General features: G+C 40.3%; 17 protein-coding genes and 1 long non-coding RNA gene across 22 annotated transcripts; 6 read left to right on the plus strand and 12 right to left on the minus strand.

Moving 5' to 3' along the window:
• Positions 1-4,475: 4,475 nt before the first annotated feature.
• On the minus strand, positions 4,476-70,182 carry nrcamb (neuronal cell adhesion molecule b). The gene is given in 32 exon segments (XM_080028277.1): positions 4,476-5,069; positions 8,015-8,093; positions 8,462-8,593; positions 9,342-9,497; positions 10,289-10,337; positions 10,341-10,471; positions 10,727-10,786; positions 12,225-12,401; positions 12,777-12,899; positions 13,221-13,425; positions 13,518-13,633; positions 13,781-14,006; positions 14,242-14,312; positions 14,517-14,714; positions 15,391-15,492; positions 16,216-16,245; positions 16,604-16,728; positions 16,969-17,116; positions 17,353-17,519; positions 17,609-17,720; positions 17,834-17,977; positions 18,450-18,584; positions 18,742-18,926; positions 19,041-19,152; positions 20,331-20,387; positions 21,010-21,180; positions 21,609-21,731; positions 22,111-22,304; positions 22,828-22,933; positions 24,195-24,376; positions 42,456-42,567; positions 70,068-70,182. Coding segments are annotated over 30 exon segments (3,969 nt in total). The 5' UTR covers positions 24,280-24,376; positions 42,456-42,567; positions 70,068-70,182; the 3' UTR covers positions 4,476-4,819.
• A 4,930-nt stretch (positions 70,183-75,112) lies between these two features.
• Positions 75,113-95,580, minus strand: LOC307250177 (calcium-independent phospholipase A2-gamma). Its single transcript, XM_080027170.1, has 10 exons — positions 95,450-95,580; positions 93,842-95,128; positions 92,339-92,488; positions 91,386-91,537; positions 90,968-91,062; positions 89,876-90,047; positions 89,367-89,424; positions 88,701-88,895; positions 79,564-79,759; positions 75,113-76,896 (listed from the first exon to the last, which is right to left on the minus strand). The coding sequence occupies exons 2-10, from the start codon at positions 95,057-95,059 to the stop codon at positions 76,619-76,621; spliced, it is 2,514 nt and encodes an 837-aa protein (XP_079883296.1). The 5' UTR covers positions 95,060-95,128; positions 95,450-95,580; the 3' UTR covers positions 75,113-76,618.
• A 714-nt stretch (positions 95,581-96,294) lies between these two features.
• dnajb9a (DnaJ heat shock protein family (Hsp40) member B9a) lies at positions 96,295-100,162 on the plus strand. Its single transcript, XM_080027204.1, has 3 exons — positions 96,295-96,432; positions 97,801-98,031; positions 98,128-100,162. The coding sequence occupies exons 2-3, from the start codon at positions 97,815-97,817 to the stop codon at positions 98,565-98,567; spliced, it is 657 nt and encodes a 218-aa protein (XP_079883330.1). The 5' UTR covers positions 96,295-96,432; positions 97,801-97,814; the 3' UTR covers positions 98,568-100,162.
• A 678-nt stretch (positions 100,163-100,840) lies between these two features.
• On the plus strand, positions 100,841-110,617 carry dnm1l (dynamin 1-like). The gene is made up of 18 exons (XM_080027203.1): positions 100,841-101,019; positions 102,545-102,689; positions 104,556-104,602; positions 105,074-105,145; positions 105,298-105,384; positions 105,495-105,657; positions 105,822-105,942; positions 106,594-106,725; positions 106,918-107,124; positions 107,228-107,348; positions 107,438-107,593; positions 107,694-107,783; positions 107,878-107,970; positions 108,251-108,304; positions 109,239-109,412; positions 109,801-109,910; positions 110,019-110,178; positions 110,483-110,617. Exons 1-18 carry the CDS (start codon positions 100,918-100,920, stop codon positions 110,537-110,539), a joined length of 2,091 nt encoding a protein of 696 aa, XP_079883329.1. The 5' UTR covers positions 100,841-100,917; the 3' UTR covers positions 110,540-110,617.
• A 709-nt stretch (positions 110,618-111,326) lies between these two features.
• tnnt2d (troponin T2d, cardiac) lies at positions 111,327-114,792 on the minus strand. The gene is made up of 9 exons (XM_080027205.1): positions 114,774-114,792; positions 114,630-114,687; positions 114,413-114,529; positions 114,126-114,203; positions 113,926-114,036; positions 113,215-113,333; positions 113,004-113,094; positions 112,153-112,190; positions 111,327-111,463 (listed from the first exon to the last, which is right to left on the minus strand). The coding sequence occupies exons 2-9, from the start codon at positions 114,681-114,683 to the stop codon at positions 111,418-111,420; spliced, it is 654 nt and encodes a 217-aa protein (XP_079883331.1). The 5' UTR covers positions 114,684-114,687; positions 114,774-114,792; the 3' UTR covers positions 111,327-111,417.
• A 1,798-nt stretch (positions 114,793-116,590) lies between these two features.
• Positions 116,591-138,259, minus strand: cald1b (caldesmon 1b). Its single transcript, XM_080028596.1, has 16 exons — positions 138,247-138,259; positions 137,661-137,769; positions 133,970-134,098; positions 132,881-133,187; positions 127,065-127,664; positions 126,642-126,677; positions 126,460-126,527; positions 125,530-125,776; positions 124,901-125,026; positions 123,727-123,770; positions 123,558-123,636; positions 123,050-123,181; positions 122,817-122,945; positions 121,193-121,264; positions 119,323-119,360; positions 116,591-117,574 (listed from the first exon to the last, which is right to left on the minus strand). Exons 2-15 carry the CDS (start codon positions 137,735-137,737, stop codon positions 119,325-119,327), a joined length of 2,082 nt encoding a protein of 693 aa, XP_079884722.1. The 5' UTR covers positions 137,738-137,769; positions 138,247-138,259; the 3' UTR covers positions 116,591-117,574; positions 119,323-119,324.
• Positions 128,089-132,397, plus strand: LOC307251273. The gene is made up of 5 exons (XR_013844894.1): positions 128,089-128,153; positions 129,234-129,264; positions 129,765-129,882; positions 130,171-130,263; positions 130,967-132,397. It is a non-coding gene; the product is annotated as an uncharacterized lncRNA (long non-coding RNA).
• Positions 138,260-147,865: 9,606 nt separating the features above from the next.
• bpgm (2,3-bisphosphoglycerate mutase) lies at positions 147,866-151,294 on the minus strand. 2 transcript variants are annotated; one of them, XM_080028009.1, is made up of 3 exons: positions 151,233-151,294; positions 150,100-150,713; positions 147,866-149,583 (listed from the first exon to the last, which is right to left on the minus strand). In XM_080028009.1, exons 2-3 carry the CDS (start codon positions 150,698-150,700, stop codon positions 149,408-149,410), a joined length of 777 nt encoding a protein of 258 aa, XP_079884135.1. In that variant the 5' UTR covers positions 150,701-150,713; positions 151,233-151,294; the 3' UTR covers positions 147,866-149,407. The 2 variants fall into 2 exon arrangements, with proteins under 2 accessions (XP_079884135.1, XP_079884136.1); XM_080028010.1 differs by lacking the exon at positions 151,233-151,294 and adding an exon at positions 150,936-150,966.
• Positions 151,295-152,639: 1,345 nt separating this feature from the next.
• LOC307250928 (troponin I, cardiac muscle-like) lies at positions 152,640-157,263 on the minus strand. 3 transcript variants are annotated; one of them, XM_080028204.1, is made up of 7 exons: positions 157,239-157,263; positions 156,255-156,302; positions 155,764-155,811; positions 155,414-155,545; positions 154,769-154,858; positions 154,054-154,227; positions 152,640-153,278 (listed from the first exon to the last, which is right to left on the minus strand). In XM_080028204.1, exons 4-7 carry the CDS (start codon positions 155,534-155,536, stop codon positions 153,198-153,200), a joined length of 468 nt encoding a protein of 155 aa, XP_079884330.1. In that variant the 5' UTR covers positions 155,537-155,545; positions 155,764-155,811; positions 156,255-156,302; positions 157,239-157,263; the 3' UTR covers positions 152,640-153,197. The 3 variants fall into 3 exon arrangements, with proteins under 3 accessions (XP_079884330.1, XP_079884331.1, XP_079884329.1); XM_080028205.1 differs by lacking the exon at positions 157,239-157,263 and adding an exon at positions 157,065-157,186 and having other exon boundaries at positions 155,764-155,808; XM_080028203.1 differs by lacking the exon at positions 157,239-157,263 and adding an exon at positions 157,065-157,186.
• Positions 157,264-158,031: 768 nt separating this feature from the next.
• On the minus strand, positions 158,032-168,058 carry LOC307251216 (troponin I, cardiac muscle-like; the record flags this gene model as incomplete). The annotated part of the gene is made up of 10 exons (XM_080028537.1): positions 158,032-158,140; positions 158,259-158,432; positions 159,082-159,171; positions 159,273-159,404; positions 161,388-161,429; positions 161,572-161,575; positions 166,351-166,430; positions 167,045-167,218; positions 167,469-167,558; positions 167,954-168,058. 10 exons carry the CDS (start codon positions 168,056-168,058, stop codon positions 158,051-158,053), a joined length of 981 nt encoding a protein of 326 aa, XP_079884663.1. The 3' UTR covers positions 158,032-158,050.
• A 2,183-nt stretch (positions 168,059-170,241) lies between these two features.
• On the minus strand, positions 170,242-171,641 carry LOC307251217 (troponin I, slow skeletal muscle-like; the record flags this gene model as incomplete). Its single annotated transcript, XM_080028538.1, has 8 exons — positions 170,242-170,317; positions 170,430-170,520; positions 170,623-170,793; positions 170,902-170,991; positions 171,068-171,199; positions 171,312-171,353; positions 171,517-171,520; positions 171,631-171,641. The coding sequence occupies 7 exons, from the start codon at positions 171,639-171,641 to the stop codon at positions 170,434-170,436; spliced, it is 537 nt and encodes a 178-aa protein (XP_079884664.1). The 3' UTR covers positions 170,242-170,317; positions 170,430-170,433.
• A 4,495-nt stretch (positions 171,642-176,136) lies between these two features.
• Positions 176,137-178,752, plus strand: LOC307251218 (interleukin-17 receptor A; the record flags this gene model as incomplete). Its single annotated transcript, XM_080028539.1, has 7 exons — positions 176,137-176,193; positions 176,286-176,412; positions 176,885-177,042; positions 177,143-177,217; positions 177,297-177,366; positions 177,662-177,757; positions 177,848-178,752. The coding sequence occupies 7 exons, from the start codon at positions 176,137-176,139 to the stop codon at positions 178,750-178,752; spliced, it is 1,488 nt and encodes a 495-aa protein (XP_079884665.1).
• A 1,587-nt stretch (positions 178,753-180,339) lies between these two features.
• LOC307251219 (uncharacterized protein) lies at positions 180,340-185,978 on the plus strand (the record flags this gene model as incomplete). Its single annotated transcript, XM_080028540.1, has 18 exons — positions 180,340-180,418; positions 180,506-180,620; positions 180,702-180,876; positions 181,717-181,828; positions 182,015-182,121; positions 182,323-182,449; positions 182,553-182,673; positions 182,769-182,854; positions 183,043-183,173; positions 183,271-183,330; positions 183,416-183,479; positions 183,570-183,664; positions 183,750-183,878; positions 184,788-184,902; positions 185,001-185,138; positions 185,298-185,464; positions 185,545-185,627; positions 185,783-185,978. 18 exons carry the CDS (start codon positions 180,340-180,342, stop codon positions 185,976-185,978), a joined length of 2,100 nt encoding a protein of 699 aa, XP_079884666.1.
• A 2,763-nt stretch (positions 185,979-188,741) lies between these two features.
• cnot4a (CCR4-NOT transcription complex, subunit 4a) lies at positions 188,742-200,208 on the plus strand. 2 transcript variants are annotated; one of them, XM_080028221.1, is made up of 13 exons: positions 188,742-188,956; positions 190,626-190,848; positions 191,103-191,300; positions 191,488-191,574; positions 191,947-192,048; positions 192,253-192,378; positions 192,785-192,909; positions 193,029-193,232; positions 193,319-193,376; positions 193,499-193,754; positions 194,569-195,093; positions 195,354-195,587; positions 197,909-200,208. In XM_080028221.1, the coding sequence occupies exons 2-13, from the start codon at positions 190,675-190,677 to the stop codon at positions 198,232-198,234; spliced, it is 2,415 nt and encodes an 804-aa protein (XP_079884347.1). In that variant the 5' UTR covers positions 188,742-188,956; positions 190,626-190,674; the 3' UTR covers positions 198,235-200,208. The 2 variants fall into 2 exon arrangements, with proteins under 2 accessions (XP_079884347.1, XP_079884348.1); XM_080028222.1 differs by having other exon boundaries at positions 197,927-200,208.
• Positions 200,209-214,978: 14,770 nt separating this feature from the next.
• Positions 214,979-216,457, minus strand: LOC307250348 (potassium voltage-gated channel subfamily A member 1-like; the record flags this gene model as incomplete). The annotated part of the gene is made up of 1 exon (XM_080027396.1): positions 214,979-216,457. The coding sequence occupies one exon, from the start codon at positions 216,455-216,457 to the stop codon at positions 214,979-214,981; it is 1,479 nt and encodes a 492-aa protein (XP_079883522.1).
• A 5,292-nt stretch (positions 216,458-221,749) lies between these two features.
• On the minus strand, positions 221,750-223,186 carry LOC307250847 (shaker-related potassium channel tsha2-like; the record flags this gene model as incomplete). Its single annotated transcript, XM_080028090.1, has 1 exon — positions 221,750-223,186. One exon carries the CDS (start codon positions 223,184-223,186, stop codon positions 221,750-221,752), a length of 1,437 nt encoding a protein of 478 aa, XP_079884216.1.
• Positions 223,187-241,293: 18,107 nt separating this feature from the next.
• LOC307250977 (galanin receptor 2b) lies at positions 241,294-242,217 on the minus strand (the record flags this gene model as incomplete). The annotated part of the gene is made up of 1 exon (XM_080028262.1): positions 241,294-242,217. The coding sequence occupies one exon, from the start codon at positions 242,215-242,217 to the stop codon at positions 241,294-241,296; it is 924 nt and encodes a 307-aa protein (XP_079884388.1).
• Positions 242,218-249,419: 7,202 nt separating this feature from the next.
• Positions 249,420-251,009, minus strand: pthlhb (parathyroid hormone-like hormone b; the record flags this gene model as incomplete). The annotated part of the gene is given in 3 exon segments (XM_080027377.1): positions 249,420-249,440; positions 249,444-249,837; positions 250,903-251,009. Coding segments are annotated over 3 exon segments (516 nt in total). The 5' UTR covers positions 251,004-251,009.
• Between the last annotated feature and the right edge of the window lie 25,024 nt (positions 251,010-276,033).

Genomic DNA, 276,033 nt, shown 5'->3' on the forward strand with positions numbered 1-276,033 from the left:
TGTGTGTGTGTGTGTGTGTGTGTGTTGGGGGGGTGTGGGGGGGGGGGGTTAGATAGAGCATGTCAGATCGATAGAACAAAGCACTCTCACTTTATCTAGCATCCATCAAACAGGATATCAGCCACTGGGTTGATAAAAGAACGCCGGTGAAGAAATGACACCACCATGATACTGGAAGAGGTGAGTTCCTTCCTGCAAAACCAAACCTTCTACCATTCGGGCTCCAAACAGCTTGGTCCTCCTGACACATGTGTGTGTTTGTTGGCACACACCGTTCGTCAGCCATATGGAAATGTCACAGAGAAATCATAAACAATTATCCTCCCCAGCTCTCGGAGCACCAGAAAAGGGCACATTTACATAAAGACACAAAGGCTCAGCCACTAACATCCAAGCAACAGACGCCCTGAAGCTCAGCAGAGTACACACTCGAGAAAAATATCAGAAAACTAAATGATGGTGTTTTTCTAATACCGGCCCTTGATTACATAGATTCTATAAGGTCTTATTGAGAAGCCTGTAGACTATGAAAGAGCACATCCATGTATTGGGCATCTGGGATGCTAATGATGCACTTTAAAGGTTGTTTCGAAACAGGACCACAAGCCCACGTAATGCACTTTGAACCTATTGAAAGCAGACTGGAGGTAGTAGACATAAAACCAGCCATAGATCAACTCAAACCAGGCTTTTCCGCCCAGCAGTAAATCAAGGAGCTGGACACATGAGGAGGTGGGGATGGATAATGAACGCTATGGCAGACGAGCAGTCAGACACACAGAATGAATCCACTGGGGATTGGATGAGGGATGAGATGATGGCGGGAGGGAGGAAGGAAAGGAGGGGGTGGGAGTGAGTGAGTGGGTGGGGTTCAGAAGGGTAATGGGGCAGCTGCTTGTTTGGTGGCAATGATCACCAATCGACGGGACAAATAATGTGATTCTGTCGCCATGAAAAAATTAATAGCTAAGCCTCTTTACAGGAAGCCTTTGTAGGCCTGATTGAGGACCAGGGATGTCAACAGAGGGCCAAACAAAAAGGCTTTACTACCGACAGTCAGCTCAAATGTAAAGTAAGTCAATATTGATTTGATTCTATTTTAGAACATGGAACCAAATGTGTGCATGTTTTCACTGCAGTGTCATCTTTATTTTACACCTGTTTTTTTAATTAAAATATTTGAACAATTGAGATCATGTGCCTTGCATGAAATTCAATAGTCTATTTAAAAGCCTGTTGCTTATTAGTGTAATTGCCTCGTATCACTAGGTGGCAGTAAAGTCAAGGGGTAAAACTCTCAAAAACAAATGGATGAATCATTGTCCAGCAGCTTAAGGACAGCAGCAGCTCTTTAAGATCATTGCTGTTGAGTGCCAGAGTCAGTTGTTTGGGTTGAAATTATATAAATATTTTTCCAACCATCTGAAAATCACAGCAACTCACTCATCCTTCATCATTAAAACTAATCTTTGGCTTTCTTTTGGAACAGAAGAAAATTATCATCAATAATGGAGCCGCAAAACCACTTTCAATCACTGCTGCTGGTATTAACTGCAAACAAACGCGCCCAAAACGTCCCCAAACGACTTTGCCTGGGAAGAGGCATTAGCGTACCTGCATGAACAGACGGCAGAGATTCCTTGCCAAAGGGAGAGAAAGTATTTCTAAGAGACAGCAGACTTCCCCCTGCTTCCTGACACCACTGCTGTGTGATAATGCACCAGATGGCGGGCCGCTCTCTTCGCTATTACCCTGACATTATGATCGTAATGGAAGTGGAGGTGCCACAAGTGTGCGCCAAAAAGATGGAGCCCAACTGTCGTGTTCCATAAGGCCTCTAGAAGGCTGCTTCACACTTTGGAGAACCAGGCAGGTGTGGGCATTCATATTTGCACAGCCCTCAGCTTCTGTGTATATTTTATGATGTAAGTGTGCAGTAGGCTATGTGTGTGGTATGGGTTTTGGAAGGCAAACTGACGTTTGTTTGGCAACATTTCCTTAGATCCATGAAGCTCTCAATTTAAGCATGAGCAGCAGTAGAGAGTGACGCACACACACACACACACACACACACACACACACACACACACACACACACACACACACACAAATAGACACAAGGTGGAATGTAAGTAACTTTAGTATTTCAAATGTATGTCACTTTATAGGCCTACCTTCACTCTAATAATTTCTGGAGAGGAGTATTGTTGTTCTTCAGTCCATTGTAAAAGGTTACACCAGTCGACATTTTTGGTCCGAAGAAAAACTGTATGGGATTTTATCGGCCCCTCCAAATGTTTCCATTTCTTTTACAAAAAGGAAATATGAATGATAGACGAACTTGGGTTCTTCTTCTCTTTTACCACATCAATTATCTCACAACCCTTCAGCTTTATCTTGTGACTCAATGCGTAAGGGACCACTTGACTAAACTACCCCAATTGTCTATAAAGAAGTGAAAATATATTATGAGAAGTGAAAAGTTTACTCATAATTTTAAAATTTTTAACTGAAACTTTCAAGTTACACACACACATACATAGCCATAAACATGAACACACAGCACATATGCACTTCCTGTTACTGTAACTGTGCAAATGTTTATCCATTTCTATTTTTGTAGATGCAGAATTGGCTGGTGGGTAGCGTACTGAAATAGCCCATATTGTGTGGTATAATATTTGTTATGTAATGAATAATTCATTGTTACATTATGTAGCACTAGGCATGCACAGACTGAATAACAGGGTTTTTATGACTCATTGCGTCATCAACACCATTCAGAGCATCACCTATTTCGCAAGAGGTCAAATACATTTTGAGTGAAGAGTCTGAAACCGAAATTAAAGCAGATAATTATTTATTCATTCATTATATTTCCAGTGGCTTAAATTTCATACTTGCACTAAAAAGGAAAAAACTTAAATAGAGACAAAGAAAGTATGTGTTAGTACAAATCTGTTTGTTCAATACAAAACCATTTGCAATACTGTCAGAAAAAAACATTTTGGCAGTATATATTGGGACTGCGTAGAACCAATACAAATCAGAATAATATATAATCCTGTGCATCAATTAATATTATAGCTAATTCCTACGCATTGCTGTACAATACCAAAGTTATGTAACTCGCTGACAAGAAAATCAGAGTTCAAATGTATATGCAATTTTTCTTCCCAGCAAGTTACAGTATAATGTACACAGTGCACAGCAAGGGAACAAAAAAAGAATATATTTATATATTCTCTACAGGAACTCTATATTTATTACAGTCCTATCAACAAGTTAAACCATATCATGCACAATATTGCCTCTTGGGCTGCCTTATAAGCTGCTCGTCCCTGTACAATCGATGAAGGTATATACAAATTTAACAAATATTCTACATGTCTTTAAAAAAAAGAACTTGATGCAAGTTAAGAAGAAAATAAATCTTGATCCTGTTCAAAGGCTCTCAAGTGAAGTTAGTACTAGTGAACAATGTTTGCCTAATATGAGTCGTATCCGCACACAAACACACACACACACACACACACACACACAGTCATACATTCATGCACTGCAGAAATTCACTCAGTGTACATAATGATTGCAGACTTTGTAAATGTGGCAGACATAGTTTGAACAATGTCTCAGTCTGATCCCGTGTGGGTGCTTTTAGCTTGTTGGAGGAAATCAAAGCCAGTCCTGTGCCACAAGGAAGTGAGGTGCCTTTAAAAAAAATAAAAATTAAAAGATGACAAGAGCATAGAAATTATTCCTCCTGCCACAGTGTCCTTTTCTCAAGCTCATCTCATCCTTGCTTGGATGTGTCTTCCGCCGTCCTACTACTGTCTCTACTCCAGTCACTGAACTCAGGAGAGAGACATTAACATTGAGTCGTCGTTTTAAAAAAAAAGAAAAGAAAGAAAAGGCACTACCTGCTGTAGAAGCACTGCAGGGACTGAGGCAAGCTGTCACACCCTCAGCGTGTCCCCCACTGGCTTTCATATCAAACTTAATAAAACAGGAGCTCACATGCAGGACAAAGGTCAACAGGTCATAGGGCATGCCATGCAGCATTTCAGCCTTGTTCCCACAGAGTTGCAGTTGGAGTGGTGACAGATGAGGATGTATCAATGCAGCAATCTTAAGCATGCATGCTGTGTGCACGGCTCCCAATAGTTCAGTTTACAGATTGTTCACTTTATATATAAATGTATATATATAAATACACTGTACATGATCTGTCTTGTGCCCCTGTAAATGCATGAGGGAAATCGCATGAAGGAATAACATTATTGAATACATAGTTCCTGTACAAAATTCTGTGTTGGAAAAAAAAGACAATACATGGAGTAATAGTGATTTCCTGTAGACAGTGTTTACTATTTGAACATAGTAGATAGTATAATAATAACCGATAACAGAAACGGATATAGTTCAGACGAGCACTGCATAGTCCATAAGAGATGTGTGGTAAGAATGCAACACTTGTTAATATCAAAGTGTTAATTCATATATGGGTTTAGGTCATATCATGTACTGCATGCACTGTTATAATAAAATATTTAAGGTTGAGCCACATCCTACTTCCATCCTTAATGCTGCGTGGGATACTGTGTATTGAGCACAGGTTTCAATGCCTCTCCGTGACAAACTTCCAAATGAAAACATAAACGTCTTTGATGAGTTGTGTGCGTTTCATATGTCATGTGTGGCACTGGGGATGGGGGATGATGGACATTATAAAGCCATGCCATGTGGAGGGGGAGGGACACCTCTAAGTAGGGGATTGAGCAGTCAGTCTGTGTACCAGCTCATACTGGTCTTTGATTGGCTACACAAAGGAGTTCAAGGAATTCATGGCATTAATGGGGGACGGGGCCTCGGAGCTCTCGTGGCCCTCAGTGTCCCTGCTGGCACTCTTTCCACTATACTGGCCGATAAACGAGCCATCCTCGTTGAACTGTCCGTCTCCTCCTTCTCCTCCTCCGTAGTCAACTAAACTGTCGTCACTGTCGTCTCTCTTAACTGTGCCATTGGACGGCGTGCGGCTCCCTTTTAACGGTTTATGGTCCTCATTGTCACTGAAGGAGAAAATAACATGCAGGTGTTACAGGTGAGATGGTGTGACAGATGCAACAAAGGAAATTAGTGATGGCTTTTTTAGAAGGAGCATACAATGGCTACTGCAAGTTTGATTGGTAATGCTAAGGTTTTTTTTTTTTACAGATTAAATAAAAATATATATTTTTAATAAAATTGTAACATCTCTCATTAATATGCAGTAGTGAACATTTGTGCCCACTGCAGAAGAAACAAATTTGAATTTGGCTTGCTCCATGTCTAAAAAAAATGGTAGCTATGAATGATTAGTTGGTTTCCATCAGGCAACAGGGGAATACAGCTCAAGCAATCACACCCTGTCCAAATTCCCCTTGAAACCAAATATGAAGTGGTTGACGTGTTGTTTGACAAAAGCATTTCCCAGCCCATTAGACAGAGGTTGTGATGGAAAACAGAAAAAATCCAAGGCAATGATGTGAATAAAACTTGGAAAGCAAGGTGTCAGCCAAACATCCCCCCCCCCAAAAAAAGCAAGCGTGATAATAATAATCACAAATTGGCAAAATGCATGAGAAATCTGCAAAGAAAGTTTTCTTTGGATATCAGACAGTCAACAACATTCCACATACAGTACATGAGTTGAACATCAATGAGATAGGGTCAGAAAGCCCTCATAATGCTGAAATGTTGTACTGTAAATGTTATATTTGACATAGGATATACAATCAGAACGCAAATGCATTTTCAGGGATAAAAGTAGCACAGTAAAGCCATAGATGAATGACTTTAAAGACTAGTCTATTCGCAATGCACATGATGAGGGCTTTATGACCAAATGTTAAACTTGATGACAGCCGTGAAATAACCTGGGATGCTTACACAGCGAGCACTTTTCTCCACGGTGACTTGACTATCCACTGACCTTCTTCACATGCTAGATCTAAAGGAACAATGACAGCCCACACACCACCATCACCCTTACCTTTACCTTTCCTGAGCCCTACAGCCCTGCCATCAGATGAGGAGACCCAGCTGAGATCCCCCACACAACACAACAGTCACTTCTAGGGATAATTGCACTACGCACAGCACACACTCGAGAGGAAGAAGTGCAGCATTGCAACAGGCACATACGCCAATGTACAATGTACTACTCCTGCAGTCAAACAAGAACAGCTTAGTTGAGTTAAGTTATGCCTTTATTGACATACTGTAAGGTTCCAGCTGAGCTTAATGAAACAGCATGGATGTGAAGTATAATACTCTCACAAAGGCACTATAATATTTGTACACTTTGCCTTGTGATGTATGGTCTACTGTGTTCTTTGAGTCAATTGTCCATTGAGGAGATTCCCCCTCCGGTGTAAATAGGTCTCTCATTTGATAATCACACAGTACAGTTTTAAAGGACAAGTCTGGTGCTATTCTACATTGTTCCTGTTGTCAAAAAATCCCTTGGAAAGTCCTAAACCAGCAATGGATTAATAATACTATAAAGTATTGACTATGCATCTAAACTAAAGTACAACACATACTATTCCTCTGTGCCACAGAGCTCCACTATTACCTAAACGTATTATTACATCAATGAGTCATGTTGTTGTTGTGTCCGTTCACTTCATTACAATGATGAACATGGGCACAGTAGTTTATTTTACAGTCGGTGCCACAAACGCCTCCGTGCTGCTGTAAATAAACACATGTGTAGGAATCTGTTGTTGACAGCTTGTAGCAGAGAGCCACAAATAAGCTGTTGAGATGTGGACACACACATTGTTGATTTAGGTCTGTTTACATTGTTTGACAATAATAAAAATGTAGGCTATCACCAGTCTTACCCTTAAAGAACGTTTAGCTATTAAAGAAAGGCTAACTTACTGTGATAAACAGCATTAACCAGCTCTTGTACACTCAGTGATGATTGCGTCCCTCAAACATGCTGATCATTTCATGTAAGATCCATATGCATCTATATACTGTATAACTATATTTAAACAATAAATCCATTCAACACATTATTGCCTGAAGCAATTTTTCATATATCAGATCTTCACACCATGCATATCACATATAATATATATGTATATATTTATATATATATTTATATACTGTATTTATCAATATGTTTTTATCACAGCATAAAATCCATAGAACAGATTAATGTATACATAATACAAAAATTAATATAAAATATAAAAGCAAGACCATCTTATAAATTGACTTATAAAAACAATTTGAAAATGCTAGCTATACAGTAAGTAAAGTGCTTCATTTTTTCTTTATTCTGCGTGCGATTGGAGAAGCAGCCCGGAAAGAGGACGCTAACAGGCATAGCTGGATAAATGCTGTAAGTTAGCAAAAAATTATCAGTTCAGTGATTTTCAATCCTATGGCGGTTGTTTATGTAAGTAACAATACACTAGGCAAAGTGTTAATACTATGTTTGTTTACTGAACACAGGATGTGTATGAGTTAGCTTATTATTTGGAATGGGAGTTGATGCTTGGGGTCAGTGTAAGATGTGTTGCAAATGAATCTAGCTTATCTATATTTTTTTCCTGACAGTCTTAAAGTTGAAAATAAAGACACCCAAACCCCTGAATCCCCTTGAAACCTGAAGAGTCCTGCTTCTCAATTGACACCACAATGTCCTATCAAGCACACACACACAATAGAGTCCAACACAGGCAGCATCCAGGACGTCCCAGAACCCAGGGAAGAAAAAATCTTGTGCTTCACGGTCGTAGAAGTTCAGATGAGGGGCACTTCTGCTTTTTGCTTTCTATTTGTGATGATCCTGGGTTAGTTATTGGTCAGCTGTAAGGGTTGAGAAGAGGGAGGGAGCGTAGAGCTCCAGCCCATTCAGAAAGAGCCCATCTGGGCAGAAAAGCAGGGGGGGCAGGGGCAAGGGTTGATGGGTAAAATGGGCTCTGGGGGCTCCAGAGGCCGGTGCACTTTCTCTCACCTGTATTCCCCAAAAGTACAGTCATCGTCTTTCATGGGCTGGAACTCTGGGTCTGTGTGTGCGTCCTCCTTCTCTTTGACTGGGGAGAAAAGAGGAAGCGATGTAGAAGGATTATAAAGTAGAGTAAGGAGCAATCGAAAAGGTGTAATGTTGCACATTGTATAGAATAGTATAGAAATATGTTCATCATAGTTGAAAGAAGAATTTTCTACGTGTTGTTTTGATGAGAATATTTTTAGTTTGAACCAGATAGAAATTCCGTCTTAAACCTTTCATGAGTGATTTCAGGGCAAAAATAACCCCATATTCCTTTATTTTGTTCAAATCTAATCTTAAAATCCATTTAAGTTTCACTGAGTCTTGGAAAATAAAGGGGGTTTGTAAGTGCTGGGATTAAATGAGATGGTTATAAATGTCCGTGTTGGTGTTTTCTGTTCTATAACTCACCAGGGTATTTGCCTCCCTTATTCCTCTGGATGAAGCAGATAATCAGGAGGATAAGGATGAGGAGAGCGATAGCACACATGAGGCCGATGAACCATCCCTGTGTGGCGATGTCCACCTGTCTGCTGGCCACTGCTAGGCCAGGGGAAGAGAGAGAAAGACTTCACATTTATGGACTGGATGACCTTTTCCCCCTGGCGGATAAGGCACAATTATGTGCTACAACAAACACGTGAAAAGTTATTCCCCTTAGCATTCTCTTAGTATGTTATTGTTAGAGAGTTCAGTTCGTGAGTGGATCATGATTGCTTTGATTGAGTGTTACCAAAAAAAAGACAACTTTCAGGTTAGACTAGTTAGAAATCTTCTAGATTAATCTAATGGTGACTTGAACGTATTGTTGAAAACACATTAGTTCACAATAAAGGAAATCAATGCCTCTCTCACAAGTCCACACACAAACACACACACATAAACACACACACATACATAGTTGAAGATACACAAAGACACACACAGATGACACAAAAACACGCATACTCTACTTGCAGGTTTACTGTGGGTGTTATTAGGTCGGACATTGTACCACTAAACATACGTTAAGCTGCTATATGAGAATTATATCCACTTTTTCTAAATTACCAGTTCTACAAGACTGATGCTGAAACATCAGCAACACAATCATGCACGCTGCTACACACTGTCTCTACAGGGACATGCCTGGTTAACAGAGAGACCATAACACATCTGTTAAACCCCCATGCTTCACTGCATTGTAATTACACGAGGCCACAGACTACTACATACTCTACAAACGACACAGTGCAAAGGGGCCAGGCCAGACCACGGTTTGAGGCAGGCGACCGCTCGGGAACTGCCTCACCTGGGAGCGTGACCAATAGCTCCTCAGAGCGCTGGAGCTGCTGGTCGCGCTGACCTTTGGCCACCAGGCGTACCGTATAGGACAGGCCCCCCTTTAAGCCCTTCAGCACAACGTTCTGAGAGCCGTTCACAAGCTCTCTCTGCCACTCCTCTTCACCTGCAGGGAGGGACGTTCATGGAAGAGAGGTACGTTTGAGGGAGCAAACACAGCTGCAAAATGGGTGACGGTGGGACATCATGACGTTATGGGTAACTAATTAGTTTTTTAAACATCTACTGGCATGGGATCACACTGCTGTCTATATTAGATTTAAATAGTTGATATTTGTGGAATTTAGTTATTTAAAAAAAACTATTCATATGAATGGATTATTACAGTGGCCCTAAAAGCTCAAATAAACACAAGCTAATTATTTGTGCGTTATCGACTTTACACATGATGTGCATTTGTTGTGCGTTGTTCTCTCAGGGCCACCGTAAATGGTGAGGAGCTAAATATGAAATGTGTTTGACTAATGATCACAAGGTTATGTTCCTGGAAACAACATTTTTCTAAATTACAGGGCTCTACGGTTATGCTATTCCCTAATAGGAATCCATTAAGGAGTAGGTGTGAGGGAGGCAGCCATACTACAACAACACAGTGTTGTTCATTCTCACTGCAGGTGGATAGAAATAATGGAGAGCACTTCAGTCAAAAATCAATTGGCATAAGACAAATGTTTGTGCCTGCTTTTTATGATGTTTGTCTTCGTATCTTTCGTAAATTCCAGCCTGATTGTCTCCGGAGATGAACACTTTTCCAGTCAATACCAGGATTGAGGTCATTAGCAATCCAATCACAGACAGACAGCCTTGTTGATCACATCTGGCGTCCAGGTTGGGAGGAATTAGTGTGACTGGCAATATTTCTATTCACCTGCACATGCCAATGATGAAGTAGCCTACGAGTCTCCTGCCAACTATGTTTGGAACTGACAGAAATAGAGGAAATGGACTATCTTTGCTTACTGTTTTTCACTCTGTATTCTACATAAACGTTTTTCTCCGGCCCCACGTACTCCCAACTGATCAGGGGCCCGTCCTCTTCAATGGAGGAACTAACGTTCCCAAACGGACTCACAGGCAGCGCTGAGCACACAAGAGAAAAGACAACCGTCAATATTGGTCTGCTGGTCAAAAGGGCAATCCAATAACGGGCAAGTCATTGCTTTGATTTAATAATATTCCTATTAAATGCTATAGGCATCACTGCATCTAGACCCTTTTAGCCTTATACAATAGCAATTCCAAATATACACTACAACAAGCAATAAACTACACAAAGATGATCGTATGACAAATCAGAGATGTAGTGTACTACTAAGATCACAGCGGTATCTGTACCCTTGCGGGGGGGATGGCGCCGAGGAGGCCGTGCAATGGGATGAGAGGTTTGAGTGCTTCCTGCAAACAACACGGAGACGGGGGGTGAACAGCGCAACACACACAAGAAACAACACAAGACATACACATAGACACACACACACTTTCCAAAGGCAGAGACAAAACAGACACCAAAGTCATCAAACACAGCAGCACACAGTTCATTGGCATGCCGAGCAAAGCTCTTGCCATGCAGCGAGAACAAACACCAGCAGCCACCATGGAAGAAGTGAGAAGGGGTCAAAGAAAAAAAAAACATTAAAAAAAGCAGCAAACGTCACAGAGCATCTTTATCAATGCGGCTTTGAACTCTGCAGAGCATTGCTGGTGGGCCGCAGACACTGATAAGCGCTGAAAGGAAATTGCTTATAGACGGTAGAAGAAGCGATAGCTGTATCTGTAAAACATGCATCAGACGGGCTGTGATATTAGAGCTGGTTGAGAGAAACAACAGGATCCCCCCCAGGATCTCTGTCACCATATGCAGCAGTGACAATAAGACATTTATGTTGTCATGCTGTGTAATGTAAGAGATGTTCGGTCTGAGGTTTTTTATAACGGCATGGGTCAACTTGTGTAACAATGCAACAGGATCATCACACTCATGATCCACTAAACATAGACACAGATGAAGTGCTATGTGTATGCTAAAAATAAAAGATGATGATAATATGGAAAGGTGTGCATTATATTGTACATTCAATTGTACATAATTGAGTGACAGGGGAGCATTTCACTGTTATGAAATGCAAGTGCCCTGATTTAACCGTTCAATTGTTGCTATCAATAATTTTTTATTCAAAATGAATGTGTGAACATTATTTCAATTAAACAATTAATTTGTTTAGTTCACCACAATATGTTAGAATTATAATTTCAGAAGCTGGAACCAGCATTGGATTACAATTTTTTTTTTAAATTGTTAAATGTTAAATATTTAATTTAGAGATCATTTCAAAATGACAAATCGACTGATTGTTTCTGCACTACTTCATAGAAAACACACAAAAACAAAACATCATGCTTCACACAAAAAAGAAATCAGCATTTCAGTGTTTTGGAAGGAACGTCTTTCAAAGCAAACCAAAAATGGCTAACTTTGAGAAGGCACACGCAGCGAGGTGCAGCCAGAAATAAAACCAAATCAAAATTAAAGCATGTGACACCGTGTCTGAGATTGTTTCTGGTTCCCTTATCCTTATTCAAATATTAGTAATTAAAGCATTCTTTACAAAATGGTCTTTCATCTCAACCCATCAACCACCCTGATGAAAGTAGGACATGGTTGAACTGAGTTGTGTGATGTTTTAATTTTCATCATACTGTGCAAATGATGTGTAGATTAATGACATGTTACCTGAGTAATCAAAGTAATGTATTGAAAATTCTGCTTGCTTTTTCAGGTAAAAAAAACGATGAAGATTATTTTGGGTCATTTTATCTGGGTCTGCTGACTTACCTCCGTCAATGATGGTGGCCGCTTCCTGAGTAATGGCTGGGCCTGCTCCCCTGACTGTTTTGGCATTCAAATAAAACTTGTAGCGTGTGCTGTACTTGAGGTTGGGCAAAGTGACTGAGGTCTCATTGGCCGCCAGGGCCAGCTCCTCCACTGGGCCCAGCTCATTGGAGTTATTGACTACAGGGGTGGAGGATGGGCGACAAGAATCATGGAATAGGGGATGGAAGTAGTGGGGTAAGTTGAATAGAGGAATGAGGGGGGGCGTAGACAGGGTAGGAGTTTCAATGGTGAGAAAAAGGTGGAAATGAAAGTATTTGGAAGTGTGGGATTTAGGAATAGAAGGCGGGAGTGACAAAGATGATTTATTAATTTGTGTCTTAATTTTAGGCAAAGTAACTTGCTGAGATCACTCTAAAAATGTATTCCTCTCCGTTTTACAATCTGAACAGGATGACAGTACTAGACATGATAAAAGAGGACGTACAAAACTACAAACTACATGAAGGAAGGTAACATTCACTAGTTGTTATCTTGTAGTAAAGAAAGTCTCACCTGGCTGATATTTGAGGGTGTAGCCAGTAATGCGTCCATTACGGACATGAGGAGGGCTCCAATCGAGGGTTAGAGAGTCCTGGTTTGGGCTGGTGACTATCAGGGAATTAGGCGCTCCAGGCACTGCAGAAAAAAAACACATGAATTAGCGTCAAGGATTCACTTGAGTTGTACTATTATAGTCAAAAATATGTTTTGCCCATTCTTTATTCATTTGTATGTTTAACCTTTATGCTTCAGGTAGAATGATGTATGTGCAAAGTTTGACACTTTTAATGACACACATTAAGGTTGAGGATTCAGAATCAAAATGCTGCTGTTTGTATGCTATCATCAGAAATATAGATCCAATTAAGTGTTAATACTAGATGATCCCAATTAAGCATTAATATGATTTGGCGTATACTATATTGAAATGAGAGAAGAAATGATTGCTTCTTTTACCTCCTTCAGGTGTCTCAAACTGCTCTGTGGGGCTGGTGGGCCCCTCTCCCTTGCCGTTAAACACCCGCACATTGAATGAGTAGAGGCTGTAGGGGTGCAGACCGGGCAGCATGCCGCGGGTGTGGTTCCCGCTGAAGGTCAGGATCTGCTTCTCCACATGATGGGGGTTGTGTTTGTGGAGGCTGCGCTCTCTCCAGTAGTACACCTATACACAACACAGGTAGAATACAGTGTTAAGGGTGTATTGTGGTTGGTGGGATTGGTGGCATACTCCTTATACTGCCTTTTGTACTGTACCTTATATCCCTTCAGATGTCCGCGTATTAATTTTGAAGCCACAGGGTCCCAGTGTATCTCGGCCAGAGAGCTGTTCACTACCATGGCCTGCACATTGCCTGGAGCAGCCACTGGCACTGTAAGATAAGACAAGGAAAACAACAAAACAACAGTTCAATTAAAAAGGAAACATACTGAGTAAACGTTATAGTTCACAAAGCCAAATGCATCCACTTGTGCACATGGTATATTCTATAAGGGTCTAAAGAGTCCGTCTAACTCACAGTCCTCTCCTGAGTGGCCGTGGGCAATAGCGGGCTCAGGTCCGGCTCCGTAGTCGTTCACAGCCTGAACCTTCAGCTCGTATGGAACAAACGTGGGCGTTCCGGACACAACAAACTGGGAGTTGTTTGCCACTGTCACTGCGGTCCAATCATTCTCCATGCCCTTCTGCCTCCACATCACTTTATAATGAAGCCCTGGGCCATTAGACTGGATGCCTGTTAGCGGCTGAAGAGGAGACAAGTTTGAAATTGTAACTTTTCTTTCCATACTTTTTCAGAAAACACTGAATGTACATCATGTATAAGCTTTTTCGGTGGATAACAACAGAAGTAGGCACAAATGAAATCCCATAAGACCAGGCAATTACAAAATCATGCTTTATAGTACTAAGGAGGATACTTTGATGTTTCATTGTACTCCCAGGATAACAGTAATGCTTCAGGATTCAGGACAGCCTTACCTTCCATGAGATTACAAGATTATCATGCACAGTTCCAAATCCCACAACTCCTGTTGGGTTCTCGTCCGGAGCTAAAACAAAAATAGTAATAAAGACAAAAGGAAACGTTATCCCAATGGAGGCTCAGATAGGAAACGAGGCATTCACCAACCGCCGAGTTATGTACTATCTAACTTTAACATGCTTACTTACAAAAACACAATTACTTGTATTAGGAATACATCATCAGATTTCTCTATTATTTCTGTGTTTGAAAACATGAATACCGATCGTACCTGCTGGTTCTGTCTTGAACATTCTGGAGGGGAAGCTGGGTGGGCTTAAATCCACTGCATTGACGGCCATCACTCTGAAGGTGTAGTGGGCGTAGGGGGAGAGTTTGAGGTGAGCTGTGGTCCTGGTTCCAGGGACCTCGGTCAGATTATGCCAGACACCTCGGTGGTGCAGTGAGTCCTCGTACTGGATCAGAAACTCTGTGGAAAATAGAGGAAAAAACACAATGATTGCACAAAACTGAACACTTTGCATAACTGGTATCAATGCCTTCAACTCTTTTTGCACAAATATGTCAATATCCTAGTACTTTGAGGTGGATATTGAACTCAGGTTTTGTAGGCCATTAGATTTTATTCACATTGCAAATGCCAAAAATCTACTAAATTTAAGCAGTACTCCAGGGCATTAGTTTTGCACTTCTATACTGCTTGAAGACTCATTATAAAACAGATTACCTTTTTAACAGACAAAATCTAAAGCAGTATAGGCTGAGATATCCCGACTTTAGTTCCTAGTATGGGTCAAGCTTAAAAAATGCTGGATCCTACGATTCACATCATTCAACTTAAAATAATGAATAAGAACCTCCGGGCCACCTCTGTGCCCTCTTCTTTCAAGTCACACATGTCAAGTTTCCAAAGCAGGCTTTCCATTAAAAGACCTAGTGAGTCTCCTTATGACGAGTGAACTAAACTCTATATGTGAAACCAGTTAAATGTCCCTTAAAAAAATGTGTCTGTCTGCCTCACTTATACTGTAACAGCACAAACAGCTTGGATGAGGTGAAAGGGCGCGCGCACCCACACACCCACACCCACACACACACACACACACACACACACACACACACACACACACACACTTAAGACCTACTCAGTATAGGAGAGTTATGTTCATCCCCAGGGGTCCAAGTGAGCTGAACACTCTTCTTTTTCTGGTCCGTCAGCTCTAGGTCAGTTGGGGGGTCAGGTCGCTCTGGTGGAGGAACAGCACAGGCAGCAACATTAACACACAGTGACAGCTACAGTATATGAAGGGATCCATGCCACGACAACATGAAGCAAAAACAAAAGGCGATATCTCATCACATAAACTTTTCTTGTCATACTAGATTCTTATTAAATGCTAAGTATGATGGTTTAACCAAGCACACCTTTCAGTTACTCCCCTGTTTCTTTTCATGGTTAAATGGACCATGTCATTTGCTCCATGATACACATGCATCATGCATATGAAAACGATTGATCTCCCACAATCACTCTGCATGAAATAGAGTCTGTGGCTCACTAGAGAGGCTAAATTGAAGCTCATGTCTTGGAACTGTAATGACAAAGTGGAATACATGCTTGGAATAAATGAGTTATGAGGAAATTATGCATTTGAAAAAAATCCTGAGTGGTGTGATAGGGAGATGTCTGCTGCTTTACAAATTATCTTCGCATTCAAGTGTGAGTGGAAATTGCTTCCTAAATTGCTGCCTAAATGTGTGATGTTTGTGGTTTAGTGCAATCAGACTTTAAAAACATACCATTTATTTAAAAGAAAACGTTATGAAAAATCACCTTAAGGACAACAAGTACATTCCGGTAAATCAAAACAAAAAATAGAACATGCTCGCGTAACAGAAACACCCAACAAACGACACAAGCCCCATGTCAACAGAGCACATCTGGGAGCTCATGTGTGCCGCAGGTTTACCGTAGACAACAGCTGGTGTTGGCGTGGCCTCTGCCAGATAGAGTGGTTGGGGTTGTGGTGGGGGGGCAGGAGTGAAAAAGGGGTTTAGTGGTGAGTCAGCCATAAGAAAAACAAAGAAGGTTGTCTGGCTGGCTAACAAGGTAACAATCAAATATTCATGCTGCTGACATGATCGCTGACGAAATCCGCTTTGCCCCCTCTTAAGTAAACTCTCAGGCAATTAACTCTGAAGGGGCTGAAAGGCAATCTGCGGTGGTGTGCGTTATTGGACAGATTCACATTTCTGGGAAGACCAAGAAATGGAGAGAGGTTGCTCTTGAATAATTTGTGAGTTTGTTTTTATGATTCAGTGATCAGAAATTGAATTTCTAGCAAAAGCCGAACATACCGACAACAGTGAGCTCTGCGCTGGCGGAATCGTGGTCCAGAGAAGTGTTCATGATGCAGGTGTACACGCCCGCGTCGTACTCCGTCACGTCACTGATGGTCAGGCTGTCGGAGTCTACGATCAACCTGTAAACAGAGCATTCGGACACACAGGTTTAGTGCTACATCGGCGTGCAAACTCGGGGTTGTTCACCTTCTATTTTTCTTGTCCAAGCAAGGACAAAAAGGCCAGACAGAAACAGAGAATATAACAGTACAATTTAATTAAAAAGAGTGCTAATTAGATAGTGGCTAGATCCATTAAAACTAATGTGGTAAAAAAAGACAGCGAACACAAGAAGTGAGACGTCTGGAGACAGCTCTGACCTCTCGTCGTCGGGCAGCTCTCCGTCGTCTTTGAGCCAGGTCATGGTGGGGACGAGTGACGGGTCGTGTTTCACCTTACACTCAAACACTACAGATGTGCCCCTCAGGACCACTTTGTACTCCGGCTGCTTCAGGATTCGGGTGGGCTCTGATGGGAAGGGGAGATTTATGTAAGATTCATTTAAGTGTATTAAAATAAATGAATCCAACAATAAGGCTAACAAGTGTGAGCAAATATTCTATAAACTATTTTTTCTGGCAGGAGTAGGGCTCTACTTCAGAGGTTATTATTTGGACTCCGTTGACTATACAGAAAATGTTGATATTTTTACTTTATATAACAATCTTAACTAGCTGTTAGATTCAGTTGAGAAACACTCTCACCTTTGACCTCTAGTAAGACGTGATTCTCAGAGATACCGAGTGAGTTCCTTGCCGCGCAGGTGTATTTGCCGCTATTATGGGCTTGAGCAATAGGAATCTCCAAAGTCCCATTGTCGTGAAGGATGTAAGGGTCCCCATGCAGCGTGCTGGACCGGCTGTCTTTGAACCTGAAACAAGAGAGGCAGCCACTTTGAGCTTGTGGAGAAACACAACACTACACACTACACTTTCCTCGCTTAAAAGTTCATTAACCCACCATGTAATTTTCGGGATGGGTGACCCAAACGAGGCGCAGTCGATCAGGGCCCGCTGGTTTTTGATGACCTGGTAGAGTTGGTTGGCCTGTGTCAGCACTCTGGGCGTCTCCGCTTCAATGAGACAGCAACGCAATCATTGGCATGTTATAACCACTCACACAAATCAATGTAAATGGAAAACAGTGAGGTCAAATAGAAAAATGGATCTTGCATAATGAACCTACAGAGCACGTTGGCAAAAGCGTTGGACAGGAGGTAGCCGTAGTCATTGGAGACGTTGCACTGGTAGACGGCGCTGGATCCCGTCTGCACATCGGTGAAGATGATGGTGTCGTCCTCCACCTTCCTGCTCAGGTCCTTAGGGGAATCTGTTCAAGCATAACAGGGTTTACAGAGGGAACTTACTCTTTGAATTCTGGGTGAACCTTTCAGAGAGGCTTTCATATGGACAGGTATCTCTCATATAAATTCTATTTCTGGGTTGTCTGCTCTGTATTAAAGTAATAGGTTTGGCTTTTGTGCCTTTTCTAATGAAAGGATCACTACAACTCTCATGTCCAAAATGATAGGCTTTGCTTGTTTTGTCTAAAAGGAAAATAGGGATACAATTTTTTTTTTTTAAAAGTATTGTTTTGGTACTCAAAACTCAAATATTGTTGATAGCAAATATAGAGGAAGAAAAATGCTACACATAACCAGAATGTATTTAAAAATCTGTCATTTCTCTTAAATAATAAGAACCTTAAAAAAAATGCATAGCTTATATGAAAAATCTCAAAGACTGGGACATTTCTTTTCTAAGCACAGTGAGTTTCCGTCATAGAAACAGGCTGGACTCACTCTCTATGGGGATGCCATTCATAGCCCAGTTGATGGAGGGCTTGGGCGTGCCACTGGCCCTGCAGGTCAAAACGCCGTTTTCCCCTGGAGCTAGAACAAGGTTCCTGGGCGGCCCACTGATCCAATACGGAGCAGCTGGAAATGGAGCGGAGCGCAGCAGAAGGCGGAAGAAAAATTAATGACTCAACACTCTGGTGCACCGTTGGCATGCGCCGTGCATTAATCAATAATGAGATGGCGGGGAGAATGAGGCAGGCTGACGGGAGGACGGCATGTTTAATCACACACGCACCTTTGACCATGACGTGGATGTTGTGGTGCACAAAGCCCAGACCATTCTTGGCGGTGCAGCGGTAATCGCCCGCGTCTGATTCTGACACGTTTACTATACGAAGGGTCCTCTGGTAATGCAGGAAAGATAAGCGTTTTGCCGGGAGATCTCCGCTCACTTTGGACCAGGAAATATCCGGGGTAGGACTGTATTTAAAGAGAGAGAGAGAAGTGACAAAGAGAGTTAATGACACTCGAGCAGGTGGGCACTCAAAGGCCTTTTCAGGACTGAAACAAAATGGCAGATTTCTTTTCACTTACAGTCCTTCGGCAATGCACTCCATCTCCAGCACCTGTCCCCTCAACACCGTCTTGGAGCTGGAGGGGCCAGATGGGATGAGGAAAGTTGGCCTCCTCTCATCCGCTGCGTTGTCTACAGTTCGCAAACACACACACAGAAATTCACAAAGAAAATGATTATCAACTCTTCTGCATAAGTCCATAAGAAAGTGAAGATCTAGGCCCTTCACATTCACAAGCCTTTCTTCAATGTACTCACTCCACCATATAATAAAAGCTTTCTTCTACAATGGGTTTTCAGTGCACGGACACTAAGCCACTTCATTATACACCACAACGCTTATATTTTATGGCTAGATATCAATTTTATGGCCATGTTGTGTTTTATTGCACTGCTTTCTGTGGCTGTTTATAGCCAATTAATTATCCTCTTGCCGTTATTGTATGAAGCGTATATAGAATTGACTATTACAGGCTTGGAGATGTGCTTTCTGCTACTGAACTTAAGAAGTAATAAACTGAACTAATAATAATAGAAGAAAATGTACTAAACGTTTATGGTGATGATAAGATAAGAAGACCCTGTGAGCATGTGAGCAATTTGATTAGAATCAAACTGCTTGCATGCTTTCGGGATGGCCAATGTGTAGCATTGTTTTAGACAAAGAGACAAAACCAAAGATCTTCTAAGCAAAGATAAATGAAGTGAGAGGAAAAGGATTGGTGACAGAGAGATTAAGAAATAGATCTAAAATTAGGTTAGTGTGCAGGGATAGTTTGCATCTGTCTGTTTGAAGGAGGAAAGGCAAACAGAAAGGAGTCATTTAACAAGTTTTTAAAGGAGTGTGTTGGGATAAACTGTATTTATCACCAATCAGACTACATTGTTAAAGGTGTTTAAATAATTCACAAAAAAAACCTTTAATAAAAAAGTTATTGTTATTGTTATACATGCCAAAGTTATACAATCAGCTCAGTTGATATTAATCATCATGCAGTGCCAGTTGAAGCAATGTATAGGAGGAAGTGAATAGGTATAAAAAGGATTTTGATTGGATAGGAGCAGGAACCACAAAGGGACAGAGAACTCACTTGGATTCAGGGGGTTAGAGTTAGTGGATTGATGCTCTATTTTGTGGGGTAAACACTAGAGGGTGCCAGATGTCACCCCTAAATAAATCAGCGAGAGTGTACAAAGGCTTGGGTTGCCAGGTTTGAAGGGTTAGCCGTTAGTGGGGTAAAAGCTACAGATCGGAGCTCTAAGGTTTGGAGAGAGGGGTTGGGTAAACACTATGGGGTGCCAAAACTCACCACTAAATAAATCAGTTTCATTGTAAAAAGCTGCCATTGTGTCATTGATTGCATCCACTGTAACACAAAAATCAAAATCAAACATGCCACAAGTTGAAATAATCAGGGAACATAAAAAAAATAACACATGTGTTTACAACCTAACATGAAACTAGATTAAAACGTTCAGGGGGGGAAAAAACTCAAATGGATCAAATGTCACAAGAAATGAAGAATGATTGTAATAGGAATGTTGTGGGAACAGCTTGTCGTCATGTCAACTGCAAAGAGCTGGACTAAATGAGAGCAGCCTTTGTTGTTGATGGAGAGTGTGCGCATACAGAACGTCTCACAGAAGTAATAAAATGAATGGCTGCCAGGCAGATAGTGCGGGGAGCTCTGACAATATGTCTTTTCAGTGGGATGACGATTCGGCTGGCGTCTCCGAGGATGGGATCAGAGATAGGAAATGCTACTTCCCTCCTACGCAGTCATGCTAGTACATACTACTGCTGTAAATCAACTGCCTCTCGTGCACACGTTACAAACAGACTCACACACACACTCGCATCGTCTCACGTCATTCGAGCTCATTACACCTTCTATGCAATTTGACTGCATTTATCTTGCTGCCTGCTCGCCCCGCACACGCACACGCACACACACACACACACACACACACACACACAGTCTGACTTACGGCTGAGGACCTTGACGGTGATGGGTTGCTTCTGTTGGATGGTTTGTGTGTAAGGGAAGCGGGCGTAGCAGATGTAGTCGTTCCTGGAATCCTCTCGGAGAACATTGGAGAAGTAAAGGTCTCCGTTCAGGGACTGGGAGACCCTGTTGCTCTGAGGCAGCCTCTGGAAGTCTGAAATGTACACCAAACTAAATATGTTGAAGCTTACATTGTTTTAGGTACATGCTACTCTACCTGCTAACGCCTTCTTTAAATGAATGACATTTTTACAAAATAATCAAAAAACTTGAGAGTGTAAGTGTATTCTTGACCTCACCTCTCAATACATTCAATTGCTTTTCTGGATACTTGTTCGAGTAATCAAGACAAATGTACATGACCAAGGATGAGACCTTGAGTAGCCTCTGAGGCATTATGTTGGTCAACATAAGGTCCACATTCCCAATTTTCTCTGCCACAAAAAACTAATGGTCGCTTTTGTTCATATATCAAATAAATGTTTTTAAAAAATGTATGTAAATATATGACTGTGTAAGGTAAAACAGTGTCTTAAAATGTGAACATGTAAACAGCCAAAACATTAAATCCAATTTGCTCACAATTGTCCATCCAGAATATGATTGGAGGAGGCAGGCCGGCAGGGGGTCGACACGGCAACACCAAGGACACGCCCTCCTGAACCACGATTGGCTTGAGTTTTTCCTTTGACCACAAGGGGGACCCTGCAAACATGCACACAGCAGTGGATGACGTATCTCAGGATTTAAAATGAAATATTTTGGTTACTGATGGACTGTCGCTGATATGATGACAAACGTGAGAAGGCAAGGTGAGAGGGCGGGAAGTCTAACTGAATAACAACGCGCTAAAAAAGGAGAAATACAAAAGGGTATTCAATCTATACCTACTCTTACATCCTGCTAAGTGAAACATGCTGCATTCTACGTGCAACCTTTACCTGTCAGGAGGGCTCTTAATGTGGAATATGCTACTTTATTGTTAGAAAAGAAAAAAGAATGATGTGAGAAATGCATGACTTTAAGAAAATGGAAGAAAAGAACAATTTCAAATGATGGAAATGTTGGACTGTAGTGAACTTACGGGACTGTTGTACGACTATGTTGTTGGAAACAGCAGTTCCATGTTTGTTCCTGGCCGTGCACTGGTACACATACTCGTACTGTTCGGCCTTCGCTCTGCTGATGTCCACCACCAGGGTGCCAGAGTGAGGCTTCATGCTCACGTTGGGGTCCTCGTCGATGTCAAAGTGGGTCCCGTTTCTTGTCCAGGAGAAACTGAAGCAAAAATTAAAAAAGATCAGTGTCATAATATCTGATGATGTAAAAAAGTAGCTGTGCATGCCTGTGTGTGTGTGTGTGTGTGTGTGTGTGTGTGTGTGTGTGTGTGTGTGTGTGTGTGTGTGTGTGTGTGTGTGTGTGTGTGTGTGTGTGTGTGTGTGTGTGTGTGTGTGTGTGTGTGTGTGTGTGTACATGTAGTGATGTTGCCTGCAAATGAAGTGGATGTTACACTTAGATCAATAAAGCAAAGAGGATGGCATGATGTGGAAGCAAAAGTTTCAAAAGCATTCGTTCTTAGCCTCTGGCAAGGGCAGCATGTACCATCTTTACTTATTATAAAGTCTGAATAAGCCCAAACTTTACCAGTTGCATATCAAACAGAATTTTCTGGAGACTAGCCAGTGGAGCCTTTTAACTGAAAACTGGACAGGTGGTGGTTGAATCCACACACCTGGAATATCTTTCTTTGAGCAAGCGCTTTATGAATACAAAAATCTCACTTCACAGAACTTTTTTTTACCTAGGATGAGGCTTCCCCTTGGCCTCGCAGTGGATTATGATGTTCTCCCGCGGGTCGATGATGTAGTTCTTGGGGGATTGGTGAGTTATGGTCGGTGGCTGCGGCACTAAAAGGTGATCAGAAAGAGGGTGATATTCAATCATGACCTTTACTGCATAACTAAGCTCTTTCTTGTTGCTGTATTGAGTACTCAAGCAATCATTTACAATCACAAGCAGACGAACAGAACTGCACTGAATCAAATCCCGACAGCCGTTTGCTGACAAACAGAAAAAGCTCTCATAACGTGCAACAGCAAAAAAAAAAAAAGGCATGCAGAACACTCAGGTACATTTCACTTCATTGTAATGATCAGACGCTTAATGTATTCCTGTCAGCGCCGGGGAGGTAACTAATGGACTATAACAAGAAGAAAACGATATAAGAACTCATGCTGTTTGCAATATCGCTCAAGGAAAAATGCTCTACCACTGCAACAACAACCAACCAAAACAGCAAACAAAGCAAACAAAGAGATCAATGCATGCAATATACAAAAGTCCACTGCAAAATCACACTCAGCAACTTATAACATAAATAAAACCAAACTCACTACAAAAATATAATAAAAAATATCAAATACAACCTTTAAAGCACAACAACAAAAATTGCTAGCACAACCTCTGCAGGAGTTCACACGAGATGGAAACTTACATCCTTCCAGAACTTTAAGTGTTTTTTTCCCCCAAGAATCAGCAAACAAGACAGAAAAAGTGTGACAGTAAAGAGGACCAAATGTTAGTGGTTGAAAATATCTTGCATTATTTCTGCTTCAAACGTGGTTCAAACAAGGCCAGTTCCCTGTTGAGGAGCAGCTAGCATGCAGCGGTCAACGGCACCAACCAAACACTGTGCAGAAGATCTTTTAACATGGTATGTTGAGGGGTCGGCCTTTCCCCGCATCAGTCAATATAGGTAACACACTGGTTCTAAAGAGTGATTGCTTAGCCAAACCAAAGGAACAACATAGAGTTTCCTTTTCAAAATAAAATGTTGTGTTAAGAAAACAGGAATGTAGTAATAGCAAGTACATATTATAGATGTATATACAGTAGAGTGTAAATGGTTGGTATACCAGTCCACATCCCAAACACATTCAGTTCATGGTCACACATAACAAAAAAAAAGCAGTTGATCATCTTATGTGCTTGATAAATGACTTGCCAATACATTTTCTGTCACTTAATTGATTAATTGCCTGAATTGTTTTAGGTATCGTACAAACCCAGAGAACTTATATTATTAATAAGAATATTATAATATTCCAATGACACTCTCTTGGGTGTGGTTGTGTTGTGTCGTGTGTGGTGCGTGCTCTGTTGTCTTACGGTCTAGTGGGACCTCCAGCGCGGTGACGAGGTGTCCCAGAAGCAGCACCAGCAGCGCAGCGTCCATCATCCTCCTCCTCTCCATCGACGGTGTGTGTGACGCAATGGTACACAAACAAGACAGCCACGCCCCGCCTTCTCCTGCTATGTCACGCTGTCTGAGGACACGTGCACATTCACAACTACAGGGAGGGAGAGAGAGAAAGGAAGAGGGAGGGATGGATGGAGAGAGAGAGGGAGGGAGGGAGAGAAAGAGCGAGAGAGCGTCAGAGATAAGAGGATGGAAGCAGGAACAGAGATTACTGGGTTGAATAGCACATCCAGTTACCGCGGCTATCAATCATAACACTGGGTTTTGTTCTACTTCGTGTTCATTAGCTGGTGAGAGAGAGAGACAGAGGGAATGAGAGAGAGATGGACACATATAGCTCCAGCCCACAGATCAATGATAGTCTCCATGCAGTGCAGTTTTTGCTGGGAGCTATCGTTTTGATCTAGTGCACTCCCCGATGAGGGCCAACGCGGGCCACATGGGCTCATTTTAGCCAGGCTAATCATCACCACCATGGCCCCACAATGCCATTAGGCCTCTCTGACATATCGATCATATCAGCTGACATTTGTCATGCCAGAGGACGGGACGGGACGGGGGGGGGGACTCACTTTACTTTCCATTTCACTCTCAGCTTTATCAGTTTGATTGACTGACTGACCGACTGAGGCAGGAGTAAACTGATCTACAATCAGGTCAGATTACAGACGCTTGACCACTAGTCTTTCAAGTGACGTTGGTTTTGTGTGATTGGGGAGATCTTAGATCGCTGGCATCTTAGTTCAGGTTAAAGTGAGCTAGCTTGTTTAGAGGTTAGAACAATCTGGTGAAAGGCTATCTTGCCTTTAATAAAAACTGTTATGAGGATTTTTTTTGAAGTGAGAATTTTTTCTTTTGTCACTTAATATGATCTAATTATGCCTCCATGACAACATGAGTGTATTATTGTGGATGGACTCTGAATAGATCAGAGAGCAAAACATAAATGGATGTACTAATGGATATGCAGATTTGAAATGTTTCTCTTGTTGCCAGGCAGCTCAGCTTGTATTTGCTGTATCACACCTTTATCCAACCACAAGCAATCTTTTTGAGACAGCCCAGAAGGAATGATAGCCAAACACCAACTATAAAGTAATCACTGCCAGTGTAATCAAAACCAGAATGACCCAGGCTTCAGAGAAAAATAATAACTAAGTCAATGTGACATTGCTCAGTTAAATTTATATTCATTTGCATAATTCAGTTACAAAGAAATGATCAGTATCATACATCATCTGTGTATGAATGTGCGCGCAGCTTGCAAAGAACGAGGAAACAGAAGTGAGGAGGAGTCCTCTTCCAGCTTTTAACAACTGCCGCCTGACCTCCTTTAAAAGAGCTCTCCAGCTTGTCTTACCCAAGGCATCCGCTGGCACAGTATTAAAATGTTACAGCTTAATTTGGAGCTTAGGCAGACTTAATTTGCTGCGATGTCGCAGAAAAGCGCACTATCAAATTTAAAGATATCAATGCTTGGGACTGTATGAAAGAATGAAATGGTGTCCATTAAATCGGGGAGCTGCATAGTGCTCTGAGTGCTCTCCTCCCTTTGGGTGTGGGTCGGGTCAAGGCTGAAGATGAGGACGTGGAAGCTAGTGTATGTCTGGGTCCAGGGGCTAGACACAGCCAGGCAGTTAGATCCTGGCCTGCTCCTCCTTGGGGAACCGATGTATTTGTTAGCGCCGCCCTACAGTCATGATTCAGTACCAGGCCCCCGAGCCGGCTTCTGGTAGCAGGGGAGTAGACAGAGGCTAACGTCTGCATGCCCCCAGCTTCCACTACACCTCTCTGGGGAAGGCCTGTAATTTTCGCCCAGGGCAGCCAATCACACTGACTGCTGTGGACACAATCAGGCAGGCTCTGGCTTGGGATTTCATATGAAAAGATCCAGGGGGGGCAATTTCATCAAGCTCATTTGCAGGCTGCAGGCAGGGGTGCTAAACCCCGTGCTGAGCAGAAAACCTGCAACAGCCTTTTACATTTTCAACCTTTTGTGTGTTAGAAATTAACCATCAGACGTAAAAAATGCCTTTCCTGCATGGTGATTCGTAAGGTGTTTCATTGTAAACATTTCTCAGTGCCAATTTCATTTAGTTAATGTAAAGGTTATTAAGGTCAATATATTTCATGAAATAAAACAACATAAAATACAGTCTGAACCTTGTGTGCATAGTGCACAGTCTCAGGTGGAGAGAAAATAGGACAGTCTTGACAGCAAGAGAATAAATGTGTTAATTAAACGTTTTATGGTGAATCCCCAAAAGCCTGGCGATTCTCATCTGGAAAGGAGCCAGGCCTTCATCCAGGATTCATTTCCCAATTTAATGAGGTGTAGCAGCTCAGCTCTAGCCAGTCAGCATGTGTGTGACTTCATGTGCATACTGCATACATGTGTGGCTTTATTCCTTTGTGTGTGTATGTGCTATAATTATCCCTGTGAGCTGCAGTGACACAGGCCAACTTCTTACATCCCCCTAACAGTAGGACGACAGTGGAGATTCAAGTGCGGCTCTTAAAAAACGACCATCAGGGCCTGAAAATACAGACATCTCGCCAGAGCATTAAAAAGAAATAAACAGACACTATTAAGCCTATTTAAATCAAGTAGTTGAAGTATGCATGTCTCTTGTTCTTAAACACTTCACTTTACTGACGTGTCAGGAGGCCCATGCTTGCATAATGGACATTTATTGTGAGCTTAAGCTAGGAGAAACCAAATTTCGAAGCACATTTCTCATTTTAATATACAATTCTTCAAAGGGACAGGCAATCAGAAAACATCCATCACAATTGTTGAGCCTTGCCATGCATCCTGCCCTGACAGCACTGGAAAAGCCAAAGTAAATAAAGCTCACTTCAGCTCAGACTGCTGAGGACGAGATAAAAACACAGTTTGAAGTGCTTTGCCCATAGCTGTCGGACGGCAGATATAATCATACAGGAAATGGTCTCTTTGGAGGAAACATGAACAGGTTATGGAGGACCCTTCCAGTGAGGCTTTTTAGCTATTTTTCAAAAGTAGATGAGGCTAAGCTGACGATAAACTGATCTACTGTCTCACTTAGGAAAGCTAAAAGCACTAGCTCAGGATGACAACAGCCAGATATGCGTTTTGGCTCCTTAAACTCGCACAAACTGATTATTTTGGAAGCTTGGGGGAAATATAAACAAGATGTCAGCACATTAATATATCATCACCTTCTAAGTTGATAAGGTGAGCATGTTCGCAAAGAGTTTCTTATTTACACATTGACCAGATACAGAGCAATATTATCATTCATGTGGAGTGTCATGGCCACCTAGGGAGTCAAATAGTAATTCATCTTTAAAGGGGAATATGGCTCTGCAGCTTCTAAATGCTCTAATATGTTTACCAGGGGAGTGTATGTTCCCAGGGTCCTATATGTTCTTCAGTTTGATATTCTCTTGAAAATACATTTGCTTTTCCAAAGGATTTTATGTTGTCAGGGACTCATTTTCCCATGTCCCCATTTTCAGCTCCATGCCATCTTCGTTGGTGTGGTGTCATTCAAAATCGTATGCCACTGTTGTTTGATGGTGGGCAGGTAGTGTACAGTGGGTTTACATTGAAAACAGCTGGCCGCTGAAGTTTAAAACAACGCTATGAGAACGATGAGACAACCACTGTAAAACAATTACAATGATCTGAAAGATGCTAATACGCATGAGCTAAGGGGAGAGAAAAATCAGGTGATAATTCTATGTGGGTCCATCTGTATGTCAGCCCCCTTGCAATTTGCCAAATACTTTGAGATGCTGTCGATTGTAATATGTTGTGGCTTTTACTAAACATTCCAGAGTCTAGCCATTGATTTCCATTCTATGTCAAAGTTTCTTTACAAGTAGCTCAACTTGCATGGATGCATTTTTTCACAAAAGTGCAGATCATTTGCGCATAAACTGCATTAGTGTGCAAAAATAATTTAGCTTGGACAAATTGGATTTCCGTATGCAAGTCTTTATGGCTGCATGGAATGTCTGGGAAAATGATTGGCTGATGGGAAGTAAATTTGATTTGTGTTAAACTGTTAAGAACCTTTAAATGCATCTACACAACTGAACTACTTCACTTAGTTTCTTCAGTAAACATGAATGTCAGCAAAGTGAAAAGGCTGTAATGGTAATAACTGTCTACAACAACGTTAGACCACCTTTCTCTCAGGACTTGCCTTTCACCCTGTTAATTTTGTCCGTGGAGAAAACACTTGTGTTAGCGTTGCATTGAGCTGTCCGGCCACTAATTCAGCCAGCCTCTTCAATTACTCCATTGTCATTTTCCCACGGCCAGCTACTTCGGCATCCCAAAACTAATTGGTTTTGTGCGCACGTCAGACACGAAGCACATACACGCACATTCATACACACTGGCCAGGGAACGTGAGGGTTGGGACATGTCTCCGCGCACAGATGGAGCTGACAGGGGCACGAGCACTGAGAATTGGAGTGCACCACTGTGTAAATGAATAGCAGTCAGCAGGGGGAAAAGCCCAATTGAATTTCCCTTACAGCAACAGATAATACTACTCCACATGCTTTACGCTAACCACTAGTGAAGATAGTGTCATTGTCTGTGCCAAACAAAACTGATGCAACACTGCAGCACTGACAAAATCATTGATGTTGCATCAGTAATACTGTACGGTTTTAACATGTATGATGAAAGACATGCCATTCTCTCGTTCCAAGCACCCTAATTAACTCCTATAACCGGTTGCTATTGATGGCTCAGGCAATCAGGGGTTTGTGAGCCTGGGTACGGTATAAATGGAGCAGCAGGGATCCCCTACAGACGGGCTGAATTGGGGGGGGGGGAGGGGGGGTATAATGATGAGAATGGCTCGGCACTCAGGAAGGTGATGATGAGAAAACAGATACGGTTGAAAGAGTTTATTTTTCCGAGGATGCCGGATGCTCCCGCTGCAGTGCAGGTTGTCACTTCACGGTATTCACACCCAGGGCTGCATGCCCATTCACCTGTGCTGCTAAACATCTATAGGGGAGCGAGAGGTCACTTGAAAAGGCCTTGCTGTCGAGGGCAGTGAGTTTGGAAAGTCAAAATCATATGGTAAATTACTGTATATCCGACATAGTCTTCTGTAAGTCCTTTTACACAATAGCAGAGAGGAGAATTAAGTTTGGTACATTTAACATTTAACATTTAATCGACATAGCTAAAGATTCACAACAAATAGCAGCAGTGGTATGACTTATAGCCATGCATGAACTTGAATGTTCAGTGGCTTTGTCTAACACCACTCCCATGCCTTTTATCTGCAGCCAGCTATAGTATCACAATGGAAATTTCGGCGGGCAGGCTCCAGCATGCGTTTCGTATAATCTTCTCATTAGCTTTTATAATTGGGGGCCGAATGCAAATAATTGGTGTGGTTAACATATGAATTGGGGTCCTGTTGTTCACGGGGCCCTGCAGCTCAAAAACACACCGCTGCCCTTTCATCTGCACGGTACAATGCCAGACTATATAACGCCAGGATCTGCTGAAATCATCTGCTCTACTGTATAGATATGGTGTGTGCTTCCTTATCCTTTCTCTCTTGTTGGATGAATACCGCAAGCTAAAACTGAACAGGTTTTGATACACAACATCTAATCCACATTATTCGTACATTTCCTGATGTAAAACCTGTGATGTGTTAAAATGGCAACTCAATCACTATTAAAATCAAGCTCATAAATTTTAACTTTAGCTTGAGTCTGCAAATTTTGAACATAGAGCATGAGCTACTAGCTGACTGTTGCGAAAATGTGGGCACTTAACAGGCAGGGGGATGATTAAATAGGTTTGCATTATGGGAAGTGTATATGCTCTAGTGTTTTTGCAGCTAGAATCCACTAAGAAATTAAAGTCAGGATACTTCAGCTTTTGCACCCATTGTCAGTAAAGCACCCAACGAGATGGAAGTGCAATAACACATCTCTGGAGTAGCCATTTTAGAATATTTTGCTCTGGTTTTTACTACTTCTCCTAAGCAACAGTATCAATCTGCCACAACTTCTAATGCTAATAGGCATCTGCAACTAACTCAACATGTCCGGCAATTTGTTTGGTCCCCCTCTTTTCTCAGAGCACCGCACATTGGCATTCACTACGCTTCCTCCCTCTACACGCCAAAAACACCCCGGGAGTCGCTCTCTGTCCCCTCAGCCCAAATGCTAATCACTGCCGGCACTGGCACTTCTGAGAAAGCGTCCCTCTTGAGCATGCAGAAAGAAGCAGCACCGCTAGATGGGACGCCATGTTAAGGAGGAAATCCCTGTGTTTTGCTTTCATCTTATCTTTTCAGACCAGCTAAATATTACATTTAGTTGGTGAGTCGTGTCCTCAAATTATACCAGCACATTCATGTGATTGGGAGGGCCTGGGTCGGGTGTATGATGCTCTTTCTTTATCCACAGGGTAATGTCTGGTGGCTAATTGGAGGTATTTTTACAGCCTCACAATTAGGGATGCAGCAATTAACCAACTTCACTAGTAACCGTTTTAAAACGTCATAATTTTGTAACCTTAGAGGCTCAGCTACACCAAATGTTTCTGTTCTCACTCCAAACAAAGGGACATTATGGTAGATTAATTTTCTATGAACAAAAGTTGCACAGCGAAGAAAATTCATTCATTGCTGAATATGATGCAAGAAGCAGACTGCAGGCAAGATTTAGGGTGTATTCACACTGGGAAAGTCCGCTAGTGCACTTGCTTTGGTCCAGACCAAATAGAGTTTTGATTTTTTTTGTTTGGTGTGGTCCACTTTCATATTGCCCCTTTTGCAAGTGAACCAGCATTACGAAGCAAAACCACACGTGATCTGAGGTCATTCATTCATTGGACAGACATTCTGGGGTGGAGAGAAACAGGAAGCACGAAGTTAAAACTGCGAAATATATATCATTGATATAATATAGGGCTAAAAATAATAAAAGGGCCTACATCTAACATATAAATAAAGAGGAAAAACATCAAATTATTGTTGTTTCATATGGTTATAATGTGTAGCCCTATGTCAATGCCACGTTATGTGGCTTGTATCCTACGATGTGAAACATTATTTTTACTGTATTTTTGGTGCTGGACGCGCGTCACGCAAGAAGAATAGGCTCAAGCTGACACTCAGCTGATTAAGCTGTGTATCAGCTGGGTCGGCGCAGTTCAGCTCCAAACTGACACGGGGTCAGTATTGACGGTCCCGTACATGGGGAGCAAAATAAAAACACACACTTCTTGCGCAGCGTGAACCTGTTGGCACTGTGCGGGAGACGCTACCCTCTCCTTCATCTGATCGCTGAACACATTCAGCATTTTTACGCGTCCTCTCAATCAAATGTAATATATTGTTCTGGGCTCCCGGTCAAACCACAACTAATCTTCCTAACAATGGCGACAACAACACTTTCCCATAATGTGAAGCTGACGGCTATTTATTAAAAAAGAAAAGAAAGAAAAGGCACAGTGCCTCCTGCATTTGGGTCGGATCGAGTCCGAACAAATTCACACCACAAACGAACTGCAGCAGAGTGCGTTTGGAAACGCACCGAGACTACCTCTTCAGCTGGGTCTCGGAGCGTTTGTTTGGTCCGCACCCGAGTGCGATTGCTGTATTCACACCTGCCTGAAAGATGCGCACCGAAGGCAGAATCTGCATCTGAGTTCGTTTCAACCGAACTAAACACGGCATGTGTGAATACACCCTAAAACAAACCTGGTGTACCAGCTTTAACAAGTTTAACACATAAGAAAAGTTACACATGCTGTCACCCAAGGCTGCTCCCCTCATTGGTGTTTAAGGGGGGGGATACATTATACAAATACACAATACATCATATAGTTGATCAAAAGAGTCTTGATGCAGACAGAGCTGCTGAAGCCTTAGACTGCATGTGTTATGTTCAAAGGAAAAAGGGACATTGATGTTTGTTTACAGAGGGAGCTTATAACTAATTCCAGATGTATATAGACTTTTTGTTTGTTTTTATACTTGTCTTTTTTGACTGCATTATGTGGTTGCTGTATTATTTCTGTTTTGAAAGGTAGATCTTTAGTGTGGTGAAATATATCAATGCATTATAATCCTGAAAACAGGATTCAGACATTAACTCTACAATTAAAATCTTAAATCGTTGCATCCCTACTCACAATATAGAAAAGGCCATAAATAATGAGCAAATATAGTATCAGAGTGCAAGTGCATTTTACACTTCTCTGAAACCTGGCTTGTACAGTGGCTCATTACTGGAGTATTAAGAGAGTTGAGGCACTGTTAAAAGCATTATTAAAACCAGTTCAGGAGGGGAAGCGGCAAAAGACTGAACGAGCAACTGTGGGTCTGAACTTGACCTCTATTTGATAGCTAATCCCCACGCTGTAATTACCCCGTAAAAGAGGACGTTTCAATATCGCCAAGCAGCAGCACTGCTCATGTATGTGTGTGTATGTGACTTCATACTCCCTAGCATAAAGTCAGACGTTAAAAATGGAGCTTGAGTTATGTTGGCCTGCCACAAACGTGTGTGTTATGTGCAAATACACGAGTCTCAAAATCCTTGTCATCCAATGTCACAAGTAACACTTAAGCTACAGACACATAAGAGCTTTGAGGAAGGTAATCAACATAAAAGCAATCTGCTGTGGGAAAGACAAGCAAAGCCTTTGAGTCAGCAGACAGAAAAATCCAAACATACATGTTGTCAGATACTGATGTGAAAGATAAGCCTGCACAATATAGCCCATAAGCCTTATAGGTTTGCAAATGCAGGAAAGGGTTTTCTAGAGCACAGCCACTTAAAATTGCTCTCCAAAAGGGTGCTCTCTGTATCCATGGTGATACCCTCTCAGATCTCAGATCTCCATGCTGACACAAAGATGTCAAACCAAAGCTCTCATCAAACACGTGAGACATATGGAGAGGAAAGAAAAGGGGCAGAGAGGCCCAGACCCATTTATCATCTCATAAGTAACCTTGGAGAGAAACTGTACGCTTGACATCTGCTCTGCCGAAAGAAAAAAGTCCCAACCTCCGCTGAGCTCAACAAAAGAGGTATGATTAGAATCTCAGTTTGCCACCATGTCCGCACCGGATGGCTTTCTCCCCCATGTGAAGGGTCTCCCAAGATGGGGCCAATATGTGTAGTTTACTTTAAGCTTAGGGGTGCCACAAAAGGAGCGTGTGAGAAAGGCAGTGTGGGGGGAAATGTTCACCTCAAAACACACACACAAAAAACTAGTAGTTGTGATGTTTTGTAGCAAAGGAACTCCTTTGGGCAACGTTAGGCACTGGCAGGGTAACAAAGAGAAACAGTGTCTATATGTGATTGCTCAGAGTCAACAGTTAATGCAACCAGAGCTTTCTGGAAAAGCACTACTGTATAATAAACACTCCTCCAGTGGAATTTGAATTGTGCTGATACAGTACAGGCAGGCAGGCAGGCAGGCAGCGATGGGTCATTTGGAGCTGTCTAAGCTTTGTATGGTACCATTCAGTCTAGCAAATCTGCCGACAACATCAGATAACAAAGCGTGAATGCTGACTGTGCGCTGGAACAATCTGTTACCACTGCCTGTTACCAGAACATGTAATTTACCAGTCAGAAAGAAGGAGGTGGACAGACAGAGCAAGGACTTCTCTTATTGGGAACAATCTTGTCTGCCCTGAGGCCACATCAGTCCTCACTAAACGGCATGGTGGAATGTATCCGCAATGTGAAAGGGATTCAGAGCCATGTCAAGTACAAGAGATGAAAGACAGAGACATTTTAATGCAGCTTTAAAAAGTATAGTATATTAATGTATGTACATAAAAAAAATAAACACCCAAATGCTCACAATGACAATGCAAACATGCTCATCTTTAGGTACACCATGCCATCTTAGCTTAACATTTTGGCCTACTGTAAGTCATTTGAACACTTCACTCAAAACCCCAAATGTGAACCTCATGGTGGCGAGAGGAAAAGGCAGTGGATCCCCAAAGTTCATAAGTGGAGCATCCTTGATATCTGTACCAAATATCATAGTAAACCATCTGTTAGTTATCAAAATATTTCAGTAATAGACAAACAATGGTATCATGTGGAGAAGTCACTGGATCACCAGTCCGTAGCATTGGTCCTTTGGGGGAAATGAATGTACAAAATGTTATGTTCAGTCCATGTCACATGTTTGTTGATATTTCAGTATGGATCAAAGTGGTGGACATTTCCCTCTCTAAAGCTTTGCTTCTAGCATGGCTAAAAAAGAGCAAGTTGTGCAAGCGGTTGTCCAGCAAAAATATGCAAACAACATCAGATAACAGTATTTTTAACAGAACATATTATTTACGAGCGATAAAGTAGCGGTGAGAAAATCTCCTGCAGGTGGACAGAGGCAGTGAGGTCTAGTGTCCTTGAGTGGCACCTCTACATTCACAGAGCACAACAATAGGCCACTCCTGCCCCCCCACCCCCACCCCTCTCTCTCTTCCACCACCATCCCCGTCCACTCCACCCCACCTGTGCCTGTGAAAGGTCAGCGCAGAGGAGGGTCCTCACACCCCCTCCCTCAACCCACAGCTCCCTCTCTCCACAACCAGGCCCCAACACTGGAGAAGCAATGCCAGGAAACCCAATCAAAGAGAGGCTTCAGAGGGCTCCAGACCTCTCAAAACCCTCTATTGTCTCCCACAAGGCTTTCCCCACACCGTGCCCGGTCTATATGTAACACTGTAAGAGAGGAGTTGCTCATTACCGCCCGTCCCCGCTTCCACTTTGTCTCTTTTGTGCAGGCTGACAGAAGAATCCAGTTGCCCAGCCGGGCCAATAAAAGAGAGTGCAGTTACAGAAAAAAAAGAGAAAGAAAGAAAGAAAATGAGAAAAGGGATTCATTTGCAGGAGAGGACGATGGCAAGACACCTATATGTTCCATGTGTGAGTGCATCATATTCACACATGTATTCAACCTGAATGTTAAAAGAGACATACATCTGTCAGCGGCTGTGACACGGCATGACAGCTCTTTAATGGCATCTGTTTAAAATCTTGCCATTCATCTCACGAGGTTGGAAAGTATTGACAGATAGACACACCACGACACAATGTGTGTGAATGTCAGAGCAATCCATTATCACATAAAGGAAGCACTATGTAGTTGCCCCCTCTCTCTCGCTCTCTCTCTCTCTCTCTCTCCCTCTCCCTCAGCCCCTCCTCAGCTCTATTCAGATACTGCAGGTGAATACAAATCCTTTCCCCTTCGCTGCTCTCTAAAAGGACTCACCATCCAATTTCAGACATAGAGGACACAAACAATAGTCCTTTCAAAGTGTGAGAAAAATCAAATCATGGCCCTTTTTTTAATGGCACAATCAGGAGTTAACCCTTCCAAAATGCTGAAAAATAGATATTATTTTCTTCTCGCCACGTCCATCTGAGAAGATCTGGCAGTTATAATGTAGGATCCTGCATGTTAGGTGCAACAGGTCAAGCAGAGAAACTTTTAAAGAAAAATACATTTGGGGACAGCATAGGATATTGTTTAACCAGTCAGGAGATGCATGGAGACCGCTTGAAAACAGTCATACATTTACGTGTCCATTGACAAAAACTGTTGTATTTTTTCACCAAGGTTTTAGTTTCTTCCATCATTTCCATCACTTGTATAGTCCATGCAAAAACAGTGACAACGAAGTTTCTGTCCAACTGGAAATGCAATCTCTCCCATCAGTGTATGCAAACTTAATTAGGTAGGATTTAGTCCACATAAGACACACGACTCGCTAAAACACACCACAACACGTACATAAATGCCTCTTAATGTGAATATAATGTGTGTGCCAGCCAGCTACACTTATCCAAACACTCGCTGCCAGTCACATCTGAATGAGCTTTGATTACATTGGCTTGTGCAACTGCGATTCTATTTCCCTAGGTCAGGGTTTCATATGCTAAACTCAACAAACCACTCAGGGGAAGCTAACAAACCATTAAAGATATCACTGAGTAAACTCTGACTGTATCTCTCAACTGCAGAATGTTAATTTAAAAATGTATGTAAAGAATAAGTTATGTTCTGAGGGCTGAGAAACGTGTGATTTTGCACCAAAAATGAAATAGCAGAGAGAGAGAGAGAGAGAGAGAGAGAGAGAGAGAGGGGGAGAGAGAGAGAGAGAGAGATAACATCTCCCTTAATCAAATGAAAGTATTTTTTGTCTGCAAGTAATTGGGTGACCCCATTTATTTTTCAAGCGCCGGTTTTCGGGAAATTAAAGAGAGAATTTTGAAGATTAAAGAATACGGCAGAAAGCCCCTATTGGTGACTGACTGATGGTGACTGTTGGCGCTTTACCATGGCTTAGAGAGTGAACATCTTTCTATCCGTCTCACGGGTCTGGAAGAGTGAAACGTTGGCTAATGAGTTCTAATGATACAAATGAAGGATTTAGCTTTCTCATAAAGGCGGCCCTTTAATGTGCAGTAAAACTCTCTGTGTGTGTTTATTAAAGACGTGACGTAAAAACTTGACAGAGACCTTAAAGCTGAAAAAAGTTTCCTGCCGTTACAGCTTAGAGATTTTCCCTATTAGTCCATGAGTTGGAGAGTGTGTTTCCAGTGGGTTGGGTGTTTGGCCCAGAGGACGTCACAGCTCAGCTCAGACAAACAAGTGCTCCACGCTTACAGATCGTCTGGCCCCATCAGAAATAATGGCCCCGACGAGAACTGCTCCATCAGCCCTCATTTGTCAAATAGTGATTCCGGAGGAGGAAACATTGCTCCCATTTAACACTAACAGTCGGCCCGGCTTCCGCTAACAGCCTCTGTCCTGTGTCTGTGTTTGACGGGCTGAGACCGGTCGCTAATGCAGGAGAAGTGTCTGCTGAGTGTTGTATAATGGCTGGGTGAGGCTTCAGTCGAAGGGTAAGGTGTTTTTTTTTCTGACTGCGTCCATCGTTCAGTGCCTGTTCAAAAAAAGGTTTTGGAAATGAGAGCTCGAGCAGCACAGCCGGACACATCGGGTGCGTGACCCGCCTCCAGGGAAGGAAACCAGGGGAGGTTTCAGTGTGTTTGTGCCACCAGGGTCAAATATGACAGAAGACAAAATCACTGCCGTAAAAAGATAATGATACAGTATATCTGCTGGAACCACCTAACCCTCTGCTGTCTACACATAAGGAATGAATAAATGTATTTTATCGTCACCTACGTGCATTTCAAACACAGGTGTAGACTTATAGCTTTCACTTTTTAGCAGTATTGTGTTGCAGATAATGCATAATTGACCAAGGGTTCTGGGTATATTTAAGTGTGCTCTCACATTTCATTTTGATCCCATTCCTTTACTCTCCTTCTCTCAGCGGGCACACAGAAAAAAAAATGTCTCATTAGAATCGGCTGAGATGCAGGTGAGCGAAGGGTTACATCTAAATTCAGCCATTTGTATTCCACCACAACACCCAGAGAGCAGGCTGTTTATATTGATGAGCAGATAGACTCGGCCATGGACCAGGACCCGCGTCTAACAGCCACATAAATCATTGGGTTTCTCAGAGGCCCCCCTCCAGATAGATCTCACAGCAGCTTATAGCGGTGTGAGAACAATCTTCTCTGGTCTGAAGCAAAACGTCGATACTGGAATTAGACTAAACAGACCTCTGGCATTCATCCGCAGGGTGAAGAAGACGTATCGAGTATAAAAAAAGATGAAAGAGAAAGACCTTAAATCGTGCAGAGACCATAATTCTTCTCTTTGAGATAGAACATTTGGTAAGGATTATTAAGGGCTTAGGGTTTGGAACCACACAGTGTGCTATTACAATATAACCTGTTTCATCTACTATTTCTCTGTCTAAATAAAGGACTATATGTGTTATATGCTCTTCTTTTTCAAGTAAAGGATCAATTAATCTTTGGAGAAAGTGGCTGTTTTTCAGAGTTAGATGAGAAGACTGATATAAATCTCTCAAATATGTCCGCCTAAAGGGAGCAAGAGACGGGAAACGATTAGCTTAGCTTAGCAAAAAGACTTGATGCAGCTCCAGAAATGGCTCCTTTATATAACCACTTTTTAAAACAAGTTAGTTATTTAACTTTAGAGGTGGTGGTACAGAAGGACTTTACCTTTGTTTGTTCAACCGGTAGAAAGAACTAAGTCAAAAAAATGTTTAGCTCGATGATCAGCTGGTAACTTTAGCTTTATATTCATCGTAGCGACCTTAAAGTGATCTCAACCTTCTGATCCAAAGAAAGCATATATGCCTTTTTCTTAGGACTTGCGGAGGAATTACAGCATATCGTAATGAACTGACTGCATTAACAAACTTTTGGACACAAAATGAAAAGAATACTAGATGGATTAACGTGTTGCTATTGGCAACAGAACAATGAATATAGAGGAATGAATAAACGTGCACTCAGCGCGGTGTGAATAAGAAAAATGTTCAAGGCTGGAGAAGATAATTGAACAGGGAAGACGAGTAGTGAAGATTGAACTGGAGTCCTGGAGCAATGTTGAGCAGGTGAAAGAAGACTAAAGGAGCTGGGAAAAGGAAAGCAAAGGGAGAAGCAGAGGCAGAGAACAGTGTCTCCTCAGAGTCTCCAGGCTCACTGTCTGCTGAGCAGTTTGAGAGTCAGTTGTGCATGAAGCCGACTTTCTCCACACACAACCCTGTTAGATGGAGGAGAGCAGAAGCCCCTCAGGAGGGGCCTCACCAAGCCGAGTCTTTCACATCACTCAGCCGCTCTCTCTCTCTCTCCCTCTCTCCCTCCCTCTCTCTCTCTCTCTCTCTCTCTCTCTCTCTCCCTCACTGTCTTTGTATCCATCCATTCATCTATTTGTTTATTCATGTCCTTCTTTCTGACACTTTGGCTGTGGCTCAGGGCACCTCCCTGTTTGTGCTTCTCATACAGCCACAGAGACACTGAAAAACACACACACACACACGCACACACAGACACACACACACACACACACACACACACACACACACACACACACAATCCACTCAGTCACAGCCACACAACAAGGCCTCCTTCTCACACAGTATCGAACAAAACATGCGCAGAGTGTTGACACAGAGAACCGTCAGAGAATTGTCAGGCTCATATCAAAGAAACACCTAAGAAATGTCTGGATTCGTTGAACTGAAACGACGTGTGCTGGCAGTAGCCCATGGGCCCTCTGTGTGTGCATTCAATCCCCAACTCGTCTGCAGCTCGTCTGAACAGCTGCTGCGTAACATCAATGCTTTCTAACCACATTTGAGAAAAACTGCTTCACTCACAGAAGACAACGACACAGTTCGTGTTCACTGGCACACACCGAAAGGAGGGGATTTGTGAGAAAGTCAGAGGCTCACAGTCAATTCCTTTTTGTTTAATTTGGCAATTCAGTTACTAAAAACGTATAACATTGCTGAAATAGTTTATTCTGCAAAGTGCAATCAGTACTATTGTAGTGAGACACAGGCACTGCACATACTGTAGAACAATGCCTATAAGGTTAAGGTGCTGACTTTAGGCTTAAGTCAAATGTGTTTTCATCAACATTTTATGAACTTTTTAGGAATAATACCCATTTTTATATGTTTTAAATATTTTACAGGCAAGATATGCCATCAACAAAGATCTTGAGTTTTTTTTTATTTCTTATACACATCTCATCATATTTAATATTTGGTTGAACATTCTTTGCAGAAAAATGACAGGATTCCAAGACCCATCCACATAAATAGCCGGTTGGCATGTTCCCCTTATGTTGCTCTGCCAGGACTGTACTGCAGCCATCTGCACTTCTCGCTTGTTTCAGGGGCTTTATGCCTTCAGTCTGGACTTCAGCAAGTCAAACACATGATGACTTGGCCCGTGGCCCGGTGACTGATTTGAACAATCAAACGTGTGGCCGTAAAACTCTTTGGTTGCCTGTTCTGTCCTGCAGCACTTTGCTAAATAGAGGACTCCAAAAAGTGCTAAGCATTCAAATGTTCATCTAATATGCAGCCAACATATTCAAATGCCCATAAAACTGAAAGTCAGCATTTTTAGTTCAAAGAAGTGTTTATATCCAATGTGTTGGAGTAGAGTCAAATGTAAAATGCATCAGTTCAAAAATACTTTTTGATTACACTGCATATACAAAGACTGGATGATGTAATTCTGTCTCAAAGATTTACAGTCAAGGACGGGATTTGAATGCAGAGACTCTAAATGAAGATTTAGCAATATCATAGTTATTCTGCAGATGCAGAGCTCTGAAGATCTCCCCTCCCCCCTCCACATTGAAACACACCATCCCAAACAATAACACCACACTCCCCTGACGGCCACGTGAGAGAAACCTGTGAAAGACAGCACTATGGAGGTAAACAGAAACCTCTGCGGCCTTCTATTGGAGGGCCTGGGACCTGAATGCTGCTGCTCACAATGGACGCTTCACGCCTCACTGTGTTTCAAACCGCAAATTCAGTGCGCAGCCCCATAAGTGTGGCCCTCTATGACTCTGCCATTGAAAACTGTGGACTCAGCCTCTCTGGCTGGCAGCACACCTTCACAAAAACAACAAAAACAATTGACTGCCGCAGCGAGATGACGAGAGAGAAACTGAGAAAAAAGAACGAGAGATTCAAAGGCTAACGAAAGATTTAGACAAAAAATGAAGGGATAAACTGAGAAAGAGCGAGAACACCCGTCGCCAAAAATAAAGCAAGCGAAGCACCAACAGCGGCGGCGGGATGAGCTCAGAGCCGTCAGAGTCCCTTAACTCTCCACTCAGCTGTGCGTGAAGCCTCCCCGCCCGGCTCGCTGAGGTGGGATCCTTCCTTCACACTCAAGTGGGTGGCGGACACGCATCACATCGCATCACCTCCACTCACAGAGCATTAGATCAACCCCCCTGCCCAACCACAGACACACTCTCTGTACTGCTGAACGGGCCAAAGGTGAATGAGGGTCATTTGCAGTAACCCTGTGTGAGCTAAGAGTAAGATCTCCGCGCTCTAATGCACAGTTAAACCGTGTGCTTAACAGAACAACTCTTAGCTCTTGATTGTCAACCGCCATTAGGGAATTTTGCTACCTCTGCGTGGTCCATTACGACACATTATGTGTCAATAAGAGAGAAGCACTGCTAGGCCCAATTTAGGCTCTAAGTGCTATTTTGTGATTTAGAAGTATCGACGCCCACTTTCACAGCATAGGGCCAGGATGAGAGGGTGTGTTACCTTGACAACCATATGCATCAAACAGACCGTTGGAAACTAAAAAACACAGTGTTGGTTTTTTGTATTCCTTGCCAATCCTGGTTGCCAATATGAATGCCGACAAGAAAACACACTTAGCCAGTGGACAAACGCCAGTCAAGCAAGCGGTGACCATTGCCTTACAGCGAGGATAAAAGAGGAGGCATCACAACAGAGATCGAATAGAAAAAAAGAGTTGTCGTGGCTGAGAGCTCGTGGTAGTCATTTAGGGATTTAGGGAGCTCTGCAGTGTCATTATGAATACATACACAGTACACACACACAAGGTGTCGCTGTGAGGTTTAAAATGTTTTCATTGTATAATCATATGCTCCTTATCTAAGCACATCTTGTTTATGCTCCTTATTTAACCAGATGTTGTTGTGAAATATGTACTTTCCAAAGAATCCCGTGACTTGGCTGACCAAGGCGGTCGGGGCCCAGGACAGTTAGGAAACGCTGACATGCCCCAGCTGGAATGAACAAACAAGTTCCCAGAATCATTAATCATTAGCATACACGCACACACATACGCTTGTAACCACCATTCAATGGGAATAAAAGACGAACTGGGAGAGAGGAACGGCGGAGTTGATTCTGAGCGAGCTACCTCTCCCCAGTTTGCAAGAAACTGAGCTCATTGTCTCTGAGTATCTTTGTGTCTGTCTCATTGGTCTGTTTGAACTAACGCATGGGGTTCTTGTCTTACACGCAAGGTTTAAAATACCCGACAGTCGCTGATGAGGATATTTGGGCTGGAGACACTTGCGCGGCATGGCAAACAAACTGACATTTTTTGTTCATATCCTACTGGAGGGGAAATGCCTTTGAGAGGAACAAGAATGTTTGATTTCAAAAGGCTGTGTTTTGGAAAATGATGAAGTGATGAGGAAAAAATGGATTCAAAGACCAGCAGAAATGTTTCCAGCTTACCCGGAAAAAAAAGAACGGATTCCCCTCTGTCCTCCTCCTCCCTGGCTCGTTGTTTGCTTCTTCTTCTTCTTCTTCTTCTTCTTCTTCTTCTTCTTCTGTGGTTTTCTTCAATCTGGTTGAACAAAGAAAATGGAAGAAAATGAAAAAAATGTTAGACTGATAATTTGCATGCATTTGATCTCTGTTTGTGGAAACAACTGGGACTTTAAACCAAAACCAAAACTAGAAAAGAAAAATCCAATCTTTCTTAATAAGGTTTCTGGGGAGGAAGTTTTGCACATCTACGGTTATGCATTTCCGTAACATTTGACTGCGCAAAGGGCCTACTACTCTGTGTTTGGTTTTACTATAATCTGCTTAAATCCTTCTCATATTTGAAAGCCTCCTGGTGTGTCACATCGCAGATTACACACCAGGATGTTCCTAGAGGAAATCTCTCCTTCTCATCAAACACAGATTTTTTTAATCGTCACTGAGTGGGTTGGCTTTTTTTTTTTTTTTATGTACCTTGAACACTCCAAACCGTGACAAGTTTTGCCAAAATATCAGAAATCCAAGCTGAGCAAAACTAAAGTGTGAACATGGATTTTCAGAGGCAGGAGTGTGTAATCCAAACTGATGGACACAAATGCCTTTGGCTGAGAGCTGGAGGAGAGAGAGGTCTCCTCCCCTCGTCTCTCGTCTTGTCTCGACTACCTGATCTCTTTTTTTCTCTCTACACTTTCCTGTCCTCTCCTCCTTCCCCTATCTTCCACCTTTTCCTTATATTGTCATAAAATTCCCGCCAAGTCTCCTCCTTTGTCTTCTCTGTCCTACACGGCCCTCCTGTGCGTAATCTCCTGCTTTCTAACTCGCCAGAACCAATACACTTTTCATCGTCCATCTCAAGTTTTGCCTTTATAAGGCCAGGAGCCTAGCAAACGGTCGTGGTAGATGTCTTTGACTGATATACAGAGGTGTGTCTCTTTAAAGAGATGAATCATCACTTCCACATAACCCATGTTCATAAAAATGACAACCTTGGTGTGACGATGATAGCTGTTGGATTTTAACATCAGGTCTAGGGCCGTAAAAAAAGGTCTGAGGTGGTACCTTGTTGTCCTAAGCTTGTGAGAGGACTATTTGAATGTATCGGGCTCGGCCGCCAATTTTCTCTGTCTTTTCTTGGTCTCAGACAAAGTGGACTACGATTTTATCAAAATATAACTTGATTTATTTCTATCTAAAGCTTTTTCTTCTGTATCAGGCTGTCAAACCCTGAATAGTGAAGGACTTGACTGGTCTGGTTTCAACCCCCAGTTGTCTCTGTCCAGATACAAGCTGGTCTTGTTTATGACTTGTTCCCATATCAGGTGGTCTCGACTACAACACTTGCATGCGGAATTGCATAAAGCATGAATAGTTGGAAGGAGATATCTTGGACACTGATGTCTGTCTTAACATATCTTCAGAATGGAAGATATGTTATCTTTAAATATCTTTAAATGGATATTTTTGATAGAAGATAATACTTTTTCCATAACCCTATGTTCTTCCAAACAAATGGTTTAACATGATCAATCAACATAAATCAATAACCCCGTGGTTCCATGTTCCAAATCTATTCAGTCCTTCCTCATATCATTTCTTCTATTTCCTCCATAATCCATGTTCTCAGTAGCACTTAAGTGTGTTCAACATGACAACTTGACAAGTCCTTGCTCTTATCGTAAAACTTTGTGAGCTACACATTGAATCACAGGTGAGAAAAGACTGATGTCCTGTGTTAAAACTAACCTTTTCCTTGATCTCCTCCTCTCCTGCCCTCCTGCCCCCCTCCCCCTTAATACTGTCATGTTTTATTTTATCATCTAGCCATGGTCATGTCAGGTCAGGATGTTAAGGTCAGACGCCCCCCAAGCTGACAGACAGGTGATATATAGATGTGTCTTGACATTTTCAATTAAAAAAAAAAGTTTGAGATAAATCTCCCCGGGAGCCATGTTTTTTTATAATCAAAGTATAAACATATGGAAGGTCCTTGCTGTGATGTGGGATCTTTAAAGGGGTCACGGACCTGTCCTTACTTATCCTGTCCTGTTTCCCCGTCTCTTCTACATTAGATTTTGTTGTGTCCTCTGCCCTCCTTTTATGTCATTCCATCTATTACTTTATGCCCAATCCTTTACACTCCTCAAACACTGTCACAGTGAATACAGACAAACACACCAGAATCGATGGGCAAAAAGATGAAAGAAGCCGATCCAATTTACTATTAGCAAAGGCTTATCGGCTTCAGTCTGCTGCTCTAAATAAGAATGAAGATTCCCCATTGACAGATAACACCGTTTCCACTCTGTTAAATGCAAACACTGTGCTTTCTGAACCACTAAACACAACTATGTCTTACATTAATTATGTTATACACAATAACAAATGTGGTTTCTTCCTTCTCTTTATCACCATTTTAACTCACCACACAAGATTAGAGTCTGCAGCATCTGTGCAGTGTGTGCTCAACTTAAAAACATTTGGAGGTGTTCTTCCTCCCCAACCCTTCAATATTTACTTCAACCATTTGTCAACATTTTTGGATTTAGAAAAACCCTAAACAACATGGTATAGTCAATTACATATTACCTCTGACAAAATATTACACCAGAAAACTTTCCCTCATCCCTAAATGCAAAAGGATCTTGACCTAGATTTAAAAAAAGAAAAAACACTGACATACATGTTTTCAACTCACAGCATCGCATTTATATTATTGCTGACACCTGTGCTGACACCATAACACAACACAGAACTACATCTCGGCTACCATCTCGTCAGCTATTACAGAAAGACATCACAGGGCCGAGTTCATCATTTCTGACTGTCTGTGCCCTTGCTAGATAGCAGCAAAAAAACAGCTGATTACAGCCGAGAGATCCATGAATAAAACACAACAACAAAATGACCTTTCCACATCCTGTTTGAATAAGCTGTGAGGCTGATCCCATCAAAAGCGGACCTCCCCCCTACGACATGGAGCCAGCCATCCCGCCACCACCCCGCCTCTGCCCCTCGGACACCACAGAGTCAGAGGAGCTCAGGCCAGATCCGCTACCATGGTGATGAGAAGGCAAACGGAGAATAGCTAATAGATTGGCTGCCGACGGTGGGCAGCGAGCAGCAGGACTAGAACACAACTCGCAGCAAGAGACGCGCGGTACCCTCAATACCTCAGGGAGGGACCTCGTGCCATGAGCGCTGACAGGCAAAACAGACAGTTGAATCTCTTCATTAGTATATGAACAACAAGGAGGAAGCATTGTACTTAAAGGAAATGTCTAACTGCTGTAACTGAAAGCTGCTCTAATAAATACTTTTATATGGACAGAAAGGAGTCCCTCGTAGTGTTTGACCAACAGACCTATAGTGTTCACAAAGAGAATCCTTGAGCGGCTGAAGAGATGTTTAAATATTTCATAGAGTGAATATTGGACTTACATTTACTGTTTGGCAAAGAAATACTCAAAAGGATTTCTAATGTTGCCCTTTGTCCATTAGATGTGTAAATAAGATAACATGTTAACTATAATGTATCAACTTTAAAAACGTGATAATATATCAGTGTTGTGGCTACAGCTTATTGTTCTGCCCCAAAGTGGCCTTGAAAAAAAGCTTCACATTAGCTGCAAAAATGAAGTTACATCATAACTGATTCATTTTTTGATGACTCATTTTTGTAACAATATTTTTTTAAAGGATTACCTTTCCATCAGTTCCAAGTACATTATCTATCAAATATTAAGTATGAATTAAATATTGAGTCATGTGGATTTGCTGCATTAAAGGCTACTAAAGCTCTGACTGACTGTTAAAACATTTTTGTTACATGGATGATTGTCTAGAAAAGTGAGATGTCCACAGATTTAGCAGGCATGGCTCATTGCAGATATTGCCAGGTAGGAGGGTGTCCTCTCTCTAATGAGAATGTGTGTGCGTGTGTGTGTCTGTCTGTCCTCAGACAGGGTAAAAGGGGCTCAGCACCAGAGTAGCGGCCTGTGGGTTTAATTTTAGACTCCTGCCTAATGAGAAGCAGAGCATGGTTGTAGAAGATAGCGCTCTCACGATGAAGCATCATTACCGCCAAAGAGAGGCGAAATAATTGGAGCCGGAACACACACATCCCCAGTGATGAATTTACATTAGGGGACACAACTCGCAGAGACAGGGATGTGCTATTAAGCTATCACAATGAAAACACGCTGGGATTCAGCAGAATAAACAGTAGAATTAAGATGATGTGTTGACATACAACTGCTGGAAAAGTGCAAACTATGAATATGTATATAAACAAAGCTGATAGTCTTAGACATCTCACTGCAGAAGTGTGTTCTCAGGAAATTTTACTACACTGCAAGAAATATCCTCACCTGACAACACTTCATAGCCTACGATTTAAAAAAAAGTAATTTGATCAAAATGTAAACATTTCCACAGGCCCAAAATAATATCTATGAATGTCCTAATGTTTCAAACAACAGTCTATAACCCAAAGATATTTGACCATGAAATAACACAAATAAAAGTAGACAATCTAGGGTTTTATCGACAAATGCCTTGTTTTGTATGACCTACAGTCAAATACCACACAATATTTAGTTAACCATTCTAGGAAATGAAGAACAGCAAATCAGCACATGAAGAGGCTAGCACCATCAAATATTTTTCCTTGATAATACAAAAAATAAATCATAAATCCCCATGAATCCAGTTGACTTTTGAGTATCTCCTGCAGATCGTGAAGTGCATCACACAATACTTTCTACTCAGCAGGTGACTACATGGTATGAAATAAACACTATAGCAACAGAGAGAATACATCACCTTTTATCTCTGTGTGTGTATGTCAATGAGAATAAATCCCCTCAATTTGTGCATCCGCAGAGTTGAGTCGTCATAATCCCAGTGGCTGTGTATTCCTCGACGTGTCTGCTCTGACTGAGTGACATTAGAGCGAAACGAGCCCATTCCCTCACAAAATCCCCCCCCCCCCCCACCTCCACCACTCCAACAACCCCTCCTCCCACGTCCCTCCCCTGACCCCCCCCCCCCCCCTTCCCTCTCACAGTGGGATTAAAACAGTCTTTTGTCTCTCTACAATAGGGGTTAAACATTTCCTGGTATCACATGAACGGCAACCACAATCCACAAAGTTACTGGGTGGGATTTTTCAAAACACACATTTGCACTAGCGCGTTAAATATCCAACAAGTTATTTGTTTTTGTATCAGACGCAACTGTCAGCATGGATGAGGGGATGGCAGAGCGTGACATCCCGCGAAATGAGTTTGGCAGAGCATAAAGGCAAAATTGACACTATAATTGCATGATGAATTAAAATGGCACCCACTGTACACTTTACACGCAAGTAACTGTCTGCTGTACTGATTGTACTCCAGTCAATGCATCTTTCTGGATGTTCAATAGAGGGTGGAGGTGGAGTGTACAAACAAACCAAATGAAAGGGAAAAAAGCCTGAAGGCACATCCTAAAGACTTCCTTTCCCATACAGTGAGAAGCCAGAGAAAGTGCTCACCTACACTCAACAGATGTCCCCATGCAATCTAATCTAGTTGACTGGGCGAGGGGGGAAGCTTATTTATTGCCGACTCCTCAACGGTATTATTGCAACCCATTTTAAAAGAATAGATAGTACAAAAAGGGTCTTTTGACGTCCCTTAGCTATGGTTGCAGAGGGCAACAATGGTAGGAGCTGTCCCTTTGAAAGAGTCACTATTCTCTGGGCCCGGCCCTAAATAATGCTCCTCTCACTACAAAAGCACAGAAAAATGTAACATAATCAGCCTGAAAGTTCATTGTCCTTCAGAGCGCACAATGATTTCAACTCGAGTATCCAAAAAAGTAATAATGTTTTTCACACTTATTTCCTTCTCAACTACAGTGGTGAAACAAAGTACCTGTACATATACTCATTTGCTGTAAGCTGCAGAACCGGTACTATTACATTGGGCTGATAGTACTTCAATGGTTTCACTTAAGGATGATTTTGAATGCAGGACTTTTACTTGTAACTGAGTATTTTTGTATCAATAATTTTACTTAAAAAAGGTACCCATCCAGTGGTGTTTTTGACCTCAAGTAGCACTATGGAGTGAGTTGGTCCCCGTTTTGTTTACCTGGTGCAAAAATATGCACACGTCCAGTTACATTCAACTGCTGCTCAATTGTTTCCACATTGTTTCCATGCAGGTTTGGGAATTAATAATCCCACAAAAGGCATATGAATTTTGGCTGCACCAATGGGACATGCTCAGAGGCTTCACAACATGGTCATTGTTGCATGTTACTGCGAGTATATAATTTCCCCCCACTTACCATGATGAAACCATCAGACTACAGTCGTTTGAGAGCTTCGTTGGCGGTCAAGAGACCTGAAACCTCTGCTCTGGAATCCTACCTTAATTCACTAATGAACCGCTTCGGCTGTTTGCTATGTAAACATAACTCAGCACGTTGGGCTTTGTCAGCATCAAACGTCCCCGCATGAGAAGCCATCAATTTAAAAAAAAAAGTATCATAAATAAAAGCATTCATAGTAGCAGACATCTTTCAGCGAGATGATGGATAGCAGCGAGGTGTATAGATGATGCTAGTATGAAATGAGTGAAAGGGCCATATTTCATTGAGTGAGGGGCGTGATTGACCAAGTCTAATGGGCATTATTTCTGCACACTGACTCTGTTGAGAGGAGACACTGGGCGTTCCCTGCCGGCCCATTGCTCCTTCAGACTCATACTGAGATAGGGCCGGAGCCCTCCCCGCTCTTTGTCACGACACCAATAGAATAACAATATTTCAATGGCAACTGCATATTTCAATGACAACTTTTAACAGAACAAAGTTCACGCTGCGGTCTAGACCGAGCCCTCCTAACTAGAGCTGCACGCCGTCTGCAAGAATGTGTGTATGTGTGTAGTTTTATTACTTGTTGTTAGGGCATTAATCTGTTTAAACAATGTGGGGACTCGCCTTCCTTTGGGGCTAAAAAAAAATGTGAGTCCCCATAATGGAAATCATTACATTTTAGGGTAAAGACTTGGTTAAAGGTTATTGTAGGTCTCGGTTTAAGATTAGGAAAAAGTTGTGGTTATGGCAAGTCAAATACATGCTTGTTATGTCTTGGGAAGTGCTGGAAATACAAGTGTGTGTGTGTGTGTGTGTGTGTGTGTGTGTGTGTGTGTGTGTGTGTGTGTGTGTGTGTGTGTGTGTGTGTGTGTGTGTGTGTGTGTGTGTGTGTGTGTGTGTGTGTGTGTGTGTGTGTGTGTGTGTGTGTGTGTGTGTGTGTGTGTGTGTGTGTGTGTGTGTGTGTGTGTGTGTGTGTGTGTGTGTGTGTGCGTGCGCGTGCGTGCATTTGTCAATCAGTGGGTGTTCGTGGCGAGGACTCCTTTTGAGTTTCCTATTCAAAAATGTGAAAGGGAGTGAAATATGATTGGCTCAGGGAGAGAATAAGGGGCTGGGTTCACAAGGGTATCGAGGCAGGGTGGAACTGGGGAGGGGGACACTTCAGAGCAAGAATGAAAAGACAAGTCCAGATGATTTAGTCTTGTTACATTTGCTCCTTATACATTCCCACAAGTAATTTTCAACGCTAGTTTGTTTGAGTAATCCCAACACATTATCGGGTCACATCAGATCAATAGTTGTGTAAATAAGGTGCTCTATCAAGTAATAAACCATGAGATTAACTCAGAGGAGACAGAACAGAACTGTGCGCTGGCAATCACTTCGGTTTGTCTCCCACCATGTCTGTATCAACTTAGCCTTGTTAACTTTGGCTGAACTCATTACAAGACTATTATAGTCTGGTGTAAGATGTATCACGTAGCAAGAGTATCACGATAGTCTGAGGTATTGGGTTTACTATCAAAAAGAAGCAAGGGGAAGGTATCACACCTTTAAGAAAAAAAATAACTTTTCATCAAGCTACTTTTATGAAACAGGCCTCCGGGCACAATGGGGAAAACAAAGCAGCCCAGGTCTTAAGGGAATTTACATGAATTAGAAACAGGAACAGCAGCGACCTCTCCTCAGCTTTTTGAAACCAAACAAGACCCTGATCCCGCCCATCAACACACACATACGGTACTCACACACACACACACAGGCAGTCCGTGCTACAAACATACACAAAGACACACCGCTATAGAATGGTGTGACTGGTTTCCATGGTGCCGTGAGGCTCACTGACAGAGCTGGAGTGTTAACATGCTCAAGGACAACAGAGAGGATGATGGAGGGAAAAAGAAACAGGACAGGGGGAGAGAGAGAGAGGCACAGGGAAGGCAGTAAAAAACAAAGAAAGTGTAGAATCGGTGAGATTTACCACACACAGGCAGCAGACCATCCCCGAGGTTAAGGACTCGTAGTGTCGTGTATCGTATTTCTTTTTAACTGAAAGACCCTTTACTGACACAATTGGAAACTCACAATAGCCCAACTTAACAGAAGCCGAAGCAGCACTAGTCTCTTTCTTCCGTTTACGGAATCAATTCTGTTGGTGTTGCCGCTGATGTAAATTATAAAGGGATAATTCTGTTTTATCTTAGTTGTAGTCTTATTTTTGTAGCTTTGCCCATCATTCCAATATGTATGTTTGTTGGGAGACTAGAGTTATTGTATTTTGTTGAGCACAAACCAATCGGTAGCAAGTGAAATATCAGTCCCACTGATGATCTAATTTCAGTTGATGGATGCATAAGCTCAGCTAACCCTAACCCAGATTTCTATTCTAAACTATTAACTGAATGAGTATGATATTAGCAAAACTGAAAAAACAAACAGATTGTAATAAACAAAAATGTCACTCTAAAAATATGCACCACCGTGACTGCTACTTGGAACCAACTGAAATAGGAATCCCCTGGTTCCTTGGCTATTGTGAGCCCACCATGTAAGAGCAAATGACTTTGAGTGACTTGCCAACAATAGCTATACAGTATATAACAATATGGCAATGCATTCATGTGGTAATGAAGCGGGAGAGGAAGCAGTATGGCCTGGTTTGATACAGAGTGTATACGGGGCTTGCCTCCAACTGCAGAGAGCACCAGCTGAGGACCTGTGGGGAGATGGAAATGATCCAACAGCTTTCTGTAGCACATAGAGAGAAGGGCCCACCGAGCAGGTCTCCTCTATATGCTCCATACTGTCACCAATAAGAAGATCATCCACGGTCCAGTGAGCATTCGTCGAGAGTCAAAAAAACACACACACACTGCCCCACGCAGACACACACACACACACACACACACACACACACACACACACTTCCTCACTCTCTCAGTATGTACATGTGTGCTGATTCCTGCATCCATATGTGTCCACAGAAGGAGCAGGCATGTGTGCACCTCCCTTTACTCCCCCACCAGGACCAATTTCCATCCGCCGTCTGTGTGAGAGTGTGTGATCGATGCTGCACAGGGCGCGTCGTCCAGGCTGTTCATTACTGTTGGCAACAGTGCAGCCATAAGCACAAACAACCTGCAACCCACTGGTGCATTAGACAGCAGCTATGGTCGGACGAATGGACCTGCAGCTTCATTTGAAACTGTGCTTAAAACATAAACCCGCTACTTTACGAGCAGCTAGAAAGAAAAGCAGAACTTGAATTTGCCGCTCGACTACCGTTGATGATTTACATTTGTTTTCATTAGTTTCATTAGTGAACCACACCAGCCGAGGGAGCCTAGTGTCTCCATCTTTGAAGAGCATAATTGTGGCAGCGGGAGAGGAATGAGATTTGTCTTCTTCCCCTCCTTCTTATCCTCTTCTTCATCCTCGCCCATGCTGTGTGTCCAGATATCACACCACCTGTCTTCTCAACACAACCCGAGCCTCCTCAAGAAAACCATACTAAATATATAGCATCCACAAGCACACTAAAAGTCCACCGTAAATGACAAAGTAGAGATGTCAGATAATCAGAGCAGAGTTTGCAGCCATACAAGGAGGCTCTGAAAGCACTTATGCAAAGCAATAGTTAGAGCTAAATGCTGACATCGGCGTGCTCACAGACAGTTATAATGCTAGCATGTCGATGTTTAGAAGTCACAATGTATCATACCAACATTTCCTAATTCCCACTAAAAACAAAGTACAGCTGAGGCTGATGAATAAAAACATTTTCCAGGCATAAATCCAAGTGTTAGATAGAAACAGAAGATTTGACCTGATGATGGTTCTGGATGGAGGAAAACTTAATCACCAACATGAAATACCCAATTTAATAGCAATGGCATCCAATTGTTGTCAAGACATTTCACATAAAACCACAAATGTCCAACCTTAAAGTCAGATGTCCAAAGTCAGGGTAACCATGAATGTTAAAAAAAACAAAGTGTAAAAAAAATCCAGGACAATCAAATAGTTGTTGAGATATTCCGGTGTGAACCAAAGTGGTGAACACATTGAAAGTATAGTCTGGAAACTAAGCCTCTGAGCAAGACTCCCAATACAAACGAAAAAATAAATAAATGCATTTAGCCTTGGGAATATATCAGTATACCAGCCTGAACTAAATGAGCAGAGAAAGGTAATAAAGACTTGGCTATCTGCAGGCTGAATAAGTCCCTTACCTCAAACACACAAGTACATGCCTGCACTGAAACAGATGGCTTTAAAGCAAAAGCCAAGACGAACACCTTGAAACAACAGCACTAGAGCAACGGCCTCAAGAAAGTAAACAAACAAACTCATGGGCTTTTAAGTGAGTCCAAAAACTGACAATCTGATATCTCATCTCTTACTCACACCCTGATGGGAAATCCACATTTCGCTCAATGAGTCTACAGCACAAAGAGTTGACAGATATTCATATAAAAATAGATTACTTTGATAAAAGTAAAATGGGGGAATTAGTGACGTGGCATCATGTTATTGTGTTCTGAGCCAGTGGTGAAGGAGACAGTGCTGAAGGGTTTAATCACCATACACACACACACTGACAACACGCACACACACAGACATTATGTTGCTGCAGGTGCCGAGATAGAAATGCAGGAGAGGAGGAAAGTATGCCAAAGGCAGGAGCAAATTAGAGGAGCTGATGTGAAGGCCAGTGGATATGTGGAGGTGTTAGCTAGTTAGCTGCTATGTGAGTGGGGACTGGAAAAATATACTGAGTGTCTGTGGGAAGGGAGACAACTTTGTACATTCCTGCAACATGGATCCATGGAAATGTTTGTGTTGGTATGTCCGCAAGACAGTGTGAGGTTGTGTGTCTGTTTGGCATGAGTACATCACCGAAACATGAATCCCCTGCTTGAGTTTGTGTTATGAGTGTGTGTGTGTGTGTGTGTGTGTGTGTGTGTGTGTGTGTGTGTGTGTGTGTGTGTGTGTGTGTGTGTGTGTGTGTGTGTGTGTGTACAACCAAATAAATTAATAAATAAACCTAAATACTTTTTTTTTCAAACCGGCCATATTACGGGTTAATACAGATCCTAATCATGCCGTACAATATTACTGCCCTGCCTTCTCTGTTGTTTTGCCCCAAAAGACAAATGCTTTTGCAGAGCTTGGTGTTTCTAACTGGCCCAGTGGAAGAAGACCACACAGACCTCCATCCATCCCTCTAAAGACTCCACTCCCTTCTTCAGCCCTTTGCCTCTTTTTCTCCTTCCACCTCTCCTCTCTTCCCAGACGCCATGCTCTCTGGTGCAGGAGACAGCACAGGGACAATGGGATGATATCACTGGTCGGCTGCTAGCAGCTTGTCTGCATGCCGCACAATACCAGACTGCTGCAGCTCGAGTGTGGCACATTGTCAAGTTTGTGCGGGGGAGAAAAGGAGCAGAAAGGGCAGGAGAGACGGAGGGCGAGAGAAGGAGGGAGAGAAAAATAAAAAGTTACTGCACTGCTCAACTGAGACTGAGCAAGGGAAAAGGGAGGGAAAAGTAATGAGGAAAGATACTCAGTTGGGTAGGTAGTATCAGTGTGTGTGTGTGTGTGTGTGTGTGTGTGTGTGTGTGTGTGTGTGTGTGTGTGTGTGTGTGTGTGTGTGTGTGTGTGTGTGTGTGTGTGTGTGTGTGTGTGTGTGTGTGTGTGTGTGTGTGTGTGTGTGTGTGTGTGTGTGTGTGTGTGTGTGTGTGTGTGTGTGTGTGTGTGTGTGTGTGTGTGTGTGTGTGTGTGCGCGCGCGTGTGTGTGTGTGTGTGTGTGTGTGTGTGTGTGTACACAAGCTGGTGGGCATGTGTGTATGCACAGAACAGTGAGCCTTTAGCCTGTATGCCTATATCTGAATCTGTGTGGGCAGGACTGCTGCAGACTGTGCTGCCTATTAATTACAACACAGCTCCTTCCTTCTTTCTAACAGCGTCTCACACAGGTATAAAAACACACACACACACACACACAGAAAACAGCACACAGCACACCTGCCATGAGGCAGATTGGATTTACACTGAATCAATAATTCAGACACACGCACATCCCTAAACACGCACAGACACACACAAAAACACACACACAAAACAGCAGTCTCTGGCCTACGAGGAGACAGCCAGCGGTCAAACTGCAGAAACACTAAGAGGAGTGGGGAATAACTGTGGTTAGACACATGTCCCAGTGATTGACCCGGTATCAATACAGCACAAATTACTTCAGTTATTAAACTGATTATGAGCAGTTTTAACACAGACAGTGATGATACTTTTTTTTTGTCCTATTCTTAGAAACACCTAAATAAAAACAGCATCCCTGGGCTTCCATATTCTCGCGATCCATCACTACATTTCATCTGTGACAGGTTGAGTACCTAGCACACTGCTGGTGAGGCTTTCATCTCATGCACTGTGATGTACATTAGGCAGAATATCAGTTGCCATCATTTTCAGTACAGGATGCAAACAGGCTTCTGATATTGTTGTTTTTCCACAGTCAGCCGATACCTTAAGTGTGTGATCAGATGGGGTCAGGTAACGTTACTGAAGCATCTTCCCTCTGCTTGGACTGCATTTCCATGTCTCTTTGAGTGTGAGGAATATTAACAATGTGTTGCATTTATTTGGTGAAAAATGCAAATCACAAATTCTCATTAGTATAAAACAGAGGAAGGCAGAACATTTGTAAATGCAATTATTATATATGTTGGATGTATAGCAATGTTGTGTAACCCTGTGTTAGTTGAAATAGATTGCATGACACATAAACAAAACTAACTGTAGGACTATTAAGAATTTACTTTTAGCTAGTGGTGAGAATAAATCAGAGTGAAATAATACAAAGCTCAAAATACTATACATCCTACTTCCAGTTCAAATGGTCCCTGAATTCAAATGACCACATAATGGAATCTCATGCTCTACTGTAAACATGTTCAACCAACTCTGGTATTTACAGGAGGAAAAGCTTGTGTATTGATCAAACAACCCATTACCACTTTGAGCCTGGTCTTTATAGGAAACACTTAAAGTGGATTCCTTTCAAATGTTTGGAGAAAATGGATCCCCTGCACTACTGGCATGGGATAATGCACTCGCAATGGATGCATGCTTCCATTAGCCCTGTGGACTATTGTGAAAATGATCAGTAATGCAAACATACGCAAGAATGGCTGACCTTGGAGGGTACAATCTAAATCATTTTACACAAATAATGTAGTGGACTGTTGTTCCAGGGGAGGGAAGTAAAGTAGTACGTTTGAATATTTTCTTAATGTATTCACTTGGATGTCAAGCACAGGAGGGGGCAGGAATTTTGAGGAGTGTGTAACAATTGGGCTTTTCATTCCACACATCTACATAATTATTGAGGTTAATTCAACTCGGAGCTTGTGTGTCATTGTCTTTGAATGTGGCTGCCACTGCTTAAATGAATAAATTAGTAACAAAACTGAGCTGACAGACAGGCTCTGCCTGAATGCACCAAGTCAGAGACACTGGCTCCAAACGATAAGAAGAAGCGGCAAAAGAGAAAGCCATGACTTGATTTACTGGAGACCACCTTGTCATTTACGGGCCTGAGTTTCCACAGTGATGTGATTTCTCCTGTATCTGTGCTAACATGCTCAGTTATTCACACAGATTTCATGCAGCTTCCACCAAATGTGTTTTTTTTTGTCTCTGTGGTCTGCGTTTCCTCTGCCTCATTCTTGATAAGCAAAACTAACATTGCTGCAGTTGTGACAAGAAAGCCTGTACTCTTCAGGGAAATGATACAACAAAATAGGACAGATGCTCACTGCTGAAATAACTCATATGGAAGCATAGACAGCAGCATAATAAGAAAAGTGATGGGATGGGTATTTTTTTTTTGAGGGGGGGGTGAATAGATCACTTTTATTTTAATTCAGAAATTGTCAAGAGGGGATTTTTTTCCTGGGCTGAATTTGTTGACATATTGCTTAAAAGTGTTTTCTCTCCTATATCCACACCAGATGTCTTGTATGGACAGATGGATGGAGGATTGACAAATTAGTATAAAGATTCTTAAAGATTCTGTATGCTTTCTGATTCAATAAACTGACCAAAATAATTTATAACTGCAAGGAATGACTTATTTAAACTTCTTTGTATTCCACCAATTCTCCGTGTCAGAAAGTTAATTAAAAATAGTGTACATGACTGTGCTGCATGTTTAGTTCCTCAGAAAATAAGAGCTTATACATGCTCCACTCCCTGTGAAGGTGAACACAGCAGTGCTTTGAGCTAAATGCCAATGTCAGCATGCTAACATTCTTATGCTATAAGAGATAATGGAATGACGGAGGATCAAGTCAGAGGACGTTATTCTCTGGGGACGATGAATGTATGTTTACAAACCTTTATGGCAACCCATTCTATATCTGTTGAGTTACTTCAGTTTAACCAACCAAACAAAAGATACAAATCTCTGCTCAAATTTTTTTTAACTAGAGCCAGCAGCACTGGTTTTCTCAGTGAGTTCAACTTGCACATTCACCCAGCTGCACTGCATTCAACCTGCTACACAGGCAGAGATCAGATTATACAATTGGTTTATACACCCACAGTCACTTTCTTATTTCCCATAGTGACATCCTTCTTTTGAAGAGGGACTGGAGGGACTGGAGTTGGGTTAATGTAGTTAAATGTGTCCCCGCTTGGGCTTTTATGTGTGTGGGGCTGCTCTTATTTTGTCCAGGCTCTTGACATAACGGATGTGTGTCCTTGACATGACTGATGACCAGTGGAGGACTGGAGGCTTCGGAGAGCTCTTGTGAGGGAGGATAACCCCTCTGAGTGGAGGGCCAAGGAGACCTTAGCTTCAGGAGGACTGAGTGCTGACTGGCTCCTGCAGCTCCTTCTAGGGCCTGAAATCCCGTCTGGGGTGGGGAAGACTGACTTTGAAGGGTTCCTGACCAAGCAGCCTGTCTGGGCCTTGTAGCTCTGGCCTTTCAAGGTCCCTCTCTGCTTGAGTGCTCAATTAGTGACTAAGAGCCTTGCTGACAGACTACCAGTAAGTCCATTTAGTTGTTTTTTTATAAGGGGCTATGGGACTACATCATACAACAAGCCCTGGGGGCAGACAACTCTGAACAAGGAGAGCCTCTTCAACTCTCCAAAAACAAACAGCAAGACAAAGGAAGACAGGTACTAGTCACACAAAGGAAGCTTATCATATAACTGCAGGGCTTTTCTGTTCTGTTTTCTATTTTCACCATCTAAGCCTCTGTAGTCAAGCTGTTTTCACTGCACTTCTTCGTTCTTGATTTGTTGACTTTCAGGGAAAGAGGTCTTAAGAGGTTGGCGTCCTCATTCAGAGGACACCTGCCAGAGAAATCCACAAAAATGATTATACAGTATATAGGATTCAATCATTAGGAGGAAGTTTTTTCAGGTGGACAAACAACCTGAAAGTTTTCTGCCTATGAATGTTTTGTGGGTGTAACTGCTGACAAGCTCATTTCATGTCACACTAATCTCTGTATTCTAGTAAATATAAAAAAGTCCTGGCCTTGGAAGAATAGCCCGGATCAGCACTCTATACTGCATTTCCTCTCTCTATGCAGTGATCACAATGCCAGTTAAAGCTGCCTGGTCCTTTTCCTTCCAGTGTGTACTCATTATAGAGTGGCAAGTCAAAAAGCCCCACACAGTGGTAGGCATCCTGATCCCGGTGTGCCATTCACATGGTAAACAGTTTCAGATGGGCCCAGTATTGTGCTGCTATAATACAGCATCTGCTTTATGGCATGGAAAAAATGCATTGTCACCAAGCGGCAGTGAAAGAGCCATTGAAGGACAGCCGTGGCTTCGCCCCAATGCTGAGGCTTTGACCGTGACACAGGCTGGTGGGTGGTGGTCAAACGACCTGCATACTACTCTGACACTGAGGTTGTAGGGAAGACGGCCAAGCCAAAAACTGAAGTATAGGTGCACGAGTCAAGTGATAGAGGGACTTTATAATCTTGCCAAGTTTGAGAACAGAGGCCAGTGCTGCTCAAAACTAGTCAATATACCGCATAACTTAAGCGGAGCTCAAAAGTCTCCAAAGAGGCTTTGTATCCGACTCAATGCTGCATAGTGGCTCAGAATGCTGCAGTGAGTACTGGAGCTTGGCCAGGTGGGAATGAGACACTGTGCAGACAGAGACAGAAGATCCTCATCCCTTGACTCGCTATTAAACATTTACAGCTGCACTGTGCACGCAGCGCAGAGCTTCTACTGTGTGAGAAAACATCTGTGTCAAAGAATAGTTCATTTATGCCAAATCGACCAACGATACTATAAATCATCCAGATATTGCACCATTCTGTGGGACATGTTGGTGCATTGTTTTTTAATGGTTTTCATTAACAGAGCTTATTTCTGAGTATATGAATTAAAGGATGTAGAGCAAAAACTGCATGGTACCATGACAGAAGCTATATAAATTAGCCCATGGGTATTAATAAGATGGTATCTTGTGTTATATGAGCCTGGTTAACCTAATCGAAGTTAAAGTCTGACTAACTTCCACACACCCGATCAGCTTTATGATAGAGCCAAGCCTTATACACAACAACAAAAACTAAGCTTACCATATGGTTAGACTGGGGATGTGAATATATAGCATAACACAGTATGAATTTGCAAACAGTCAAATATTTTGCAACACCATTTCTACCATGATAGAAGTCTTTAAAATGAGAAGCCAATTCTGGCAAATACCCATGGTAATATGGGAAACTAATACTCAAATGCAATTCCCTTTCCCTATTACCATATCAAGCACATGCCTCAGATTCTGCTAATTTTAGCATCACAAAACACAGATATGTTGAGGTTGCTCCGGTTTGAATCCACAGAGGCCCAGTAGTGAATGAAGGAGGTTAGGCATGCAATTGTCCAATGTTATGTAAAGGAGCCACTTTTATACAACTTGACCATGTCTGATGTGAAAAAAGAAGTGCCATGTCAATCAAACTGAAGTGCAATGACGAGCTGTCCCGGGTGATTTCTCTGTGGCCACCTAGTCCATTATGCTTCAATTCCACACAATATGAGTCACCCGGATACAAAAAAGGATGGTTTCAAAAGACATTATGGTAGCAAATGGACCTCCGTCATAGCGGTGTATTGGATCAGACTGGTAGGTTTTATCCAAGACTCCTCTTGTCATTCTTTAAACCAGCCAGGGCTGTCAAGGACACCACCCTGCCACTTCTGGCAACTCTCCACTCGATATTCATATCCAGAGACCCACTTTGGATGAATCACAGCTTAGATAAACAGAGCGACTAAAACACATTTGTTTTTTAGGCCAAAAGAGCAAATTGGACTCTTACTCTTCTGCGTTTTGATGCTTGACCTGAAAAAAAAGCTCACATTCAATCAAATCCCAAAAGAAAGGCAAGAAGACTAGCAGGCATTTAACTTTTTGAATTGTTACAGAAACTAAGATATTGTCCCAGTTAAGTCACTCTTGTAATGATAATACAAGAGCCCTTATTCACAATGCTAAAGGTCAGTGATACCTTGGAGACAAGGAAAACACACAGGGTGAGGACATACCCTCAGGCCTCCAGCAGGTGCTTTGTTTCCAGGATCAAAAGAAGGGGAGCCATATTTCAGACTTGGCTGTATCCTGGTGAGAGGGAGGGCATGTCCTGGTCAATAGTTCTTCCCCGTCTCTCACCCTATCCTGACCCCTCACCCTCTTCACTTCTTCCTCCCTTCATCCCCATTACTTTAGGCAAACACCTGATCAATAGCGCTGTCCTGTTGTGAACTTTATTCTCCTCACAAATGGACTCTTTTCCAGGACTGTTAAAAAGCAATGACCGCAGTAAACGCGTACTTTCACTCAACGCACACTAAAACAAAAGAGTGAGTGAATTGAATTGAAAAGAAAAGCCCTACAATTCAGAGCGTACATCCAGCCCACATCCTAAAGTGTGGACAAAAGGAAAGATACTTTGCAGGGTTTTATTTTGTCTCAAAGAGCAGATTTGAGGAAGAGGCGGGAGAGTGGGTTAAGTGTTCTTTCAAAGCACATTTTCTCTTCTCTAATCTGTCGTTTCCACCCATACAGACACACTTCTAATTTGACTTCAAAGCGTGGGGGATTGTGAGCAATGCGGATAAAATTCTGCATGAAATCATTATCTCCCACTAAACACACTGGCAGTACCGTAGATGTAAGCACTTATTGCTGCTGTGGTGTTTTACATTAACACAGCCTCCACTTTGGTTAATCTCACATTTTGATGTTTGATTTGAACTTAATGTACCTGGTCTGTTTAACTGCTTTTAAGGATGACGTGACTGACATAACTACCAAAACCTGTGTTGATGTCAGCCATCCCTTGAGTTTGGGTTGGTAGGTTCAGTTGTAAGGGTTTCATCATCAGCCCCCCGGCCCCTACAACCCCCTGTAGTCAGCACTATAGCTTCAGATTATGGGAGTCTAGTTATCACTCACTCCCAGGGTTGGGTTTTGGGTGCAGGCCCAGGGTAATCCTGGGGAGTTTGACTTGGGACGCCTAACACGTAATTAGATTTTTTTTTCACCATGGAGAATCCAATCAGTTCGACCTCCGTGTAGTTGCCCTATTCTGTTCTGATTAGGCACTACATCAGTGAACAACGCCAACGTTTAAAAACACTGTTGGAAACTGGTTATTCCATAAATTAATAACATATGCTGTGAATATAATGAATGCTAGTTTGCCCCAGGCTTTACCACTGAAGACAGTGTAAACATTAAGAAATACTTAAACGTAGACCCAGATAATGGCATGTAATGGGGACAAGTTAGTTGGTGAAAATGTAGTGTAGTAGTAACAGGTTTACTAAGTGGTCAAAAAAATCCAGTGTTAATACACAGCCTAAACTCTGTCAACAGGCATGTTGCTAGCTATGGTGGCTTGGTAAAATGGTATGTAAACAAAGGGGGCCCCTTTGTTCACATACCATTTTACAGAGCCTAGGCTGTGTATTAACACCAGATTTTTTCCCCCAGCGAATACACAGTACGGACAGGCGGATCGCTAGGAGATGTTTACTGATTTTGACAACATATTTAAATATGATTTTAAATTACACTCTACAGAAAAATAAACATTATACCTCAAATTAAAGTGACAAGTACAGCAGATTGATGAGCATAAATGGATTTCCATTCTTCGTGAAGCGTGTGAATACTAGCTAACTGTAAGACACATATTTCTTCATGTAGCCTACGGACGATCTCACTGACAAAGAAGCTGGCAGTTAAATTTAAAACATTGTTTCATCTCCAAAAATTTCTGAAAGTAGCAAGTACAGTAGTTACTAAGAACTTGAGAAGGACTTTAAACATAAACGATGGATTCATAAAAAGCCATCTTAGTAAATTAAGATATGAAATGTGCTCATATTGATAGAGAAGAAAGAGGTTTAGAAAGGAAGGGAAGGACACATTCAAAGGCACAGAGAGAGGCAGGGACAGACAGTGGAAGAGATCAGTGCATAATCTGCTCTCAGGGCATCGACTGCTCCTTTATTTAAATCACATGGCTACAAGCTGAGATTAAAAAACTGGTTTTAATAATTCCATAAGCGGCGTGCATATCATGATCTCAAAGGTTGGCTGTGGAAATGGAACTGCTATTTTAATAATTATCATCCAATGACCGGGAATCCAGATTTTGACTGAGATTGTGATTTTAACAATTACGTTAAAGCTTCAGATGTGCAGTTCAGCCCACATAGCTGATAGAAATGCATAACCGTCCTCGGAGTGAGTAAAGCAGCACACTGCAGCCGCTCAATACATTGACAATTTCATATATTATTCCACATTTCATGAAAGCAGCAGTGCACATCTAAAGAGTGCCCTTTGACTCTAAGCTGAGCCTTCTGCATAACCCAAAATGTCAACTACAATCAAGATACTGACTTCAAAAGCAGGAGCTATATGAATTCCACCTCAGTGACACATCATAAATGACCAATGAGTTAAAGTGTCCTATTTTTCTCTCTCGGGATCTGTGGGGGCGTGCTCTCTGTCACGCAGTAAGTCCTTTGAGTAACATGTCCACCATGGATCCACTCATACAGAGATGTGGTCATTGTGCCCTGAGCCCTGGAGAGGCCCAAAACCAGCCAACCTTGAAGACCCGAGCATTAGGTCTGCTTCAAACCAGAGTCTTTTCAACTTGTGCCAGACCAACAGTAGCCACAACCAATATAAGGAATGCCATTCATTGAAAAGCTCCACATATATAATGGTGTATTGTGTGATAAGATATGGAAAATATGTTTTTTTTTTTGCTTCTGAAAATGACCACAAACTTAAAGATTATTTGTGTCATTTATTCTTTGAGAGACTTTACTCTTAACACCACAGAGCTTTAGCTATATAAACCATGGCACACTGACAAAGACTCATTGATATTTCCACACAAAAAAACACAAAGCTGAGAAAGCACCATGTTTGTCCAGACAGCTCTCAGCCACACTAGACTTTTGATTGGGTTATCAGGCGAGTCAGTCTGAGAAAAGGTCCTGATAAATGAAGTTGCCATTTGTCCATCCTTCCCTCCTCACAGCGTGGTCCAGCTAGCCCACAGCAAGGAATTGTCTTTAGGGAAATAACATTTTGTCCAGTTCCTAAAGACATCCAGTGCTGAAAATGCACAGACCACCAAGAGGATTATACTGATTGCTATTCCATTGCTTGAGCACGTTCAACTCCATGACATTGTGTTTTTACTTGTAAACAAAATGTACAGGCAATTTACTTCTCATGGTGGCTGACACATTATATGGTTAATATAACCGGAAATCTTCAATGCTCAAATCTGTTTGCTGATCTATGAGAGGCTGAACCACAACCCCAACACTTTGGGAAAAGTGTTACTGTGGCTCCTGAGTTTTCCCAGTGTAACTTTACATCAACATTGCAACATGCAAAATGACAAACATGCCTGATGCTCATTGCTGTATTAATGGCAACTACTGTGTGTACTCCATCTCTACACATGTGATCTCTGGATGGCTCAGCTGATTGGTGTAAAAGAAGGAAAGGGGATTTACTTTGACAGCGGCACCACATTTTATGATTCTAATGGTTTTCTGACCTCAATCTTCCCTAATCATTTTGAAGCCTGGACAAAGATGATCTGGGTGTAGATTATGTTTTTTTTTAACAACACGTGGCATCAGGACAATAAAAAAAAGACAAAGCCGCCAAAGTCACATTGTATTTTGTGCTTTTGATATCTCAGAGGACATGCACATTCATCTTCTGGTGAATGGAGGAATCTGAGACCTACACTTGGATTTGTTTACCATCCCGTTCCTTTGTCTCCCCCGGGAGAATTTTTTTCCCAGGATTCCTGCGGCTGTGTTTGGGGGGTTTAAAGGATGAAAAAGAGGGAAAGAAAAGCCCATTGGTCTCAGCGCCACAGAAACAGCATCTAGAGCCAAGCTGTCATCCCACTTGGATTAAGGGCCCTTCAGTGGTGGGTGCTGAGCTGCTAACATGGGTGCCTTACCCTCGGCTGGGGTATGGGAGGGGGTAGGAGGTGGAGCAGAGGGTAGGGGCATTAGAAGGCATGGCCTAAATAAGACCTCGAGGTCAGCAAGCCTCCTGAACCATGGCAAAGCCACTTTGTGTTTCCATGTCAACTTTATTCATGAGCTGACAGCTAAGTGTCTTCTTCTTTCCTGTTGATTCAATCACTGTTGCATCATGTGCTGGGGTGACAAAGATAATCCATGCCTTCACTATCTCTGCAGACCCCCAATTCTGCAAGTTTATAGGATTTAAGGTTCAACAACAGGCTGGTGAGAATGTGGAGGCTTGTGGAGGAATCCTTGGCAGGGCCCGCTTTTGAAATCTCTGATTTTTTAAGCAGAATAAGAGCTGTGGCAATGTATTTGCTGTGCTATTAAACAACACAAGTGGGCTGCAACACTGTGCCAACAGCAAGTGGGATGCGCACCCTAGTTGTTCTTAAGCTCTATGTAAATAGAAGGAAAAATGGATGCTTGAGAGCAGAGTGGAAAGCATTCAAGTGCACACTCTTTCTGAATGGTCTGTAATGTTGGCCGGCCTACACTCAGCTGAAGCAATGCCACCTCCTGTTGTTCCCAGGACAGGATGGGGAAGCAGTGGCCCTTGTTATGTGCTTACAACTGGGCCACCAACTACCTCTCCGACATCTGCTGCCCATCCAAATTTGGCCAGAGCTTTAGCAGGCTTGAGGCTGTTTGTAGCAAGGACAACACTCTCCAGTCCTCTTCAGCAAAAACTGTGTGGTAAAACAGGGGCTCCAACAGCCCAGTTTCTATTGTGGATCTCCACAGGCATAACCCTGCATCACCCCCCTATGCCGCAAGAAAGCGGCGAGCACAGCCGCCCCGCCAGTACAGACGGAGAAAACAGACCCCCTTTGTTCCCCCTGCCCCTTCTCAGCGTCGACTGAGGTACATGATCCACCCCTCCTCCCTCCTGCAACCCTGAAAGCTCCAAAAGACTCCCACTTTCCCTTCCCCTCCCTCCACTTCTTCTAGTGGGTGGCAAGACAACAGCTCATCTTATGAGAACTCTGAAAATACACCCTTGAGCACACATCTCAAGTCTCATCTTCGTATGTTTATATCAAGTCCCTGAACTCAAGGTTGACTGAGAGTCTGATCTAGAGGTACATGCAGCTAGTTAACCTGTCAGGCGCTCTGCTGGGGGTAAAGAGGGAACATTAAACCCATAACACTACGTTCCATTAACCCAAACATCCTACTTCAAAAGGGGGCTCCTATTGCTGTCACTCCCTGGTAGTTGGTTTGGACAGAAAGGCGCATCTCTAAATGCTTTGTTCTCAGTACGGGGTGTAATAACCTGACACGGGTGCTAATAGCGTTTCCTGGGCAACCATGATTGATTGAGCTTGATGACTTCCGTGGTGTAAAGCTCTGGTGAAATCATTTGGTCACAATGGGTCGTCCAGGAACACCCGCACTGAACCTTACTCGTCCACCATCTGTGCACATTACCTGATGCCCAAAAAAAAACAGTAAAGCCATCTAATTCAAAGAAGACGGTTACTGTGATTAATGCACGAGATTAGTGTTGTAAATAAATCCTCTTTAAATTATTAATTTATCTGCTGATTATTCATTGGATTATTCTTTTGGTTTATAGATTGTCCAAAATAGTGAAAAATGACCCTTAGAATGACCCGTTGAAGTTGACATAATCAAGTTGCTTGTTTTGACCAAACAACGGTCCAAATGATTTCCAGTTAACTGTAAAAGAAGATTAAAAACCCAGCAAATATTCACTTTGAGAAGCAACAACTAGATCATTTGGGGCGTCTTCTCTTAAACTTTTGTTTCAGGTACTTGGGAATAATGTGTCTTAGGCTACCAAATCATTTCAACATGCAAGTAGCTACACTAGTCATAAACAACAATAACAAGAACCCATAACCTAAGGTGATGGGTTTAGATTGCTTGTTTCGACCAATACTCAAAAACGGTAAGATAGGCAATATAAATGACATTAAACAGGAAAAAGCAGCAAATCTTCAATCTTGAAAAGCTGGAACCAGAGACAATTGCTTGAAAACTACTTACACGATTATTTATTATCAGCTCTTGTTGATTGATTTTCTGTTGATCAACTATTGATTCAATCCTGCAACAACTCAGCATACAAAATCAAAGTTGCATTACAACAGCAAAGAACCTGCACATCTTTCTATCTTATTATTTAGAAAAACAAGATCGGGTCTATGAAGGGAAAATGAAATTTGAGCGGAAGTAGGGAGGCGGGCGGAGCCAGGCTAGGTCTATCTATAAGCAGCACATAAATCACCCAATATCGCCATCCACACGCCTGATATTATAAACACAGGTCCAGTATCTAAACATCAACAGTTGCAGCTGTGTGGAGTGGATTTGCAGGAACGTGTCAATCCCCATTAGAGCTGTTGCCTAACCGAGTGTGAAACTCTAATTGCAACCACCAGCTTGCATCCATGAAGGCCCCGCTCACAGAGGGAGAGAGAAAGTGAAACATGTATATATGTGTGTGTGTGTGTGTGTGTACATGTCATAATGAACATGAATGTCCTTTGCATGCACTCCTCTGCCCCCAGCATAAATTTGTCGAAATTACAACAAAGGCAAGTGTTCAAACAGCCACACACAACAGTGTGTGTGTGTGTGTGTGTGTGTGTGTGTGTGTGTGTGTGTGTGTGTGTGTGTGTGTGTGTGTGTGTGTGTGTGTGTGTGTGTGTGTGTGTGTGTGTGTGTGTGTGTGTGTGTGTGTGTGTGTGTGTGTGTGTGTGTGTGTGTGTGTGTGTGTGTGTGTGTGTGTGTGTGTGTGTGTGTGTGTGTGCGCGTGTGTGTGTGTGTGTGAGGTGGGGGGCACACTGTTCCTCTCTCTCTCTCTGTGGTACTCTCTAATGAGGCGCTCATCAGTCCCAAAAATGAGATGAACATGCTTGTGACAAGCAGGTCCAGGCGATGTCAGTGTGCTGTGCTGCTGTGTGTAACAGGCCCGTAGGGAGGAAACACCCACACACTGCAGTGACACTAATGGATAGACATGGGCCTCCATCACACCCCAGAGAGTTAGCCCCATCACAGCTGAGCAGCGTAGCACTTTTCTTTCACAGTGGCTGCTGGGTCATCTTCACTCAGGACAAGTACACACGTCTCTCTAGAACACACTCAATCATTTGGTCAATAAGCCGGAGTGACCTATGATGGTGTGTTATTCAACCGTGCCTATGTGTGCTCCGTGAAAAAACAAATTACTGCAGCACTTTATGAAAGCATAATCACAAAATATTTCAACTTGGGCCTATTAGTTTTGGTCCTAATTGCTACTAGTTATGATAACGCTATACTAAGTGTTAGTTGCTGAGATCTAAGAAGATAGCACCATCAGCAACAAGAAGTCAGACAGCGTTGGAAGAGAGAAACTTATTTGGAAGCGAGAACAAAAGGCTGCAGCGAAAGTTGTATACATGAAACAGACATTTCTACTAAATAAGTGATGTGCGTCCTTGGTGAAATGAATCACCAACCGAGTGAAAGTCTCCTGGGTTCAGATCAGTTCTTCTGAGAAATTGTGTCATCAACGTAAGTACAAGTAACACAGGACAACTCTGTCCGTCTATGAGACACTTTGTCCCAGTCCTGTGTTGGTTGGCAGAGTTCACAATGCCACAGACGGCCGCATACAGAAGGAGCGTTGATCAATTCTTGCAGCATAGTCTGCGTGTTTCTCCGGCCCACGTAGTCAAATTAGTGGCATTTTCCCTCCAACACCCAGGCTTTTCCCATAGCCCCCGCGCGGCAGAGCTGCCCGCCACTGGTTTTGGGTCAGCAGCAGTGTGACTGAGTGGTGCTCTCACAATAACTCCAGCCAACGTGTGTGTGTGTCATGATAATCCCTTAGTTATGCAAATCTCCCCGCCTAGTGCCGTTTGTGCTGAGGGTGAAAGTAAAGATGGCAGCACAATGTAGGTCACTATCTCATTCCAATTTCTCCACATTGGTCAAATGAGCCTGAAATGTCATGTCAGTCGAGCGAGTCCCAGTAGCAGCACACAGTGGTGGCTATAGCTGGTCTAGAGCGACATCCAGACTTTACCACGGAGAAGATATGACTGAGGAGGCCAGCGAGAGAGAGGCACACTAACAGTCGAGAACAAGCGTGCATACATCAAGTGATATCTCACAGTTTTGCCGCCTGTTTCTGAATGAATACAAACCAGACATAAGGCATGGAATAGGGGGGATATTGTTATCTTCTTAAACGGATTAACAATAGTCTGCCCCGGAGTGAATAAACATTACTAGAAAGTGTGTCAGGCCCTTTTCAGCCAGAAGTTGGAACAAGGGCTGCAGACAATACAAGCGAGGGGTCATTAGCATTGTATTAATATGGCATTCTGAGCAGGCAGCGAAAGTGTGCAGCTGAAGCATGTGTGTTGCATGGCTGTGTAACGTGTATGTGTGTGTGTGTGTGTGTGTGTGTGTGTGTGTGTGTGTGTGTGTGTGTGTGTGTGTGTGTGTGTGTGTGTGTGTGTGTGTGTGTGTGTGTGTGTGTGTGTGTGTGTGTGTGTGTGTGTGTGTGTGTGTGTGTGTGTGTGTGTTTGTATGCGTGAGTGCATGAGTGAGAGTGAGTGAGTGTCTGGTGGGGATGAGTGGAGATAGAGAGGGGTGGGGGTGGTGTTGTTGCATGATGGTTGAGTTCCCCCTCTTTGGCTGAAGCTTTGACCAAGAGGAGACAACAGGGGGAGGAGGAGGGATGGGGGAATAAGCAGAGGATTTGGGTGGGAATGTGTGGACTCACTGGGTTTCCTTTTTTCCTTTCAGCAAAGCAATTGTTTGGTTAACAAAAAAAAATGAAATGAGATGTGACAGGTGAAGATCACAGGGCAATCACAATCAGATTGAGTCTGATGAGAGAGGAAATTAGACTCAACAAACTGAGCGGCGGTCATGCCAAAACAAGACAGAGCTGTGATGTGAATATGAAGGGAATTAAACATTGAGGGGAGCAAATCAGCTTAGTGCACGGGGGATTTTGTGTGAGGAGGACTGCAATTTCGTCAACACACACAGGACCAAAAATACAACAGTCTAGATCTATCTATCTATCTATCTATCTATCTATCTATCTATCTATCTATCTATCTATCTATCTATCTATCTATCTATCTATCTATCTATCTATCTATCCTTATTGTAGGCTAGGCTTATTATGAACATCATGGAGCAAAGCACTGATCATGTCAAAGGTTCGAAAAGGAAAACCAGTGAAAAGGATTTCTCTAAACATCTTAGCGCCCTGTGTGTCAAATGTTGATTTGACAGCCGTGCTCTTGACTAGCACACCTGCACCTGCTCTCTCTCTTCCTCTCTCTGATGACCAAACCCAACGTGATGACACGATGGTGTGTGTTTACGTATGTGTGTGTGTGTGTGTTTTCTAGAGAGATTCAGTTGTCAAAAGAAAACGTATATTTTCGCTGATGAGGAACAGCTGTAAAGAGGACGGTGTTGTCGTTGGCAACCTTACATCATCCAACTCAATGTGCTACTTCTCTCTCCACAAACTCCTGACAGGGAGCTGGAAGCTGAACGACACGTGTTTAATGTGAATGAAATCATTTAGCTCACCTTATCTCCTTCCTTTGGCGGTGCGAAACACGATGCCCGCTCCGTCTCTCTTCAGTCCCCTGCGAGAGAGCGATACCGTCTGCTGTGCTGTTTACGTGGAGTCCCGTTGAGCGCCTAGCCCTCTTGCACTTGTCTCCTCCGCTTCAGTCACTGGTCCCTCTCTCCTCTCCCACCAGCTCACCGACACACAAACACTCACAGGCGGGGGCGCGCGCAGCATCACTCCGGGGCGTGCGCAGGCTCATTGCGTGCACTGCAGCGCCGCTGCCGATGTATGGTGGCCTCAAGGCACTGAACCAATTCTAGCAAAGTGTTAACCAAATAGACCCATTATTAGTACTTTGCCCAGTTACAGGCGCAATACCACAGATGGCCAACATCTGGACGAGTTTTGGGATAAAACAAGCCAAAAGTTGTCTTTTCATAATGCTCAGCAGCAGTGCTCCGTGTCATTTAACAGCAGGGGAGAAGCTTTTTAATGAATTGCTGTGTTATTATTGGTTAATTTAAGCGTTGTGGAAATGCTGGAAGAGGAAATAATGTTAAGAATGATTAAGCCAGCTTTAAAGTCTTAATAATCCTGTACATTTCCATAAATTGTTACCACAAAAATAAAAAGTGGAAAAAAAATAAAAACATATAGGGGAGAACGGGGTAAGTAGGCACACTTTTTACTCTAGTGAGAATTGCTTATCACCTAAACATCTTTCAATAGTCATTCCTACATTAAAATGAAGCTTAAGGTGTTGGCTTGAAATGTGTACCCCTCACTTTTTCTATCTTATTGTAATAAAGAAGAAATTAATCATCAAAGACACCCTTACACATTGTGACAACCAACCCCATCAAGGGGTCGGTTGTCAAACACTATGAGGTTGTTTGTCACAATGTTATCTTAATGGGAATAATCTTAAAAAGAAGGCAAGAAAGTAGAACTAAATTTGAAAGTTTAATTGCATTGTCAAGTTGACAAATAGGCCTACATAACTTACTGGCAGCTGGTCTAGTTTGGGATGCACTGGGTTGTTTTGATTTTGTTGCCCTTTTTTCTTTTGCATGCTAGCTGCCTTTTCCTGCTCTATTCTTTCCTTCTCTGGGGTGTCAGTGAGGATACAGCTTGACAATGTATTTTGTTATTGGGTTCCTTTTCTGGCTGCAGCCTTGAGATAACATGTGACAACCAACCCCCCAAAAAATGTGACGACCAACCCCAACTTGAATTTCTTGCTAGCATCAAGGCCAACAACCATCTGACAACTAATTAGCTTGCTAACCACAATCTAAACTATAGTTTACCCGTCACACTTTGTATGGGTAACAAGTGTTTTGTTATAAACCCATTGTGTAAAAGCCTGGAAGAAAAATACTGAGGAGCTAAATATTTTCAATTTGACATGAAAAACACAAACAGTCGTCTCACCTCATATTCAGCAGTCTAACTCCAAGGAAGACTATGTAGGTGACCTCTGATCCCAATTCTGGATATTTAAATACCAAAATTTCACAGACAGCGCCTTCTGGTTCCGAGATATAACGATTGTGACAACCAACCCGTGTGACAAATTACCCCGTTCTCCCCTAATCCACAATCTACAGTTAGATCAATATGAGTGCTTTCTCATTGTAGACAGTGCCCTTCATTCCAGATGTTGTGGACCGCTGCTGCTTGGAGCCATTTGCTTGTCCTGATAGCTGATACACATTTTGCCCTGAGAGCTGGATTGCACTAATAATCATACAGTATAGCCTGTGGGATCAACCAAGACTGTGCTGGATGAGCTCATGCGACTTTAAAAGCAGGGACATTTCCCCCACAGTTCAATCTGCTGCCAGCCAGCCAGCTCTCCATTCCCAGTGCATGTTACACATATTATGCGTTATCTCAGGCTTAGTAATGGCAGCCATCTGCAGCCACAGATTCAAACACTGGAAGCAAGTGACGCCGTTATTAGTAGGATAAGCCTTATGTGGCAAGAAGACAGGTTGTTTTGGTGTGAGTTGCCATCCAAGAGCTAGTTGAAGGAGAGTTGCTAAAATTAGCTTGTGGCACCGATTTGAAGAAAGATGAAAATGGGTTTATAGATTCAGGATCACTTAAAAATTAGCTGTTCCGTGCAGTTCATAAATAAGTATAAGCCAAAAGAAATACCTAAAATCCATGATCCCCACTCACACCCAGCCCCCCACTCTGATACTCACTCACTTTCTTCACATCGTCTTTATTTCATGACTTTTATGCTCTCCTTCACAATGTACTGTAAAACGTGACTGAGAACTAAGAAAAGAAAGAGGTTGATGTGCAGCCAAGGTCATATGCCGGACGAAATCCCCAAGTATCAAAGCACCAGTTTTCCCTCATCACCAGCTTGAGGGGGGTCCAGGGGATTCTCACCAACATCTGCCAATGGTCCCACAGTGGTAAGTATTCTAATTGTCCCTCGCCCTCTCATTTCAGACCGCCTCAAGATATGTCTGCATACCTCTTGAATCTCATTAAAATATTCTCATGATTTCCCCCATGCATATTAGCTGTAAAATACTCAGAGGGATTTTCATAAGTTCAAGGATATAGCACCATGGAGACAAAGCGTAGAACTTGCAAAGTAGCAAAGTGAATGAGTGTGTAAAAAAAGAAGAAGAAAAAATAGAAAAGAACAATTTCTGCCTCACTGGTAACTCCAATTATGGTGCTTATTGCTGCAGTGGATCATTGCCTGGCTATTGTGCAGGAGAGGAATCACTCAGCCTGTGTTCTTCACTGATTAACTGTTATTGAGCTTGATTCTTTTCAGAACAAACTTCATAACAGATGTGGCACCAGCGAGTCGACCATGAAATGACCCGGCTCCCAGCGGAGATGGTGATGAGCTAACACAGATTCAACACAGATCAGCAGGCTCATAGTCAGAACTTGCATCATGAACGCAGCAGTTTTGAGCAATATCACAGCAAAATTTTCCCATTTCCACAGTTTCTAAATGAGCCAGAAACTCATAACACTCTATGTGCAGTAAATGAATTAATAAGGAAGTTCAATTACTGCAACATGTTTTATATCTGTTGTGTAAAAGTTCTAATTTGTCAAGGACAGTAAGTCACACTATTTATAATGCATACTACCCACTTTGTCAGAATTATTTAATATTTTTTTCAAAAGTGGCAATCATATTTTGGAATTAAACTGTTCACATCCTATCACAATATTTCCAAAACTAATTTATTTAAGTACTAGTAAACTGGGTTTATTTTCTGCAGCTAAATGTGAGATGTGATTAAATAGCAGCCACCCCCAAAGAAACCATTGGACCAAAGCCAACATTTAAGGCCAAACATGGAAAGTTAAAAGTAATTATCTCCAGTGGCTGAGTGAAGAGAAGAAGGTGGATAGTGTGCTTAGGGACAGTTCACGGTATTAACTGTTAACCGCAGAGGATGTGAGGAGCTGCCTCGGGATTTAGACTTTAAAACTTTCTCTAAGCTCTCAAAAATGAAATCCATGATCTGTGCCGTGCGCCCTTTTTAAAACTTAGAAGCCCTTAAAAGTCCTTGGTAATTTGTGACAGGAATGGATATCTTACAAGCAGGTTTTCCCCTTTACATAAGCCTGTCTATATACAGTATACTTGCCTACAGTAGAAGCTGCATATCTTCATACTGTAGATGGGTCATGGGTGCAGTAAGCAGACCAAAGGCTTTCGTCTGGCTTCCAACATTATCGCTTTTAGGGCAGAGTCATTAGGTGATCAGAGGAGCTATATGGCTCATAACGTTCATATTTACATCATGTTTGCGTCATATCGTCGTTCCAAACACTCAACAAAACTGTAATGGGCTTCACAATCTCCTGGCAATTCCTGTAAGCCAGCCATCAGTATCATGGTGCCAGTAATAACTACAACCAGCTGCACAGGGCTAACAGGAACAAAGTAGTACACAGGCTTATAATGGAAGATGAAATCTGTACACTGGAACAACCGACAACATTGTATTCTTAGTTTTTAATGTATAAATAACCAGGAGTCTCTGGAAAGCTGTATTGTTACTGAATAGATGTGCCCATCCAAGGATCATCCATCCTTATCCATTTCTCATTTAATGCTTGGTATATGCACTGAGTTGCCAGACTGGTGACTGATTAATTGTTGAAAAAAAATCTCATAACATCTCCCTGGTGTTAATTTCCCTTTGATGTTTATAGTTTTAATAATCGTGCCAAAATGGAAAAAAAAAATATGACTGCATGTTGATTGCACCATCAAGAAAAATAAGTACCAAACAACAGCTGCCCCTGTATTTCTGTTTTGACCATGATCTAAAAGATATTAAGGATTCTCTTTTTTAGTCAGACATCTAATTGCTTGTGTAAAGCTGTTAAATTCCAGATCAAATAATCTATGCACACGGCTTACATCGTCTGTCATTTGTCCCTGCAGTGCACACAAGTGTTGATACCATTTGTTTTGTCCTCTCTGCCACCTGCGACCCTCTCTATGTTTTCATGCGTGTAAGCAGTTGGTGGAGGGCCGTGTCATAGCACAGTGTTTATGCTGGAGGGAAATGTGATCCATCACTGGACAGGGCTGTTACCCAGGTGCCTGGGCACACTCTTGCACAGTCATCTCATCTCAAACTTTTTTTTCTTCGATTTTATGACAGGCAGCTCAGGGAAGGGCCCTCCAATTACCTTCTCCCTTGCCTGCACAGCCCTTCCTTTACACACTGAGTTTTAAAAAAAAAACATGCATTGTTAGAAGAAAACTTCCACTGGCTGTTCTCCATGTGCCAACAGTTGTAATCTTATGAACAAGAATTTGCCACTCGTCAAGATAATAAGCACCATGGGAATTGAACCGAGAAGGTGAGGGTTCATATCAGGTCAGGATCTCTGTTGGAATAATGAAGCAGTTGTGAGTACAAGTTATCGACTTAATATCCGCACGTCCCCCTATTCCACAGCAGCTTACCTCATATCACAACTCACAATCAACTTATCTTCATATAATTAGGAGGCAAGAGGCAGCGAGGTTCAGTAATTGGGCTTTAATTACATACACTCTCAAACAGTCTTTACACAGGAGCGACGGGAGCACAGTGGAATTATATTAATCTGGGTAATATCTGTGTCCATTTTTCCTTGGGTCCTCCGAGAGAGACCGATAACATTGTAGCTGCAGTGTTACAGTACTTGACCAGGTTATACATTTTTTTTAGCAGTATGTGTTGAAGATAATTTACAGCAAACGGTTTTTGAATCAGTTCTTCAGCTAAAAGCAGCATGATTGTATTTTTAACAACAGCGACATTACGGTACAGCAGAGGGTGGACTGAGAGACGCAGCACTTCAAGGGTGAAAGAGACGAGGCATCAAAGAGAAAGGGGTCACACCAAAAACAGAGCAGAAATGATACACAGGCTGTGGGAAAATAAAACCAAACAATTAAGCACTCGGTAACGATAAAAGCATTTGAACAATGTGAACTTAAAATACTCTTTAGGCCAAAATAAAACATACTTCCTTAATACAGTGAAGCACCGCTTGGACACTTGTGTATTTTTTATTTAAATGTAATCCTTTTTATATATATATCATTTTAGGTATTTCGGGATTGAATATTTGGGTAAATCTTTGCAATGTATATTTCTTTCCGGCTCTTTCTTTTGACTGGATATTGTCTTTTTCGTGTGTATAATCTTAAATAAAACATGCATTTATATACAAGATATGCAATACTCTAATGCTTGAAATGGGCCATTGTCACAAATATCAAAATAAAATGACACAGTTGGCCACTAGCTGCATTGTTAAATGTACAAATTATTAGTAATTACAACTCTGAAATGCCACATGCAATAGGTTTTCAAATGATCCTTGATTAAAACTTTTGCAAAAAAATAAAGATTTTTTTTCTTTAAATTACTGTTAATCAGTTTTACAGGCTGATACCTTAGCTTTACAAATCTTGCATTTAAATAAAACACCATAGCATCGGAACCGTTTTACTTTAAAAGTACATACACAGATTTGTGAGGATATACTGCTTCTCATAACAACTCTTTAAAGAAAGCAAATATATCAAATGTGCCAAGTTGGTAAAACAGTGTGCACAACTATAAGTGGTTGCTGTGGGACTTAACAGTATTCTACTTTTAAAAGGAGTAGTTTGACATGTTCGTAAATAATAGTTTTTTCCTCCAAAAGTGAGATGAGAAGGTTGACGGTAAAGATGTAGCTTGAGCCAGCAGTTAGCGTAGCTAGCACAGTCTGGGAAAATGGGAAACAACTAGGTAGGCGGATTTGGTTACCATTAGACAGATAGAGGCTAGACTTTACATCTGATCCAATATTTATTCTAAGCTTTGTATGTATTGTATTGCACAAACAAGTGCATGGTAACAATCTTCTCATCTAACTTTTGGCAAGAAAACAAATGAGCGCATTTAATACAAATTTGAACTATTGCTCTTAGTATAGATCTCACAATGTTTTTCAGAGCTAATTCAGAATGGAAGATTTTCCATGCGAGATATACTGTAGGTAGCCTGCTTTGGATCTAGGACTTGGAGGATAAAGAGGACAGACCGTTATACATATCGGCCCTGAGCTTGGCCCACTCAGTCATCTTCTGGACGGAGGTTTTCTCTCGATTGAGGATGCGAGCGACCTTCTTCAGCTTGTCTTCATTCCTCTCCAGGTAACGCAGGCCCTCAGACTGCAGCATGTTGAGCTTCTCCTGCCGGCTCTCGTCCATGGCGATCTCTTCGCTCATGTGCGGGTTGAAGCGGAAGTAAGTGTCCGGAGGGAGGAAGGCGTCTAGCATGGCGTGAACCTCTGTATGGGAGGTGAGAGTGAGGCCAAACACAAGAAAATAAACATGAAATTAGACAAAACAGACCAAAATCATAAACACACAATTAACTTTCATAATAGTACCGACATGTACAAACATATAATTATTTTGTTAAGAGTGAGATGGGGTGTAAGAAGTCAAAGCCCGTCTGCGCTGTGACAGCATTACATGTGTTAGCAGTCAGTGCTGACAGTGAGAGGTAAAAACCAAGAACAAAATGTCTGGCTTGTCTGTCACGGTTGCTTTCAAATGTTACGTCTGAGAGGTTTAAAATCAACAATATACAAATGCACACAAACAGGCGGCGGGTAGCAATCGCAGGGTAAATATGCCCGAAGGATCCAAATAGGGGACGGCAATTGTTTTAGTCTGTGTTCCCACAGAGGTTCAGCAGAGCAGACATGGATTTCATTACAACTAGCTGCTGTTGAGGTGGAGGAGCAAAACTCTGCACGGAGCGATTTATCTAAAAGGTTATTGGAAGAGTTTTATTTCTTGTATTTTCATAATATGTCAATGTACTATAATATATTATCACATTTTAAAAAAGTGATACACTGAAGATGGAAAGTAAGATAATTCCTGAGAAGAGACAAGCTTGCTCGTTGAATAGATAAAATGTGGTTAATTCAAGAGGCGTTTTTTTAATCCTGTTATAATTCACCATTTTTCATCACAGCCGATGGCAGTATGTTCTTGCTCCTATCAGCTACCAGTTTGAAGCTTCTGACTTATCAGCATAACAAGTTTCCCTGTTAAAACTCCCAGTGCTAGTTTCTGTTATTATTCACAACATAACACAGATCAGAATGATTGCACTTCAGGGAAAACTAAGGTACCTTCAAATCCAGACAACAAAGTTTGCAGCTTGTGTGAATCATTGCCATTTGCCTGCTCTGTGGTAAATGGTACCACCATGGGTTCACTGAGCTGACTACTGGCCACTATTAGCATCCTAGCATGGAAAGTAAGTTCACAAAAGACGTAGAAAGATTGTGAAGGTAATCAGATGTTTCCAAAAAATGTCATAAATCATAAAAAGGTGGTTACAAAACAAAAATTATAATTATTGTAAAACTGGCAAAAGTGATTTTAAGTGTACATTTTCTAACATTTGTACAGAAGCTGTTTTTCATAATAACGTCAAAAATGAACCTACTGGAAATACAAGATTTTTTCCCCCATAGCCTTTAGGTGCTGCAAACTAAGTTGTCTGGATTTCAATGTAGCTTAGTTTCCCCTGAAGTTCAATAATTCTGATCTGTGTCATGTTTGGCCTGCTACTGTACATATGAGTTTGTGAGTGAGTAATAGCCTGTTCTATCAGACCCCCACTATATCAGCCTTATCTGTCCATAACATGAAATAACAGTGCTACTGGTACATTTTAGACAAAGTAGGGGGCTTGTGAGCACTTGGACAGAAGGGGAGATTTTGAAAACGAGAACATCTGTAACAAACACTGTTGATAATCTCCTGTTTCTAAATAACAAAAGCCTTTTGGAGAGTTAGAAACAGCTTAATCCCAAACACAGGAGGGACAAGTGCAGAGAAGCATCTAGGTCACACACACACACACACACACACACACACACACACACACACACACACACACACACACACACACACACACACACACACACACACAACACACAACAAACACACACACTTCAGCACAGCAGCAGCAACAAGGAGGGGACCGAGCCAAATTTAGGCACAGCAGAGGTGCCCATGTCCAGAGGTGATGCGGAGACAGAAGAGGTTGCCACTACAGAGAGCCACAATGGGACGTATCCAGACAAATGTCTACCTGCACTGCAGTTTTTTCTAAACTGGTGACTTCAAAACCTATTTCCTTTCCTTGGAGATGACCCAGTAACCGAGGGTATAATTGTATTCATCTTATTTCCATCCATCCATGTATTGTCTGGCTTAGCCCTGTCAGTGACTTTCATCATTTGACCATTTTTCCTGTTTGTTGATAAAACTTGTCTGCATTTGGCATGTGATGTCATGATGTTTGGGACAGTTTCCCCTTAGGTGTACTAGTGTTTCAGTATTTTTGAAAAAAAAATATTAAAAAAAAAGTTTTTGCAGTAGTGTGTATAATTGTGATTATTAAAGGGGTACTTTCTTTATTTAGTATTGTAGCCCCACCTTATAGTTGGAGTTCTAACTAAAGATACAATATGAAAAGAATGCTAAAATATTAAAGATGCATAGACTCTTTCAGTCTCTAGTATAGGTCAAGCTCCACAAATGTATGGATGCTACACTTCCCATAATGCACGCAATAGCATGTTTCTGTTAGAACCCCCTCCCCCTTACTTGGGAAACACCCACACCTTTCAAAATTGGTTTGTAACACAGGCTTTCTGAATATCTTTTTGCACAGAGGATTTATTTAGGGTAATTTTAACAGCACAACCACAGACGTCATTCTCCAACCTGGTTTCCCTTTAGGTAACGTCGAGTTAGTAATTTACCTTTCTTTATAGAGGTGTTTATATTATTTTGTGTAGACACTGTAACGCTCATGACAGAAAAAACATAACTTACTTATTATGCAAAGGAGACATAAATGATAAAGAATCAAGCATGAAACAAATAGATCAAATACATATACATTTATCTTCGCTCTCACTTACCCTCAGTGTCCGTGGCGCTGCTGATGACATTGGTGAGTTTGGTCTTGAGGCTTGTGTAGGTGGTGCTGTTCTTGCCAGGAGTTTCATATCGGCCTGTACCGAGTGAGACCACACACTCCAGGGGCGTGTTAGGCCACAGACATTTAGATTCATGGATAGCCAGTGCTGTGGGGTTGTTAATCAGCAGACCTCCATCCTGTGCACAAAACCCAATAAGTGGCATGTTAGTGACTCCATTTACACGCTGTGAATGTTTTGTTTGTTTGTGCCAAGGCCACAGTCAGCGAAACCAATTAATTGGCATTTGAATGCTCAAAACCTTTCATGGATTTTTACAGTCAATAGATAAAACTTCTGAAGAAAAAAAATGTGTGTGGAGTTACAGAGCTGCTTGTAAGTCAACAAAGCACTGGGCTAAATTGTTGTATTTTTTTTATTGTTTTATTCTCCCCACAACATTTTTTGTCAGACTGGCTTTGATATCGTACAACCGCCCAGGAGTGCTTTGACTTTGGATCCATAGTCTACCAAAGGCAGTGGGGGAGTAACTGGAGAGGCTGTGGGGATTGTTGAATAGGCATGAGGCTGAGAGGCCGCGGGGCTGTGGGCTGGCAGCAGGATCAAACGCGCAGGGGCCAGTCCTCATTAAGGAGGCCAGGCTGGGGGGGTGGGAGCTGCAGGGCCCCTAGTGTCTTGGGACACATGAGGGGGAAGAGTGCTCGTTTATGTGACTGTGTGTATGTGCACGTTTGATCGAAGGTTCATCTGCTTAGAGTCAATGCATATAATAATGTGGGTACGTGTTTCTGACAGCATATGTCACATGGATTCATTGGGCCTTGGGGAGCAGAGGGGAGGGAACATCACATCTCTGCAGCGCACTTCAGCAATGTCGCAGCCTAACGAGAATTCTGTACAAATCTGTGGAAGCAGACAGGGTGATGGAGAATAGGAGGCCAGCCTACCAAGGCTAAGGTCTGCTAATCATCCAGGGAGCTGGACTGATACATTGTATCATCAATCCAAAGACCAGAAACATAGAATTGCAAAGAGAGTTGGGTATTGTAGTTAGACTGGGGGCACTACATCAGTTAATGATGAGAATGACTAGATGCAGCCTTCAATGCAGTAGTTCTACGTTGGGTAACATTGAGAAAAAAACACAACATTCAGGCTACTAAAATTAAATAATTCAGCTTTGTGTAATTAAAAACAAGACTAAAAGTCTACAGACACACAAAGGTTGACTTAGAAACAGCAGTTTCTGGGCTAAATGCTATAGTCGGCATGCTTACATGCCATTGATGACAACTTATGTTTGGCAGGTTGAATGCCCTTACTTTTCATGGAATTTGAACATAAACCAAAGTGTTTGACTAGAATGATAAGTTGATTGCCAGAAAGTTTATCTGCATTTTGATAATCAATGAATTGGTTTAAATCATTTTAAAGGGAATACCAAAATTGTTGTGTTGTGATAGTAAATCAAATAGGCTCAGGGTTTGAGAATGTGTGTGGTCTGTTTTCACCAATTTCTGACATTATATAGACAAACGACAAATCCAAATATTTTAGTCGGGGCCAAAATGGGTGGATGGACAGTGAATGACATTTCCATCCAGTGAGACACATCGTTAGTGTGGCTCAAAATCAAGAGATGTGAATAATAACAAAGAGAAATGTCTTCAGTCCATCCAAGTCACAATGTCTAATAGAGGAACTTTGTATGATTTGAAATAAGTAATCAGTTATGGTAATTTACTGTATTACTATATGTATTTTCAAGGGAGTCCTAGATCCTCAGAGAACACTCATCTCACTGGCCGAGAAGGATGTCACAGAAAGAGTGTTTCACTGTGCCACAAAGCCTGGAAGAATCGCTGAGGCAGCCGTTTGTCCAAAGCGCGCCATTATGCATCAGTAGGTTGTCTGGCAGACCAAGAAATAAATCACAGAAGAGGGAGAAAAATACTTGGATTGGAGTTACTCCAAATCTGAGACTTAGAAGGACTTGAGCTGTTGTGAGCACCAGATGCACCCAGCTGGAAACAAAACAACTAAGCAGTTTTCTTATTACTCACGATACTGTGAGAGGCTCCATTTTTTGAACTCAGAGGCAATTGTGGCAACAGTCTGGGTCCAGTCCTGGTGTCTTTGTGCTGATAGCTGGGGGCAACTTTCACAAGCACAGTGGCTGGCCTTGCACAAAGCGCAAAGGCATGTAACATTAGAAGCCAACTGCACAATACTCTTGTGAGCTGGGAGTTGAATGCTATAACTTGTCTCCATTTCAGTGCACCTGCTTGGGCAATTCAGAGCTGGTGAACATAGTTGAGGCTTTCAAGGAGCCTCTGCTTTTTTGGCAGCAAAGAAGTTTTTTTGTGGTGTCACTGGAAGACTAGACTTTTTTTGTGTGCGTGGTGCTCAGAACTTTTCAAAGAATGAGAAGATAATTTGCATCCGTCATCTCCTTCCACAACTGTCACAAACAAACCAGCTTTCTAGAGGAAGATGGTACCAGTCAGACTCGACCTACAATGAGAACAGGTTGGCAGATGCTCAAGCATCTGCATTGACAGAACCCAGGCTCTTTAAAGTCACTTTTCAGCAAGATATCCACACTTGGCCAACTTCAACATTCTCACACAAGGGTGTCTTGAGGCGAGGGCATATTTGGATGAAGAGTTAAGTTGAAAACAACGATATACTTAGGACACGCTGCAAATGAGCTTTGCATATTAAATGGCCAACTCAAGCCGTCTGTCCAACACACAGCGTGACGCATGGCAAAGGTCACTTCCATTTATTGGGATTTAGAGCTGTAATGCTGCTCAGACTTACAATGACTCAATCCCACTGTGAAAAAAATGTGTCAACGGATAAATGTCCTCAGGGGGTACGACCCTGTCAGTTGTGACAATCTGATGGAACTTTAATCTCAGTGTCTGAACGGAAACAGAATTTGGAAAATGAAGCATTTGAATTCTGCCTTCCTGAAAGCCTTCATGCTTTCCTTTGACAGCGTTCTGTGATTCCGGTATAGAGTTTGTTTGTGGATACTCCAGAGGATCACAGCTCCTTTGGCCTTGCCTTTTCCCTTTAGGGTCTAAGTGCTGATTCCCAAATCAGCTCCTCCTTTTCCTGTAGCTCGATTAAAGCAAGTTCTCAACTAATTAGGGCTCCTACACCTCTGGGACTGTGTTTCCCCTTCTTCAGAAGACCAATTAAACTGAAATGTGGCTTTAAAAAGAAACCGTTCGTACAGCATATACTGAACTAAAAAAAAACACTGAGATGATATGAGCCATGATAAATAAATACAAATTAAGACATGCACGATTCATAGGTCTCTCGCATTGCTGTTTGAAATTGCTCCGCTGTCATTAACTTTTGGGAAGCTTATCTTCATTGGGCCAGTTAAGGCTGTCTTAGAAGGGGGAGAGCTGATTTGAATAGAAAAGAGGAGCTATCATCTGGATCAGTAAAAGTCATTTCACGCCCCAGTGTATGTCAGCTCCCATTAGCTAGGACAGCAAACTCCATCCTCTTCATTCAGCCTGTGTGCCTGTGTCTCTCTAACCTGTGGTGGGTAAGCTTTAGTGCGGGTCTTCTGCAAGAGTCATTATGAGCAGGCCACAATAAAGAGAAGAACAGGGCGCCTGGTTAAATCTAAATGAGATGAGTCCTCGAACATACTTGTGGTGCTGCATTCATATGAGAGGCCCAATGAGCAGCTGTAGTCCTCACAAGTTCATGGTTGGCTTCTTTGACAGGGCCGGACTGAGGGGCACCATGTTCTGTAATGATTTATTTTGAGGCTCTGCCAATGTAGATCCTCTCGCTCAAATGAGTAATTAGGGGAGCATTACATAAGCCATACACATCCAATTATACCCTGTCACAATAACGCTACTGTATTCCAGAGATGGTCATTCAATCGATAAAGTAGGCAATTAGGCTGCTTTATAAATACAACTTGCTTGTGTATTCTCAATTGTTCTTAATCATCAAAGTCAATCCATGCATTTGCACAAAAATAAACTTTACTCTAATGTCGACTAATGTAATCAGAAAAATAAATCTGCTCATTGGGTAAAATGAGTCGCCTGAATGGCATCCAACCTACACAAAGGCTACCAGTGTGATCAACGAGGATGAGAATGACAATTGTGTAAGTGCCCATCTTAAGTGGCGAGCAGGTCAACTCAGGGGTCTTCATGCCATATTATGTGATTACACTGACCACTTCTCCTCCTTTGCCTTCTCGCTTCATAGGTCCCAAAGGTCACATTGAGGTTCAAGTCATCTTCCCAGCCTTTCAATAGAGGACGTTCCCATCCGTGTGGATGCCATCTTTGCCCCAGGCAGGCAAAGATATTGAGATCTACTGTTCACAGTCACCTTTTCCCACACATTTGGAGACTACATGGCCACACATGTATAACCAGTATTAAGACAATGAATCACCCCTGCCAGCTGCAGTCTTTCAAATCCAACTGTGACAATGTATGCAGTGATATAAATGTACACAGAACCCCCTCGCTCATATTTACCCAGTCTAAATTCCCTTGAGTCTATATATGTACACATATGACAACTTCATATTAGAAAGCACAATTTTTCTGTCCATCATAATTAGTCATCTACTGGGCCAATTTAAAGCCAATTTCCCAGCTGCATACAGGAGAGGTGCCTGAACACACAGCCTTGCATATCCAACACATTGCAATAGAAGGTTTTAAAGCTGTGAATTATTTCAAGAAATCTCATTTGTATCCACTGCAGTGAGAAGCCTGAGACGTGTGGTGCCCTGTGAAGAGGCAAGGGGGGGTTATGGGACAGAGGAAGATTGGGAAAGGCTTCCACACAGCAGTCAGTCAACACAATCAGTGGACTGGCCTAATCCCCAAACAAGTGTGCCAGTGCAAACAAGTATTTGTGCTTGAGTGAAAACACATGTATATAACTGAACAAAAAGGGCAGTCAGTGGAGGAAACAAGAGGTAAAGTGACAATGAGAGAATCCATGTGTGTGTGGGTTTATACTCAAGGGGACAAAGATCCAGAGTCAATCTGGGAGGAAGCTCTCTGCAGCTGGGCTAAAATATCGGGGCTCAACCCTCCAACAGCCTCCAGGCCGAGCTCTCAGGGCTTAACACAGGAGGAGATGACGGCAGGGTTGAGGAAGTGTCTAAAATGTAAGATGTATACCCCTCTGTCGCCTCCCTGACTCCAGCACCTCTCCTCCTCTCTGCCTCATTTGAGAAGCACAGCTGAACATGACATTTATGATCAATAACTTTTACCTACAGTGGCCTTTAGGAAGAAAAAAGAGCGAAAAGAAAAAGGTGAACCAAAAGGTTATGATATCTTGAAAGGCACTCTTGGAACAGCTCTTAATTATGTGAAACCCTATGTCTCGTTCTCCTCTTGTCTCTCACTGAGTCACACTGTCTGAGGTCTTTAACCAAAACTTCCACATTTAATGATTTCTTTAGACTCATTTATGACTCATTCCCTCTGTCATTTATGAGCATCAAAAAGTATGGGAGTGCTGATGTGACTTGCTTCATCTCAGACGGTATGTCTATCTGATATGCATTGTGCCATAGTGGAGCCCCTTAAGAGCTCACAATGGGGGTGATGGCCCACAGATCCCATGCCTGCCATCCAATGCTGGCAGAGGTGGGCACAAAACATGCTCCCATTCCTCTCCCTCGCCTCAGGAGACGCCATGGCAACAAGGCGGAAGAAACCGGGTCCTTCTCGCCATTCCACGCATGCCCTGGAATCCATTGTGAAACGTCTGAAGTCTTCTACTTCTGTTTCCCTCAGAGCAGAGATAACAGAGAGCTTTAATGTGGAACCTCCCTCGTCTTATTTCTTCTCTCTCCCCTTGTTCCCCCTCACTAAAGGCATCCTTTTCCATGGCTATGGTAGCAAGTGTGAGGCTTTGATGAAACCATGGCTGCTCTGCTTCAAAAAGGTCTTGCTCCAAGTTACAATTTTCCTCTCCGATACCATTCTGAATCTCAAATTGTGGCTCCGTCGGATTTCCATTCCTGCCTTCAGAATCCCAGAAACATCAATGAACAATCCCAACTTTCTTGAAGCGCTGCTTGAGAATTCCGGCGTTCGTTCAGCACATGGCATGGCAACTCTCCTGCGCTCACCGAACAAAAGGATAATTGTTTGGGACCTGAATTAAGTGGAAAACTCTGTGGGCGTTTGTGGAAAAGAGAGAGATGACTCTCTCTCAAGAGAATCCTGACATCACACAGACGGCATGTTCTGCTCATGGCTGGTTTATGTGGCTCAAGTAGCCAATCGTTACAGCCATCGGGCTGGGTGGCCTTTTGATGCTGGCCGGGTTCACATGGAGTTTGGCTGAAACCTGTGCCAAAAGGTTTATCTGAAGGAACTTATTAAAAATACCGTTCTGTGAAGGTACTTAAGATGTCATCTTGAATTTGTTTTTTAAACATGGAAAGTGAATCTGGGGCAAAGTCAGCCTGGTTAAATTTGTTTTAGTAAATCAATGTTTGACTTATTTTAGCCTTCAGTGTTAAAGCAAAGGTATTATTTTGATCCCTTTGTAAATTCAATTTCTCACAAACTGGATTTGCTAATAAAGACACAGTGGTTGCTTCTGTAAGCTGTAGTTAATCGTTTAATTGATTTTAATAAAGCAATCAAGATATTTAAGTTAAAGAAGTTGTAAATACTCCTTATGTAAAAACAGAGAGATTTTGTTTTAGGAATCACATTTAAGGTAGCCCCGCCTACCTCCTACCTCTTGTGTTAATTCAAATGTATGAAGTATGTAAGGGTCCATAGCCTTATATTAGTGACTTGATGTTCAAAGGGGTTCTTTGAAATAGCAAAGAACAGCTAAAACAAATGCTAACAGAATATCTTCAGTAGTGGGGAACACAGGTAAAAAAAGATTAAAAAAGATAAAAGGGATAAAAAGTGTGTCGGGGGGAACAAAAGCCCAATCACATCGGAATAGCCAGATGAGGTAGTACACCTCCTTAAACTATTCTCTAAAGACTTAATAGCTTGAGAAAATCATGAAAGTAGGACTGAAGCCCTCTTGTCTCTTTAAATTTTTAATTTGAAATTTTCTTTCGAAAGAAGTCCTGAAACTAAAATATGATCGCAAACTGATTTCACGACAAATGTGTTAAATATATTAAACCACTGATGGCGTCTCATCCTGTCACAGTATGAGCTTGCCTGCTGGCGGGATAAAGGTTTTGGAGAAGTTCCATAATCAGCTCGCCGGTCTTCTCATTTTAACGAGGCAGATGTAGCAGTCAAGCAGTTGTCTATGATGAAGGAAGCGCTGCATTTTGTTTTAATTTATGCATCTTTTCTCCGAGTAAGGGGTGAGACCTGCTAGACGGCAAGCTGGGGAAATCTCCCACCACAGGTGTGTTTTCATCAACCAGTCTCTTTCATTCTCTCCCCACACACTTCCGCATTCACCTACACAAGTAACACAGCTTCCAATTAAGAGTGTCGGAGCGTGCCGACACGGGATATTGCCTTTGATGTAAACACATGCTCAGTCACGTGTGCCCTGTCTACGCTGTGTTTGTCAGTCAACAGTTCCCTTGAATGTCATTTCAAGGGAGATGTTGACATCTGGATGAGGCTGGCTAAACACAAGCTACATCAACTGAATACTCAAACAGAAGTGGATGGCTTGCATTTTTGTTTTTCTGTTTACTTTTTATGTCTTTTTCTGGACCATTTTGATTGGATAAAATACTTGTTGTCCAAGATTCCTCTATGCCCCGCCCCCTACTCATCTGGTTTCATATTTCTCCTGTGCTCTCTCTACTGACTAAGGTAAAGGCAAACAGAGTAGCCATACATATTGATCAGTAAAACGGTAGAGAGGACTTGTGGTTTGTGATGTTACTGATGGCTAATGCGTACCTGTTTAGTGGAGATGGATTTAAGTGGGTCTCGCTGTGACTCTTCCCCTCACTTTCCTGTCAAAATGTAACTGACTGGAAATAAACACTGACAGGACGGAAATGGAACTCCTCCCTTTTCCCTCTCACCTGCTGTGCACAGGAGTTTTTTCTCATTAGGCTTCTCGAAATGCTTCAAAACTCTCCACCGTCAACACCGACCGTACAGGGCATTTAAATCCAGCACCCCAACAAAAAGCCCTGTATTACTGCAGCACAGTACTGCAGTCAAATTGTCACTCTGTTTGTAAATGTATGGTGCGAATGTGACGCAGTGTGTGCAAGAGAGTACAAGCACATCACAGCCAGTGTGAGGTAGTACAATTGAATCAAATAGAAATAATCATAGTGTGTGAATATTTTTGTAAGATCATTTTTAGGTCACGTAAATACACCCAGGTTCTCCAAGGACTTGACTATTTACTGAATAATTCTTACCATGGTCATGTAAAGTAAAACAGAGATTGACTACTGTTTTGAATTTGTGACCTCACAAAGTCAAATCTACTTGTGTATCACAGTGTAGAACATAAGAAGGATATCACATAGACAGCCATTTTGCTCATGGGCTAGATCGATCGACTTACAAGATGTGTGTTAAAAAATTTAAAACACTGTGAAACCAAAAGACCTGGTACAAATTTAACCATCTACATGTTGACTCCTTTTGTCCAAGGAATTAATAACTTAAGTAAAAAAAGAAGGTGATGCAATATTCAATGGAGTTTCAGGCCCAAAAAATATTTATTTGACTGGCACAGACCTCTCGTCAGTCGTCTCGTCATGTCATTGTTTGTCACAAATAAAATAAAATTAATAGATAAATATAACATGTTAAAATAATAAATAAATAAAAACTCCCAACGGATTGGTCAGTTTTGAGTGCTTTAAGACAATATTCAATATGTATAATGTTCTGCAACTAACATGTGTTCTCAATGTTGGTTATGTAAACATTTTTATCTTATGTAAGTTGTGCTCATGTCAATCATTCTTGATAAAAGCATCAGCAGCCATGACTCCTATCACTTTACCTATTCTGTAACAATGTGACTGGAGACATTTCAGACATAAATTGTATGATTGAATCATCAAGTTCATGATGACCCGTTTTAGTTTCCACTACCCTGTCACTGTTGTGACTGGAACTGACCTGATGGAGATCGTTGCCCAAGTTGAACTCCTGGAAATACCCAGGGGCTGCTGACGAGGCGCGGATGGCCTGCCAGAGCTGGTGCTGGCAGCCCCCCAGGTAGTGAGTGCGTGTCCCGGGCAGCAGGTTGTAGTTCCTGAATACATAGGCCTTCAAAGGAGTGCCCCGGTTCACAATGGTGCTCACCGCTGCCACCTACAGGTAGAGGAAATGATATACAACTTGGATTATTTATTTATTTTTCAGCATGGAGGCAGCATTTGACAACCAGAGAGATGTGAAATGCAGACATACAATCTAGGCTGACATTCTGACAGATCAATTTAATGTCCCGTCTATTTTGTGAGCTTCAGATCAGTCTGCTGACATATGAAATCCAGTAAACCTCTTATCCAGCCTGTCTTACATGCCTTTGCAGTGCATTTTCTTCTCATGGGTCATATAGTGGTTTGCAAGAGAGAGAGAGAGAGAGAGAGAGAGAGAGAGAGAGAGAGAGAGAGAGAGAGAGAGAGAGAGAGAGAGAGAGAGAGAGAGAGAGAGAGAGAGAGATAAAGACAGCGGCTTTCTTTGTAATATCCCAGTAAACAAAGTGAGGCAAAAGCTCACTGGTAAGTGCCAGAACACAACAATAGGGAGGAATATGTCAGACCATCTTTTAAAGCTCACCTTGGGGCATTCATGGTTTCTTGAAGTCTCCACCAGAAGGTTAGAACCCATTTTCTCTCTGCAGAAGGGAAGATAGGATGATGATGATGATGTTATTTTCTGGCCTGGTGAATTCTGGATATTAGTATGCCTTGTTACAGATTTATTTCAGTAAACTTTTACAAATCCTCCTGCATATCAGTTAATGGAACTCTGAATCTTCTCATGAAGGGTATATTCAAAAGGACCATTTATTGCTCTATACATTAAATTTACAACAACAACCTATGATTCACTTATTTGACTGCTAACCATATTTTAAGCATGGAGTGGTGTTTTTTTTTCATTCGTTCCTAATTTTACTACACTGTAAATTTAATTTCATAATTTTGTGAAAACAATGAGGAAGGAATTAAAGAAGAAAAAGGGCATTAAAATGGAGGCCTTTGAACCATTTCACGCCATTTTAACATGGCTCCAAATGACCTCAGCACAACCACCACTCTACCATCAGTGGCTAGGGAACTGACCTGAGGATGTTCTCCCAGGCTTCGCTGTCATAGAAAGCGTGGCTCCAGCCCATCTTCACAGTGCCAACAATGACGTTCTGCTTGAAAACATCTGAACCCAACCTCCGGTAAAGATCATCACACTCGTTCAGTGGGATTTGAAACACACCTAGCATGAACCCTAGGATGGCACCTGGGGAAAAAAAATACACACGCACACAAGCACACAAATGTTCAAAGTAACTGACTGAGAGGCAACGGTAAACAAACCATACAAAAACAGGAAGTATGAGCACTTGAATCCCTCCTTTGGGAATGCAACAAGGTATTCTTGGTAATAAGCAAGCAAGCAGGTAAACATGATCTGCTTGTTTTTCTGTTATTCTCAAGGCATGGAGTTAATGCAAGGCCAATTGCCTAAGGGGTTATCTATTAAGTGTACCATTACCCTTTGAGCTTCCATTCATAGGAAGTGCATGGCTTTAACACTACATGCAAATACCTCTCGATTACTTTCTCCCAATGAATAAAAAAAGCTGTGAGATGAGGTGTACCTGAATAATGTGTGCGATCAAACAAGCCAGATGTGTTTTATATGTGTGAACATCATTGGATCTAGCGTCATGTTGGACAACATTCACTTAATGAAAAACCTCTAACTGGTAGAGATTAATACTGAGAGAACTAATAGGAACTTCTGGCAGTGATTTAACGCCAGTGTGCTTGGTAAATAAAGTGGAGTTTTTCCCAATCTGCTGCTAAATGAAAATTGGGGCTAGAGAGTGAGGATGATCCACAGCATCCTCTTGTGGTGGTTTTGCATACAGGGAAAAGAAGGAATCCACCTTGAAAATTCCTTGAACTAAATATCTACAGTATGTCTAAAATAAACGTGGTATATTTAAGAATTTGAAGAATTCAATACAGATTTACAGTGGCCTAACTTGAGTACAAAGCAGCAGGATTGGCATTAGAGTGGTGCTGGTGGTGAAATTAAGGTCAAAACAACAGCAGAGCAACAAGCGGGTCAGTGTAATCAGTGTTGCACTCTCTGCTCTGATAATCCATGCACATAATACACGCATGCTGAAGTAGGGCAGGAGGATAAAGTACCTGTGCTGACACCACATATGTAATCAAAGAGTTTGTAAATGGGTTTGCCGGTCAGGGCTTCCAGCCTCTGTAAGGTCTGAAGTGCCATAAGTCCCCTGAAAGTACAAAGTCAGACATAGACACACACACAAAGAGTCATAAATTAATTACATGGCAGCCGGAGTGCACAAATAGGCTACAATGGAATGACATCTGTGGACAAGTAAGAACTAAATCCCTCGTTTAATTAATATTTCTTATTGATACATTTACTCGACTGATAGAAACTGTGAATAGAAGCAATGAACTGCTTTTCAAAAACATGGCCTTGGCTACAGTAATTGCTATGTAGTTCCACTTTGAAAAGACATCGAAAAGGGCAGCGGTGGCTTATATCTTATAAAAAAAGATATGGAAAAGGTAAAAGCTGAACTTGTACCTTAACCCTCCTCCATCTATAGATAGTATCCGTATGCCCCGGCCTTTAACAGGCCTAGTGTAGCCCACCAGGACGAGGGCCTCCCTCACTGCTGCCCTCAGGCCCGGGTCATTGGCTTGTTTCAGTCGCAATAGACAAGAGATAACCTTCTCCTGAGGAACACATCAAAAATACTGTGGTGGTCAGGAATTGGAAAAGGAAAATCACGGTCATGATGTGGTCAGACCAGAATTAGCCTGGAAAATGTACTAGCATCATGTGGAAAACAGGGTCTCAGACAAAAGCTACTGCTGATCTCTTTCAGTGTGCAGTTAACCACATGCATGCACAAACAATCACTTCAATTTGAAAGGATAAGGATACTTAATTTTCTCAACATTGTTGATATTGACAAATTTAATTTTTCTATTTTCACAAGTCATTGTTTAATCAAAACACAATCAAAAAATGTGGGATCATATCATATTATTCCTTTAATGATTTGTTAAACCAAACACTATTCATTATTTTAATAATTTATTTGTTATTCTTTATTTCATAGAGGATTAAACTTACTCACACAATTCAAATGTGACCTTGAAATAGGTTAGCACGGAATACACTTCCTGACAACATCACAGATAAGGCGGAGACATATATAAATGCTGCACTATGCAGTCTGCATGTAGCTGCCAGGCTCTGGGAAATGTCCCTTGCCAGACGAAATGTCAAAGACAAGCACAAGGTCGTTATATAAATTATTTACATTGTACAGCTGTTTATCAGTCCCTGCCGAATATAACACCATTACATATACATAACATGCTGCTGTTAACTCGGTGTAGACAACATGAGATAGTGCCAAACATAGGAGCTGATGCTTTTGACATGCTCAACAGCATCCGACAATTTCCTTCCTCAAAATGCAAGCATTCTGGGAAAAAAGGAGAAAAAAATACAGTTAGGTTTCTCACCTTGACTGCAACACCAGCCGTCTCTGGAAACTCCAGGAGATGGTAGCTGAGGTCCTCCACCCTTTTGATGTAGACCCTTACATCTGATGCCCTGTGCAGACCCTGTACCAGAGCACGAGTTCTATTGTCCACACTGACCCTGGCAATGATCTGAGAGACAAAAATGTGCAACCAGTTAGGTCCAGCTATCCAGCATAAGATGGGATCCAAATTCAAACCTGACACAAATCGTTAAAAAAACCACCAGGACAAACAAACAAAAAAAAATGTGTCGTTTCATTTATTATTTTCTTGTGACCTCCTAGGTTGAGAAGCAAACAAAGCTTGTTTTACTTCCATTTGCCAGACCCCAAAATATCACTTAAGTGCCACGTGCCACTCAAAAAGTTGAACAACCAATCAAATATGTCTGTCATAGTATGTATGTACTTTATATAGTAAAGTAGGTTTATAATATCATGCTACTTTTGAACAGCTTTTGCGACGCATGTAAGAAGCCTTTTATTGTTGACAACACTTTTATAATTAACAAACTATTTATGTATCCATAATCTAAAAGTAAATTGAGTTATGATAAGTTATTATTAGGTTCTGAAAGTGGGATCAAATGTGGAGCAGCCCTTTACATCTTATTAACTTTGGAGGTTGATTCAATCACAGTTTGATGAATGACAAAGCTGCTAATCAGTAACTGCATTCATTCTAAAATATCGTCAACAGACATACTGTATGTATACCTTTTCAAGACCCTTGAACTAAATTGCGTTAACTTGACGGTACAGACTTCTTGTCTGGCCCTTGGATTTATTGTGACAACAGAACTGGACCACAAGCCTACCTGTATATCACATCAATCCACTGTTTATCATCAGCAAAAGGACATGAGTCATGCAGTGTTTCTGTTATCTGCCATCTCAAACAAAACATATGATATTATAAGTTCCTGTTTAAAATTACTCAATCCAGCCTTGCCATAAACTGAATGTCAGTTGTACAGTATGACCAGTATATCTACACAACATAAGGGCTGGCCTTGACCTACATACTGTACATAAACACACCTTCCGTGTCTGACTCCATAGGGGGCTATTTTTGAAAGCAGATTACCAGGAACTCTGGCAGTGCGTCAACACACTACACTACCAAAGGACATATAGAGTAGCAGAATGTCTGGACAGCAAGCACCATGCTAGAATATACCAGATACTCAGAACTACTTGATGACATAATCATGTTTTGCTCAAGCATGCAAACATATCATATCAAGTATCAAATATAGAACCTGATAATGTTGTTTACATTATGACGAGATCAATAAAAATAACTAAATAAAAGACACGATCAGCAGCACTTATCAACACCTAAAATTAAGCTAGACTTTAAGCAAGATAATATCTTAAATTGTCTATGCAATAGAATAATAAAATGTGTTCTTAGTTTGAGATTTTAATTCCAGCATTAGGTACAATTCAATTTTATTTTTTGTTGTTGTTGTAGACCTACCTTCTCCCTTTGAAGCAGAAGTTTCTTGGCTTTCTCCTCTGCAGCCTTCTGCTCCTTACCAATAGTGGCCTCGACCTGTTTGACTGGTGCATCCTCAGACTTCTTCTCTTCCACTAGAGCAATTTTGGACTCTGCTGCCCTAAACTTGGGGACCAAGGGAGCGAAGTAGCTTCCCACAAAGGCTTGTACCGTGGGGGCCGAGTAAGACAGGTAGTGTCCTAAACCCTTCTTGGAGGAAGGTTGGGCAACTGGACCGACAGAGTCGGTTTTATTAGATGCAGACACAAGGTCACTGGTTTGCGGACCCTGAGAGGAAGCAGAGGAATAGTCAACATTGTCTGCTTTCTTTTCCTGAGTCTTTGTACTGCTACCAAAGTATGCGTTGATGTGATGGGACAGGTAGTTGTAAGTCTCATCCAGGCTGCCTGAAAAGGTGCTGGGATGGAACAGAGCAGTGGCCTGTTTGGAAGTTGCACTCTCTGTGTCGCTCGGTGAGGGTTTAAGCTCATCTTGCTTCTTGGCAGAACTGACTTTGACGGCGGGAGCAACGCGTCTCAGCCTTTTCTCCTTCACCACTGTGGTAATGACAGTCGCTCGGGTAGAACTGTGAGGATGTGTGGAGGTAGTGGCACTTGCATCGAATGTAGCAGCAGTAGGAATAGACGGACTTGCAGACGATGAGGTACATAGAGGTTTGGGTGCGGTTGATGTAGCAGCATTATTGGGTGCAGGAGTTGGCGTTGCTGAACTCTCCTCGACTATTGGCGTCAATTCAACGCTAGCCTCGGCTTGTTTCCCAGCTTTTAAAGCATTCGGCTTGAGTCTGGCGATTTTGGAGAGAAGTTCCGTATGTGTCCCACTCACAGCTTTAGAAACTGTGTCCAGTGTGTTCCTGACCCGCGACATGTGTTGGCTCAGACCGGCAGACCAGCGTGAGGCAGAAGTGTTTAAATACGGGGTGCTGGTGTGGAGTCCAAGCCTTTGCCTCACCTGGATAGCTTTAAAGAGCCATCCCTTACGCCCAGTGATCCTCAGGTGGTGGATGTGCCTCCAGCTGAGGTAGCCCACCTTGTAGTAGTAGGTTTGTTGCACATGAACCCTGCAGTGAGAGGTACCACACAATGGAGGTGATGCTGTTGACTTGCAAGCATGCGGTTGCCATGAATGAAAGGCTCTGTTTACTTTCACGCCGGTATTTGTAGCCCATCTATGACTCATGTTCTCGAGTCACAAGAAGTTTGTGCCATCCAAAGCAATATTAGATCTATGCTGTTCCCTCTCAATAACCTGGTAATGAACAACAGAACAAAATTGATGTGTAAATGCAACAGAGAAAACAGAAAGACAACAAAGTGATGAAAATGACGCGAAGTAAATAAATAAAAAACAGAAACTACGACTAAATATGGCTTGTACTCATTGTTGAGTTTTTCCAACAAGTGGAACCTCTTTTGTAAATGATCCTAACTGAGAAGACAACAACATAGTTAACTTCTACTCAGAGTAAGATGTTTCAACATCAGCTATTAGCTGTTTGCTAACAGAGTACCGCAGCTAATCTAACTCAATTCATTAATAATGGCCACACAAAACACAACAAAACCATACCTGTTATTCAATGTCGTCGGGTCAGTCAGGAGTACTTTAATATTCTCAGTCTTCGTTAACGTTAACACAAAACTGTAACCACGTAGGCTTACTGTATGTTTGCCAAATACAGTCACTCGACCTGATACAGGATTGCCAGAATGACGGGCGATGTCAGTCAAAAGAAAAACAATGTTCACGTGACGCTCTATGTGTTCTGCAATTGGCTATCTATCACTTGACCCCTTAAATGGAGTGTGCTGATTGGTTTAGGAAATTCTCCCCACTGTTTACCGCAGCAGAGGAAATATTTTATTGTTAACCAGCGTACGCCGAACCACTCCCGTGCGGGCGGAGTCGACGAAACTAAAATCAAAAAAGGAGCCCCACCCTTGTGCGTGCATGCAAGATTTAGGTATTTATAAATGGAGCCCTACGCAGACACTTTAAAATGTATGATCTTTATCCAACACTTAAATAGGTAGAAAGATATCTTATTTTTGAACCATTATTAGTAAGTGGGCTTTATTTCACATCATACTTTATTATCAAGTTGGATTATATTGTCATTCTTATTGTCCATTAATTATGGAATAACATACACCTATATCTACCTGAAGAAAATAAATTATAGAGGTCTTATTAGATTAGATAAATATAGATCGATTAAATCCGTCCCTGACAATATTTATCCAAAAATTCAGCAAATATAGTTGTGAAGTGAAGTGAAAGGTAGCCTGTATATACCTATATACCCATGATGAATACTCACAAAGACGTGTTAACTGCAATGACCGACAGAGGGCATAAATGCACTGACTTACTCTATTTACCATGATGCAGGGAAAAGGAGCGAAGAAGAGATGATGCTCCTTCTCGGCTGCTTCTCGGTAACGCTCAAAACCTGAAGTAACATTCATCCTGTCATGTTGAGCGTTGGAAACATAGGAAATAGACAGAAGTGCTACAACCAGGCTAATCAGCAATATTGTCCCCCTAAAAAGGTAAGTGTGTGTATAAAAGAAAAGGAAAATACATGTAAGTATGGCTACCTTTTGTTAGCCATCGTCAGCTAACGTTAGGGGCAGGAGCTCTTTATAGGTCCATGGGCAGGAGTGACTGTAGGCTAATGAGGATAAAGGTGAAACATTGAAATACAGTATTACGTTTAACGTTAAAAGTCACTCATGTGACATCCAAAGTGGCGTTATTTTATCTTTCTGTCAAGCAGAATTTATGTTGCTAAAATCATTAAAATATCAGTCTCCTAACAGTTGTTAATATGTCAATCATCATAGGCTAATAGCTGATCAACTTATATAACAGGGTTCATGCAAGCATTGAATACATTAATCTTAAAATAAGACCTCAATTGGTTTTGAAATGTTTTAAATCAATCTTCAGATTTGAATAGTAGTTTTTTTTGTATAATTATTTTTATTTTGTTTTTTGTAACAATAAGCAAACAAACAAACAACACCAGACAATACATACAAACCAAGAAAAGAGAGAAAAAAAGGACAGATGTGTATGCTGTTCATCACTTGATCCTCCCGACACCCTCTGAAAACATGCAGAGAAATGCATCCCCAAAGACCCTCAAACAGATACATAAAATAAATAAAATACTCTTTACATGAAGCCATGTATTATGTCAGCCGAGAAGAATCAGCAATTCATCGCATGATCACACACACACACACACACACACACACACACACACACGTAACGCCCAAAGACACACACAAACACAAAAAGAAAAATCCATGACCTGTGATCTCCACCGTAGCTCCCCCTCCCTTCTCAGCAATGCTACGAGCTTTATTTCTAATAGTGCCTCATAGATGTGATTCCATACTTCATTAAATTGTTTTGAATAGTAGTTTTTTTTTAATAATCTGGCGTTGCAATTTAAAAACCGATGGTAGCTTTTAATGAATATACAAAATTGCCTCTCACATTAACATCACACAGATCAGCATGGTATGATCATTATTATTGGCTTTTTAGCCATGTATTTTGACTGACCATGAAATAGAATAATGACATACATTTTTTTATTATAAAATAAAAATTCAACATTTGAAGAATATCTTCTCACTTTCTCACTGGGCCAAACAAGTTGGGATTAATGCTAAATTGTTCCTAACCCCAAGTTATGATTTCGCTCTTTTCTTCAGCTTGTCTTGGTCTTTAATTTCATACTGAGTGGCATTAAAAAAGGTTTTCACAATTCTAAAATCCAACTTGTCTTAAGCTGTTCAAACCTTGTATAATATTTATTAACAAGTTAGCTATACACTAAGGTGACTAAGATGTTTCACCACTAAATCCACACTCTTCTAATTTATTGCTTGCAATACACTTTGCAGGGGACTTCAGAGCAATGGCAACTGCGCAGTCTGCCATGACGTTTGCAGTGTGCATCCTCATGATAACAGAGCTGATACTTGCCAAGAGGGACTACTATGATATACTGGGAGTGCCCAAAGATGCCGCTGAACGACAGATAAAAAAGGCTTTCCATAGGCTTGCAATGAAATATCATCCAGATAGGAACAAGAGCCCCGATGCTGAAGTGAAATTCAGGGAAATTGCTGAAGGTACAGTTGATTTGATTCATTCTTCTTATTTCTGATGTATATTCTGGCCTCTTACACGTCTCCGGCCTTGACTGAATTGTGTCTTTCTTTGTGCAGCTTATGAAACTTTATCAGATGAAACCAGAAGAAGAGAATACGACCAGTTTGGGGACACCTCTGGATACTTCAACGGTGAACAGCAAGGCAGACATAGACAGGGTGCCAACAACCAACCTTTCACCTTCAACTTTGATGACATTTTCAAGGACTTTGATATCTACAGCCAGAACCGGCATGCCCGTCACCGGAGACACTTTGACGAACACTCCAGGACCCACAAGGACTCCCACAGCAAACACAAGAGACACTTCCAAGGAGGATTTGGAGCAGGTATCTTCGATGACATGTTCGACGACATGGAAAGAATGTTTACCTTCGACAGACAGACCAAACAGACTGAAAACGGGTTTCATGGTGCATCAAAACAACACTGCAGGACAGTGACACAGCGCAGAGGAAACATGGTTACCACATACACGGACTGTACTGCATCTTAAGATGCAATGTGAAATGACTTCAAACTCCAAATTGCCTTAGGAGGATACACTACTGTTGTAATGATTAGGTAACGGAAAGCCACTAAGTTCAAATGCTGTGAAATTTGAACAGTGACATTGAGATCTGACATCCAGCACTCAACGTACTCAGCTTAGGTCTATGTTCAATTAAGTTATGTTTTTTTTAAGCTATTCCCGTGTTTGTGCTCACGGACCTGTACATGATTGTAGTAGTTTTTCACTTACTATTGAAGTTATCTGACAGGTAATATTTTGTCAGTATTTTAAGCACCTTCTTTAATTATGAAATGTACTCTTTCAGTTTACTGAAAAATGAAACACTCTTACTGACTTTGGCACATTGAAAACCCATGTGTCAGTTCAACACTAGTTTACTACTCCGACTTTGTTCTTTTGTGCAGTTGTTTTGGTTCCTTTTTGTATAGGTTTTCAAAACACAACTGAGGGTAGGAACAATGGCAGCTAGCAGAGTTTTGCTTATGGTTGTCAAATGTGGATGGATGTCAACAATAGACCCCCTGCCTGTTGGCTTGTTTCTACTCGTCTTTTTGTAATGTTCATACTCTACACTGCCAGTCACATGATTATCATATATTTTACTTCAGAGTAATTGTGAAGTAATTTTAAGTTGGAAAGAGGTGTAAGTAAATAGATGAATGTTTGTGTCTCTCATTACATTGGTCCATTTCATCACTCAATTTGGCCCACCTGATTGTGTTTATTTTTTTAGTGAAAGCTGCCTTGATCTACAGGGTTGGGAGGAAAATGGATATAATAGCATTTCAGTAAATACAATTAGGCTTCACTATAATTATCCATATTTTATGGTATTTATTTTGTGTAGCACCATAGTGGCACAGAACACCTAGAATGAAGTCATATTTAAAGGTGCAGTGTGTAATATGACATCATCAAGAAAGTTCTACAAAGTTCTAGAATGTAACGCTCCTTGGGTAACCCCACCCCTTTTGAATAATAACAGAAGCTACAGTGGCCTTCAAGGACAAGAACAATTCTAATTTCTAAACAATGCACCCGATGACATTCCAACTATGACACTTTCAAGATGGCAGCCACTGGCCTTGGTCCAATATTTGCAGAAATATGGACATATATGAGACCCTTTCTAAGGGAAAAAAAAAATCTACATTTTTTTTCAGCTATTATGCACTAAATAAAATGTACTTATGGATATTATAATTACTTTCTACAAAATCTGCTAGGAAATAAAACCCAAAATTCTACACACTGCAGGTTTAATACATAGCAGTCAAACACATTTCTGATTTCTGAGTGCTTGAGGTTTCTTGACTTCCAATTGCACTACTCACAAGGATTTTAATAAGAAATTTAAAAAAAATCTGCATTAGGCCACTACAATACTGTAGAATTAGTCAATAATATTGAAACAATACTGTATTGACTATTTAATGAAACAGTGCGTAGGCTATTGTTTTCCTTACATATCATCTATTACCTCATACCTTAAAACTAGATAGTGACATGCTCCTTTTTACATTGTAGTTTGCAATATGCTATGTATTTCCTATATTGACAGTTATGTAAATATTGAATGGCACTTTCAGTTTTTGATGAATAAAAGTAATGTGAAGACTAAGACCAAACTGAACTTCAGTTGACTTATGTGTTGATAATGTGTTCATCCAGATCACACCTTCCGAGAAGTTTCACAAATAAATGTCTTAGTTAAACTGATGGCTAAGTGCTATTAACTGTTAAAGGGATACCTTCTCTATATTACCATATGTCACTACATAGGCCTACTGGAAACGCTTTATTGATTACATATAGCCGGAAGAAGGATTGGGTGCTTCCTCATACATTTTGAGAAATAGGCCTACACCTTTTTTTCTAATTCTTTTTAAGATTTCACATTATTCTGGGTAATTTTTGTGTTTAAATTATTACGGAAAATTCTTCATTCATAATGCCGTGCCTATATAATAACCGGTCTTACTGGATTCAACATAAATGGTTTCTATCCATTCATGGTCTTCATATAAATATTATTGTACTCGCCTTAGTTACCGCTGCGTAGATGAAAAAAAAAAGTATCTATCTTTTCATTGGTACAAAGTCAACTATAGGAAATGTAGTTCAGCCAAAGGCGAACCCTTATTACTGGGCGTTTGAGCGGGACTCTTCTGAACGCCAACTCCCATGATTCAAAGCGTAGCAACTGTGTGCGCAGTTCTTGGCAGAACCAAACCGACGCCAGAAGCCGAGGGACATTGAATGACTTTGGAACCGTGTGCGACAGGGTAAAGAAAGTTGCCTATTTGACAGCTTGGGACGTGTATCGGAGCTCATGGAGGCCCTCATACCGGTCATAAACAAGCTGCAAGATGTATTTAACACGGTCGGGGCAGACATTATTCAGCTGCCGCAGATAGTTGTTGTGGGAACACAGGTGAGAAATGTATCTTTGCTTCAAGGCTAGTAAATTAGCCTGCGCCAATGTGTTGTTTTGTCTACATCTGAAGTCCCCTTATCACAGTTTTTCTTTCAGTTTCATCCAGGTGAGATAGACAAAGCTGTGTATACTGACTAGACTTAAGCTTCGCCTTTTTGCGCAAATCTAACTTAGCAATTTATTTAGCATTAGCTACACGTGAGCTCACTTGTCATCTGAACACAACACTGTTTTGTTCACATTGTTCACACAGAAGGCACAAACAGTTGTCCACACAGCCTGAACACCATCCAATTCTGTTTTTCTTCAACATGATTACATTCAGATTGTTAAACATAAAAACATTCCTCTCATCATGCCATTCACACTACAATGCGTCTTTATGGAAAATATGATTTGCTATAATTATTTCTTTAAAATGTTCTCCATCAACTCACACAATAGAACCTACTCTCATTGGCCAGATTATCAGGTTCACCGTGCTTAAACTAATGCCGTCTATTATGATATCTGCAATAAGTACTAACGTACAAGCCGAAACACCGATATTTCGTTTATTTGTGACTGTGTTAGATAGGATTTAATATATTCTTCAGTGATATTTAGTTGTAGTCTGCACTTAAAATGGGATGAACAAAATTGTATCAACACCTCTCTGTATATCACAAATATACCACTAATGACCGTGAAGTTAACACCTTTCTTCCTTAATACAGTTTTACCCTGCCCAACTAACAACCCTTTTTCCACATGATAGGCTAATTGGTTTAAGCAAGTGGCACGTTTTGTTGCACACCTTTACTTTCACTGACTAGCTAATAGGATGTGACCGTCTCAGACGTTTTGGCAGGCCTGTGTGGGCTCTGTGGTGAGAAGGGACAAGCCAGAGGATGCTTTACATAACTGATTTATCACGATTGTCCTTGCCACTGCTCCACAAAGGCCCAGATTAAGATACAGATACCTTCGGTTGAGGACAGCTGTTACTTGTATGAATAACTGGTTATCCTTGTCAGGTCTATAAATAGACAGAGCTCTATCACATCCAGATTTGCTGCTACAGAGGTAGAAGCTTGTAACCCATTGAGGAAATCACTTCTATTCAATTAAATAGGAATCTGCTAGCCCAGTGAGCTATTTAAATTTAACAGATCTCATTAAGAGGTTATGCTTATTTATACAATAAACCGGAAATCTCTTCCCAGTGGCACCCAATGCTTGTTCAAATGAACACTGTAAACCCTGATGGTTCCTAGGCCCAAAAGAAAGTACCACTACTACCACCCAGAACTAAATTAGACCGTTGGTAATATGGTTCAAATGCAGTCGAGGATCCTGAGTTCCTGAAATGGTTCCTGTTACCCTGGCAAAGTTCCTGCAGTGATAACGGGCCAACACACAGTGAAGAGTTGTTTGTATGAGCAGGATTGGGAAGAGGACTGATATATGTCTGTGTTCAGTGAGTCATCTATACTGCAGTTGTACTTCATTTTGGTTTTGTTTATGTTGTTGTGGTCCACAGAGCAGCGGGAAGAGTTCTGTGTTGGAGAGCCTGGTTGGCAGGGACGTCCTGCCGCGTGGCACTGGCATCGTCACACGCCGGCCGCTCATCCTACAGCTAGTGCACATCGACCCAGAAGACCGCAGGACTACCAGTGAAGAGAATGGTAATGCAAATGCCACTTCTTTTACTCTTACCTTGTTACATATTGATCTTCTTTAACAAACAAAGATATTTTTGATTTTAGTATTTTTCACATAACATACACAATAAACTGTGAGGGTTATAGTAGACCGGTGCTGGATTTTCGAAAGTGTTGCAAAAAATGAAATATAATTTTGTCTAGTGCAGATGTAAATAGCACAATATTCAGATTTTCAGTTGAAGAGCAATAGACAGTGATACACAGATATGACTAGTGAGTGGCAGTCTCTCCTCAGATATTATAGTACGTTGTGATAATTCACATATTCACAGTAGCCAGCAGCAGGAAAGCCCATGATTTCTACAGTAAGCTTGATTTTCCAAATATGGTCAAGACACTTTTCTTCTTTAGCTGCTCCTCAAACTAGTGTGAGATACATTGTTGATTTGATAGAAACACTGACACAGGAGTGCTTAAACTCCCTCCGAGGCGAAACTCTCTTATAATGAGCTTTTTTTTATACATAAACAAACATAGCATGTTGTGAATCATTTAGAGTTAAACATTTAGTTTGGCATATCTGTGGTGCAATTTCTTTTATATCAGCCACTTATTGTATGTTATGTGATATATCTGCAATAATCCAATATTGGCCCAGGCGATTCGTCAGTCTACTTCTAATATGGATTTACCACGGTTTGGTGTTTTTTGTCAAAGCATATGAGAATATTTTGCATTCAGACTATGTATTGCACTTAGTTCCACAATAACTTTATCAAGTAAATGTAGGCGGATGTTGCAGTTCAGGATTGATATAGAGAGGCGGCATGAGAAAAAATATTTTATGGAATCAGAGATCTAAATTATTCCTCATCTTCACTGGCCTTAACAAGCATAACTGTTTATACTATTTAAATCGAATGGCGATCCTTAACAGACACTTGCTCTGGTCATGAGACTGCACTGTTATAATTATTCTCTATTTAAGAGTATATTTAAAGTCTCATATCATGAAAGGTATAGCAGTTTAACTCTCAGCACTGATAGCATCCACCTCTCTGTGAAAACAACAGGGTAAAAAAATGTGCCAAGATCCTGCGTTGATTCAACGCCGTCCTCTGGGAATGGCCTCAGAATGACATAGTGACGCTGCATTGCTGCAGAGTGCCGTGCACGAGCTGTAAATAGCTCAGGCTAACCATTTTGTCTCCTGTCATCTTTCTTTAAACCACAGAATCCAAGAGAAATGGACGACTTACCAGAGGTCTCCTTTTCCTTGTTCTTCTCCTCATATTGTGTTTAGACATTACATAACCTCCGCCCCTCCATTTTGCCCATTCTACCCCATCCTGCCTTGTATTTGTGTAGCCTTCCCAAAGCTGCCAAACCATGTGGCTTCACTCTCTTCAGCTCACACCCTCCCCCCCTCTAATTAGGCCGGTCTGTCAGTTGAAGTTGGAGAAAGAAAATAATAATTTTTTGATTAGCTTCACACTTAAAAAGTAATTAGTTCACTGATTCCAACTTCCTCACCTACGATGCTCTCAAATACCAGCTTCCTCTAAGATGACTAACAGACTCCAGCATTGTAATGTTGGTTCCTTGATTGTTGCCTTCTAGGTCTCTGCTTCCCAAAATGCACATGCTTTTTTACTTTTGCTTTAGGCTTGTATTTACAACAGTTGTTCCACTGTTTTTTTTTTGTGTGTATGTGTGTTGAACCCGCAGATGTTGATCTTTTAGCCTGGCCAGTTTTTCCATCCCATCTATGCCAAGAGAGAAAGCCTTCCATGAGATATTAAACATAGTGATATTAAAAATAGTAACACTGATCTTAAGGCCACATCTGTCACTTAAACATCTGTCCTTTACTTTGTGTGTCTGCAGGCATTGACGGAGAGCAATGGGGCAAGTTCCTACACACTAAGAACAAGGTAGAGTTGTCGCCCAAGTTGTGTCCTCGCTGTCTTGTCCTCTAGAAAACAATTATCACCCAACACTGCTGCACTTTGTTTATAAAGAAACATTACATATTTGATAAACTAAAGGAGTTACATCATGAATTAGCTCTTATGTGTATACTATATTGTGTTCTGACTATTTTGGATAATCTAGAGGAGAACATTTGTGGTATGTTTTTAACAACATCTATAATCTGTTATAATATCATACACACACACACACACACCCTCTCATTAGCCAAGAATATTTATATGGCCGTACGCTATTGTTTGCCAAGCTCTACACAGTTCATGTCCAAACAGAGAAGCACTTTTGATGTGCTGATATCCTTATTACACTAATGAGGAAGTTTTAGGAAATGTTTCTATGACTATTGTCCCTTGCATGTACGTTGCCGACATATTGGAATCCTTCAACCTTTTCATGCTTAATTGCTCTTCCAGATCTACACAGACTTTGAGGAGATCAGGCAAGAAATTGAAGCAGAGACTGAAAGAATTTCAGGCACAAACAAGGTAAGCGAATTACAGCCTTTTAACAGGGAACGTCACGGAGAAACAGGGCGATCTTTAAGTGTACGAATAAACAGGAGATTTTTGAGTCAACCTCTTAAGAAACATCAGCCTGTGGTAACTAACAAGATAATTTTTTTTCTCTTTCTCTCCAGGGTGTTTGTGATGAGCCCATTCACCTGAAAGTCTTCTCACCGCACGCTGTCAACCTCACATTAGTGGACCTTCCTGGCCTTACAAAGGTGAGATAGGTTTCCCTCTTCTTTTTTTATTTTTATTTCTATCAATGCAGCAGGATCCTGAAGATGACTTTGATGGTTTGACTTTGATGCGTGTATTAATTATAAAACAGGTACCGGTGGGAGACCAGCCCGCAGACATAGAGCTCCAGATCAAAGAATTGATCTTCAAGTACATCTCCAACCCCAACTGTATCATCCTGGCTGTGACCGCTGCCAACACAGACATGGCCACGTCGGAGGCGCTTAAAGTGGCCCGTGAGGTGGACCCTGATGGTAAATACACTTCTTATTTACTCTTTCTTCACTTCTGTTTTTTAATATTAATTTCCTATAAAAATAAGCCATTCTTTTTGTTATTTTCTTGCTCATAAAGCCTTTTCCTGTCCTGCTTCAGGTTTTTTTTTCTTGTTGCCAATTGTGTATGTGTTTGTCTTCAGGCAGGAGGACGCTAGCAGTGGTGACCAAGCTGGATCTGATGGACGCTGGGACAGATGCCATGGATGTGTTGATGGGCAGGGTCATTCCTGTCAAACTGGGAATAATTGGAGTAGTTAACAGGTAACGCTGCAATTATGTGACGTATGATGAGATGATATGAGGTAGGATGGGCTAGAGGAAGAGGGGCCGACCAGTCACCATAAGGTCGCTGGTTTGACCGGTTGCACCGGACAGGAAGGTGTTATTTGTTAGCTATTGGTGACTGGTATTACATGTACGCTGCACACCATCTCTACTATTGTGTCCTTGAGCAAGGCACTTAACCCCAAAACTGCTCCAGGGGCGCTGTACTATGGCTGACCCTGCGCTCTGACCTCCTTCGAAGTATGGTAACTTGAGAGGGGACAAAGTACCAACAGACAACTTAAGATCCACTTAAGCACATTTTAAATGGGAGCAGGGCTAGTATTGAAATGCTCTCTGTATAGATATTTGGCACTCCTGGAAGGCTCAACTCTTTATATTAAATGTATGTTTCTTACTTGGTTGCATCTATGATTATTGTATTAGCAAAATTTGCTTTTCTCTTCAATTAATATTTTTTCCTAACATTTAGATTCCCCTAATACAAGATCCCACCTTGATCTGAGAGTTTGTGTATATTATATTTGCATAGCGGGTGATTGTTGTCATTGTGGTGATCCAAGAAGCCATGCCTGCTGAGACCAACTCGGGCTCATGTGTATTTTTCTTTTTGCATTTTCTCGTCAGGAGTCAGTTGGATATCAATCAAAAGAAGCAGGTGGCAGATGCCAACCGCGATGAATACGCCTTCCTACAAAAGAAGTACCCCTCCCTTGCAAACAGAAATGGAACCAAATATCTGGCAAGAACATTGAACAGGTTTGGAGTTAGCATTTAAGTTCTGCTAAAGTAACAGTCTTTTTTTTTTTTTATATATATATATATATATTTTTAAGTTTATTTTTTAGCTTGTTATTGACCTTGTCTTTTTCTGACAAAGCAGAACATATGACGGTGACCTTTTTACGTACTGCCTTTTAACAAATCTCCCCGTCTGTTTTCTGACCCCAGGTTACTTATGCATCACATCAGAGACTGTCTCCCCGAGCTGAAGGCCAGGATCAACGTGCTGGCGGCGCAGTACCAGTCTTTACTCAACAGCTACGGCGAACCTGTCGGTGACAAGAGCTCCACGCTGCTGCAGCTCATCACCAAGTTTGCCGCAGAGTACTGCCACACCATAGAGGGCACGGCCAAGTACATTGAGACCACTGAATTGTGAGTTGCATGTACCTTCATTCACCACTAGGTGGTGCCAGCATCTATACATCAAGTAAAAAAAAAGATTTTAATTTGGTTTGCCTTTTTCTTTTTTTTTTAGATGTGGTGGAGCGAGAATCTGTTATATATTTCATGAAACGTTTGGTCGCACATTGGAATCAGTGGATCCTCTGGGTGGTCTGACAACCATTGATGTGCTTACAGCAATCAGAAATGCAACGGTGGGATTCTGCTCCCTTTTCACACAATCTTTTGTAAATTGTAATGACAGCGTTTTGGCAGACTTATAATTAAATTGTATGGTACACAGGGCCCGAGGCCTGCTTTATTTGTGCCTGAGGTTTCCTTTGAGCTGCTAGTGAAGCGTCAGGTCAAGCGTCTGGAGGAGCCCAGTCTGCGCTGTGTGGAGCTGGTGCATGAGGAGATGCAGAGGATCATCCAGCACTGCAGCAACTACAGCACACAGGTGAGAAACACACTCGCATATACCATTAAGAGGCCAAAGCACGGAGGAACAGTACACAGGAAAGACACTAATACTGAGTAAATATTGTTTATCTCTGCAGGAGTTGCTGAGGTTTCCGAAGCTCCATGATGCCATAGTAGAAGTGGTCACCTCGTTACTCCGAAAAAGGCTCCCCGTCACCAATGAAATGGTTAGGACCTGTTCACACTGACATTTTTTGTATTGGGAGTTTTTCTTATCTGTACCTGTATCTGATTAATAAATATTCTGAATTGCTTTTTTAGGTTCACAACCTGGTCGCCATTGAGCTGGCCTATATCAACACAAAGCACCCTGACTTTGCTGATGCCTGCGGCCTCATGAACAATAACATAGAAGTAAGAGATGAGCATCTACCCTCACAGGCGACGGCACCTTTCTTTGACTTGATTAAAACATCATTTATTAAATGCAGTGTTATGTGATCCTTAGCTAGTATCTCAGGAGGACTATAAAATATTTACTTTCGGAGCATTCATCATAGCATTGCACCATTCATCACTAGCATAGCACAAAAGACTCAAATGTTTAAAAAACAAAACGGTTAAATAAATCGTTTTTTATTTTCCTTTTCCTCGATCTGACAAAGCTGTATTTGTGAAACGTTTTGTCTATTAGGAGCAGAGACGTAGCCGAATGAGAGACCTCCCTGCTGCTGTCCCCAGAGACAAGGTAAAGTCTACATACATGACATTCACTACTTGTGACAATGTTTAACATATTAGCTACCACTGTTGCCGCAACTAACTTTAATATTCCTCCTTAATCTAACACAGTTATTCTCAACATTATGTAATAGCTCCAGTACACTTCTGCCAGTAGCTCCTGTCAGTTGTCTTTTCTTCTCCATGTCTTTCTCTAGTCCCTTAAAGGGCCAGGTGGGCAGTGTCTCTCCCCCACTGGGCCTCCTGCTTACGATGGCCAAGTCGCCGAGGTGTGTCTCTTTCAGTCACTGCCTGCCCAAATCTGACCTCTGCCCGCGCCCCCATTTCCCCCCCGTTATTTTATTTCACTTAAATGTGGCAGGTGTTTGTGCCTTAAGTGTCACGTAAAAGCAGTGGGGTGAAAGGCCAGCTTTTTTTACCCTCACAACCTAACTGATCTGACCTTTGACTTCTACTCAGTATTGTATATCTAACCCTTTGTTTCTGCATGCTGAAACACTTGACAACTCCAGATGCACTAAGCTTTAATTAATAAAAAAATGACAGGAGTAAATAATAATCCATAATAAAGCAGTGCATAGATTTTAAACATTGAATATTAAAAGAGTTGACAGACACCATTTCTGAAACTGTATAGCACAATCTCTACTGGTTTGGAAACTTTAAACCTTGGTGATATAACTTGCACACTTGTTGTCAGTATTTAATAAGTTTTGCTTGTCCTGGATGGACTTCTTTGGAGTGAATTCAAAGAAAGGCCCGTGGCATGCTGATGAATGCATTTTGAGAATGAATAGTTTTGTAAAGTTTTATTAACCTTTTTTTACCAATTTGTTGTATGCTCATGAAACATTCCCAGTGCTTGTAAGTGCCTAAGCATTTGTCCTTGAGCCAGACACCGTACACACTCTCACTCCCTGTGTGTCTGTCCTCCTGTGCAGGCGGGGGGCGGCGGCTCTCAGAGCAGCTCTATCAGCGACCAGACAGACAGCGGCACGGGGACCTGGAGGGGCATGTTGAAGAGGGGAGAGGAAGGTGGAGGAGACAGGGCCATGGCCCCTCCCCACCTCACCTCCAGCCCACACAAAGGCTATGCTGTCAACCTGCTAGATGTGGTGGGTACTCTGCATGTAGAGACGAGTGTGGGATTGATAAAGTTGTTTTGAATTTGAATTGAATGATAATTGGACTTGGGAGTTTGTCCCATTGGGTTTGTTAGCTGATTGATTTGTGGTAGGCTCCAAACAGAGCACGTTGCAGTCATATTCACTGTAATGCAGTACAAGAGAACAGTAATTTGATTGTCTTGTTTTGTTTTTTGTTTTCTTTTAAGTATTATTATTTAACTATATATTCCGAAGAACAAATCAGAAAATCTTTAGGAGAAAACATCAAAAAGCCGTCTGACCTGAATGTGCCATCAACCTGACAAACTTTTCCAGGTTTCACCTTAAAGATATCAAGTTTATTAACAAGCATGTTTGATGCCTTTTTCATTGCCAGCCTGTTCCAGTATCCAGGAAGTTGTCCGCTCGGGAGCAGAGGGACTGTGAGGTCATAGAGAGGCTTATCAAATCATACTTTCTCATCGTTCGTAAAAACATCCAGGACAGGTATACATCCTCTTCTTCAACCATCGCTGTGTCATTATTGACATGATTGGGCCCTTATTTTAGACTCAGTATCTTACTCTCACTCCCTGTGTGGTTGTTTGGCTGCAGTGTACCGAAGGCAGTGATGCACTTCCTGGTGAACAATGTGAAGGACTGCCTGCAGAGTGAGCTGGTGGGTCAGCTATACAAGACGGCTCTGCTGGAAGACCTGCTGACCGAGTCTGAGGATATGGCTCAGAGACGCAACGAGGCCGCTGACATGCTCAAGGTATAACAGTCATAATGTGTAACTAAAATGATATCCAGTCCCAATCATACACTGCTCATTAAACCTACCCTTACCTAAACCTTACCCTACTAAGTTACAAGAGGGTAAGAACTTTGAGGGAATTTTAAGTTTAGATGTTTTTTTTAAGTAAAGACAATTTGGGCTCAACAACAAGATGTCTCAAATATTGTTCCTTTAGTCCACGAACAAGTTAATGTAAAAACAGTGTATCCAAAAAGAGTGCACCCGTGTTAGAAACAGCAGCATTTGGTAGAGAAGTTCATATTTTTTTTTCTGTTTGCAGGCGTTGCAGAAAGCCAGCCAGGTGATAGCCGAGATCAGAGAAACCCATCTGTGGTGAGGGTGGCCTCTCTTCATCCAACATGGACCCTCTCCCCCCTCTGGCTCCCTCGGAAATGTTCTATTCTGAGTGTCCAGACACCTCGGACTGCAGAGACGAACAACTTAAGAAACGCACTGATGTGGATATGTGTATATTGAAAACATAGTTTTAATGTACAGTAAGGACTTTGGATAATTGGAAGGGCAGTTAATATCGCCCCCTCGCCACCGGCATCACATACGCTCCTGTACTTAGAATATTCTATTATTTTCTTATGTAAAACCATATAGATAATGTAATGCATCACCACTATGTGGAGCCTCGCTGAGGAATGTGTGCTCTTAATGTAGATTTGAATTAAAGATAGAAATGACAAACCCGTGCTGCAACATGAAGAAGCTCTCTTTATCACGTCAAGTATTTTATTAGATGTTGGCAAAATAATGTGTCAAACGTCCCAAAGAAATGCGCTTCATGAGGATATTTATTGTGAAAATTCCCCACCATTTTTACACACTCTTCTGTTTCCTGTTTATTACAGCAGTACTTAAATGTAAACATAAAACTACTCTACATCAGACTTTGTTTACAATTTTCTCCTTATTCAACAAGATCTGTTCTCAGTTTTGAGAGGTTTCGATTCATTTAATGAGCTGTTACTGAATGATCCTGGCTGGTTGAGGTTTTGTGTAAATGTTTTATTTACTGTATGTCGGATAATAACATGGAAAACAGGCAGTTGAGCAGATGTAATGACTTATTTATTGTTTTGCTATCATGATAATTGACATGTAAACCCACACAACAGAAAGATGAATACACACATAATAGCCACTGCCGCCGATCACTGGTGTCACAATCTGCCTCGACCTCTGTCTGTCTGTCTGTTTGATGCTTTACCTCAGCCGGGTAGCGCTCTTGCCCTTGCCACGGCCTTTGGTGCTGAAAGGGTGTAGGAAAAAGTATTGGGGGTCATTTGATTGCAGCATTTAGGATATCAATCAACAAAACTATGATGCCTTTTAATCCATCCACGCTAGATCATGCATCTGCAATGTGTTAAGAATCTTTACTGCAAACGTGAGGTTTTTTTTCTGCATTATGATGTTACATAACATCATTTTCTGGAGATTGCAGCATATTCGTCTCTCACACTTGCGGCCACTTTTCTGACTTCTCTGACATACTGTAAATTGCGTTTGTCATGGTTCCAAATTGTAAAGCCTGCAGTGGAGGATTGTTATCTAATGATGACATTGCAAATAAAAGGACTGTTTAAAGGTGACCATTAAAATTGTGATTGTTACAGAGAACTCCTTGAAGAAAGCATTAATTAACCAGAAGCAAAATAAATTCAAATTTAGAAGTACATATGAACAGAGCGACAGAAGACATTAATAATGCAATTTCCATCATTGTCATGGGTTTTAAGGAATGATTGGCCACAGAGAGCTCATTCATAGTTTTAGTATCTGTTCAAATAAATGGATTCAAGTGACATCTGTTGTATGATCCGTTTGTATGATGGAAAAAGGTTTAGGCTACATCAGGGAAGATTTATAAAAGATGGTGAACAATCAAGAAGGAAATCAAATAATTAAGAAATCCACCCATGGGGTTTGTGCACTTACTTCTGGTGGTCCTGGACTCGGGCGAGAAACAGGTTAATCTGCAAGGCCAGACACAAAAAAATAGTTTTAAGAGCACAGATAGGATACCTGACATGTCCAGCAGAGCTTGCTAAGAAGACAGAGGGAGCTGGAAACCCCGCCTCGTACATGAACATAACAACTTCTCATTCCTTTGACTCTCTTGAAGGCTGTCTTGCATTGTGACCTTTAAATTGTCTCAAGTTGAGTAGGTGGCATGACTGGCGGCTGTGACAGCTGTGACTGTTTCTGTTGATCAGTCTCTTTGACTGTACGATATAAAGACTGATGCATTGTGGTGGTGCAATTACTCAAATAAAACGTGTTTTCCCTTTAAGGTGGAGTCAGCAATTGTGGAGGAAGCTCATTGTCCAAGGATTCTTTTTGTCAAAACCAGTAAATATCTCCTCATGATCCGCTGCCTGTCCGTCCTCTGTCCGTGCGCTGAAATAAAATCCAGCTTTATTAACAGCCTCTGTAAACTGGCATGTTGCTGGCAATTGAGGCCTCCTGTGGTTACATACCATTTGTTTACGTACCAGTTTACAGAGTTTAGGCTTTAAATTAACACCAGTTTTTCTTTCAGCGCACACAAAGTATGGACAGGTAGCGGAGGATTGTGAGGAGATATTCACCGGTTTTGACGAAAGGCATTCTCCAGAATTGCTCACTCCACCTTTAAAATGACTAGAAGACCATGCATGAAATATTATGTATTTAGGGTGCTCAGTTTCTCTGGTTTCCATCTTGATTCAGGGAGATCTTCCCTTTGTTTTCCCATTACAGGTGTCATTACTTTGACACGTCCAGCTGTGTGTAGTTGGGGGACTTACGTTGTACTTCTGAGATTTGGCTTTGTCACTGAGATCAAACCTCTCAGCCTCCAGTCCCTGCAGCCACTGCCACAGCTCTTGGGCCTTCTCCCTAAAACACAATCAATCAGAGGTCGTATTCAGGGCATGTCCACAGGGGACAAAAAGTTGATTTGTTACGATACAAGAGTGCAATCGGAAAAGAAACCGAAGTAAAATAACTCTGACATACTTAAGTTTGTCCTCGCTCATGTGATCCACCTGGAGCGTCTTTTTGCGGTCAGCCAGGATCTTCTTCTTCTTCTCCCTCTCCGTTTGTTTCTTCCCTCCTTTGCCTCTGGTCTGGTCGGCCTGTGTGGGTCCAATAAACAAGATATGTACTGTATGTCAATGTGACTCAAACAATAAGAACGTTTTATTCACCCTCCTCCAAACGGATTGATAAACTGGATTAAAGTATATATTATATACTTATTATAAATATTATAATCATTCCAGGTAGTACGAGTAACTTTTGTTCACAAATGTAGTATATGGATAACCATGGATTTTGCTTAATATTTGAACCCCCCCCCCTGAGGATAAATTGCAGTTCCTTTGTTCGTCCTCTGACTTTTCCGTAATGGAATGGCACCATTTTCTTTTCCTCTCTTTTTTCTTTTCCTTACCCTTAAACAGTTTTGGTTCATAAAAAAATATCTAATACTATTGGCTTTATTACCAATACAATTTGGCCACAAATATAAGGTCCCAAGAGGATGCTTTGCAGAAAAATGTATCTCGTAATCTTTAGTGCCATTGTCATGTCAAAATGTATTTTATTACCAATACTTTGGTTTATTAAATTCCCAGCAGGCTCAGCTTCCCTGTTTGCTTCATGGTAATTTGAAAAAGTACATTTCTTTCTCATTGAATCATTATAAGCCATGAGGAATTCATTGACCTTTTGTCCAGCACTGAACTGTTGGCTCATGTTAGAGAGGGCCTTCTTCTTCTTGGCGTCGTCATCGGACTTCTTGCGTAGATCCTCTTCCTCCCTCCTCTCCTTTTCTGCCTGTGTGCAGCACAATTATTTTAGATGAGCTACCGAATCGTTTTCACGTTGTACACTATGATATAGTGTGAGGATGTGGTGTGGCCTACCGCAAGTCTGGCCTGCCTCTCTTTCTCTTTCTCTGCCCGGATCCTTTGCTGCTCGGCTCTCTCAGTACGACGTTTCTCCTATAAAAGAGACAAACAAAGTTGGGATGATTTTGACAAAAACAGAAACAACATGATTACTTTTTGTCATTGCTGTCCCTCCTCCACAGCTCTACTTGAGATTTCTAAAGTCTAAGTATAGAGGGTGATGTTAAACCCCCTGAGGCAAATTGTTATTTGTGCTACTGGGCCGTATAAATTAACTTCAGTTTACTTGACTTGACACTCACAATTCTGGTTACGAGGGCTTGGAGATCCTCCTCCTCTTTTTTCCTCTGGACGAAGTGAGCCTCAATGAGAGACTGCAGCTCAGCCAGGTCCTTCTCCTGACGCTTCCTCTGCATGTCCTGCCATCAGAGAAAAACAAAATACTCATTTATTAGAACCCATCAGTTCCAAAATGGCTGTTTTCCAACAAGAATGAGGCATTTTATAAAGTGGACTCACATCAAAATCCACTTTTTCACCATCAGGGATCTTTGGGGCACTGACGTTCGACATGAACCTGTTGAAGTGAGCAGTTTATTATTGTATAGTCTGCCACAAGTGGTGATTTGCTACTGAACTAAAAAAACGAGGTGAGGCCCTTACTTAGGCTTGGGTTTGGATTCATCTGAGGATAAGAAAAGAAAAGAAAAGACGTTATGAATAAAGTGGTAAGCGAGTGGGACATATAGTTGAAAAGAGAAATTGCAGTTTGCTTACCTGTTGCTGCCGATCAGAAACATAAATGATTAGTGATATGTCTAAAACTGAAATGAGATAAAGTAACACACATGTGGGAAGATGTAGCTTTCTTACCTTCTCCCTCCCTACAGAAGTAAAGCGGTATTGATAAAAAAGAAAGAGAAATCAATTAGCGAATTTAGATTTTTTTTATACATAAAAATGATATAGTATGCAGGAATAAAATTGAATTACATACTCCTCCATGACTTCTTCTGCTTCCGACATTTTGTTATGGATGAGTTCTGCAAAATGGATCCAGTCTTAGGTTATTTTTAGACCAACAAATATAACAGATCATTAAACCACATGGCAACAGTTCAAGCTGTTTACAATGGGTGTCAGCACCGACGGAAATATCTCAGCTCACTGTGGCAGTTGTGGGGGGGAAAAAGATATTCATATATTTTTACTGGAGCAACAGGAGTATTATAACAAAACAAAACTCTGTTACAAGTAATTGCAGTTCAAGTAAGTAACTCATCAACACAGCTGTCAGATAAAACGTGGTAAAGGACTCAAAAGAACAATATGGAAATATTCCAGTCATGTTCCACTGTAACCTTGTGTACCGCCTTTTTCCATCTAAGGTTGCAACACTGGAAATATTTAATTTATGTTGTGTATTTTGTTTACCATATTAATTACCAACTATGCATTCACCGGCATCCTACTAATGGGAAGCAAGTGACCTCAACCTTTGTATTGCAAATCAGTCACATTTGATCAAAACGTTTGAAAGGTTTGTTACAATACTGATACTTGGATGTGAAAACACATCTGCTACATTCTGAATGTGGTAACAATGTTACAAATGTCACAAACTGAGAATAACTCTCTTGAGTAAACTTTAATCCAAAGTAGACATATAGAGAGTCTTACCTGTAAGCCAGACAGAGGGAGCCTCAGAGACTAGACTTCATACACAGGTTGAGCATCAAGGATACATAGTCCGGCCCTTCTGACTCATGTGACTGCAGCACCCTATGGCTGGTCAGTCTATTGTTAGACAGCCCTGTCTTCACACACACACACACACACACACACACACACACACACACACACACACACACACACACACACACACACACACACACACACACACACACACACAACACACATTCTGCAGGTACATTTCTGTCATGGTAAAATCTCATGTACCCATTTAAGCTTTCATCTGCCTCTCAGGTTTCCACAACCCATAATTTCACAAGTAGTTAAAAGGGACCTGAAATGACTTTTTCTCCCAGTAGCTAAAATCATTAATAGCAGAACTTTCACATGCTTGTATTAATTTTTTTTATTGCTGAAGCAAATACACATAATTTCAAACATTCAAACAAAGCAATTCACCACAACAGAACTGAAAGACTCACAATACATTTTGGCAGGATTCAACTCATGACAGAAACACCTGTGTCAATCTCTTATTAACTTGTATCACTGCTGCAATGCAAACAAACTGCAAAGGTTAGGGGCACGTAAACTGATGACAGATAAGCAATACTGCTACCTGCTAGCAAACAGGTATACTGTTTGGTCACTTACAGGTGATTGGCCTACCCGCTTAAACACACGTTAAAAAAGAGTTGGTGGACTTAGGTGAACAACTCAAAATAAGTCACCCTTTAAAATGGGTTTATAAAGTTTGTATCTAATGGTACTACTTTTTGAATAAGCCATCGATTATAAAGTTAAATATGCTAATAATAAGTCATTGATACAGATTTAATTTTTATTTATTTAAACAATAGACGCTAACTTGTTCATGAATTAGCTTTTGTCCCGATGCAAAGACTAGTCTACAGCTATGTTAGCTGTTCATTGAGACTTAATAAAGGCTCAGCATTACTAATAGCTAAATGCTAACATCAGCATGAAAACATTGTAGCAAACGCGTAGCAAATTTCATGAAAATTCAGCCAGTGGTTGTTCAGATATTTCAGTCTGGACCAAAGAGGTGGACTGACAGACTGATTGATAATTAAAACCCCAGAGCTACAACGCTAGTAACCCCAAACCTGCTCCTATTTATCGACTTATACACACTTAATGAAAGCATCAGTTCGATTCATAAACCCTGTATAGAGGGTGACTTATTAGAAAGTAGTACCATCTTTACTCAATTATGTACAGGAGAATCTTCCAACATCCAGCCCAGTGGCAGTGTGCTCTAACATTTCAAATGTGAGCTTTAAGACATTAATTAGAGTCTATTGCACCCCCAAAAAAAGCAGTGAAAATGCTTTCATGCGTACCCTTATTATGACAAAAAAAACACAGATGCCCGGGTATTATCTATATGACAATACACGACAAGGAAAGCAGAAATGTTCGTGTTGCTTAAAGCAATAAAACATTCAGGCATCCTGATGGCCAGATGGATATTACACAATATATGATCTATTAAGCTTTAGCATTTGGTGCTTTGCCCTGGAAACAAGTACAGGGTATGACATTGAATGATTGGCTGAGCTCAATTAGGGGAAAGTATGTGGGAAGACTTTGATGCTCGAAATGCTTTAGTGCCGCTCATCCAGGTCCCAAGTCTTTTCCTCGTTGTGGTGAGAACTTCATGCAAAATACAGACACGCCGAGGCCCATAGAGTAGCAGAGCCTTTTGTTTGGTCAGGTAAGTGGGTATGTCAACAGTTAGGGGGTCACGCCTGTTAATAGAGAGAGACAATAAAGATCTATTAGTCAATGCATCCGTCATTTAATGCTGCATAGCTTCTTTAAATTTTATTGGGTGTCAAACGAGATGATTCACAAGGTTGTTAATCAAATATTTTGTACATCCATACCTCCCTTTGTGTTTGTGTGTTCATTGATAAGAGCCAGCCCTACTATTGCTGACATAAACCCTACAGTCAAGGCTGGGACTCTTCTCTGTCGTTGAAAGCTGTAACTTTGTTATTTGCCCTTTATCCATTCCTCATCGGTCTATTTCTGCTGAAGACGTGGGGAGGCTACAAACAAGGACCGCTATTTAGGGTTGAAGCTGACACTCGACAAACACTTTTCCATTCCCATTGTTTACGCTCTGGCTCAAGCCTCATGGGACTCCACGTCAGAAGAAATTTGGCTTTTGGACAGGAAGAGGAGCAGAAACTTTACTTTGCTTACATCAGGGAATGGTGAATGTATTTTTTTTCATGATTAGTACACATTTATATTATCACTACGGACTGTAGAGATGCACGTTAGGTTTAAATCTACCTCCCCTGCTGTGTACAAATTTGCCCTCGTGGGACATTTAATAAAAACCTTGAACCTTGAACCTTGAAATCATCAGTACTGAGTGAATAAGCCCAGTGATCGAGTCAGTTTGGCTACTTAAACAGTAGGTAATCCTCCACAGTGGTCAGTTGTAATGTGAAAATCAAGCAGCTGCACTCTGGTATGCCAAACAGCTTCCTGACACCCTGCGTGGCATTGGACAGTGTAGGTGGCACCGGGTGAACTGAGAGTTGCAACGACACGACAGCCATCCCAGGAGCCGGCAAGGTTCTTTATACTGGGAAACAAGGTCAGTTTTTTTTTTTTTTTTTTTTTTTTAAATATAGACCACAGTGCCACAGAGCTGAGCCCATGCCCAAAAATCTCAAGCAGTAATTTTGATTTACAGCGAGCAGCTAGTCGGGCACAAAGGAAGGTCAGTGGTTTGTGGTGTGGTGGTTATGAGTTTGCAGGAGGCCATAAAAAAGTAATGGCCATCCCACCCTCATCAACAAAATGTTTTGTAGGACAGATACACTCTAAACTCTGCTCCCCCAAAGCCTGATCAAGATAAAGTTGAGTTTATTAGTTAGTATGTGCACATTTACGGTCTCATTCACTCTTGTTGAGAGAAGATTGAACACTCTTATCAATGTCATTTCAGTATGAAGATGGCGCCAGTAGCCTGTTAGCCTAGCTTACCAACAGTTAGCTGAGACCCACTGCCCCCAGCGGGAGCTTGTCTATATTCCCACAGCCTGTTGGTACCACATTTTTAAGTAATCAAACTATAATAGAGAATGGTATGTCTATTTGTTTGATTGGGTGTGTTTCATTCCTGGTCTAACCCCACCCTAACCCAAACCACCCAGCTGTGATGCCTGAACCTAATTGCCAATTTCAGGAACATAGGGCTGTGTGACCAACAGGCCCCCCCTCCAGCAATCTTTAATAATTTCATAGGTTGTGTATGTTAAATCTTAATCTCAAGCATAATTGCACAGTAGCTGTCAGACAAATCAGTAACAAAAAAAGTAGTAGGCCTACATTATCTGCTGATATGTTGGGAAGTAGTACAAAGCAGAAACAGGAAAATACACAAGAACAGAAATCGTTCTCAAGTACGGTCATTGAGTAAATAGGCCTACACTGTAGTTACGTTTAAACACAATTTACAGTTACTAAAATAACTCACCATTAGTTTGAAAATTTGCTCTTGCCTCCAACTGCCACCTGTGAACAAGAAGGAATAAAGGGAAGAAAATTTAACAAAATACTGTAAACATTCAGTAATGAAGGCAACTGAAAGTGTCGCAAGTATTTCTCATCTTATTCTGGGAATTATTCTGAGTTTGGTTATGTGGACCACCGCATATATATATATATATATATATATATATATATATATATATATATATACAGTATATATATATAATATATTTGTGGAGATCAAGAGCGGTGGGAGTGAGAGGGTTGGATTGTTGTGATAAATATATGAAGTAGCCTATGTTTAAAATGTGTCCATAGCCTTTAGAGATTTATGTCCAGTAGTCCGCAACATTCCCAGAGACATCAGATATAACATTTTGGAAACTGTTAAAAATTCACATGAAAATAGTCCTACATCAAGGAGTCTTTTTGAAGCTTTCCTGGCTTTAAAAAAAATACATTATACACAGCATTCAAACGCACACAATCTGTGCACAGTGCAGCCTCCTGTAACAACGTAGGCCTACAAATCTCATTCATGAAAGTAGTCCATGTTCTAAATGATCCACCACATGAGAACCAAGGAATATTATACTGTTTGTCCTCAAAAGCCTGTGTGGGAACTAATGATAGCTATAACACAGAGTGTATGTGACTGTTCATGTGTGAGGGGGTAGGAAGGTTAATACAGGAATCCTTCATCACATCAAAATCAATCATTTCAGTTCAGGCAACTCAAAGTTTTTTAATTAAAAAATACTGCCTGCTTTCAACAAAACAAAATAAATATACACTGTGGGATTGTATGGAAATAATTTTGGAGGGGGAGTATAGGACTGTTTGTTTGTTACTATACAATAAAAAGCAAGCCCAAGTGTTTTTCTTTGGCCCCTCCCCTTCATAAAAACCACAACAATATATATAAAAAAACTATAACAGTACTAAATTGATGCAATTATGGAGCTTTTACAAGACCATGTTTAGTCCAAAAAGTCTAAATATAGTATGATTCGGACCAACAGATTATAGTTGTGAAGGTGTCCTTATAGGTAACCATTACAAACTAAAAGTGCATTAAGAATTCAAGATGTTGTCCACCTTATATTTTTCACATAGTAACCAATTGTGACTGTAAGACAGGTGATATCTGCCTATGGCCAAACATGACTTTTATTAATATTCAAATTAAATAATAATAAATAAAAAAACTCACATAGTAAGAATGAAATATAATCAAATCTGGAATGTAATTTTTTTTTAAATGATATAAAACCCCCCTAAAGATTGTTGTTGCTAATAAATAAAGTACAGATTTGAATTAAATTACATGTTTACCTTTTGAATTGACTGAACTGAGAAACAAACAACCCCAAAAGTGTTGCCAGATTGGCCGGACAATCATGTTAACTAACAATCATCATGAAAAAGAATCATGAAATACATTGAAATAATATAGCCTTTAATTTTTTTTAAATTTAATATTAAATGGTTTTACTCATAAAAACAAAAGATTTTATAGAGCTTTGACAAATCTGGCAACACTGACCCCGATCATACGTGTTTTGAAACAGCATTAAAACAGTGTTAACACCACAAAGAGGAATCCCTCTGTGCTGGTGGAACCATGCATTCAATAGTGTGTTCTCTCACCTGTCTATTTGGTAGACTGAATACAACAAACAAATAGGACCATATCACCATTAAGCCTTTCAAAGCATTAACATCTTCCTTCACAATAGAGGTGTGTTTGTGTTTGTGTGTGTGTGTGTGTGTGTGTGTGTGTGTGTGTGTGTGTGTGTGTGTGTGTGTGTGTGTGTGTGTGTGTGTGTGTGTGTGGTGGTCGGGGGGGGGGGTACCTTGGCAGGCGTAGAGCTCTTCTTGGTTTCCCACATGCCACGCTTGTTACCGGTGTCACCTGGTTTCACATCCTGTAACAAATAATGTTAATCTTGAGGTTAAATAAATACTGTACATACAAATCTTGCTTAGGGTCCCCCAAAAGTATATGGCAGGTAAGAAGCCAAAGCCAAAAAAAAACAAGTTAAGCAGTGTATACTAAATAACAAGCTTAACAAAGTTTTTTTTCACGTACAATATTTATGTAGCTAGTAATTAATTATTAATTAATAAAAAGTACTATTCCCTCTGCCATGTAGTAGACTAGAGATATAAAATACCCAATAATTGCATTCTTACAGTAGTGGAATATATGTACTTACTTACTTATTCAAGGATTTAGTATTTATAATGTTCCTGGTTATTAGTGGAAAAAATATGTGCACCTTTACCAGTGTCAAGAGCAGGCAAAGAGCAGTAGGAAGAATTTGAGTGAGGAAAGCTGTGAAAAAGAGTGCAAGGAAGAAAGAGGAAAGAAAGGCAGAAGATAATTAAATTTAAACCACACATTATCCTAAGAAACACAATATATACAGATATGCGTCAGACTGTTATACAGCTTCGTCCCATCAGGGGGAAGTGTTGGCGTACAAGTAAGGGTAGGGTTACTTATAACTGCTCTCTCTGGCCAAGGAACTATAGATATCTCCCTCGTAAATTTCGCTAGGAACAATGTCACACGTCGTCCAGCAATGCTATTGCATGTGGCCATAGTTTGATGACTCCAGGAGACATGGTAAGATCAGCAGCTGGTGTCCTACTTCAAGAAAAGGACACAGTGCCGACCATGTACCCGATTACAAGTGACCTTATTTATTTATCAGTGTCCTACGATGTAAATTAAACCAAATTAATCATTCATCGTCTACATACTTGTTGGTTGTGTTGTGAAACAGGATAATAATATCTCTGCATGCGACAAATGCGAAGGGAGGCGAGGCCTTTATGTCCTTGCCTTCAAGGAGCCTTTAAATATGGAGTCACAATCAGATTGAAGTATATTGTTTATCGGCTTCATAGTGAGTCAAATACAAAAATTAATTTAAGTTTGAATGTACAGTATGGTTTTACGGCCTGTAATGTATTGTTGAAAAACCTAAGGAGGTCAAAATTGAGTGGGGTCGAGGGGGTGAGGACACTCCTGTGCGATGAGGCATGTTGGCATTTGGCCACTTGTCACACAACTGCTGCTTTGGTGCTCTGTGGTTGTGGGCCACAAAAGCAAAAATCCATTCAATGTTTTCCCACAGTTTTTAGTTTAAATACAGATATTTTAAAAAGTTCACATCATGTAAACAATAAAACATATCATAATTGTAATAGTAAATTGTGTGTGGGGGCTTTGGGTGCAGGTGTTGTTGAGTGGACTGTCCATGTGGTGTCACTAGATGCCAGACAGCAACTCTGTGCTCAGATATAACGGCTGCAGCCAAAGAAAGACATGGCATAATGATGTGCAAATGAGCACGTTAGCGTGTACAGAATATCAAGGGATTACACTATTCAAGTAACACTGGTGTCTATTATACAGTAGTCTGTCTGTGTGTGTTTGTTTAATTAAGACAGGGGGTTATCAGGCCTTACTGCTGGCTTTGCGGGTGATGCTACTGCTGCTGCTGCTTGTGCTGGAGCTGCAGTCTTCTCCGGCTCTGCAGGCTTTGCCATCCAACTGTTGCCACGTCCGGTGACTCCTCCTTTGAGACCCTCTAAATCCTGGGGAATAAAAGAGACACACCACAAATCCTCAATCACCTTTCGGTCAATCTCTCCATCATCCTTTGACACACATTTCCACTTTCTCTCTTTCCCTCACTCACCTTGTTGGCGGGGGCTGGACTGTCAGAGGAGCTGCTGACGTTGCCTTTCTCCCACATGTTCTTGATGCTACGCGTGCCTCCTGTGGGAATATCTACCACTGAAGACTTGGGTGATTTTACTTCTTTGGTTCCCTGTTGGAATAGGTTGTATTTATTAGTGGTGTAAAGTAACTTTTGTTCCATTTTATTTAATTGAATGTTATTTTATTTTATTTCCAATACACTGCATTTCAGAGGCAAATATTGATGTAATTTAAACAAGTGTTTGAGGAACAAAGAGGCAAAATGACAAATAGTGCAGGGTTGAAATAATATAAGAAAACAGTACTTTTACTTCAATACTTTCAGTACATTTTTCTCATGACACCTCCGTACTTTTACTTCAGTAGGATTTTAAATGCAGAACTTTTACATAATGGATAATTTTTCAAACTGTTGTATTTGTACTTCTTCCACCACTGGATAATGATAATGAACGAGGATGATAAATAACGTTGTCAAGTCTCACCTGGAGGGCAGACGTGAACTGGTTCATTCTGTCGCCTATCTTGGAGACGATTGGTGTGTGAGCTGATCTGACTGAGGTGCTGCGAGGACGAACAATATGTGGGGGATTAGTATTTCTCACCTATATAGGAGTGTCTGTATTGCACTGTGAAAGGTCTTTTGTTGCTAACCTTTTCTGGGCTGATTTGCTCAAGAATTCTGCCTTCTCCCCGATCTGTACGGAAAAAGTTTAAAGGTTATAAACCATCCTGTCGCTGACATGCACATTAAAGTCTGACATGGTCAAGCTGTCCTGGCTTTCTTCCTGTCTCCAAAACGACCTCACCAGTCGGTGCCTGGGAAGGTCTCTCTGTACTTAAACATTGTGTTGGCTGGTGCCTGAGTGATTGAACTGGAGAGTTTGGCTGTCACAGAGCCAGGATAGACAGACAAACAGACAGACAGACAGACAGACGCACAGACACGCACACACACACACACACACACACACACACACACACACACACACACACACACACACACACACACATACACTAACACAAACACACTAAGCACTCTGTTCAAAATGAATTATGCCTCCCATGTACGTGCACAGTCACACACTCAATTCTCAACATTCCTCTAAAAATACTCAAGCTAAAAAATTACCCAACGGCCATATTTGACTTCATCCAAGACGCCACATCTTTTTTTATGTTTTGTTCTTTTTTTGATGTTCTTGTCAGCTAAGAATATATGGGTGATATCAGAGGAATTCAAAACAGAAATTTAAATAGTAACTAGTAAAATAAACAACCATGTGGGAAACGTGGGAAAACTTAAAGGTGGAGTAAGCAATTCCAGAGGACAGTTTGTTAATATTTGAACTGACCAACAAAACAAATCCCCCTCCCTTCCTGCTCCTTCACAGGCTCCACCCCAAGATGTGCCATGCAGTCGTCAAACCTTTCCATTTGCATTGTTGTAATAAATGTCACAAAAACTGCGTGTAGCTGATAGTTTGGAGAAGTGTTGACATTCATACATTTTACATACCTGTTTACAGAGCCCAGGCTTTGTATAAACATCAGACTTTTGTTCAGCAAACTAACAGTACAAACAGTTGGCGGACAGTGAGGAGATATAACCAAATCCACCAAAAATCTCAAATTTACTTGTAATATCTTTCTAACTAATTTCGGTAAGTGCAAAAAACAGCAACATGTGGTTGTAATGAAATTGTGTGCTAAACAATCTCACAACACCAAACACAAGAAAGGGAATATGTTCTTTTTTTAAAATCAGAATCCTATTGAAATGACTTTGTTGTAGATAGCTGGTACTTTGCTCGTTACTGTAACTCACCTTTGAGGAGCCTTTGGAACCGACAGCAAAGACGGGGGCTGGAGACGCTTCCCCCATCTGTTTCTTCCTCTCTGCAGCCTCTGCCCTCCTCTTCTCTATCGCCTCCTTCATCCTCTTTCTCTCCTCCTGTTACAAACACCACAATGGGCTGTCAGACTTTGGTCATAGGTAACCACAAGATTCCTCCTGGGGAGAGTCTCACACAGCTCAGTGATGAATGGCACATAAAACAAATCTAAATCACAGCAAAATCATGTTTCACTTTCCATTTTTCAACCAGTAAATACATTTCACAATATGTAATATTTGTATGGGATCGTTACTTCCTGAACTTAAAGATATAGAGCGCGTAACTTTTATAAATGAATGTCGGTTACATTCGAGCCAACACCAAATGAATTGACACAAAGTTGATTCAGCCAATCAGCTCCACAAAACTCTCTCTGTATTTCTCAGTACGGCAGGGTTTACAAACCCCCCCCCCCCCCGACACTGGCGCAGGACCTCAGAAAAATCCCAAGAAGCACCTAAATTATCAAGTTGTTGATTCTACTGCAAAAAACCTGGACGTGCAGCAGAAAGTTTTAAAAATCCATGGGCAAAGTTACATAATATAGCTTTAAAGTCACCTGTTCTTTGGCCTTCTTCTCATCCAGCGCCTGTTTCTTCAGCCTCTCCTCTTCCTCCGTGACCTTCCTCCTCTCCTCTCTCCTCTTCTTGAGCTCCTCCAGCTCGGCCTCGGCCCCCTGCTGCTTCTGCTTCATCTTCTCAAGCTCCTCGCTCTCCGCATCGTCACGCCGACGCTTCAGCTCCTGCAGCTTTCTCTCGGCCTCCTGTCGCTCTGCGTCTTCGGCCTTGGTGGTGGGAGCGCTATCTCTGCTCACAAACATTCACGATTGTTTAATGGTCCATATATGCATGTTCCACAAAATCGGACTGGTGTTACATGCACATGATTTGAATTTCAACATGAGAAGCTTTGACGAAATGTCCCGATGCTTGCTCGCTCACAGTGTTCGTCAGGTGTACTGTTTACCAAGTTCATCATCTTAGTTTATCACGTTAGCAAACTAGCATTTGGCAATCAACAATAAAAAAAATATACAACTGAGGCTGATGGTAATGCCACTAGTTGTGTAGGTTTTTAGTTCATAAATCAAATCATTGGACAAAGTTTTGATCTGATGATAGCGCTTCATAAAAATTGAAGGAAACACCACATTTATTACAGAGGGACATGCAGTGCCAATCCATCCGATTGTGTCTAACTCATGGTGGCACTACAGGGAAAGTCAGGGTATCACCAAAAGTTATTAGGATTGATCCTCTTGGCACTTTGAGAGTCCATTCTGAATTTCATGGTAATCCTCCATCCAATAATTATTGAGATATCTACGTCTGGACCAAATTGGTGGAGTCGCTGTTGTGACTAAACAAATAGATTTTAATTTGGAACATCTACCTTCATCTAATATATTTACATAATAAACATAGCAAGTATGAGCGCATACTGTATAAATAAGAGAGTAGTGTTTAAAAGATACATGTTGGACATTTACCTTGATGTCTTCTCTGTTTTCTTAAGTTTATTTTCAATGACTGATCCGTTCTGTTTGGTTGGTTCATTCTTGCAAAAAATTGAGAAAAAAAGTTAAAACATTAAAACCCTGTTCCTACTTGTGTTTTCATGTAAGAGGAATACATCGGAGACATATTTACTGCCAATCATATTTCTTTTTACCTTTTCCTTGAAACCAATTTTCTTCGGCTTCTCCTCCTTCACACATGGGACAGAAAACAAGAGGCTTGGTCAAAACACACAAGAGAAAACCATTAAAAGCTGGTGCAGAATCAAGGCATGACAGTGAAAGCAACACAGATGTAAACTGAAGACTCATCATACTGTGACATCCACTCCACAAAAACTGTATCGTGTAGCAAATATCAATAGAGCAAGAACAAAGCCTGGAGAAGTCAAATGTGGTCCCTCAGTGCGACTGGATCTTAAGGATTAAGATGTTGGTATTACTTTACTGATTAATAGCAGCACCTTTTGACTTTTTAAGGATGACGGATGTGTGATACATCAAAATGACTGTGTTCTGTTACTTCACTTATTAATACCAGCACTTTTATTTGACCTTTCCAGGTTTTTGATTAATACCTCCTCTTTCTTCTTTTTCTCCTCCATTTCTTTCTTTTTGCGCGTTTCCTCCTCTTCTTTTTTCTTCTTCTCCTCAGCCTCCTTTTTCCGCTTCTCCTCCTCCTCTCTCTTCTTTTTCTCCTCCAGCTCTTTCTTCTTCTGCTTTTCTTCATCCTCCTTTTTCTTCTTCTCCTCCACTTCTTTCAGGCGTTTCGCTTCCTCTTCTTTTTTCTGTCTTCCTTCCATTTCCCTTTTCAACCTTTCGTCTTCCTTTTCCCTCATTGTTTCCTCCATCTCTTCCTCTTTCTGTTTTTGCTCTTCCTCCTTCCTCAGCCTCTCCTCCCTTTCCTTCTGTTGTTTTTCCTCCTCTTCCCTCTTCTTCCTCTCCTCCGCCTCCTGCCTTTCTTCTTCCTCTCTCTTGAGTTTTTCCTCCATTTCCTTCTTCTGCCTCTCCTCCTCCTCTGTCCTCAGCTTTTCTTCCCTCTCTTTTTGTTGTCTCTCTTCATCCGCTCTCCTCTTCCTTTCTTCCTCCTGCTCGTCAACATCGGGAACAGCTTGTTCTTCGGCGTCCTTCCTCTCGACCTCTACTTCTGCTTCTGCACCCTTTTCCTCAATCTCCTCCTGTAACATATGTATAATTATCATAATTATAATTCCGATAATTATATATTTTTATATAATTATTAATAATTAAGATAAAATAAGGTAAAATGTTTTAAAAAAACAGCATAAATATTAATTAATAAATACATAAATAAAAAAATTAGCAGCCGCATTAGAGGGCAGCACTGCAGGGTACACTCTAAAAAGTATATTTTTGAAAAGTTGAAGTAACGCACTGTTTTGAATAAGTCTGACTCGGTTTTCTGCTTTAGCGATGGCAACGTACTTTTGTGGATTACATCAAATTGAAATTGTACTGTACTACATAGACCTGACATTGACTTGCTTTTCTTATGCAAATGAAAGCGCTTCAATTAGGTTTTCCTGTCTAACGTCATGACGTGGACGTTTACGTCAACGTCTTTTTCAGCTAAAATTTTCCTGTGAAGCCGCCATGTTTTCTCCTCGCACTCGTCTCGCACACGGTCACGGCGCCCCAACAAAACGGTAAGTCTAATACAGACAAAGTAATGTTTTACAAATGTTAATTGTCAGATAATACATTTTCTGCCTGTAATGGTTACAGTTTTTCGTCTTAAGGTTAACGTCAGTAAGCTAAACTGAGCCGGACCAGCAAAGTCATGCTGTGTCCTTCAGGTTAGCTTATAATTTTCGATTAATTTATCTGATTCTGTGAGAAATTGTTGGCCATTTGTTCAAACCATTTGTGTGTAAAACTTCCTGTGGCATTTAAAGGTGATAGTTTGGCTGTTAACTGGTCAGTAATTAATTGCATTTTGCCAGCGGACACATGTAGAGTGAACGGTTAGTAATTTGCGCGCGGTGCTGAGTGCTCTGCTCTCCGGGTTAGCATGCTGTGTAGGCTACTGGTAAGGCCAGATACATTTACATTTCTTTACCACCGAGCTGCGTGCGCCTGTTGTTCAGTACACCGTGTGTGTGTGTGTGTGTGTGTGTGTGTGTGTGTGTGTGTGTGTGTGTGTGTGTGTGTGTGTGTGTGTGTGTGTGTGTGTGTGTGTGTGTGTGTGTGTGTGTGTTTGTGTGTTACTGCCGTCACCGCATCCGTTGCTATCAACGTTTTTAGTATGAATACTCAGGCAGCACCAATGAGAGTCGCATGCCGTTCTGATGAGAGCACGGAGGTGAGTCCGGCTGCTAAATAAACAACACCACTACTATTATATTAGTTTGCTAGCGGACAGGTAGAATAAACTGAACTGCGCCCGCGTGTCTGTTTGGGCCATTCGTTCCTACGTGTGTGTGTGTCATGTAGTTCTCGTGACAACCAAACACTCAACCTAGCTGTGAAACGCAGTGATAACTGCCTCTGTGGCTTGTTTGACATGGAGGCAGCAGCGGTGAAACCCCATAGTTATACGTTTCTCGGTGGTTAAAGTATTCACCAGTCCAGCTCATATTAGTTTGCTATATCGCAGCAGACTGTTTTCTCCTTCTTTACCACATTTGGCTTAACATTGAAATGAAACGCCACTCCCTTAGTTAATATTAATGCATGTTTAATTTTCTTTTCATGATTCTTTCCCTGATTGGTGGTGGTTACTTCAGGCCTGGACACAAATAATTGAACTACCCAAAGGTAAGTTAAACTGCAGTATTGAGTGCTAATGACAGTGCTATTTATAAGGCTTCAATGTGGCTGTGTAGCCACATTCAGTTTACCATGCAGGGTTAGAGTACAAGTTACTGCACCCTGCCAATGGCATGTATTTCTATACGTCAGGCAAATTGTTTTTCCAGTTCAGCCACAGTCCTTTTTAAAGCCATTTGTTGCCCTCATTATAAAAGTGTGCGAAGGATTCTCCTCAAAAGGATTAAACAGTGTGAAAATTAAAACTCATGTTGGGGAGGTGACGATAAGAAAAATGTAGTCAGGTGACGCAGCTTTGTTGTGACAAATGGCCATAAAAAGCTTATAGCCACTTTCAAAACAGTGGCAAAGTGCTATAGAGCATAATAACAAATTTAATACTGAGATTATATGATTTTTTTATTCAGGACACATGAAGATCCATAGTAAGATTGTATACAGAGTGAAGTAATTTGCATTTTCTTTTATTAATTCACTATTTGTTTTAGATCCATTCTGAGTTCCTGTGGTTCATGGCTGTTCCTGGGTCCATGGCCCAGTTACAGTCACTCAAGTCAGCCGATCAAAGGTGGATCAACAGGCCAAATGACGGACACTTTGGACCAGGTACATTTGGAGCATCAAACAAAACAAGTTTCCTTGGTAGCTTAGAGGGTGTCAGAGTTTCCCTATCTTTTACAGATACATAACAAGGGCAGACCATTATAGTGTCTTTAATATATGCAGCTCATGTTTCACCATCACACCATTGAGCTTACATTTATTTTCTAATGAAACTCTGGCATTACAAATGTCCATTTATTTTTAAATAAATTGTAGGATTTAAGTTTTAAGAGTGTCTTCGATTATGAAACTGATTTGAATTGAAAATTAATCAATATCATGTTGTCCTAGACTGACGACATTCTTCTTCGGAGGGAGTGTGTACCGAAAGCCTTCATCATCTGCCTCGCAGAGGATACAGATGACCTGATCAAGGAATATCCGGTAAGCTTCAACAGTTACACTTTTATGCAGGTTGAACAGGTGTTATAAAGTTCGGTCTACTTACGAGCGTAGTTCACGTCAACCGGGTAACTTTAATCTTTCATCACTCGTCCATGGCTGTGACTCATGCCCGACGGTGACTCTGCGCGCGTGTGTTAGTGTGCGCGCGCATGTGTGTCTGCAGTGCCGATACACACACACACACACACACACACAGAGGGACAGACAGATTTGGCAGACTAGCTTTTATCATCCCCAAATAGTTTGTAAAATTAATAAATGCGTGTCTCCAGAACATATTTAAAAACTGTATTAGCGGGGGAGAGAGAAAGGTTTTCGTTTATTGATTTTACCTAAATGGTTATGATTTACTAACCGGTTACACATGTACACGTGCACACCCCTACTCTAGATTGCAACAAATATGCAAAATATGACTAGAAATTATTTGATTTACTGTTGTACATTCATACGATAGAGGTACTAGTATAGTGGAAAAGTAAGTCAAGGGCCCTGAAAAAAATACAGATAAAATCAAGACACAAAGTATACTTGAATTACTCATTAGAATAATTAGTGCATGTTCACAAAATTGGACTCAAGACTAATGCCAGTGATATTATTGTACCATACAAGGTTCATAGTTAGTTACTGCATACAAGTGCAAAGTGATGACAGTGATGTTTTGTGTCATGTACTGTAGGACTCTGGAGCAGCTCGCCATTGCAGAGTTTGTCTTTTGAAAGGATGGGGAAGGACTGCAGGAGCCACCTGAAAACATGGGCCTCTTCATCGAGAGTGTGGAGGTTTTGCATGGACTGACCTGAACCTAGCTTTTCCAACACCCCTTTCTTTCACTTTTGAGGTGCTCCAGAAAATCATCATGCATCTCAAGCAACATAAGATGTCCCCCAAATCCTAAAATCTGTATGGCAGACTTGAAAACAGTGACTACACATGAGAGACAAATATTCTTCAAACCACAAGGTGATATACACAAATTTTGTCACACGTTTTTGGAAGAGCAGGTGAAAGGTTCCATTTTTGTTTCGATATGGTCCAAAAAGAACAAAACACACTGGCTGTAGAGCAGAATCTATGTTTAGCACGCACAAGAATACATAACTTTGGTGTTTTTGATGGTTTTATGCATTACTATGCACACAGTTTGTCAGATTTAAAACTGTAAAAGAAGTTCCTTTTTATATTTACAGACACTATCTCAATATGTATTATCACTTATAAGTAAAACCATTTTTGGAATAATTTTTTCAAACTTATTTTTAAATAAAAGGTGAAATGTTGAGATGGTATCATATTGACTTGGAGGATTTTTATAACTTTAACTGGCGGCTGCCAGAAACAAGGAAAAAAGGACAACTTGCATTACACACCGTGTTTGTCTGATTTAAAACTGTAAAAAAAGAAAAAAACCTGTGAGTCATTACATTGAGAAACTATCAATATTTCAGCTTAGTATAAACATATTTGGACTTACTTTTTCAAACATATTTCAAAATTAAAGGTGAAATGGTGATAGTATATTTATAATGACTTACAAGATCTTTTTATTTTTATTTTTTTTAAGGTGAAGTCACCGATTCCTGAGACTGCTTGTAGTCCTAATCACTTTCTCAAAAATCTGTAAATATATCCTCACGATTTTGCGCTGAAAACCAATTCAGTGTCTTCCATTACAATGCCTATGCTCTGTAAACGGGCATGTGGTTCTCCGGTGGGCCCCTTTTGTTAACATACCCTTTGTTTACATACCAGTTTGCTGAGCCTAGGCTGTGTTTTTTTCCCCACACAATTTAAAACTATGTAAAAAAAAATACCAAAAGTGATTTGACAACAAGCGGTCTCCAGAATCCCTGACTCCACCTTAAACTGACGGCTGCCAGAAACATGGAAAAGGCTTACCTGCATTACACTGGTTGTCTGGTTTAAAACTGTAAAATATTTTTTCCTTTCCCATGTTAAATTACACTGTGACTATACTGGCTATAGCTGGTTATAATGGATTCTATATTGGAAAGATATGGGAAATATGTTGCTTGCCCGACTGTTATACACTGAAATGTGTTCGAAGGTATTGGCACTTTGTTTTCTACTTTTATTCAATAAAGTATATTAAAACAAACTGATTTGAAAATGTGATTTTATTTTAGAAGCAATTTTAAGTTGAATAAACTTAATTCAATCCTGTGTTACCGGTTGCCTTAATTCAATTAAGTTGGTCCAACTGTTTTCTTTTAGGTTCTACGGAAGCAATATTTTACTTTAGGATTAAACAAGAAATTGAGTCAGAAAACACTGACATTTTAAGTTGTTGTCCCTTAATTTTAAGTTGGATTAATGCAAACTTTTGATTTGAAAACAAACAAACTATTAAGTTGATCTGACTTAAAACAATTGTTTAAGTGTAACTTACATTCTTTAGTTCAATAAACTTAATTCAATCCTGTGTTACCGGTTGCCCTAATTCAATTAAGTTGGTTCAACTTTTTTCTTTTTAGAGTGTAGCCATGTAAAAGTGACTTGTGTGTGTGTGTGTGTGTTCTCTTTGCATAGGCAGTGTCTAACTCCAAACAATCTTCCTCAACTTTCACTGTACCTTCTCAGCTTCCTTATTCTCCTCTTCTTCTGTCCTCCAGGAGTTAGTATCAGTGTTTGCCACCTCCTCGTGGGCTGGTTCCTCCTCCACCTTCTCCTCTGTACGTTGCTGTGTGCCACTGACGGTCGACTGCTCTTCCGACATGTCGTCTGTGCCGTTGGTGGTGCCGACGGTGGGGTCAAACTCCTTCTGTCTCTCCATGGCCTCCTTCATCCTCTTCTGCCTGCGCTCCTCCCTCTTGGCCAGGCGATCTAGCAGAACCTGGTCATCATCTTCACCTTCAGCAGTGGTTGCGGTGGAGGACACACTGCAATGCACAGGGAATGCGTCTGTTCATGAGAACCGAAGAGCCTGGAATTCTAGTCGAATCTAAGTCTGATTTCCAAACCTGTGTGATAATAACCCACATCTAAAGTCTCTGGTTGGACTATTCCGACGAGAAGAAATATAAATCCAAGAAACTCACGACCAGGGGCACTTCCATCATCTTTGTCAATGGCAAACATTTTAAAATGTCTAAAGTTCTAACTTTCTATTATACACTATAACTATTTTTAACTCCAATTAATTTCTCAACCTAATAACTTGTGCATGAAAATGCATTTGATTAACAAACAAAAATTATTTCTTATTCTTTCTTGCAGTCCTAAGGACGCTTTTTGTCTGGTGGAGCGTAGCAGCAGCAATGTTGCTATCTTCCCTGCAGCAGATCTGTTTAAGCTGCTGTGTCATGGTCAATAGATGAACTAACAGAAAAATATGAATGGCATGCAATAGGCCTACTGTAAAATGGCATGGTTTACTTTTAATGCTTAGCAACACAACAGTCAACAGCTGCACTAAGCTTCTTGGATCCTTTCTGTCCTGTAGGTCATAAAGTCAATAGACTCTTCATCCTGAACATATTCAAGTACTGAGAGCAGCACACTGTCAATCCATCCAGCTCACTTGTAGAAAAACCCACCAGGCAACATTTCTCTCTACTGTCCAACTGATGACACTAGGGCTCTGCTCTGGTTTACAGCTGTTTACTCTGATTACCCTTGATTTCCCTGGTCTGTCCCGTGTCAGACCTCCTCTAAATTGTACCTGTTAGTATCGATGACATCAGTGTCTCCAGGCTCCTCTGAGTCCTTCATCTTCTTCCTCTCCTCCCTCGCACGCCTCCTTCGCTCACGAGCTTCCTCCTCATCGTCTTCGTTGGTGCAACCACCCACGCTGAAATGTTACACAAAAGAATCCCTTCATGCCTATTCAAACTGAAATTCCACTATGGGTTATTGAAGTTAAGCTGTCACTTAGTTTTGTTATAGTATTATATTTATGTTTTGAAGGGCATAATAATCAGTGTTATAGTGGATATTAAATAAAGCATGCAATTGACAGAAATGAACCAACATATTACAAATTGATTAAATAACAAATGTAACTTAGAACTTTATGTTTTCTACAGCGCCACCATAGAGAGCATCCTGACCTACTGCATCACAGCGTGGTTTGCAGGGTGCTCTGCAGCAGACAGGAGAGCGCTGCAGAGGGTCATCAACACAGCCCAGAAGATCACCGGCTGCTCTCTGCCTAGCCTGGAGACTATTGCCAGCTCTCGCTACCGCAGCAGAGCTGGAAACATCATCAAAGACTCCTCCCACCCTGCAAACCACCTGTTTGACATGTTACCCTCCAGTAGGCGGTACAGGTCACATAGAGCCAGGACAAGCAGGCTCAGGGACAGCTTCTTCCCCAGAGCCATCACAGAGACAAATAACATGATGAAACAAAAATAGGACTACCTGCACACTGGGACACATACTGATCATATTGATCATACAACTGCCGCATACTGTAAACATTTTCAATCATCATACAAACTGCTGTATACTGTGAATATTTCATCATTTAAGTGCAATACCACTGGAAAAGTGCAATAACTGCTGCTCATGTCAACACGTACATTATATGGAACAAGTGCAATAACTGCTGCTATTATTACTGTTTTACACTGCCTACAGGTCAACATTTTTCTCCCTGGTTGACCTGCCATTTTTGTTATTTATTTATTTGTTTGCTTACATAGGTTTGCTGCAGATTCTGTTATTTATGCAGTTATAGATGTATATATATAGTTTCCTTTTCAATAGTTATATAGTTATAGTTTTATAGTTATATATATATATATAGTTTCTTTCTTTATATAGTTACAATTTAAATAGGATAGATATATAAATATAGTCTCTTTTTTGTATATAGCTTAACAACATTTCCTTATCTTCTGTTCTAAAAATTTTATATTTATATTTATATTGCATGCTGATTGCACCAGAGGAGTGGCACTCAAATTTCGTTGTACAACATACAATGACAATAAAGGCTATTCTATTCTATTCTATTCTATTCTATTCTATTCTATTCTATTCTATTCTATTCTATTCTTAGAACTTTATGAGGCAAGGAGAGATAATCTGAAACGGCTCATTGATAGAGCATGGGGTATTATTTCCCCTCTGCCCTTCCTGAAATCCCACAACACAATGATTTGCAGATGTTGTGAGATGCAGAGGTGATGGGAACCACAGGAATCCTCTCTGCCTTTTTGTAAAACAGAAACGTAGACTCAAACGAGGCGGAAATCCAACAAATCCACAGGCAAAGGTTCCTCCAAATGGCATGGACCGACCCAAGCAAATCTATGAGGAAGTAATTCCATCTGATATTACTCCACCCTAAAGCTAGAGGCCTGCTGTGAGAGGGCTGTCAAAAATGTTACAGTTACATTTCCAGAGCACCAACCCCAAGGGACCTGAAACATAATGAATTGAGGGCGATATTATGAGAGTTTCTTGGCTGAGTAAGATGAAGGAAAAGAGACAAAAAAAACAGTCAAACTGTCAGGGTCTGAAGCGTTCGGGGAAGGCTATCTTTTGCTGAAATCGAAACATTCCAGCGTCTGCAGCACTTCCTCGGGCTGCACAGAGGAGCTGAGAGGCAGATAAAGGCAAAGGGTTGGCACTGCTGGCAGGGCTAGTTGCTGCAGGGCTGTGAGAAAATTGTTAGGAACGCCATCTCTTTTTTTAATGGGACAACTGATATGACCACAACTTATATACAGTCTATGGACAGCCACTGACTTTTTCTGCATTCCATTGTATGAACCTCTTGACCACCTGGCCAAGTTTCTGAAGGTTAACCTCACAATATTATTAAAATAAAACAGAAACCCAATGAAAAGACCATAACCAACAATGTGTTATCCCATCCTTCAACACATAATGACATCGCTAAGCTGTCTTAAGCCCCCAAGTCCCATTCATGATAGTCTAAACCTTTCAAAAGAGACCAGCCCCATGCATGTACTCCAAATGATTCAAGTACAAGTTTTCAATTTGTTTGGGGTATTCCTTGGATTTGGGCGTTTTAGGTGAATTTGACATGTTAGGGGGCTAAAAGCGGTTATTTGGGGTTATGAAATCATCAAATCCAGTTAATATTTTTGAGAGCAATGTTGTAGTTCTCAACACTGGTCTAAGTCTGGAGACCACTTTTTAAAGGTCTCGCCATAGAATCAAACATATATAATAAACATAATGTACTGGTCCTTATCTCAGTCAGTCAAAGAGGAATTTTATTTTATTTCACCAGGCCAGTGGTGATATCTCTTAATAAATACAGACATTTCATAAATACTGAGATAATGAAGTTTTTTTTTGTGGGTGCTTTTATGGGATTCTTCGGATACATTACAAGAGGGCATATGATTACGATTAGCAGGTTCCACATTTAATCATAAATGTGTCATGCAGGGTTGGACTCGCACTGGTCTGGTCCAGGGTCTTCTTCCTGACTTGGTCTCAACCTCTTAAAGTCTGGGTCTTGTCTCAGTCTTAACACTCTCTGGTCTAGGTCAGAACTACTAGAACACTGCTTGTGTCTGTTGGCTCTGATGATAGAAAATCCTGGCAATGTTTGATTTGGGTTTTTTTATAGCTCACTTAATTAAGCAACAGCTGCAAGAAAGAGGTTTCAGAAATTCACTTTACCTTAGGGTCATAACATCAGGTTATACATCGTTTGGTTTATAATGTTGTCTGGTAAACTACTTGATTGAACATTTCACTACTGGAGTGGATGTCAGCAATAACTCCTAAACTGTGTTGTAATATTTATGTGAAGACAATGATGGATGGAGGGAGATGACAGATTGAGAGACTTATCCAAACAGCAGCACAGCTGAGTTACTCCCTAATAAGCAAAAAAGGCAGTGGAGATCATTAAAACGTCGTCGCCGTCCAAGTCTGGGTCTGCTCTACTCTGCACAGGCACTCACAACTCAAACTCATGAAAGACACATACACGAACACACACATTAAGCCTTGATCACACTGATCATCTGTCTCCAAGACTTTGATGGATTATTACAAGAATGATCTAAAAAAGATGAGAAGAGATCTCTAAGTTTGTCCTTTCGCCGCATGGGTTTAAAAACCGACATGAGATATTCCACTAGTTTCAACCATAGCCTACTATATGTGAAAATGGATCAGGTTTGATTTGTTAGTCGTGAGTCAGACAGTCTACTAATACAACTAATGAGGCTTTGTTTTTTGTCATTGTAGGATGTCTTTTTACAGCATTTGTAAGATGTTCACAGTGTGTGTGTGTGTGTGTGTGTGTGTTTGTGTGTTTGTGTGTGTGTGTGTGTGTGTGTGTGTGCGCGTGTGTGTGTGTGTGTGTGTGTGTGTGTGTGTGTGTGTGCATATCCACATTTGCACATATGTTTACTCACTTGTCAGGATCGACGCGTGTCTGCTGCTCTCTCCTCTGCCTCCTCCGCTCCATGCGTTGTTCAAAGTCATCATCCATGATGCCCAAAAAGATTTTTCCTCACTTTCTCACTGAAAGACACGATAGCACTGTCAGATCACATGTTCTAAAATTGAGTCAGTCAGTCGATCACTTGGTTATTCAATTGGTTGATCTTGGAATACATATGTGATCAGCAGCAGACACACTTGCCTGGGAAATCTTGCTGAAGTACATTTCACATGTTTCAGAGTACAAGCGTCTTTGAGTGACCTCCAAAAAAGCGCTATATAAATTTGATCAATTATTATTATTATTATTACAATGGGATGTATACAACCTAATTTCCTCATCATGATGATGTCACAGCTTTTTGAAGTTTAATTCTAAATTACAGACCATCACAGTAAGTTAGTAAGTCAACACGCTCATTTAAAATTAAAACATTTTGTTCAAAACTAAATGAGCTCTAAATCAGTAGCACATCAAAGTGAAGGGGACCACCCAAAACAAAATTCAAGACATGGATAGAAACATAAAAAACTACAGTGTCTGTTGGTTTACAATACCTTAGCAGAAGCTGGAGTTTAGTCCATGAACAGCAGTGTCTACCCTCTCCCTTCATATATCAACTTCTACAGTCTGGTTTATATCTCAGCCCTTCTGCAGCACAAAGAATTCCTGTTTGGTCTTTCAAGCGACTTAAACTACCAGAAAAGGCAAAGCCTGCAGCTCCGATTCCTTCTCTCTCTCTCCCTCTCCCTCTCTCTCTCTCTTTCTTCTCTTTCTTCTATCTGGCTCAGCCTCCCTCCTCCTCCTCCTCTTCAACCTGACTCCTGCTCTCCTCCTCTATCTTATTCTGTCCCCTTTGGTCTGTCTAGTTTTATCCTGTGAATCTCTGTTACGCTCCTCCAACGGTTTACTGTAACCACTACTTTTCCTTCCTGACAGCTTTCTCTCTGTCCTCCTAAGTGTTCATAGATCAAATCTGCGAATGGATTGAGTTCATAGACTTAGATACAAAATAAACTTTATTGGCAGAAGTATGAAACAGATCACTCATCTCACTTGAGTAGCGCTGTGTTAACACCTTCATCCTCGAGTGCCAATTCCCCTCCACTGCCGATAAAAACTTTTTATTAAATTATGATTTTGTCTTACATGGAACACTTAGCTGCACAATAAAAAGCCATTGTCAACTATCCTTTGACCACCTTGTTTAAAGTATGTACAAGGGTCTGCCCGTAACTCCAGCCAACAGATACATTGCACTGTCAAAGTGTGATTTGAGAAAAGTTAGCAATTCTGTCCCACTCAGAGGGAAATGAAACCACCAATGCTCCCAGACTTCTTGCCTTATTGAATCCAACAAAAATAAATCTCAAGTGTGTCTTTTGCACTCTTAATTTACTGTGTAATCATCCAAAACGATTGCAGTTCAGGAGAGGATATCAGTTTTGGATCATGAAAAAAAAGATGAATTGCTGTTCTCCCCACACTTTTAATGTATAAATAAATAAGTGGGCCAATTAACTTCATCTTAAACAAATGCCAATATCCATTAAGGTTATAAATGAAACATTCGTCTGCAGCTTTTAGTCAGACTTCAAATACTAAAAATAAGTTTGAAGACTAAGTTTGGTTAAGGAAACCTACTGTATCTCCATCTCCAGGACCAAAAAAACTGTTACAGTTATTTATTTCTAAGATGCCCACATACACACACACCATGACCAAACCCTTACCATAACCTTAACACAAAAATCTGCATTTTACTAATTGGGGAAATGGCTTTTGTCCCCAATTGTAGAATCCGTCCCCAATCAACTGGATTTAAGTATAGCGTGTGTGTCCTAAAGACACTTATGTCAGACACACACACACACACACACACACACACACACACACACACACACACACACACACACACACACACACACAAAAGTTCAGTGGAAAATGTCCGGCCCAAAAACATGCATCAGTCTTCTTCTACAACAACACACCAAAGAATAATGGTTGTTGAGATGATGTGAGTTCAAAGAGTCAAGTGAACGTCGCACTTTATTGTCTGTATGTCATGCATCACTGTGCCTGTTTTCTCTTCTCGCCGAGCAGTTATGGACAGCTAGCATTATCAGTCTTAATCATATCAGGTCATGTTATACTATGCATTGTCACAAAAAGGGCCACTTGAATGTTATCCCTTTGTTTAGGGTATTTCTATCTTAAGATCTGAAGAGGAGCCCACCAACAGTGAGCAGTCGGTCATAATGGAACAGCAGGATATAACAGTTTAGGTTTTACAATCGTCAACACCATATACAGTCACAAAGGCTTACAAACACAATGAGCTTTTTCTAAATCATCCACTACATGGGTAACAAGACAGTCAGGAGCTTTACTGGGAAAAAGATGACACTCTTTTATACATTACTTCCCTGAAGATCAGGAAAGTGACTCGCTGAAAAACATACGTAGATCTTACCAATTGGACAAAACATGTGTGTGTAAAGCTTTTACAGTTTTTTTCAATCGCTAAACCACAGTGGGCACAACTGTAGATCAATGTGCAAAACTTTAACTACAGTCTGCACTACCAACAGTCACTGGAGCTGAACAGTTCACTTCACCTGCAAAACAGGTTCAGTGCAGCAAACACTATGAACCAGCCTCATTAAGATAACACACACTGTCACTCAGAACCTGCTCAGGGTACAAACACTAGCGTCAAACCCCAATACACAAATTACAAACTTTCAATCTTTACAGTTTGAATAATTTGAGTTGTTTCACACAAATTACGTAATATTTTCTTTGATGAAAGGGTGAAATTCTTTCACATGAAATTGTTTATTTTATAACATACCAGTTTTTTTAGGAAAACAAAAAGAAATTAAAATCAGAAGTTTGCTTCAATAGATACACATTTTGTATATTTTATTGAAAACATTTCCAAATGTAGTATTTATCTGTGTAAATATTCTATAATTGTAATAAAGAAATCAATTCCTGTAATGTTGTCATTTACTGTAAGGATGCAACTCTAAGCTGTTTGTATGCTGGAAAATTCGCTTTACAGATGCAACTTTAGATTTTTGCAGATTGGGTTGCACTCTCAACCCTGCTTCTCTCAATGAGAGACCATGATTCACAACAGGGTCTATCAGTGTAGCCCTTACTGTATTTCATCAGACATTACAGCTCTATGTCTTCTAGGTCTTCCTCCACACATACACACTCTCACTGCCACTCTTCTCCCTCCAACAACCTGTGTTCCTTGGTCAATTTCCAAAAAAAAATATATTTTTGAGCTTTCCCTTTATACTGTATATATGTTCACTAACAAGTCTAAAACAAGACATCTTACAGTTGTTTTCGATTGCTAACCCACAGTGGGCACAACTGTAGCTCAATGTGCAAAACTCTAACTACAGTCTGCACTACCAACAGTCACTGGAGCTGAACAGTTCACTTCACCTGCAAAATAGGCTCAGTGCAGCAAACACTATGAATTGTCCTCACTGAGATAACACACACTGTCACTCAGAATATGCTCAGAGTACAAACACTAGCATCAAACCCCAATGCATAAATTACAAACTTTTAATCTTTACAGTTTGAATAATTTGAGTTGTTTCACACAAATTATGTAATATTTTCTTTGATGAAAGGGTGAAATTCTTTCACATGAAATTGTTAATTTTATAACATACCAGTTTTTTTAGGAAAACAAAAAGAAATGAAAATCAGAAGTTTGCTTCAATAGATACACATTTTGTATATTTTATTGAAAACATTTCCAAATGTAGTATTTATCTGTGTAAATATTCTATAATTGTAATACAGAAATCTATCCTGTAATGTTGTCATTTACTGTAAGGATGCAACTCTAAGCTGTTTGTTTGCTGGAAAATTCGTACTACAGATGCAACTTTAGATTTTTGCAGATTGGGTTGCACTCTCAACCCTGCCTCTCTCAATGAGAGACCATGATTCACAACAGGGTCTATCAGTGTAGCCCTTACTGCATTTCATCAGACATTACAGCTCTATGTCTTCCTCCACACATCCACACTCTCACTGCCACTCTTCTCCCTCCAACAACCTGTCTTCATTGGTCCATTTCCAAAAAAATATATATGTTTGAGCTTTCCCTTTATACTGTATATGTTCACTAACAAGTCTAAAACAAGACATCTTACAGTAGTGTTTCAGTTGAAATTGCAATCTGCAGTGTTTGAAATGCACTAGGCATTCATTCTGTTTTGAATGTGTGGTTTACAGTTGTGGCAGTAGTGTGTTAGTGTTTGAAAAAAAGGGCTGGAAATCAGTGTTGTGCAGGCTGTGGTTAAGCCATGAGATAGGTGTGTAGAGTTTTGAAAATTGTGTTTAAGCAATGAAAAATTAGCTACAGTTTGGTCCGAATGAACCGCTGCTCTGCATACTGTTGTTAGAGTTTTGCACATGTCGCTCCAGTTGTGCCCACTGTGGTTTAACAATCGTAAAAAACTGTAATGCACACAATGATATTAATCCTGAAACATCAGACGTAAAGATATAAAAACTTACAGGGACTAATTTACTGCAGAATTAATGTTTTTGCTTGTGATACTTCAGGTACATTTTGCGGATAATGATACCAGCTTTTACATGCAGCACATTTTTACAGAGTGGCATAAGTACTTTTACTTAGGGAAAGAATCTGAACACTTATTCCACCACTGCTTGTAATGTATTCATTTACAGTATATGTGGACAGCTTGTTAAAGGTTGTTCTCGTCTTTCGGTCTTACTGTAAGGTGGAATCAAATTCACAAATCATTTCCACAATATGGGTGCCCTGGATAGTCTCTGATTCATACATCTGTGTTCCGACTCTGAAGGGATCCAAAGATTGTGCAGTAGCTCTTTTTCTCCTAGCCTCTCCGTGGTCACTCTGCTCTCATGCAACTGGCAACTATAGGCATTGGCTTACCAATAGCTGCCCCTTAAAACTCACCAGACCAACCCTTCTCATAAATATTTATACAGATGGTTGCCGCAAATCACAAGTTGAAACAAGTCACAAGATGAAAAGGGCAGTGACAAGGAAACAATTCTGTCTTTCTGCTGGTTGCATCTACTGTAATTGCCTGGCACAAAACGACAAAAGTGAGATATAGACTGGAAAAAATTGTTCTGTATTGAGTCTGTCAAATGTCTAAACAAAACATTTTCCATTCATGCATTTCACAGATAGCTTAATTAAAAAGGTTTAATTGGCTGTTTGGATACCCACCACCATGACAAAATATGGCTTACATTGACCAATGGGAAGAATCAGATTGTGTTCTGTCTGTGAGTTAGCTTTGGAGCTACAACAATGAGGCGATTAGCATAGCATAAAGATTCATAGAGTTATGTGATGATATGGAAGAATTAAGGAGAGAGTATTATTGGCGTGAATTTATGAATAGTAACTTTAATATACTGATTGCTATAGGTGTCCTTATAAAAGTAAATAATGGATATAGTTCTGAAAATAGAAACAGTTTGCTTTTGGAAGAACCTAAAAGGAGTTAGGAGGACTTGTTTCTGAAGCCAAGTATTTTGCCTGAGAATTCCTTAATTGGTCTACTGAGGGATATATTAAGTCTTAAGACATTAGTGCTTGGTATGCAATACAAATGTTAAAAGCTTTCCAATGAAAAGCCCTATAATTACGTCAATTGCATGATCCTTCTTTGTGTCTATATTCATGCCAGCATTGTGAAAACTCCATGTGCTATTGTGTATGTAAATTGTCTGGTTTTGTAATTACTGACCCAATTATGGCGTCTTTACAGAGTGTGTGTTGATGTATTACCGTAATCAGACATCAAAAGGAGGCAGAAGAAAGCATCATTTTCTATTAAAGGCTGTTTCTATTGCAGGATTTACGTTTGGTTTGGCATGTTACAATAAGCCTCACATCTTCAATCAGGAAATCTTCACGAAAGACATGCAGGAAGCTGGATGAATTAACTGTATTGCTCAATGTACCTCTATTTTTTTTGTTATAATTTCAATACAATGTGTGGGTATAAAAAAAAGCAAAATCTAAAAATAAACTGTGTTACTGGAAGGACTAACCCTGACGTTTTCCAGTTTATTCGTAACTGTCTAACACATTTTTTAAATATCTTATTTTATGGTATCTAAATAGTTATTTTCTGATTTAATATCACCGTCACCGTATTTGGTATCCAACACCATTTTTTAACGGTTTGACAGTTGATTCCAGTAAAGACTTCAAAGACCAACATTGACCTTTGACCTTTGAGTGTTTGACTCACTTAGCTGCATAGCTGCGATCTTACATGTAGGTACTGAGGGTAACATTAATATTTGTTTAGTCTAAAGACTGTAAATCTTTCGCGTTTAGGAGAAATTGAAAGACATCCATTATTTGGTTGCTTTCTTTGTACTATCCAATAAAAATATCTGCATCAGTATATGAAAAATATACATTCAGCCTAGAATCAGACAAGGTTCTTGTTTAAAGATAGAGAAAGTGTTTTAGAATAAACAGTTGTCTGAGAGGCGTTTGCAATCAATCAAGAAGCCACAGCTGCTTACTCCACATGACCAAACATGGTCTCGAAGGAACAAGTCCCTGACCAGGACACAAATTCCACACAGTTTACAAGCCACAACAAACTGTAGTGGTGACATTTTCTGCTGCTCATTAAAATGTCCGTGTACAGTTTGGTTGAAACGGAGTGTGTGTGTTGTTTTGTGGCCGTTGACCATAAACTGGTAAAGTGGAGATTTGAAAGCATCGTATCATCTCCATGCAGTGTAAACAGCTCAACAGGACATTCACTAAGGCTCTGCAGCTTAGCTTTGTTTTAATAGGCTAAAAGGACCAAAGAAGTCTGTCATTATCAACTGACAGGTGTACCTTAAAAGAGGTGAAAATAGTTGTCTGCTAGCTTTATTTTGTCCATGCCAACTAGAGTCTTACTGATCATTGAAACCGGAATTAATTATGTCAGTGGTAAATTCGATTCAAATCTAAAGTTGAGCTATTGTTTCCTCCTCGGCTGGGTACTCAATGGAAACAGATGCAGCTATGTGCACTCCCTGCTCTGCATCCCATCAGATGAGGTGGTGTACTCAACCTCCTTTTAAGGAAGTTCACAGGCACTGTTAGTTGTAGTGTCCCAGCTTGGCAAGGTTGAGGGCCATGGACAGTGAGCATGGTTTACACTAGGAAATACCTACTCCTATACAACGTGTCAAACCACAAATAACTTATTTCCATTGTGATTGCTATGAATCACTATTCCATAAGGAAAGGATTGTCATTGTCACTGTCAATAGAAGCAGATTTTTTGATAATATTAGATGTTTTAAAAAGGATCAGGAATAGCTGGACATTTAAACAAATAAATCCTAATGCTAAATCGTTGTGGTATTAGTGTAAGGAATGTTATTTCTACTTTCAAATGAGTAGAATTGAAGGCAGACTGATTGCAGATGAAATACTCCATTTATGTCAGAGCCACTTACGCTCACATCTGCACCTCCTGTAATTTGCTCATGTGGAAAACCATTTCCTCTCCTATTTAGAGTGTCCCACCTGTGCAGAGCAGACAGTCACCCTCTTTGTCAAATCACAACACTACAAATGCCCATTTGTGCTCAGACTAAAACATTAGCAGCTGAATCTCCCCAGATTTCGTTTCTCGTTTGGCAGAAAAAAGTATTCTTCATCCGGCAGCTCATATCCCACACCTTTTTGTTTTGTCAATGGCACTATGTAGACTCTGTGGCGTTTGGGTCAAGGCAGTTTGGTGTAGCTCTTTTATGGGCAACATAACATAACTCTTCCACAGTTAAACATGTCATTAAATACATCTCTTCTCCTTTGCACTGTTGTTTTAAAGCTGTGATTGTATGCACATTGAGCTTTGATGAAAATCAGTTTTTTGCACCTCATATAATAAAGTGTGCAAAAACATTTCACTGTACACGCGCAGCTGTTTTCACTCTCGTGACGCAACATCATCCTGATTACAGTAATCAAGAAGGATGCTCACCAAAACCCAAACATGTTTCCAGTCCCCAGAGAGATGAGTCCCTGGCCATAAACTCACACACTCACTAACCCCATGTAGTTGTAGCGTTTATCTTCAATACCATCTAAGGAATAGGAGTCTCACTTGGCATGGCGACCACGACAAAACAGCTTCTCCAAAGCCAGACGTCTGGTCCATGTATGAGTAACAGAAACTATTGTCAAATTATAGTATTCACTTCTGTGCTGGAATTAAGCAAATGCAAGTGCTAAGCCTCAGGGAAAAGGAAGACGAGGAATGTCGGAGTTTCAAGCCACTGATTTGAGTTAGCATCACACAACAACACAGCAAAATGCACTTTTCAGCTTACTTGCACATTCACTTCATATAAGGAGAAAGAGAAATGTGTCGCCTCTGTCCTCCATTGTTAGACTAATGATACAACTGCAGAACTCTACTCAATTATACGAGATTTAGTAGACCCTTCGCTGGTATTTATTGTCATATTTATTGTCAACATCAACTACATTTTCTTTAACATTTTATGCACTTTAGGATGTTCCAATAAAAAACCTATTAAAAGTACAATTACACATTTCCCCTATGGGACTATTTTTTAAGGTTGAATTTCTAACATCTACAGTCAAGAAATGATTGCCTACTTGTAAGTATTTATAGCTTTTGGTCAGAAAATAAACAAATGCATGCCATTTGTCATGAAGTTGTTGGTCATCAGTCCCCCCCATGTCTCTTCTTAAGCGCTGGATTTGTATATGATGAGGAGAGCATAGGAGACATGTCACAGGTGTAACCACATTAAACAGGGAAGCCATACTCTTTCAATTTACAGAATCTGTTCCTAATCTAAACCAACTGGCTAAATCTATGTCTTGTTAATGAGCCATACACCTATACCTTGTCATGCCATCAACTGATGTGTGGACACCAGAACAACTTTAGCAGCCAGCAATTATCTGCTCAAGTCCAATTTAATTCTCAATTAATCTCGATTACAATTTTTTTAAATCCTTTCTCTCTGATACTTAAGTTATAAGGTAGCATCACACATTATAGTCATCAAACTTACCAGGCCGAGCAACCAAAGGAAGTGTTCCTGCTGGAAAACAGCCGAGGCAGAGCAACCAGAGGTTTATAAGCACAGCATGCAGTGTACAGCCCCGCCTTCTCCGGCTGCAGCCCAGTGAGGTTCTCACATGTGGGCTGTTGGTTTATACCCAGTCAATTATTTCTGAGATTAATCAGCTGTTGATGATGTAAGTCCGAAAAAGATTCTATAAGGACAAAGTCTTTTGGAGAAAAATACTGTGTTTGTCATGATTTTGCACCGATACTTTTTCATAATGATTAATGCAATGTCCTTAACATACAGTAGTATCGTTATTATTTATCATGTTTACAGCAATTCATGAACAAGTTTAAGACCTCCCATACTCAATTCCTTGCTGGTGTGAATGTAGGTTTTGTGATTTATTTAAAGTGAAAGGTGAACTTTAAATAACATGCCTAGATGATGCACACAGAATGTGTTGCCTTACAGGTTACATGCAAACAATGTAATCCATTCAATACATTGCAAGATATGCAGCAGCCTTTGTGCCGCATATGCCGCAATAAAAATCATGTTGATCATTGTGTTCGTCCAATTAGAGGGTTTCTCACTGGCTAAGCCCCATGAGGTTTGGCCAAATTACACAAATGCTTGAGAAATGAGGAGCCACTCCTCTTGATCCATCTGTGGTAGAAAAAACACACGCAGTTGTTTATTGTTCCCAGTGGGCTAAAGGCGACCAAAATCTAAATTGCAGGCATATCTGTTCTTCCCAACCATTGTTGTTTGTTTTGTAATGTGTCTCTATTGCTCCATCTCAATATCTAAAACTAACTTTATGACAGGTCAAACATTACGACAGGCCTTCCTGTTGTGAAATGATGGGTAATCTAAAAAGGAAGCTTAATATTCAGAACATATGAATGGGAAAAATATATTTTGGGAAATTTTGAACTTTTTTTTATTCAATCATGCAGACTCTTTCATGGTAAGGTGTTAACATTAGGGAAGACATTACATCACATGAAATCAAAAATATATCAGTGTTCTCTACTCTTTAGTATCTACAAAGGCATGTTCTTTTTATAAATCTTTTTTTCCCATGTTGACCTATGAGGCAAGTGTACAAAAAAACAGTGGCAGAGAAACGCAACAGACAAACTGGGAAAACGGGAGACACAGCTGATATAAAGCTACATCTACAAACAAGAGACACAATAAAACAAATAATGAAGTAACCTTTGCAATACACGGAAGTAAGATGATACGTAAAATAGTGCTGCTTGGAGACATAATGTGGAGAGCGGTTTTGTAACATTTTCACTAATGTTATTAACATTACATAAGCAACATCAAATGGCACTAGTGTTAAAAGTTCAGATTTTTTTTTAGGGTGCGCCCTTAGCTCAGTTGGTAAGGCGTCCCCCCCATGGGCCTCGGCCAGCAGCGGATCCGGGTTCGATTCCAGCCCGCGGTCGTTCTCTGCATGTCACTCCCCTCTCTGCCCCATTTCAACTCTGTCTCTACACTATCAATAAAGCATAAAAATGCCAAAAAAACATCTTAAAAAAAATGAATTAAACTTTAGTTTTAATATTTATCCAGTTTAATGATGTTTAGCATTCACAGTTTTTGTATTTAATTGAAAAATTTAAAAAATCCTTTAGAAAATGCCCATAAATGAACATTAATTAAACCAGATATTCCAGCCATGTCACAGCTTTTAAAAATTAATCAGACCCCTAAACTTCTATAGACCTCCTAGAAAAACAACTTTAACTGTCTTCCTTACTCATACCGAGTAGGCCACTTATGTGCAAAACCCCTGAAATCCTCATTTAACTCATATGATTTTCAGAGGTTTTGCATAATTACAGCATTTGTGAATCGCAATTGCCGCTTTCTTGGAATTTCCAATGAGGTAAGACTTGTTAATAGAGTGCTCTTAATCCTAAGTAAAATCACAGCAAGACCTGTTTGACGCTCCATGTAAAAAGAAGCTTTTAAAAAGAAGTCAAGCACTATGTTGATACTGAAGGCACATGTTGAAGCGCAAGGGGATAATCCTAAAGCTTGTCAATGTAACATAAGAGCAACTTTTAGAAAGACGTTTTTCCTTTTGCTGGATACGACGTATTTCAAGATTGCTCAACATCACCACATAAACCTAACAATGAGCAAGGTAAAGTCAATGGGTAAATAAATAAAAAAGCACTTAACGGTCACCATACAGGCATACAGTATTTAGGGACAATTAGCTTAAAAATACCCACACGCCAAACCCTTCCTCAGTGTTTACACATGATACAACTCAACACAGTGCTGACACATTTACAGTACATATCAGGACTTTCTCCTGCCCCTGTTTACCAGTCTGTCCAGCGACATACGTATATGTACATGAGATACAGTATGTCCATGTCAGGCCACTGTTACACATACAGCAACTTAACTTTGAGAATTGCAGTTATCCTTTAAATCGTATCAACATCCATTTGTTGTTGATACTGTTATATTATGAGTTATTTACACTTTTCAAGAGTTTTTATGTACCTAATGAAAGTGCGCATGGGCGACAAAAACAGAGCTATGTTAAGCCTTAGTGCCAGTTTAGTGCATTCAAGTCGACGGTATGGCCTTTCCCTGGTCCTCCACCTTTTTAATAGCCGCCTGAATCTTCGCCTGGTCTCCCAAGAGCTGTCGAGGTTTCACAGACTTCAGGTTTTCATCCAGCTCAAGCAGCACGGGTACCCCAGTAGGTAAAGTCACACTGGCAATATCCCCATCCGATATACCTGTTGAAATCAGGACAGTAATATTAAGATGACGCTATACAAACTAGTCACCAACAGTTTTAATGTCAGAGTCTCATTTTGCGTTAGTACAACATGCATGAATACTGTAATGAAATCTTGTAAGTTTATTACCAAATGTACAACAATAACACAATTCTAGCCTGTGTGTCTATGTCCTGTGCTGTATAATGTTTATCAGTCAATATGTTTTATGTTACTGAGTGTGCTGTGACACATAGCGCTTCCAAAGCTCATGTGTGTGATAAAAGGTCAGAGTGGACTTCATAGCCACAGCCAAATGTAACATAAACTCACTGGCCTTTTTGAATAGGTTCAGCTTTCCATTTTTGGAACTGCAAAATGTCCTCCCCATTTAAATGACTCTGACGACTAGAAACAGCGGCCTATAGAGACCAGAAGCTGTAGCTAAATTCAACTGAATGCATTCACCCGCACAAAGACAAAAGCTGATAGAAAGCACTGTTAATAATAGCTTGGTTCAGTTCAGTAGCATACCTTCCAGATGCTTCAACAGAGCCCTGCAACTGTTTCCATGGGCAGAAATGAGCACAGTATTGCCTTTCCTTATCTCTGGCACCACAGTGCTGTCCCAGTATGGCAGCAGCCTGTCCAACACTGTCTTCAGGCTCTCTGATCGGGGTAGGCTTTCCTTTGGCACGTCACAAGTGGTGTATCTGCGGTCATTGTAGATTTCCAGGAAGTACGGGTGGGATTCTTCAATAGCAGGTGGACAGAGATCATAGCTCCTTCTCCACAACTTCACCTGTTCCTCTCCGTGTTGTTTAGCCATCTCTGCCCGGTTCAAGCCAATCAGGGCACCATAGTGGCGCTCGTTCAGTCTCCACGATTTGACCACAGGGACCCACTCCTGACCCATAGCCTCCAGCACCAGCCACGCTGTGTGGATAGAGCGGCTGAGTAATGAAGTGAATACTAAGTCGAACTTGTAGCCCTGCTCTTTCAGGAGCTTGCCACAGTCCTGGGCCTCCTTCACCCCATCCTCGCTCAGTTTTTGGTCAACCCAGCTGCAGAAACGGTTCTCTTTGTTCCAGGCCCCCTCCCCATGCCTCAGCAGAAACAGTTTGTACTTGGACATCGGGAGGAGAAACCTGCACACATTCAGCAGAAATACATTCAAAAGAAGATATAGTTAGTGATGACAGAAGTGACATTACAACACTCATTCTAACTATTGTACACAATCAATAGCCATTCCACAATGTATAGCCACAGTTCATTGTATCTGATCTGTATTCCGTAGCAGGTATTTTTGGGAGGCTGTGCAAGCAAAAGGTTAGAGGTTGCTGTAAAAAGTGAATGCAGATAGCTACCGTTAGTAACTAGCTTTATGTATGTGCTAGACTGGAACCCAAACAATGATACACAACGCAAGCGAAGCTATAACTGTATGATTGGAAAATGTAATTGGAAGCTGCAGAAAAGCTTTAGCAAGCTTGAAAGGATGGATGGACGTGTTGCTATGTAAATGACTGTTAGTACAGCTTATATTATGGCCGCTTAGACCGAGGTACACAGAGGACCTACGTAGGCTATACAAAAAACAGAACTAGAAACATTTGGCAACCCCTCTCCAAAATCAGCATAATATTGTGAAAATGTCGTCTTACCCTATGTGGGTTTTTAAATCCAGCAGAAATGTGGCTAGTGCAGTCGACAGTGTTATGGGCTGGACCGGGGCCGGGCATGTACAGCACTGTTCCAGTGAGCTTTGATGATTGACAACCCTCTCCACTAATCAGAGTGGCGGATATCCCATGGGGGCGTTGCCATCTGTCAGACCCTATGCCCATATATAGCAATGGTAGTAACGGCCAGGCACGTTCGTGGAGGGAGACGAATAGGGCACGAGGGGGGTGGAGCACCGACCATGGTACCGACCTACCCTACCGACTCTCTCAACCATGGATGCCATGGAGAATAGAATAGGTCCATGAGAGGTACAGTCACACGGTTTAACTGTAGATGTTTTGTTGTTTGGGCTCTGAGCGGTTTACAGCTCTGAAAGGATGTATTATGTTTGTAAGAGAAGTACAGCAGACAAATGTACAGGCGGGAAGGGATAGTTTATGCTGGACTGTTTACCCGCCTAAAATAAAAATTCTCTGTGTGGGAAAACATCAGTGGCTAACATAGCTTATGTATATAACTTTTAAACATTAGTTATTATTGTTCACAAAAAAAAAAAAAAAAAAAAGCTACAGGCAAAAGTTGGAATTGTTTGTATATTGTTAAAGTCAGGTTGCATTGTTAAAAACCTGCCTCTGACTCATAAAAAGACATTGTTTTCATTAAATAATACTGTAGGTTTCCAACCCGGTCAAACCCCAAAATATAGCCAAATAAATGGTTTACCTTCTGGAAAATATGCCTATTATATTACATAAGGACACATCGTATCAGGTGTTATATCACCATATCGAGTTATAAAATGGTGTCCAAAATTCTGATACTAAAATTGAGACTGATATTTTCATGTTAACCTGGAAATAATAAGAATAGGGAAACCTTTAAAAACACAGTGTATGTCATGAAATGTCAAATGAAGAAGAAATATTTAACCTGCAAACAAATTTCAGCAAATATGATGACCAATGTCCAATATAATTCTGTACTGGGAGATAAACAAGGCCAAAAGCTTTAGGGTGCATTGGCTAAGAATTATCAGCATTTCAGAGTGGTTTACTGGGGAAAAAAAGTCCTATTTACTGATAAACCAAAGTTAGAGATTTATGACAGCACAATAATCAAATGAACCAGAGATGTAGGCCTATGGAAACTCTATCGATGTAGTAATAAGCTGATATACCATCAAACTCAAATACTTAATCAGTTCTTGAAGGTGAGCATTTCCAGTTTAAGACACCGAGCACCATTGTTCTCTGAGCAATGTCATTTATTATTTGATGCATGCACAATTCATAACATTGCTTTTTCTCATCTTTATGTCTGATTTATGCCTACTGCCACGTTCACCTTGTGTGACTTCATGCATAGACCCGCAACATAAGCCACCCCTGGAATGTGTATTCTCTAGTTTTATTATTCCAAAAGGCACATCTAGTCCCCGGAAAAAATACAGGATTACACTGTATATGGTTCTCCATGTATGCCATGATTCAAAAAACGCTTTTGTAAACAATATGGTCAAAGTGTACATTGGGTAAAAACTGATTAATAAATTAAACAAATATGCCAATATGCATTTTCTCTAGATTCTTGCCAGTTTATTGTTGTTCATTGCCACAATCAAAACACCAGCTAGTATATTACAGCCAATAGGGGAGGCTGTGATCAATAATTAATACAGGTGATGAAAATTGCAACTGAAATAATGTGCTCTAATACAAATGCTTTTCATAATGCATACATTATGTAAAAAACGACATGTATTATTTGAATTATTACAAAGTTAAACATCTTCACTATTGCCAGTAACACAAACACGTGAAACATGAACTGTGCCAGAACCTATTTGTTAACCTGCCCATAAAGTAAACAACCGTACAGGATTCACTGGTTCCACATGTTTTTGAGCAGCAAACGCCTCCACGGAGATATTATCCCCAAAAAATCTACTGGTTAAACAGCTTCTTCCTGCCCTCCATACCAGACATGGCGTCCACGTTCTTACGCCAGTCAGTCACTTCCTCTTTCTGTGGGGAGAAAATCATTTGAATCAGCTCATTCTGATTTAAAATTTAAAAAAGTACCTTGAGCCATGTTGTACACCACAAATAGGTATACAATAATAGCGAATATAGGGATACGTGCTTGATAATATTAAAAATAAGGATACATTTCCTACATTCAAAATGTCTGCCTCAGATATAGTACAACTACATTCTTACTTCTGCATTTTGCAAACAAATATAACCCTTCTCTGGTTAGTGACAGTCCACTTTCTGTTCCTATAGTTCTAGTTTAGGTTTCATATCAGGGTTTCGTTGTAGGCCCCGTCTATAGCTGTTAAATTGAACTTGTGTGTGCTCAGAAAATGTTTATCTTAAGCAAAGAGTCAGAGATTCCGGCGAATGCTTTTTTATTTGTCAAAATCCCTTTTTGTCAGAATCAGTGAATATTTCCTCACAATCCACTACCTGTACGTACTGTGTGCCCCCTCTGTTTACATACCGTTTGTTTACATACCAGTTTACAGAGCCTAGGCTGTGTAATAACTCTAAATATTTTTTCAGTGCACACTGTAGTGACGGGTAGCAGATTGCTGATTTTAACAAAAAGTTTAAAAAAATTGACAACACACGTTCTCCAGAACCACTGCCTCCACCTTTAATTGCCTTGTTTCAGGGCCCCAAATATTTCAACTGCTCATGATGTTTAAGATGTACTAGAGAAAAACTGGAATAATTTTCCCTGGATTATCCTCAGTAAATGAAGCATTTTGCAATAAATTGAATTTGAAGCCCTTACCTTCTCCTCCTCCTTCTTCACAGTCTTGAGGTTGGCTTTGAAGTCCACAGACTCTTTGACCTTTGATCCCAGCAGCGCTCCCAGCATGGCGTCGGCTGACACCCTCACCCTCTTCAGGTTCGGTCTCTTCATCTTACCCTTCAACTCAAAGATCTTCTGACCCAGGTCCTGTAACTTTTTTTTCAAACAAAATGACAAACCCACGCTCAACATTAACTTAAAATGTCTAGGTTACATACGGGGGTTTTCATTATAAAGACTAATATCCAATAATCAAAATGTTTGTCCTTAAAATGTCTTATTACTTCTTACATATCCTTTTGACATGACTTTTTTTGGATAATGAAGTTAAGGTTACTTTAATAAACTTGCTTTAATTCATTCTTGCCTTAAATGTGTTTTGGGACATAATTGTACAGAAAATGCTGTTAAAAAAACGGAAGAACCAACATAGAGCCATACAGGTCAAGTTGAATGGGGGAATATTTACTTTTCAAAGTAATTCTGGGAACCCAGTTTTACGTTTACATCTACATTTCTTTGCCAGTATGGACGTTAAATAGGTTTTGAATTGCATTCGTAATGGTCATAGAAAAATGTATTTAAAAGTATCAGATCCTGCAGAAAACCCATATGCATCCATTAAATATGTACAGTGCTTAATTTTATGTTAAATAAATAAATAAAACAATTCAAATTCACAAATATTACTTACCTCCACATCATTTTTCGTCACTTTAAGATTAACGTCATACCGTTCTTCATCAGCCTTGTCAATCTTAGTGTGCAGCTCTTTGCAGAGATTCTGTGTGCAGAAACCATTTAGTGAATTACTCAGAAAGAATGCACAGCCAGTGATTTGTTTATCAAATATACCATAATATAGATTTATATAAACATATGCAACATTTGTTTTATGATCAGCAGACTAATCCAAGGGTGTTGCTGGGTGGATAGGTTTCATTGGACATGTGATCTAATGGTCAATATTTAAACTGTTGACTTTGAGGTCTGTGGATTATTTTGACTTAGTGAGACATTGTTCTTGGCAAGAGCCATCATGGTTGAGGTTTTCAAATGTAATTTTTTAAATACTTTGAGCACCACATACTAAATTACTATACCTAAATTGCATTTTGGGATCAGCAGAAGACTCATTGACAGATATCTCCAACCAAACCTCATCAAATAAAACCAAACGTAATTGCCTGTGGTAACATTCGACTAGGGGTTAGGGAAAAGTAATTATTAGGAGGAAGTGAGCCTTTCAAAGTGTTTGGTGAATTAATGTTAACTTTCTTTAGAGCCAAAACCAATAAGAAAAACTCCCTATGCGGATTGAAATACTTGATAAATGTACCTGTAGGTCCTGCAAAGATAGGCCTGACAGTTGAAGACCTGGGACTCTCTCAGCGAGGGTCCTCTCTCGTTCATCTTTTCTCTCTTGCTTGTCATCCTCCAACATAGTCATGGCCCTCTTCATCAGTTTGGTCTGGTACACACATAAGAGAATGACACCTTAGTTAGCCAGAAAATGTATAAGAGATAAACTTTATTCCAGACTCAGGTGGTCCATGTAAAATACATATAAAACACAGACAATTCAACAAACAAATACAAACAATCACAGCACCTCTATAATAGAAATTCTTGAACATGCTTTTTAAAGCATTGCTATCCAAGACTAACACACAGTTCCACGTAAATTACCTTCAAGAACAGCCTACGAGACGCTGAGATTTTTGGTTTTGGTTTCTGCTAAAAGGCAGAAAAAGGCAAAAGTGTTATACATTTCTAATATACAACCGTACGCAGTGAATTTCCTTGTGTTCATTTTTATTTACATGCGTGTTTTGTACATTAATACTTTTATGATTCAACTAACACATAAAATGACAATATACTGTATAGAGTACTGACTCCAGCCTTTCATGCATAGGCAAGGCACTTATGCACTGAGTCTGTGGGCTTATCCTCATTTCAACACACAAGTAGTTTTTAAGTCACTCAAATTACAATTCATAAATAACTCAAATTATATTTAAGACATTTGTTCCATCTTTGATGGTAGAATCAACTCACTGGCCTGTCCAATGACGAAGGTGTTGTCCATAAATCAAGAGGAGAAAGAGAAAAGATGGAATTTGTTACATTTCTGGAATTTCAGGCATAACATTTATCGGAGCTTAGGTAAATGAGACTTACGCTTCAGACATGGTTGCAGTTTTTTGTGTTTCTCCTTGCTAGATCTGTCATGTTACAAAAGAGAGGAAGAATCAGATTTTTTATTTTAATTTTTTTTAACAGAAAAACAAAATAAATCTTGACTAAGCAAAACTTCTGATTTTGACACTTGAGAGAGATATCCTATATACCATATGTTGACGCTTCATAGCATGTGGCACTAGCATAACAATGTATGACATTGTCTAAAGGTCAAACCTTTACTTCAAAAGCACTGTCTGAATAATAATAGAAATTAAACTAACAGTAGTTAAAAATGCGGGACAAGTAATCAGCAAAGAGCAAAGGATTCATGTTTTTTTTTATATGTATACTATATATTTTTTTAATAACTTTTTATAATTTAATTACAAAAAGAGGCTTCAATCACAGATCATTACATTGAATGGACAACATGGAATTATAAGCAATGTGAATAAAGATTTGCAAAGAATAAGAACAAAACATATATCAAATCCATACTGTGATGTGTTATTTATAACTTCAGCTTCTGTGTAAGACCAAAGGAAGCCAGTTGATTTCAAACCCAAACTAAAAAAAAACTCTCCTCTACTCACACATAAGGATAATAATTTTTTACAATCAGATAGCTTTCTTTTAATAAAAAACAATCTAACAAATATTCCGCAATTAAACACTGTTTTAAATGAAATATTCCGGCATGCTTTTTCAAGACTAAGAGTAGCATCAGCATACTCAACTTTTACCAAGAGCTATATACTAAAAAGTCTTTCAAGTTCTGTAATATTTTTTAAAATCATCCTTACCTTCTACAATAGGTAACAAATACCCACAGGCGTCTTTTTCTGAGGCAAGACTGGACGAAAGAGGGTAGATTTATAGATTCTGGAGCCCATGTGAGTGGCTCACTAAAATAGCCCTTCTGTCCTCACCATTCTTGCACAGCGTCTATCACATCACATGTGAAAGGGTTTACTTACTGTTCCACCTGTGAGCCTGTCTTAGTGCCTCCGTCTATTTCGCTGACTAGGACAGGGCAAAGTTTGAAGGGAGCTTTTAAGTCCCATGTTATGTGTGTGAAATCAAGGTTGATCCCACAAATAATCCAAGGCGATCGTTCCATTCCATTTCCATCATGATCGACAGTGGAGGACAACAATGGCAGGAGTGTTATCTTCTTTATTGAGTTAACATAACTGGATTAATCTTTGTTTCAAGTGCATAAACCAAATATGAAGTAAACATACTCCCACTGCAATAACTATAACAAAGTTATTATTTATTTATTTATGTATGTATTTATTATTTATTTATTTTAAAAGCCAATACATTTTTTGAATATCTATATAAAAAAAATAGATGGCAGTTTATCACAGCAGATAACACACTAGTTGTTAATAAACAGAACAGACAATATTTCAGTATACTTGAAGATCCACAAGTGATGGTTTGAAAGAGCTATGCTGCCATCACAAGGCTGCAGAAGGGAAGTACTGCAGTGCACATAGTCATCACTGTTACAAATTAGTTCACAATGAAACATTGCTTCTAAAGATATTGATGTATACTGAGAGTGGTATATTAAAATGTTCTTCAAGTCTATAGTCCCTTTTTAAATGAACAGCATCCGTTACTTTTCCTTTATATCTACACACTAGCAGGCAATACTTTCCTGGTTAAAACAGTGTTACTACCTGCAATTCATAAATGTATATAATATAGGTAAGACGATATGTAATGTTAATAATTTAAAATGATAAGATTCTCTCTTGAACAAAAGTGAATGTTTTCTTTAGTTGCCGGATGCGTCAAACAGCTTCTTCCTGCCCTCCATACCAGACATGGCCTCCACGTTCTTACGCCAGTCAGTCACCTCCTCTTTCTGTTGGAAAACATGACATGACATGGGCAAACAGCCCAGATCAAAACAGATCATTTGACCAAAAGTAGTTTTTGATCTGACATGTTTCTAAGTCCCTTAAGGCAAGAGCCAGACTTACCTTTTCCTCTTCCTTCTTGACTGTCTTGAGGTTGGCCTTGAAGTCAATGGAGGAAGTGTGTTTGGATCCCAGCAGAACGCTCAGCATGGCTTCAGCTGAGATCTTGACTCTCTTCAGGGTCGGTTTCTTGAACTTACTCTGGATCTCAATGATCTTCAGATTCATGTCATGAATCTGAAGATCATTGAGACACAATCATGAGATAAAAAAGAGATTGTGTTACCATTGTAAGTCATTGTAACCAAAGATTCTGACATTGTCCCCAACCAGTTCTCTACAAAGATGGATTTATAAAGCTTTTTAAGGCTCTGCTGACCAGTACAAACTACAAAGTGAGAGATACTTTAAAAGAAATAGTTCCTTTTAAATGCATATTTTAATGGAAAAAAATGCAGTGAAATATATAATTGAACTAATCCTGATATAGAATATAAATGTTAGGGGTTTTGGGTTTGTATGTGCATTGTATCAGTATAATAGTTTGTTGGCTCTAAAAAATAAACACACCATGACTAATGACAGTTGACAGTTAATGAATTGTCATGGATTACAGTGGAACAATGGAGTAATTTCCTACCATCTTACCTTTATAATGTTGTAAAACAAAGTTATGAATTGCGTTGAGTCTAAAATGTGTGGGGGTACTTTTTGTTGCTTTAACAAATGTTTTATGTCTTGTAATTCTCAATTCTGCCACTGGAAGGCAGTGTTTGTTCATTTGAAGCTCTTTTGTAACCCTGCCCTCCATAATAAAATGAATTAAGTAACTGCAAAAAAAAACATACCAAAATGCATAATTTAAAATTATTCTCAAGCTGCTCACCTCTTTATCGTTTTTGGTCACCTTGAGGCCGATATCATACCACTCCTCATCTACAACATCAATCTTGTGGTGCAAGTCTTTGCAAAGATCCTGTATAGAAAAAAGAGTAAAAAAAGTGGTGTTAGAATATTACTTGAACTAACTAATAAGAGAAAAAAAGAATGGAATACCACAAATAAACAAATAAATACCGTAAGCTCCTGCAACGACAGACCAGACACATTAAGAGGAGGAACTCTTTCTGCCAAAGCGTCTTCTCTCTCCTTTGCCTTCTGCTCCTTCTCCTCCTGCAGCATCTGAGCCGCGACGGTCAACAGTCTGATCTGATAGAAAAAACACAACAAAATAGATAACATTTTTTTTTTTTTATATATAACTTGAATATTTGGACAAATTAAAGCAACAATTCACATAACACAACACAATTGAATCAATTCATATTATAGAACTGGACCATTAGTATGAAACATTCTTCTTTAAAAAAAATATATACAGTAAATATATGTATATAAGGATAATGTACCAACACAACTTTATGCCATATGCTGGAAACAACCTTGTTGCTAATCTTTGTTAGTTAAATTGCATGATGACATACAGTACATTCCAATGTCCTACATTATAAATTGAAGTCATCATAAGAAATACATTGAAAACAGATATATAAATAAATAGAGGGAAATACATCAAAACTTTTTAACCCTTATGTGCTCTCGGGGACGTTTTTGTCCTTTCGCATTTTTTTTACGCTCTTTTTTGTGTATAACTTTGGCTGTGCTTATGTTAACTGAAATATTTTTGGCCAGGGATTTTTTTTTCAAATATTTTGTGAATTTCTACTCAGCAACTTTGTACCATCTATTATAAAGGCTGTACACTTTTTTGTTACACTCATGTCCCTAAGGACGTTTTTGTCCCCTATTGACTCCCATTCAAAATGGCCTTTTTTTACCAATTTGATCCTGCTGTCATTACAACATAAAATATTTTTTTAAATGATTTTTTGCTTTCATCCTCGACATAAAGCATCAAAATTGATCATTTTCAACACCTTCACAATTTTGAGCCATTTCCCTATATTTGGCATAGGGTTCAATTACAAGCAATTTTCCAGGTTGTCGGTCCTGCCCCCCACAGTGTAATAGAAAAAAAAATCAACCTAAATGGTGTGAGTGTGTTGGTAGGGATGCTAGTGTGTGGTGCATATGTGTGTATTGAGAAAATATAGTGTGTGTGTATGTGTGTGTGTGTGTGTGTACACACAGACACACTTTACAAACTCAAACGTGTATGGAAAAAATGGCCCAATTTAAACTTTATTTTTTCAAACCATAGCCATGATGACAAACACATGTATATGTGATGATATTAGGCAATAATCCAACACTTAAGACACCAAAATAGCTTTTTTAGCCCTATCTAGCTCAATCATTTGTTTCGTCCTGTTTTTTTTGAGGATCAAATATGCTCCCTAAAACCATTTTTGTACTTTTTTGTAATTTTTTAGAGTTGCAGGCCTAAACATAAGAAATATGAGAAATTAATGGAAAGTGTGGATCCATATGGATACCGTAGGGTTGTGTCTGTGTGTGTGTTGTGAAATTACTGTGTGTGTGTGTGTATGTGTGTGTGTCTTTGTGCGCATGCATATGTGTACAGCTGTAAGGTGCAATTTGTGGGTTTTCAGGTGGCTGCAGGTTCACTTTGTTACTTTGGTACTTTGTTGACATCATCAAAGAAACTGGAAATAAAAGGTCAAAAGCAACTGACAATGAATTAATATTTGATATATATGTAAAGAGGTCAAGTGGGATAAAAGGTTTTCAAAAAAAAGTAGAAAAAAATATTACTGTATAATGTTTTTAGGGCAGTTTATAGGGAGAGGACGAGTGTGAGTATTTATTTGCATCTGTGACTGCACAAATACTAAACATGTATCAAAAGCAGTTTGATTGCAAATCATTAACATATCCTAGAGTCTGATTATCCCACTCAAAAAAATCCACTTTGCATCTATTATATGAGAAATGTTTCAATTATTGTGTTTTTTTTTAATAAAAATGGCTCACGTCATCACATAAGCTTGTATGTAAAGGGTTAAAAGCAATTACAAATGAATGAATATTTGATATGTATGTAAAGAGGTCAAGTGGGATAAAAGGTTTGTAAAAAAAAAAGTAGAAAAAAATATTACTGTATACTGTTTTTATGGCAGTGTATAGGGAGAGGATGTTTTTGTCCTCTAGGGTATGAGTGTACACAAAAAGTTAAGGTCACACAAGGGTTAAATAAGGGAAAATACTGACCTTCAACCCCAGCTTTCGAGAGGAGGAGATCTTTTTTACTCTCTAGAATAAAAACATAAAAATATTAATTTTAGTCTTTTCTCTATATACTTTATATACACATTTTTATATTTTAGTTTAGGCCTTCATAGACAAATGGACAGCAAAAAATACTAATTAAAGATGATATGTGAAAGATACTCACGGGTCTGTTGGAGCATTGACAAGAGAGAGAAAATATATGTCAGTATATTTACATAATAAATATCGATCGATAGTTTTGCAGTATATTTTGAAGCTGTCAACGAACAAAACATGAAACCGAAAATACTCACGCATCAGCCATGGTTGTCTTAAATCTGTGCTCTAGGATTGGAAAAATAAAAATAAAATACAAAATGTCTTTGCAGAGAATAAAAACCGTTATCTTTTGACCATCATGCATTTAATTTCAAACAGTGTGAGTTTCTTTCACCTTTAAACACCTGGTTAAATAAGCTGATGATATTTTTAACCCTAACACTGTTCAGTATTTCACCCACTCCAAACATTTGTTGCCTAACTAAAGCCGTTGTACAAAGTCATCTCCTGTTTACGCAGTTGCTCCCTTGCTGCAATATAAGGGAATGTGTTATATACCAAACAAGTAGTTCTGTCGTAATACACATTGTCATTACATTACATTACATTTTGTTTACTTAACAATTCTGATGATACATTGGTTACAAAAAGTATATTCAAATAATAATAAAGATATAGATTTTTTTTTCTCTCAATGTATGTTCGATGCAAATGAAAATTAATTAGAATTAAGTCAAATGCCATTAAAAAATTTGAATTTTATTAAAAGTAAATTAGTTTGTTAAGTGCAGACTTTGAGTTGACTGCTTACATGCACGCATTCGTTCAGGAGAAATTTTCCAAAAACATTACAAATACAAACACTTTCGAAGCACCTGTGTCATATGCAAAAGTTTCAAAGTGCAGAGTCTAAGCATGTGCTAACATAACTGACAAGAGTCTCCGCATAGGTGACAAAAAATGTGAATGTCCAGATAATCCGTAGGCATTTAACTTGACAATGTTCAACTTGCTGTCAATGTTAATTAGGATATCTAAATACAATTAAAAGTAAAGAAAGACAGTACTCATCTCAAGACATTTTTCTCCTGTTCATTCTAAACATGTTAGTTATTAACACATCAACTTGCTCTCCACACAAAACACACACAAAATGACTTAAATCTACAAATACCTCCAAATACAAATTCTGTACCTTATTGAAGCTGGGCAGCTCCTCGAGCGACACCTAAAAACTGAAGGAAAGTGTGTGTGAGGAGCCAGCAATCCACTTTCTGAGAGACGATAGAGGAAAATCAATCAGATTTATAGTGGCTGTGCTAAATGTGAATGGCTCACTAAAATAGACTGCTCTCTGTGCTACTGCTTCTGTCTCTCCACCAACAGTGACACTTACTGTTGCACATAGCAACGCCTCAATATTCAGACACGAAAGGGGGTAATAAAACTTCATTTATGGGCTCAAACCTTTGAGTATCTTGTGTGGTTTTGACTGCAGCTGTTGGGGGAAGTGACAGGGAGCGTTTTAAGAGCTGGTCACATTGCTGCTGGGTCATTGTCACATTCACTTGACCAAACCAACTTGTTGGAGTTTGCATCAAGTAGTTGAACAGAAGAAAGAAATCAACATAGAGAGTCAGTATTCACTTGTTCTGTGGTTTGATTTATAGAACAGCACAGTCCAAGTGTGAATCTTGATCGACTAAAGATGTCAATCTATAGGTATCTAATAGGGTCACCAACTGTGACCAAGAGGTTTGCAATGTCTGCGGCCACATAAGCTGTATGTATCGAAATAATTGTTGTTGACACTACAAAATAATTTGCAAGATGTTTACGATTTATTTATTTCTTTTTTTAACTGAGAATTATGAAACAATTTATATTGTAAAAAAAAATAAAAGTTACAATAGCAATCGTTTAGGGATAGTTGTTGTGACACATTTGGAGGACTGCTGTGGTATGTTGCAAATAGCACTTCAAAATGACTTATGACTTCTCGCATCAATTCAAATGGAGCTGTCTTCTTACTTTCTGCACATCTTCGCAGAAAGTTAGTGGTACTTGAATGTTCAATGCACATCTTCCAACTATTCCTTTCTAGAGTGTGATATCAGACTAGTCAAGCCTTACCCCACAATACAGGGCCACCTTGGAGGTAAAAACAAAGCCAGAAGTTTTTTTTAGGGGAGTAGAAGAACAAGGACAGGTGCTGCCCGGGGCTTGATGGGATGTAAACTGAGCCAGCCAGAGTTGGATCTTCGTCATTGTTGTAACAGGGAGTCTCAAATGTTGGATCGCACAAAAGGCTGCGATTCATTCCATCACGTAAGAATAGGTAGGCAGCGAACCATTAAACAGGAATATAAAAGTACAAATCTGGAGTCATATGTTACTTTTAGATCACTTCAAGTACGTGCTTTAAAGGAGTATTCAAGAAAACTGATATAGAAGAGGCCGAGATTTTCTGACTGACTGGGTTGTATCCACGAAGATGCTCTAGATAAAAGCATGAACAAATACATTTAATTTAATGTTACCTCTATGTCCTTGTAGTCACTGAAATAGCCTTAATCAGCTACTTTTGTGGTGTTGTATACAGTATATACACTCACCGGCCACTTATTAGGTACAACGGTTCAATTTCTTGTTAACACATATAACTAATCAGCCAATCTCATGGCAGCAACTCAATGCATTTAGGCATGTAGACCTGGACAGGACCAGCCTGGCACCGCCCACCTACCTACTTCCGCTCAATTTTCATTTCCCTTCAGTAGTCAGTCTGGGTCTGCGGTATATTCGCTTGTTTTCTCAGCCAGATTTTTGGGTCTCTTGGGTTTACAGAAAATGGTCCAAAAAAGTAAAAAAATATCCAGTGAGCTGCAGTTGTGTGGACGAAAATCCCATGTTGATGTCAGAGGTCAGAGGAGGATGGGCAGACTGGTTCGATATGATAGAAAGGCAACAGTAACTCAAATAACCACTCGTTACAACCAAGTTATGCAGAATACCATCTCTGAACGCACAACAAGTCCAACTTTGAAGCAGATGGGCTACAGCGGCAGAAGACATCCACCGGGTGCCACTCCTGTCAGCTAAGAACAGGAAATTGAGGCTACAATGGTCTGATGAGTCTCGATTTCAGTTGCGACGTTCAGATGGTAGGGTCAAAATTTGGAATAAACAACATGAAAGTATGGATCCATCCTGCCGTGCACCATCAACCATGCCACGTTCAGTGTCACTTAAATCCCCTCTCTTCCCCGTTCTGATGCTCCGTTTGAACTTCAGCACATTGTCTTGGCCACGTCTACATGCTTAAATGAATTGAGTTGCTGCCATGTTATTGGTCGATTAGCTATTTGTTTTTACAAGCAATTGAACAGGTGCACCTAACAAAGTGGCCGGTGAGTGTTGTATGTATTTTCAATCAGTTCATTAACAGGTGAAAACACATAAACAATTATGTGTAGCTTCTTTTAAATTTGCTTTAACACTCGTATTAGTAACTATTGGATTTCATTTAGATGCAACTGCCAGCAGTGGTGTCTTTGCAGATTTCTTGCCACCTTCAGAAATTCCCAAAATGTTGGACTCGGAATTGCAACTCTGAGGCTGATAAATAATAGCACCTTAGGCAAGGATTATTTTCTCATATTTGACACAGCTCCTCAAAAGCCAAAGAAGTTATTTTGTAACTGTAGACCAGAAATCACTTTGACGAGTTAACTGACTTTCACGTGTAAATCCGTGGCCCCTATGATACGAGAAGCTTTGACTATCATCACTGTCGCGTCTGAACCACAAGATTAGAAGTAGTGTTGAGAGAGTTACTGACATGTCTGGGGTCAAGACCGATGGGGGGCAGCACAATCTTCCATGGTTCACCAACACTTAGACAATTGGCATTTAGCCAGGCTCTTGGTACTCAAAGGGGCTTTGGAAAAATTATTAACCAACACACTGGATAGAATTTTTTTTTTTGCAGGGATTCTTAATTACTTACTGAACATGTTCTAGTCTAATTGTTTCATTATTAGATATAAGAGAGCAGTGAAAAGTCCAAGTCATACATTCGTACAATGTCAATAACTTTAAATTGCATGTCGTGTATGATACATAGTTCCAAGTGCAAAGGTATGTCGTTTTATTTCCTATCAGACAAACACAAGACAGCAAAAAAAGAAAAAACTTTTTAAATATTTGCTTAAAATTTTGAAATAGTTAACAATCAAAATAGTTTCAAGTTAAGTCTCTTGATACATTTTTTCTGTTATAATTATAATTTTTACTAGTAGTCGCGTTGATTTGTGCTGTGAGCTGCTCCCTTGTTGCTTTATTGTGGGGTTTATTGCAGCCCTGAACCTGCAAACTTTTATTTTTGGACGTTCACAGTTCCGTCGGCTTTGATTTACGAAGATGATTTAACTACTTTGTTCTCAGCTGCGCTACTGTTGACAACTGCCAAGTCCCGGAACTGTCACTAGCATCTGATCTAGGAGTGTCAAGGAGCCACTCGGATAATAAAGTACATGTATAAAAAGAGAAGTGCAGCTTTAGATATGGTGAAGTCAGAAGCATTTATTATCATTCATGACATGAACCGGGTCTTTTTCCAGGACAGCAAATTTCATTATTTGCTATGAAAGTGTAGACAATTAAAATGTCAAGTGGTGCACCCACCACAGAACAACATAGTGCAGAGTGTATATTATACATAAAATGTACAAAATTCTCTTTCTTTGAATCTAAACATTTTTTTATATATATACACTCACACTTACATTGTCAACGTACTATTCCAAGCAGTAATATTAACTTTGTTTTCCTCTCTGTTCTTGTCCACTGTAAATCAGCATTCGTATTATGTCAAGCTTGATGTCCATAAATACATTTCTACTGTCCAGCATTGAAAAGCTTCATCCTGCCCTCCATACCGGACATGGCCTCCACGTTCTTACGCCAGTCCGTCTCCTCTTTCTGTTCATAAGAAGAAAACATTTTTTAGTGATACTAAACCTGCAATGCCACAGCATCATGCCATAATTCTAAACCCATCTGATCTTTATATTGTTAAAATGTTAACCACTCATGAGTCATAATTTGCATCTGTACATATCGCCTATGATTTTTTTAAATTATATTTAACATTATTCTATTACATGTACAGTATCCTATGTCACTGCAGTTATTATTTTTATTGATATTTCGATGTACAGTATTCTATTTTATCTACATTTAATTCAATTCTAAATTTACTTTATATCCATATGTTGCACCTTATCTCTTCACTTTTTACAGCACCTTTTCTGCACTGTGTCCTTGCACTTATTTTGTGTTTATTTGTGTTTTAGGTGTTTCTTTCTTCGCTTGTGTTTTTTTTCTTCTATATTGCATTGTTGAGAGGAGCCTGACGCTTAAGAATTTAATTGCCAATGATTGCTGCTGTAATTGTTGTGCATATGACAAATAAACCTCTTGAATCTGAAAACCAGTTGAGTCGCCCCAGGCTCATATATTAATGAAAACTTTAAAAACCATGTGAGTTAAAATATAGTTAATACAGAAACAAATTACACTGTTGCCCTCCTTACCTTCTCCTCCTCCTTCTTCACAGTCTTGAGGTTGGCCTTGAAGTCCACTGATTCTTTGACCTTAGAGCCCAGCAGAGCTCCCAGCATAGCGTCAGCTGAGATTTTCACCCTCTTGAGAGCTGGTCGCTTCATTTTACCCTTCAGCTCAGTGATCTTCATGGACAGATTTTCAAGCTGTCGGAAAAAATTAAGGAAGTAGGTAAAAGAGCACCCAGTTGTTCAGAGCCAGTCTGAACAAATGAAAAAAAAAATCATTAATAACTTCTGGAAGTAGGCCATTAACCTTAAACCTTAAAACATCAAATTAAGCACAACTTATTTCAATGCTTCTGCATGAAAAAAGTAACCAGTAAAACACATTCATAAAGTTAAGATATAATTAAATCTACATGTAGCTCAAAAAGCATTTCAATTAAACATTTACCTCTTTGTCATTTTTGCCCACTTTGGATTCAACGTCGTAGCGCTCTTCATCTACCAAATCTATCTTATGGTGCAGTTCTTTGCACAGGGCCTGCCAACAGAAAGAGAAGCACATCACGTGTTAAATAAAGTAATGAGAATCATGCAATCTTCTGGCTTGTTGCATAGAATAGGTGGTGATGCCACATTCAGTTACTGTATTTATAAAGCCATCCACAGGTTAACTCTGTGTCTATCGACACAGTGGTTATGTACTGTGTTACGTGTTACACAATTATTATGATTACAGTAAGTGGTCACTCATTATGTATTTATTATGTGAAGAAATTTGAAAGGTGTAAATTATGGTGTCAGCTACCTCTCCTATAATGTAGTTACTGCATAAGAACATGCTGTATGCATGGCATCTATATACATCAGAGGGATGCCTGTGTATGGAGCATTTCAATGGTATTGTTTCAATGTACCAGGTTGCCCTGAGCATACCTGAAGGTCCACAATGGACAAGCCAGACAGCTGAAGTGGAGGGACTCTCTCACCGAGAGTAGCTTCTCTCTCCAGCCTCTTCGCCTCCGTCTCCTTCTCCAACATATTAGCTGCCATTTTCAGCAGCTTAGTCTTCATTAAATAAAAAAGTGAGACTGATTCACTTTATATCTCACTCTTATTATTTTGTGAATACTTGAAAATACTGAAATTTTACTTGCAGTAAAGTATTATAATTATTATTATATTATATTATTTTAAATTATTATAAAGACAAGACAGTACCTTGAGAGCTAGTCTGCGAGATGCAGAAATCTTTGATTTAGTCTACAAAAACAAAAAACAGCAGACAAAAGTTATAAAAAATAATAATACACATGCTATCTAAATGGATTTATTGAATTAGATAGACAGAACTATGCAGAATAAGTGACTTACTGGTCTGTGGTGTAAATTGACATGGAAAAGAAAAATAAATTAGAGTTAGTATCAACATGAGAAAGGTCCAAAGAACTGCTCATTTTCATAGTTCAATAGACAATTGTAACTCACCCCTCAGACATGTTGGTCTTCTGTCTGTAAGAGTGAAAGAGTTTATAGTAAAGTCATAAAAATGCATTATCCAGACATTAGACGCAGTGCTAGCAGTGCATACACAGATTATCACTCTCAGATTGCATAAATTGTCTTCAAAACTGATAAATAAAAAGATTTAAAAAGAAAATGTTGCATAAATCAAGCAATATTTAATTAAGTTGTCATTAATGAAGGAGCTTTTTTTTTTCTTCTCTACACCCTTTGTTCACCTCCTGTTGACCGAGCCAAGTTGGAGCTAGACCCTCAGTATGGTCACATACCAACACTAAGCCTTTAAATTAGCAACACTGCAGACTTGAGTGCTCCGAGTGGTGGAGTGGTGCCAATTTCAAGGCCAAATACGTGAGAGCAAAAAACTACATAACAAAGCGTAAATGATTTAAAAAACTATTTCCTGATTGTGTTAAATTATATAAACTGATTAGATTTACTGCTGCTTTAGTAAATGGCTAAAGAAGTGCACATTAACCATTAAGAATTATTTGATAAGCGAATTTAAATATTACATGGATACACTAAATGGGCCTTTGAACAAACTCCCTGAATTCTTGAGGGTTGCAGCAGACCTCAAGTTTTTTTAGTTCTTTTAAATCGAGTCTGAAGACTTTTCTGTTTCCATTTTAACCTGTACTTTTTATTTAATTTAAATGTTCTACTTCTTTTCATTCGCTTTTAAATGTCTTCTAATGTGTTTTATGTATTTTAATATTGCCCCTGTAAAGCACTTTGAATGGCCTTGTGTCTGAATTGTGCTATATAAATAAACTTGCCTTGCCTTTGAATTTAATGCATTGATTTTAGTAAAGTAATACAATTGTATACATTATTCTTGTCAGGACTAATATTTGGTCCCTTAAATATCAATGTGTACATCTCACATTTACAGTAAATAAGCATGGCTTTACAACAGCCTAATAAGGCTGTTCTTTAACACTTCAGATAATTGCAACAGGTGCAATAGTTTTATTTAATAATAATATATAAGTTTGTATTATTATTTATCGTTAAACGACATGATCATCATCATAAAAATCAACATACCTTTTTTTATCCCTGAAGAAAAACCTGTTGAGGTGAGCAGCAGTTGAATTTAAATGACTAGAAGAAGGCTCAAGTCAAATTTAATGGCTCCTATTGCCTTCTGTGAGTGGCTAACTAAAATAGCCTTCTCTGTACTGACAGACAGTATAATGTACATCACTGTACTTTAACAACGCATCCCCCATATGTACTGGCTTTACCACTATTCCCTTAATGCTCAACTCTGAATCGAAGCTGTTAAGACAGCTTTGACTCTGGTGGTTAACATCGATTTTGTCTGTTAATTTAAAAAGAGCGTCATTATTAACTTTTATTATAATATCCATTCAAAATGAAAAACCTTGAAATCTGATCATCAAAGAAACCAAAGTTGACGGTTGTTTAATCAGCATCACATGTGTTACAGATAGTGCGACGGCGCCATCAGCTGTATAATACAAATACTGCACTTAAAAGAAAAGAAAAACTCATGAAGCTAATCAGCCTTTTTTTTAGCACTAGTTCGATAAGCAAAGGGTACTGTATACTATATATACAATTTATATTATTACATTTATGGCATAGTGGTATTTTTACATACAAGATTATATCAAAACTATTTTGGTACAGTTGAATCTAAGAAGTGCTTTATTTATTTTCGTTTGAAAGTTGTTGACATCATTCTTTACAAAAACCAGTTTTTATTTCATCCTGTAACGGCAATCTTCTTGAATTTGGACAATGATTCTGAAATAAAGTAGAGCAAAAATATTTTAATAATAATATAACTTAGACTTGAAGATTACAAACTTTACGTTAACATTAGGAAAGATAATGTAGCATTGTTTAAAGTAAGCACCTTTTTATTTTTCAGCTGTAAACAGCTTCTTCCTGCCCTCCATACCAGACATGGCCTCCACGTTCTTACGCCAGTCAGTTACTTCTTCCCTCTGTAAAGGGAGAGATTAATTGAAAAATTGTGTGAATTTTTACAATCCTTTTTTTTTTTTTTTTTTTATTGTATGCATGATTGTCTCAGCCACCAACTTTACCTTTTCTTCCTCCTTCTTCACTGTCTTAAGGTTGGCCTTGAAGTCAGCCTTCATGAGTTTGGAGGCGTCTGAGACAGAGCCCAGCATGTCCTCTGTAGTTTTCTTCACCCTTTTCAAGACGGGCTTCTTTGCCCCCTTCAGCTCATTGATCTTCTGTTGCAGTGTTTGGATCTGAGCAACAAACATTTACATGGTTTAAGACAGAAGCAACTCTACATCTTGATAGGTCAGTAAACATATGAACTGTTTTTTTAACCTCCCCATTTAATTATCCCGTACCTCTTTGTCATTTTTGACTACCTTGGCCTCAAGATCATAACGTGCTTCATCTACAACGTCTGCCTTTTGATTTAGTTCTTTGCAAAGGTCCTGTAGGATAAGGAAAACTGTCAAGTATATGCCAAATGATAGTGACTGCATCTGTATGATATGCTGTGTGGGGTACCTGCAGCTCCTGGACTGACAGACCTGACAGCTTCAGTGGAGGTGCGCACTCGTTAATGGATCTTTCTTTCTCATGTTTCTTCGCTTCCCCTTCAGCCACAAGCATAGAAGTTGCCTTCTTCAGCAGTTTGGACTGTAAGATAATGAAGCACTAATAAGCATGGAGAAAAACTTAGGCGGCCTTTGAGCATGTTGCATAATGTTAAATAGTATTGTCAAATGGCTTAACAGTCCACAAGACCTACCTTTAAAAGCAGACGACGTGTTGCTGAATATTTTGGCTTTTTCTGCAAGAACGATAAGGATACTTTATATATATATATAAATATATATATTAGATTATATATAATAGAGTCATTATTATAGGTTTTCAAAAGTCAAAATTAGATCTAAATACATGGTTTAAAATCAATATTAAGGATTCATGTTTGAGGAATCATTTTCACTTACCGGTCTTCATGAACACATGGCAAGAAAAGTGGACAAAATGTACATATTTGTGATTATTTTTATTTTTAATAAAAATAATGTACATAATGTTGGCTATATTTAGAGACTACTCACCCCTCAGACATGTCTGCAGCTTATTGTACCTTTGGAGCAACAAAAGAAAACTCATTTTAACTGCATTGCATGTATTTTCAACACATAATATGCTCCACATAGTTTAGCAGGCTAGACCTAGTACCCGTAATAATAGTATTTGTCAAAGTCGCAATTGTTTTTTTGAATTAAATAAGTTTGTTATTTCAATCTTACTATGAAACAATTTAAGATATTAATTGAATTGTATTCAGGGGCTCTCAGACACATTTAAGTATTCTTTCAGGACCAGATAATCCTTCCTATTGTTATAAAGGGTTGACAAAGAGCTGGTTGCATGGCTATATTTAACCACATTGCCCCCATTGCTTTGCTGTATCCCAGCAGCTGCCCTGCAAGGCCTTGGTGATGCCAGAGAATGCTAAGCTGCAGACAGGTTTGGCAGCCAAGAGAGGAACAACACCAAACCTGTGAAGTCTGTCAGAGTAATTAAGAAAAAACTCTTCTCAATCCCAAACCTTTAAGATCCACGCTACTGCACAATTATTAATTAAAAAGTTGTTAATTGCATGTACTGGTATTTATTATTAAAGCAGGAGGTCCAGATTGTGAAAGATTGAGCTGTACACCAAAACTATCTTCCTTATCATATCTTCTCCCCTGTGTCTTTCTCCCACTTTTTTGACCTTCTCTTTGTAGAATTGGCTTTACAACTGCATTACTTATTATGGCGCCATATAAATAGATTTTAGTGAAGGACAAAAGTATGACAACACTAATATATCCAATTTAAATTAAGCCGGGCCTGACAGGGTACGAGACTCAAAGTAAACAGTAAACCTGCAGCCTTGACCTTCCACCTAGGATGTTGGCAGTTCATAAGAGCAAACCATCAACACTTATCACACCAGCTTTTCGGCCACAACGATGGGTCAAGCGTTCTGTTACAATGCTTTGGCAGGCAGTTTAAGCCTCAGTGTACATGTCCTCACTTAGAAAATCAAGAGATCATTAAGACGCTTGAGATCTGTTAGAAGTACAAGAGCCATGTTTGAAAAGTCGTTTTAACACCTTGATAAAAGTAGCCACATAGCAGAAATAACCTCATATAAATACCAGCCGTGGTACGCAGTCTTTACTGCTTCCTACACAATAATGTAAAGACGGATACTTATATACCTAAGCTGTTCACATAAACAGCAGGACAAGAGGTCTTAAGATCTTGCAATGTGATGTTTAAAAGCCTCCTTTAACGTCTATAATAAAACTGACTGACTTTTATTTTCTTGTACTAAAAAGCATCGGTCGATAATTTGATATTAATCCTACCTTGCGGTTGAGAGGAAATCAGGTAGGGCAGCAACAGTTGTGAGTCCGGAAAAGAAAAAGCACTTTATGGTTATTAGTGAAAGATTTATGTATTCAAAGTCTCACGTGAATGGCTCACCAAAATACTCCCCCTGTCCACCTGACAATTCCTGCAACACAATGCGTCACGTTTTGATTTGCCTTCAACCCGTGACCCATTTATTTCATGTGAATTGCTTTGCACAAGGGCAGAGGGGCGCAACTCACACGTCTATCACCTAACTGACAGCTGTGTTATTCTCTCTGCAGATATCGGGTGCCCTTTAATTTGTGTCATGACGTGTAATGGAAAAGGCCAACTTTAAAGAATAGTTGTTTTGAGGGTACCTTTTAAAGTCGGTTTGGAAAAAAAAAGTTGATTTGAAGAAACTTTATAGAAGCTGAAGTCTTTTGATAAAAGTTTTTTCACTCTCTACACCCACGTTTATCACGAGAGGCTTGAGTTATGCAAGTATTGGATCATTTAAAAAAATGTAACAAGATGGTGGCGCTAAATAGATATTTACAAAAGTCTATTCAAACCTTAATGGAAATTCATCCAAACATCCTATGGGGTGAATTAATGCCTGATAATACAGTAAAGGTCTGACTGTGTGTTTCAAACATTTATTAAATACACATCAACAACAATAAAGCAACTTAAAATAATACACAAATGTGGCCATGTGAGAGTAGGTGGATATTCCATTTCCAACAATATCCAACATCATAAAGCTCATTGTGTCATAAAGTGTATAGTAGACTAAGGGAAATTAACAATTTCTCTTGATTTATCAGGACTTCCTTTAAAACATGCAATCTTAAAAGCTTTCCTGGTGGCATTAGTTAGGAGTTTAGATTGCTTTTATTATTATTTTTTACATCACTTAATCATTACAACACATAGGAATTCACTACAGTAGGAAATTCATTTGTCAGATTAAGCCAAAAGGCAGAGAATTATGTTATACATAAACATAGAATAAGGCTGTCAAAACAACATAAAAGTACAAAACATGAACATACAGCGTAAATGAACTGTAAACATGACATTACAGGAGGACACATATAACCAAATAAGGCGGCTTCATAGTTTTAATATCTTTATAAACATACACAGATAAACACAGACATTTTCTTATACCAGATTACATTACAATGTGTTTTATACCATTTATTTATTAATTTATGACTTCACATCCTAACCGACTTTAGCTGTACTAAACAAAAGTGTATTTTTATATTTGTTGCCACCAAGGGTTCTGAATCAAAATATGTTGTGACACCACTCTTGACACAGAGGAGAGATCAGGTCCGGCCTCAGTCTACAGTCTATTCTGGTCAGATATCAGTGGCACTTGTCTGTCTTTCTAAGTGTTGTGTAAAGTGATACAGTTGAGCTCATTCTGTCCAGTGATAGACACAGTAACACTGAGACAAAGGGACAGGAATTAACACACATAGAATATAATCCCTGGTAACCTGAAACAGTGAATAGCTGCAGGTTTACTGGTCATAATCCTGAGCTGTCTGCGGGCTGCATGTGTTGATCCTATGTGCTGACATGCTCTGTTATCTGTATATTTAGGTGATGTTGCCTGGGGCTTGTGTAAAGTCAGGCTGGATGTTAAAATGTGGTTTAAGAGGTATCCTGCTGGGCTCAAGAGGTTTAGGATGTTGGTCTTGGTTCAAGTCCAACCGTGGATTTTTTTTTATACTGTATTTGCTGTATAACAAGTCAAAAACAACCCGCCAAAATAGTAGTTTAAGTGTACGAATAAATGGTGTGTTTATAATGTGATAGATTTATTGGACGTCAGTGTACTGTAAAACCTGTTTCCAGCCACAAAAACATGCTGTTTAATTTATCTATATGGGAATTGAACCAATTTTATATTTGGCCACTGCTGCCCCCTAGTGACTATTTGATGTGCTCACATATTGGTCTGCAGTGTTCATAGAAAAAAACAACAGACCTTCTATTTATAATAATATATAATATATATAATTATTATTATGGGAAAATTACAGATTAAGAGTGTGCAATATTTTCAGCCCCTCTAGTTTAATATCCTCCTAGAGAAAGGAAACTACCAACCACACATTTGATAAAAGTATCCTTCCTGTGTATTCTGATCTCAGAGCCAGATAAACCTCACAGGCTCATACTGGTTGAAGTGAGATCAGTGTGTTCTTTCTGTTTAGCAAGCCGTCTGCTCCAAATAGGGATTATTATTGTCATTTAGTCAGTGTTTTTTTATTCTTTTTTGTAAACCTTTTTTATCTGTGTTGACCAGAATGATCCACAATGCTTTTTTATGTTTTTGTTTGACTGCAGGACTAGCAGTGTCCTTTTCTCTCAGGATCCTGGACAAACGTCGGGACTGCAAGCAACCTGTAAGGATTCAATCTTTTGTACGAAGTAAATATAAGAAGCAATCTTGTAAAAGTAAACCGTGGTAAATTCAAAGACACTCTTATCTCGTATGTGTTTTTTTTTCGTTTTTTTTTCAGGGTCTTGATAACTGTACAATTAGTAAGTATACATTTTTTTCATCAAACAAGTTCAACTTCTATCAATATGTTGAGAGTCAAGTGATAATTTTAAATCATTAGCTTTGCATTTGACTGTTTGCAGCCCAAGCATAGTTTTGGTGTATAAATTTGTGTAGGACGATATACTTTTTAATTTTACTTTTATGTGATACATCTGCCCACACACAAAAAATACACATAAGTTAAATATATTAAATGCATTATAATATATGCACCTTTCGCTTAAATGTCAGATGATTGCTCAGAGAAACCTGTGATTGTACCGAGGGGAATGGCTCCTGTTGGTCCAGAATGGGATTCTGAGCATGTTGGCGTGTGGATGGACGAACAAATACCTGTTCCTGTTCTCAATGTGACATGGAAATTAAAGTCTGACAGTAAGAAAATCTAAAATATACTGCTTGTTTTGTTACCCCCAATTTTACTATAAATAAAACCAAACCTTTTTCATTTGTTCTAATGCATCAAATACAGGTTATAGGCCGACCAGTCTTTCTAGTATTATTTCTCTGGTATTAAGTGAAAGCCATTGATTGAAATGTACACTGTCTTCAATTCACAGCAGGTGTATTTAAACTTCTAGGATCAGAGATAAATATCTTGGATCAAAGTACAAATCAAAGTATGTGTGTGCAGCTTTCTTTCAAGATCAACTGTCAGCTGAATCCAGACTACCATAGGGTAAGATTGTAACACACTAGTTATGATATACAACATGCTATATTGATAAACCGTTCGATACAAGTTTCACGTTGATTTATTTTCTTTATTAGTGGAAACTTTCCCTGGACGGAGTTGTGGTCGAGGTTGGCCACACATATGAGGTGTCAGTTATTAATATCCCACGACCTGAGAACCCTGAGATTGATGACAGGATCACAAAGCAAATTACCATCCCTGGTGAGTTTACCTCCAGAACCAGATCTCTGACATCTGCTGGAAAACACAGGCAGAAAGTAATGATGTCAAAAGTTGTGTGAATTGTAAATGTACTGTACAGAGGAGGTTACAAGTTATATTTATTCTATGTTGTGTTCAAGTATAACTCCATTGTGGGTTGATGAAATTATGATAGCATGTTAATTTCACACTCATCACACTATGTCAGCTTTCGAAACTAAACCTTTTCACTCTTATGGGATGATAACCACAGTTCACTGAGTAATATGATACTTCTTTTCAATACAATATAAACTTTAACTTGTTTAATAATTCATATTTACTGTCATGAGCAGAATGTTGTGACGAGAGGATCCAAAAGGCCCAAACGTGTCTTCAAAATGGTACATTTTACATTTCTTGCATTTCAAAAGTATGAATGGATGCAGGTTCATCTCTGTGATTGTTCTTCTCAATGTTTTTTTCATTTCAGGTAGTCTTTGGGATCCTCACATGACGGCTGGTGTGACTGTTGATAGGGAATATAAAAAGTTATCCGTTGTGGTGGGTTTTGAGGCGACAGAGTATTCAGAGAGATACCAAGTCTCCATCCAGAGTCACGGTTTCCATTCAGCGAAGAATGTCTCAAAGGTAATTCACACTGCTTTATGTTATCAGTGAGGCCAGGAATGATTACTGAATGCACAGGGATCTCATTTAATCCCTTTGTTATTTTCACTTTATCAAATAGGAAGCCAGGAAATTGCTGAATGTGACATTTGAGTTGGGTTTGTGGCAGCTCTCACAATGTGAAATTACTTTAACAGTAAGTCCGGCTTTGATTTAAAGTTGATAAAGAAATGTTAATCGTAGAGATACTAAAAGCTCATCTGCTTCTTTTAAAGATTCAGCCATTTTTTATTCGATGCAAGAATAACTGTAGGCGCCATGAGAAAGAAATCAATTACTGCCTGGGTAAGTCCCATTTTTGCCATATATGAATACACACAGTATGGTTGATTCTCAGCAGCCACATGGTACATATCATAAATCAGTGGTTCCCCACCTTCATTTCTTGTTTCCGCTTACAATGTTGACCTTTAAACTTGTCAAATCGTCTGATTATACTCAATGTTTGAAAAGCGCTAAAACAACTGTCTATTCCAAAAAGAAAGTTAATCTATTTTACAGAACATTCTTACTCCTTCTTTCTCACCCCATTTATCATCTTGCGAGTAATTCAAATGAATCTTTTTTTTTTCTTCTTCAGATTATCCACCACGGACTTTCATTACGAAGGCAGCTGTGGGGCTGCTTGTCGTTGGTTGTTATCTTGTGTATTTACTGTGGAGAGCGTCTCATAGAGGTGTGCCTTTTTATCATATATGCGCTGTATTGAAATGAGAAAACGCAGCTTGAATTGATGACAAATCAACTGACCTCACTCTTCTCTCAGATCCCGTGAACACTTCCTCCTCTGATGCCAAAGGACAGCCGGAGGGTTTTCGAGTGAAAGATAGAAGAAGAGTCCTCCTCATCCACTCCCTCGACCACCCCTTGTACAAAAACATTGTTCTCAAGCTGTGTGCCTTCCTGGCCACCAAATGTGGTACTGAGGTGGTCCTGGATCTGCTGGACTCCACCAGACTGGGACTGTTGGGACGCATCCAGTGGCTGGACTGGCACAGAAAACAAATCGAAAGGTCTTCAGATAAGATACTAATCCTGTGCTCACGAGGAGTGCAAGCCAAATGGAGAGCCCTGTGCGGTGACAAAAGTGTGTTCCTGAGAGAGGACGCCCGCTCACCTGTGGGTGACATGCTCAGCCCGGCCCTCAGCCTCATGGTACCCCATTTTATCCGATCCACGTCATTTGAAAAGTACATAGTGGCTTACTTTGACGACGTTTCTTCCGAAGAAGATGTCCCCTCGCCGTTTAACATCACAGTACGATACAAGCTAATGCAACAGTTCGAGGAGCTCTTTTTCAGAATCCTTGACACTGAAAAGCACGAGCCGGGAAGAGTGAATTACATCGAAGGACTTTCAGAGGACGATTACTATCGCTGTCCCTCGGGTAGAGCCCTGCGGGACGCCATAGAGGCTTTCCATGCGTTCCAGCTGGAGCATCCACACTGGTTTGAAGATGAATTACTAGAAAGCTCAGAGCTGGAGGAGGAGGAGACCTATGACGATGCAAGAACAACAACCCCAAACCTCGTCACATATTGTGTTGCTGACTCAACCAAAGTTATCAGTCATGTAGAGACTGAAGAAAGTGGTTTCACTGTGAACAAAACAGGGCTTCAGATTTCAGAAGAGTTCCAAAGGTGTAGGTCAGTTGAGTTAAACCCTGTTTGATAGAATTGCCAAAATACAGAGTGAAATAACCAGTGGATACAAAAATATTAAACTCATATCGGAGAATGACGCCATCAGCAGATATGTGTCAAATGGATGTAGCCGACTGGGATGAATCTACGTAACTTCTCTCCAAACAGTAACAGGTTAAGTGTGAATGGAAAAAAGGAATTGTGTGAAACATTTACACAATCATGGTTTCTTTCACGGTTTAGTTTTTGTATTTCACCATGTATCTTCTCTTCTGTCTATCTACTGTATCCGTTCTGCAGTATTTGTGCATGTAGCATTAATGTAACAAACCACTCAGGAGACGAGTCCAGAGTAGTTCAGAGCACAGAGATCTGTGTTCGATGCTTGTGGGCTGTGTAAACAGGGTTTGGGTCGAAGTTCAGCCTTCTGGCCAAAGTTTGTAGCATTTTTTGATTCACTGGAGAAGGTGAGTTCTGAAACCTCTTTGTGGGACACTTATTTTCTTAATAACCGGCTTATTGAATATAACGTGCTATGTACTGTTAAATATCTCAAAGTCAAAATGTGCGTTTTGATTAAATCGACAATATTTCCACCACAGGTAAATGGTCTCCCTCTTACTTAAATTCATTAATGTTGACAACCCTTTTAGATTGACGCAGCTTTCGGATTTTATTTGTAGTTTGTAGTGTGTTTGCTGAGTTTGAGTTAAGACGTTAATGTTTACTGTTGGTACAATAGCAGTTGTAAATCACTGACTCAAATGTTTGGCTTTTTGCTTTTGGTATCGGATTAGTGAGTGAAAATGTAAGACCTTTCAGCAAAAGAGTGGGAGTGCCTAAATGCAATGAAGTAGGGAGAAAGAAGGTAACAAGACTCCCTCTTTCCTCTGGAATTTGGGTGTCAGTTTCTGAGAGTGGCCCCAAAAAGGGGGGAAGGGGCAGTGGGAATTTGCCCCAACTAACTGGAGCAAAAAAATCTGCACAATGGCTGTGTCCTTTCTGCACTGACAGAAAACACACTGCTGGGTGTTATGCAAGCGGAGAGTCTATTTGGTTTTTCCTTCAAGAACCTGAGGTAATGTTGTTAATCGCTGTTGTATTTCCTATAAAGTTTTTTTTAAAGCGTGGACCAAATATAATTTAAGTTATATATAATTTGTTTTCCAATGAATGAAGGATTCTGCAGGAAGTACGCTTCCTCAAATCAATCCTATAGTCCCTTTACTGCGTTCTTGTTTTCAAAGTATTCTGGAGAACAGTGAAAATCAAGCTTTTATGGAGACATAGTGACATCGTTTTGTTATTCAATGTTGTGGGACTTTAATTTTGGAAACATCAACCACTTAAAATGTAAAGTTTAAAACATAATAAACCATTAAAAAAACAAATCCCAGATTACCAGTATTTGCCTGAGGTCGAGAGGGAGAAGAACTACAACCACTGACCAGGAAACCAGAGCCTCTTGTAGATCTGTCTGCAGCTGCATCAGTGAAAGAAACCTGAACGGCACTTGTTGATTGGAAGAAAAGCGTCAGTTAACACAATTATTTTTCTACACGTAAATTCAAAGGTTTTTATGTTTTCAGAGTTACCCCCTTAGAATCTGAACAGAATGAGGATGCTGAGGAATGTCTCTGCACTCATCCTGAGAAGTGGAATTACAGCCTATCAGAGCAGATTGTGCACAAATGGTAAGTGCATCATCTCATTGTATAATTGTGTCAATCACAAATTGATATGTATAATGATAATGTATGAACCTTGACCTCTTGTCTCAGACAGCCTCTTCAGAGTTCATCCGACTGTGTCCCAGGCGCTGGCAGAAAACAGACCAGTGGTTGCACTGGAGAGCACTATCATCACACATGGCATGCCCTATCCACACAACCTGAGGTATACCCTGTTAAAAGTGTCATTAAGCTCTGATCCCTGCAGCTCACACTTGTTCTAATCATCTGTAATGTGTTATTACAGCACAGCAAAGGATGTGGAGGCCATCGTGAGAGCTGAAGGAGCCACTCCGGCCACAGTTGGAGTGATCGACGGTGAGGTCCGTGTCGGTCTGTCCTCAGAGGAGCTGGACTACCTGGCCCGCTGCAAGAGCTCTCTGAAGGTGTCCCGTCGTGATCTGCCCTACGTCATCAGCAAAGTGAGCCCGCAACACACTCATCTCAACTAGTGGAGGAAGTATTCAGCTCTTCTACTTCAGTAAAAATTCTAAAACCATGCTGTAAAAAATACTACATTACAGGTTAAACCTAGCCTGGCCCTACCAGACCATCGTACTTCATGAAGGGAAATGAAAATTGAGCGGAAGTACCTAAGCGGGCGGTGCCAGGCTAAGTTAAACCTGCGCTTAAAATGTAGGCCTAACTTAAATAAGCATATGTAAGAATAATCAGGAAAATGTTAAGTCAAAGTACAAAATGCAGAAAAATATCGCTGATATGACTTATGTATCATCACATATTATTACTCATGCATTAATGTAAAACATTTTTCATTGTGCTGATTATTTTCTTGATTATCTTAACGTCCAATCGATTAGATGGACGTTAAGTTTGTAAAAAATCTGAAAATAGTGTGACAGTTTCAATTAATTAACAATTTCATAATTTATAAACTGAATGATTTTCATGCAAACATTTTATTTGTTATGTAACTAAAGCTGTCAAATAATTCTATTGGAGTCAAAAGCAGAATAATTCCCTCTTAATTGTAGTGAAGTGGAAGTATAAAGTCGCATGAAAGCAAAATACACAATTAAAGTAGATTTACTTGTAGATCAAACTTGTACCTAAGTAAAGCACTTAATATAGGGTACGGTAGATGGAATACAATTAAAGATGTATAGAAATTATAGAATAAATGTAGGCCTACTTAGTTAAATTGCACCACTGCTAATCTCAAATACAAATCTCCTGATAATCCACTTTTATTACCTGACTATGTATTTAATGTGGGTGTTTGAACGCCCTTGTTTTCTTAGGGACTCTCTGGAGGAACGACTGTGTCAGCCACTATGATAGCAGCACATCGAGCCGGCATCCCTGTGTTTGTCACCGGGGGGATCGGAGGAGTTCACAGAGACGGAGAGAACAGTATGCAGACCGACACTTTGTCCATGAAATGATCTTTAAACAGGCTTAAACAAACATCTATACAAACAAACAAAAACTGACCGCATGTTTTTGGCATCCTGACTATTGGTTATTACAGTCATTAGCATCATGTGAACTTCTTATTTTGAGGCTGTAAAATAGTTGTATCAATCATTTTCCCTCCAGGTCTGGACATCAGTGCAGATCTGACAGAGCTCGGCAGGACTCCCATTGCAGTGGTCTCTGCTGGGGTCAAGTCCATTCTGGACATCGGACGCACCCTTGAGTTCCTTGTAAGAATGTTGAATTTTTCAGAATAATGTTTTCACTGTGCACTGGAAGATCAGATCCTGTGTTTCAGACAAATATGTATTAGCAATCATTTATATATCATATTGGCTTGAAGTGACTTTTTAGTCTTTGTGCGTGCATGCATGTTTGAGAGATTGATGGAAGAGAAAGACAAATACACACTGTTTTGTATCTTTCATTAGGAGACGCAAGGTGTCTGTGTCGCCACTTACGGGGCGCTACAGAGTTTCCCGGCCTTCTTTTCTCCACACAGTGGATTCACTTCTCCGTACCAGGTCTGCAACCCTGAGGAGGCTGCTGAACTCATTGGTATATCAGTATCATTTTGTATTGATGCTTCTCTCGACCCTGAACACACACAGAGGTCAAAATTCAATGTCTACCAACATTTTTATTACTTGTTTCTCTGTAGCAAGCACTCTGTCACTGGGTCTGCAAAGCGGTGTCCTGTTGGCGGTGCCCATCCCAGAGGAGCATGCAGCAGCCGGACAGCAGATAGAAGAAGCCATTCAGGCTGCAGTAGCAGAGGCAAGGTACAGGAAGGCTGTGTGTCTTTGTTATCTATTGTAAATGGACTGTTGAAATCGTCTGAAATTTTTATATAATTTTTTTATTTTTTTATTCTCAGTGCTAAAGGTGTAAGAGGAAGAGATGTGACGCCGTTCATTCTTCAAAAGGTCAACGAGATGACAAAAGGAAAGTCCCTTCAAGCCAGTATCCTCCTGAAAATCTAAATCACTGAGAACTGAAGCCGAGAACATGATCATATCAAATTCTTCGAAAAGAGAAGGCACAACGACAACTGATAAGTGTGTCAGATATTGTTACAAAAGGCAACTGTTGATTATGTTTGACTTACAGTATATTACAAATGAAATGTCCTTAACCGGTTATGTTCTTAGACATTGCACTCATTCATAATAATGCTAAAGTTGGCGGTCAGATAGCCTGCGCACTGTCAAAACATAGGAGTGAGAGAAAGGTTGCAGGCGAAACTCATCATCAGGGAAAACACTCATCAAAATCAGAGATTGTGAGTATAAACACATATGATGGACGTCTTGTCAGTGTCTTGTCTAATATTTACGCATTACCTGTACATTACCCATGATGCTGTGTGTCTTTTACAGGTTGTCATAGGAGGAATAAATGTTGATTTTATTGCAAAAGGAAAAACTAAAACACTTGAAGTAAGTCTAATATATATGTATATCACATCCACACTACTCAAGATCAAGTGAGAACACAGTAAGTAAAACGTGTTGTCTCTTTCAGTTTGGACAGACCAACCCAGGAAGTGTCTGTCAGTCGTTTGGTGGTGTAGGAAGGAACATTGCTGGTGCGTTTCTTTTGATCTGATTATGTGTATGTATCATGCGCATCAAATCGGATTGTATCAATACTCACCTCTTTGCTGCTCTCCTTCAAGATTCTCTGAGTCGATTAGGCCGTAGACCGCTGTTCATCTCAGCTACTGGAGCTGATTCACACAGCGATGCAGTGTTTAACTATTGTAAACATATGGTACGTGGGCATCTGCAGTTGTTTATCACAAATCATGACTGTAATCTATCGACTTAAACTTGTTTTTTTTTGTTGCTTCTGTTAGAACACAAGCGGCGTGGCCCGGCTGGAGGAGCAAAATACAGCAACTTACTGTGTTGTGATCACTGAGAGCGGAGAACTGAGTCTTGGATTGGGAGACATGGACGTTCATCAGCAAATCACAGAGCGATATGTAAGTTTCACTGACAAAGTTAGTAATTTTTTAGCAAAACTAGTCCAAGATTTGTTTTCCAATGCACAATTCAAAAGCATATTAACTATTTAAAAGTATGATCCACAAAGGTTTCATCATATCAAACCTATATTTAGATACTATTTGTGGTTGCCATTTATTTTTCTGTACCAAATAAATGTACTGTATAGGTATTTGCTTTGTCTGTGGCGGCATCCATCATTGGATAGAAAACGACACATGCACAGTACCGGATGAAATTTAAAATACTTGGGCTGGAGCATATGGACATGACAAAAACGTTGTGTGCATGCTTGTAAGTCACGTACAGTATAGTGTTGACAAATCAACCAGAATGGAAATCTGTACTATCTCTAACATACAGTATCTCTCTAGGACTGACTGGATGACATTGGCTTCCAGTGGTTACTTTGAAAAACCTTCATAGTTTGGCTCCTCCACTATGTAATATTTATTAACTCATTATTCTGTACAAAGACCCACTGGGAAATGTAAAGATTTTTTTTCAGGTTTACCTTCTTAAATGTGTACAGTATTTTTGCTCTTTTTATTTTTTCTCTCCCCCATAGATAGTGAACTGAATATTTCTGGCAATTGTGCTTTTTCAAAACCCTTAAAGATGTTACTTTGGCCTTTTGGAAAGCAGTATTTTTTTACTGCTTTCTGACATTTTATAGACCAACAAATATTAATCTAATTTAATCCACATGTCAATCGATAATCCAAGTAAGTGTTTCACCATTCCCTTAATTATTTTTTATGTTTCATGGTATTGTATCGCACGTGCAGCTCTTATTTTGAAGATTTACTTACTTACTTACTTACTTACTTACTTACTTACTTACTTACTTACTTTTACTTTATTCCATCTTTGAATATCTTTGTAAGGTGTCACAGTTTGAGAAGCAGCTTTCATCAGCAACTCTTGTTTGTCTTGATGGAAACATTCCCGTCTCCACCATTGACTACGTCTGTTCCATTGCGGCTAAACACAACTTCAATGGTAAACACAAAGGGAAAGAGGCTCACTAAATAATAATGAATGATTGTGAACTGAAGCTCTCATTGATTTTAACACAATACAACGGATGTGTGCCACAGTTTGGTATGAACCAACAGATCCAGAAAAGGCTTGTAAGCCTTTCCTTTCAGAAGCCTGGAAGTCCCTATCCTATTCATCCCCAAACCTGGCAGAGTTGTGCACCATGAACAGAACACTGGGTCTCCCAACACCTGAAGGTGAACTGTATTTCTTAATAAGTATACAGTAATATAGTTCACTGTGGACTTATTTTGTCTCCTCTGACTCCCTCATAGTCATGACGGTTAGGGTTCTTGTGAAAAATGCAAATAGTGTGCTGATAGCTGAGGATGTGGTTTTGTCTTGTGGGGTTGCAGTTCTGCCGAGTGCTCTCGACGAGTTGCTGAGTGTTGCTGTGGCTCTCTCTCGCCCCCTTCTGGAACATCTTCACTGTCTGGTGGTGACTCTGGGGGAAAATGGGGTGCTGGTGTGCGGCGAGCATGATGCAGGCTCTGTCAACATGCAGCCAACTAAACACAAGAGGGTAAGGCGATCTATATTCAAAGTGAAGATGATTTATATTACAGTGAAAGTTAATTGTTCCCTGTGTGACTGTGTTTGCAGAGGGGGCAGCTGTGTGCTGTCCACTACCCAGCACTGACTGTCACAGCGGAGGAGACAATGAACGTGTCAGGAGCAGGAGATAGGTGCGGAAAATTAACCTGACCTACTTTCTCTTCCCATATCTCTTCCCAAACTTCTTCTGCTTCAGTTTTATCCGCTTTTCATTTCCCTAAACCTCTTTTTCTCACTCACAAAATCAAGCCTGTTCACAAGTGTGACATCCCCGCTCTGCCTTCAGTCTTGCAGGTGCAATAATGGCTGGGATCCTCCAGCGGAGAGACACAGACAGCTGTGTTCGGATGGGGCTCCTGGCTGCACGGATGTCCCTGGGGTCTCCGCACCCCATCGCCCCCGCGCTGACCTTAGAATCGGTGGATCCCGAAAAATTCCACACTGGAACCTGGCCCAAACCCAGCCTCGTGTGGATAGATTAGAAATATTCTCAAATTGTAAACATTGCTGTGAAGATTGTTTTTATAATGCATTGGTTTGTTTGGTTTGATTCGTGATTGGAGGATTACTGTGAGACCAAAGTAAGATCAAATCCAAATTGTATTTGATATATATTGTTGAAATCTTTAATAATAATAAAAATGGGAAGAAGACTGAGGGAAGAAAAACCTGATTCATTATATTATAATAGTGATTTTATAATGATAGAACGCTGGTTCCGTATGGGTGAAGTATTCCTTTAAGCTTACATCAAATTATACCGTTTTTGATGCATTAAAATGTAAAGAGGCAAGGCAAGGCAAGGCAAGTTTATTTATATAGCACAATTCAAACACAAGGCCACTCAAAGTGCTTTACAGGGGCAAGATTAAAATACATAAAACACATTAGAAGACATTTAAAAGCGAATGAAAAGAAGTAAAACATTTAAATAAAATAAAAAGTACAGGTTAAAATGGAAACAGAAAAGTCTTCAGACTCGATTTAAAAGAACTGAGGGTTGCAGCAGACCTCAAGTTTTCTGGGAGTTTGTTCCAGATATTTGGTGCATAAAAACTAAAAGCTGCTTCTCCTCGTTTAGTCCTAACTCTTGGGACTGTAAGTAAACCTGTCCCAGACGACCTAAGGGCTCTGGACGGTTCATAACGTATCAGCAGATCAGTAATGTATTTTGGCGCTAAACCATTTAGTGCTTTATAAACCAACATCAGTATTTTGAAATCAATTCTTTGAGTGACAGGAAGCCAGTGTAAAGACCTCAGAACTGGGGTAATGTGATCCACTTTTTTGTTCCTAGTGAGGACTCGAGCAGCAGCGTTCTGAATTAGCTGAAGCTGTCTTATCGATTTTTTTGGAAGGCCTGCAAGGACACTGTTACAGTAGCCAAGTATACTAAAGATAAATGCATGGACAAGTTTTTCTAAATCTTGCTGAGACATAAGTCCTTTAATTCTTGATATGTTTTTAAGGTGGTAGTATGCTGACTCATTAATTGATTTAATGTGTTTCTTGAAATTCAAGTCGGAGTCTATGACAACACCAAGATTTCTGGCTTGGTGTGTGGTTTCTAGCATAACAGATGTAAGCTGTGCGCTGACTTTTAATTGTTCATCTTTGGCACTAAAGACAATTACTTCAGTTTTGTCGTTGTTTAATTGAAGGAAATTTTGGCACATCCAATCATTGATTTGTTCAATGCACTTACTCAGTGCTTGTATCGGACTGTAGTCTCCTGGTGATATGGTTATGTAAATTTGTGTGTCGTCTGCATAATTATGGTAGCATAATTTGTTCTTATTCATAATCTGAGCTAGTGGGAGCATGTAGATGTTAAACAGAAGAGGCCCAAGAATGGAACCTTGGGGGACCCCGCATTCAATATGTGTCCGCTCAGATGTGAAATTGCCTATTGACACATAGTAGTCTCTGTCCTTTAAGTAGGATTCAAACCAGTTTAGTACAGTTCCAGAGAGTCCAACCCAGTTTGCTAGTCGATCTAGTAATATGCTGTGGTCAACTGTGTCAAAAGCGGCACTGAGATCCAGTAAAACTAAAACAGAACTTTTGCCACTGTCTGTGTTTAAGTGGATGTCATTGAGGACCTTAACCAGAGCAGTCTCAGTGCTGTGGTGTTGTCGAAATCCTGACTGGAAAACATCAAAGCAGTTGTTCAGCTTTTTCAATGATTTTGCTTAAAAATGGTAGGTTAGATATGGGCCTATAATTGTTCATGAGCGATGTATCTAGATTGTTCTTTTTTAGGAGTGGCTTGATGACTGCTGTTTTCAGGGCCTGTGGGAATACACCAGTGCGAAGGGACATGTTGACAATTTGTAGAACATCTGAGGCCATACAGCTAAAAACAGTTTTAAAGAAGCCTGTGGGAAGAATGTCAAGGCTACAGGAGGAGGAGTTCAGGTGTTGTATAATGTCCTCCAGGTTTTTGTGGTTTATCAGATAAAATTGTGTCATTGCATTTGGATTGATTTTAAGTGGGCATAGCGATGACACATATGCTGAACTTTGTATTGATGCAGTCTAATTTTGTGAATTTTCTCAGTAAAGAAGGAGGCAAATTCATTGCAGGCCTTATACTGTTACCTTATACAAGAGCATTATACTGTTGTAGCTGCAGGTCAAGGTGGAGCTTATTTAAGTTACTTCATATAGGCCTACTAGTGTGTTGTGTAACTAGTAATAATCTTTATGATAAACTGTTCCATGTTTTGTATTTAAAATCAGTCTACAAAGTGCCTTCAATCGAAAGCTCTTAATAAATATGTTAAGTCTCAATAGCAGAATTTAATCAGACTTTATTAATATTACACCTTCACAAGTAAAAAGGTAACACTTTGTGAGTCACACAATACAACAATAGCAATAACTCCCCTTCCATTCACAGTCAATGACTTTGAAATAAATAAATAGGCTTTAACATTTAACAAAAATATAAATCAATAAAAACACATCATTTATACAGAAGTTGTCAGTAAAATTAAACAGAAATCAGTAAATATATACAATTAAATATATACATTTTGAATAGTAGCCTGGAAATAACTCAAAAATGTAGTGCGATACATGGACGTCTAGCGTGTGCGTGTCATAGGTGCGTGTACCAAAAGTTCTGGATTTAAGCCGCCGAAGACTCCGTTTCCCACAAAGCATCAGTTCTTATGCGCAGACTCAGTTGTAATGAACACTTGCCCCATTCCCTCCTCCCTACTTTAATGCTAGCTAAGATGGTGGTTAGAGCGTAAATTGTCTCTACATTTCCAAGAAAAGAAAGGGGGCAAAACATCTTTATAGCCTTTTTTAATTAAAACAGAACAACACTGCTACGGTTCGTCTTACATGACTGTTAGTAGAAATCCAGACATTTCAGATATATTGGCTTGCTGTCCCCGCCCAATTTGGTGTGACTCCCTTGGAGAGGAATCCTAAGCTAAATACGGACAGGGTGAGTAGCGCTAACGTTAGCTCACACTCTGCCTCAATAAATAAAGGACAGTGGTGTCTGTGACGACTTAACTTAGTATCATCAAGCGTGTTGGATCACTGTTGGGGTAATATTGGTGTCATAAGGGCAGTGTCATTTGTTTGTGATGCCAAAAACTTGCTCCCAGTTCAGCGTTAGCTCGAGCAGGCCGCGTCGTACGTTTTAATGTAGCATGTTAGCTGTGGCGAAGCTAGCGGTTAGCAACAAGCAAGCTGTCAGTTAACATGTAGGCGAGACTGTAACGTTATTGTGTCTCGTCATTATCAAGTTAATATCCCTCCCTATGTGTTTTTTTTGTGTGTGGTTTACTTTACAATCGCCCCTGGACTGTCGCTGTTTGATGAAACCGGCTTCTTTTACCAATTGGCGGCTAATGTTAGCTTAGCCTAACGTTAGTCAAATAACATCTGTCATAATGTACGATCCAGAAAAGAGCGAGAGCAGCTAAAGTTACAAGCCTGGCTAACTGTGTATCTTTGCTTCATACGCGGTTTGACCAATCAGCTGATATCTGCAGGTGAAGCAGCGACACCAGGACTCCTGTACGTGTTAAATTGCTGCCAAGTATTATATGACATGTTGGCACTTCTCTGTTATCGTCTATTTCAACCACACTGTGTTGGGTTTTTACCAATCCGGGATTGTCGTTGACTTCTCCTGCTGGAAGCAGTGTTGTCACGTAGTACATTTTGTAGGTTCATTTGTAAATAAACGTCCATCGTGCCGCTGTGTGTACTAGCACTGTCAACATCCAAAGTATCACTTTAACAGGAGGAATGCTGTTTTTGGCGTTTTCTTATGATGAACAGTGTTTGTATAAGGCATTATACCTAGTTAAGTCTGATTCAAAGTCCTGCAGTAACTAAAATCTTGGAGGTTTTAATGTTTAATTTTGTTGAGACTGTTTCAGAGGCCTTGATTAATCACAAAATCCCATAGCCCCTGGTAACATCTTTAATTTCAACAGCTAATAACTATAATATATTCAATTTGCAATCAATATTAAAACCACTAAAAATGTACATTTAAGAACTAAGACCGGGAATTTTTCTATGAATTTGTTTTCACAAGACTTGAGCGATGCATTTGATTATCAAAACACATGCAGAATTAATATCTATAGATTTGACTTATTTGTTTCAGTGCTGTGAAGTTCTGAGAGCAGTTTGGGAAATTCAATCTAGCCTCAATGGTATCAGCATCACATTCAACACATCAACAGAACAATGAAATTTGCAAGTGCCGCAAACTACAGCCTCCAAAAGGACCATAAAGTTGAATTAACACCACACTGTCTCATCAGGAGCTTAACATTATACCTGTCATCAAAGTAAGATGTATGATGTAATATGTATGTACTGCTGTAGTGTAACTAGGTGGACCTATTAAACTGGCATCTGAGTGTAGTGTTTCCTTTGCTGCTGAATAGGTCAAACTCAGCCTGAAAGCTACTGTATGACCTTGGTCTTCATAAAGTCGGTTTCAGATGCTACACTAACCCGCTACTGAGTGTTTGTGTATGAGGCCAACAAGCTCTGTTAGCAGGAAGAATTTGAATTTGTTTGGGTTTGTGTTGTTTTCAATGATGTCATCATGTCGTAGTTCTCATACTTTGTCATTTTTTTCTCAGCCCTGTGCTCTGTGACCAGCTTCCACACTGACCCTCGCCACGCCATAGGATGTCCCACAGCCCTGAGATGAAGGACGACCCCATGGAGTGCCCTCTGTGCATGGAGCCGCTGGAGATTGACGACGTCAACTTCTTCCCCTGCACCTGCGGCTATCAGATCTGCCGCTTCTGTTGGCACCGCATCCGCACAGACGAGAACGGCCTGTGCCCCGCCTGCAGAAAGGTGAGGAGGAGATGAGTTGGACACGACGGCACAAACTCTCCACCGTCCTCCTTAAGTTGCTTGTTAGTTAAAACCTTGTCAGGTCATGTTATTGTTTACAGCCTCAGCAGTTAGGCTGGTGATGCTTGTTGAACGACCATATTGACATTTAAAGGCCTCAGTTAACCACCATCTTTTACAAAACAACATCATTTTCTAACTAGAGGATGGTGGATGTCTCAGTTTGTAACTTAAAAGTTTGTGTTTGTGTGTAGCCATACCCAGAGGACCCGGCTGTGTACAAGCCTCTGTCACAGGAGGAAATCCAAAGGATAAAGAACGAGAAGAAGCAGAAACAGAATGAGAAGAAGCAGAAGGTGACAGAAAACCGGAAGCATCTGGCCAGTGTCAGAGTGGTCCAGAGAAACCTGGTGTTTGTGGTGGGGCTCTCGCAGCGACTCGCTGACCCGGAGGTGAGTGCATTGACTTCTGCTACCTATGTTTTGGTATTTCATCTGACAAACTGAAGCCACCAGCTGCAAAAAAAAAATATATACTACTTTGAATGCACATTTAAAGATCTGACTGTTAAATCTCCCTCTCAAATCACCCAAAGCTTTGTGGTAACTCATATATTTGTTCTTTGTTGTTTTGCCACAGGTCCTAAAACGACCAGAGTATTTTGGGAGGTTTGGGAAAATCCATAAAGTGGTCATCAACAATAGCACATCTTACGCCGGTTCACAGGTAGGTATATTGGCATTGACGAGAACTTAAAACATTTATTTTTTTAATTGAAGAAGCATTTGTCTTTTAAGCAGGAAAATTGAACAATGTGTTGTTTACAATTGCACACATATCAAGATTATTATTTTTAAATAGCATATGTTATATTCAGTTACTTATAGTATTCACTCATTTATCACTATTTTTAGTATTTAATATAGTTTTATAAATAGTTATAATTGTTTGGGGCTGACAAGTTAACTGATTACACCTGTAAGCTCAGTGGAAAAACTTGGTTATCGCAGCCCTCGACAAACACAGTGTAAACAGAATAATACAGCCACAGAAGATCTGTTTGACTTGTTTGTTGACTTAAATTGGTTGTTGTTTCAGGGGCCCAGTGCCAGCGCTTATGTCACTTACATCCGCTCCGAAGATGCTCTAAGAGCAATACAGTGTGTGAACAACGTGGTGGTTGATGGCAGAACACTCAAGGTGAGAAGTATACCCTGATGGTTTAGCTCAGCACTTTGACTTATATTTTTATATAGTTTTATTTGCATACATTTCCTGTGATTACTTTGTTCTATATTCATATCCTCTATGTAAAGCTTAAACACCATTATGACACAACTTGTAAATAAAAATAGTAAGATTAAAATTAAGAGACCTAACCCTGAGCTTCTCTGTCTATTACAGGCTTCTTTAGGCACAACAAAGTACTGCAGTTACTTCCTTAAAAGTATGCAGTGTCCCAAACCTGACTGTATGTATCTACATGAGCTGGGGGATGAAGCAGCAAGCTTTACTAAAGAGGAGATGCAGGTAAAATGGTTGTTTCTTTCTCTTCCAGAAATAGAAAATAATAAAATATCTCTTTATTGTCCACCAGGGTGGAAATTTGTCTTTGGCTCAACAGCCGAACCAGACATAAAACAGTGCTGCAAAACGATTCAAGACAGCAAGGTTTAACCAAACAAGTTTAGCAGACATAAAACATTTAGAACAGGTAAAACAGACAAAACGTTATGAAGTAGTCAGTCTGGGGCTTGCATCCTATCGGTCACTTGTTGAGTTAATTATATTGATTGCACTTGGAATAAAGGATTTTTAAAGATATTTTTAGTAACCAGAGGGGAAATTTTGCTTTAAATGTTGATCGCGGTTTGTGCTTTGTGTGCGTGTGAACAAAAGGATTAACGTGGACTTGCGTGGTGATATTTGTTTTCAGGCGGGGAAACATCAAGAGTATGAGCAGAAACTCCTCCAAGACCTCTATAAAATTAACCCTAGCTTTCTACAACCTCCGGCATGTGGGACAGAGAAGTCAAAGAGTAAATCCAACTCCACTCAGAGGTTTGTTTATTTAAGTGATTTTCTTCCTCTTAATACTTCCACAGCGCAACTTTATTATTGTGCCAAGCTTGATCTTTTTTCCCTTCTTTTTCTCTGTTATTTCTGCTTTGTATGAGAAGCACCAGTAGCAATGGTAAAGATGGGTGGCCGACACTGTCAGGACATAGCAAACTGGCCAATGGGCTTTCAGAGGACCGCAAGTCTCCTCCATTGCTAGACTATCTAGACCAAGAAGTTAATGCTTCAGATGGGCTAGACACAGATCTGGGTCTTGGTCAGTGTGCTGCCCTGTCCCCCTTCTCTTCTAACTGCGACAGTAACAGGTAATACCGACTTCTCTTAAACAAAATGCGTAAACGTTTCCAAGCGTGTTTTTGTTTTAACCGTATCTAAATTTGTCTCCCTGTAGTCCAAGTGACAAACCTCCTGAGTCGATTGGAATGGTGAATGGAGAGACTTTACAACAGGTAATAAGACCTGGACTTGACTCCTGTTTATTTTAGTTCCAAATAAATGGTCTGTGAAGGACAATCTCTAAAGTATCTGTCTCTCTCTCTGTCTCTCTGTCTCTCCCTCTCTCCCCCCCCAGATGCCCACCAGTGACTCCCCCTCCCCTCCCCCGGGTCTAACCAAGCCCAGCCTGGTGGTCCCCATCAGTGTGTCAGACCTCACAGCCCGTTCGCCTTTCGAGGGCGCGGCAGCTGAGTCCCAGTCGCTCTTTTCAGACAACAGCAACTTCAGACATCCTAACCCTCTCCCCGCAGGCCTGCCCCCCTTCCCCAGCTCCCCTCGCGGCAGTTCAGACTGGCCCATGACTCCTGAACCACACAGCCTCTTCACATCAGGTACAATGGAGATTAAACTATTTAGTCGTGTTTGTATTTCTTAAGTACCTGATTGATCTTCAGCTGCTTTATTGTGACTATTTCTGTTGATAAGATGATCCTTTACAAGTCCCACAGTGGGCAAAAAAAACAAAAGCATCGGTAAAGATGCAAATATAATAACCTTTGATGTAAACAGTAAAAAATCTGACACTAAAAAATGAACTGCAAAAAATGCAAGTTAACAGTATAACAGTGGTTTGTCATTAATTTAGTCATTGCCAACTGCCCAGAATAATAAAACCAGCAAAATGTTTGTGACACAACTTCTTGACTCATCTGCTAAGAGGTTGGTGCCCCCCATCCGTTTGCTTGGGACCAAGTTAAAATTTAATCCGAGTGTTTTTTTATTGGAAATGAGCTGTCATTAGTCATGACTGAATGATGCATTTCTGTCATGTCTGTGTTGACAAGTTTGTGGTAAAAGAAGTACTAACAATTTTTGGGGAAGAGAGTTTGAGGTTTTAGAAGATCCATCTGAGGAAGAATATGATTATGGGGAATAAAGTTTGAGTGTTGATTTTAAATCAAAAATATAATAATAATTAACAGCTGCTTTAGGGAAAGAAAGAAAAAAACAATAGAAGCAAACACAAATTAAAAAAAAACATCAGAGGCGTATCTCATCTCAGTGTTTCAAAGTCTGGAGGGCTCCAACTGCAGAGGCCCCTTCGTCATCACTTAGTCAGAGAAATCCTTTTTGGCCAGTCGACCTTTTTTCTCACGTCACAAGGACGGCACTAACTTGTCCCTGTTCTGTCTTTTTCCCTCACAGACACAATACCAGTGTCTTCTTCCACGGACTGGCAGGCGGCGTTCGGCTTCGGCTCATCCAGCAAACAGCAGCAGGACGACGATCTGGGCTTCGACCCCTTCGACGTCACGCGCAAGGCCCTGGCCGACCTGATCGAGAAGGAGCTATCGGTGCAGGACCAGAGCCCCCTGTCCCCGGGGCCCTTCCACCAGGGCAGCAACCACCACATGGCGGGGCTCCCCAACCCCAGCACTTCTCACCACTTCCCCAGCGGCCTGCCACGCCTCCCCCAGCTCCACCACAGAGCCATCTACAGCTCCTTCAGTTTCCCCGGCAGTCAGAACAGCCAGGCCAGTCAGCAGCAGCAGCAACAACAACAGCAGCAGCACCAACAGCAGGCCTCCAGACACCCGTGGATGGGCGTCCCCACGCGAAATAACCTCACACACTTGAACCACTCAGCCAGTGCTGCCTCACACAGTAATTTCCTGGACCTGAATCTGCCCCCTCAGCACAACACAGGGCTGGGAGGGATCCCCATCTCAGGTACCAGAAACATGTGTCACCATGGCACCTTTTCTGTGGGGAGCCGACCATGTTATATCAAGAGATCAGATGTTTTACTTAATCATGCTTGTTAATTACACACCGTATGTGCCACTGCCAGGTAGCATCGTGATACTTTGTTTTGATTAGAGTTTATTGACCCTACAGGGGAAACTGTCAGTTGCAGTTCTACAGCCGACCACTAGGCTGTGATCAAGACAGCTGAGGAACTGACGTGTCTTTTCTCCTCTCCCCCACAGAAAACAGTGGCTCTATAGACGGCCTAAATGTGAAAGAGTGGCAGGACGGGTTGAGAGCTCTCCTGCCCAACATCAATATCAACTTCGGGGGCCTCCCAAACTCCTCTTCTTCTTCATCCTCCTCATCCTCCAACAGTGTTAACCACATCGGTGGGCCGGCGGGGCCAGCGGGCATCACACACAGCCTGAGCTGGGACAGCACAGCCAGTTGGATGGACCCTGCTATAATCACAGGTAGAAAGTACCTTGGATGATTTCGTAATTAGTTTGATGATTATTTGGATATTTGATATTTGATTCATTGTTTAGTCATTTATAAAGATAAAAATAAATTTCTGGTTCCCACTTCGGTTTTATACCATCATAGATTTACTTTGGGCTGCAGCAAACCTTTCTGCTTTCCACTTATCTTAATTAATTATTATGAAAACGTGTGAAAAGCTTATCACTCTTTAATTTGGACACTCAGTATACTTTTGTACTACCAACAATAAATTCTCCCATTGAAGAAGCTGGAACCATGAAAAGTTTGATAGTTTTGTTAGTTAATTAATCGACTTATCCATTCAGCTTGACATTGCACTTGGATTTGAACTTGATCAGACAAAACAAATATTTTAAAGATTTATCGTGGCATTTCTCACAATTCTCTGACTTTCACAGAACAATAAATATAGAAAAAATTCTGGAGGAGAATGATTGATAAAAACAATTCTCAGCTTCTTGCCTCATTACACTAGAGAGCAACTGAGTTTATTTATTAATTAGAAACCTGTTATGGAAAAAATAATGGTAATCTCTTACAATTGTATTGTAGGGTTAGCCTTTGAAATAACAATTTTAAATTCTCTTCTCCAATGCTTACATCATGATTTAATTGTCCAATAATATTCTTAATCAATGGATTCATGTCATGAGCTCAAAGAGAAATATTACATTACTGGACTGGCATGACACAGGAATGTTTCTCTGATTGGTACAGGACCAAACGTGACTTCATCCGAAAACAAAATGTGAAAAAATAGTTCTTGATGAAGACTGAGTAGAAACGCATTAGCTCTAACCACCCCCAGAAAAGGACCTGGGGCCTCATTTATAAAGGTGTGCGTAGAAACCTTACCAAATCATTGCGTTTGCACAAAGACAAGAATGTGCTGCGCAAAAAAAAAGTTGAGATTTATAAAACTGTGCGGCGCACTGTTGCACGCAATCCTCCCTTTATAATTACCCACCTGCGGTGAATTGTGCGCAGACGATCTCTGCACCGTGTCCTCCCACTTCACTTCCCAGTTTCATCCCACAATCGTCCATACATGGCGAATGCTAAATAGCTCCAGAATATGATGACGCTCTTAATAAGCACGACATTTTGACTGACATGATGAAAAAAGGGAGGCAACCGGCCGCAAAGAAAGCGACTGGGAAGGAAGAAAGCCCGTGACACACAAACACACACACCCGGGCGCTTATCACATATCATGATTGGCACAGATGTTATAGTCTTTGTAAAGCAGTTTCGCCCAACTTTGTACTGTATGAAATATCACGTATTTGCGTGTCTGTAGTAGCCTACTATATGTAGGCCTATATAAAATATGTTGTCACAAGTGAAATAATGCCAATAGTCTATTCCAGAGCATTGTTTTCTTTCTGTGAGATCCACACATTTCCAACAACGCCAGATTATAGTTTAATCTTCCAGGTAGAATTGTTATGGGAAAGAGATGCATGTAGGCTAATAATTAGCTAAATTCACAACATGATTTTATCTAACGAAATATACAGTTTTAATTAATATTTGTTGGCCTTAACTTGGTAAAAAACTACTTTTACACAGGGCCTAAAAGATTCTTTGCTCTCGCGCTGGCCTCTCACGGACACAACTCCCGACGTATATGATATTATTACAGAGTAGCTCTATACGATTCAATTTATAAAATAGAACCAAAACATGTAGACCTACTTGATAAGTAATTCAACCTACATCACAACTGCATGCCATAGACTACAGTAGCCTATATTCGCAACTATAGGTAAGCTTATACTTTGCCTTATACATTTTATTGACTAAATATATTGGGTGCCAAGCATTTCACAGTCATTTGTCTGTGTTTTTCCGATGACTGCAGCTTTATTTCGTGGTGTTGCCGCTGAGTGTCGCTGATTCCCCGAGTCTGGAAAACCTTGCGGGAGCTCTACGCACGGTCGAAAGTTGGCGTGGGAATACGCACACTTCTCCGCAAATAATTTCTTTATAAATACCACCGGTTTGCCACCGCACGTTTGACCGCACATTTCTGCCGTCTACGCAAGGTTTTTGTGCGCAGCAAGCTTTATAAATGAGGCCCCTGGTCCCAAAAGCGTGTAGAGAAGGGCCAATACCATGTAGTGGAAAAGCGCTATTAATGTCCATTTCCTTACACATTTTAACCCAGAAATCATTAATGAGAGGGCATGCATGCACAAACTTTAACTAAACCTAATGAGAATTATTTGTTGAAAAGTTTATCTTCCTCCTATTTATTCCGTGACCTGCTTACTCCCCTCCAATGCAGGCATCCCGGCCTCGGCAGGCAACAGTTTAGACTGTCTCCAGGACGACAACCCACCACACTGGCTGAAGTCCCTGCAGGCGCTCACAGAGATGGACGGCCCGGTGGGCTCAGCGGTGTCCACTCCCCAGCCCCTCCACAGCGGCCTCCTGGACGCCCGGCTCCCCCTGCACCACAGAGGCGCCGGGGGCTGGGCTCCGTACATGGCCCCTCCTACAGCCAACCCCAGCCAGTTCCACTCCCCTCCCCCAGGCTTCCAGACCGCCTTCAGACCCCCGGGACAGCCCGCCACAGAGCTGCTACAGAGTGCCGCTGTGGACCGCCACTGAACACACAGACTACAGCAGACACCCCATCCATTCCCCCCCCACTATCACTTTATACCCAGTCATCCTGTACCCTCCCCTTCCTCCCTTCCTCCCTTCCCCTCCCCTCCCTCCCCCAATGCAATACACACCAATCTGCAGAGTATGAAAAATTATTAACAAAAGTAACAAACGTGCTTTCTTCTTTTTCTCTTCCTCCTTCCTTTTTGTCTAATCCAAAAAAAGCCTGTTTGTTTTTGTTTGTGGCACATAAGTTATTACCCCTTTGTCTGTTACCATCACCACTCCTTACATGTAGTTTCTGGGCAAAACACGGGGTTAATTGTGTAGCTCACAAGAAATGGAGAGCACAAAAAACGGTAGAGCGTCGAAACGCCCAGTGGCGTCGCAAGAGTTAACTCTACAAACTGGCAAGGAAACAAATTAGGTGAAGTGAGGTATTTTTATTAAAAAAAGTTAACTAATGATTAAGCATGAACAACGTATGTGTTTTTGACAGTTGAAATCACGATTCGTTATTTCGAGGAATGAAGCAAGCTGTGAATCTGCTCGTGAAGCTTTGCCCCAAAGACCCTTGTACCTCCCCACTTTAACAGGAGACTGTGAAACGGTTAACCAATACAGCTGAGTTGATGAAGGCGGAGTGAGAGAGAGAAAAAGGGGTCTTCACTAAGCCTTTTTTGTTTTTGAGAGTGGTTTTTAAAAAATGTTTAAAAAAAGAAGCTGAGGTTTGGTTAGCAGAGAGTGAATGCATACGACACAGTAGAGTTCAGGGGAACAGGCTATGCATGGGGCTCCCTGTTAGGTAGGGACACAAATGGCCTGCTTCAGAGGCCACTTGGCCGCATATTCCCTCCCATTGGGCCCGTCCTACTGGAGGGAAAATTTTGCTGAACCTCTGTATCAGAGGATAGAGCACTGCCTAACTGCAGGGAGCCAAGGCTTTGGGAGATGGTGGCACACATCCTGAGCACTAGGGTTAGGCTAGACTCTTACTCACAGTGCCACTGTGTGGTACCTACAGTAGCTAGCCATAACACGGACAGCCACCAAGTAGATGCGACGATGGATGAGGAAATGTCAAAAAAATACTTATGAGGGTAGCAAAAGGGTCAACGGGTACCTTTTGGTCAACCCACGAGGGCTCAAACAAGGCCTTAAAATGGACAGATGAGAGAAAGGAGCTTGAGTGATTTGAAGAGGGAGTCTAGCGTCAGTTATTGCTGAGAAATATGCAATGTTGTATGTGACTCTGGCAACTGTATGCGAGTGTGTTCCACAAAGGAATGTGCTGCCAGTCAAAAAACAAGTACTGTAGTAGTGATTTAAGGAGCTCTCTGCCTTTTAGGTTTTGAGATCAACCTCTCCGACCACCTCCTTTTTTTCTTTTTGAAGTCTTAATTTTGATCCGTGTTTGCGCGCTCTCTCCCTCTCTTACCCACCTCCACCTTCTCCACCCCCCCATCCCCTCCTGCTGTTCCCTATTTAACAGTATTCACACAAATGAACAAACTCATCCAGGAGAAAAACCAACACAGTCATACAATGGGTTTTAACGTGATGTTGCGAGAAAAAAAACTAAAAACAAAATTGAGGCGCTTAAAGGAAGTGAACTGTCCTCTGCAGGTCTGGAAAAATGAACCTTAAATAAAACTGAAAACTCAAGAGCTGGTGTTTGTCTGCTGTTGTGTTTGAACACTTCATACAAACATGTGTACTTGTAACTATTTAAAACTTTAAAAGTACTCGCCGCCATACTGAATATAACTGTTCTTCAGGAAGGTCACTAGAAATCACTTGGTTGGTTGTTCCAATGTCTTCCACTAGGGGGCGGCTCACTTTCTGTCAGTGATGTAGCTCTGCAGTCAAACTTCAGTTGAGCACAGCACAAGGTTACACAGAATGACTGATTCTACCATTTTTAAGATACATCATGTTTAACTCCAGTAGGTAACCATTTCAACAGCTCTAGGTATTTGTCCCGTTTGAAATGATTAAATGCAGCTATCATGCAGATACGACTGAGGAGTTATCACATTTTTCCACTGCCCTATGTTGTTTGTCTTTTTCAGTGTAGTTGCACTGCTGGGAGCAGAGCATGTGTGCACATTTTGCAGCTCTGCATTCTCCCCGGACAATGCAGCAGTAGATACCTACAGCAAATACCTTTTTTATTTATTTATTTTGTCTTCTAACAGACATAGAGATGAACACAGTTCATACACACAACATACAGTCAGTTGCTTCACTATTTATACAATTAGATATATCTTTTACGTCATTAATAGACTATGTGAAACTGACACGTGATTTGATGTGACATTGTTTAGTCTTTGCAGTGCCCAGAAAGCTAATCCAAAGTTAGACCTATGATTATTCACATTATCATTATATTTTTCAATTAATTAATCATTTTCTCCAGGGCTTTGGGGGAATGTAAACAGGAAGTTTACTTTAATGTTGCCACAGAGTCAGTAAGTTAGCTTTGGGCCCTGTTTTTCTTTTTTAAAGCAAATATATTTATTTACATTTTGCCAAATTGGCACCATTGAAGTGTGCCAAAATTAGCTATTAGCTGATCCTGTTTGCAATATGCTGATAAATGTATGTACAACTATCATTTGATCTTTAGAAAACTTGATCATGATTATCAGGCAAGTTCTGGACAATTGTAAAGCATTGTTACGGAGGTTTGAAACAAGCATTTAAAAACTATTTAAACATTTAATTAAACATTGTTAAACACTACTGCAGTTATAAGCAAATTTAAGGACGTTTAAAGTGTTAATGTAAATCAATTCTAACTTATCTCATGAAAACAAATGAAATATCATTACAACTGTGTTTTGACATTGGTGGTTAACAGAATAACATCAGTTCATACATCAGTCTGCTTCTAGTGAACAAAGACAATTAGTAAAGCATAAAGTAAGTAGCCTATAGTAAGTTGCCAGGAACCTAAAGTTTTAGAAAAATCTCACAGTACAAATCTGATATTGAAAGTGAAAATTACCTGAAATATTATCAAAGGTTATAAACAAATACATCATAATAATTTATGTATAGGCCTACACATGTTATGTGATTTTATCCCAACCCAATTGGGGGCCTTTCGCATTGAAAGTCCATGCATGTCTGACAATATTAATAATTATTATTATTTTTTTTTTGTGCAGACATGAACGAGATACTATTTTTTGAAGCACCACAGCAGCACTTTTAACTTTTAATTTCTAAGCTTGTCTCTAAATATAGGCTATATAAATAATGTTATTTAACTGTCAATAAAAAAATGTTAACGGATGAATTGACAAGACTTCAGAGGGTTACATCACTTGAAACGATTATTTGATTATCAAATGAGTAGGTCTACATGCGGCTGAAACAGACACCCCCGGGCCGCTGCAGCTGGTTTCAGGCACTATAGGTGCTGAGGAGGCAACTCCTGGCAGAGGAAGGTGAGTGTGTGAATAACGCAGGCAGGCAGCAGATTCAGGGGCTGTGACAATGAGTCAGCAGCAATACCGAGGGAGAGGGGGGGGGGGGGACTCTGCTGAGAGTGTTCCCGGGCCAACACACACTCATTGCAGACTGCACTGAAACATAATGGAGGTATCTCGGTGATGATGCATATCTGACACATTCAAAAATAGCATCTGTTTAGTATTCTACGCATACAGAAAAATCACTCTGAACTCTAGAAAAGGACAGAAGCAGAGAATTTGCCTAAAAGCATGATGGAACTTTAAGTGTTGCCTTAAAAACAATTGATTAGGCTATTGATTTGCTTGCTCTGCTGAAACTGCATAGTTATGCTCATTATCATAAGAAGGACGAAGCGGACTGGGAGCATTTATGATGAAGCAAAAGAGGTTAGAGGTCATTTAAAGATGATAAATCACCTTTTAGTTGCACATTGCAAAAACCTAGGTCCAACCGTAGCAGTCGATTGTAATCTTACAACTATAATCTTTGCAGCACTGTGACGATTCTGTGGCTTAGAATGTATATCTGTAAATGTCTTTAGCTAAAGTATGCTGAGTATTTGCAAATAAATGTCGACAAACAGCATTTACGTGTGCTCAGGTGTTCCTCGAGGACAAGCAGAAAAAAAAGCCCTGATTTTTCACTCTCTTTCCCACACACAGCCGTCCTCTGCAGGGGTTCGGTCTGTTAAACTGCTGAAATCTCGCTTTTTCTTGAGGACTGCAGCTATGAGGGCATTTGGAGAGGGCACAGTAGCTGCAGTGGCTGCCGCTGAGAGTGAGCTGTCTGTGCTGAGAGGCAGTGATGATGGATTATGAGGCAATATACAACAACATGGACCCTATAGAGAACAACCAGAAGCCATATGTTTATTTAAGCCTCTGACATTTTGCAGGTGAACCAGAGCTCCCGGGTGCTGTTGTTGCACCTGGACGAGGGGTGAAGAGAGACTGTGAGGCTCTTAACAACATCACATCCACAAATGACACTTATCTGCTTGGATGTTATACTGGGCTACATACAGAGGAATAGCCTGGTAGACAACCTATCTTACAAAACAATCAAGGAAAGTCTGACAGGCAGTGTATATTAAATCAAAGGACAGTATGAAAATGATTGGCTTGGGGGAGTGTGGTGAAAGAAAGCTAGCCCTATGAATAGTATCTTCGTGAATCCATTCAATTCATTTGAAGAGAAAGTGACCATCTGTGTTTCTCCAAACCTCATTTTCTATTTGTTTGTTTAGGACAGTTTTCCTCTGATGAAGACAGTAAGTGTTCCATCTGAAGACTATGGGAATGTCATTTATTTTGCAAATGTATTGAAATGTATCCCGAGGGGAACATGAATGTCTGTAAGAACTTTTATAGCAGTCCACCCAATAGAAGACATTTCACTTCATACCACATAGTCAGGGGATCACAAAGGTCATTAGGATTCAACCAAGAATGTCAGGTACAATTGTATGCCAAGCCTTTCAACAGCTGTTATTTCAGTCTGCAATAAAGTGCTGGTTCTACAAAACGGCCAACACTGCCTCCCAGAAGCTTCGCTACTGTGATCAGGACGTCATTACTTTTAACTGAGCTCTATGACTTTATAACATTAAAATGAAACTTCAAACAGAGGAACAGGCCCGGCCCCTAACTTTTTGGGCCCCAGGGTCCTGTGTCCAGTAGCCCTGTTCGGGGGATTCATTCATGCCGAGGGGGATGTCATAATCGGTGCAGCTGCTTTTCTTAATCTTATACCCAAAGTGTCAGATATACCCTAACACACACACTAACACTAACACACATATAATTTCCTGGCCCATGCAGGTTTCCCTGCATGGGAAACCTGTAGGGACGGCTCTCAGCAGAAAGCACTCTCTCCATTTGTCAGCCTCTGACAGCCTCTCTCACCAGTGGAGCTGCTTCCACTGCACAAAATTATCCTTTTGGACAAGTAACAGCACTATTAAAGCTATGAAAACTGAAATGATCAGTAAATTGATTGATTAGTTTGTCAACAGAAAACTATTTTGGTGACTGTTTACGTCACTGCAATTATTCTCTGGTTTCCAGTTAGACATTGTGAGATTTTGCCAGCATTCTTTGTTCTGTATCCTTTGTCAATTGAATTTATTTGAGTCACCTTGAGCTTTCAGACAAGGTGATGGACATATTTCAGTTCGTGCAGATTGAACAATGATGAAAATGTGTTAGTTAAGTTAGTTGTAATTGCACTACCTAAAAAATGTAATTAAAAAATAATGTTGTGAAATACCATGACTGAATAATTCCATTTCTCTGGACTGCACCTGGCTGTGCATGGACATTTTTTCTTGAGATAATATGATGAACTGTTACTTAAAGGTAATGATTAAAAGCATTAGATTGTTTCACCTCAGGGCACATTTTCTTTCTTTTGCTTTTTAGTATTCAGTGGGACTCAGCAGGCTACCAAACTTAATAACCTAATAAGGTGGATATTTTTTGCAGTGTGCACAACTCTCAGCTGACCCACACAGGCCTTTCCTGTAAACTCCACCAGCAGTCCAGTTAATGTGTCCTGGTCAGAAATACTGACATGCTCCTCCATCATCATCTGACAATATGTAACGGCATTGCTGTTTGGTGTCTGACTGTATGTAGTGCAACATGGACAGCGGCTCATGTCTAACCATTTTCTCTCCTTAAAACTTGGCAAAAGGAACATCATATGCATGTTTTTCCCCCTTTTTTCTCTTGAAGAAATGACAGCCATTTATGAATCATCAATATTTAACCTGAGCAATAAAAACACCATGATGTGTCATGTAAAGTTAAGATCTGTTTTAAAAGCAGAGTGTAGGCGAGACGTCCAGGTAAATAAAGGAGATTGGGCTACGAGGGTATATGGATTGTACTGTACTGGATCTATTACATTTAAAGGAAGTGTTAGTGTTTGGACAGAGCCTGGCTATTTGTTAACATTTGGTTCCAGTCTTTGTGCTAACTAAGCTAAGCTAACCGGCTGCTGGACCTTTCCTCATATTTAACATAGTCATGAACTACTCCTTCAACTACCACTTGTAATACTAAAGGTATCATGTTCAATACTATAAACAGCCTTTGCAGAATTACAGTGACCTAGCATGCACAAATGATGCTGAGGTTGCGTGTTTTCTCCTGCTTCATGGTGATACCCTTCTGTGGTTTTGTATTTGAGCACTGTGCGGTGATGTAATTGAAGCGGGAAGGTCAAAGCGCTGCTTTCGTTGATATTAAGTTTTATGAATTTTCTCCCCCAGACAAGCACGCTGACACTGCACACTTGGCAGAGGCAGCATGTAAACTGAGATCCACATTGCCTGATACCGCAAGGCCATATCCAGACTGGGAGCATTGATAACGGAATCTAACATGGCTGATCAAGTGGCGGGTGGAAGGAAGGAAAGTAATTAGGTGGTGTCCGTACTTCAATTGTAAATTCACAGAATAACTATATACTTTTTTTTTAAAGCTACGTTAAATATCTCCAGTGATGGCCAATGTGGGTTGATTAGTCCATCACTTTGGTCCAGATTGGAATATCTCAGATTGATAGCTGTGAAATTTTGCACAGAAATTTGCGATCCTGAGAATGATGATTTAGTGATTACTACATGTTTAAACTAGCACCATCATCAGATCAGTTTGTCCAATTCTTTGGAAATGACTGAATACCTGCAAAACTGGTGACATTCCCATTAGCGTCATCTGTATTTTGTGTTTATTACTAATGAGCAAATTTTAACATCCTAACATTAAGCTAAGATAGTGAACATATATAACATGAGACTTCATGCAACATCAGCATGTTAGCTTTGATATTTTGAGCATGTTAGCATGCTGTTGTTAACATTAAGCATAGGCAGGCCTACAGTCTCAATGAGCTTCTAGCATGTCTGTAGACTCTTACTTTTGTTCCATCACAGTTTATTTTCCTGGATGGGTGGATGAATAGAGACTCTGATCAAGTCATAGAATGTTTTGGATAATGGACAAAAATTAATATTGATGGTTGTCTTTAATCAATACTACTCTGTCTTGCATTATCCCTAGAACACAGTGTGATTCTCGACACTGCACTACATGATGCGTGAGTGTGTCTGCGTCAATTGAAAATGGATCAAAAGATAAGTGGGTAATTCACGATGAACTCATTCCTCCTCATCCTTCCACCGTCCACGGATTGTATCATCTGTAGCCTATCACTACAGTGATGTAGAGCTGTCAGTGGCCCGAGGTAAAGAGGTACATTTAACTGCCCTGAGTTTCACAGATACCATTTGTGGACTTCCACAAGGACGAGGAAATTATGGACGTGCCCTTAATTATTAAACAAGTGTGTCAGCAGTCCGGCCTGATGGAGGTAATGCAAAGAGGAAGTGGGCTAGAGAGAGGGCCTCAGGGATCGGGGGGATAAGAGAAGCTGGTGGGCTTGGACCTGGGGGTGGGGTGGTGTTATAGGCCCAAGGGCTTTGGCTCGAACATGGGAGATCCAATAATGCTGTCAAAGCTATTTTGCACATTGTTTACACTGCAAACCTACTGTAGATGAGGCTGCTAGAGGTGGACTATACTGAGCAGGCATCTATATTTGGTTTTACACAGCGATAACGCCCACACCAGAGGACAATTGTGATATGATACAGAGTGACCATATGATACTGTGCATGCACAGCTGATTGGGCAACAATAAAAAGGCCCTTGAGAAACTTTTTGGAGGAAGTCAACAGGAATGGCATGGCATCTTTGTACAGGGAATATGGGATGAGTGTCTGTCTTCAAAGAAATCGATCGGGGAATAACAAGTGAGCCAGAGGCCTGACTCAGGCCAATCGCCTATCCTTTGTGTGAGAGTGTGTGAGAAACAGAAAGAAAAACAGAGGCAAAGAGTTTGAGATGAGCATGGCTGTAAACACTCCTTCCTTGATAAGAAGACTTTTTCCTAAATGCTGACGGACGATTTTTCATTCAAGGAGATTTGTTCAGGTGGTTGTCAGCAGGAGTGTGGTGGGAGGTGGAGGCGGAGGAGTGGGGTTCTGTTAAACTGGATGAAGGCCTACAGCACCACTGACCGACAGCACCTCAATTAGTCCAACACGCTGATCAGGGATTACCAGGACAGTGGCTTACACAACAGTTTCAATTACATGCTTCTCATGTGCATGTATAGGCTGGCACCTGGGTGCATGTGTTGACATCTTGTAAACATCCAGTGTTTAGAGTCACATTACTAAAGGATATTGCCTATGAATTCTATTCTTCACTGCCATAGACCTCCTTTCTTCTCCAAATACAATTTTTAAACAAATCAGTAAGCCACATTGTTTCCATATACACAATCCTACTTCTGTAATTGCAGAACAAATGGTAAATGGACTTGACATATACAGCGGTTTTTAGCCGATTTTCTCAGCGCTTTAAAATTCTCACCACAGTCACCCATTCATATACCGATGGCAGTAGCTGCTATGCAAGGCACTCTCTGAACCATCGTGAGCAATTTGGGATTCAGTGTCTTGCCCAGGGACATGTGGCGGGTAGGTGGGGGATCGAACTTCCGACCCTGCATTCCAGAGGCGACCTCCCTACCCACTTCGCCACTGCCGCCCTAACAAGTTCATCAAGTCAACTGAAATTAATCTCCAACGAAAGCACAATTTGCTTTTATTTTGGTAACGATTGATAAAAAATAATAATCATACAGTATTGTAGGAAATTATTAAGACCTTAATTAGAAATAAAACTCGATATTTGGGACTCATTTGAAGATTAATATCTTGGTATTAACCAATAGGCTCGCAAATCAAAGAGCATGATGGATGAACACATTTTTCGGTGTTTGTTCTTTTCGAGGAATACTTGACAAGAAAAATATAGAATATCACCTTCAGTTTTCCCTTTAAATCTAACTGACCTGCTGGTGTGGCAACCAAACATTGTTCTAACTCAAATACATCTATTTTAATTATAGTAGAGTTTGCAGTTTGCAGAGATACCTAATATGTGAGGTTGACGTTTGGGAAAATGGGTCTGAAATTATGCACAAGATCTTCAGAATATTTACCTTTGATGAATTGGTGTGTCCAAGGTTTTAATATTTCACAAAGTCTAAGTATCATAGAGCGTCCATGAAGAGTTGGAACAAACCATTACAGAATATAATGTAAACATGATAGTATCAGAGAGAGGGGTACAAGATACATTTTCCAACCAACCAAACCAAAAGTGGTTATCTTTTTGCCGGATCTGTTTTGGTCTCCAACAACTCCAGAGGGAGTTATATGGCTATTCATCTGCTAAATGCTCCACCGTATTTACAAGCTAGTTGCTAACTGTGTCTGTTATTTTTGTGGCTTTGTGGCTAGATGAACTGAACTACTGGCTGATTCTTTTCTTAATTTTCATGACTGCAATCAACATCTCTCACATTATACTGTCATTTATTCTAATAGTGCTAATGTGATAATATTGAGTTCAAATAAAGATACATGCCTAGGCCTACTACAGAAGATCATGGAGGACATAGAAAATTAAACATGCTATTTGACAATCATGGTCGAATACCTATGTGTGAGCAAGTGTGTATCAAACTAGAGATAAAACCAACAAAAGCAGGTGTGATATCCTCTACCATGACTGAGCTCCTCTTCTGCATGACGCTCTGTGCTATTACAGTCCAGTGGAGCTTCACAGCACTCTAGAGAGGGAGAAAGAGCGAGAGAGAGAGAGAGAGAGAGAGACAAAGACAGACAGGGAGAGAGAGAGAGTATGAGTGTGGGAATGGAGCCAGCACACCCCACCCTTTCTGCTGCTGCCTGCAGAGTGAGGAGTGCTGCATTTCCTGAGGGCAATGCAGAGGACAAGGAAGAGGAGGCTCACTGAAGTTAAGGTCACCGTACAGCAAACAGAGCGGGGGCTGAAACAGAAAGAGAGCCCGCGGGCCCACGGAGAAACGGAGAGGGACAGAGACACAAAGAGAGAGACACAGATGGAGCAAGAGAGAGACAGATGAGCTGCAGCAGCATTCAGTGTGATGCCTCTGCTGTCCAATGTTCTCCACAAATATTCAGCTCCATGCCATCAGAGGACACAAGTGGGAATGAGTCATTTTCACACTCAAAAGAATTGCACCCACGTATTTCAGTTTCATTGCTTGATTGTCTTCTGACTAGTCTGGGATTGGACGTGTGTGTGTGTAGGCAGTTCTGTGGTTTAAAATGTCCACTTCATTATGAGGTTTACTCCGACATTTTGTCAAAGTTGCACCCTTGGAAGCAAGATGTTTTAGACTTTAACTTAACTTAGTATCTAAGCCCTACTCTGAGAAAAAAACATTCTGGAGAACTCTTGTTGTCAAAATCACCAAACAATCCTCTGCCTTTCCTTGCTGTGTGTGCGCTAAAAGGAAATCCAGTGTTAATACACAGCCTAGATTCTGTAAACAGGTATGTTGCAGGCTACGGTGGGTCCCCTTTGTTTACAAAGCCCTTGTTTACACAGCAGTTTACAGAGCCTAAGCTATGTATAACACCAGATTTTAATTTCAGCCCACACACAATACAGACAGGTAGCAGAATGTGATGAAATATTAACAGATGTTGACAAAAAGTGATGTTGACAACAAGCATACTCCAGAATTGCTGACTCCACATTTAAGCTGTTGTTGATTAATTGAGTCACCGAACATTATTCAGCAACTATTCTGATCGATTATCGTGCCTTTGTACTAGCACACACACATAGCATTATTTGGCAATTATGATGGCTATTTCCCCCCATTTTTATTGTCTTGTTGCAGCCCAAATAACTCCTTGATTCCACATTCAGCCAATGCACAACCCCCTAGAGTCACACTGGGATGGTTGTGTGTGCGCGTGAATACAGTAGGAAGCAGAGAGTGGAGGAGAGCTCTTCAGGCCGCTGAGGTATGTAACAACTCGCAGGGAATGACAGAGGTAAGCGGGCTTCTCCAGGGACAGGAGGATTAGTGTGGAACTATTACCTTAGCCCTGTGAATCACTGCTAATGGCTTCAGTGAGAGGATACTGTAGTACAGTGGTAGGACACATTTAGATTGAGACCTTGAGCACTGTAACAAAGCACAATGCAGCATATTTTTTCCTGTTAGAGCAATGCAGAAAGGGGTGGTACAACTTTGTGTAAAATATGTTTTATATATATATAGCTTTTTGTGCAGGTCCATAGTGCAGATATACTTTACAACCCCATCCCAAGCACAAAATGAGCATACACCAGCTGATCCTTAAAAATTTATTGAAGTTAATGTAAGGTGAAATCATAACTGATATAAGAAAGAAAACAAAAACAAATAACCCTTGCATAGATCACAGACCATGCCTTTGTCATCATCTGACAAACTGAACACATTGTAGCATAATCCTTGGTGAACACAACATGACAATGATGGCTGGATTAGATAACACAATCAAAGTTTGGTTTGCTTGTGGATGAAAAGAAGAGCAGAAGAGTTCAACAGTCCTTTTACGCTCTGCTCCAAAACTTCCCTTCTAGCGATTAGATGTGCATTCTTGACAAAAAGACAAACTCATAGCCACCACGCTTCCAACACACACAAGATCTTCTCATCAACAATGAGGTTCACAACATCCCAAACATTTGAACCTGTTCAGTGCCTCCTCCGCAGGCAGAAAGCAGTCCAATATCAAGACCCTTAGCAAACAAGAATGCCTTAAAACCAATGTAGTGCAGAGGAGGGGGTGAGGCACAGGCCCTGCTTAGACATGACGGGCATGTTTCCCACAACACTGTATCACTACAGTCTAGACTGAGATAAATGTGGGCAAAATGTCATTTGAGGAAGCGCTTCAGTCCTAGAATAGAGATAAAGGTTGGAAACTAGCCCTTAATGTCCTTGCTCACGTTCAGAGCCTTGCAAGCACAACCTGAAAATCACACAGACGCTGAGAGCGGCTCGAATGCCTAATGCCGTCTTGGTGATGTGGGCCGGCGCTAAGGTGCTTTTTTAAGAAATCCAGCAGAGGACACGTTTCACATCAACTTCTGAACAGGGCCTTACAGGAAGCCTTGGTGCAGATGAAAGCAAGGGTTTCTTTTTTTAAATGATGCAACTGTATTATAGTTGATCCACAGCTTGAAAGGCAAAACTCATGCAGTCTTCCACCGACCATGCAGTTTTTTGGCGATTAGTAGGTTTCTGTAGAGATACATTATAGCAGTAGGTTCAGCAGTGGAGAAAAATGTGAACATGGTGTTTGAATGAATCCTGTTTTTTTCTTCTTTTTTCCTTAAAACCAAGGAGATATATTTGTTTGCTTTTTCTTTTTTTTTGATAATAGGACTCTACTTGTCCATATCATTTAGTGAATAGTTATTGATCATAATACAGCAGTTTCATTATCATGGCTTGCCAGAGGAACATATTGTCTTTGATATTCCAGTATATGGCATGTTCTTCCTAAATCAGTCCTTTTACAGTGCCACCGAAAACAAAACACAAAAGGAAAACAAAAACACACATTAAAATTGTTTTTCATATGTTATTTCAGTATATAGTGGTTACTTTTCTCTATCTTATTGTAGCTAAATTGCATTTTGTTCTCATGACATTTCATGTTTTTTCTTATAGTTAAGTTAGGTTAATGTTGTCATTTTTTAAAGATCTTCTCACTCGTGTTTGTTTGCAGAAGCATAACATCTAACAGGAAGCTAAAAAAAGAAATCAAATAAAAGGAAAGGAATATGTAAAACATTTTAGGCACCTTCACTGACTTTCTCTCATATAGCTGATCAGTCCAGTGAACTGATGGTAGCTCCTCTCTAAGTGCATCGTGGGCTATTCCTTTGGGACTGTGTTATAGGTTTGACTGAACCCTTTAGCAGCTTTTGTTCCTGACTGCAAAACAACTCCAGTCCGATCTGGGTGGTTAATGGGGACTGACACTAATACAAAGCCTATATTTGTATTTTCCATGGGTTTCTCTCAATAAAATGTCAGCCTACACATTCAACCCAACTGACCTTACAAAATCACAGAACAGAAGGTAACAGGTTGGTACATAAACAGCCCTGTTGTGAGTTATCTTTCATGTGATTGCAGTTTCTTTGACATTCAAAATAGATTTATTTTTGTATTTTTTACAAAAAGCATCTAAGAAACAGGTTAACTGTTATTCTATTGCTGTTAAGAATGCATGTTTTGTTGGGTAGTTGAATGCATAGCACCATCCACATATGCCCTTCCAGCGAAAGTAGCAACAACACTAATGTGAGGGGTATCATTTGTATTTTTCTTCACCTCACTTTCAGCTGCTTGCGGCAGGGCATGTTACACACATCATCACTTTCAAGAATCAGTCATACAAGAAACTTGTGACCAAAGCGAACAATTTCCTGATAGCTGCATTTATGAGACTACTATAATTAGCATGTTTCATTCTATATATAGTAATATAATGTATGGTATTCGGTATTATTGGAGGCCTTCTGTATGATAAACCCTATACAAATTGAAGATCCCTGACACAAATGTGTATCTTTTTTGCGCTCACGACAAGTTGCTGACATCTAGCAAGGCTCTTGAATTTTTACCTTGCCTATGGCAGACACTCTTCAGCAGTACAGTACAAAGATCAGTTCCAAATAAAAAGACAAACAGTGCCCTAAAGTAATCAACCAGCCATAATAACAATATTATTGAAATGATTCTTCGCAAAAACAATTAACGAAGGCTAGACAGATAACGTGTGATGGTAGGTAACAAGATATCAATGATAGTCCTGTACTAGCACCCAAAGGATAGCCATTGCACCAAAAAAAACATGACATTCAAGTAGCACTGCAGTGGAGCGTTGATGTAACAAGACAAGACCTTGTTAGGAGAGTGCAAAAAAATAAAAAAGAAGCGTATAGTATGGTACAAAATATTACTATCATTTGGGTGAATGCATCTAAGTGTAGATTCATGTAGCTGGAGATTTCAAGTAGTCATTACAATTTGTCCAAATCTATCTGGAGTTAGCCTGTCTGGAACGGTAGCTGAGAAACAATGCACTACTTGTGAGCAAGCACAGTGAAAAAAAAAGAACAAAAAGACTGTGCAAAAAGATGGGCTGCACTTTGCAATGCGTCATAATGCCCACGGATTGCAGGGTGATAGATTTAAAACTAGAGCAAAATGTCTCCACTGTCTTATATGTGTGTGTGAGTTGAAACACATTCAGGTGTGTTTCTGTGACACAACAGTAACTTTAGATACCATTGTTTCAAAGAAACTAACATATAAAACAGTCAATCTCATACCGTTAGGAGAGTCAAGCAATCTCTTCAAACTCTACAAATGAATTTTCTGATTGTGCGCAGCTTTAAGTGAAAAAAAGGAGCAGGATTGTGGTACACTATTTACCCTAAGTGCTTGTGTAAAGGCTATGCTTTGGGACTCTCACATTCAATGTTGCATGACTGCAGTTTATACATAAGATTCCATTTTGCATTATGGTATAGGAAGCCCTGCATTGAAGCTTGCAGCTCTGCAGCAAGTTTGCAATGACCTCACTGAGGTAGAGACCCTGAAAGGATGCATGGTGCACAAACAAAAACAACCTAAACAAATAAAATATGTTTAAAATCTATGGATATTCCCTTTTGAATTTGACTGGTAAACATGCAGAGTACAATACATTGCTGCTTAAGGGCATAATTAAGTGCGTGACAGCATGAATACTGGGTTGTGCATAACAGCCATGGACTTTTTTTTTTGACCACAATCACCTGCTGTTTCAACCTTGCTCATCTGGCATCATGTAACATCATAACCAACAGTGTATCAACACGAGAACAGAAGGTAAACCAGCTCTGCTCAATCTCACAAATCCCACTGTACACAGAGGCACTTTCACTGGTCCTGTTGGTGAAAGGGATAAAGGCACTAGCAACTAATGACAGAATAGGTTTCTGTAATATAAAGTGTAATTTGGCATTGATCCTTTTTTTAAGGGATTCCAAACCATTATGTACTAAAATCTGATTTCGAAATGGAAGCATGAGTAATGATATGTTAACTTTTCTTGTTCAAAGAAGGTCCATGCACTGCACTATTGACTTAATACTGTAATTGGTGCTTATTATGATTATATGCATTTTTGATAATAGTTATTCAGTTTCTTTGACTACTTTTAAATTAGAAACTCTGCATCCTCAAGGTGGGTTTGGATATATTTGATCGCAATTCAGAAACGTCCAGAATTTGATTTCTTTGGTTTCCCTGACAAAAGGGCACTGCAGTGCCTGAATTGCAGCAAGCTGTATACTCATGTCATGCATTAAATATACCAGGATACAAAAGTACCTTAGTCGATAGACCATAATGCAGGTTACTTTTTTCATGCTATGATCTCATTTATGTACTGTTCCCTTAAGATTTAACATTCAATTTCTATACTTCTAAATGAGTAGCATTTCAAATTAAAAATCATTCAGTGCACTCAGAATGAAAACAGATGAGAAGGGGGGATGGAGGCAGGTATCCAAAAGAACATCCTTTCCATTGTGTGAGATATGTCTCATGCATGCTGATATCAAAATGGAAAGTCTCTAATCATGCTCGTGTGAAGCTCACTTTATCATTGTGCTGTGTTGCATCTAAAGGGCATGGCATTGAATCACTTGGTGATATCACAATTACAGCTGCTGAAAAACAGCAGCATTGCAGATGTCCGTGAAGCGTGTAGATCACCAACTGTTTACATCCAAACAAGAGAGATCAGTCTTCCTCCTATAAGGTGCTGAATAGTAGATCCTTTGTAGGGAGAGAGGATAAGGGTCAACCAACTTCTTGGCGTTAACCACTTGGCTGCAGATGCTTGCATGTCTCTGCAGACTTTTCTGGTGCATTGTGCAACTTGCTGAAATGTTATCAGTACTCCATGCATAAGATTTGAATTATCAGGCCGTCATCTGATCAGACAGCGTGTTCTCTGCATCCTCCATGGAGCCGTGTATGTGCGTAATAATTGATGTTTTCTTGTTGATGTAACTATATGTTTGTAGGATCAGAAGAATTAATTATTCTATCTACCTGTCATATACTCTAAGAGCTTTGTTTTTCTGTTTCCTTTCTATATAGCTGAGCATAGTTGCAGGCCTAATGCCATAGAGTGCTTTTGGGATGTAGATGAAGCATTCCTAACTGATGGTCTACTCCACATACGACAATCCCATAGAGATCCCAAAGTTCCTAACTAGTGTGTCTAAACATCTGTAAGCAGCTTGCTTTTATTTACACAGTTTTGGTTGGCTATAGTGCAATTGCCAGTTCTGAGGTTTGCCTCCCTAAAGTTGTCAATGCTATTGTTTATGTCTCCATCAATCTCCATGTATTCTGACTTGCTGACGGCGGAGGAACTGCGGCGGCTGGAGTTGGTTTCAGAGATGTTGGGTTCGCTGACATTGAGCAGCTGGGCCTGCTCTTCTCCCTCGGTCTCCCTGTGGTAGAAGTAGTTGAAGTTGGACACAATGACAGGCACAGGAAGTGCAATTGTCAACACTCCAGCAATGGCGCACAGAGATCCTACAATTTTGCCTCCTATAGTGACCGGTACCATGTCCCCATAGCCCACAGTTGTCATAGACACAACAGCCCACCAAAATGCATCTGGAATGCTGCCAAAGTAGGATCCTTGCTCCTCTGCCTCAGCAAAGTAGACAGCGCTGGAGAACAAGATGACTCCAATGAACAGAAAGAAGATCAGCAATCCCAACTCTCGCATGCTGGCTTTGAGGGTCTGCCCCAAAATCTGCAGTCCTTTGGAGTGTCGTGACAGTTTGAAGATCCTGAACACTCTGACCAGACGGATCACCCTGAGTATGGCCAGAGATGTTGCCTGCTCCCCCACTCCCTCCCCATTATTTTCTGGATCTTCAGCCAGCTCGGTGCCGAGTGTAATGAAGTAAGGGATGATAGCCACTATGTCGATCGTGTTCATCATGTTCTTGAAGAAGGCCGGTTTGCTTGGACACGCCAAAAAGCGCACTATCAACTCAAAGGAGAACCAGATAATACAGAGTGTCTCAATGACGAAGAAGGGGTCAGTCAGGATATTTGGCTTGTAATAAAAAGTAATGTTCCCAACTGTCTCCATTCGACCCCTTGGGTCCTCTTTCAGCTGTGGTAAAGTCTCTAAACAAAATATGACAATTGAAATCAGGATTACCATCACAGACACTATGGCAATCCCTCTTGCAGGGCCTGAGCTTTCTGGGTGCTCAAACAGGAGCCAAACCTGACGCTGGAACTCCTTCTCAGGTAAGGGACGCTCTTCCTCCCTGATGAAGCCCTCATCCTCACGAAACTTCTCCATTGCATCCACTCCCAGCTCGTAAAATTTGATTTCTTCTGAGAACATATCCAAAGGGACATTCACTGGTCTTCTCAGCCTACCCCCAGACTGGTAGTAATAGAGGATGGCATCAAAGCTGGGGCGGTTTCTGTCGAAGAAGTACTCGTTTCTCAGAGGGTCAAAGTACCGCATCCGCTTTTTGGGGTTGCCCAGCAACGTTTCTGGAAACTGGGAAAGAGTTTTCAACTGTGTCTCAAACCGGAGACCGGCTATGTTGATGACCACCCTCTCGCAGCATTCATGGTCATTTTGGTCTGGGGGGTAGGTGTCCTGAGGGTGGCCAGGGACAGTGGAAGTCTCGTCCATGTTATCTCCTGCTACCACGGTCATCTTGGGAGGTGGTGGTGGGGTTGCAGTTGTGTTGGGATGGCGGTTAGTTTGACTGAGCAGGCATTCAGGTTAGGGGGGAAATTTTCCACTCCTCAGCTTCCCACACCCCTGAAATTGTTGGAGATGTCCCCAGATACGAGGGGGCTGGTTGGCTGCTTTGCCTCAGTGCGGCTCCACTGCGGTTCTCGCTGATTTGACCATTGCTGCTCTCCGGTGCATCTGCTGCTGTTGTTACTGCTGCCTCTGTCACCAGGAGAGGGAGAAGGAGAGAGAGAGAGAGAGCGAGAGAGAGAGAGAGAGAGAGAGAGAGAGAGAGAGAGAGAGAGAGAGAGAGGAGAAGGAGGAGGAAATAATGGGATCAAACAAGCCAAGATATTTGCTGGCTCAGCATTATGTGCAGTTTATTTATTTATTTACTTCTCTCAGGCTGAAATGAGTGCAGTCATCCAGTAGTAAAAGTAGAAAACGAAATAAAACATTACCTTAATGATTAATTTCTAGTACATTTATGTAATACAGACCTTTACAATCTCTCTATAGTACTTAGTAGCAAGTATATATTTATCTTCTTACACTGAATATTATTTTCATAAAATCCCTATAGGTAATTCTATGTGTATTTTTTAATCATGTTTAATCTGTTTCAATCACGATATTTCTGTACAGATGTTATCTTAAGTTTAACAGAAATTCCGTAGTCCTATGTCTTAAAGGTGCACGACAGCGATCAAACCAGCCTGAATTATGATGTGACGCATAACATCTGATACTGATATCACACCAACTGATGTTTCTTGCATAGGCTACAGCCTATGGGCCGATTGCAGTGCAAAATATGCTAAATGCATCTTCGAAATAAGAAAAAAACCAATACGGTAGTTGTCTATTAACCTCACATAAAGAGCAGCTATCGATAATCAAACAAATTACCCTAGTCCATAGACTATTGTAAATCCTAAGTCAGCAGTTTCGAGGCTTACCGTGGGTGGATCTTGAAAGGACTTGAATGCGTCTTATCTTCGAGTAAAATCATCCAACAGCAGAGCACCAGTGGGTGTCATGTGGCAACTTCACATTGCACCTTCTAAAAAAAGGGGGAAAAATAACGGGGGGAAAGCCTAGAGTCTTACTGTGCTCCTCGCCATCCTAACTGTGTCCGCCTCAAATAGACGCCTTTAGGCGGTGAAGCGAGATGAGAGAAAACAAGACGAAAATCAGGTGAGTCTAAGAAGGGATTCCTGATATGGAAAAGCTGCAGCGTTGGTATTTGCTTGCGCGCCGGCACGGTGGCGTGAACAGCCTACAGCATACCGCAGGAGAGAATCTTGCGCTGCAATTTAGAGAGGGGAGATACAGTAAGGGGCAATAAGCGAGCCCATGGCATTTCCAGACATCACTGCATCAGCAGGAATCTGCTGCTTTCTGCTAGAAGGCAAGATGATGGGTAGAATGTGTTTCAGCGCGGTTCGGAGAGCAGAATAAAAACACAAATAAAAAATTGATAGTTGAGACACAGTCAAGTGCCGCAGCGAGATCCAAATGTTTTCTCCACAATGTCAACCAAGTTTTTCTGTTCATTTCAGTTCTGGGGAAGTAAGGGAAAGGAGAGAGTAGGGGAGAGGAGAGGGGAGGGAGGACAGCAGGAGGAGGAGGAGTTGGAGGGTTTCGACGCAATGCAGAACGGCTCTACTAAAGCACGCCGCCAGAAGTTCTCCATACACCCAGTGGCGTCTCTAGGACATTTTGCTTGCAGGTGGCCAAGGCGGGACACAGAGCTTAAGTGGGGTGGCCATGTAATAGTGATCCTAAATTAATGGCAGACGATGTGCATTACACCCATGCACAGATGAAATATAATTGAATTCCAAAACGTATATCAGCATCCATTGTAATGTTTGTATTCAAGGCAAAGTTGTTTTTATATTTTAAAATTAAAAGTCAAATTATAGGTGCCACTAGTTAGACTAGATAGACTAGACATTTTCTAAGCGCCATTTTAACCATTGAGTAATGCTGTCGCTTCATTACAAGTTAGGGTATCAAAATGTTGTTCTCATGTTCTTTTAACATGAGTTATACTGTATAAACGAGAACAAATTATACCAAGGATTAAATAGACTTTTTAATGTCTTATTTATGACAACTCCCTGTGTGTGAAATGTGTGAAAACTTTATCCATCATTTAAAAGCAGGTAAATGTTCCAGGTGCAGGTATGTGTTCAATGGAGCCATACAGCCAGTTATTCTAACCAGTTAGTGAAATAAAATAACAGACAAAAACTGTTTGTCTGCCCAAAACTGATTTTTCATAACTATGTCTTTCTGAACAAATATGCATAATAATTGTTATTGGATGATGTCATTAGTTTTGAAAATATTTACAGTAAAAACATTTTCCATCCACCAGTCTAAAATGATGTGGTTCTTCATAAGCATAATATATTTTTAGAGACACCTGTAATAACAAAGAGATACCTTTGCTATTACCATATCAAGTTATAAGGTTATGAATGTTTGATCCAAATAAAAGCTGCTGCATACGTATATAAACTAAGGAACACAGATTTAACAGTGAGTGCTGTCTTGTTCTTTAAACAGATAAAAAGAAAATATTGTCAGTGTATGTCAAGTTGTGTCACTTCCAGCAGATGTGCATGAACAGTCCATGTATTCTTATATTTAAAATAATTTAAAAAGGGTCCACTTTTGCTCAAAGTGTATGGTATAAATATTTTAGACTTTTTTTTGTAATATCCACTGACAAGAGATCAGTTCTTAAGGCCACATCACTACCAACACTATAGCAGTTTGAAATGTCAAACAGACCCTATATCACAAATAACTATCATTGACTAACCAGCGTTTTTCTCATGTTGATGAGTATGATCTATCAGATCTGGGGTGGACAATGAGATTTCAAAGGGTTGCCCTGTCCCCCCCAGGGCCCCCCCCTAAAATCGCCATTGCATATACACCATGAAAACAAGAGCACTTGTGTGCCAGCACTGGCGCAATCAGACTGCAAAGGACAGCTGATAACGAAACCTCCAAATTAACACTGTAACATTTTAGTTTAGCCTATCTACAATTTAGAAAAGTAGCCAGTCATTAATTGGTGAGAGAATAATACACTTTTTTAATTCCAACACGGATTTAAGGATTAAACGGGCGTTAGTCCTCATCTGAGTTTACGTGAGACCGAATTTAAATGTTGTGTGTTTGTAAATCTCACATCCAATATCTGATACTCTATGACATTGATTCCAAGTAGGTAATGATATATGTTCAGTCTCCGCTCGTTGCTATAGCTCCAGAAGCCGAGCAGATCTGAGACAAATGCAGTAACTTTGACGTAACGCTCTGCAGAGGACGTAGGATCAGTTTCAGCACCACCGACAGCGCAGATGATTGATTGACCTCAAAGAAAACGACAATTCCCGAAAACAAACACCAGAACGTTCTAAACTCATTACATAATGTATCATAACAAATACAAGTATATTTGTCCATAACTGACCTCCAGGGCCTGTTTTTTGGGTGGGTGTGTGTTTCGGGGCCTAAAATACACAGTGAGAGGCAGAGCCAAACTGACTCAAAACAACTGTCTTCATAAAACTGAATTGAAATGATTGGATTTGAATCCCTTTTTGTGAGTTCGACCTTTAGGCCTATCATGCGGAAAGGGAAAAGTTATATATTTTTTCTGATTCATGATTTATTAATAAATAGGATTAAGTTAAGTTCACATACAGTACATGTTTAAATTAGAAAAATAAATATTTTATTACATTTTAAATTCACAATGAATCCGTGTCATGCAGACATTGCATCGTAATGCTCTGGGCTATGTTGTCGTTCAGCGAGCTGCAATGCAATCTGCATGTTTGTAACAACACAGAGGTACAGTACATTGTAATTCCAACCTCGCGTTATAAGCTGCATAAGAAGGGGACAATTCAGAATTACAAAAAACGCACTGTGCATAAGGCTTTTATACAAGGAAAGCTGGTCATTTATAAAGCCTAGACAAAAGAATGTTGTGGTTTTTTCTACTGATAACACTCACAATGTCCAATAAGGCAGACTGTAGGCATCTCTGTAGGCTACAACGAATATCCGTGAGAAAATGATCTCACCATGTTAACATTAAGAAGTAAGTGAGAGCAGGCAGGCTTCTGGTGAGCTGAGTTAACCTTAACAAGCATCCAGATGCGTAATGAGTCCACGAGCATGATCTCAGGGACTTATATCTGCAACAGTGCAAAGATACTCGAGCTAAAGTATACATTTTACACGTAGTATAGATTGAGCACAAGTGTTGTCTGCAGGGATATTTATCATCCACAGAGTGGCGCTCAGCTACAAGCTGAAAAGAAAATGAAGTTCGAGATGTTTTCTTCTAACTCTCGTAGTTATACCTACACTTTTTCAGGAGCATGATAATAGTAATTTTCAGAAAAAAATCCCATGATTATGAAAAATTATTTATATCCCGTGAATAGGAAATATTAATCTTGTAATGGAATACTGGGGGAAAAAACTTGTAAACTCTAGTAACCTGACGGATAAAGCCTCGGTTAAGCCACCAATCTTCCAATCCACACAGAGGCAAACAAGCTTCGAGATCTACAATTAGAAATAGGAGCAGGTGGTAGCCAGCCCGTCTAAAATCTTTTGCAAAACAGGCGTCAGAGCTGAAACCGGCAACCATTCTCCAGAGTTCAGCGCATGACACACACACTACAAACCCACAGTCTAAATAATTCTATATGTGTGACAGATATTAATGTCTTGGTTTACGTGTCTGTGGCCGCGCGCTCCACCGTGTGGAGCCAGTCGCCTGTTGCGTCATGTGCGCTTTGACGCACGACTGAGCTCTCCTTTTATTCAAATAGTTGGTATCTTTTAAGGCACCACTTGAGAAGTTTCCTTTGAAAAAAGACTAGAAACATATCCAAATCTATTTTTTCAGCAACCTTTGCTATCGCAAGGCTCAATTACTGCTGATTGTTTTACAAATATTTCACGTCTACTATTGCGTCCCCCAGATGCTTTCGTTTCATGAATGACTTTAGTGCACAGTTCCCAAATTAGTGATTTTTGTTTTCTACCAGTAAAAGGATAAAGTAAAAGAGTCAAGAAAGAATTAGATTGCAGTAAAATTAAGCAAATCCTCATCTGGGTGGGGGTTGTAGCATGAATAGTTGAGACTCCACAATAAAAAGAGCCTAGATAGCATATCCACTGGAAGACAACTCACCAGAAATTAAACCCATTCTCTAGAGCTGAAAGTTATACATCTGTCAATTTCCCTGCGTATGTCGGCGGTGTGTTTACGTTTACATATGTCAAACTTTCCAAGTCGTAGCTTTCCTGATAAGACTCAGTTTTGGAGAGCGACTGGATACTTTTGTTTGAATCACATTCGCCTAGGGAGGACCCCAGCGGCTGTCCACAAGTCACGTGGACGTATGAAACATTTTCCTCATCCTCGTTCTCTCTGTGGTAGAAATAATTGAAGTTAGACACAATAACAGGGACAGGCAAAGCTATGGTGAGCACTCCGGCGATGGCGCACAAAGATCCAACGAATTTCCCTCCTATGGTGGACGGACACATGTCTCCATATCCTACTGTGGTCATTGTCACCACGGCCCACCAAAACGCATCAGGTATACTTGTAAATCCAGACTCGGGGTCTTCTGCTTCTGCGAAATAAACGGAACTGGAGAATAAAACTACTCCAATGAGCAGGAAGAATATGAGCAGGCCCAGCTCCCGTAGGCTTGCGTGGAGCGTTTGGCCGAGAATCTGGAGACCCTTGGAGTGTCTTGAAAGTTTGAAAATCCTGAAAACACGGACCAGACGGATGACCCTCAGTATGGCCAACGACGCGGCCTGCTGACTGCTGCCCTGATGATCTGCGAGATCCAGGCCTAGTGTGATGAAGTAAGGAGCTATGGCCACCACGTCGATCAGGTTCATGATGTTTTTAAAGAAAGCTGCTTTGCTGGGGCACGAGAGAAATCTCATGGTGAATTCAAAGGAGAACCACACAATGCAAAGTGTCTCCGCCACGAAAAACGGATCTGTGAACGGACTGGGCGCTTTGCCCGGAGCACTGCCATTGGCTGGAGTTTCGGGCACCGCAGTAACTTCTCTGAACTCGGGTAAAGTCTCCAAGCAGAATATAATAATGGATATTAAAATAACCATAACGGACACGATGGCAATTCCCCGTGCAGGTCCCGAACTCTCTGGATACTCAAACAGGAGCCAAAATTGGCGCTGAATCTCGTTGTTAGGCAAAGGGCGATCCTCTTCCCTCGCCAAGCCCTCATCGTCTTTGAAATTCTCTATTGTTTCTTCCCCAAGTTCGTAAAATGTGATTTCTTCCAAGAAAATATCCACGGGTACACTGCCGGGCCTCCGGAGCCGCCCTCCTGACTGGTAATAATAGAGGATGGAATCAAAGCTCGGCCTGTTCCTGTCAAAGAAGTATTCATTTCTCATCGGGTCAAAGAAACGCATCCTTTTACGCGGATCACCCAAAAGCGTGGCTGGGAAGCGGGAGAGAGTTTTTAACTGCGTCTCAAAACGCAGGCCTGAGATGTTGATGACCAGCCTCTCGCTGCACTCCTGGTCCGCTGGTTCCAAGTCAACAGCATCTTGCAGCAACGGAGTTACGACCACAGTGTCGCCGTTGTTCTCCTGGGACACAACAGTCATCTTTTAACCCCTCCGAGGGTAACTCCGTCTCTCTCCTCCTTTGGTGTCTTAATTCCGCCTGTGCGTCCTCGCAAAATTCTCCTTCTCATGCAGCCGTCCGAAACTCGGGACAAAGAGCGTTTTATGTGTTGATATCCGAAACCCTTTTTGTTGTTGTTGACCATTCACACCGCCCTTTTGTCAGATTAGTGCCTCTGCCCTGTCAACTTTCAGTGGTGCAGACAGATCTCCACTTGCATGAGCTATACCAATGGGCTCGAGGTGGCTATCATATTCACACCAATTTAAACTCCAAAGCCCTCCCCAATTTGGAAGACCAGATGACACTTGCTGCTGCTGCTGTTGCTGCTGCTGCTGCTGTCCCTCTCACACTTACTCACTGCACCGTAGCAGTGCAGTGAGGTAAACATACAACCTTATGCAAGCTTTTTTCATTTTAAATGCAAGTACATGTTTGTTTTTTTGTTTTTGTTTTCAAACCCCCAACATCAAAGTCCTCGGTCTTGTTTTTGATCAGAGCAAGGCCCAACAGGTTTTCCAGACCCAGTCAACTCAGAAATGCAGTCTCTCGCCCTGCAGGTCCTTCATTCATGAAATCGCTGGGGCTATTCCTGACACAAGGGGAACCTCCAGAACCTGGCCCATGTACTTTGGGTCGCAACCATAAGTTTCAGAAACCAGGAGTATAGACAAAGATGTCCAATTTATCCATGTTGCTGAGCATACTGAGTTGGGTTTATTGTTTCTGCATCTGCATATTAAATGTGCCTTGAAATAAATAAGGCAAAATAGCCCTGAATGCTTTGAAGCATAGAACCTTGTATAACCAAGGGGCCCTTCTGGACCCAGCCAGTGGAAACTGCTGTCTTGACTGACACATGAGGAGCCAGAGAGGATAACGTCTTCAGGAAGCCACAACCAAAATAACATTCACGTTCACATATAGCATTTAAAGGGCTTAATTGTGCTGCTTGGGACACGGGGAGCCCCAGAGGACAAGTGACATAACCTCAGGAACGCTGGGATCCCAAGGTGAAGAAAAAACCCCGCAGTACTTCCACTCTTAGTAGTTCCTCATTAGACCTGCGGAGTCAGAATAAAACCTACACAGCGTTTTCCAACAATATTCAATTGGGGTATACTTTAGTTCACACAAGAGTTGCATATTACTATTACTCTTATGTTGCATACAAAGGTTTAAGATGTGGTGGAGTTATATGTGCAGTGCAGAATTGTGTTCTATATATAGCTCAGTCTTTTTCCACTTTCATTGCCTTCATAAAGCCCTATCAGTTATGTCAGTCACCACAGTTGTAGACACATGCGCAAAACAACAATAATAGGACATGGTTGCTAATCAGTGTTGCTAAAACCAACCTGGACGGTTTGAATTGTTACGTAAATGTGGGCAATCGTTGGGCGGGTATAACATGCCAGCACGCAATTTAATGTCAGAGAGTTTTCTTTTTTTTTCTGTAGTCAGGTTAACAAGCACAGGGTCCCAGAGGAGCACCATTTTTTAGGCCTTTCCATTACTGAACAAAGGGTTGGGTTTCAGAGTCAAATGTCAGTGTCATGACACAGTGCCGCCTGCTGCTAATGTGTTAGCATATAGTGTTCACCAAATGACTGTCTGGGTCAAGCCAAGGTGTCAGGCCATGGGCATATCCAAGGAAACAAACAATAACAAACAAACTGGGGAATGGACACGTGACTCTTATATATAGATATCAGTCAGAAAAAAAGATCAGTCCAATCTGCACTCACCTTCATTTATCACATTGCATCATATTCATTAGTTGTATTTCCCTTTCATCTTTGTTGGACTCTTAATTGTGTGCATTATTCATATAATCTCTGGAGTATTTAATAACATTGTACATAATAACATACACTGTTTACTCTGTTACCACATGTGTTTGTGTTGGGCCATGTAGTTTTGACTTCTATAAAAATCCATACATTTAATAAGTAGAGTCAAGCATGTATGTGCAAACAAATCACAGTGACAGTATGTAATGAGACGTAGCCTGGGAGACACATGCCAAAAAAGCCTGCAGAGTGCATGGATGCTGACAGCAAGGAACCTCCCCTTGTTATTAATGGCTCCACCGATGAATGCAGGAAACACCCATGGTAACAAGATACTGTGGATTCACTCACTTCAGGAGAACATGTCTTTCATCAGAACAATCAATTTCTTTGCATCATTGACTAAATCAGTGATTTAGACTGAATATAATATATATCATCAAGATTTAATAACTGTGAAAGTTCGATGATAAATACACTAACTAATCTATGATTGTCACAACAGCACAATGAAAAAGATCCTTTAACACTGAAGAATGAGTTGAGTTCACAATCGATAATTATGATGTACATGTTACAATGAATTAATTGTGATATGAAATTAATATAGGGGAGAGTGGCCTAAGTTGTGCATTTTGGAAGTTGTGCCACCCCTTGTTTCTAGGAAACGGTGGAAGAAATTGGAAATGTGACCACATATTTAAGAAGAGCCATCCATTTGACTCATCCTGAAAAGAAGGGAGACACAAGGAATAAGATATAAGCACATTTAAGCTCAAAAAACTGTGTTTTGCCTTTCAAAGTCAAATTTCCATGATCAAGGTTTTTTGATTATTGTGTCTGAACAATTATAGACAAGTTTGAAAACATTTGACACATGTTTTAGTGCTTTGGTATGCTACATTTTGAGTCTATACAGTTAGCACGATGTCAGCCCTAAATTGCTGCATCATGCTTATTATCCAAATTCTGGGATTGGGGTGATTTGTGCCAAAGGGCCTGGGTGAGTTATAAGTAAGTAAGTAAGTAAAATGTATTTATAAAAACACATTTATGACAGTTTGCACTGTCCAAAGTGCTGTACATAGTGCATTCAGTAGGTAAACAATGAAGGTAAAATAACAATAACCAAAATAAAAGACGTAAAGCCCATACATCCACATAAACACAGATAGTAGTGCAGAGGTAAGATAGTTAATGGGGAGGAAACACCAGGGTGTACATATGGGTTTTGAGCCTAGATTTAAAGGCAGAAATGTAGGGGAATCACATTTGTCAGGTGGCAGTTGGTTCCACAAGCACGGAGCAACTAGTGCAAAGTACATTTCTGAGAGTTGTGACAGTGGCATGGCTGTATACGCTGGTCACCAAAAGAAAGCTCAGAAGAGAGTGACATCTCAATTCCACTTAACGACACCACTGATGAGAGTTCAGATGGCCAGAAAGATGATGATGGTGACTTTGTCATTGTGAGCTTTGCAGGTAAAACCATTAGATCTGCTAGGCCTTGTTTAAGAAAATTGTCCTTCAATCTTTGTCAACTATTTACTTTATTTACTTTAAATACACCTTAAATAAGTGATTGTCTAATGGATTTGTCTTGCATTACAGTTTATGAGATATATATCAATGGCACAATTCACCCCATGGTATTCTCTCCAACCGCACAACTTACACCACACCGGGGGCAAGTTGTGCATCAAGACAACTTTTTTTCCGAAAGCTATATTTCTTCAACAGGTTATTCCAGATCCAAAGTTTGTATTGCCAGGGATGCACAACACCCTGAAATATATGTACATATTTGAGTTGGAGACTTTACTGTCAAGGCCTTACTTTAAAGTCACTTTGATTGAAAAGTTGCACAACTTAGGCCACTCTCCCCTAAATGCAATGCTCAAAACTTCAGAAACTTTATATATTTAATAGGAATATTTTGATGAAATAATTTTAAATTGGTGCTTGCCTTTGTCTAAATATAGGGAGACTAAGGTTCCTTCCTAACCCGTTACAGACATGAGGTAATCACAGTAGCAACTTGTGTCATCGACTCCACTTGGCTTTCCTCCTCCCGCACCCCAGGCCAAGTATTTACAAAGTGTGTGTGTCTGTGTGTGTGTATTTCTGTAAGTGCGTAGCCGGCAATGCTGTAAGTACGATTGGTGAATGAGCAAATGTGCATATCATGTTTGTGTGTGTGTGTGTGTGTGTGTGTGTGTGTGTGTGTGTGTGTGTGTGTGTGTGTGTGTGTGTGTGTGTGTGTGTGTGTGTGTGTGTGTGTGTGTGTGTGTGTGTGTGTGTGTGTGTGTGTGTGTGTGAGAGTGTGTTATAAATTGGAAGAGGAGTTTTTAGAAGGTCAACCGTGCTAGTCAACAGCTCCTTCAGATCACATCGTTCTAGTTCCAGCTTCTCTGCTGGAAATGAAATAAGGGGCATTTGACCCGGTCTGATGTATGCGCTGTAGGGCTGGTGATGACAGCGTCTCTGACACTGGAATGAGTCTATAAAGGTAGCGCTATATCCAGGAAGCCTCTGATTCAAGCTGCTTACTAGTCTATTACTCACTGTATTTCGGGAAAAATACACCTTTTGTAAAAGAGGTTTTCTATCAATTCCCCTAGTTAATCCTTGACATAATTTGGTTGATCATTTAAAAGTCTCTAGATATAGGTTACATATAAGTTGTTTCAAAATACTCTTTGTGACCATGTTTCAATATTGAGCAGCTTTTAACTGCATGTTGATATGTAGTTTTTGATATACTGTTGAAACAATGGTCTTAAGTAACCCAGTCCTCTAAAATGTCCCATTCTGCCTCTCTGTCCCTCCCTCCTGTGACATTGCCACTTTTCCAAATCCATTCATTGTCATTCTCTACCCATCCAGCAGCTTCCCTTAGACGTATCCTCCTTCTCCGCCCAGCAACCAGTCACCCAGGTTAGGGTTACTCGTAAATACTACAATTTCTTGTTGTTTATAGGCTGACATATTCGCTGACTTGATAAACCTGCAATTAGCTAACATCGATAATATCAGAATAGTTCTATATTATATATATATATATTAGTATAGTCGATGTATTTTGCCCTGCAAATTATCAATGCCATACTTTCTGGGTTAAAATGTGTCTTTTTAAAAGATGTATGCTTTCGCTGTGACAATGGTCACATGTATTGCCAATAATAAAGTGATAATAAATTAATCTTATCATAGATTACATAGATGAACTTTTTGTGGATTACAGCACACATGTAGGTCCTCACTGGAAAGACAGTGTGGCTGAGATGTGAGGAGCGTGTGCAGCTGCATCTAATTAATAGTGTCAAAGTTTTAGCCTAATAGAGCCTAAACTGTGATTATGCTGTCCCCATTACCCACATTGCAAATGAGTTGAGTGCACAATCTCCTCACCCTGAGGTGTTTGAACCATGGGCTTCAACTCTAGAAAGTGGACACCCCAGCCAACCTCATTGCTAGTTCCTGGGTTTTGATAGCGGCCAATTTTAGCCTGCTGTCAGCTGAAGTTGATGTTCATGTTTTTGATGATAGATAATGATGCATGCAGCAAGAGATGGAACTGGATACCTCAGAGCTGGAGGGTAGGGTCCCTTGGAATTACCTCTCCATGTCCCACCCCACGCCTTCCTCAGATTATCATTTCACTCTGTGATCAAGCCTTTCCCTTTTTTAGTTGACAGTGTCGTCCAAAAGGCAGGCCGGTGGCAACTGCAGGGGGATCAGTTCACAGGAGAGCCGCCCATGGGTTATTAATCAAGGAAGACATCAAAGGTCTTCGAGTTTATTTTAATTGGTAACTTTATGTTTATGCTTATCTCAGAGACTCTTCTCTTTTGGCATTTGGTTGCACACCTACCACCGGGCTAATTAAGTTACACTCAACAAAAATATAAACGCAACACTTTTGTTTTTGCTCCCATTTTTCATGAGATGGACTTAAAGATCTAAAATTCATTCCAGATACACAATTGGGTAACGCTTTATATTACGGTTCTTGGTATAAGCCTTAGTTAATAGGTAATAAGGACCTTATAAGATGCTTATTAACATCAGTTTGTGTTAATAAGACTATATATAAGTGTTAATAATAACATAATAAACATGTTGACAGTGTGATTATAAGACGTTTATAAGCACTTATGAGAAACTTCTTAACTATTTATTGATTGCTTAATAGCATTAATAAAAGTCTTATGAGTTTCTGATAGCTGTTAATAAAAGCATTACAATCCTATTTATTGAGTCTTACTAACTTGCCTATTATGTCATTGTTAAACCTTTACTAAGGATTGTTTGTTGCTTTATGAAGGTGAACACACCTTTATTATTTGTTTATTAGCAGTTAACTATGTTCTAAGAACGATGCTTATTAAGGTTAATAAGTCCTTTATTAAACAGGTAATAATGCATTTATATGCTCTAAGAACAATGCTTATTAAGGCCAATAAGTCCTTTATTAAACAGGTAATAATGCATTTTGAAGGTACCTGATCTAAAGCGAGAACAATGCTTATTAAGGCCAATAAGTCCTTTATTAAACAGGTAATAATGCATTTTGAAGGTACCTGATCTAAAGCGAGAACAATGCTTATTAAGGCCAATAAGTCCTTTATTAAACAGGTAATAATGCATTTTGAAGGTACCGGATCTAAAGCGAGAACAATGCTTATTAAGGCCAATAAGTCCTTTATTAAACAGGTAATAATGCATTTTGAAGGTACCGGATCTAAAGCGAGAACAATGTTTATTAAGGTTAATAAGTCCTTTATTAAACAGGTAATAATGCATTTTGAAGGTACCTGATCTAAAGCGAGAACAATGCTTATTAAGGCCAATAAGTCCTTTATTAAACAGGTAATAATGCATTTTGAAGGTACTGGATCTAAAGCGAGAACAATGCTTATTAAGGTTAATAAATCCTTTAACATACACTTTTTAACAGTTAATAAGTACTATATCTTGTCAAGGTGGATACAATGTGAATTAAAAAAAACTACATGTAAATACAATGTTACAGAGGTGAAGCACAAAAACTTACTTTTAAAGAAAAAAAAACACTTAACAACTGTGCAATTGTAAACATGTTTGTTTGTTTGTTTCCCAGAACTTTCATGAACAACATTTTACTAAATGTAAAAAAATAAATACCTTTGTAAAATAAAAATGCTGCCTGACATCAATTCAAGTGTCCAATGATTAAGACTATTAATTTAAAATATTAAATGAATAAGAACAACAAAACAATTAAACGAGTAGAGCAAAAAAAACTTCCATCAAACAATAATAAAAAAAAAACTCTGTTGTAGGTAAAACAATATAAAACGACGTGGGGTTGTATGAGTTGCTTTTGCATATTGAATTTGTAACTTTATGGAGATGGCAATCCTCACTAGAGGAATTTGGGCGAGACGTTGCTGTATCAGAAGTCAGCATTATACTGTTGCAGATAGGACAAGCAGAAAACCACATACAACTGTATAGATGCTAACCCAGTGGTTCTCAAACTTGTTTTGTCATTCCCCACTTTGGAGGTGGGAATATTTTCAAGTCCCACCGTTCCCCGATTGTGTCAACAAAATAGTAAGAAAATTGGTCAGTCTTAAAAGTTTAAAATGTATTGAAATAAAATCAAGTAATACAATTCAAAAATAGATCATTCAAAAAAAAAAGCCTTCTTCTGCTGGCCCCCTCTGCAACGGTATAATGCTGACTTCTGTTATACTTCCTCTTCCTCTTCCCATCGTCTGAGGAGGGGTCAGAGGAGTCAGACGACAACGGACTTGAGCCCCAGGGGAAGGTTGAGTCAGGCTGGTCTTTCTTGTTACTGTATAAAGACAACACAAAGAAACATTGATCACAATTAGACAGATAGCAGACAGGTTATACTAAGCATTTAAGCGATTTGGACATGGAATCTGCAAAAAGGGGTGCAGTATCAAAGTAAATTTAGTCTGTAATGGTGACAATTGTTGGAAAAAAGTTAATATTTTCTTTCATTCAGATAGTTGTCCCTTCAAGAAATCTCTCTCCGTTGTCAGGTGTTTTATTTTTACATCCTGGCATTCTAATTTATACCTGGCCAGCTCATGTTTATATTTCTGTAGACCCAGTTTGGCAGTTAGGACAATTTGGGCAGCATCTGGGTCAGCACAGAAATAACCATTCAGGATTATTTTGAATCTGTATCATGGACTAGACCGATTTTGGAGCATTACTTGGCCCCTTCCTGACAAGCTAGCATGACACAACTGTTAATAGATACGTTTGGTTGCAGTTTTTATGATAGTGTAAGCTAAACGTTAGCTCAAAAAAGAAGCTCACCAAAGCTTCTGAAAGAAAGTAATGTAAGCTAGGCAAACAACTAGCAAGCTAGAACCAGCTAACGTTACTATAACATTACATTCTTAAACTTACCAGAAGAGTCATCCTCCAGTTCGGACCTCACCCTCTTATTTTTCAGAGACCTGGTTTGGGGTGCTGACCGTGCTGACGACTCCGACATGTTCTCCTTACTTTCGTGAAACACTATGTCAAGCATGGCCGTCAATCTAGCGTCAAGCCATCAGCGACTTGCATACACGGAACTTCTGGTTTTACAACTACCTTCAAAATAAAAGCCCTTTAAGGATCTGATTTGAGGCACAAAACCGATCATACGAGTCATATTCATCATAGATTGTGAAAAATATACAACCTTCTCGGGGCATCTCATTTTAACACTCACTCAACATGTGTGCGCACACATAGAGGTGAAAGAATCATTTCAGAGCAAAAACAAATATATTATGCACTCATTATGCTAGATGCCAAAAGACAACATTTTGGAAAGAGGGATGAAAATCAGTGACTTTAGCCAACTAAGATATGGCGCTGCAAACCAAACTCAGAAAACTCATTTTTGAAGGTACTTCAACAAGAAAAACATTAAAGCTAATCAAATACCTTCACCGCTCTAACATTGTATTTACATGTCATTTTCTAATTCCCATTGTATCCTCCTTGACAAGATATAGTACTTATTAACTGTTATTAAGTGTTTAATAAAGGACTTAATAAGCATTGTTCATAGAGCATAGTTAACTGTTATTAATTGATTAATAAAGATGTGGTTACCTTCATAAAGCAACAAACAATGCTTAGTAAAGGTTTAACAATGACATAATAGGCAAGTTAGTAAGACTCAATAAATAGGATTGTAATGCTTTTATTAACAGCTATCAGAAACTCATTAGACTTTTATTAATGATATTAAGCGATCAATTAATAGTTAAGAAGTTTCTTATAAGTGCTTATAAAAGTCTTATAATCACACTGTCAACATGTTTATTATGTTATTATTAACACTTATATATATAGTCTTATTAACACAAATTAATGTTAATAAGCATCTAATAAGGTCCTTATTACCTATTTACTAAGGCTTATAACAAGAACCTTAATATAAAGCGTTACCCACAATTGTACCATTTCTCTCAAACATTGTTCACAAATCTGTCTAAATGTGTGATAGTGAGCACTTCTGCTTTGCTGAGATAATCCATCCCACCTCACAGGTGTGCCACATCAAGATGCTGATCTGACATCATGATTAGTGCACAGGTGTGCCTTAGACTGTCCACAATAAAAGGCCACCCTGAAATGTGCAGTTTTGTCTCACAGCAAAATGCCACAGATGCCACAAGCATTGAGGGAGCGTGCAATTGGCATGCTGACAGCAGGAATGTCAACCAGATCTGTTGCTCGTGCATTGAATGTTCATTTCTCCACCATAAACCGTCTCCAGCAACTTCGCACAGCCATTGAAGAGGAGTGGACCAACATTCCACAGGCCACAATTGACAATCTGATAAACTCTATGCGAAGAAGATGTGTTGCACTGCATGAGGCAAATGGTGGTCACACCAGATACTGACTGGTTCTGAGTCCCCAGACCCCCAATAAAGCAAAAAAAAAAATCACATTTCAGAGTGGCCTTTTATTGTGGACAGTCTAAGGCACACCTGTGCACTAATCATGATGTCAGATCAGCATCTTGATGTGGCACACCTGTGAGGTGGGATGGATTGTCTCAGCAAAGCAGAAGTGCTCACTATCACACATTTAGACAGATTTGTGAACAATGTTTGAGAGAAATGGTACAATTGTGTATCTGGAATGAATTTTAGATCTTTAAGTCCATCTCATGAAAAATGGGAGCAAAAACAAAAGTGTTGCGTTTATATTTTTGTTGAGTGTAGTTTTGACTTATATTAGTTTATGTGAGTAAACCCTATTCAATCTATGATTAATTGATTGGATGATCTGTGAAATATGTATCTATTTATCTGGCAAAATGATCTGGTTTCACCATATCAAATTCGAGGATTTGCTGAGTAATATCTTTTGGTTTTGATGTGAATTGGACAAAACAAGACATTTAATGACATCACCTTGAGGCTCTGGGAGGGTGTGCTGAATATTTCCCACTACTTTCTGGCAATGCATATTATTAATTACAAAAAGTAGTACAAAATATCCTGATCCCTACTCCTTTGTGATGCTATTGCACTGCACTGGCTTGATCAATAACACTGGTCAGAGCCATAGTTAAAAAGAATAGTTTAATCTGCTATTGGTCATTTTTTCACTAACACAATCCTTTAATAACATGATATTATTGCCATCTCAACTAGTGGTCACAATAACGATGGGTTGGCCATACTGCATGAAAACTGTTCAGTTTCAGACTAATCTCAATTTATAACCTCTCCAGGCAAAGCAGCCTGGTGATGTTAACTTTTACACATGCAACAGCAAGGTTTGATTGATACTAGTTTTTGCTGACATTTCTATGCCATTATAAATTAATTCCTTCTCTACAGATAGATTAAATATAGTTATATGCTCTATTATACTTCCCTGATGGTTTATTTTAGTGGCAAGCTGCTGAAGAACCTACAGCCAAATCATAAAATAAAAAAAACTGCCTGAACAAATAATTTTGAGAATAAATTGAAGTGAGTGCAGGTTTGCCCTTTTCTGATTATTTTCTTTATAGGAAGAACCATATTTACACTGGCACTTACAAGGACCCACTTATTCAGAAGCTCAGAGGTTTATTCAGTGTTAACTTAAAAATGTTTTCTCTTTTGCACCTCACCTGTCACGTCTATACATGTTACAGTGAGCTCTACAACATAAACTGACTGCTGAACCGTGATATTAAGCCAGGCAGAGGCTGGTGCCGACCATCTGGGTAGCAGGTTGTTGCCATGTATGTGATAGTATTTCCTAATCTCCATAGCTTCCTTGTGCCTGGTCTCTATGACTTACTTGTGATCCCAAACACTGCCAATTCAAAACATGATAGCTGACTTCCCTTCTTTTTTTCCTTATCCTAACAAATATTTCTATATATTTGTCCTCAATTTCTCCCTCCGGAGGAGTTATTTTTTCAGTTTTTCATTTGTTGTGTTTCCAATGTGTATCTAACTCAAAATGTGAACATAATAGTATGTTTTTGAGTGAAGAGGGCTTGTGGTTTAGTCATGAACCAATTGGTTAACTGGTTTTGTGATGATGACAGCACCTGCTGAGTTGAACTTATAGCAACTTGTTTTTCTCTGGAGAGTGTCCCCATCATGTGCTTCAACTACTGTAAACACATGCAATAAACCAGGCCTACATGTTCATGATTATAATTTACTCTCATCTTTGTGTCTGTGTATATGCTCTGCCTTCACCAGAGCTGTAATTGAATCCAACTCTCTGCTGTGGAACCTTAGAGACTCCTATAAATAAACACGCAACAGTCCTTCAACACTTGCCCCTATGGCACATGGAATGATTAGCTCATGGCAAGAGCCCTCTGATCTTACAGTGTGTAGCCACACCTATTTTCTATCAGCTATGTGCATTGCTTAACCTGTGGACTGTTTAAGGAATGTAGTCTCTTAGGAATACACAACATTTAGTTAGCCTATTTACTATACATTGACCTTACATACATTTGCTAATGAATGTTGCTTTATCATATTTGTAAAGAAAAGGGGAATATGTAAGTAATATATGTCAATACTGGTACAATATATTGTTAATGTTGCTGCAAAAATTGCTATGTATTACCGTAAAATTAGCAGCTCAACTCGTGGCAGTGGTGGTCGTGATGTTCCTAAGGCCTTAAAGAAAGAAAGACGAACAAATTATCTCGTCACCCTAAATGAAATGTAATCCACTTTGAATTTCATGCTGGCTAAATTGTTCTTCATTAATGCATCTTAAACTCATTTAAATGTTTACTGTTGTCTCAGTTAATATATTTGTTATGAATTAATACTTGACAGGATTGTCATATGGAATTAAAATATATATACAGCTCTGGAAAAAATTAAGAGACCACTCCAAATGTTCAGTGTCTCTAGTTTTACTCTTTAGAGCCATATGTTTGATTAAAATGAACATTTTGATTTTATAATATAAACTGCTGACAACATTTCTACCAAATTCACAATAAAAATATTGTGATTTAGAGCATTTTTAATAAATAATGTAGAGATCAAAATTTAAGAAAAATCCAGACGGGTCTCTTAATTTTTTACAGGGCTGTATATAAATAGCCTATACAGTTTTAGCATTCATTCATCAATATTTAACCACAGGTCGGCAGACATTTGACAAACCATCAGCTTATATATTTTTCATGGATAACCTGTAAGCAAACAATTGTGAGCATGTCCCCGGAGCCCTCTTTCCCAGGTTGCTATGTTCCAAGGGCCCTATGTTCCCCATGAATCATTTTGTGATCACACATACTTTTAACTTTTCAAGAGGTTTTACGTTGTTGGACTCATTTCCCCAGGGCCCTATGTTCAACTCCATCATGCAAATGTTGCCATTTTTCCTTCACATATCTATTTATACTGACTGGTGTCAGATGCTCACACATAGAGTTAAATATCTGGCAACTTGATGAACATTTTCCAATATTCACTCACCTTTTTAGCTCTGGATTTGTTTCCACAACTCCTGAGAAGAAAATATGGCATTGCAAAAATCTATCATCGCTCATGCTAATTTATTTTTTTTCACTTGCCCTTTGGCTTGCAACACTTAGCTTGCCTGAACCTATCGCCTGAATTTAAATCTATCAATTATATTGGCAGCAAAAAAACACAAAAAACAAAGCTAAATAAGGCTAGCTAAACGTGCCAAAAGAAAAAGGTGTAGGTAGGCTATTATTGTTGCTGTATCTTTCCCGTTTTAATTTGGGGAAACAGCGCCCCTCTGGATTCCAATATGAATGTGTGGTGCACGGTGGTACTGCACTGCAAATGCAATACAGGTAGCACAAATCATTTGAAGTCTACCCAGGTGAAAGTGGCATCACTTGACTTGATTGACTTCTGACTTCATCTCGCCGAGAAAAACTTCCATTGGTCGGGAAAGCTGTGGGCCACGGCTTATAACACTATTATAACTTAATTCCGAATGAAACAACCTATACGAATTTAGCTAGTTTTCACGTGTATGCCTAGGCTAGCTTACTTTAGTCCGTGTAAGTGTCCAACTAACGTTTCTAACAGTTAGCGTTAAACTAGGAGTTATGCATTTTTGTAACAAACTAACCCTAACCCTGAGAATGAAAAATGACTAGCTTCATCCGACCTGCCGAGAGAGGACAGAGTTGGGGAACATGAGAGAATTGGACAGTGCCAACGGTGAACACTTTCGACACCACCATTGAAACATACGATAAGTCCTCTTCTTCACTGGTTCAAGGGAAAACAGTTTATCTCTGTCCTGTATGAACATGCCGTCACTTTAACACACTATCACAATCAATGTAGGGTAGTTACTTATTGTTTGCATGAATGGATTCTGTTTGTGTTAAATAATAGGACTGTTGAAGTGTTTCATTGTGTGTTGTTCACACACACACACACACGCACGCACGCACACACACACAAACGCACACACACCCTCAGCACCATGGACAGGGACTACAGAGGTGTAGGACACATTTGCATTGTTAGTTGTCACCTGTTCAGCCATGTGTGGTTTGTTATTGTTAACCTTTGTGTCCTTGGTTTGTGTATGATACTTCCATTGATACGGTTTGAACATAATAATAATAATAATAATTGCTTGGATTTATATAGCGCCTTTCATGATACTCAAAGCGCTTTACAGGGTTCCAGACAATTCGTTCACACACAGTCATACCGGTGGTGGTAAACTACCATAGTAGCCACAGCTGCCCTGGGGCAGACTGACAGAAGCGAGGCTGCCAACATACTTTTGAATTTTGTTTATGTGAATGAGTGTTAACCTATTCTGCCTACTTTATATTCAAGAATGAAAGAACGAAAGAAGCAGGATCAAGAAATAATATTGTTAGACAAACTTTCTTCATAACTCGAGAACCTAGACACATACCAGATACACCCCACAGAGAAACATCCATGTAGGCTACATCTATAATAAAGAATTATAAAGATCGAAAAATAGATAAGCACATCTCTGAAACTATATTGTTTCAGACAGTGACAGGCAAACCTCCACTAACCTTAAGAATAGGAAATAGTTATTTTAGGGCATCAATGTGCAGTGACTTCCTCTTGTTCTCAGGCTGTTAAACTAGGACCTTGCAGGCACAGACTAGTTGTACCACCATGTTAGCGGTAAACATTTAAATTCTAAATCACAATGTTTGTATTTACTTAGCATTTTGCGCATTTATTAGAAAGAGAGAAAAAATGTAACCTTGAGTTGTTTCCCTTGCTTTTAAAAAATATGCTCATGATGGTACATTTAATATGAAGCCAACATTAGGTGTGCTGGTTGTCATCTTAATACATTTACACCTGTCCAGAAAAGTTGCTTGGTGAAGTAAAGGCATAGTGGCGAGGGCAGGGTGTTTAATTATACATCAAGCGTAGCTCCAGTGTAGACGTGTTTTGGAAAAAGGCCCTCTAACCATTTAATTGTATAATTGTGTACTTTGCTGGGTTTTCCTGGTTTAAAGGTATTTCTGACACATTGTAGATAAGATAGTATCAACCTAATAATAGTCCTCCAAAAACATGCTGACTCGAGAAACTGAGGGCGTGCAGGCACAAAAGAACAGATTATTAGTTTCTGATAGTTTGATGCAAAGCCTAGGAAGCTATTTCACCAGCCCTAGCAAAATATTGACATTTTTTATATTCAACTGATAGTCTGTTGATAATAAGTTGATATTTAACCACAAATGAGGCAACTGAAAAAAAGTGGTATGATGAAATGCAGTTGAGATTAGGGAGAAGAATGAAAAGTTATTTCTCTTTAAAGTTGACTTGAAATTGTCAAAACGTATGGCAAGGTTGTATTTCGAAGAGCAATTACTGCAGTTATAAGACTGTTATTGTTTACAGATAATATTACTTTGCTCAGAGGTTACATGACAATGCTACACCCTGAAGTGTGTTTAGTAGTTTTCCTTGAGGTGCCAGAGCACGTGTTCTTTATTGCTTCACTGTATCCGACATGCTGAGGGTCTATACAAATGACGGTCTGTGTAGAGTCAGACCAGCTGCCCTTGCTGTACGCTAAAGAGAAGGCCAAAAGTCAGGGGGCGAGCTGACAGAGGGAGGGGCTGTTTGTCTCCTATTACTGCAGTGGCTGCCAGAACTTAGCAAGTCTTGTTCTTCACTTTATCAATCCCTTTGCGTTCTGTAGAACTAGAACACCTGCTGCACAGCCCTCCACTTACAACTCTCTAAACAAAATTTTAGGCCTGTGTGTGTTCGCGCTGAAGCTGTTATGGGACCAAATAAATGTTGCAGTCATCCCTGAAACATTTTCTTTTCTTTTGCTTGATTGTGCAATATCTGACTGGATGGTGTTACGTCCCATTTGGATATGTTCAGTACAGAAAACTTATCGTACAACATGTTGATGCAAAGAATTGTAATACTAAAACAGATTTAGAATATATTAAAAATATTCAAGTAATTATTCAAACCTGTATACAAGACTGTAGCCTAGAAATAGTACAACTGTACCAGGGAGAATATACCTGAAAAATCACACTCCAAAAAAGTTGGGACGCTGTGTAAAACGTAACAGAATGTGATAATGTATTAATCCTTTTTGACATACATTAAAGTTGAAAACAATACAAATGGAATATATTTAATGTTTTACTTCATGTCTTTCATTGTTTTTCGTAAATATATGCTTACTCTGAATCTGATGTAAATGTAGTAAACATATAACGTGTAACGTATAAAAGGGGCATCCCTTAAAGGTTCAGTCTTCACAAGCAATTAAGGGGTGAGGCTCACCAGTTTGTGAAGAACTGTATGGGAAAACAGTCCAACTCTTAAAAACAAAATTTCTGAAAATAATTTAAAGGATATCACAATCTTAAATCCATAATACAGTTAAAAGATCATGAGAATTCGGAGAAATCTTTGCACGAAGGGACAAGGTCGAAAATTTAAATTGAATGCCCATGATGACCTCAGGTGGCACTGCATTAAAAACTGACATGATTTTACAAAGGATATCACTACATGGGCCATGGAACACTTGTCCATGGAACCATTGTCAGTAAACACAGTTTGTCGCTACATCCACAAATAAAAGTTAAGACTATACCATGCAAAGTGAAAGCCATATCAAAAAAGTGGAACAATGTGCTGTGTTCTGACGAGTCAACATCTCAAATTGTTTTTGTAAACCATGGACGTTGTGTCCTCTGGGCTCCAGAATAAAAGGACCATCCAGATTGTTACCAGCACAAAGTTGAAAAGCCGGCATGGGTCATTTGCACATCTGTAAAGGCGTCATTAATGCTGAAAAGTACAGGTTTTGGAGCAACATGCTGCCATCCAGACCACGTTTTTTTCAGGGATGTCCGTTCTTATTTCAGTAAGACAACACCAAGCCTCATTCTACACGTCTATACAGCAACTTGGCTTCGTAAGAACAGAGTGCGGGTACTAGACAGGCCTGTCTGCAGTCCACACCTGTCTCACATTGAAAATGTATGGTGCATTATGAAGCACAAAATATTGTAATGGAGACCCCAGAATGTTGAGCAACTGAAGTTGTATTTCAAGCAAGAATAGGAAAGAATTTCAAAATCTCCAAAATGTATGTCTTCAGTTCCCAAACGCTTACTCAGTGTCTTTAACACTGTGGTAAACATGCCCCTGTCCTGACTTTTTTGAAACATGTTGCGACAAATTTAAAATGTGTGTATATTTACAAAAAACAATAAAGTTTATCAGTTTGAACAAATTATTTCTTTGTACAGTTTTTTTATTGAATACATGTCAAAAAGGATTTGCAAATTATCAGATTCTGTTTTATTTGCATTTTACATTGCGTCCTAACTTTTTGGGAATTGGGGTTGTACATTTATCTCACTCCTTTATAGTTCTCCTCAATAACAAGTTATACTGTAGCTCTTGCATTATAATATAACTGACCGATCATTATATGCTTTTGTAGGAGTTATTAAGGAATGTGCATTTTATTTAAAACTTGGAATAATACACAGAAAACGTCCGATTTTGACTGTGGTTGAAATGTCACTTTGATGTCTCTATTGAATGTAAGAAGGTGAAAGGCTGCAGATTAGCCCAGGGTTTTTCATGACTATGAGGTTGAATACCAGTGGATCATATAGCTAATTTGATAACCAGCATCTGCCCAGGCAGCAACACTTACTGATGATTTATTGGCTTTTGGATAAAAGCCACCCTGTGAACGTTTATTTGTCATAATGAGCAAGCTCTAAAAAACTTTCAACAACAATTGTCTCAAATGTATTAAAAAAACAATACATTTCTGGACACATTTGTACTGTCTAATGGTGTAGAAATGTATGGAGTTATCGTGTGACAAAACTGGCACACAAGTGAGGGAATACAAATACTACAAATGCTTCATAAGGCTGTCATTTTACTAGCGTGTCAAATAAAAGATATGTGGAGCAGCAGAGAAAAAATCTAGGAAATAGAAACTTCTGGAGCAATAAATAGGAAGAAATAATTAAGACCTATGCACATTCAGTCTGAATCTTTGTGACATTTTAACGTTGGAAATCCTTGAAAATAATCCTCAACTCTTTTTATCGTCTTTTAGTTTATATATTCATACTTCAAATATGGATAGGAAATCTGAAAGTGATCACAAAAACATCCATCTAATTTTTACAAAAGTGATTGATTTGTATAAACAGTCAATATAAATAAGTGTCCTTGAATGCCACCAGCTCATTGTTTGAGGCTCAAACAAATCGGCTATGTTCAGAAGCTGTCTGTGGTGACGCTGATGACCTGCGGCTGCACTCTGTTCTTGTTACAGTTGAAGAGCCAGGCTGCCCTCCTGTGGCGGTAGCGCTTCGACAGCAGCACATAGAGCACAGGGTTTACACATGGATGCAGGTACTGCAGCACAGTGCAGATGAAATAAAACATCTCCCAAGCCTGTCCGTGGCGATACAGCCCCATGTACACACACAGCTCCAGCACGTAACCAGGCAACCAGCACACCGAGAAGGTGGCAGCAGCCAAGAACACCATGACAGAGGCACGGCGGGTGTTCTTTGCACTTGACACCGACATTACAGGACTCTTATGGAGAAAGAGAGCCAGCCGGACATAGTTGAAGGCAATGACTAGCATGGGAATAAAGTAGTAAAGTACAAACTGGCTTAGGATCACTTGGTAGTGGTGCTCATGAATGGTTGGAAGACAGAAGGAAAAGTTGGGCAGGCTTGGGCCCAAGCTGTCTTTGGTGGCAAACATACGCAGCGGCAGGCTGATGAAGAAGCTGAGGGCCCAGACCAGGACGAACATGAGGACGACCAGATCCATGGTGGGTGGCTGGTACGGGTTGGTGATGATCATGGCGCGGGTCACGGACACGGCACACAGCGAGTAGGTGCTGGCGGCCAGGCTGAAGGCCAGCAGGAACTGGTACACCTTGCAGGACGTGTCCCCCAGAGGCCAGGAGTGGCTCACAGCAGAGTGCAAGGTGAAAGGGATGAGAAGGAGGGTGAGGAAGTCAGCCAGAGTCATACTGAGGAGGAGGATGTCCAGGCGGTTCTTACGCAACGTGTTGTACTTGGCAAAGAGAGAGAAGACCAGAAGGTTGGCACAGAGCCCAATGCCCAGGATCACTCCACAGGTACAGGCAAAGATCAGCCCGTAGGTGTTGGGGACTGCCATATTATCACCGACTTGACATCTGCTTTAAAAAAATAAAATTGGTGTTTGAAAGAACTGATCAGCAACTCTAATCTCGTAATAATCTCTTTTCAGTTGCATTTAAAATGTAAAATTTCGTTTGTTTACAGTTAACAGGATTTCATGCTTTTTTTCGTCATACATGAAAGTAAACTTAATATCTTTTTGATCTTTACTTAAACTAAACATTCAAATATGCCATAGTTGGCTCTGGAAAAAGACAAAGTCCTACTTAGTATTTGCAGACATTTTAAAAAGTAAAAAATTAGTTTTATGAGAAAATATCTATTGATCGTCATCCCAATTTTCAAAGTTACATTACACACTAAAAAGTACTGGGTTAAAAAACAACCCAACCATAACCCATCTTCTGGGTCACTATTGGACAGAACACATGCTGGGTTGAATTGACCCAAGGGCTGGGTTACAGTTTTTAACCCAGAATACTGGGTTATTCATTTGACCCAACCTATTGGGTTGAATTAACCCTATGATGGGCTATAACTACCCAGAATACTGGATTATTCATTTGACCCAACCTATTGGGTTGAATTAACCCTATGCTGGGTTAAATACTACCCATAAACTGGGTTATTCATTTGACCCAACCTATTGGGTGGAATTAATCCTATGCTGGGCTATAACTACCCAATACACTGGGTTATTCATTTGACCCAACCTATTGGGTTGAATTACCGGTAACCCTATGCTGGGCTATAACTACCCATAAACTGGGTTATTAATTTGACCCAACCTATTGGGTTAAATTAAACCTATGTTGGGTTAAATACTACCCATAAACTGGGTTATTTCTTATGTCAATCAATATATCATAAATATAAATTATACACTTAATATTTACAACAAAAACAGTACATTTCATAAAAACACAAAATAGGCGTTATATTAATGTGAATGTATTGATATTAAACACACTTTGTAATACATTTTTACACTCCCCCAACAGAAACACTAAAGTAACCTCAACAGTAAGGTGAAAACATTTCATTGTTTAAAGTGCTCCAAACAACCCAGCATTTTGACCCAACATAAATAACCCAGCAATGTGTTTACAAAAACAACCCAACCCAAAACAGCATTTTTTAGTGTGTAAAATACAAAAGCTTTTGTTGTTGTTTAGCCAAAATACATTTTTGAGTTAATACAATAGTATCTGAAAGCATTTTGTAGACCCTTACTGATAGAAAATAGCTAACAATATTTCTAGTTATTAACATTTTGACAGCTACTCTTAACTGCTGTATATTTCAAATGATAGTGTATATTACTAGAACAGGTGTTAGTCTTATCAGAAATGATGAAGTCAGATGTAAAAAAAATTTAAAAATTAAAATCCATCATTGTGACATACTCACCATTTCCTCAATGCAGTATCTTTAGGCTCATGTTTGTGAGTGAACCATCCCCATATTGTAAACTGGAGACTTGTTGTCCTTCCTGCTAAACTTGACTGAAGAAGGGAGAGGTGGCAGCCTCTCAGGACTCATTAGAAAGTGTGATTGCTGAATGTGGAGGGAAGCAAGGCAAACATCACTTGGGTCAAATTGATTCTGGTTGACTAGGTTTAAAGAGAAATGGATTCACACCAGCTGCTGAAAGAACAGGGATGGACTTAACATGCCTTTTTTAGTATAATTATCAGGGGAATTATGTGTAGCCTACCTTTAGTAACTTAAATTTTTTTATTTTTAGTAACAGCTAAATCTGAAATTGTGAACCTTTGTTGGACAGTAATTTGTGTGTGTGTGTGTGTGTGTGTGTGTGTGTGTGTGTGTGTGTGTGTGTGTGTGTGTGTGTGTGTGTGTGTGTGTGTGCTCGCGCGCGCGTGTGTGTGTGTGTGTGTGTGTGTGTGTGTGTGTGTGTGTGTGTGTGTGTGTGTGTGTTTTAACATTAGATCATCATTCTTTCTTTTTTGGAGACTGATGCTGTTTATAAAAACCTGTAAGAGTCATTGTTAGCAACATTGTAAAAGGTTTTCATTTATACTGTATGAATTATATTGAGAAAGTCAGTCAGTCTGCATAGCACAAATGACCAGTCCATTGATCATGTTCTCAGTTCCTCCCCTTCTCTGGAGATATTAATGTCTCTCCCCATTGTTTGATTGATTTCTTCGGTGTGAGCTGCAGGCTCCTGACGGCGGCTTTATCAGGCTTTCCACAGCCTTTATGACTCTGTGTCAGCTAATGGCCTACGTGTATACACTCCTGCTCTTAGCACAGGATATAGCTGATGATGATGCATTTGCTAACCCCTCCATTACCAGTGTCTGTGCTGTTGTTCAGTCAGCAGCTGTTAAAAATACCACATGTTCTCAAGTTGGACATTAACAGCTTCACTGTGTTCTGGCAGTGGCAAGTCAACAAAAACATTGATGTTTTGTTTTTTTGGATTCAAGCTTTTCAGCTTCATAGTAAATTTTTCAAACTTGCTTAGATCTTCATCTTAAGAATTGTATTTATTTCTCCCAGCAGAAAAGTGCTGCTTCACCTCCAAGGCAAGGTTACATATAAGTATCATGTATACAAACCAGCACCACAAAAATGGAAAGGGATGACAGAATGTGCTCTGAAAACACTTCAGGAGGACAGATACTTAAAGCTATAGAATGGCTGTACGCCCGGTATGGTCTAAAATGTATATCACAGTATTATCTGAAGTATAGACAGTAACAGTATTATATCACGGCATATAATTTATTTTTAAATTAATGCTTGTGAAGGGGTCAAATACTTGCAAATACTGTAGGCCTATACTATTGTATTAATAGGAGATCTTACATTGCTTGTAAAATAAATACAATTTATGCTAACAAGTAGAGCACAGTAACACAACATAGAATAGATTATCCAAATCATTCAAGATGTTTTTTAATAATCAAAAACCAAAAAGTGTTACACTTGCCCCCGGTCTCCTCTGCAGAGGGATTTAAACAACATTCATTGTTCAATCTGCAATGTTCTGTTTTGTGGATGGGTAGGGGAGGGGTCATCATGGCTTTGTTTGTAAAGCACTCTATGCTGACTTTTTGTGTATGAAAATTAAATTACTCTATATGGTAGGGGATGTTAATTATATACTATCTATGGGGAGTACGGGGGAATGTGAGACATCGGGTAATTTGAGACACCCCCTGTATATAGGCAACAGAACACATTTTTGGTCATGTGAGATTGATGTTTTCAAGCCCCTCTCATTTCCCCTTGGCCATGAAGGAGAGAACCTCATGGTGATGTTGTAAACATGTTTTTTTCACAAAAATGTCTTTTTTGCATGTAAAAGTAAATGTTCTTGCTCTCAACTTAAACAACTGTTGTGCCAAAGCACATTTATTCAGGTAGAAAAACTTATATCATACATGTTGATGAACTACTACCATCATGAAACCATGTGATGATGATAACTGAAGATTAGCCTGAATTGCTGAGAGGTAGTTTTTTCTCAAATTGAGAATGCTAAAGTGAGACAGTGTCTGTGCCCTCTTTTAATTAATCCATTATATTTAAGGTAGCAAGGAGAGTTTGAATAAGACAAAAGACAATGTGGGCCGGAGGTGGGGGTTGAATGGTTGAAGGGGTGTCAGCAGGGGTATGGTTTGGCACATATGTATGTGGGGGACAGGAGAGTGACATTTAACATCAATAGACTCTGAGTAATATGTCTTTATTCAATGAATGATCACATTAAAACAAATGCAGAAAAATATCAATCAAAGACTCAAAATAGGGAAAATGACAGCTGGGTCTAGTCCTGTGTTCTGAGTCCCACGCTGTTCTAGCTGGTTCTGATTGTCCTTTGCTCTGACCCCCAGGCACTAGCTGGCTCTAAGGGTCCTGTGTTGTTCTGACCACCAGACTGTGTTTTAATCTAACTGGTTATATCTGTCATTTGAAAGTTAATTATTGAATATGAATTATATGTTGTATTTGATCAGAGTTACTTACAAGTGTTTAGAAAAAAGTTTTGCTTAATTGACCAAACCCCATGATTCTGTTACTAGTCCGACATTATTTTTGGAATATTTGGTTTTCAAGCTAGCTGTCAGGATTTTAACTGTTACAACATGTGTTGTTATGGTAGTTTCAGAGTGGAAAAAGTAAGTGAATCAGTTTACCCCCTTGATTTCTCTGGTCTGTCTCAGTTTACCCCTACGCTGGGGTAAAGTGAGACACAAGACAACTTTTTTTTAAACAATCATATTTTCACAGCCCTTCGTCTTGAATAAATTCTGATAATGGTCATTGCTAGGAAACATCCTGAATTAATGGGAAATGTGTATATTTCACTGATAAATAATTTAAGCTCGCTTAGAGGGGAGCAAATGTAAAAAGTGTCTCACATTACCCCATTCTCCCCTAAATTTGATTTGACTATGACTCACTGGGAATGCTGATGATGCTCCAGTGACTGCCTTTTCTTTTACAATCGGTTTCTGGTTCTATAATGTCTTAACTTTAATTTCAGTTTATGCTCCTTGTGTGGTGTTTATTTTTTATAAAAACTCGCCGACATGAAAACCACGCGCGCACAGAACAGCTTCCGTGAGTGGACAAGCTTCATCGCTAGGACGCATTTCTCATCGAGCTGTGAGCATAGATAGTATATAAAATGGATGTAGCATCCGGGCTGACCTCAGTTTTTTGAACTGCATCCAATCGTCCTGGCTTATGCGTGTTGCCATCTTGTCAGAATTTTACTGCGCCTCATTTCCTCTTACCGAAAAAGGCCATTGATGTGACGTCGGGGGGAGGGAGATACGCCCATCTAGCTGACGTACACCTCCGAGGCAAAGTAAGAGACTACAGGCTGTCACTCAAGAGATCCCGGCCCTAATTATACATACTTTTTAACCTCCAAAAGAATAAAACCCAGCCTGCTAGAAAAAAATGCACCCCTCAGTGTTGTCATGGAGATATGACCTGAACATATCGACTAGAATGGTTTTTTGTACCAGATCTTAAATAGGTTTAATAATGCTGTGAAAATTGCATATTTAACACAGGAGTCAATGAGAAATTGCTCTGTTTTAAAACCTGCCCTTAGTGGCCACTAGGTGAATTCAAATTTTTGTCACTTCCACATTGAATGCTGGTAGAATGACAAGCGCGAGCCTGGCCCTCTCTAGGCGCGCGCAAGTGTTCAACACTCGTTCAAATTTGTAGTTTGACAGACTGATCGCTCTTTATTTCATGACTGGATGAAGCTTTTACGCTCGCGAATGCTGTTCTGTGGACATCGCGAGTAGCATTTCTCACCGGGCTGTGAGTGACGAGAACGAGCCCGACCTTCTCGAGGCACACGTGCACGAGAGGTTCAACTCTTGCTCACGTTTGCAGTATAACAAACTGGTTGCTCTTTATGTCAGACTTTTTTTGAATGGCAATGCAATGCATCTCTTTTTGTGAATGACACAGGATCTAGCAGCATTTTCATAGATGTATTGGGCACGTGCAGGCTGATGATGACACAGCGGCAGCCTGCATTCATTGTGTGGTAGCGCTCATCACTACTTTATAACTGCTATACCGGTGGCATGGTAGAGTCAAAATCCATATCGCACAACTTCATACCGTTTATACATTACACCCCTTAGCTATAGTGTGTAACTTTTTATATAAATTATTGTTGGTTACATTCAAGCCATTGACAAACGATCTGACACGAAGTTGATTAAGCCTATTAGCTCCACGTGTAAAACCTGGCCCTGCAGAAGAAGGTATAAAATCCATGCGCGGTCACAGAAGGCTAACCTCATATTGATGCGTCAGTCTTGTTGTAATTACTCATAATTCCACATGGGGGCAACAGAAGTTACACACTATACCTTTAAAGTTAAATGAAGGTCTGCGCTTATATAATTTTGTTGAGTCACTCGCTTTTCGTTGTCTTGTGATCAAATACTGAAATTCTTTGGGTTTTGAACTGCTAACTTGACAAAACAAGCAATTTGAAGAGGTATCCTATTGCTTGTTTTACCTTTTTTCGGCTCAAAGTTGAGGCATTAATTTCTACCTGTTACAACCAACTCTTAAAAAAACATACAATCGTGGGATAGTGTAGCGATTCTGACTTATCTTTAGGACTACAACTATATAATTATTTTAATTTTCAATAAACATACTGATGATGTTCTCAATTAATTGTTGAAGATCAAAAACATTTGTTTTGCAAATGTCGATATCAAAAAAGCATATCTATTATTAAAAAAGAAAAAAATAGATGTCATTATGGCTAAACAGTTAACGTTAAAAAAAATGTTATCAAAGAAAATTGACTTATCGATTACTGGACCATTTTAGCTCATAAACGATAAGTTGCACATTTGAGCCACTTATGGCTGGTGAACAAAGACGCCATGAATCAAGAATATTTCTAATGGCTACACCTTTAATGTTTGATTAACTGGAAACATGTACAGTAGGCCCTCAGTGCAAGTGATGAACATTTAATGAGTCCGACAGCCCCTGACTCGGGCTCATTCTATAAAAATAAACTATAATGTAAAATGGTGAGACTGGGTTTGAAGCATCCAATAAGTTACAAGTCCATCAGGAATCTAAGGTGGAAAAGGAAAGCAGGACCAACAAAAAGAAACATAAAATAAAAACTCAACCACAAAAGAACATGTACAGGATATAACTAAAGTGCATTATGGAATTTCGTCAGCAGCACCGTGATACATTCACAAAATAAATACACACTTTCAAAGTGAAATAAATTATGGCAGAACAGTTTGTATGTTACTAAAAGTCCACGATAGTCATCACATATAGAGCCAAACAAAAGTAGAACACTCAGCCTCCCATTTCTGTGAATTTACATTATATTCAGACAATAAATAGTTCCTCCTATGATCTTCTTGTGCACACAGCTGGTTAGAGGTGGCAGCATATGGCATTGTTTTGATGTAAATCATAGTAACAGAGACCTAAAGATTTTCCAAATAAATATGGACCTAAGAAGATGTTATGATGACAGTTCACGAAACTTTAGGAAATACCAGTATGAAAATACAAATATAGCAAAATACTATCATACAAGCACACCCCGGGGCCGTAATATGATGTGAGTCAGCAATGGCTTAAGTCTCTCAGATCCCGGTCTAGTTGAACCTTTGTCAGTGTCAGTTAGTGTAGTACATTATAAAGGTTTTGGGGAGTCTCTTAGCCGGGGTACTGCGCCCTTCATGTTTCCTTTGTTGTGACAGATCGTGCCCGCCTCCGCTTCTTGTCGCTCTCTCTGCGTCGGCCTAACCTCACCTTTTTTTTCCTCTTGGTTGACACTTTTAATGGCTGGTCCTTATAAGCCAGATTCTTGTTGGTCTCTTGTGGCAGGTTAGGGCCCGCTCTGTCTCTGTCCAGCCTGAACCTGTCAGGGAGGTTCTTTGTGGCCCCTGGGGGCTTCTCGTGCAGGACGTTCCCACTGAACGTTTGGCCCTGGGTTCTGCTCTGCACTGGTGGAGCTCGCTCGTCGGCTGTGTGCACCTCCTCAAGTAGCTCATGAAGCCACATTCGACGCTTGAACTCCTGCAAGGAGCGGCCCTTGTCATGCATCAGCTGGGCGTGGCTCACTGACCTCCTCCTAAAAGCATGAAAGGAAAGAGATAAAGAGTCAGGACAATGAGGCAGATTACATGGTAAAAAACTGAATTTGAAGAGTCGGGGAAGGGAGGAGAGGTTTACCTTTTATTTGTTTAAATTTTTTATTATTATTATATTATTTATTGTTAAATTACTATTTATTGTAATCTTTCTTTGTTCATTTACTCAGTTATTTAAAAAGAATCTCCCCTTTTTCTGCTTCTCAACACACTCACTCACACACACTCCACAAAGCTGGTCGGATCCCATAAGCAAACAAAGAAAAAACAAGATTACACACACCTATACACACACACTGCCTTTCAACACGCTCAACATACAATATGACAATATGCCATGAATTCTTGCTCGTTAGCTATTGTCTTGTCGTCTTTGTCCCGTTCTTGATTTCTTTAATGTGTTCACTTGTAATGTCATGTCCTCCACATAATGCTACATTTGTCATGTCTCTAATCAGTTTTGTCATCTCTTATTAAATGAAATGTTTAAAAAAAGATTTTTTTTTAAATGAGAAGGATTACATAAAGGCTAATCGCATCTCAATACCTACTGCATGAGAGGGGAGCAGTTGAGTCTTTCCTCAGATTTGTTTTCATATTACCACTGAGACAATTAAACCAGCATTTATTATGTCTGAATAAGCACTTTCAACATATTCTCTTTTTTGTTTGACTTTTCTTGTAGTTTCATGGAACACCACAGTGTTGAGTTTATGTGTGGAACGCCTTTAGAAGTGGTGGCAGCTGAAATGTAAGGTCAGGCACCAGGAAGCCTCAGTACAGTAGGTGGCAGCATAAACATGTTTCTGAGAGCCATCACTAATCTGAGCTCAAGAGCTGAAAACAGAGGAAAAACCTCCTGCACCTTCATTTATACTGCTCAGGTAAACTGTAGTTGTGTTTTTTAAATCGAAATGACAAGATGCTGTTTTTTTCAATTGCTTTACCATGTTTTATTTATTAACTAGTTCTTCAATGTTAAAGATACATATTGCACAACATTTATTTTTTCTATTATAAAAAAAAATACTAAAAAAATAACTCACGTCCTGCTAAGTACATCAACAGGTCTCCCATCCAGAGTCACTGGGGAGCACAGCAAGAACACAGCCAGACTCCACTGATGAAGTATTACTATCGAACACATCCTTAAGCCTAATATCTAAAGAACACAAGAAATGTTATCAGTTACTTCAATAGAATAAGCAAAACTTTATTTTATGAATTTAAACTGAATTGTTTATCTACAATTCAAATTGGTGTGTCATGAGAAATCTAGGCAGCTGAAAAATTGTTTTTGAAACACTTTATAAAAGTAAAGAAGAAACATGGACTTACATAGTGGGAATTTTGAGAGTGGAAATCCACAGAATGTCAGTCTGCGGTGCCTCAAGAGAAGATCTGTTTGCAAAAATTCATTCAGAAAATATAAAAAACTTATTCTGTGGAACACAATTTGGCCAGTTCAATACGCAAGTCCAGATCCATTGGTGAAGGAAGCTTGGGGAAATCCCCTGTCAGTCTGCTCCATTCATTTGCCTTCCAACAGTAATGTGTTGAGCTATTTATTTCTCCCGTGTCCCAATTAAAAGAGAGATAAAGATGGAAAGAGTAGCAGCAGCCCGTCAGCTGCAGAGCTGCCACTCCAGTCAGTCTTGCTGTAATCTCATGAAGAGTAACGATGAAGCATCTTCTCTGGTGGCCGGAGAGCAGAGCTGAGAGAGTTTTTCAGTCTAGCACTGTGAGCGAGCCTGTGTGAGTCTGCCCGAGAGGCACAGAGAGAAAGTCAAAACTCCTCTTTGGGTGAAGATGCAGGCTCTACCTTAGCCCCTACCCATTAAGACTAGTCCTAACAACCTCCCCACCCATGTGTCCTTCCCTCCCTCCAACCCTTCAAACACACCTGCTGTGACAAGAAGGTGGCGCCCATGCAACATCCTAACTACCAAACAGTATACTTGAAACACGCTTTAAAAAAACACCCAATTTTGAATAGGTTTCAAATGAATTTAAGTGTACTTTCGAAATAAAGTCGAGAAATGATTTCATCATTAAGAGGCCAGAAATGACAGGTGTGCACCATTGGAGGTAATCATGAGTTACCAACCAGAGAGTGTATAAGGGGAGGGGCAGGGTTTCTCCAAAGTAAACAGCCTGGCCTAAACCACTTTCCCAGGGGAGAATGACCATAACCTCAGAGAAACCCAACCCACAGCCTCTCACTTCAGACCATTCAATTCACCTCCACTCTGCCTCTGCAAACCAGCTCACCACCGAATGGTTACAGTGGGCGCTGAGGTATCTTTCATATTCAGCCACTAAGAAATGTTGAAAGCTTTGCATTGAGGCAGCCTTTAACCAGTCTGAAGCATCATGTCACATTTGTAACTATACTGAACATCTTTAAAATACACACATTAAAGGTTAGTCTGATGTTAGAGGTAGCTTGGTGGCTATAAGTGCATCATGTATTTTTAGGATCGAATTTGATTGACAGCACTGCATGCCCAAGTGTAGCATGCAACAAGGGCAGAATAGCTTTTTAAATATCTTGTATTGCTTTACAGTTGAAACTACTTAAGCACAGCCATGCTTTTATGGTGTACGGTAGCTGACAAAAAGATGTGTCTGTGATGCAATTATTCATATTCATTATGTTAACAATTTGTGTGTCAAAAAAGTTGTTGCACACAAAATGCTGCTGTCATATCCGTGAGTCTGTGAAATTGGTTTGGGGTTAGGGTTGTTTTTATGAGTAGGAATCAAAAAGCTGTGAGTGCAAAGTCTTGTGAATAAAACTGAAATAAGTACACAGTCTTCACTGTGAATACGACTTCGACTTAACGCATAAAAGTAAAAAAGTGCTAAAATTACGTCACTGAGGTCACAGCATTGATATAGTATATACATAGATGCCACCTTCGCCTAGCCTGGCACCGCCCGCCTACCTACTTCCGCTGAATTTTCATTTCCCTTCAGTAGTCATTCTGGGTCCGCGGTATATTCATGGGTTTTCTCCTGCAGATTTTTTGCCTGTCCAATCAGTGAACAGAGGGAGTGGCTGAGAACAATGCCGTGTGCCAGTTTCAGTTGCGATTGGTTGGCAGATCCAGAGTGACACTGAGCAGATCCAATAGTTTTAAACTTCAACAGACACCCGCCTTCAAGTGAGTTTACGTTTGTCAATTGAGCGATTCCAGACCTTCTGTACAAATTAAATTAAGTACAATGGTCTGGTAGGACCAGGCTAGCCTTCACCGCTGCTGGACGTTGAAATTAATGATGCGTCACCGCGGCCGCCATTCTTACTGCATTAAGTCAATGTAGACATACGTTTCTAAAGATCTAAATCTTCATAACTCGCTGAATTTTCAACGGATTTTCAATCTGTTTGGTTTGTTATAAAGGGCAGACTTGTATTAATGATGCAGGACACTTGGTTGAATAAAAAAGGCAGGGTTTCATACCAAACTACTTCATCACCTAGTAAACAGGCAGAGTTTAGCTAGGCTATAATTTATTGTTATGGAGGTTGATATACAGTATCATCTTAGTGCAGGGTCCTAGATTGCGACCAAAATGGTCTAAAGCGTGCAAGTTAAAATGTTATGTGATACCACTAGCATTCGTGTGAGTGCATGATGATCATTAGGCTATTTTGTGACATTTGCGATTCCCTGACTATTCATCGTGAAGTGCCGCCAGTTGGTTGACATTTTGAATATAAGGGAAATGTCATAGATATCTGATGCATTGCTATCAAATTTGGTACAGATGTTTGTGGTCCCCCAGAGGATAAACTCTAATGAAACTGACTATGATTGTAGCATCACCAGTGATCAACTTCACTTATCCTATTATTTACTTGATGGATTGGCAAAAAAATAAAAAATTGCTGCAGACATCCATGGTTCCCCAGACAATGTAGCGCAACGTGAGGTTGGCCTTTCTGGTTTAGAGTGAAATATCTCAACAACTGGATTGATTAACATAGAATATGGTACATTCAAATCTGTGTCTGTCTGGTTTATTCACCTTGGTGATATCTACCCACTGCCACCATCTGCAGCTCAAATTGTCAATACTTTGGTTTATGACCAAGTACAAATTAGTTGCATTCCCATCAACCTCTTAGTTTTTTTGTATTCAGTGCAAAATCATAAATGTTAGCATGCTTATATGCTCAACTAAGATGGTGAACGTGGTCATTTCATCGTTAATGGTTAATTTCTTTTAGGTTTTTGAGACTTTTGAGATTATTGCTGAATATTTCCACTCTTTATAATACAGTAATTTAGATTATTTTTTTAGACATGGAAAACTCAGTATTACATGGTTAAACCTGCAATCTATTTTTAGATCATATTATTTTGTTGATTCTTAACCAGTGTATCATCCATTGCGATCACTCTGATTTTGCGATGACTAAAACCTTAACTATAAGTCTCATCTCACTATAACACAGAAACATTGTGCATTCACTGGCTGCAATTTTGCCCATTTTTACGGATCAATTTATAAAATTGTCTTGCGAGGGGATTAAGATGAATACAGTCCATTCAATACCTTGAGTCATTTTAAGTGGTTACTGTACCTACTTCACTGCTTTAGTGGATGGAATAACTTGCATTTCTCCTTATGAATAAACCCATAAATTATTTCTGCGAGCAGTGATGATTAGTAGAATCACTTAAGGCTAGACTGTAGACCAGTTGGTGGTAAATTACTTAATAGAGGACTCAGTATTTTACAAGCAGTAATGATTCAATTCAGCAAGGGGTCCAGAAGGGGTTTTGGGGCTGGGACAAATATATAGCAGAGCCCCCCCCCTGCTGTCTCCAAAACTCAGCTTTCTTCTGTTTCCAGCGAGGCTGCCTCAAACGTCCAACACTTTAACATTCGGTAGGGAAAAAAATACCTCATTTGATTCCATTCTGCAAACACTTTACCTGCAAAAAAATATGAAAAAAATCCCATTTCCTGGCAGGCGGCAGCGTATGGAACAAGAGCCAGGAAAGCTGCTTTTGATTCATGCTAAATTGCACTCTCAACACAGAACAGTATTCCTGTCCGTTTTTCATCCTTTTCACATTGCACCTACTTCACATTCACACGTACAGAACATATACACACCCACACCACCCACGCACATACAAAGAATTTCTACCGACCTGTTCCAAACATCCAGCTCATACACACTCTGCATTCAGAGAAACACCCTCATTTCATGTGTTAATTCCATAGATAGTATATAAAAGGTTAATTTAGAGTTCAGCATTTAATTTTGGGATGTGTTGTACCCATTCTCTCTATTGGCCCACCCTATACATATCCTGGCTTAAGTTGCGGCAACAGTTCATGCTTTTGTGGTGGGCTTGCATTCAGAGTCACTCTCTGAGTCACATCACAATTCTGTCTGTGCCAGTAAGTTGGTGTTAATGCCCACACAAGTCACACTCTGGTGCTGGCCATTCTTTTTTATTGTATTACCATTTAACAGCAACACTGGCCTTTTTAAATGTGTCCCAACTTTAAAGGTGGAGTCAGCGATTCTAGAGAATGCTTGTTGTCAAAATCACTTTTCGTCAAAATCAGTGAATTATCTTCTCACGATCTGCTACCTGTCCGTACTGTGTGTGCTGGAAAGAAATCCAGTGTTAATATACAGCCTAGGCTCTGTAAACGGGCATGTTAAGTGAGCTAGTTTACAGAGCCTAGTCTGTGTATTAACCCCAGATTTATTATCAGCAGAGACACAGTATGGACAGGTAGCGGATGGTGAGGTGATATTCACTGATTTTAATAAAAATGTTTTTACGTGAGTTTTGAACAGTAAAAAAACAAAGAAAATCTGTTAAAAAATAATATGTACCGTTTCTGTTGAACATGAGTCAGCAAACGCATACATCACCTCATCGTGCCATCTAGTATTTAGCTGTAAAGAACAGAATCAGAGGTTTTCACAGTGTATTTGATAATGCTCCCTTTATGACACAGTCGGGTTTTGATTGCTTGGCCATTTGTTCACATGAGTACTTCAGGTTTGTTATCCTGGAAAACCTCACTTGAAAAATTGCTTTTGCAGAGTTACTTTTCCCTCCTAATGGTTTTTTAACGGCGAGTTACTGTATGGGCCATTTCAGTTAGTTCATTTGAGGCATGCTTCATAATGTCGTATTGTGGGCTGTTGGAAGAATTTTCTTCTAATCATTCACACCTACCAATCAAAACTGTCATCACAGGAATGCTCTTTATTCCTCTCTACCTACTTCTGGTTCAGATATTTTCAACAGCTCTGCTTCTGAGGCAGCGTTTTATTATTAGAACCTCAGGAGATGAAATTCAAAATGGATGCACTGTTTTTTCTTCTCGTTTGGTGGTTTGTTGGTACTTAAAATGTGTCACACTTCTTAAGATCAGATATTGCTACCCTGAACTTGGACGAACACTCAACATAAAATCATAATCTCTTCATTAAATTAACATTTGAACACAGCAAAATCATTAAAGCACAGTAAACCTAAACAATGCAGTTTAAATGCTGTGACATCAGCTGACCCACCTAAGTATGCGATAACTAAACCTGGCGTTTTTATGTGCTGAGGCTTTAAATGTTGATACTCTGTGACGGTTTTTTCTGTGCGGTGTAATATACCTGTGTTTTGGAATGGAAAAGTAAGTGAACACGTTTTGAGTAACAAATTGTGGCTATAGAAAATATTTTCCTTTTACTTCCTGGTGAACATAAGCAAGTATTTAAATCGTTGAAGATTGTTGAAGAAACAATTATATTGGGAACATGGTAATTTATTTAAATCTATAGCTTTTGCACATTTTATTTCCAAAATATTTTCCGATTGAATTGACAGTTCTGTAGTTGGTAACAAATAGGCCTAAAGGTATATCCAAGCTGTAAACATGACTACATTTGCAGTAAGCTATCTTATATTACAAATAACAACAGCAAAGCCTCACATTTGAGCAGCTGGCACCGGTAAAAGTTTATTTAAACAATTAATTAATAATCAAAATAGTTCACAATTTTCTTTCTGCTGAACAACCAATTAATCTGCTAATTGTTTCAGCTTTACCCTTAAAGCATATTAAAAAAGCACATGCTTTGTTCATGGTGCATCAAAGTCCCAATTGCATCTCAAACTAACACTGTGGATGTTACTCTAAGTTATTTACTCTAAGAATATATTTCTCACACTTAAAACAGTTATATTTGGTACACCATTTTGTATCTATATAGAACATACATTTAAATGTATAGGTTTTGAGTCAGTGTTTCTTTCCAGCAGCAAATGCTGTTTTTTAGGTTTTGAGTCACAATGCACAATGGAAAATGTAGTCACGATGTCAGAGAAGGGTCACTGCTCCACACTTTAAGAGGCATACATCCTGAGCATTACCTAATTCCTGCTTAGGGTTACCCAAACATGCCCTCCTCCGTCACGCATTTACTTGATCTGAAAGTAGCTGCAAGATTTGTCTGTTTTCCGTTTCTGCTGCTTGATATATGATAATCTTCCTCGGGTAGCGCTTTGGGGCTGATTTCTTATTTACAACTAGATTGATCATAAATGTCAAGCTCCTGGAGACAGTGAGTCGGGGAGGTCCTACTAGGACAAAAGCATGTTGTCCAGGCTCGGTCTAGAGCACAAGTATGTTAAATCATTATTTTTCAAACAGGAAATATCTGCCACTGGACATTTTGCCTGTAAAATGTATTTCTAAGATGAAATAATTCCTGCCTGGCACAGCTCTACGCTCATCTGGAGTGTTTTTACACCAATGTAATGAGTCAATGCTTAGCTTATTTTCTAGCAAAGCAGCATAAAGTATCTTCAAGGAGCTTTCAGTCTTTGTTGATTCTAGCAGCACCTTTAGACAAAAGTGGTAGTTCTTTTAATGCACCAGCACCCAAATGCGTGTCCGCGGCACTGGCATTTATTTAGGAAGTGAGTGAATACGTCCATGATGAAAGACCACAGATGCTTCGCGATGAGGTAATGTATTTTTATGTGACTAAGTCAGATTAATAATGGTAACAAGATGAAGGTGAAGCAAAGTAAACTTTAAATCGTTTTGTAAGGTCCCTGGAAAAAATCTGACCCTTGCAAAGGCATTTATCATAACTATAGTAACTATATTCACTATATTTTAGGTCATTTATGATCATCAGAGGAAAATTGTCATAAACATTTGAAAGTTCCTCGTAAGAGGTTTCAATGTTGTTCTTCATGCGAATTAAACTGTTTGATCGTGCCCAAATGTGAATCAAGAGTGGTTCAGAAAAGCAGAAAAAGTCCATAGCCTGAGTCTTATGAGGTGCCCACCCCATTAGCATTTCTCTCTTGGCAGATGCTGATGGTGGGGTGTCTGACTCTGGACGGCCTCACTGCCAGTGGTCCTGTGCTTCAGGCTCTGGGGAAGGGGGATGGGGGGGGTTCTTAATCCTTACTAGCCCCCTAAACCCAAACCACAAGCTGCCCCATGTCTGATGCCCCCCTCTCACTCTCCTGACCTCAGAAGCAGACCCCAGGCCAGCTGGACGCAGCCTGAAACCCCACACAGCCACCACCAAAGGCCGCCACCCTCCTGCCCCTGACCTATCACCCAAAACATTACCATAAACTTCTGTCCAACTGCCAAGCAACATACGCTGTAGAGCTCACAGTCAGACTGTGCACTGCTCGTCCATGTAAAGATAGCACTGTCTGAGGAGAGAGTGGAGCTGGTGGAGAGGAGTAATCGCTCTCGGTTATGAAGGCTTTTTACACGCGACATAAAACCTACTGTGGTGTTTTATGTTTTGTGGCTTGTGGTTATGCCGTGGCATTGCCTGTGGAATAGACTCCCGCCCGCTGCAACAACTACTGTGCAGTATTTGAGGCTGATGCCACGGCATAACCTGAAAAATGTGTCCGCCAGTGTGTGAACCGTTTTGAAACATGCCACAAGTCTGTGTGCTGCACGTCTTTCACTCGCTTGACAAGTCGTGCCGTTTCGCGTTGCCTCAGCCTCTGGGAAAATTGAAGAATCAATAGAGGTCTGATTGAGAAGACCACACACACATGGTGTTACGGTAATAACGGGCTGAGTCTGTTTGTTTGCATAAGTGAAGAGCAGGCTCAAATCGTTAATGAGTGCTTTGCGTCCAGCGTGCAACCACAGCTAAGCCAGTGGGTCAACAAGGTTGGCCAGAAAAACCGCTGCATGTGTGTGTGTGTGTGTGTGTGTGTGTGTGTGTGTGTGTGTGTGTGTGTGTGTGTGTGTGTGTGTGTGTGTGTGTGTGTGTGTGTGTGTGTGTGTGTGAGTGAGAGCGAGAGAGAGAGAGAGAGACTGTGTACGGTACATGTTTCAGCATGTCCTTGAAAAGTTAAGAAAGTTGACATCCAAAAACTAGTAAAAGTATCAGAGTTTGTCAGACTCGCCTTGTTTTCTCACTTGCGTAAATGGTCTCTTACATCATCTATAAGCCCTTGCTGTAATGTTTCTATATTTAACATCATTCTATATTTACTTGTGCTTGTGCTGTATCTGACACACAGATAGTTTTGTTTTCCCAGTGAAAAAATATATCGGAGACATTACAGTAAAGATTTAAACACACACTTGAAATTTCCAAATCGTTATAATGCGCGGTGTGAGCCAAGTGCACTTCACCAACTCAAAGCTGATCCATTTACTGTAAATGAGCTTGTCTCTGTTGGTTTCCTGACCAATTACTGTACAGTGAACTTAGTCCCTGTATTTATTTATCCATAGGTTATTTTAAATGGACTGCACTCAATGTGGAGGCCTTGTTGAGCGGTCTTGTCCTCCCAGCCTGGGACATGCTAGCAGTGCTTGGCAGACAGACACGGATGCTGAAGGCAGCCTCTGGACAGCTTTATCCTGCATCGAGCGAGGCCACCCGCTTCGTGCTCACCAGGGCACAGTGACTGGCACGGCATTCCCCAGCCTCACTTTTTACTTCACATTTTTCCGCTTCTGCAAGAAAACTGAAACACTGTACTCTTTTTTTTGCTGTGTTACCATGAAAGGATAACCAAAGAATAGGAAGTTCTCAACCTTAAAGGTTGAATATGCAACATTTTCATTAAAAATTCAATCATAGACTCACACAAAGTAATCCGACTCAATTATCACTTCTGCCTCAATAGGATGTGTGATGGAGTGTTTACCTGCAATTGCACAGCCGGTTTTTATCAGCTTCAACTCCGACCGACATTGAAGTCTATCATATTTTTTTAAAGATTATTTTCTAGCATTTTTTCTTTATTGGACAGATTTGGAGAGACAGAGTTGAAATGGGGCAAAGAGGGGGAAGACATGCAGAAAAGCGAACCGGGTCGGATTCTAACCCGGGTCTGCTGCGAGGCCTGAGCCTCTAGGGGACGCTCTAACCACTGTGCCACAAACGCCCCCTCATATCTTTAGTTTTCAATCGCTTTCCGATTAGACAGCCACATACACTTAGGGCTGGGTTTTTTGTAAACACATTGAGGGGTTATTTATGCTGGGTAAGTCATGATCACTCTTAGTTCAAAAGCAAAACTATAAAATAAAGTGCTCGCTCTCTGCCTGTCTGTTTCTCTATCTTCATTTCAGTTCTGGTGATAAGACCCGGGTCTGCTTGCAGTGTGAAAGTGGGCAATCAACTATTTTTAGCAGGTTTACCAGTGTTTAAAAAAGCCAGGTCGACACGCTAATTTTGGTGTGAAATGGTATTCGTTTCTATTCTATTTAGGTATTGTGTTGACCTTTAGTTTATGAAACTGGTTCTGTAATTCTGTATGCTTTTATTTATTTATTTTTTCAGGATAGTTCATACAGAGAAAAATAGCACCACCCTCTGAGCAAAAACTCTAAAATAACTTTTTCTTTCCCAAATTGAAAACATGTGCTCGGCCTTGATGATGTAAATGCTCAAAAGTGTTAATTCACTAATGAACAGTGAGTCCATTAGACATTCGATTACATACTCTGGGCAGTAGATAAATCAACACTTGAGTGTAACTCAAACATGGACTCTGGCCAGGCAGCTTGTTTTCTGTCCGACTGTGGTTTTCCAACAGTCTAAATCCATGAAGCGGATTTGCTCACAACAGCCAACATGTTTCCCCAATCAGCATCCCCTTGTAAAGCAAAGGAAGGAAGGCAACGCTCACAACTGTTTGTTTTGTGCTGCCCACGCTCTCACGGCCGCTGTAACATAAGGCCGGGCTTTCATTGCCTCTCCACTGCGTGAGCTAAAGGGAATTAGCTTTTAAAAGTTTGTTTTGTAAGAATTGTAAATAAAGCGGCACTGATTCAGACCTAGATCCCCTTTCTCTCAGATGGGGTATGGCTTATGTGGGTGGCTTTGGAAATACTGAGGCATGCTGAATATGTTTATATTACACTGTCCCCAAGGAGAGTTGAACTTTGTGGTGCAGATGGATTACAGGGGGGAAAAAGAGCTGTTGTAGACCTTTAAAGTTCAGTGTTAATGGTGGGAGTGAAGTGGCTGTGTAAGTGTGATGTGTTCATTTCACAGGTCGCTGGCATTTCTGTCCACAACGCTGAAGGGACATGGGGACTCCCTTACCAGCCCCCTAATAATGCTTCATTTTATAGCTACTAATCTCACATGATCACTTTAGAACTTTGTTTTAATGAATTTCTTGTTGTTTTACTTATATTTTGTGTATATGATGTTGATCCGCTTTATCCCATGCTTTTGAGAACTTTATTCTGCAGAACATGTCTGCAGTTGTATCTAATCCGGTAGTTTGTCAAGAACCAAGTTTCTTATAATTTTTGAGAATCATCTCTAAGCAGTTATCTCCCACATTCAATTTTATTGTAATCCCATCCAAATAATGTATGTCTCATTTGTTTAGGCTATCATAGTCAAGCACATAACCCCCTGTAACCACAAAGTGTTGTTTTTACCTTTACACATTGTATGGATTAAGATAAGATAAGATATACTTTATTCATCCCAGCAGGGAAATTTAGGTATAAACAAGATATAACCTGTGAATTAGCAAGCTTTAGAGGTTCTGCTACATTTGGGCGGAGCTATGCTGGCTGTTTTCCCCTGTTCCTAATCTTTTGACTAAGCTACGCTTACTAGACCTTCATATGTACTGTACAGACATTAATGCTCTTTCAAACTTCTCATCTAACTATTGGAAAGAATAGTTTTAATAAGTGGATTCCCGAATATGGAACCATTCCTTTGCGAGGTTGATGGAGTCAAATGAAAGGCCAGAATATAAAAAGAAAATACAAAGGGGACAAAAACAGTAAAAGATGTTGATAGATTTACCTTAACACCTCCACAGCTGCAGATCTCTGTTCCCAATCAGGGCTTTTTGTGTAAGTGAACACCAGGTTTCTTCTACAGTAATGAACCACAGCGAGAGCAGACCTATGCTGTTTGCATGTGTGTGTGCTTGTGTGGTGCGTACGTGTGTGCGTACGTGTGCGTATCATTGTGCATACGTGTGTGTATGCGTACGTGTGTATGCGTGTGTGGGCGGGCATGCCTGAGGTTGCTGAGCCTCGGCCTTCTCCTCAACATTAATAAGGACTTCCTTCCTACCAGACAGAGTCAAACACCTGATCACTTACCAAGGATGACATGCCCACGCATCCCTCCGAGCTGGCAGCCTTCAGCCACTAATAAGGATCGGCCTGTATTTTTTAGCTGCCCATCAATCAAACTGTTCACATGCAAGACGTCCATACACAAATCATGTTTTCTCTCTCTGTACTCCACCCCTAATGTGTGAGAGTGTATTTGTGTGTACGTTTAGAGTTAGATATCATGGGTGGCAACTATATCCAGGGAAACAGAACAAGCAATAATCCCTCCTTATACACACACCACTTCAAAAATTACAACTTTTTCTCCAATGGCAATAAAGTTTGGCTTCTTTGAAAAATGTTGAGCCAAGATACACCAGGTGAAATGTGCATTTTCATGATGTGCATAACAGTTTTATTTTTCCTCCTTAAATATCAGGATTTGAAATGTTTTTTCCATAATTGAATTAGAGTGGCTAGTCACAACTGACTCAGGACCACATCGGCAGAGTCTTCAGCCCAGATGCTGTCAAAGAAGCACTTGGGCAAAGCAACAGAGAAGAAAAATAGTCTTATTTACTGAGTTAAAGCTTGTGACTGTAATCAGTTATTCCGAAAGTGTTGAGAACTTCGTAATATCGGGACGAAATTATCACTTTACCCTCTATATTAGATTAGGGATATATGGTATTTCTATTGACTGGGCTACACATGTTGGCTGTCATGGATCTGACTGTGTCCAGATTAGTGTTTCATGGTTCATATTCTGTCAACATGCCTCTCAGGGAGGTAATGTTTGAGCCATAAGAGTTGTTATAGTTAAGATTGTGCTGAGCTGCGGCTAGCGAGGAACAAAATAGTCTTCAAACTAAATCAAAACCTACTGTAATTTTTAACATCCAGTATCATCTGGTCTTCATGTTCTGTATGCAACAGAATAATGTCAATAAATGCAGAACAAACAGATTATTTTGTTCTTATGTTGCAAAACAGATGTGATTAGAAACTTCAGCAACGTATAAAGATTCTTTGTCTTCATAATGTCCTATTTGAATGTTGACTAAGCTGTTGTTAGATAACAAAAGGGTGGTTTATATTTCTCCTCTTATTTTTTGTTAACAGTACAATTATTCAAGTACTATCCAGTACACTTTTAGGTATTAACGCTTTACCTGAGCTTGAATTCAGTTTGTGTTTGGAAAAACACTCAGATGCACATGAAGTTCCAGAACATTCCTGTGGAAAATCCCCACTGATATCTGACCATAACAGGGAACAATCAAGGTAGTAAGCAGTACATTTTCCATCCCTCTGTCTGGGCCATTTATCTTAAATTAAACACTGCTTTGGAAAAAAATACTCCTGTATAATATCACTTTTTTCAGTTTTTTTGCAGCATACTGGCGAACTGGACATGAATGTGTTACCCAGTAGAACTACACAACCATGCTAGCCTTAAGCCATTGGAAACCTGGTCTAAAATTGTAAAAAATCAATGTATGATATTAAAGTTGGGTGTCTCAATAAGCTTTTACAAAAATCTGATTGAAAATAAATTTTCATAAATATTATAAAACATAGTTAAAAACAGCTTTTTTAGACCGTTAGTCAGGACTGTGTAGGCTTGGCCGTCTCCAGGGTAACAGTCATTGTTTTTAATATAACATTCGGGCAGAGAACTGCTGTGATTGGTTAAAAATACTAAATGTGTAATAAGAACCAATGCAAAACTGGCCTCATCTAACCAAATTTCTGTAAAGATTTTCAAACTTTAATGACAATTAAAGTCAAACCATTTGGGGCAGGTGTAGCTCAGGTGGTAGAGATCATTCATTGAAGTGTTGTTGGTTTCATTTACTGCTTTTCCTATCTACATGTCGTAGAGCAATATGAATAATAATAATAAACATATATTGGATAAAGTGAAAAAAATGTAAGCCACTTTGGAATTAGCTAAATAAACTCCAGTGACTGTCTGTCTGGTAAAACCTATGCCTTTCATCACTTTTGAAAGCATTACAGACGACAATCTATGTCAAATAATTCCTGAAGACTACATTTCAAATAATTCCCTTCAGCTGTGTCAGGTTGTCCTGCAGTCAGACATTCTTGTACGTGCCTCTGGCTACATGTTCCTGCAAGTTCAAACATAATCCACAAAATTCAGTGGCACTATCATAGACAAACAAAAATAAATCTTTATCGAGCGCCATTTCCATTATGCAATTTATTTTTGAATATCCCTCTTTATGGGTTTTCCACAGTTCAAGTCCTGAACTAATTCAAGCCGGGCTATTCTACACTGCTAAAGTTCTCAGCTCTGTTTGATTAGGGCAACACACAGGAGGTCCGCTAGCACAGTGTTTTCTTTACCTGGGCCCATAACTCTTAAAAACACACAAACACTTGGGTTGTAAATGACCTGTTCATCACACAGTGACAGGAGAGGTGATTCTGGTCTCTTGGTGGGCCAGGTGTGCAGATCAGGACAGCTGTGCCGTGCCAAGACCCGTTGGCATGGTGACGCGGGACCATGGAAAGTTCTGGAATCTGTCGCTGCTGGCAGGGCCGAGCACCTGAACGGGACGGGTGTTGGCTTTGCCTCCAGCTGTTTCTTTACAGACATGCTGAACGCCAGCAACAGCCAGGGGCCAAGATCAGCCCAGTGAGTCTGGCCACACACAGGCCACTTACAAACACACACACACACACACACACACACACACACACACACACACACACACAAATATATATACACCCCCACAGTTATACAAGCACACACAAACAAACACAAGCCATTTCTGCAATAAGCCTGTCACTGCCAGAGCAACTACACATTTTCACACATCTCTGTTTACTTCATGTTACATGTTAAGTAAATATTTTACTTACAGTATGTTTTTCTTGTTTTTTTCATCCATTTTTATATATTGTTAATAAATCTTGATGAGTCACTTTGGGTTTGTATGCCTAATGATTCCCACTTGTTTTTTTTTTTGTTTTTTTTTTATTTATTCTGCTCTGTCTCCAAGATTATATAATAATAATTATGCTTATTTGATACTTGCTTGTCTTTAATATAGATCCATTTAAAATGTGTTTCATCCATGTTTCTGGTGGCTGCAAAGCACTTTGTAACCATGGTTATTGTTAACAGAATTTAATTTGCTTTATTGTATAATATTTTAATGCACAATACATGCTTTCTGCCTATTGAACTTTGTCCCAGAACCTGAGAACTCCAAAGTGTTTTGCTACAAGTTTGTTGTTTAGCCTTGAAGCCTAATAAGATTTTGGCCCATACAGAGGTATGACGCATTCATGTGCACAGTAGCTTCACTCCCCATATTCTGTTATCAGACATTGTATGAAGGATAACACCAGCTGAGATGAATTTCTGGGAATGTATGCCTAATTAAAACATTTCTGCTTTCGCCAGCAAAAATAAGGGCTGGACACACCAAACCTAGTATGTGTTTGCGCACACACCAACTTCTCTTGCATATAATCTCTGTACACTGTTCATTCGATGTATTCAATCATGTAAGCCCACTTGCGGTACATTGTTGTTTGACCCTTGCTGCTGTTTGCAAGTAAATTCACCTGCTTTCAAGAAGGCCTGACTGTCCTTCGAGTTGCCGGATCCGACATCTTCTTCTCTGGACAAGAAGAGCCTGCACGTGAAGACGGGGGAGTCTGAGACTCTCCACAGAAGACCTCCAGCCCGTTGCTACAGGGAGAGGCCGTCAGCAGACTCGACTTGGATAGAGGGGGGGTGACGGAATCCGGAGCCGAAGCTGAGCGAGTCGAGGCTTTCTTGAAATCAGGTGAATATTTACAGCTGATTTTGTTTTGTTTTGTTTAGAATACATCACATAGGGTGTTCTAGTTTTAAATTGGTGAATTTTGTTAATCAATTGGAGGGAATAGGGGTGTTCGTCCTGTTAAATTGATTAGATTTTACATTTAAAAAAAAAAATTAAATTACTTGTAAGCAACTGCCCCTCTTACATATGATCAAATATCTGACTTTACCAATCCAAGCCCCATAGTGAACCTTAAAGATTAAAGGTGTAGTCAATCATTTGAAGTTCCAGCATAAACTTAAAAAAAGCGTTCTTTTGTGTTCTTTTTATGAAAATGTTCACTGAAAAGACTTGTTCAATGCTTTTGATTTGAATTACAAGTTAAAGGGGATTTTTATGCTGAAAATATGATCATAATGTGTATTGTTGATATAAATTGATTCAAAAACTGGTTAACTGTAAAGACACCTATACTTAACCTACATGTTAACTTTTGTTATTTGAAAAACAAACTATAACACCATGTCAGATTTGGAGAAGTAGAGAGCTTCTCAGGAATGTGGTGTGTGTGTGATTCAGTCCCATGCAGAAAAGGGAGGGCCTGTCTCACTGCCTGCCTGTGTGTGCTTGAATGCTGCCCAAACACAGACAAAAAATGTGGAAGAATGAAATCAAACCTATCCTAAAATGTTGTTGTGACATCTAGAGCAAGCAAAATGGATAGGATGATATTTTAGAAACAACCCTGGCAGAATGATGAGCATTTCTTTTGAGAACATGTTACTGCTCAAATTCATTCTGTTTCAGATGCAAGGAGAAGACCAAGCTGACCATGCTTCAATAAGGACAATTGGACACTGAGGAACAATCTGAATCGGTTATGGTAATATCCTACATAACCATTCCCCCAGTGACTGTGATATGAAGGACACTTTGCGTCAAAATGCCACAAAAGGACTTGTTGACCATCAAGACGATCCTGGTTCCTGTTCCCTGGCTTCTGCAAAAAACTGTCCTCTCTGAAACTGTACATAGACGATATAGCACCAGTACACAAACTTGCATTTTCACAACTGTGATGTTGATGTACTTGATATTATTCTGCTTGACTGAAATATATTTACTCATATGCTTTGCCCTTTTGCTTTGAAGTGTTGCAGAAAGTTGCATTAAATATTATAAAAAGGGTGGAATGTTAACAGAATTTAATTTGCTTTATTGTATAATATTTTAATGCACAATACATGCTTTCTGCCTATTGAACTTTGTCCCAGAACCTGAGAACTCCAAAGTGTTTTGCTACAAGTTTGTTGTTTAGCCTTGAAGCCTAATAAGATTTTGGCCCATACAGAGGTATGACGCATTCATGTGCACAGTAGCTTCACTCCCCATATTCTGTTATCAGACATTGTATGAAGGATAACACCAGCTGAGATGAATTTCTGGGAATGTATGCCTAATTAAAACATTTCTGCTTTCGCCAGCAAAAATAAGGGCTGGACACACCAAACCTAGTATGTGTTTGCGCACACACCAACTTCTCTTGCATATAATCTCTGTACACTGTTCATTCGATGTATTCAACCATGTATCAAGCCAGGTACATTGTTGTTTGACCCTTGTATGCTGTTTGCAAGTAAATTCACCTGCTTTCAAGAAGGCCTGATTCAGTTTCAATTATTCAAATACTTGGGTAAATAATTCTAGTAACAGTTATAAAGTGCTAATTGAGCTAATATATGTTTTCCCTGTTATTTTTTATTTTATATATTTTTTGCTTTATGGTGTTTGCTGGCCTTAAAATCAGACTGAATTGTTCTTTTCTTTTCTTTTAAAATGTACATTTGGTCAGCGATTTAAAGATATGGAACTAGTTTCTTTTGTTATCTAATTTTATCTGTGATCACATAATGGACAATGGGCTCCGTTGTGAACAACTGTCTGAAAAACACCTATAATAAACACATTAGTAGCTTGAAGTCATACATTTAAACAGCGTGCCAATCAGCTTAACAGCACCCAAAACCGTTCTTGCACAAATACTTTACAGATGTTATATTTTTCTCTGAATAAATATACAAAACCTACCCTTTCAGTTCTTCTAGATATAATGTGACAATGTAATACAAAGTACTCGCTGTAGCAGGGTACTATCAGTGACGTTTGAAGCCTTAGCTTGAGGAACCTTTGAAGGTGGTGTCAGTGAATAATCGCTCTGTTGAAATGGCCCCACCACAGAAAAATAAACTTGCCATCTTTTGTTTTCTTAGTGTGGTCAATGGTAATTCATTGCATAAAGAGGAATGGGAGGGAATTCTTTTGAGGCTTTTGTTTGCTAATTCATTACGCTCTCAGGACCGGGAAAAGTGGCTGCGGAAATTAAAATTTATTGAAATCTATTCCAGTGGTAAAGTTGGCTGTATATCTTGGAGAGTTGTTTTAAACTCGCACAGTGAGTTTTGGTCAATGAGGAGGTGAGATGCTTTTGTGGCTGAGCTCGGAGGGAGGCATGTGTAGGTTGGAAACCTACAGTTAAGAGGAACTGGTCATAATGGCGAGGTATAGACTAATCAGCAGTCTTTCATGTTTAAAAAGAAAACACTGATCTTATTCCTGCAGGTAAGTGGCCCAAAAGTAGCTGCTTGAGCATCATATCACTGGATAATGGAGTATGGCAGCACAAAAATGTGTTGATCAAAAGCCTCAGTAAAGCAAGTTATAAAGAGGAAGAAGAAAAAACATTTCTTCGCAAGCAGCTACCTTAGTCACTTATAGCCTCCTTGATGGCAGCTGGGTGCCCGGTGCAGCATTGTACTGTACACATACTTTAAGAGGGAAAAATTATTTGCTTGAACCAGTGAGTGAAGTTTGTGACAGCGGGGTAAGTTTGGTAGAATTCGCACAACCCATGTTGTTTGCAGTCACATAATAAAATAATCTGTGCTTTTCTTTTTCTGGCTTTCGATGGGGAAGGTGACGTCACCATCTTTAAACTTTGCCTAGAAGGCTGGGATTTGCTCTGTTTTTATAATGAGCCATCGATAAGAACAACACCAGACCTTTTTGAATTGCTGAAAAAATGTAGACTATTCAAAGGTTTGCAACCGGGCTAGTTTTTCTGTTTTTTTCGTATCTTATGGACTCATTAACAATTGTACCAAGAACGAACTGTATTATTAATTTGATCTTCGCAGGTTTTGAGAAGTGTGTAATTCTTCTGAAACTGTTTTGCTGCCTTTCTCCTACGTGTTGAGTCAAAGGTTCACTTGAAGCTCTGCCCATCGTCCAGCAGCTGAATAGCCTGCTGAGATGAAGTATGACCCGACTTACTGACTGAAAGACTTCCTCTTCGCTGTCCCTCTCACTGGGCACAGAGTGGGTGGATATGGTTTGCAGCAGTCATAACAAGCATTTTTCAAAATGAGCTTCATCTGATGACAAGCTCGGACATATTGAATGCCCAACAGTGTTTTCCAGTCCAAGTCTCTGCATATGCTGTCCAACAAAGACTTTGCTCACCAACTGTTTAGAGAGAGGAAATAGTAAAGACTGTTTTTGGAAATGGAACAGGACAGCAATGTGTTCAGCATCTTAAACACAGCTGGACATGCAGGGCTTCCTCAAGCTGCTACAAAGATTTTCACTAAATTCACCCCAAATCATTATGTTGTCACTTCAATTTGAGCCACACATATGGTATATACGTTTTAATGCATGTGGTTACTACACTTATTACTTTACCAGAGTGTGTCCATCAACTTGCAACAGCTTAAGCAATAAATTAATTTCCATTTACTGTCTACCGCTGATGTTGTAAGTACATCTTTGCTTTCCATATCCGTAGTGACTGCCAGCACTCATCCAACCTTAACCCATCTGGTCTCATTTTGACACCTGAGGTTGCCATCTTGTAGGTCAGAAAAAGTAAGAGCTATAGAGAGGTGACAACAGTTTTCCCTCCTAGTTTACCTCCCCGCACCACACTGAGCCTGACAAGCTGCTGAAAAATAGGATAAGGTCGCATTTCAGCCTCAAAAGAATGTGCAGGGGCAGTGAGTAACCCTGTGGTCTGCTTCGGCATGTTTGGTCTGGCTCTTCATAATATCATGTAGTGTGCCATTGAGGATTGAGGGCATGAACACCAAAGAGAAGTGCCGAGGGCGTTTCTACTTTGGACCAAAATCGATGCCAAAACCTAATAGTAGCACTGTAATCAGTCTTCCCCCTAATATTAGCAACATGGCTTGTTTCTTCAGGGTGGCGGTTGGTGTGTTTGGCTCAGTGCATCCTCTCTGACCTTAAATTCAGTCCTGTGGTTTTATAAAGCACTTCTTGGCATAATTGGCAGTCAGCACATTAATACGATTCAGCATTAACCTTGTGAACTGTACAATGCTTTTACCTGAACACAGGAGATAGTCATACCAATGATTTCAAAAACATCCTAAATTATAATACTAATCCTTCTTAAAACCGAGCGGCTTACTGAATTGATCTACTATGCTTCCCGGCGTGTCCAATGTATTAACATGCCACATGGTTTTATCATTGAACTCGACTCAGGAAGTCTTGTGGAACTGGTTTCTATTTTATCAAAACCAGAAGTCCTGGCGAAGGCAGGCTAATGCAGGCGCTGAGACAAGAATCCAGTTACACAGAGAAATAGATTGTGTCCCAAAGGACTGGACAGGAACTTAAAGATAACTTGGTCAATGCACTTACAGTCATGGTTGATATTCAATATCACCCCCACTGGCAATTGTTGCACCTCTTTCACTGCAGGTTTGCCTTCTACTGTTGCACCTGTGCTGAATTTGCAGGAAAACTCATTTCCCAACTCGATAGATCAGAGCCTGTCAATTAAACTAAAAGCCGATCTCTGGTCAATCAAGCCACCCAGTATGCGCTCTCACTGTGAATTAAAATTAAAATTGATATCCACAGTAAGGCCAATATTTTTTGTTCTGCCACTAAATGTCGGCGATTTATCATTCAAACATCCCAGGGTTTTGTGTAGGTACTTTTGGACCTCAGGTTCAGTGGGTTTGATGCTCAGCCAGGGACAATATCGAATCCATGCCAAGAGTCCAAGCTGTGAACGCTTGTCTGAGAGTTACCGTAAATCCTTCTGCTCGCACCACTAAGAAGCTCAGAAAGCCACAGCCCTACTATTTGCCACCCCTGTGGTCCTTACAGGTAGCCACTGAGACTCCCCAAATTATGATCTTCATGTATAGGGGAGCAATGCAAGAACAGAGCTCAATGGATAAAGAACTACCTGTTGCCCCTTATTTTCCTCAGTGGATAAGGACTGGAGCTGTCAGTTTTCCTCTGTGTTGATTAATCTGGCATGTTATTGGATGTGATCCTGATGATTAATGGCATATTATCCTGAAAAGGTTGCCCCTCTGATAAAAACATTCAGATTTCAGATATTTCCTGGTTTAACCTGATATCTTCGGCTGTTATTACTGAAAGTTCTTAACTTTTGAAAGGAATATAAACACAATTAAACATTTAAACTGTAGAAATGACATACATGTATTATTTTTCTAATATCACGGTTGCTTTTTTTACGACTTTATTCAATTAATACTTAATACTAATCCCCTTAAACTAATGAAATATTCATTAAAGGACATGTTGCTGGGCAAAGAAAAGCCAACCCCATGCATATAAACTTGTATTTCCCCCACAAGGAAGCCCCAGGGAGCATTTCTTCTGATCTAACCATAGTAATTTAGTCGCAATGATTATTAGATTTTTTTTCCCCATCATGATTTAAAGGTAAACCTTGCACATATTAAATAATTCACTTATAAGGGTCAAATCATATTCATTACAAGTGGATCATGATTCAATAATATTCCTCAATCCTGGTAGATTGTATCTGCAAATCATTTAGGTGTTAAAACAATTAATTAATAAACATGCTAATGTTCTTAATTTAGACTTTCTTTTCCAGATGGAAAACAGTCAATCAGAGGGGTCCAGAAGGTGAAGTCCAACACTGCCCCCACCAGGAGTTCCCAGCAGGCTTCTGGGATCACACATCAAGGTCTGTCGCTGGCCCTCGACCCCTGCCGAGGCCCCTGTGATGGGGAGGAGCCAAGATTGAGTGGGCTGGAGGAGACAACACACCATAGCTGTGTGCAACTGCACAGTGAGTCCTTTCGCACGTTGCCATGCTGTAGCTAACCGCAGGATTGCAGTGTTTACTTAAGAGCCGGTGCATAAGAGAAAGGGGGACCACCGGCAGTCACCACCCGCCGGGTCTTGGGCAGGACCTGGGGCTCATCTTTGTTGAAAATGGCTCTGGAACCTGCCACCTCCCACCAGCTGGCCTATATTTAGAAACAAACTAAAAAACCTCTTCATTCTTAAAAAGCTGTTTAGGTTTCCATTGAGAATGGGGTTCAGAGGAGGACGGGTGGTGATGCTGCTCTCCTGTGGTCTGAGAGGTGCTTCTGTTTGCCCTGGACTCACCTGTGCAAGATGTTTATGTGGACAGCTTTACCAAGGATGGAAATAGTCTGTTTCCGAATGACGGCCAAATAAAATGGGATAAAATAAGAAGACAACATTGGTATGACATACACCTATCCAGCGGTGTAGAAAAAATGTATCTGGAAAATACCTCAAAGCACATGTCAGAACTTTTGGGAATGCACTTAATATCTTTACCTAGATTAAATTGCAATTTACAATTTCTTCTGAACTGTTGACATACTTTCTGAAAACATGCAAGACCACCAACACAATATCTGATTCAAAAAGTAGAACTACTGGTCGACCGACTTTTCATTGTCCGGTGCCGATATGTAGAGAGCAGGTCTGCCGATGAAAAAAATGTAACTTAAATGAAAATGTATTATATAAAATAGAAAATATGCATTGTCTATTGTACGTGGCCTTCCCTGGTGTTGGCTCTGTAAAATATTGCCAAAGGGACTTCTGGATTTCTGTCCAGCCGTCTGTAATTATTAAAATAGAAAAAAATACAAGGTAAATATTTGCGTTAAAATTTTAAAAAGCACTTACATTGTTCCATAGTAGCCACACTGACGATTCTGCCTGCAGTGTCTGCAGACATTACTTTTTCAATCTGCCTCATGAGCGCAGGTATCGGCCAATGCCGATTATCTCAAAATACCAAAAATCGTCCCGATTAATCGGCCAACCTACCCTTATTAGATTGCACTTTATTGAACGTGCAGGAAACAACTGGAAATCACAGTGAAAGAAATGTGTCCCACATAACAGTATAGCCAATCAATTCAGAAATGGATAACTAACTAATGAGATAGTCTACCTTTAAGTCTGTCTAAGTTTTTCACAGTATTTCTTTAAGTAATTGAATGTTTAATAGTTGACTATTTTCCCTTAAATTGCTTAAGAAATCCAGGTTGCATGTTTCCTTCCTAATGAAAATGCCGATTTGCTGACTGTTCCCTTTTCTGTTTGCACGGTGCCCTACTCTTCCCACTTCTAAACATCTCATTGCACTCGGGAGGAGGGCAAAATCCAGGTCAGGACATGCGTATTACATGTTTTCATTTGCCCTCATATATGCCTGAATAGTGAAACAATCCCTCTTTTCATGCCCATGGTCTCATTCAGTGGGTGGCGAGAGCACCACTATGATTGAAGATGAGGGAGCTAGGTGATTTTTTCCAAGGTGAGCACCTCATGGGAGATGACTGCTCGCTGCCATTAGTTTAAGTGCAGGAGTGTCAGTTAACCCGACACTGGCAGCAGGAATACTTAATGCCAGATGGAGGGAGCTGTCCTTGAAGTCGTAACAAGCAGGCACAGAGAAACAGGCCTTTATTCAGTGTAAAAGAACATAGAAAAAATTGATAACTTAGCAAGGTTACCACAAAGTGTACGTTAAATCCCACATAGGAAAGGGAGGGATAAAGGAGATTGAAGGGGGTGGGGAGGGGCAAAAGTCCAAAGTGGATAAAAACACAGTTTAGATGTTGCTGACTGTAATTTTTGATTGCGTTCAAAATACGCAGGAATATAAAACAAAGCAGTGGTTGTCACGCTAAAGGGTCCAGCTGCTTAAGAGGTGTCAAATTATTGTACCTCAGCTGGATACATCGGTGTTGGAAGCCACGGGGTGAGAAAGAGCCAAACCCAGCAGACTTTGGCACATTTGTCCTTTACCACTGGCACGGATGAACCACGCTGTGAGGCTTCAGCATCGATAGGCCCCTGGTGTTTTACTACCCAAAACTATGAGCTGCTACCAGACCTGAACCATCAAAACTACCTCCTGGAAAGACAGTAAACAAGAAGACAAGTGCTTTCTCCACCTTTGGTGCACTTCCTTGTCCACTGACCAAATAGTTCTGATGTATGTAAAGAGCCTTCAATTCAGACAGTGAGGCGTTATGAGGCCTGAGAGTTTCAGATTTCAAGATTGAATAAATAAGATCATATCAGCTGAATTACCAGGTTTTTTGGGAATGTGTCCTGGCTGCAGTATACACAGAGCTGACAGCTATTACTTAAAATAACTTCACACTAGAAGGACCAGTAAGAATATTACAAACACAGTCATGTCAGTCTATGCAAGAGCCTCACACAAAGGTCCCCAAAGAGGTCTCTTGTTGTCAGCTTTTATAAAATCGGCTCCCTTTTCTTTTTTTTTGTGTTTTGAAAATTGAGCGTTAGTCCTGCCAACAATTGCTATAAAATGCTGTATGGACTGAGCAGTTGGTATGTTCCCCGATCTGGCTGTTTGCTGCTGTGTCCCTGTTGATTATCTACTTCTCATTCATAAGCAATGGTTAATGCTGATGCTCCCGAATGGTGACTGCTCCTATTAGGCTATACACTCACCGGCCACTTTATTAGGTACACCAGTTCAATTTCTTGTTAACATATACTGTATAACTTATCAGCCAATCTCATGGCAGCAACTCAATGCATTTAGGCATGTAACCTGGACAGGGCATCGTGTTCTGTTGCTCAAACCGAGTAACAGAATAGCGAAGATAGAGGGTTTAAGTGACTTTGAACGTGGCATGGTTGATGGTGCCAGATGGGCTGGTCTGAGTATTTCAGAAACTGCTGATCTACTGGGATTTCCACACACAACCATCTGTAGGGTTTACAGAGAATGGTCCGAAAAAGTTGCGACATTCAGATGGTAGGGTCAGAATTTGGCGTAACATGAAAGCTTGGATCCATCCTGCCGTGCACCATCAACCATGCCACCTTCCAAGTCATTTTAATCCCCTCTCTTCCCCATTCTGATGCTCAGTTTGAACGTGAGCACGTTGTCTTGACCACGTCTACATGCCTAAATGCATTGAGTAGCTGCCATGTGTATATATTAGGGCTGTCAAAATTAACACGTTAACGCAGGGTGATTAATTTCTGGAATAATCGGCGTTAATTTTTTTAACGCATTTAACGCATGTGCAGAATGATCCGCCCCGTACATCCCACCGGCTCTACTACAGTCATTCTAACGTTGTGGCTGACTCAGGATCAGTAGCTGCGCGCAGCCAAACATAGCAGTAAGCTAGCCCATGCCGTTTTTAAAAGTGTTAAACTGCTAACGGTCACGTCTGTGTCACGGGCATAGATAGTATATAAAATCAACTGCCGCTTGTGACAGTTGATGTCGGGAGCAACAGGAGGAGAAACATTGTCCGCTCTGTTCAGAGCCCGCGAGGACACAAACGTCTGCAGTTTTCAGAGGTGTGTGAGATCAGACATAAACATAACGTCGGCTTCCTGGCACATATGAACAGTCCTCTAGGACGTGTT

Source organism: Ammodytes marinus (assembly GCF_949987685.1).
Source record: "Ammodytes marinus genome assembly, chromosome: 5".
Taxonomy (NCBI): Eukaryota; Metazoa; Chordata; class Actinopteri; order Uranoscopiformes; family Ammodytidae; genus Ammodytes; species Ammodytes marinus.

Coding starts and splice junctions, on each gene's coding strand:
- dnm1l (XM_080027203.1), top strand. CDS start 100,918: ATGGAGGCCCTCATACCGGTCATAAACAAGCTGCAAGATGTATTTAAC. Junction 102,690..104,555: donor GACTACCAGTGAAGAGAATG/GTAATGCAAATG, acceptor GTGTGTCTGCAG/GCATTGACGGAGAGCAATGG. Junction 105,943..106,593: donor ATAATTGGAGTAGTTAACAG/GTAACGCTGCAA, acceptor TTTTCTCGTCAG/GAGTCAGTTGGATATCAATC.
- tnnt2d (XM_080027205.1), bottom strand. CDS start 114,683: ATGTCGAACGTCAGTGCCCCAAAGATCCCTGATGGTGAAAAAGTGGAT. Junction 114,037..114,125: donor AGAGGCAGGCCAGACTTGCG/GTAGGCCACACC, acceptor TGCTGCACACAG/GCAGAAAAGGAGAGGAGGGA. Junction 113,334..113,925: donor AGTTCAGTGCTGGACAAAAG/GTCAATGAATTC, acceptor GGACCCACACAG/GCCGACCAGACCAGAGGCAA.
- cald1b (XM_080028596.1), bottom strand. CDS start 137,737: ATGGATGATGACTTTGAACAACGCATGGAGCGGAGGAGGCAGAGGAGA. Junction 125,777..126,459: donor AAAACAGAGAAGACATCAAG/GTAAATGTCCAA, acceptor GTTTGTGAGCAG/AGATAGCGCTCCCACCACCA. Junction 123,637..123,726: donor AGCAAATCAGCCCAGAAAAG/GTTAGCAACAAA, acceptor TCGTCCTCGCAG/CACCTCAGTCAGATCAGCTC.
- LOC307250928 (XM_080028204.1), bottom strand. CDS start 155,536: ATGAAGAGGGCCATGACTATGTTGGAGGATGACAAGCAAGAGAGAAAA. Junction 154,859..155,413: donor TATCTTTGCAGGACCTACAG/GTACATTTATCA, acceptor TTCTGCACACAG/AATCTCTGCAAAGAGCTGCA. Junction 154,228..154,768: donor TGACGAAAAATGATGTGGAG/GTAAGTAATATT, acceptor TTGAAAAAAAAG/TTACAGGACCTGGGTCAGAA.
- bpgm (XM_080028009.1), bottom strand. CDS start 150,700: ATGTCCAAGTACAAACTGTTTCTGCTGAGGCATGGGGAGGGGGCCTGG. Junction 149,584..150,099: donor TCTGTTGAAGCATCTGGAAG/GTATGCTACTGA, acceptor TGATTTCAACAG/GTATATCGGATGGGGATATT.
- dnajb9a (XM_080027204.1), top strand. CDS start 97,815: ATGGCAACTGCGCAGTCTGCCATGACGTTTGCAGTGTGCATCCTCATG. Junction 98,032..98,127: donor ATTCAGGGAAATTGCTGAAG/GTACAGTTGATT, acceptor TTCTTTGTGCAG/CTTATGAAACTTTATCAGAT.
- LOC307250177 (XM_080027170.1), bottom strand. CDS start 95,059: ATGAGTCATAGATGGGCTACAAATACCGGCGTGAAAGTAAACAGAGCC. Junction 92,489..93,841: donor TTCTGCTTCAAAGGGAGAAG/GTAGGTCTACAA, acceptor TTTGTCTCTCAG/ATCATTGCCAGGGTCAGTGT. Junction 90,048..90,967: donor CATATGTGGTGTCAGCACAG/GTACTTTATCCT, acceptor TTTTTTCCCCAG/GTGCCATCCTAGGGTTCATG.
- cnot4a (XM_080028221.1), top strand. CDS start 190,675: ATGTCCCACAGCCCTGAGATGAAGGACGACCCCATGGAGTGCCCTCTG. Junction 190,849..191,102: donor TGTGCCCCGCCTGCAGAAAG/GTGAGGAGGAGA, acceptor GTTTGTGTGTAG/CCATACCCAGAGGACCCGGC. Junction 193,233..193,318: donor TCTAACTGCGACAGTAACAG/GTAATACCGACT, acceptor GTCTCCCTGTAG/TCCAAGTGACAAACCTCCTG.